The sequence below is a fragment of the Poecilia reticulata genome, chromosome 3 (assembly GCF_904066995.2).
Source record: "Poecilia reticulata chromosome 3, P_reticulata-male-v2, whole genome shotgun sequence".
NCBI classification, from domain to species: Eukaryota; Metazoa; Chordata; class Actinopteri; order Cyprinodontiformes; family Poeciliidae; genus Poecilia; species Poecilia reticulata.
Genome location: NC_088832.1, coordinates 13,154,810 through 13,443,167, shown reverse-complemented (window position 1 = coordinate 13,443,167; position 288,358 = coordinate 13,154,810). Strand labels below are relative to the sequence as shown.

At 37.1% G+C, this 288,358-nt stretch overlaps 1 protein-coding gene and 1 long non-coding RNA gene across 5 annotated transcripts; one reads left to right on the top strand and one right to left on the bottom strand.

Annotated features, from left to right (window-relative positions):
• Window positions 1–76,720: 76,720 nt before the first annotated feature.
• Window positions 76,721–287,157, bottom strand: pcdh9 (protocadherin 9). Of its 4 annotated transcripts, none has more exons than XM_008404416.3 (5): window positions 285,898–287,156; window positions 282,307–285,434; window positions 218,377–218,478; window positions 130,104–130,305; window positions 76,721–78,811 (listed from the first exon to the last, which is right to left on the bottom strand). In XM_008404416.3, exons 2-5 carry the CDS (start codon window positions 285,340–285,342, stop codon window positions 78,441–78,443), a joined length of 3,711 nt encoding a protein of 1,236 aa, XP_008402638.1. In that variant the 5' UTR covers window positions 285,343–285,434; window positions 285,898–287,156; the 3' UTR covers window positions 76,721–78,440. The 4 variants fall into 4 exon arrangements, with proteins under 4 accessions (XP_008402638.1, XP_008402640.1, XP_008402639.1 ...); XM_008404418.3 differs by having other exon boundaries at window positions 130,104–130,179; window positions 285,898–287,155; XM_008404417.3 differs by lacking the exon at window positions 218,377–218,478 and having other exon boundaries at window positions 285,898–287,157.
• LOC145551084 (uncharacterized) lies at window positions 154,970–162,636 on the top strand. The gene is made up of 2 exons (XR_014086879.1): window positions 154,970–162,322; window positions 162,400–162,636. It is a non-coding gene; the product is annotated as an uncharacterized LOC145551084 (long non-coding RNA).
• Window positions 287,158–288,358: the final 1,201 nt, after the last annotated feature.

Sequence of the window (288,358 nt, the reverse complement as noted above, 5' to 3'; positions counted from 1 at the left end):
ATTCAGACTGCTGAGAGGTGTTTTTGGACCACAGGACAAAGAATTCATCTGTGGGAAATCACGCTTACCAAGGTACTGAGTTGCACTTTAATATTTTGCTCTTTGAGTGAAGAGGCTCTGGACTGTTGAGTCGGTGGGACTCCTACATTCGAGCATCTGCACAGGCCTGCAACCTAGGGTGTATTTTCTGCCAGCATTAGGTTTAGGTTTTACAATAGTGGGGTATATAACTGGTGTTTTACACTGTATGTGCAGATTCATTGTAATGCTCTGTTTTTTCTGTCATTTCTTTATTTTATTATTATTATTGCCTAATTAAAGGAGGGTTTCTATGGTCTACTTTGCATGGTGTGTAGTGTAATTTACTTTAGTGGTGTCCAATGCTGATCGATCCAAAAGTATTAGAGAGAGATTCAAATTAAAATAGTAAGAGTATACTGAAATAAAGAACCCAAACTCACTTATTTACTGACATTGCTTAAGTGAGGGCTACATAAACATAATAATTCATTATGTCTTTGATACACTCTGGTGTACAGTCATCTTAATGGAGTTTGCTGGGTTTTTTTTTTCTTCACAGGTTTACGCTTTACTCTTGATCCCTGAAAGAAAACAAATAGCTGTCCACTTCTCTTTCCTCTAAACCTATAGATCAGAATACAGTAGTTCATGCTCACAAAATCTCAAAAATTGCAAAAGGTTTTCTAAATATAAGTCTTACGTTGTTTTTGCAAGGCATTGTAAGACTCTCAATCAAGTGTAATAAATTGTATTTTTCTCTTTTTGTCTCTCATGCCTGAGGGCACACAGCCTGATGGTGTTTGATTTTGTTTTGTTTTCTAATTTTTCATATCTTTTACTCAGGACTTAAAATGTAAATCAGGAGGTCTTGGACAACAAGGGTGTAGTCGATCTGAAGGGTCAAGGAAGAAGAAAAGTCAAACAAATCCTCGCTCCTTCTTCCTGCTTGGAGCAAGCTGAAGAAAGCCTGTTTACTTAGCACAAAACTGAATTGTCACCATGGAGAACATTATTCATTAAGGACTAGGCATAATTGTATCAGGGCATTCAAAATAATTACAGCAAATCAGCAGGGAATAGTGTGTAGACACAACTGCAGGATAATCAGGTTAAAATAACTGTATAGCCTGATGCCAACTGACCCACAACTGCATCCTCTGATCTAACAAAGTATCTAATAAGTAACTAATTCCTATGAATAAGCAAACAGTTCACTACAAAATTCTCAAATCTTTCATGTGGCAATGCTATTGAAAAAGCTTTGTTTGGTATAATTCTGGTTCAAGACTACTCTGCATCCCCAGAATCAGAACCACAGATGGAGAAGCAGCAGTTTGTATTATCTTCTAATCTGGAACAAACGTCCAAATAATTGCAGGAAAGTTGAAAGCCTGGGTTATTTTAGTTAACCCATTTCTTCAGGGTTGCTTTTGACTTTTCACAATATTAACTGAAACATAATTAAATTGAGACTGTAATCCAATTTAATGGACCTCAGTCCGTACACTGCAGTATACTCAGTGGTAATATTGCTGTGGTATATTACCATGCATATTTAGTTAATAAACTGTTAAGAGCCATTGCAAAATCATCAAAGAGCCTCTTGCAGCTCTGGAGACGCAGGTTGCAGACCCCGGTTCGAACGTTTTTAAGGAACCTGCAAAACGTGACTTTCAAAGCATTTCACAAATGGAAAACAGTGTTGCAAAGTCTATTTCATTAGGAACAATGTTAAAGTGAAGTTACTAACTTCTGTCGAAATAAAATAAACCTCTTTGCCTGTTCTCATAAGCATTTACTCTGAAATTTGTTCAGTACAACAATTCTCCACCGTCGTCTCCCTGCTCCTTTACAAACAGAAGATTCTATGAGGGACAAATCATAGCAACATAATCAATGGGGTTTGTTTGCTTACTTTGCCCAAAGCGCTGAGTGCATACTGGCAGAAATGTCAGATAAATATAGCAAAGAGTAGATTGCAGCTAGTGAAGAAAGGCTGGATTAGAAAAAGGTTGAACAAAGTTTCACTAACCAACAGATACATGTATCACGTATTTTTTAATGTGATGGTATTTGATTATTTATTGAGCATACTGTGTTGTACCTACGAAAGTGGCATGTTATAATTACAAAAATCCATTATTTCTAGATAAATCTAAGACATCCATAGCCAACCAGCAAACAGGAGACATTGTAAACAATGACATGCTCTGTTTTCTTTCTGTAGTGCTAGCAATGGCAGAATAGGACGTGAGTGAGGCCATTCAGTTCAGTTGGCCACTCTTCCACATATTAACTTAACATTAACAGCTGCCTCGTTCAGTTTGGCACTTCTCTTGTGTCGCAGTGGAAGATGGTTCTTTACAGTGCAGGCCATTTCCAGTAAGCTTCACAGCCTCAAACTGGTACGTCACGGACTAATGCGTCACAGACAAATGTTAAACATTGGGTAAAATTTAAAACCTCGACATCAGTCCACACTTCCAGGAAGCAATTGTTTCTCAACAGCCAATAGTCAAGACATTTTATACGAAGCAATTAGCGACAACATGCTATTTGCAGTCCCAGCTATTTACTCGTTCTGGGTCTGGTAAAAGCCAGTCCCACAACAAGGGACTAGTTTTTGCCAGGTAGGCAGAAAAAGCTGCACAACAAGATTTGGTGACCGGACCCTGAGTAAGATTGTGGAGAAGGGCCGATTCCAGACCTTGGGGGAAGCAGTGGACTGAGTCTGGAGTAGAAACATCCAGAGCCACCGTGCACAATGGGCTACAGGTGCCACATTCTCCAGGTCAAGCCACTTTTGAACCAGAAACAGCGGCAGAAGCCTCTGACCTGGGCTACAGAGAAGCAGCACTGGACTGTTGCTCAGTGGTCCAAAGTACTTTTTCGGATGAAAGCAAATTTTGCATGTCATTCGGAAATCAAGGTGCCAGAGTCTGGAGGAAGACTGGGGAGAAGGAAATGCCAGAAGTCCAGTGTCAAGTACCCACAGTCAGTGAGGGTCTGGGTTGCCATGTCAGCTGCTGGTGTTGGTCCACTGTGTTTTATCAAGGGCAGGGTCAATGCAGCAGCTATCAGGAGATTTTGGAGCACTTCATGCTTCCATCTGCTGAAAATCTTTATGGAGATGAAGATTTCATTTTTCAGCACGACATGACAAAAAACATGACATGACAAAAATACGTGTTTTTGACATGTTTTGTATTTCCGTTTGAAGATCTGCTTGATGTAGACATCTTGGTGCAAAACATATATTGATTGGGAAGTATATTGCAGGCGCACAATTTTTCTTTCACAGTGAGCATCATTTGACAATACTGAAGAATGTAAGTTTAAGAAATAAATCACAAACCTACATCCTTACAGTTACATGAAGAGCTTAAATCTTTTCTTGAGCACACAAATAGCAAGTCGTATGGACACCTGCATGTTGGCAACAACCTGCTGAAGGTCACTTCATGTTTGAAGTGGCTGCTTTGTGGTTTCTTTAGACAGAGGTCATCACGGCACATTGTTTTCACAAAGGCATCCATCAAAGCCATCTCCTTTGGCATTGATTACAATGACTCATTAGGGAGCCCTCTGAAGAACAACACCCTCCCCCTCGTTGCCCCACACAACTCATACACACACACGCACGCACACACCCCTCCCCCCCACACAAAACCACCAATAGCGCTACCAACACCCCTCAAGTACAGACTCTGCATATATCTCCTGCTAAAGTTTTCCCAAAAAGATGTGACAAATATAACTCATTACATGAATGATTGTTTTTTTTTTGTGCTCCAACTGATCTTGCTTAATGTATAAAACATTGTTACAGAATCTGACAGAATAAAATTACCCATCTAAAAGTACCAAGGCAAAAAAGAAAGAGAAAAAAAAAGGATTAGTGGCTGCTCAAAAAAGATAAAATCACATTAATTTACATTTAATTTCATCACATCTAGCAATTATAATTTAGCAAGGCACCTATATTCATATATTTAGCAAAAGGTATGTGGATCTGTTGAGCAAATAGACAAGAGAAAATATCAAAGTGGATTTAGCAGCAAAGGCTTGATTCGTTTTCTTCCCCCAAACCAAGACTTATTTTAAATCAATAGTGCGAGTGATGCCTGATTGCCCTCTGAAAGAAATGCAATTGAATGGTGACTTCAATGCAACTCAAATCAATGCTATTTGTCGATGCAGGAAATTACATGTGTCGTAAAACCTGAGACCATATCCAGACAGGTATACCTTCCAAATGACATTTGTTTAAAAGGAAATTGTTTCCATTGTCTAGCATCTTGACTTTTGGGGTGCTGTAGTTTAATATTAAGAAATGAATAATTCTCTGAACGTTGGAGTAAGATCCTCACTACTAAGATTTACAAATGAATTGAGACAAATTTTGGCCATGATAAGAAAGAAAAAAAAGGCAATTTTGTTTGAGCCACTGAAGTACGACAGCTAGATTAAAGTTTTACTGAATGTGACTCTAATGTGTGACTTTTGGTTGGGAGGTATGGGTTTTAAGTGCAGTATTAGGGATTTCTCACAGCTAGGTTAGTTTGACATAGCTCAAAAAAGAGAAATAAGAGTGACAAAGGATGAACCAGAGAGTGGGCTCTAATACATCAGGAGGCTGGCAGAAAGGTGTGTTGCAAAACCCTGTCAGGGGGGAGGTATTTTTAGGCCCTGTAGCCACAGTTGCTGCCACTTCCTCAGGAGGAATTGTAGGACTTCAGCAAAAGATAGGGAGAAAGATGGAGGAGGTAGAAAAGGAAGACAAGTGGTGACAGAAAAGAGAGGGCAAGAAATAATGAGTTTTTATTGAGGAAACCTTTAGTGTAAGATAACCAGTGACATAGACATGGCCACAGCATCAATGCATTTAAGACTCAAGTTATTCAATGGTAGGTTCCACAGTATCCCTTTCAAAAGGCTGGGCAATTCAATGCTACAAAAACAGACAGCTGAAAATGATGTAAGGTTGGTTATTATGCAGAAAAACTCTATAACATAACAAAGGTATAGCTAAGTAAGGCCCTAAAGGCCACTGTTTCAAATAACTGGTGACACCACACCCCAGATGTGGTGCTTATGAGAAAAGACAAAGGGAGTGAGTTCAAAGCACCACAAAGAGGGCCCTTTTATTATTAGGTCTTATTATAATTCTTCATAGGCAGCTAAAAAATAGAAATAGTATCAAACACTGGATAAAAGGGACACTCCAAAGAAAAGGACTTCAGAGAAATGTACTAATGAAAAATTTTACCTACACCATTAACTCAGTGCTTTTATGTAAGCTTGTGTTTAGAATACAATGTAGGCTCAGCAAACAAGCAAAATGTGTTATGAATATCAATGTGAGTTCATCATTGCATTTATGGTAATGAAAAACATGTTTAATTTAAATATACTGCTAAAAAAATAAAGGGAACACTTCAGTGTTCACTTAAATGTTAAAGTGTTCCCTTTATTTTTTTGAGCAGTGTATATATATATATATATATATATATATATATATATATATATATATATATATATATATATATATATATATATATATCCCCGAAAGTAAGACAGTGTCTTACTTTCTTTTTATCCCCAAAAGCCCCACAATGTCTTACTTTCGGGGTATGTCTTATATTGGAAAAAAATTTTTGAATTTTTTGTTTTAACCATAAAATTAACATTTATTAACAACCTGAACAGTATTGTATTACCGTATTTTAAGCAGGAGGCGGCAGTGACAAGTGCAGGGGACGGCGCGGTGACGTATGGAGAGGGGGACGGTGCGGACGTGGGCAGGAGGCGGTGCGCAGCTAGATGAGAGGGAGGCAGCAATACCCCCATGTTTTCCCGAAAGTAAGTCTTACTTTCGGGGTATGGCTTATATTAGCCGACCCCCCTGAAACCCCCGATATGTCTTACAATCAGGGGTGTCTTACTATCGGGGAAACACGATAGTAAGTATATATATATATATATATATATATATATATATATATATATATATTAAGCAGGAGGCGGCAGTGACAAGTGCAGTGCTTTCATGTAAGCTTGTGTTTAGAATACAATGTAGGCTCAGCAAACAAGCAAAATGTGTTATGAATATCAATGTGAGTTCATCATTGCATTTATGGTAATGAAAAACATGTTTAATTTAAATATACTGCTAAAAAAATAAAGGGAACACTTCAGTGTTCACTTAAATGTTAAAGTGTTCCCTTTATTTTTTTGAGCATTTTTTTGTATATATATATATATATATATATATATATATATATATATATATATATATATATATATATATATCCAAAGAAATGTTCGATGTTCACTGTTGTCTTTGCATTAATAGCAGTGCAATATGTAGGAAACAATGACATAATTAAATATATGTAATAGAAGCATTATATATCTGAAATATCTTATTAAGAAACTGTAATACATGACTATCAAACTATGAATGATTAGTAAGGATGGATTAATACATTCCCTTTTGCTATTTTCAACTAATACAGGATTCAGGTTGGAACTTTGACTAGGCCTTCATCTTGTTTTTCTTCAGTAATTCAGAGAAGGACTTGCTGGTGTGTTTTTTGGATCACTGTCCTGCTACAGAATCCAAGTTGTTTTCAGCTTGACGTCACAAACTTACGGCCAGACATTCGCCTTCAAAATATTTTGGCAGACAGCAGAATTCATGATTCCATTTATTACAGCAAGTCTTCCAGGTCCTGAAGCAGCAAAAGATCATCAGACCATCATCCTACCACCACCATATTTTACTACTGTTATGATGTTCTTTTTCAGAAGTATGTTTTTACTGTTACGCCAGATATAGTGAGACACACACCTTCCAAAGACTTTTGTCACAGAATGATTTCCCAAAAGTTATGAAGATCATCAAGATGAGTTCTGGAAAAATTGAGACAAGCCTTAATGTTTTTTTTTTTTTTCTCAGCAGTGGTCTTCATTGTGGACCTCTGCCAAGACCTCTGTTTGCCAAGACTTTTTCCTATGGTGGAAACATGACCTCTGACCTTAACTGAGGCATTTGAGACCAGCAGTTACTTGGATGTTATGGAGTCTTTTGTGACCTCTGGACCTCTGTACTTCAAAAGTCTCAATGTTGTTTCTTGTCAGTTTTTGTAATTTATCGGTGCTCAGGGGTGCAATAAAACAATGTTTATTTTACATAAGTTTATCTATGGCCTGTATGAAGTGACTTTATAGATGGACAGAAAAATTTATTACTTATTACTTATTTAAAGTAATAAAAAAACACAAGTTACATTAAGTTTCCAATATACTTCATTTTGAATTGACAGTTTTTGAAGAAGATGAATTAGTTTTACTTTTCTTCTTTTTCTAAAATAGCATTTATTTTGAGGATCTAGAGTGGTCAAGTTTGTTTTCCACTTGGACACTACCTTGTGTTTCATGACTGCATGCACGTGTGCCAGCATTATGCCCCTGAACAGCAGGAACGTGCATAGAAAAAATTAACAGGTTATTTGCTCAATAGCTTTAACAGGTTCAAATAGAATTGAAAATGCATGGCAAAAACACAAATCAAAATGAATAGCCAGGTGTTTGATAACTTCTAAGTTTTTATGTTCCACAAGGCTCCAAAATCAATTAAAGGCTTATATGAAATGAATAGGAATTGCTTTCATATTTCCTATTTTGGTTGTGGGCTATTTCAAATTGTGTCAACGACACTTTCCTCCAGTTGTTGTTCTCTTCTGCAGTGCTTGAATACAGTAATATGTTAGCATGTGCTACATTCATAATTTAACTACAATCATTGGGAAGACCTGGGGAAGTCGAAGATAAGGTGAATAACAGACTATAATACAAAGATGAGAAATTTCACAATTACCTTTATATACATTTTAAGAGCTTTAAAGTATTCAAGTTAAAATGCAATTGTTGGATTGAGAATCTAGACTGGCAAATGTAGTTTAAATGACTTGAGTTTCCCATTTTTATGTTTCTATTTCCTTTGTGACATAACAAAACCCACAAACTTCACCCACAATTACAATACATCCACTCCTACACCTCTTGAGCATATCTGCCTAATTAATGACTTAATTAAAAGCAGTGTAGGGATTGTGAAAGGGGTCATGTATGTCCCTATTCAATCAAAGATACTCCATATAGGTGCCATGGAGAATAGCAGAAGGGATGTAGTACTTAAAAAGGCAAAACTCATCTGAAAAAAATGTAATCACATTTTGAATTCTTTGCAGTTTAATAAACCCTTTACATATTGTGGATAAGCAGTTGCTCAGAATATGCTTTCAGTAAATATGCTGCATGTGTACAATGATGTTTTGTTGGTGTCAGAGGCCATGGCACCATACTGACAAATGTCAGTGGGAGATCAGGGAAAGTACTCAAAGTCAGATTAAGTGTCGTGCTACTGAAGGGAACCCAAAATCTCATGGGAGGGTAGAAGGGAAAATAACTTTTCTCCATCTGAAGCGAGACAAGTCACTTTGTTTTTATCTGTTCAATGTCGTTGCCCGAGTCTCTCATTGGCTAATCAATGAAACCCAAGAGGGCTCATCAGGCACCAAGGAATGTCAGCCAAAAGCCTTTGATCTGCTGACCTTCATCTGCTGTGCTCCAGCAAAAAATACCATAGAGAGTGATCCATGTTTGCATGCTTTTAATGGGCCTCAGAGGGCCTAGTTGATAGTCCTTTGGTTTCAAGAGGGTCAGTTCTGTGAGCATGCAGCATAGCCTTGAAAACCTTTGTAAATGTGCTTCTAATATCTTTCTAAAGGCTGATACGCTATCAGATGTATGACAGTAAACTGGGAGGCTTGTTGCTAATACATGATTAAATGATGCCTTACTTGGTATATTAAAAAGGTGATTTACGCACAAAATTGAGTATAAGCTGAATATGTAAACATCTAATTCCTTCTAGCAAGACACCAAGGTGCTGATGCTCTTTTTTTAAAAGCATTATCTGCACATACTTGCAGAGAAACACACAACCGCTGTAATAATTTCAAAAAGCTTGACAAAATGAAAACATTAATAGCAATATAATTAGGTAACAAGTTTGTTTTCTTTTTTTTGGCCTTGTATTCGAATGTGTGTAATGGCCGTATGGCTGAGACAGAGAAACTGATTTGGTTCTTTGAGACATCCATTTATCTTAATCTGGGTTGACCTAAATCCTTGACATCTCCTGCTGTACAGTCTTTCTCTTTATAACCGAATCTCACACTCTATTCTTCCATGTAGCATCCTTCTGTTAACCACAATTGATGATTGTAACCTTTTAATAGTCTACCATATGCATTCATAGCAAAAGCAACATCCGTGTTGTCCATGGGCAAGCACTCAATGTGGTGACATGGCTGCATAAAAACGAAGAGGGTACAACGAAAGAAGGTTTATCCAAGCATGTTACTCGGGGGGGTTTACATACTTGAGTCTGACATCCTGACATTTTTGGGCAGATCTGTTAGATAAACCAAAATAATGAACTTAGTTGTCACATTTAATATGGTGATTTGCAGATGAAGGTTATGACTAAATATGAGATGTCACTATGTATTGTGCAGCATATTTAATAATATTGGGCTTTTGCAATGCTGATTTGCTAGGTTTGGTCATTTGGAGTTTATCTACCCTTAACACAATTAGTAATGAAAATGCTACAAATGTAATTAGTACCCATTTGTTAATCTCCTGCTTAAAGTGGAAAATGGTGATTGCAGTGCTGCGGTGCTGAAGACTAGTCTGCCTGTATACCACATTTTCAAAGTGGTACAGGGAATAAAATAATTTCACTGTTACTGTAATTCCCAGATGTGTGAGATTATTTTATTTAGATTTTAGCCTCAGTTTTAACAAATCTAAATTTGTGTTGAAATGAATCTAATAAATACCATAAGAGTATAGGCAATTAATTTTGTCATATTTGTTCATTATCTTTTTACTCAAGATAAATGTTGACATCGTTTCAGTTTAATCTGTTTCCTAATTTCAGTTGCCATTATTTACCGCGGAATTGTTTAAATTTCAATCAGATGTTGTAACCTGAATGTAAACCAGACATGAATGATAATTAAATACTACAAAAAAGAAATCAAATGGTAAATAATTGTGGGCAAACATATAATGCTGGAAAAACTCAAACTCAAAGTGAGCAGATTCACACAGATTTTTGCAATAATGAGAAATACTGCAATATAGATCATCCTCACTTCCACCACAAACATAACAAAAAAATCAAAGACTAGATCACATTTCATCTAAAGATTAGCATTGCATTTTGTTGATGGTGTATGCCTTGTTGCAGTCCAAGTTTAGCCTTTTGTATAAACCCTCTGTTGATCTAAAAGATACTTTTAATAATAATGTTAGTTTGAGATCTGCCTAGAATAGAAAAAAAGTAGTAATGCAGCTCCTGAAACACCAAAAAACTGGAGAATGTTTTTAATCACTTTGAAATAAAGCTGATTATTAGGCATTTTGAATATGGCCATACTCAAAAAAATAAGAATCTCTGTCATATGGAAGTACTGTAAACACAAGTAAGGCACACTTTGTATAGACACCTGGCATGATCTCAGCACCGTAGCACAAACATGAAAGATGAGCGTTTCATGCTCCGAACTGTCACATCTACAGCCAGACTCCTCGGCAGCGCTGTGAGAATTTCCCTGCCTTAATCTGTGACAAATTTGCAGAAACACAGGAAGAAAGAGCGATGTAATTTTATTATATGGGACGGCACAGCGGAAAAACAGGAAGAAGGGATGGTTTGAGCAAATGCAAGACTTGAGTACACATGCTGCTTATCAAGTCTTTGTGAAAAATGTCCACAACTTTGGTTGCCTCCAGACATGTTGGGGTACACCCAAAGTCTGTACCTGCCATTTACCTGAGAGGTGTCACAAGCTTGCACAACTGTGATAGCATGTTCCCCTTTAGTCAGATTTTTTAAATTTGCAAACTAAAATTCAATAGAAATTGCTAGACTTCAAGGTTTGCATGCCTTTTCTAAACTAAGTCAAAAAGCTGACAGTCTGTGTGTCATTTTTCACAGACTTTGTGTTCTATATTAAATAAAACCATTAGCTTCACTCAAGTTACGTTTGCAAAGTGCATTGTAATTACTGTTCAATATATACAGTATACAGTCATATTCAATAAATAAACATGCATTTTAATGGGGTTACTTTACATTTTATGCAATATTATAAATGATATAAATATATTTCAATGTTTAACACTGAGGGAATTACACACACACACATATATATATATGTGTATATATATATATATATATATATATATATATATATATATATATATATATATATATATATATATATATATATATATATATCACATGCTGCATGCTTTGTCTCTAGTCAATTTTTTAAAATCTGACTAAAGATCAGATTTGTAGATTGTGTGCTTAAACTTACAAATTTGCTCCAACAATATAGACTTTTTAATGCTGAAGTAATGTCAAAACACCTGAAAAAAACAAGGCTAACATTGTACAGACATCATAAAGTACAGCAATGATACAAAATCTGTAGTGAAAACCAAAGCAGTTGCCACCAAAGCACTTAAGAAAGTGCCAGCTTTGAAAACAACTGTCATTCTCTCTTGATGGAAGATGTCCAAAAGCAGAAGCACTCAACCCTTTCCCAGTAAGGAGGGGAAAGATTGTATCAGATAGGTCAGGATACTACCTTAAGGGGGGAGATGGGATCCAGTTATTTTTGTGGCTTTGAGTACTTTAGCCTGTTTTAGCAAATGTTTTGTTTTGCAACTCCAGCACTGTAGCACACATACGTGTGAAAAGGTAACCCTGACAATGTATAATTTGCATAGTGTATTCACAAATTATATACGTCATCTGATATGTTTTCCAGTGTGTAAAACTCTGCATTGTAAACTTCTAATTTTCACCATGTAGTGAATCGATAGTCTAGAAAAGTTACAAAGTTAGATTCAGTGAATATGACTTACTGTGTCAAGTGAAGAGTGTTTGCTTTTTATGAGAAGCTGATTACAGATGGAACCACAGCTGAACACACCGTTAACACAGTTCTCAGCCTCAAAATGTCAATAGTCTTAGAAAGCTTCATGGTGGATTTTTCTAAAGAATTAGTTTTTTCAAGTTCTTCACTTGTGTAATTTTGCCTATCTTATTACCAACCACGGTTTTCCAATTAGTTTTAATTCTTAAATCTAACCTGAAACCCAACAATCCAACATGATTTCTGTCAAGATCTGTGTTAAACATAGCTCTTGACAGAAACATGTTTTTTTAAAGTCTATTCTTGCCAACTGGTTTCTAATAAAAATGTAATATAGCCAGTTCTGGGAACCAACCACTTGAGTGAAAAACTTCCTGGAAACTGCATAGAAGCAGAACCATCATAAAAAAAACCAAGGCAATTACTGCAGTTATGCAACAGGGACATAACATGACCTTCAAAATGGTGATATTGTGATCACTCACAGTAATCTGAAACACTTGTCAGATCAAAAGCTATGTATTTTTCTTTGCTTTGTGAACTGGATGGATGCTAATGCATCAATGATAAAATATTTTTATTCACATCTTTTGTTTCCAGTTTGATTATATCATAAATAGTGTTTTTCCAACTGAACAGAAAATAGGATTAAGGATATCTCTTTATGGTAAACCCTATGCTTCCCATTTCATGAAACTATGCAGACAGATTTTTCTCCTAAAAAATGGTTCAGTCAATTTGACACAAAGGGCACCTTCCCTGTTGCCTATTTCTGGGGAAAATTGAAACAAATTAACCAACCAAACAACAATAATAAGAAATTGCACAGCATCAACTTGTCGTAATCTAATTGTATTTGTCTACAACTTTTTCTTCCCCATCAGGAGTTCACTGGGGGGTGATATAAAGTGATTATTGACTTTCTCATTGTCACCTCAAACAGCACTATTTATTTGTTCTAAGAAAGGCAGCGTCCTACTAGGTTCACACATGCACATAAGCATGGGCACCAACACATTTCTATGTGACAGGGACTAAACAAAATAATTAAACAAGTCTCTGAGCAGCAGATGGGCCTGTGCAGGACAGGTGTGACAAGTAGACAATGAGATTAATACTTATTAGATGGTTTCAAACTAAGCTCCCACTCAACAGAAGTGGTAACTTATCTTTCTAAGAAAGCAAAGACTACTCATAAACCTCTTTGCTTCATAAATCAAAGTACTCTTTGGATCAAGTAGCTCCAATGCATTTAACAAAGTTGACTGCAACCACCCTTGCAGGTAAGCACCGTAATTGTTCAATTTATGTTCCTAATCATTAGCCAAAAGTATTTTATGGGGAATTATTTATATATATTTATGTACAAATATGATACATTATTTTTATTTGTTATGCTAAATTTAGTTATTTTTAAATACCTTGCAAAAATTACCAGCAATGATTTAATCAGATGAACTTCATGAAATGCTATGTACTGTGGTAGTTTGCATGTTGTCTTTTTCAATAAGCAAGACATTTTTGTTTCTTTCAGTTGTTTTATTAGTCTGTAGACAAACCTCTAGGACGAGATTTAACAGCATTAAAAAACAAAACACTTAGATTTGAGAAGAAGTGGCAGTCAAAGATTAGTCCTATCAATTCAAGGACATCTGTCTTTTCAAGTCTCATTAATGAATGACCCACTCAATACAAACACTAGTTAATACTCAAAGAAGCAATATTGACAATTAGGGCACAAAAGTAAACTGCAGATGTTACAGTGGCCGAAAGTGTTGAAGTTTACTATTTGTCAAACTACTGAAAGTTTTCTCCTACATGAAGAAACTGTACACATATTACAGGAACTATCAAATTGCTCTCACGACATTTCAGTGCCCATTTCAAGCTGAATTTCTCCATGAGGCTGTTTGGAATGAGGCACCAGTCTGTGTCTGAAATGGATACTTTTAAAGATGGATTGTGTGATGTACTTAAATTTAATTGTTGCTCTGAGAGCAAGCAAAGCTTTGTGCATTTTCTGTTAAATGTGTCATGAACAGTTGGTGGAAACAGAATAACTGATATAAATGACATAAAAATATCAAATAATTTTAGAACAGGCTATACCTGAATTTCTCCAATGTGGGACAACAAAGAGTATTTCTATTTTCTGATCAATTGGGTTTTTTAAGCTTCACAACAGAGCAGTGATAATACATGGCCTGTGTGCAGTGTTTGTCTGATGGGAATCTTACAAAATTTGTGGGTGTACGCCGATTGCTCTTTACTCTGAAGCACTTAAACAGTCCAATCTAAAAGCATTACACAAAGAAAGGTAAACGGAAGTCACCTCTTCTTCACTGGGGAACACTCAATGCTGACAAAAAACAGTGTCTGAGGGCCATGACAGGGACAATAAGTAACTACCCCCCTGTTCTCTGCTTCTCACCCAGGGTGACTCCACTGTAGAATAATATCAGCTTCTCCAGGGGAATAAACGTGTACCGTATCGAGCCTGCATTTCTCAACCTCTAATAGTAGACTGGGTTTCTTTTACAAAAAAAAGAATTAATATTTCACATCTATGTTACAATGATTCCGTTAGATTGCAGAGCAATCCACTTTTGAATCGGGCACTTCTGTTAGGTTAGGTAACAAATCTACTGAACACCAAATAAGACACCAGTAATACTGATTTTTTTATTTAGACTGGTGTCTAAATAACACCATAAGACTGGTACAGTCTTATTTGAGTTTAGCTGGATCTCATGACAAAGAGCCAACTCTCTCCTCCACTTCTGGCTATAGGATTATTCCTTTGTCAATGTGGTTGTTATAGGAGAGGACTGTGGCAAAGGTTATTGCTTTGAATGGCTTCCTCTTGTCACATGTCAACGTGCCTCTGGGCAGGGCACTTAACTCCCAAGTTGCGTACTTATCTTCATATTGATGTGTGCATGTTTCTGAGTGAGACTGGGTGAATATGTCTGTACCATAAAGTGCTTTGAGTGGTTAGTCTGACTGGAAAAGTGCCATGTATATTCAGTTAGTTTGCCAGTTTTAAAACACAGGAATGATTATCATGACGTGTTTTTGCATGTGTTTTCACTGGAGCTTTAAGATCCTGTTGTTTTATACATTTTGAGGGAAAAAAAAAACACCTGACTAAAAAGAGACAATGTATAAGAAAATATAAAAATGTTTTTTTTTCTGTTTTGAGAATAGCAACACAGTTATGATGAAAAGAAGCAACCTCTTTAAAATAATCTATTTTGCACATTTCCTATGTACTTGGGATGGATAATAGCTTGATATATAAATCTGTAGACATTAAAGACGTACTTGCATGACTATGAACCTTCCTTATAATTGTTGTATTATTCAAATAAGTACAAAAAATATATAAACTGAAAATTAACTGCAATCCTTTTTTTTCATGATTATAACTGTATATGCACTTCTGAACAGAACTATGACTCAAGCTGAACTTTGAACATAAGTAGGCATGCTATCTACAGAAACGTAACCATAAAATATGTACTTCTTAATGGCAAACTTCACAAAAAATGAACTCAATCAAATTATACAGACATTTCAATTGATCCTGTCAAACAATGCAGTTAAGTTCAATCTATTATTCAACTTGGTTATAACAGTTTTCTATCTAATGAAACCCAGCACACTGCATCTAGTTAATGGCTTGCAGCAGCATGTTGCAGCAGCAGACAATCTAATGATAGATGATGAATAATGATAATCCCTGCAGTTAGAACCAAAGTCCTGGCACAAGATAACCTATTTCATAAATCAAAACTGTCACTTTGAGACATTTTAGCAAAGTTCTGTTGATATTTCATATGAAAAAAGGGTGTTAGACCCACTAACCTCAATTATGTAAAGAAACAAGAATATGTTAATATCTTATTTTCAAAACATAATTAAAGACTCTGCTGATGCTTACACTGCTGCATCCCCCCCAAAAAAAACGCTTAAGGATCATTTTGAGGGCAAACTGAGGACTGTTCCTGATAATAAACCAAGAAAGAACAAATCTACACACTAACTGGGTGACACTGTCAGCTGCTACTGTACAGGACTGACTGGTACTGTCATCCAATAATGACTTCTAGTCATTATTAGTGACTCACCTGCAGACTTAGCACCTCCTGACATTTTAAGTCACATAGATTATTAGATTTTGGGTGCCTTTAGTGGATCGCACAATTTATTAGATGCAAATAAAAATGTAAGCAAAACACTAATGTGGATTACGCAGGGAATATTATCATAACTGCAACAATCTAAATAAAAATGTGATATTTACTTTGCACTTATCAAATCAGCATTAACAACTGGTAACTGGTTTTATAACTTATTTATTTGTTGACCAAATTACCTGTGGTTTGTGTCTTATGTTTGCTAATGACTTGGATTGATTGAAAAATGCTACAGACAGCTGGGATGGATAACTTTAGTTCATTAGTTTTTAAAATATTTTTTATATTAGATTTTACGGTTGGTTGATGTCTAGCTTTAAAGCTCCTTTAATGGAGATAACGAGAACCAGAATATATACGGTAATAAAATTTAATCGAGGAATTATGTCATTTTTTAACATAATGCTATTTTAATTAGTGACTATTACTTGTTCAAAAAAATTGGACATAATAAATTCCAAGATTGTATTGATGGAGCTGCCAGATTGTTTTAAATTGTGTCAAGAGCTGTTTTATTTGACTAAATCCAAGATGAAGATAAAGAAGAGCAACAATGAAAAAATGCCCACATAAAAAAAAATTATTTTCTTTCAATTTAGCTTTTCCTTCTGAATTAATGCTTAAATTCAAAATAAAATCCACCATCTGGTGAGACAGAAAAATGGAAACGGATCCAGGAAATGTAGATAGGATTTTAGGAATAATGTCAAAAAAAGAAAGAAAGCAAAAAAAAAGTGTGGTTTTCTGTTTATTGAATAACAATGAGCATAACACAAACATGTTTTAAAATAGCTAATTTTGACTAAACGACAGAAGGAGTCAAGTGTTCAAGTTTTGGATTTTCAAACTATTAAGTGTTCAGTCATAAAGTGATTAATTTGAGTGTCCAGAGAATACTGGATAAACAACTAACAAAGTACTAATAAATTAGATTTTTTTTGTTGGATTATTTACTACATAATGTCTTGTAAAACTGGGATTATTTGTAATTTATTACATTTTTGCCAAGCATAGACATAACTGTAGGTTTACTTGACCAAGAATCACCACCTTCTCATCCCTTTACATTATTTTGAAGTTTTAAATTTGAACTTAGGAGAGCAGACAGTTACTTTAGGTTTCATCACTTTTTATTCATAATTCATAAGTTTCACAACCATGGAAATTACCATATCAGCATTCAAACATTTTTTTATTTATTTTTTTTCTGTGATTTCAAGTACGCAGGCAAACATAACTGCGCTTTTTCAAGCTTTTGGGGTTTTTCACAAAAACAGGATGGAAGATTTCAAAGAATGAATTGCTAAAGCTCTCCGTAGCTCCTAATATGAGATTGCTCTTGCTCTTACATATTAGGACTGCAAGCCATTTGTTATTTACGCAACGCATTTTTTTCCCTCTTATCTCTGTTTTTCTCTTGCTTATTTGCTGTTGCCCAGTTTTTGTCTGCTTTCTAAATTTTTCTCTATATCCCTTAAAAATGCATGCGTTCTTACAAGTCTTCACATTGTTTTTAATAGACATTATTTAAAACTTCATGTGTATCAGTGAAAGGAAAATCCTATTAGCAAAAGCATTGAGTGATTCATTGTAATTTTATGACATGTTCTGAACTCATTTTTGTTCAAATGTTTTTTGCTTAGCCTGCACTATTTTAGTAACCAAGGACCCTTTCTGGATTCAGTCAATCCAAAGTCCAAAACAAACTGTAAATAATGGATTAGTGGAACTTCCTCCTTCTTAACCCTCATGGTGTAATAACCTGTCAAGATTTTCCTCCAGTTTGCTTATTTACCCTCTTAGTGATATCCTCTCTTGGAGCTTTGCAGCATTTGTTTGGGTCTCAAAGCTGGGACATATAATCTCTCAGTAGAAAATTAAGCAGACAACAACCAGTGATGCTGCTAGCCGAGGGCCAAGGATCTTGGCATATGGTAGATATGACTAATACTTGTATTGCCATGTTCAGACAGCTTCTTTATTCTTATATTTGTTGATGTTTCACACGCCGAATCTTTGAAATGTCTTCAACTAATCGCTTATAGGTTGGCAATAAGTTTTATTATGATAGCCTGATTAAGTAAAATATACACTGTGGGCTCTGGACAACATAAGGAAACATTGGAGAAGTTTAACATAGAAAAATATTTAGTGTAGATAATTTAATAAAAATAAATATGAGAGAAATCGTTCATATGTGCTGTTTGAAATACAAATAAATACATTTTTGAAGTGAAGTGTAGCACAGTGAAATCCACCGAAATAAGATCACTTTTGACTGGGTGCAGAGTTCTAACAAACACATGACCCTATACCAAGTATATTACTTATTTTCTCAGTGGATCTGCAAAGTGAACGCACCCCTGCCGGCAAGCCATGTTTTATGTTTTGTGAATAACTACACGAGGACCGATGTTTTCAAGCCCTTGTTTTTAAATGTTAATTATGGCGATTTTCCATCCATACAGCTAATTAAAGCATGGCAATTACAATTTTAAATAGTACACAAGAAGGTAAATTAAAAGTATGTTTAACTCCTGCCTGCAGAATGTTATTTCCAAAAGGTACTTTTGAAAGATGACAATGCTGAAATAAAATCAAACAACATTATTGAAAAGCTTAAAAGTGTTCATAGTTATTGTCAAAATGTACTTCCTGTTACATGTATGAGATACATTTTACAGGATACAAGTTGCAGATGGACTTTGTTCTGTACATTTACACCATGTGATTAAATCCCTTAACATTTAAGCTTAATAATACCGTATTATTAAACCACTGAAGAAAATATGCAAGCATCTAATATACGTAAGCAATTAGACCCCATTTAGTCCACAACAGTGAACGTGAATATTAATTGATGTTTCCTTTCAATTCTAACTATTGTATTAGTGTATTCCTCAAATGCTTGGTTTCCCAGCAATGATAGCAAGAAAATATAGGCCTATTTGTTGAATAAATAAGTGATAAAATAAATAAATAAAATACAATGCAGACTGTTTTCTACCAGATAAATAGGCTCCCCCATGAGTGTGCACAATGAGGTGAGTTTGGCCTTCATACAACTCTTCTCATGTGTTTCAGGTTTCTGCCTATGATGTGCTTTGGGGAACTCCCCAATGAGTATTGCTAATAAATCTGAGTGGGAGAGATGGAGCACATTTTATCCCAGGTTACTCTCCATCAAAATACTGCCTCAGGAAAATAATGTCCAGTCTACCACTTTGTATATCCATCTACTCTTTCCAGACCAAAAATCTGGGTGTTGTATTTTCCACTCTGTTTTGAGAGACATGTGTCTGGAGTCTTTCACTTCCCATTCATATGGGCTACTCTCAAAGCAGTGGGACTGACTGACTCAAAGCCCTAATATTGTTAAAAATGCTGATGATGAGTGATATTAGGGCAAGGTGATCAAACAATTATTATTGCAATAGTCACTTGATCAACATCAATACACAATACATCCAATAAAATGTTGATAGTTTTACTCTTCATCAATCCTCAACCACGATGCATTCTGGGGGATGTAGTAATACTCTAGCCACAACCTCTGATGGCTCAGTTGAGAAATATCGGTGCCATCGACTAACGATCTCAGACTTTGGTGAGCTAACAACAACCTAAGTAACATGAACAGTAACATCTTCATGTTGCCCCAACCTACTTGGGGACTCTTCAATCCCGGGGCTGACTCAAAGTGGATGTTTGCCGGACACGTCTCCACAAAAGTACATTTTTATAGCCACGTGCGTGTACTCAGTGGTGTACTGACTCGCACGGGAAACTGCTTGGCAGGAAACAGCAATCACATAAACTGTTTTTGTGACACCAAGCTGATAATGTTAAGAGTTAGTGCAACCAGTCACAAGGGCTGATAGTGTAACTGCTGCTCTCTGTGCAACACTGATAGTTTTGCGGTTGCTGCCTTTAAAACTTGCTAGTATCCATTCGGATTGTGGGAAATTAAGGAATTTTTCATGAGAAATGTAGTCAATCTGTATTCTTGACTATGAAATCTTAATAGTCCGTGGACGGTTTGCATAGAGTCAGCGAGCCTCAGAATACACAGTGTGCTTGAGTATGTGAGAGCAGCTTCAAGTTTAGCCGCCGTTCCTCATAGCTGCTTACACATACAAAACATAGGAATGTGAGTTCAACAGCTTCAGGGGAAATTGTGGACAGAAGAGGAAATGCCATGTTGCCAGTTTGTCAGTATTTTGGATATTTAAATAAAAAAATAAAAGTTGATGTTGACTCATATGAAATGCTTCTATCATTATACGCTTTTTAGCAATTTAGCTCAACCCTAAATGAAACAATGTAAAGAAAAGGACAATAGGAGAAAAATGACAACAGAAAAGTTGTCATTAGTTTAGTAGAACTAATGATGCTGCAATGTGGTTTCTTGTTTTGTTTTCTTGACAGCTTCAAGCTGTATGTATGTGTATATGTGTATGGTTTACACTTGGCTTAAAAAAATGCTTTGATTTAGAAAGGAAACATTATTTAGGTCATGGTCTACATCAGCGGTGTCAAACTCATTTTCATTTTGGGCCGTATCGAAAATCTTCTCAAAGGGCCGGTTGTTCCAGAATATATTGATAAAAACCATTAAATTGTTAAAATAATAATAAATAGATGTTTCATCCAATAAGTGTTTCTTAAAGTGAAATTATATTGATAATTCACACTAATTAGTCCAACTGGGACTTTGTGATTGCTTTTGTGTTTTTTTGCAATCAAAATAATAGATTTTGTAGTGATAATATAGGAATATTTGTCAGGAATTTGTACGATATTTGCACTAATATATGATGTTAAATGTGACTTTTTTATTAATTGCTGTATCAGTCACATATATGACTTGACATCAAGTGAGGTTAAATTAATGTTTTTGGCCAGTTTTGAGAAAAAATATCAGTAAAATCAGAAAAAATGTGGGGATCTGTTGATTTTTTGTGAATTTTGCGTATTTGTGAAAAACTGGAGGGACTTATTGATGTAATCTGGAGTCTGGAGGGCCACATAAAAAGCTACGGCAGACCAGATTTGGCCCCCGGGCCTTGAGTTTGACACATGTGGTCTACATGATGGACACGGGATGTGATTAAGTAACGTCAACTTCTCCACAGCCCTTTTCAGATACAGTTACCAAATAAATGGTGTAGTGTATGTGTGGTACGTAATAAGATCTTGTATTTACACTGAGGAACATGTATATATTACTTTGTTTTGTTTTCTGGTAGGAAATGTCAGAAATAAATTCAGTTATCAAGCTGCAAGAAAAGACGGTAACCCATTTTTATACCACTAACATTCTTGCTAGGAATCTAGAACAATGTACTGTATAGCTAGACATATCTATGTTTACAGTGATGGAATATCTCATTTTAATCTGGGTAAGATGTTGACAAGCGTGACTTTGAAAAATAATTTCCACATTATACATCAGCTCTCCAGTTATGTGTAATTTAAATGAATTATGAGGCCTCTCTTAAACCCTGTCTCCATGAGATTTACCTGCATAAATAAAAATGTAATTAAGTATTAATGATAGTAAAAGAAAAAGGTGAAGTTAATAGTCACTTAATGATTTAAAGCTTTAGTTGTGTGTGAAGTACTATGATTTTGATTTCACCTTCACTTTTAACTTGAGCTGTTCAACAGCTACGCAGACCAAATGCGATCGCTGCAAGGAAAATGTGGGGCTGAAGCAAAAATACATGTACTGGAAAAAACTGAAGGGTGAACAATGAAAACAAAAAATTTGTTTTATGTTTTAAATAAGAAACAGCAAAATAAAGTTTTTTTGTCCAAAAAGCCAAAAGTTAAAAACAAACAAGGCAGCAAATAAAGAGGAATTAAAAGTAGGAAGGTCACAGTCGGACAGAGCAGATTTTCTATGAGTTTAACTTCTGTTTAGTTTTTGCTTTTATGCCCTATTCTTCCCTGAGATTAAAATGTTACCCTATGTTTTGAAATGAGTTTAAATTAGTGGTTACATCCCTCTGCATTGTGTCTGGTATTGCTAAGAAAGAATTGCAATGCTTTCTTTCATGAGAACAGCAAACCTAGATGTAAGCCTCCGATATTAAGACAAACATAGAGATCCTTTATTTGAATAAGGGCATGCTATATCTTCGTGCCTCTGGATAGATTTAATTTAAACTGTTTTCTCTCAGAGCGCTATCTTGCTCGATAATCACAATAGCATATTTTTCTCATGTGTCTTCTTTTTTGACTCTGCCTTGTAATCCATTTTCCTCAATTTCAGGACTTGAAGCTTGCCACTAAGGGCCACAGGATCAATATTTGCCAAGTTTAAACCACAGGATTATCCGTCCGTCAGGGCTCCCAACAGAAGCTCTCAACTGTGACATAAATCTTGGACTGTCCTCCACAATTTGAGAAGGTCACACCTTCCAAACAGCCTGTGTTACATTGTAAACCTAAAGGATGGCTTAAGAAGTCAATACCACATTGCTACACTGTACAATGATATGAGCAATATACCATGGAAGTCTTAAAGGGGGGCTTTTTTAGCTCTATATCATGTTATAATGCTATCACTCATTAGGAACATGCCTGTGTGAGTGTTGCTTTTATTTTTTCAATCATGTCTGAGGAACTCTTTAATCTGCCATGGTAGCCATTTGGGTGTATAAACGCTTGGTCTCATCAAGCACTGCCTATTTCCACAAAGTCCTTCCTTGAGCTGCAGTCCCCAGTCGAGTGTCCGCCTCACAGAGCACCCTCCTCCGTGCCTTCCCCAGTCAGAATGGGGCAGGGTGCTGCAACTAGCCCAATCAGACTAGCAGCAGCAATTAGCAAACACCTAATGGGACTGCACATCTGCTGAGATAAGAATACAAACTACTTACTTCCCTGCCCAATGCTACTAAGAGCGTTTGCAAGCGGTAAAATAAAATAAAGGAGCATTTTTTAATCAGTGGTTAATTGAATGTACTGACGAGCAAAATGAAGGTTTCATAACATAAACAGAAAATGTTCAGCACTTGCACAAAGAGGACAGGACATGGAGTGCAGAGAGTGCTCCAAGTTTATTACTGGAGGAACAAGTTCTAGACTGTGAACACCAGCAAGTTCATTTACAAAGGAAAGAGTGGGGAATGAAGGAAACTGAACACAAAGAAAACTACAAACCAGGGACTGAAATACACCAAAACTTATTGATCCCACCTAAGGAAGAATGAATGCTGTGATTAAATCAAAAAGTGCCTCAACAAAGGATTGGTTTAAGGATGTGTGTCTCATTATAAAGACATGTTTTGGACAAGATAAATGTCAGATTTAAGGTAAAAAAAAAGTGATTGATTATGGCCTCATTTTTAATATCACAAAACCCTCAAAACTTTAACAGTATGGGCACATTTTTGATAGCCAATATTCTTATTTCATCGAAGCTGATTTTAAGCTGCTTTTTCACAGCTAAAATGACCAGTCTATCTTTTATGGTATTTACAGTAATGTAAGTATCAAAAGTCCCCTGAAAAAGTCCTATAACACAGAAGTTTAAATTTGACTTGCATATCAAACAGTGAAATAACTACCTGCCAGAACCTCACAAAAAATACAGCACATACAACGCTGAGTCAGTCAGTCAATTATTTATAGATACTCATGACCCTGATATGTCGTGTGAATGAAACACATTGCAGATAATAAAAGTAAGCCTGTACTTGTAAAGGTCTTCATTAAGTCCAGAAGACCCAAAGTGCTTCACACCACATTCAGTCATTCACACTCACTGGTGGCAAACCTCTGGATAGCCACAGCTGCCCTCGGTACACTGACAGAGGTGAGGCTGCCACGCACCTCTGAAATGTTTTACCACCAAAGTCCTGTTTGCAGAATCAAACTCCTCCCCTCATATCCATGGGAAGATGGTCCAGTGGAATTTCCAGGCGCAATCCCAAGTTATTTCTAACAATAAAGGACAGTGTCTCCCTGATGTATAGGATTAAAACAAAGTGCTGCACAGTGGCGCAGTTGGTAGAGCTGTTGCCTTGCAGCAAGAAGGTTCTGGGTTCGATTCCCGGCCCCGGTCTTTCTGCATGGAGTTTGCATGTTCTCCCTGTGCATGCGTGGGTTTTCTCCAGGTACTCCGGTTTCCTCCCACAGTCCAAAAACATGACTGTCAGGTTAATTGGTCTGTCTAAATTGCCCCTAGGTGTGAGTGTGTGTGCATGGTTGTGTGTCCTGTGTGTCTCTGTGTTGCCCTGTGACAGACTGGCGACCTGTTCAGGGTGTACCCCGCCCCTCGCCCGGCACGCTAGCTGGAGATAGGCACCAGCAACCCTCCCGACCCCACTGAGGGACAAGGGTGAAAGAAAATGGATGGATGGACAAAGTACTGGGTCTACCTTATGACATCCTCCAAAAAAAATATTTAGAAACTTTCTAATAAGAGAAACATGCTTATAGTGCAGTTTTAAGCTGTAAGTTAAGGGTCATCAGCTTATTATTTTTCTATATCAAAGCATATTTAGTGCGAGCAAACAAGTATTCTCCGCAAGGGGTTATCAAAAATCAAAAATAACCAGCTCTAAAATAAACACCATCACAAACATGCCTTGACACTAGTAAGATACTTTAAACTTTTGTCTGGAAACAGAATTTGATCCTTTGATTTATTGTGCTACTCACGTATTCCCAAAGGGATAGCACTGACAAAGCTGATTGATAAACAGCCATTTTATTCAACCACTGACTTCCTGTAGTGGATTTTAAGTGAAATTGAATTTCAAGCTCCAGTGAGATGTCAGTGTTAACACACCAGAAGCCGTCTCAGGGAAAATGTTGCTGTCAATGCAAAATTACATTTAGGATTTTTCTTCTTTCTTTTTCCTTTTCAAATATTCATCCATTCGAATATACTTAAGACATTGGTAAATATGAAAGAACAAGGTTTTGTTTTAAGAAAATGTTAGTGGTTATATTTTAATTCCACATTGTAAAATATGCTCAGTTACTTTGCAGACATTTTTTATCCAGACATCTGCATAAAAAGGGGCAAACTTTGCTGAAATATACAGTGTTTGTATTTGACAAGTTACTACAAATACCATGTATAAATGAAACAAGTTGTATTAGACAGGTCATTAAAGACATCGTGTTATCTGCCTCTCTTCCTATTAAGTCATTTCATTATAACTAGCTAGTACTTGGTATGTCACCCACTTACCAACAAGCCTGTCCCCTTGCTTGAAGTGGAGCTGTATTTGTATCTGGAACAAAGTAAGTAGCTGATCTTCTAGAACTTGTAAATTGCAATGTAGAGCCTCTGTGAATCAGAGTTAAATGTCTGGCAAAGCACAAACTAAATTTAGAGCTGTTTTATTTTGAAGATAAGTAGATTTCATAAAAAGCAATTCTAAAGCATATTCTTGAATTTTTCTCTTTTTGACACAGAGGACATTATCTTGCTGCAGAGATTACCCCCAGAGATGACTTTCTCTAAAGAGGTGCTGGTGTGGAAACCTATTTGTACTACTGGAATGTTCTAAGCTAAACCTTATGAATTACAGCTCATAAAAGTGTCCTTGTAAATTATTACCTACTTGCATCATGTACCCCTCTTTGCTTGCCTTTTTCTCTTGATACTATGTATCGTTTGCACAGACATAATGTAACAGAAAAGGTTATTTTTTAATTCTTTTGCAGTCATTCGTTGATGCTCGGATGATCGCAACAGGCGCTTTCAGTAGTAGATAAGCTTCAGTCAGAGTTTGGTTCGGTTGCTGCCCACTTAAAAACTCAACATAATAGGAAACAAAAATATTTATAAACCCAGCATTGACTTTTTACAGCAATTTAGCTGTAGCAGCTTTCCCATTGGTCTCAAAGACACTATATCACTGACAAAATGGTTAGCAGCATACCTTATCCAATCTTATGCATGTTGCTACACTGAAGATCCCTGGTTCACTTTCTGACTATTAACTAATAGGGTCAAAAAAAATACATAGTCCACTTTACTCGTCAACTTTTAAATTGACAGGTAAAAATCCACATTCATTTCAACTAATACTCAGTCTGAACAAGCTAAACTTAGAAGCCACATTGTAACATCATACATCCAGCAGATATATATATTGTTACGTTTTTCTCTGCAGTGACAAAAGCCACTGACTGGCCTCTCTAACGAGACTTAAATAATAAACAATTCACCACCTGCGGCCTGATTGTGCAACAACTTCCTCCCAGTCTGTGTGGACTTAAATTGTGCACCCATATTGTGCAGAATCAATCGTCAAAAGAGGGGTTGCTGCATGAGGCTTTGGACGTTTGCTTTGGACAGATTATCTCACAGGGGTTTTGATATTGATCTGTGGGCTGAATCCATGTTTTACTGCCACACAGGAGACTGGAATTACAAATGCAACTTCAACCAATTGGGGAACATTTCTCCAAATGAAATATTCAAACATTGCCAAGACTCTCTGAACCAGGAGGATCCTGATCTCTCAAGCCCTCGCTTCAGCTGGAGGAGATCCCATGCATATACAGAAGCATCCCATGATCTAGCACTGGTATATGACCTGTAGTGGTCACAGATGCACTCCAACACCTTCTGTCCAAAAACTCTTCAACTCACTGACAGCTCCCAAATAGCGAGATGAGTAGAGTGCCCTGGTTGGAGATGATGTTCTGATGGGAATCTTTTTTTTTATTATTTATTATTGATTTAGTGACCTTAGCAATGACTCTGTGTGTAAAGTTGAAAATATCTGCGAGTCTGAACCAAGTAATCAAGTGTGTGAATTAAAATCTGTCAAAAATGACGGATGGTCTTCCATCGTGTTAAAAAAGTGTCAAAGACAGAAAATATTCAGTTAACATGACCTCTAACCTAAACCATCCACTCCGTAAAAAGCCATTATCCACAAATGAGCACATGGAGTAATTAACCTCCCCAGGAGCGATCAGCCTACCCAAATTACTCCAAGAGCACAGTACTCATCCAAAAGGTCGCCAAAAGAAGCAGGTGTGACAAAAAAATAAAAAATAAGCAAATCTGCAAAGGGACAAATACTATTATAATGCACATTAATAGGACTACAATTATAAAGGTTTGCATGAGCTTATTTTTACATGTTTGGATGCTGCACAGCCATTATTTGGAGTATTTTAATAACCAACACATCAATACAATTTTTATATCCAGGTCTTTCACAATTTATATGTTATTAATCCATAACAACTAAATAAAATGCTAAAAACTGCAAAGAAAAATCACAAAAACGTAGTTCGGTTCATAATTTTTTTCAATATATTGCAAATATAACAATTTCCTAATTTTATTCTTTAGTACTGGTCCTGAAAGAGATTTGGCAACTGCGACATCAACACCAGATGTCTCATTTTTAGTGTGTTAAAAATACCAGTGGGTTTTATATAGACTAGGCTTTAAGTGATAAATGTAATTGCATTGAATGAGTAACTTGCGAGGGGACATAATTTCAAAAATAGGGTAAGGGCAAGTTAAGTATAAGATTGTATTGATGTTAGGGTTTTAGGTTTGCTGGAAACAGATGGGAATCTAACTATGTGTCCAGCACACAACAAACTTTAAAAGAGGTTTTCATCTTTCATCTTCAAGTTTTCAAAATGTAAGTAGTTTGGCCTCATTTAAAACCAAAATATTAAATTCTGCAAGAGGTTGTGCGGTATTAATATCCACTTCTGACAGTAAGCACATCAGAGATTTTACAGAGCACATCACTTTACAAGCTTACACCAAAGCCCATCACCCCTACAGTGTTTATGCCCTCTCTTTTAAGATTTGAATAGTACTATTAAATCTTATCAACATTTCACAGTCCATGCATCTTGTATGTTGTCTGCATAATCAAAAACAAATGCCTTTACCATGTAACAGTAAAGACATTTTTTCATCACAAATAGCTTCTATAAAATTCAAAGAACCAAAGTAAGAGAGCATGTTTAATGCACTAAATGAGTAATAAAGAATCTCATTGATGATTATAATTATTCTTATTCTTAGAGGTTAATGTTAGGATTCTGAAAAGCCGCAGAGTAATTGATAAATGGCTGTATGGCCTAGAGATGTATTCAGGATAACTGGACTGCAATGCGCCTGGAGCAGCTCTTAAACTGAATTATTAAAGAGCGTACATTTCCCCATTTCTTTGGGTAGAGTAGACCGCTTCTAAGTTGAAAACTAGAATAAGTGAAATATTCTGTATGAAGTATATTATCCCAAGAGGATTTTTTTTTCAGCTCTAGCATTTCATTAATTCTTTCACAGTAAATAAAGTAACACTTCATTTAGAATTTGATATTCAATTTCCATTTGTTGAACTGCTTCGAGTTTTTGTTTACAATTAAAAATTTTGAAAATATCTGACCTGCAGCTGTACAGGGCAGTAACTTTGTTTCTGGCACCTTGAATGCAGCGCTTCTGTAGCTTTTACAAAACTAAAAACAAAAGTTCATTCTGCATTATTATTTGATCTCTTACATTCTTGTAAAGCTACGCGCTTCACATTTTTAAATACATAAGTGCTTTGGAATCCTACCAAGTATATGTTTCATAGTGAGAGATTCTGAAGAGGGCTTGAACTGAGCACATCTAACTGTTTTCACCCAAAGGTAAAATCGATCTGATGAGCACCTAGAGGGCAGAGAGTAGTGGGAGGGTATTAGGGTAAGTGTCCCTCTTGGCCCTTGACATCTTCTTGTGATGATGACCTGAGCAGCCATACTGTGACTCTCCACTTGTGTTGCTTTAGGAGAGGGCAAGATTTATGCCAAGAATATGAACCTAAGGTCACGGTATCCCCCTCCAGCAGCTGCTCTCTGTCTTAACGTGCTCTCTTCACTGGTCTCAATTCTCAGGAGGAATAGAGGGAATAAAAATGGGTAGGACAAACCTGAGGTGCACATATTTTAGATTTGCTTTTTCAGACATCACCGTATGTTCTGTGCTTTTTTGCCTGGTTTTGTAAGTTTATACAGTACAAGGAGAAGTCAACAGGTATCTTTAAAAAAATCTGTTAAAAACAGTTTTTTACACTGTTTTGTAGAAAAACAATGCTCTTAAAATATTTTAAATTAGAGTCAAAATGTACATTTAAAACAGATTTATTTATTTATAGAGGGAGCATAGAAAAAAAAAAAAAACGTGAGCCCACTGTTTGACGTCTGCTGAGACCGAGGGGTAGCGGGGGGAGAGGAGGGGCAGGTTTTACAATTAGTATAGATTGTTTGACACATTGTAGTGTGAAAGCACTGTACTATCAATTAATAACATTGAAAAGGGAGTTTTCTTTTTAAGTACAACATCTGTTGGTTATTATTCTCAGCCTATAAGAGGAGTACAATAGAAGCCCACACCAGTCATAGACAATAGTGCCCACAATACTAATGGTCAAAGTGAGTACTGGATGTAAGTTTTTACTCACTAAGGTCAAAAGGTCAGGTGGTAGTGTTTGTTTAAAACTCCCTTCATAGGGATTTCACCTTGAATTGATCTTGCCCTTCACAACAATTTAAAAATAACTGTCTCTCCAATCTCGAAACTCCCAGTCTACTCAAAAATACAAAAGAAAAAAACGTATTTTCACACAAATTCATTTTTTAGAGATTGAATAGCCAAGGTGTTTCAGTCTGGTTTTAAAAAGCTTCATTGCACAGAATCTGCTTTCTTACGGTTTTTTAACGACATATTCTCATTATGGTTAATATGTTCATCCTTTGTTGGATTGCCTAAATGAAATCCAAGCTTGGATGACCTTGAGATCTTTGAAGTATATGGATGAAAAGACTCAGATCATATTACTATACAACTCATATTACCCAGGTAACCATTGTCTTGAGCAGACTCCAGCAACAGAATTGAAAACAGTCTTTATAGGAATAAGAGTGTTTTCAATATATTTTTTAAAGTCAAAATATATATATTTTTTCTGGCATTGAACTCAACTTGAGTTGAAAGAACCATTTCTATAGGTGCATAGCACAAGAAGTTCAAAGTGAAGTCACCAGTCTTTCAGTTGATCCTCAGTTAGCTTTTCACACATACTCAAAGTCAGCTAGCATTACATTGAGTTGGTACTTTTTACAATATACTCAGTGGGTCACCACCCACTGGTTGACTCTAATGAATCTCTTCAACTCTCATAGGTCAGCATCATACATGCATTCAAATATAGATTTACTGACCCGTGGCACAGAAAAGATGACACACACATTGAGCTTCTGTTTGTCCTTTTTCTGTTTTCCCATGAGCCTCTATGCCACCAACACGGCAGGTGCCCCCTAGTGGGTGGATGTGGAATAGCGCTCAAAAACTGAAATAACATCAACAGGCTTATTAAAAATAAGTTAAGAATATAAACAGGACAAAAAATGATGGGGAACCTATTTCCTGTCTTTAATTAGTAGTGCTTTTATTTACTCATAACTCCACTTGTTTTTCACTCCTCTACACTTAAAGTGGTTGGAATTTAAATTAAATCAAGAATAAACAAGTTACATTTATTACAGCATTGTGATTAGAAGCCAAGAAAATCCACATAGTAGCTTATAATATGCTTAACATAGAAATAAAATGAAAATAAAATGTCAAATGCAACAGATAGATGTGTTTTTCATAATGCTGTTAATTTCAGGGTTAATATTATTGTTTAGGAAAACAATCTCTGCAGTGTACAAATGAATAAACATAGCAGGATCAAAGCTAAAGTTTGCAAGGACTATGAAAACAGGTGGGGAGCTCAAAGTCAAAGGTTATTTACATAGTTTTCTGTCTTTTTGTAAACTTTTTTTTAGGCTTTGTGTGGCGATATTGATTACACATTACTATCCAGAGTAAGGAAATTTATGCTATTACATCAGTCTATGTGTAGTACCGAAAGCTAAAAGAACACCACATCTCTGTCCTTCTCATTCCTCACCAGTATCTGGCCATTTTAGGTCTATGTGACAAACACTCACCTTGAGTGCTGAATCACACATCCCAAGGGCTGCCTAACTCTGCCTGATGAATTTTTCTTGGGAAGGAAACGAGGGGTTATCTTGGAGGTCACCCTAATGTGAGCGACATTCATCAAACTTCGCTCTTGAGGAAGCGTTTGAAATTGGAAAACGGAAAAGGTAGCGATACCTGAAGGGTTGCAGGCAAGCAAGGGCACACAAAGAGGGACAGGCGAACAAAACAAACAAACAGCTTTAATGCAAAGTCGGATGATAGCTAATGGGTTAGAGATATGGCAAGTGGCCAGTGCATGGTTACATGTTGTAAACTGAAATCAGCTCATTCATCACAACTGCCTCAAGACTTTACCCTTGCAGGCTCTGCTTTTCTTCTGGTAGCTGTTGCAAACACTTTCCCATCAAATGAAATTAATCTGTTCATTTAAACTTCTTGATAATAATGGTCAAAGTACCAATACAGTGTGTTTTTCTGATGTTAGTTATAATGTTTTTTGTGTTACTTAATGAGATTAATCACATCATGAATATTTATAATTGTATAAAATAATACCGTGCTTTTTGTTAGTTACCAAAAAAGAACCTACGGAGCTGCTGTCTGGTCTCAGACTAATCAAACTATACTCAATCCATTAGCAAGTCTCTCAAAGGTTTTATATCAAAAGCTGATAAGATTCCATCACTGTCACATCTTGGCTAAATTTGACATTTTGGATTTTACAAATTTTCTAAATTATAATGTATTAAAATAGATTTTTAAGTGTTTAAATGGACTTGCACCTACACCATTAAGCGATTGCATACAGAGACTGCAGGGCAATAGCAGATCTACCAGAGCGGCTTTAGATGGAAATTGTAAGGTCCCCTTTCGAAGAACCACTTTTGCTCAAAGTGCTCTGTCCGTGAGAGGATCTGCGGTTTGGAACTCACTTCCTGTTCATTTAAAGTCCGTAACCAGTTTTAGTACGTTCAAAAATCAAACAAAACTCTGGTTATGTCAAAAACAGAACTGTACCCATTTTTGATGTTTTACGTTTTTCTGTTTGTATACATTATGTTGTGCTATTTTAAATGATTATCACTTCAATTTTTAGATTTACTTTTTAAAAGCCCATCTAGGGACAAGTGCTGCGAATTAGCTGTTGCTATTGCACCATGATGCAAACATAGGACTGCTGTTTTATTCAGTTTGTCTATGTTGATGTGTATCTGTCCCTATCAAATAAACTTTATAATAATGTCTTAAACTTACAAAACTAAGAAATTTTTGTTGTGTATTTTATCTGGCTATTTTAACTCTTTTAATATACAGCTCTGCAAAAAATTAAGAGACTCTTTATAGGTATATATTTAAGTAAAATGAACATTATTCTTTTATTCTATGAATTACTGACAACATGTCTCTGAAATTCCAAGCAAAAATTTAGTATTTATTTGCATAAAATGAGAAATGGTCAAAATAACATAAAAGATGCAGTGCGTTCAAATAATGCAACGAGAACACATTCATTTAGAAGCAACAATACTAATGTTTTAACCCAGGAAGAGTTCAGAAATCAATATTTGGTGGAATAACAATGAGGTTTTCAATGGGGTTCAGTTCAGTGGTCTCTGAATTTTTTCCATAGCTGTATGTATAGTGCATTGTTGTTCAGGCTTAGTTTGGTCTGATTTTCTAGCAGCATTTGAGTGTTTTGATTCTTCACATTTTTATCTACTTGTGTGTGGGAGTGGGAGTTAGCATGAAAGAGAGAAGAAAAAGATAGTTATGTTTGGCTTCCACATACACATTGAAAAGGAACTAAAAAAAATGCTTGTATTTAATTTTGAGTAAATGTGAATAACCTGCCTGTGACCTAAAATCAATAACAGTAGTATTTGGAATAGAAAATAGTTTTTAGACTTGGTTATGTTACAAAGGTTTAATTGCAATGACCCTTAAGTACTGTGATACACAGGCAGTCAATAAAAATAGACTTATGATGATCCAGTATGGTGTTGTGGAGGAAAACAAGAAAATCAACAAATAGCTTGGACATGTATTAAGATAAAAATTATACCTAGGATTATTGCACATCAGCTGGTCACACAAGTAGTTTGATAAAATACAATTATATAGCACAATCAATCACATTCCTATATATTTTTCCCTTTGCATTTAACTCTATATAACTGTGTAGACTTCCCTCCTTGCTCTGATTGGCTGTTTTTGTCTGGGAGGGGTTTATTCATCAAATGGAGTAGGACTACCAGCAGGAGCCAGAGGATGCATACATTTTCACAAATTATCGGTCTTACACTGTAACGACAACGTAAGAGTTTTAGTAAATATGTAAAAATGCAGCTTTAAATGTTATATACGCACAAAATCTTTAGAATTGATCATTTTTAAAACGTTTTAATGTCCCTATGTGATTTTAGTTCAAAGTGGCACAAAACATCTGTCAGGATGGAGTGCTAGAATAAAGTGGTGATAGAACCAGGATGAGAATAATGTTCATCTGAGGCCTATAAGAGCAGCCCTGTTGGCTAAACATTCCTCTCTTATGTTTTTCCAGAGACAGTTCCTTTGGGGCTAAATGTGGGAAGTAGGTCATCCCTTTTTGGAGCCACCATTTTCTGTTGGTACAGCATAAATATTTGATGTAAACAGTATCCCTTATGGATAGAGGAAATTTCTGACTAGAGGGATGGGTTTGTAAAGACTGTGTATGCACAGTCATCAAGTGGTACATGGTATTACAAACATTACCCCGAGGCTGTCCGATAGACTGATTGCACAAATACACCGTCACTACTAATGTAAAGGAACACACATTCACATACATATGAAGGCTGAGGATGATTTAAAAAGCTGTTTCAGAGGATAGTCCAAGCATTTACAAAGTGCTTACATTACTATAGCAAGCAACAACTAGAGCAAGAATAAAAGATTTGCTTTCCCCGCTTCACTCTGAATCCACCTGCTAAAAATTCAGCAATGTCTTACTGAATATTCATTAGATGTTCAGTCTGCTGATTTATGACAAACCTTCAGTTTTAGCTCATGTCCAATCTGTTTTTTCAAACCTACAAAATTACATCTCTGACACATGTCCAGAAAACATTATGAACATTATGACATTTGCAGTCATAATATTTGTGCGCAGGAGTCATTCAAAAGACTTCTGTTTGTAATGCACTCTTTTACTTATGTGACCTGTCGTTGTAAAATTATTAAATTATAAAGTATCAGTTGACAAACTTCATCATGTTTTCTTAGGGTAATAAGAATACAACATCAGTTACTTTGTCTATTAAGATCACAGCTATCAGTTGTTGAAATAAACCACAGTTAAAAATGGTTAAAGTACAGACAAGTTGACATAGAAAGCAGCATAAAGTCACAATTGTTTAACACATATTTTCTGCTGCTGTTTTACTTCCAGATGCCTTTTAATTGAGGAACTGAACTCAGAAATTTAACTTACAATTCTTGTCATGCCATTCAATTGAATGAGTCTCCACTGTCAGCATACTTTACCTTTTAGGCTCAGACTGTACAGATCAATCTGTCTAATCAATGTTTAAATTAGAGACGTACTGGTTAATTTCCATTTTCTGCTGCAAAAATGCCGGAGTTTGAGAGCAGATAGATGTATTTTGAACACCCAGGCCCAACTTTTGCATGCTTCCAATGCTTAATTGGTTGAAAACATCTAATTAAAATTAATTTGCCATAAGCAGTTTCATGCAGAACTTGCAGACAGGCTAAAGAGGCTAAATTCCTTCCTGTAGATGAAGTGTGTTAGAGCAGAAACTCTTGTTAGACTTGCAGAAGGAGGATAAGTTTGGCCAAATTGCTGAACAGTACATGGTCTAAAATTTCCTCTTGCACAATGCTGTTAGAGGTGGTACGAATGTATCAGTAAATAGTTTTAATTTTTGTCCTATTTTTTTGTGAGTTAATCACAAATATGTAACCTTGTCTTCTTGACTTCTTTTCACATTCCAAATTACATTTTTGGTATAATTTGTCAAATTAAAGGGAATACAAGAAAAAAACAAACATTGCTTTTAACATAATCTAATAAGTGAAAGTAGTACTTCACACTCTTTCAAAATGTAAATAGTCATTGGTATTAAATTGTCTTTTTTCATATTTAGATTTACTCTATGTCTTACAGGGACAACACTATTTTGATAGGAGGACATTAATGCACAATTATATGTACCAGGCAATAAATGTGACATATAAAAAAAGGGAACTGATACCATAATCACCAAGATGTAGCCATGTTCTCGTTGAGATAAATCATCAAATCATGAATCAACAGAGGCCTACACAAGATTTACACTAACAACAATTTATTTTTTTACTCTCTTTTGGTCTCCTGTTTTAATTAGATGTTGTTATGACTTGGCTCACTTATTTTAAATCCCAGGGACCAACTTGTTACAAAACTGCCACTACTCACAACAGAGACTAAAGCTCCAGTGTTAAAAGTATCTTTATTGTTCAGTTCTGTATTAATAAGCACTATTGAAGTAATTTGACTGGCAAGTAAGTTGATTTTCCTTTTTGTTTTTCCCGGCTAAAGTACATTGTGTTTTTTTAATGTCAAATGAACATTGAAAAAAACAGCACCTGTTATTATTCCAGAGGTGGAAATTGCATTTTTTTTTTACTGCATATTTTGAAAGTCATAAACTTAAAATGAGTGAGACTACTGACCAGTTCAAAATCACAACAGAGCCACATACACACACAAGGAACTATAAGAAGTGCTCAGGTTGGTTTATCTGACAAAGTAATGCTCCAAGGCAGAGATGACAAGGTACCCAGTACCAGGAAAGATGGATGGAGGTTATTCAGTACTCTAACAAGATCCAAGCCCCCCAACAAGAACAAAAGAATATTGAAGATCAAGACCAACAAAAAAAAAAAAGTAAACTGGGCTCTAGCTGTTCGATTTTAGTGCAACCGAAGACACTTGTGGCAACGACTATCTGCAAAAAAAGGTGAGCTCAGCTGTACGTTGATTAAATAAATCTTCATGAAAAGTTAGAAAGTCATCAATTTTATGTTTAGACTATCATGTTATGCGCATTCTGTTTTCAAAGAAACCAAAAATCACCAAATATGTTTATTAAAAAACTACACATACAACTATTAAAAATGTTCACAGTGTGCCCTTCAGGTAATGTCTTGAAAGTGTTGTATTCTATCTTTGCAAGAGTGAGGAGATCCTCAGAAAATCATTGCATGCAATGACTTTTTCGCAATAAAGTAGATTTTCAGACCTCAAATCTCCTTTTGCATTTGTCTGCGTTCATAACAACCTATTAAAGGTCCTGTTTATGTCGATAAGTTTGTGTGCTTGTCTAATTTTCATGATAAGGTTTGCGGATGTCTGTGCCTGAGCACAGTGCTGTCATGTGCAACCATGAAGACACTAGTGTGTTTATGTTTTCCCCATCTGTGTATTGTCCCTTAGACCCCCACCACCAAAAAAATAAAAAATTTTATAAATAGCCTTATTAGGTCTCCAGCTGGCGGATCCAGTGAAAGCTACAATGCAAGCTGCTGAGAGGTCTGTTGAGCAATAAAAAAATGGAGAGCTTTTTGGCAATTACCAGCAAATTATTTTGAAATCAGCCTCTGAACCATATCTGTATGTTCCATTACATCAACAATTTTTATTGTGTCTATAGAAACACACAGGTTGCAAAAAGACACTTTTTTTCTGCACAGAACAAATTCCTGATTTGGTGAGATGTCTGTAGTGTAATTTTAGTTTTTGTTGTTTTTTTTCTCTCTGAACAGTCATAAAAACTCACTTTAATTTAACCTGAGATTTGCAAAACCAAAGAGCCAATAGAGAATAAACAAAACAGGGAGCTAATGAGTCTTCTCATTCAAGAGATTACCATTCCCAAGAGCACTGGTACTTGAAATTTCAAAGAAGTGTATTAGAGGTTTTCATCAGAGAACTGGTGATCCTGAATTGTGACCCAAGCTCTCTTGTAACTTACTGTGCTCAGCCATCTCTCACAAGAATACTGAGACTTTCTCATTACAAGGCATTAGCAAAAGACCAGGCAGGAGGGCAAGAGAGTAATCCATGGTTAGCACTAAACAAAGGAGGGCTGTCTGGAGGACATTGCTGATGATGAGGGGAAGCTTAGATGCTAATGCAATTCAAAACGAAAGTCTTCATAGCATTATTAGATGGTAGAGCTGGGATATAAAACACAAAGAGACACAAATATGTATACACTAAAACAATTCTAGAAATGTTCGACGCAAGGAAAATTTATTAAAGTCCATTTTTGACAAACATTTTCAGTAAGGCAAAGACTGTTGCAGAGACGTTGTTAGACCAAAATCTTGCTTGGGCAAAGTCCTCTTGGAATCTGTGATTCTATTACAGGATGTGTCATTGCTCTGCTCTTATCAATGTCTTGCCCGTGCTGACAAAAGCACTGGTAAGAAGAGTAGGACTGGAAAGATGGGCACTAAACAATAATTTACTTTTGGGTGACTGGGGAGGACTCTGGCTCAAAAAATACCCTTGGACTTTCAACTGGAGAAGCACATTACTCAGAATCATACTTACAATCACCAACAGTGTTTTACTGTGATCTGTCTGTCTCTCAATATGATACATATTGAAGTTCATAGAAAAACAGATTCAGCACACAGCCTCTGTATTTTGCTCTAATATTTTTGAAAGATGTATTTCAAATCTTTCATTTCCCTTATGGACTTAATGTTACAGGACGTTGCACAACAGCCAAAAACATTTAAGACAGTCTTTGGTTAACTTTTCCCTTCATCTCTCTATGTTCTATATTACTCTCCAACTAATGTCTATTTATATTTCTAAAGGGGTAACTATTACATTTGATTATTTTCCCCCTTGCATATTTAGGACACATTATTAAAAGATAACTAACAATAAAGATAACTGTCCACATTGTATTTCCGACCAAAGTAAAACAGAGACGGTTTAGAGCCCAAACCTACAGCAATAAAGAGTTGGAGCTTCACTAAATGCTGTAGATGTGATGAGAAAATGTTTCTCTAAGTTATTTGAGACTTGACTCTGAATTGAGGCAAAAGATTTGGGACTGAAGTTGGGACTTGCCCCTCAAATACTGCAGACTTGACTTGGAGTTGTGAACATCTTTAAATAAGAAGATAAGACTACGATGTGTGAACTCAGTCCAAAATAAAAATGTATAAAATGAGTGCTCAAGCCCAAGGAAAGATTATTTGCTATATTTAACAGATTGATCTTGAATATACTCTCCACTGTCTCACCAGCAGGGACAGTGGAGAGCCGCTGAGGTTTAAAATAATAAGAAAATGTCCTTAGATGGTTAAATTAGTGATTTCAGTCATTTGTATTTTCCCTTTGCAGACAGTGTGTAGGGTTTTTTTGTAGATTGCAGCTCATTTTATGGCAGGCAGTAAAAAAAGAAAAGTGATTTGCAGGAAAACACAACAGGACATTCAATATGTTCTACTTGCATATGTTTTATAGTTTTTTTGCTCATAATTGTTCCTGGTCAGTACTCAGGGGAGCACAATTTTATAGAGGAAAGACATTTTCAGCTCATGCTTGCTGAATGTGACTACAGGTATTCCAATAACTGGACCTTAAGGACTTTTTCCCCATGCAAAATGTTCTCAAATTGCACCTTCTAATCAATTTCAATTAATAGACTGTTTTATGGAATCCAACAGCTTTTAATGGACTCGTAATGAAACACAGTTTATACTTACTCATTTGTGCTGGATCATTAAATCACTTACCAGTGAAGTAAGTTTAAATTTGGCACCTTTACAGTTGCGTTTCATTCACATGCTATTATTGTGATACAGCAGTGGAAATTTTCACCTTTTTTTCCCTGTTTCTTGTTGTTTGCAGACAAAGAGAATTGTGGGTGTTGCATTGTTTCTTTTAGGGTCTGAAAGAGTTGAGTGCCATGATAGCTCTGGGATATAAACTGTTTGTGTGTGATTTGAGGGGCCTGTAATGCCTCCCAGAGGCAGTTCAGACAAGTAATGCCCCTGGTGGGATGGGTCTGCCAGAATGCTGCAGAATCTCCTGAGAAAGCAAAAGCTGTATATTTCCTTTAGGGAGGGCAGGGGGTGGAAGATGATTTTCTGCATAGTGAAAATGACCCCGAAGCCATTCTCTGTGTTGTAGAGCTGTGGGTGAACCACACTGAGATGTAGTAGTTTAGCACAAGCCTAATAGAACAGCAGTAGAAGGTCAACAGTAGTTTCTCAGATAGCTATTTTTTAGGGGATGGCCATTAAGAAATAAAGATGCAGCTGAACCTTGCTATACAGCAAACACTTTTTTTTCCCCTTTCAGAATAATACATTGTACGTATTTTTGAATAATAATAATAGTGTAATTGTTCCCTTTGAATTTGGTGTTGCCGGTGTTGGAGCTTGTGTCAAAAAGCCTGCTCACTTTCTTCACAAATTCGGTCCTGCACAAGAAGCTGAAGTGTAAACTCGATGATCACAGGTGGATTATCAAGTCGTATGTCTTAGAAAAAAGCATGATGTCCAAAGCTGCTCCATCCAGTAACAGGTGGTTGATGAGAAACTGCTTTCTATTGGGCGTACATAACAGATTCTTTTTTTTGATGCAAAACAAAAATCAACAGTCGGTAACAGTGGTGCAGTTTTCAGGGAGGAGGTGAGCATACCTCCGGAGGCTGGGATCAGTATGTGGTGTCAAGTGGTGCCTGTTGCAATGGTTTTCTTGTTATTTGTTCCAGGAGGGGACTGAGAGAGTGGTGAATCGTTGGAGGGTGAACAGCCAGGTGATGGTTGGTTGTGGAGGAATCAATACAGTGCAAACCAGAGAAAAATAAATGATTGCTCAGATATATGCATAAGTACTTATATGTACACATGTATGTATTATCACAATTGCATATCAAAATAATCTACATTCTTCAAAACTGTAAGTGGAAATCAGATTTTTGTAAGTTATGCTTTCTTAGCCGATAAGCATGTTGTATTTTTCCATTGGCATTGAGGTTTTTGAGGTTGGCCGGACTCGTTACCATCGTCTTCATTTTGCTTCACAAATCATCAAATTGATGTTAAAAAGCTGGCTGGGCTACTATGAAACAATGCCAATACTTCTAGTCAGATGAAAAGTATTGGCAAATCTTAAGGCATAGACTCAACTGTAAAACGTATCATTATAGTTCATGAGTTTTGTTTATACCTGTGTTTGGGTTATTCAAATTGCTTCATTATTTCCCACAGCTTTTATCTTTGTCTGAGTGGCAATCCACACTGAGAAGTTATTAGAGTTTTTCTTTATTTCTCTAACCACAGAAAATGTTATTCTTTTGATCCTTACCCAAGAAACACAGTGGAATTATAATAGCTGAGCAGTCAAAAGTCTTTTGATCACATATAGAGGAATGTAAAAAAGCAAGAGGAGCAAAACATAGGGTTGGGCAATTTTTCATAATCCTATTCAGGGTTGGAGAGGCGCTAGAAAACTTCCAGCTGCCACAAGGCAAAAGGCAAGTTATGATCTAAACAGGTTGCCATTACGTTATTTCAACACATAAACAAATAAGACAAGCAATCTCTCACATACACACACAACATTCACACAGAAACAACGCAATACATTTTCTCCCCCACCCACTAAGAACAAACAACTATAATACAAATACTAAATAAACTCTACCAAACCATTGGTAAAATTGGTAAAATTCATTAATTTCATTATTGATTTCTGACACAAACTTGAAAAATGTGCAGAAATCTCTCAAACTCTATGTAAATACTGGAATGGAAGAGATCATATAATGATGTTTTATACAGCCACTAAAGCATATGGTTAATAGAGGTGAGGTGTTCAATACTAAAGTCAGCTGCTCCCGAGGGTTAATTGAACCTCCAAATGTTGTAAACCGATCTGATCTAGACAACGGTAAATAAATCGTTGACATAGGTTCAACATTTTTATCAATCCATGCTTCCGAACTGAACTTTGATAGTCAATGCAACTTTATCACCTTTGCTTTTCTGTTTTTCTTTTGTCAAAAATTACTATGGCCGCAAGAGGACTTTGTCATAATAAAAAACAACCGTGGATTGTAATAAGCCTCTTGCTCAAATGACCTACGGGGTTGTTTTTATGGGAAGATGGTCTTTACTAACACAGCTGTCACTTCGTCTTCACTTTCATTCTTTTAAGGGACAATAAAGCTGTCGTCTTTGATGTGTGATTCTGTCTTTTATTGTCACAATGGCTTAGTTTGGTGAGTCTATTGTTGTATTTGCTACATTGAGTTCTAGTGTTTTTGAAATGTGTAAGACACAATTTTTTTATTGTTATTTCCAACTTGTATGTTTTAGCGTTCCATTTTTTAAAATAAAATTTTGTGTCATTAATTTTGATAGGGATTAGTTTTCCTTTAAAAATCTTAAATCTAAAACATTCTAATTTACACATTTACCTTGGCAATCTACTTACGTTTTTATCCTTCTTCCTTTACCGAAATCAGCAGTGATCAAATAAAATATAATTTTCAGTGTTTATACCACTAACTGACACGTTTGCTGACATGAGTCACTTTACTAAGCCTGGTATATTTGACTTGTATCTGTCGCCTTAGTCTGAAATTAGCAATTTTTTGAACATAAGACTTCATATTATTGATTTTAATTTAGCTTAATATTAAAAACTGGGTATGGGCAACAAAGTAAGATTTTTTTTCAGTTTTCAAGAGTAATAAAGACTCAGTTGATATATAAATTAACAAATAAACTGAGACAACAACAATTATTTTTTATCCTATATTTATCTGTAAATGTGTTGTCTAGTAACACAATTTTCACGCATTATATTTTTCTTCATCAGGTGTATATTTGCTTATAGATTGTCACTATCCTTTCCCTGTACTATTCCCCCTTTGAAATTTCAGCCATTGCATAATCAGCACAGATGCAGAGCTGAGACATCTTGGTAATTAATAGATATGATGTTGATGTAAAGAAATTAAGGTCTAAACTGGACTTTCATGTCAGTCTATTCCCCTCAAAACACGTAATGTGTCCTAATTTGTTTGTGTACCTTTGAGTCAGGTAAGCAATATATTTTTCCTGTTCTCCAGTTCTTGTTGTTCATTGGACTTGTTACACCACATCATGTAAGAGTGAGCGATGCGTTACCATCGGGGGGTACATGGAAAGAAGTGGAGAAAGAAAATGAAAGAAAATACAAAAGAAAGAAACACTTTTTTTCACAGCTTTACTGCATCAATTATTTTACATCTTCTGATTTAAATAATGATGATTAAAAGGTTTCTTCCTGTATTTTGTATTCAATAGTTTCACTGAATGAATACGTCTTTTTATGGAGTCAGTAAGAAGAGCAAAAATATTTGGAGATAGATTGACGTCGGTGTCCACATCATTTGCAGTCACGGTGCAAAAATGGTAGCAGGTGTGCTGGAGGACTGTGAGCATTTTTTTTTTCTTTCAATAAATGCTTCTAAATCAATATGTTCAATTTCACCTTATGGATAGTTTTCACATTTTGCTTCTCAAGATGGCACATCTCATCCTAGAGTTGACAGCAGCTAATCTCAAAGCTTTGTTTTTCAGCATGATCCACTGCTCATGAGGCGGATGTGTATTGGATCTATCAACCTTTAAAAGTTAACAAGTTGTCTGGGGAAATGCCATTTGTACCAGTTCAATATGAAATGTCAGACTCCGATAAGATGGTAAAGTCATACACACATGCCAGCTGTTGGAGAGGATCTACAGGAATGCCTTTCTGGCTTAGAGAGCTGATTTCATCACTTTCACTGCCTTTTACTAACAAGAACGAGAGTAGGGAAACAAATTAAATGATCTGTTCTAAACCCTGAATCAAAAATTACAGGACTTCAGATAAGATTGACTTAAAATGTAATATTTATACCATCAACGTGATAACAAAGGGGTAGCTATGATTGCACAATCATCTTTTTCACAGGTACCTCCAATCAATGATTTGATTGGCTTCAATCATTTGCAGTAAAAGTGAACAACAGCAGATCACATGTGAACACCACTGAAAGAAACTCACTAACATAGACAGCTATATTAGACACTATTGTGAAGCTGTTTGCAAAATACTGATAAGAATGCAAAGATTAGAAACAACAAATGCATCTGTGCTTCACTGACAATACAAATTAAGGCAACATTTTCCACACAGGCAGGGGCTTCATTTTCATGGGCACACCAGTTTTCGGTTGTAATATTATCCAGTTTTCAGAATGTTACTTAGACTGGTCAGCAACTAGGACTGATCTTGTTATCAGCGCCCATTATTTGTGCCTGATTCTCTTCCTTGTTAAAATGTAAGGCATCATGTTTAACATCAGGTCACTTTAAATAAACATCAAGGTATCATCTGTATGGAATCAGAAAATTGATCATTGTTGTTTTTTCTCCAAAATGAACACTCAATCCAAATTGTCAAGGTCATTGAAGGGTTAAATAGATGCATTTTGTGATAAAAAAAATACAATAAGTAAAATGTAATGTAAGATGCATGTAATGGGTTTGTGACTTCATGTGTAAGTTGTAAACAAAATAAAGATTTCTATATGACTACTTTATTTTTGCATACTTTAAAGCAACTGCATGTATTGAAGGAGTTGATGTTAAAAAAGCACAATATCTAGAAACTATGATTATGTCAAACTGTCTGAGACTTAAGTAAACTTTCTACAATACTCGCTTAATGAGCTAAAACCATTGTTGTTAAAACTATTCTCCAATCACTTACTGATATTTAAATGGGCATTTTATAGTGGTGTTTATAAATAAGTACTTTGTTCCGAAAACCCCTGTATGAGATCTTTGTTTAAAGCTCTTGCAAAATAAGTGTATAATCAGTCATAATTAAATTATAACTAGATAAATAAGGTAGGCAAACAGTTTAACTATAATTACAGCTGTTACAAATGTGCAGTGAGAAACAGACAATATAATCTACAAATTTGATGATGACAACACAAAGATACTTTGTCATTTGCCTCAATTGTCATGGATCTGTTATGAATTGTCTTTCTTTCTCAGTGACAGAACTACAAAGTACCACATATCTACTTGTGCACTTTGCATAACATTAAGAAGCAGTCTTCATTTTTAGAATTTAAAGTTAGACATTTAATGCAAACTATGCATGCATACAATATTAGCTTTGGGAGATATGGCTCTACAAAATAAATTACGCAACGAACCTGTAAACACATACTACTTTATCCACATACAAATTTTTAGAAAATTTCTTATTTGGTATATTTCTCATTAATGTCATTAAAAGACAAATGCACTTACAATCTTTTTTTTTTCTCCAACTTTCCCAGAAATAAAAAGAGGAACTGACAACCCTGTGCATATCTTACCCTCATGTAAACACACCCTGACACGCAGAGATAGATTTTAGTTTACCTTCCATAAACTTCCTCAGAGTCTTCATCTCATCTCTTGACCTTGATACATTCATTCTTCAGGCCGGCACATCGGGTCACCAAGACAGAATTCCAGATGAGAAGATTCGTTACCATTCTGTGGTCGGATCACTGTTGTCCAATGGGATTCAGTTTGGAAGTTGATATACAACTGGGAGCAGAGAGGATCTCTGGCTCCATGCCACGTCCCCGACTGTCCCTTTCTCCTTTAATGCAACATTGTCCCGCTTCTGTTTTATTTTCTTCAACTCTTATAGGTTTTCCCAATACTGCCCCCCACCCCCACCACCAAATCAAAGAATCTATATTTGTTTATTCATCTCTTTATTTAATTAAAATGTTTGCCGATGTTGGAAAGACGTAAAACTCTAAATAGAAGCAGATAAGGTCACCAGTGGAATTTACAAGGTAGTGACTGAAATTTCAACACAACACTGCAGCGATATATTAGTTGATTCATTTTGAAATTTGACATATAAAAAAAAGAAATGTTATTTAGGCATTGTCAACTATGTGATTGTAAAAAAAGGAAACCTTTTTGAGAATCAATCTTAAATCTGTGATATTATTTGCATAAAGAAATAGACTCCTGTACTGCGTGTAGCGTACCTTAACTGTGGAAGCATATTTGGTCATATTTGAGATAAATGTTTAAGTGACAAATTTCTTGTCTTTTTAAAAATTTAATGAGAACATTACATCTAGTGTTTAACCGCAAAGTACCATTTGATTGAATTTATCATAAAGAACTATATTTGAATCAGAGGAAGACAGCAGCGTAGCCTTGGAAAATAAATTATACCTAATTGACAAATTACGTTGCCTCAATTAGTCTACTCCAGCATTTGTCTCTGTAATGCGCAGCTTTCTACATATAAATGATCTTGCCTTTGCTATTTTCAGTTCTATTTTAGCTCTGTCTCAGATCATGAGCGTTGTAATATGCAAGCGTTAATAGGAGGCATTACAACTCTAATTAATATTAACAAGTAAGGATCAGTCAGATCAAATTAGAACAGACAAGGCGCTTTCACTGAACATTCGGATTTCATATTGAAAGAATTGGGGTTCTATGTCTTTCTGCATTCTCCAAAATTATACATATTTTAAAAATATATATATTGAAAAGGCTAAGCTATGTATAAACGCATATGACTCGGTCAGAATCTAAAACTGAAAATATCCGTCTATACTTTTTCGTTTGAAAGAGTACAGTCTCTGCTCTGAGCTTTGACCACAGCTCACCTCAGTCCAACAATTACCTTTCATTCTCTTAACATTTTTACTTGCCAAAAAAAAGTGACAGGACATATATTTTTTTGATGATTTTATATCTATGTGATGCAAAAATTAGGTGGAAATACAGCGGAATTGTAAAAAAAATAAAATAAAAAATCCAGGGACTCAATGTCATTTGATCAGTTATTATTTTGTTGTGTTTTGGGTTTTTCTGGTGTTTCCAGAGACCAATTTCTTTGATGTTTTGATGTTTTTTATTAGCATTTTATAAACCGAAGGTCATCTTGATCATCTGTTTTGTTGCAATGTCTCTGGAACAAAAAGGGGAATCCTTGCATAATTTGTATTTTATAAATCTCAAATTTGCATTATTCTGTCAGTGTACTGAGACTTTCATCTTACCTGAAACTGCTCACTGAGACTGAAGTTTGGTCTAACAAAGTCTTGACCTAAAGATCAAACAGATTATGTTTGATCTTTTCACATCAATCATACATCTATGCCAAGATATATTTCAAACTCTGCAGTCTACACATAGTAGCCACACAACCCCTGTCTTAACCTGAGGCTACAGCAAGAATGAATGAAAGTGCTGCCAAATGTACTAGAAAACTAGCTTTAAAGGGCAAAACAGGGATCTGGTCTCTCAAGGAACCAATTTGTTTCCTTATTGGTGCCATTTTGTTTTTACATCTCCATAAATTCACAAAGAATTGGGGCCAAAAAGATAAAGTTTTTATACACAATATCAACTAATATAAATAACAGCATATTGACAGATTGTATTACTATGTTTAATGACAAATAAAGAAGCAGGAACATACAGTATATATTTTTCTTGTAATACACCACTTTACACTTCTGTAGCTTTAATGCCACACTAAATTCTTCAGAGAGAATTGAAAAGTTATCAGAAAGACAGAGTGGCTCAGGTGAACTCGTCGCTCTAATTCCAGTATTGCAAATCTTGTCACACTCGGAATTGGAAAAATTGCAGCTGCTCTTGAAGATTAGCGTATGGAAAACAACCGCAGACCCCAAGAGGCCTCAAAATGTGCAAGAACAAGAAAGAAGAGAATGACATTAATTTTTTTTTTTCTATATTTTCCAAATTTCCACTGTTGTTAATTCTATCTTTCTTGTCATGCCGACTTTATTGTGCAAGACATGTGGATGGGGAAATAATTCCTAGTAAAGTTTGTCTTATGTTTTTATTGTTGCTCACAGACATGAAAATACTTCATATCATTCTACTCTGCGAGATAACTTAGATCTGTTGGGAATTATAATGGAGAACTTTTATTACTTTTATTGTCCCTCGGTGGGAAAATCAGGTATGTCAGCAGCACAGTGCAGGTAAGTCGAAGCATGCAAAGTCAAAAAAAGTAAATTATAACAAAGTAATGCATATATGAACCACATTGGTCTCTAATTAATTCTCAGGAATTGTTAGGCACAAAGCCGTCCCAGGTAAACCTGTTAAAACCATGAGAGAGGATTCTGCTTGCGTTTACACTGTCCCAAACAGTATCAATACGTTGCTGTGTGCACCATCTGCTTTTGAATGCATTAAGAAAGAAAAAAATGTCACCGTAGCTCTTTTAGAAGAACATTTTTCCTGTAAAGACCCTGTGATTGCACTGTCCATAAACACAAAAGTTTTGTTTTTTTGTAACTGCAAAGCACAGTTTGTACGTTTGTGGGCAAAATATTTTATTCCATCTAGTAGTTTTCCGAAATGCTCAAAAAAAAAGAAGAAAAAAACACAAGCTACTGACTGAAGTGACCTGAGCTGACGTTTGTCTTTTGTCCAATCCAAGCAAACAGCAACTAAAGTTTGCCATTGTTAATGGCTCTGGCTGGTTTCTTGCCTCTTCTTTGCTTTCAAGGCTTGTGTCAAACCCTCTTCCATATAGTTAGTGGAGTGTGGTAGTGACAAGACTGGCTTAAAAAAACAACTTCAAGCATAACGCTGCACATTCTTGTGTCCAGTAACATTACACTCAGGTGTCATTTAAGGGGGGGTAGCTGAGGGAAACATTTGAAGAAACACCTTTCAGAGATAATTTTATTTTAATGAGAACCACTGTAGCCTGTTCCCACCGTGGCAGTCACAGCAGCTGTTAAGCAGCGTTGTGCTTTACACCCAGCCAAATGTCTTATATTGAATTCAATCAACTTTGTTTACAAAACACTGTTCTCAGCACAGCAAATGTCAAAGAACTTTTTTCTCTCCCCAGGGATGAGTGCTAACAGCCTTGGGTACTGTTTCTCATCTCTCTACGTTATGCAATCCTGCCCAGAAACAAAGAAGGAGAACTTACAACAGAACACCAGAAAGTGTTGGCCTGGAAGCATAACGTATTAGGCTTTCACATTTTCAATAATGCATTTACATGAAGTTGCCAAACAGGCAGCACGCCTGTCAAACCATGTTCTTTTGATATTTATTCATGTGAGCAAATAACTATTTCATGTTTCATGCACCTTTTCACCCTGAAACCTGTGAACAGAGAGAAAAATAAAAACGTATTGCTTGACCAGTTTGAGTCCAGCTTCACTCCATGCCACTCATGATTTAGCCTGGTGAAAACCAGGCCTTTGTTCTACACTTTGCATCTGGACTCTCTTCTAATCAGAAACGATTGCTTCCTGGAGATATGTACCGTGTTGAAGTTTTAAATCCTACCCAATTGCTATCGTATGCGCGTGGCACATGTAATGCGCCAGTTCGATGCTATAAAACCTACTGGAAATTGCCTGTGCTACACAACAACCATCTCCCACTGCGAAGAGAGAATGCTGAGCAGAACGAGATGGCTGTTAATGTTAACTCACTATTTGGAATCGTGGTGAACACTTTGTTCACTTTGTCCTCTGCTAAAACTTCAGGCACACTACAATCCTAAAGCAATGCAGAAAATACAATTCATAGTTCACAGCTGTTCACTGATTGGCCTGGTTGAAATTCTACTGGAGGAATCCAAGATAATGGGAGAAAGCCCCGACTGAGTAGTGAAGCAAGATGAGAATAGAGCAGAATTTTGTAAGAAGGTAATGTGTAGGCTATTCATACATGACCCTTAAAAGTTTCTCAGAAGGGGGGTGTCTCAATTTTTGTTGCAGGAGGTCATGTAGTCCTTAATGAAATGAAAGCACAGGAGGAGAGCTTCCAAGTCACATGACACAAGCATGTCAGTGTTTTATAGGCAACACAGTGGTGCTGTCTAATTAAAAATAGTCTAACATCACTGCTACTTAGGTTTTATTAAGTGATTCACCTTTAAAACCATCTGCTGTAGGTTTTAAGAGAGTTTCTTCTGTTCATTTCTTGAGCTGTTGTCAGTGTCTTAATAAGATTCAATTCCCCTTTTGTGTTATAATATTTATTTATTTATGTATTTATTTATTTATTTATTTATAAAAATTTTTACAGAAGGTAGCTGCAATTTCATGCGTAGGCTAAACGCACAAGACCAAGGAAATTCACAGGTTTTTTCTCGATAATGTGCTCAATGTTTTAAAATGCCAGGCTTACAGCTGCCATTTGAGAATTTGTTCAAATGAAAGAGAATTGGATAAAAAAAAATCAGTCTTAAAGTTGAAAAAGGAAGGTGTTGCACACACACTAAATTCAGCAAAGATTCAACATGATCTAAAAAGATGTCAGGCGAGGGTTTAGATGACTAACCAGTTACTGCAATATAAATATTACACCAACAAACTCAAACTATTTTTAAATGAAGGACCAAAGAATTCTCTGTGAAAGAGGGTTTCATCTCTCTCTAGCCAAAGAAACATATTTTATCTTCCAAAGCGCATATTTTCAAACTGCTTTCATCTAAAAAGAATTAAATTACGCAACAAGAAAAACATCATTAGACAAGCTTTTCAGCGTGTGTTCATCAAGGGACCACTCTCTTCTCATATAAAAGACCCCTGTGGAATTTTGTTGCCAGGGTTAGAGAAGCTTGAGGTAGAAGAGAAATGAAATGGTGCAGCAGATTTCCACAGGCAAACTAAGTGTGTCTTGTAGATATGCGTGTACCCTTCGTTCTGCGAATGTGAAAGAGGGAGTGCAGAGTGGTTGAGATTGGAAGATGTTACAATTGCCCACAGCAAGTAGCTGCATTAACTCTCCCTTCAAAACTTGAAAGGCCTGCTGGTCCTCTCTCATGTCTCTTGTCATCACAGTGGTCCACACTGGCAGGGGGTCCCCTCTACGTCCATGTCATTAGCTGAGCCCCCAGCAAGATGCCTTTCTACTCTTGACTCCCACTTTCCTGTTCTTTATGACCAGCAGTACATAAAAAGAAAGAGGGTGGTCGAATGTTTTTTTTTTTTTTTCTAACTTTGAAGGTCATAAGCACCATCAATGTTTGGTTAAGATAAAAAAAAAATGGGGGTTTTCATTTAGAAAAAAGTAAAGCTTTCTTTTTCTTCTTCTTTTTTTTCTCGGTCACATTGCATACTGTCATCTGAAATCATTTTCATTTTACAAGAAATTAGACCAGTGGCTGAGAGCCTCTTCATATATAATAAACTCCCTCTGTATAGAGAGCCATTTCAGCCAAAATTACATAAATAAATAGGGAAAATATTTATTTATTTATTTATTTATTTATTTATTTATTTATTTATTTATTTATTTATTTATTTATTTATTTTAATTTAATTATTTTTTTTAATTTTGGCTGAAATGGTTCTCCATAGACCTGAAACAGAAAAGTGTTCTAAATATGAAATTGAGAGAAAATATTTAGTGAAAATCAAAGCATCTTTTGTTTTCAGCACATAACATAAATATTACAGTCAAATATTTGACCACAGAGTAATTCAATCTGACAAGTAACAAGTACAGGGAAAACAGAGTTTTCACAAACATTTGTTGGTAGATGTAATATATGATAAATGATAAATGACTTGTACTTTTATGGCAGTTTATTAAGTCCAGAGGACCCCAGATCACTTCACACTATTTTCAGTCATTCACTCATTCATGCACACACACATTCACACACTGATGGCAAGTTACTACATTATAGCCACAGCTGCCCTGGGGCAGCCTGAGAGAAGTGAGTCTGCAATGCAAACCGATGACCCACTGATTACAGGATGAACTACTGCTGCTGTCACCACTGTTTCCCCTACAAAACAAAGTAATGTAATTATACTTTAATACTACAGCAGTTAAGAATATAAGTATTTTGATGTTTTTTTCCCCCACCCAGTTTCAGTATTTGTTGTACATTTTTAGTTCTGAAACATGAGGTGGTTAAAAAAAGGAAGATAGCATTTATGAAAATGGCTCCTTAGCATTAATGACCTGTACTAAAATTACACTTTTAATTAAACGTACACTCAAAATGGAGATCAGACTAGATTCATCAGAAATATCTAATATGATGAATTGTTGTAAGAGAAAGGCACAGAAGATAAAACTCAGTGTAAATGAGGGTTAATTTGAACTAAATGAAACTGTCTTTGCAGATCATTAACATGTTGTATATGTGCGGTTAAATCTACACAGTTCACAACTCGCAGTTTTCTCTGTGTCAAGTTTACATTTGTTGACAATTAGTGAGCCAATGTTTCCCACAGAAGGTCCAACATATCACCTCTGTCAGAACCTGGACTAAGTAGTTGTAACTGTGACAGACATTTGGACATTTTCTCACACTCAGATGTCAACAGTGTCCTTCGAGGAAATAGATGCAAACACCTTTTATTCCTTCATCTCTTCTTCTCTCCAGATCTCAGGCCTATTATTTTCTCACTTCTGTCAAAGCTCTTACAAGGCAATCACGGAGAAAGTCAAAGAGGTAAAAATAGTTATATAATGTGGCATCGCACAAGGATTTGTCTCAGCTGACTGAGAACAAGATTCCGTTTCTTCATTCAACATTAACATAATCTTCCGTGATCCATCTGACCCAGTGCAGTGCCCTCTCATCTACAGAACAGCTTAGAGAGATGACTGGGTGCTTTGACAGTGCAGATTATTGAGCATGTCAGTTGACATTCTTTTGCTCTAATGTGCATTGAAATTCAAAGACATATACATATATGCATACATGCACCAGACAAAAGACACACGGACATTTTTTCTCACTGGCGTTGAATAAGAGCAAACTTCTTTTGTTTTAGGTCAGTTAGAAATTAACAAAATTATTTTTGATTTGCTAATTGCCAGAAAACTAAATGAAAGCCTTTTTTAAAGATACTTTTGGTCAGTGTCTTTTAAACTGTTTTAAAGCCACAATAGTTTGCTGGAGTTCTGGCCCCTTCATCCTGACAGAACTGGCGTGACTCACTCAATCACTCATACCTTAAAGCCCGCAAATTCTCCACAGGACTGAGGTTAGGGGTTTGTGATGTCCATGTCAAAACATTGACTTTGCTGTCCTTAACCCTCCCGCAGTCTTAAGAGAAGGGGTTATGTAGACCCCACAAGATTTTTACTCTGCGCAGTCCAGCAGAAGCGCACACTGACTTTGTGTTTTATGATATTTTCACCACTGTCTGACTGGGACATTTGCAGCGCTCCTCATGAGCGTCACACAAAGATGGCAGGAGATTTTAGCCACTTTATAACCACGTATTGTGCATTCTATTGTCACAGAGATTTTTTTTACCACCTTTTCTGGCTAGACAGGCAAAGACGGATTTGATTCATGTGATGAGGCATTGTCCTGCATAGAATCCTTTGAAAGATATAGACTTCTTTCTAAAGCATTGTTTGAAGAAAGTATATTCTAAAAACTGGCAGTAGGTTTGGGAGTTGATATTAATCCAAAGAAATGTAGAACCATCTCATCTTTAATGATGCCAGCTCAAACCAGTATCGGTACTCATCCATATCCACCTTGCAGGCATCTCACTCAAAGTAGAACTCTGTGCCCCATCCATCCATCCATCCATCCATCCATCCATCCATCCATCCATCCATCCATCCATCCATCCATCCATCCATCCATCCATCCATCCATCCATCCATCCATCCATCCATCCATCCATCCATCCATCCATCCATCCATCCATCCATCCATCCATCCATCTTACATGCTTGTCCCTAGCGGGGTTGTGAGTTGTGCTGGTGCCCATCTCCAGCGGCCAGTTTCATCCGTTTTTATTTTATTTTTTTGTTTAATAAAAATCCATCAAGCTTTGCAAATGTATTTACATACACAAAAGTATATTTCGCATATGTAAATACATAAGTAAAATCTGACAACAATATGAACATTCAGGTGTGACACAGCGATCTTTGCCAAATGCTTTCCTGCTTTGTTCTTTCTGCGACAGTGAAACAAAAATGCCAACATGTTGATAATATTTGACCTCATCTACATATGGTGTACCTTGATAGTAACAGGCACATACTGCCTTTCTGGCATTTACATTTCTTAAGTGTACTGGGTGGCACCAGACCTTTGCAAGCTGCTTTGTCTTTCCCACCATATGGCATCTTGACAGTGTTTTCCTCGCTAATTAATCCTTAACACATATGCCAGGTCCAAATCACTGTAATGTCAAGCTACATGCTGTATCCTTGCTGCCTCAAAAATAAGCTGCCATACAATATACTAACAAAAGAAAGCATTTCATTTTACTTCAGGTACGACAAATACTGACCAATTTGTTTTTCCAGTAAAAATCTGATTGTAGATTGAAGAATTTGCCTCAAGAAAAATAATGCACAAGCTTGAAGAATTTTTTAGTTTCTATGTTTGTTTCTTTGCCACTTTAATTGTTGTTTTTATTAGTATTTACATGTGTACTAGTTTCCAGAAGGAAAAAAAAATGGCTTTGAATTGGAGGTGTACATACAGTGTTAATTTATGCAGTTATTACAGTGAATTTAGGTCACTATATAGTCTATAAACTAATTTTGAGGAAAACAATTAGCTAAAGATTTCCAAAATTGATGCTAAAATTGTTTTAGATGTTAGCTCTGCACCACATTACACTGCTTTTCCTTTCTTTCTGTTTCTGTCTGAGATACTTTCACTACCTGAAAACTGATTTAAAAAATCACATGCTAAAATGAATTGTTGATATAAATAAATGGAAATATGAAACCTGGCTGTCAAAATTTGTTTGCAATGAATCATTTAAAATAAAATTACTTTACTGAAGATGTTAGGAAGTCAAACAATTATAGCAAACATTTCTTAAGGGATTTCCAATGTAATCGCTAAGCTTTTGATAGGTAGAACGTCTTAACATAAAAATTAAGCAATACTTCTTGGTAACTAATCTTTATTTGTAGAGAAAACGCATTTATAGATTGAGCAGTAGACTCGACTATATGGGTTATGCCCATGGAAAACTTACCAAAACCTTTCTGTCGATATCAAATAGATTATTGTGTTATTGACTGTTGTTTGGCGACATTTATTGGATTAGATTATGCAATTTTGAAGTAGCTTGGCACTTTGGCAATTCAACAGTTTATTAATTTAACATAAAGGATCCTCAGCTGTGGAAGAACTGCACACAGCCACAATGGCCTTCCACTTCCTCCGTATGCTGACCCCTGCTTGATAGCACACTCAAGTGGGATGCCATCTCAATTGATGTAATGTGGTGTTGGTTATTCTAGCATGAACAACACTTGCAAGCTGTGCTCTGGAAGGACGAGATCAGATCTGCAGGCAGGCTACTCTCTTTACTGCCAAATTCCAGAGGTTTTACCCAGTAAAGCCCACTCTGTCTGGATGAGCGCTGACATCTTTGAGGACGATATTTGGTTGCTACGAATGGAGGTATGGTATTACCACTGGCTGCAGAATTTTATCTTGCTATCTCTCTGCATGAAGATTCCATCTACTGATAACAAGTCTTGTTTTTCCAATGATGGCTACGCCAGCTCACAAAGTCTCCTCCACAAAAGGCTGTTTTAGAACATGTAGAAAGCATTTTTCATAGGTTTTTATTAATTAGAATGAGTAAAATTCTAATTAGATCGCTTTTCTCCGACTTAATGAATTATATCAAACAGTGTTAGATGATTAACCACTCAGCATTTGTCAATTACAGTATTCCTTAAAATCTTCTGAGATGGTGTGAATAAGTATGCATGGTTCTTTATGTGACCTCTGTTGCTAGATTACTATGGTTCTTTTTTGGCATGGACAAACTGATGTTGTCTCCGTTCTTCACTTTTAGCACCTTACATTTCATTCTCCCCCTCCTTATCTTGTTTGCGTTGAGACAACTCTGCACATTAATTTGGCAAGGGAAAAGAAGAAGGAGAAATGCTTCTCATGTCTTAACATCATGCATCTACTGATTCAGCAATATGAAGCCATATCCCTCTTTTCCACTGTCTTTCCCTCCACTTGTAGCTCACACATGCAAGTTAACAGAGCCAACCAGGTATGCTGTAGAGAAAATTAATCACTTTTATTTTGGCTCAATGAACTTTAGGTCTTTCTTGTGTGCACAGAAAGATTTGGCAAACAAATTCAAGTAAAAAAAAGCCTTGTAGGAAAATGTGATCTCCCTGGTTTAAAGTTGTGCTCTAGCGCTTTATTATCGTTGGCCACTGAACAGACAAATTAAAAAGGCACAGTGTGTACAACGGAAACATCTCACTCCGGAACAACACATTTATCCTTGGTGATTTGAATAGATTAATCCTGATCCCTGATAAAAGCAAAGTCTCATGTGTGATTTTTGGTCATCAAATTGACAAGATCCCTTTACTGTCTGTAAACCAAACCAAGAAAAGCAATGCTTAGGAAGAAATGACTATGTGTGACCAAGCACACTTCCACACAAAAGTATAGATGTATGAAAATTAACAATTTAACCAAAAGATCAAAATATTGTTGACCTATTTTAGTAAAACCACTCGAAGACATTTTTATCTTTTATAAAACGCAAATGGGACAAAAAAGAAATTAATGGTTCCATTATTTTTTTTATTTTGCATTTGATGCAAATACAAATAATGCATTTCTATCTGCAGTTCTACCTCTTTTTAAGATAAACTATCTGATCATTGCATTTATTGAAAGAGGAAATGACAGCTAACTTTAGATTTGCAAAATTGCATCTGAACAAAACCTCAAGCATTTTGGCTAGCATGTCTTGTACAGAAGAGATTAAAGAAAAGTTTGTAATCCATAAAGTACAGAACAACACTGATCCAACCAGGAGGGAATGTGTATATAAAAAGTAAACATACAATACATTGTGGTTAGTTATACTTTGGCCATATTTCATCAAACAGAAGCATCCAATGATTCACAAAACAAAGCTGAAAAAGACTAGCTTGCTTACTTTCTGCTCAGGTTTTATTTGATGATTTTTAAGTCTCAGTAATGACCAAATAACTTAAGTTTTTATTCGTTTTTTCATTTAAAAAATCCTGAAAATAAAATAGCGTCCACTTTCCTTTTGCCACTTCTGTTTAAGTATTCTGTGTATTACAAAAGCAGAGCATTCTATATACTTTTTCTGTTACTTTCCGATATCGGTATGCTGAATCTGTAATTTGTCCCCTAACACAGCTTGCAAGGTTGCATCCATGTGGTCAGGTGCGCAGGCCTTGACCGGTTGATGTTGAGCTTCCTTGCACACTAAGGAGTCTGGCACTCAGGTCAGTTGTAATGGCCGAAGCCAGATGGTACCTATCCACTGGGGACGAAGGACACAGACACGCTGGTCACAGTTTAACTTTGGAGGTTGCATATTCTAGCATTATTTAATACTTGATTACATGCATCATTTATCACAATTATGTCTTGATAAAAGTTTGATGCAAAACATAGCAGGGACATGCTGAATATTCAAACTTTGCCCTCTCCTGTCTAATCAACCCCAAAGAGCGGAGCAAGGGGAGCTGAAACAAGGGGAGCTGAAACAAAGAAAAGACTTTGATGATACAATTGCATTTTAAGTTGATCATATTTCTTACACATAGAATATTATTTTCGTGTTACATGAAAACGATCTATATTGCGCTTTACTTTTTTATGCTTAACAACAACAAAAAAAAAAGCTTTTGAATATTTGTCTGGTTTCTGGAGTTTATGAGGATACATAGACAATTAAAATATGATTAAGATTTTATGTGATGTATAGATTGTATCAGATTGATAAACATTCACACTTGTGGCTGTAAACCTTTAGTTTTTAGTCAGTGATATTGATAATATTTACATGTTATCTACAAACTAAGTGTGTCTTTTTTTCTATTGTAAAAATTGCTTAGTGAATAAATAGTAGCTTAGTTCAAATGGAGCACTCTTTGTAAAGATGATCATAAGTGCTAAATATTGCCTGGCTGCTCATCTTCCCTTTGAATAATTCAGAAAAAAAAAAAATTCATATTAAAACACATAAAGAATATTAGGGTTTGCGGTTTGGCAAAGTAACAATGGATGGATGTTGTTGCAGATGCATTTACATTTTGATTGGATTATGTAAAACAAAAGTTGAATTCAAAATCCATTTGACTGAAACTCAGCGAAGGCTATCTAGGGACAGAGACATCATTATGAATATTAATTGTTAATAATTATCCGGCCCCTCAGGGTAACAAATTTTTCAGGGCAGAAGATTTAGAGAGATAAAAAAAAATGCATGTCGCAAGATGGAAAGAGCAAAGCATAAGAGAGAGAAAAGAATGGCATCTATATCTTTACTGACACTTGCAGATTTTTCTTAACTTCTGCTGAAAACTCTCTGTTGTATACGTTGCTTAAGGACTTGAGGTATTAACATGAAATCCAGATTAGTGTCAGACCATCTGCTTTAAAATATTTGTATCCACACAGAGGATTTCATTTAATACCAAGACTGTCAGGAGAAGTGCCACATTTTGTAAGCACGGCTGTCCATGTTGAAACCCCAAAGACTGTTCAATTATTTCAAATAATTCTTTATGGCTGATGAAACGTCGGCGTTTCTGTGAAATGATTCCCCAAATGTGAAGCACGGTCTGAGCAAATCGTTTTTTATTTTTATTTTTATTTTTACATTCAAATTTTTCCACTGCAACTGTTGAAAAACACGATAGCTGTGTTAGAAAGTATTCTGTTGCTGGAGATTCAGTGATATGGACCAAAAAAAAAAACTATCATGACGAGGTGTTTTTTTCTGAATTTAATCATTTAAAAATATTATAAGATTATACAACCTTGTGGACTGGTCCTTTGAAAATAATATGACTCTGAAAGCTGCAAAGGTAGAGGAGCTATGAAATGATTGAAGTCTTGTCAATTTTGGGAAGAGAAGTATCAAGTTACTGGTAACCATTTAAGAAAAGATAAGAGAAACACTGCATACTATCAGTGTTTCAGTTAAGCTTTTGCTTCACATGCAAGGCTCTCAGGAGACAGCAGTAAAAGTAATAGTTTTATTGAACAAGGAATGTGCAATTGATAATGGTCTTGATAATGGGGTGATTCTGCTGCTCGCAAACAGCAACTGTAGGGAAAAGGGAGATGGTGAGGCTGAGAAGGTAACAGAGATTGTGGAGGTTGAAGTAATGAGCTTATGGCAGGTGGTGAAGGAAGACGCCAGGGAGGAGTGAGCAGAGCCTGGAGTGCTAGGTTTGTGTGGCAGGTGATCAGGGAAGCTGGAGCTGATCTGACAGATGGCGGCAGGAAGAGCGTTGGAGGGCGGACAGGACAGATTGGTTCGATGGATGTGTAGATGATCGAGGAGCTTGTGGTTTCCGGCCGTGGTTGAAAATACAGAAGGTTGTGGAGCGAGAGATAATTGTGGAAGAATCCAGAAAGTGATGTGGAGGTAAATTTCCAGGAAACAAAGAGGTACCTTCAGGAATGGAGGACAAAATGAGAGTTATAATAATAGCTATGAACAGGAACAACAAGGAAATTTACAGGGGGGTAGAGGTACTGCAGAGGAAAACACTCAGGAGTCAAAGAACCTGCAGCACAAAGCAGGTGTGGGAGCACCCTGCTCATACCTGCAGTCCAGGGAAAATCTGCAGCTCCAGCACAAACAGAGTCAAACTCTGAAATTTGCACATGTCGGAAAGGCAACACAGTTACTGTTTTTTTTACTGAAGTCATTCAGAAAACCCTGCCTGTTGCATGAGATTGCTTGTACACTTCAGAACTGTATCCTACTACCTATCAGGGTCTTGGAGTAAGAAAAATCCAAACAACTCTCCAGGTTGATCAAGGGAAATGCCAAAGCATTCCCAGGTCCAGTGAGGTGCGGTGAGGTTCATGACCGGTGAGGAACTGACTTCCTCAGAGTTGCAATAACAAATCCAAAATCCAATATGGAAGCTTGTATTTCAGTTTTTAGTAACTCATTGAAGCGTTTAATTATGCTTTAATCATTTTTGTATAATTTAACAATATGACAACACGAAAAAATTTTTTTACATATGGTCAAATTATTGTTTTAATTATTTTTATTCTACTGTGTATTTTGGCTGACCTCTCTTTTTTCTGATTAAAATTGAAAATAATGTATGATCTTACGTATATTTTTATATGAAGTCCATGCATATCTCATTCTCCACCAATATCTCTGGCACTGACTTAAAAAATGTCCTTTCTTGTCTCTCATTTTGCTCTCACTTTTAACAATCAGGCAGCTTCAATGGGGATGATCACCAAGGACGAAAGTGTCCTTGACCGGTTCTACTCCAAGTGCATTTTTTTTTGTATTTTTCTGACTGCTTCCGGTCTTTTCAATGTGTAGAAGAAGAGGACCCCTTGTGCCAGTGAGGTCCAGCACTGTCCTCTATTAGAGAGGCACGGTACTTTTTACTTCTTTGTATCGCCCTTGAATGCACATCCCTGCCCACGCCACAGGGGATGTATAATCCTAGTTCTGGGTCTATGGGAGATTCCTCCCCAAGTAGAATGTACATAGAAAATTATACCAATCAAATGGCCGAACAATCTTAACTAACTTCTTTTGATTCACTACAAAAGCACTACAGGTGATGGAGTTGCTAGCTTTCATCCTGAAGCAGAGAAAGGTAATTTCCACAACTTGTTTCTAGGATCCCGTTCTTTTTATCATGATGTATATCTTATAACCATTAGTGATGGTTGGGATGGAGATGGAACAGTAACTGAGAGCTTTGGGTTTTGCCTAAGCTGTTTCCTCAGCATGCAGCACATGCTCTAGGATTTTCTTGTTTATAGAATAATATGGCAAACACAAAATCAACTCCAGTTGGTTTCAGGTCCACTGAGATCATGAGTGTAAATGTTTCTGGCTCTTAAATATAGTAAAACATTTGCTTTGCTCTGGCTGTGGATGACACATTCAGAGGTTTGGCATGGCAAGAACCAGTAGCTGCTCATTTTAATCTTACAACAGCGCCTGACTGGAGGAAGAAAAGATGGATAATTTTTCATGTTTTCTGTCTCTGAGGCTACTGTGAATTTTAAATGTGTTTTCTTGGCAAAAATATGGAGATATGTGAATTATAGAAATAAAACTGACAAGGTGTCAATTTTACAGGTTTAAAATTAATGGGGCTTGACCAAAGTTGTAAGTTGCTGCTGGGGGATGTTCACCTTGAAGCAAATTAAGTATCTGAGCATGACCACTTTAAACTTTAGTGGGTTCTTAATTACTTATAAAATAATACCAACTGTTGGCTTAAAAATATTATTCTCCTGAAAGATCTTAGCTTACCTTGGATGCCAGTAGAGATGACACAGCAAAAATATGTCAAATATGTTTGACTGTCAAATATGTTTGACTGTTAAGCCTTGATGACAAATAAGTGGTTTCACAAATTCTGTCAGCATGTTGCCACCTTACATTGTTCTTGCGTTGTAGATAATAATTACTAAAGCATATGCCTAAATTCTAACAAGATATTAATTTGCAATACATTATTAACCCCTTTGTCCATGAAATTAGCATACCCCGTGGTCAAAAACATACTTGCTGTGATTAGTAATTCTAAACTGACCTTAAAGCAAAATCCAACCTTAGTGTTTTACCTGTACTTTAAGCTCTACCCCTGTGTTATCTGTGTTTAAGGGTGGAAATGGAAGATTGGGCATCGCAAATTGCTTCCGTACTGTATAAAGACGGGGAAGAGGCATGGAGTTATTAGCCCTTCTGAGAATTTTCACAAACACATTTGAAAATGATTCAAGTAAGATTATCACTTGTAAATAAAAATAAATATTAATACTTTCGGAAAAATATCTAGCTTACAGATTTCCTATGACACGAGATCAGTCCAAATCCACAAGGTCTCCACAGAAGCAGACCAGATATGTGTGGGTATCCGCCTGACGTGTACAGATACAAACACTGACGCAGTTAACAATAAAAACCAAGCAAGAAAGTTTGACAAAAAGCTTCTCGAAACATCTCTTTCACCTCCCTAGTCCTTTAGCAATAGAAATGTGTGTCCTTTATCCAACTCTGACTGTGGTTTATTAAAAACATTAAGGCTACTCTTATAAGCAGAGTGCCTTCTTCCCTTTGGAGCTGGTTCTACCAAGAGGTGCTTAATAAAATCTGCCCCCCTCCCCCACCTGTTACTCTTCAAACCACAAGTAAACCAACTGCGTGCACTGCTGGGAAATAATGCAACTATGAATTCTTAAGGATAATTTACTAAATGTTTTAGCCTACAAATATTAGGAATTCTATACTATATTCTGAACTTAACAGGGATTCAGTAAAAAGAAGCTAAAATTGGACAAATATCTTCTTTGAACATTAACTGTGGACAGCATTTTTTGATCAGCTGAAGGCATTGCAGAGATTTTTCCCCCCCTTCATGATTACTCGAGTGTGTGTGAAGGATTCAGTTTTTACATGAACAAGATAGAATCTGCCAAATAAGTCTTGTACTAGCAAGGTTCTGTTTTCTTTATACCCAATGTCATGATTAGGCCTATAATAATAGAGAAAAATCCTGAAAGATTTTTTATTTTAGCAATTATATAGCAACTTCAGGTATGACAGTGGTAGCTGCAGTGGTTTGCTTTGGTACATTGTAAGCCATCTATGTGGAGCAAGTTTTGCTCAGTTTCTTCCTAACAAGTCCTGTCTTTGCTATAATTTGACTACAAGGTACTTAAATAAGCTGACCTAAAAATGACTGAAAGCCGAGGAAAAAATTGTTTATTTGAGAGAATAGTTTGAACAAAACAATTGTGCCTCTCCAGTGAATCTGCTCAGTTAGGAAGAGTCATTGTTGGGACATATATTAATGGGGGCCCAGACAATTCTTCTAAAGGTCTTCAAGAGGAAGTGAATAATGGGCTGCTGAAATAATGCTGCTTCCAGAAACCCTGTGGTGGAGAGTCCAAAGTGAGCCAGTGATTCTAAGATGAATGGTGGAGAGTCGGAAGGCAGGGCTGATAGAAGAAAATGTTGGAGCGTCCAGTCATAGCTTTTGTCCTGCCAAGAGCCAGTGAGACTTGTAGTCTTATGGCTCGCTCGGTCACTTTGCCACAAAGAAATCTCCCAAAATCGTTGACCTGTCAGGAAGATAATGTCTCAACTGGCCTTGAATATCGACTTAATGATAAGAAGATGGCACACAGCTGCAGTGACTGCAACCTGTGACCGGAGCTCTCCTGACTGGCGAGAATGGGTAAACCACCTGAGAAAAGTAGTGAAGCAAGGGAGAGGCAGAAAGGGGAGAAGGACACTTGGTTAGTCCCGGACTAACTAAGTGACGATCGAAGCTCATTGAGGTTTTATGTGGACAATTTGCAGATTTGTGATACTGTGTTTTCTGGTCACATGCCAATTTGAAGGACAAAGTTTAGATGTCCTTTGTCGTGTTTGGGAAACAGAGAAAATAGAAGGACAGTAGGGATATTTATCAGAGCACTGTAAAAACTGACAAAAATATTTTTCAGAAGTTTCATCACAAGCCACATGTACTCTTCAGCTTATAGAATGGTGTTGTGCAACCATTGATAAAAAAAACAGTAAAATATCAGGTCTTCATTCATCTCTTTTATTTATTTTTTTATTTTTTTTATTTTAGACCAATCTCTAAACTTCCCTTTCTTTCAGAAATACTGGAGAAAGTTATTTTACACAATTACATAAATTTTTATAGAGAAATTATATTCCTGATGTGTTTCAGTCTGATTTTAAAAAGCTTCTATCCACAGAATCTGCTGTTATAAGGGATTTTATTTATATGCATGTAATTACTGATGCTAGTAATTATGTTGTCCTTGTGGTTTTAAAGCTTAAAGCTGCTGGTGATACAGTAGATCTTGGCTTTTTAATTTCTTGTCTTGAGCACTAAGCGTAGTAAAATGTGCAACCTGTATCTCACCCTTGGGTTCCATTTTGAGAAAATTTAGTATTTCATTTCATTGCTATGCTGATGACTGTCAGGTCTACATCACTGTGAATAAAAAAAACATGATCCTCACTCATTCTTTGCTACAGTACCTAAATTAAATCTGATATTGGATGATGGTACATTTTTTTGGAGCTTCAATAATAAAAAGTCTAAGGTTACATCAGTCTACATATGTGGTCCCTTGTGCAATCCTTGTTGATTTTGGCTCTTTGACTCAAAATCCACCGTCACCAGTCAAGACCATCTTGTGCAGGTATTTTTAAAAGATCATCCATGCTTTCATTGGCTCATGCCTCAATTATTGCAATGTAATTGTCATTTATCTGATTTACTTCCCCCATAAACTCATATTGTCTTTTGTGGTCATGCCCCTCCAGTTCTGGAGTTGTCTCTACATATTAGTCAGACTCCTACACATTTTTAAATCCTTTTGAAGACTCATCTTTTTTCAACACATCATTAGTTTGTTCTTTTGTTTGACTTGTTGTGTTGTCTAAAACAAATGTATGTCTGTTATTTCTTTCACTGCCCCCCCTTCTTCTCTCATTTTACAGCACTTTATTCAACCATTTCTGTTGTTTTAAAATGTGCTTTAGAACCATATTGTACTGGATAAAAGTACAATATGGTACTTTTATCCAATTTATTTTTGCATCTGTTTCCCCCTGTTTTTATATTCTGGGACCAGGCTGCATTTTAATAAAAACTAGATTAACTTTCACATTAAGTAGTAGGAAATTGCATGTGAAGCACAAAAACTGTCCCAACTAAAGAATTCATACATGCCTTAATGCCATGACAATCCTCATTGTGGAGACTAAGAGGTTCAAGTCTGAAACGAAGCTCTTCAAACATGCATATCCACACAAACCCTGTTTGAAATGGGCCAATTGTAATTTCAGCGAATTCCCCAAAGTCTTTTGACAACCCCCTTTTCAACGCCTTTCAGGGGCTTCGTCTGCTACCAAGAGATTTCAGTCGCCACCACAGGGAATGGGAAGCTTTTCCCAACAGCAAATCATTAGACCGAGTGTCTATCGCGGTGTATGAAGAATTTGAAAGCTGGGGAACTGTACTATTTCTGATCAAAGAGGATCTTACCGAAATCAGTTCTTGATGCTCCCTTGTCTCAGTCCTTCTACCTCTGAGTAATTTGTTTGTTTGTTTTTCTTTGTGTGCTTTTGAGAGCGGATTCTGTGATTAATCCAAAGTGGCACGAGAGCCAGAAGCTCATGGCACTCTGATCATGAATTATTCATGATTTTCTCAGTTTACTAATTTGAAGCTTGTCTTTCATACAGCCCAGGATGAAAATTTGGTCTAGCCTCCCCGAAGGTTTACCAAACAGCTGGATGAGCTTTGAAGAGGTTAAGGTGAAGACAAATGGCAACTTGAGTGAAGATTTACGTAAATCTACCTAAATGACAAAAAAAAGAAAAAAATAGGCATTAATATTTATATCAGTATAAAATAGTAGGAGGTATTACACCAGTAACAGCTGGAGAGAGCGGAGTCACAAGCCCCCTGCATGTCATACCTTTTTACAGTAAAAAATGTAAAATCCCTTCTGCCTTTCACTATCTAATCAAACGTTTAAGCCAGAGATTTAGCTGTTAAAATGTTGTGCTTTTTACTACAGTGAGTAATATATGTCAAAGTACCGGGTTGAGCCAAAATAAGGCAATGAGAAAATTATAGACACACAATAATTAGACCATGTGTTATTTTTTTTTATTTTTGGAGATCATCTTCCACCCCCACGTCTCACCTCCAAAGGATTTTAGCTCTGACCTTGAACTAAGAAAAACAACTTGCAAAGAAAAACTTTTTTTAATTGGATTTTAAATCAATATGTCTAACCTTCTAACTTCATGTAATTATTTCTTTCCTCTTAGTTCTTTCAAACCGAATGTATCATCAAGGTGGGACCTACGTTTGGACTCAGTGGTTGTGTTCAAGGCCTGACGGTGTTGTTTGTGAAGTTTGGAGAATGAGTTCATGTAAAAGATTATTCCGTAAGACGGTTCTATAAATAACTAGTTTCTTAAAATCTGAAAATTCTCAGATTAAAGAATTCTCCATATATCCTAAATCCATTCACCTAAAACTGATTAGGATTACTTGTCGCAGCATGACATGTACAGAGATTATCACTGATTAGTTATTCATTGTACTATGTCACAGCTGACATGCACAAAATAGTGCTGATTCCAAATTATAGTCCCCATGCTACATGCTGTTACTACTGATCAATACAGCTTTGCATAATAACAAGTTCAAACCAGAGATTTACAGCTTTTTTTTTTTTTTTTTAACTAAAGAAGGTGCTCTTCTTTGATCACATCACTTGGCATGATAACCCCTTCCTCAGTGGCTATGCTGCTTATACTTTGCCTGTTTGTTCATGAATTACAGCTGTCAGCCATCATCTTGATATTCTGTGATAATTTCAGATGAAGTTTCATAAAGACCTAAATCGTTCATCTGCGCTGCTGTCCCACTTGCATTAACCTCTGCATAATTAAATCAGAAACTTGTTTGAATTTGTCCTTCCTATTGTCCCTCCACTGAATTCAATGTCCACGGCTAAGATTCTGTTCATTTGGCCTCATTGAAAGTAATTTCAGATTTTGGCTCATGTAATGGAATTTCCATTCTTACCCATGTCACCCTGTCAGATGTCTATTTCCTAGAGATAGCAGGGTAAATGGGGTCTGCCTTTTTTTTTTTAATAAAAACTCTCAACCAGATGAAATATAGCAGGAACTTAGAGTTTAGATTTATAACAAGAGCCTGAGCTGAACCCTACCTGAAATTCGGGTGGCGTCTGGCCAAAATTATTTGTTTGATGGTTGGGTTTGGGTTGGGCCTCTGTGGTGCGTCTAACACAGCACAGAGGAAACCAAATGAGAATGCATGACATAAAGTTGTGTTGATTTACTTATTATATTCTAAATAGTGGAGTTGGCAGCTTACCCTGTTGAGGAAAGAAACAGGGCAGAAGTTTATTAGACTGTAACAAGCGTCCCAATGCGCAGGCAGCCCCGCTCCGCTCCGCTCTGCTCTGCTCTGCTCTGCTCTTTTCAATCACAGATCCCAGATGATTTGCTCTTGACTCACCGCTTGCAAAGAGAAACAAAGTGGAGCTGAGAGATAAAAGCGGAGGAAGTTACATTGCTAACTCAAATTATGGTCTAAAAACAAAAGCCATAAAAGGTCAGTTAAAACAATATGCTGTGTTCACCTCTGGCTCAGGTTTGTAATTACAGATAATTAGTCGGGTCAAACTGGGCTCGGACAAAATGTCTACAGTCTCGGGCCAGGTCGGGTTGGTTCTTTTATTTAAATCTAATAGTTAGAACACTGATGTCAGTTGTTGGCAAAAGTAAAATAAGATCAAAGTAAAATAATAAGTTCTGGCACTTTTTAATAATGGCTATGTGTTTCAATTTAAAAGCAAAATTTGCAAACTACTTCTCTATATTTCTGTTAGTGTTTGTAGAATGACTGCATTACTAATAGTTCCTATGGTAACTGCTTAGAGCCTTGTTATTTTTGTGTTTATTTCCTACTCCGAGTTTTACTGTTAAAACGCTCTCATTGTGTAAACATTTTTAACCTTCTGAAATGATTTTGTTATTCATCCATCCATCCATTTTCTTTACACCCTTGTCCCTTAGTGGGGTTGGGAGGTGCTGGTGCCCATCTCCAGCTGACGTTCCGGGCGAGAGGCGGGGTCACCCTGGACAGGTCGCCAGTCTGTCACAGGGCAACACAGAGACACACAACCATGCACACACACATTCACACCTAGGGACAATTTGGAGAGGCCAATTAACCTGACAGTCATGTTTTTGGACCGTGGGAAGAAACCGGAGTACCCGGAGAAAACCCACACATGCACAGGGAGAACATGCAAACTGTATGCAGAAAGACCCGGGCTGGGAATCAAACCAAGAACCTTCTTGCTGCAAGGCAACAGCTCTACCAACTGTGCCACTGTGCAGCCCCTTTTTTTTGTTATTCAATGATATGTAATAATGTGGAATTGATTAAAGGCCTCACGTTGTGAGTAAGTACTTGGCTTCTTAAAGATCATTTTGGTTTGCTGCAGATCATTTAAACAATTTGACATCAGACAACGAGGCCCTCACTAAGCAGAAAAGCAGTCTTCAGCAATTCACTTGTAGCAATTCAAGAACAGATGAGAAACAAGGAAAATCATGTTATCGTTTATCTGTCGGGGCCAGCCATGGGTGGGAACAAGAACTCAACTACACTCAGAAAATGAAAGAGACTGATTAGATCTCTGAACCCCAAAATGCACAGCATTAACCCGTTTTCATGACGACTCCCAGGAAGCAGAAGTTTCACAGCTGGATTATCCACGACATCGTAAAGCTACAAAAATCTGGCATGCAGTGGGATTCTTTGTCTTTGCCTGCAGCTCTCAACAGACTGCAGCTCTCCATCCCAATCCCTTTTTAATAGGTGATGATTTAAGAAAAATAATTAACCGACTAAGCACAAAGAAAATGCCAGTCCGCCTGAAAACAAAGCGGACGCCTAAAAAGTTGTTTGCAAAGATTCACCACTCAGATACAAAGACTTCTCTCGGACAAATTATTTTTGATTCTACATATGAGCACAAAGCAAGTAAAGTGGTGACCAGAACCCACTACTTGTTAGCAATCTGTGGCGTAGTATATACACAACCTGAGAACAATCAGAAAATCCTATTTGCTTGGATCTGAATGAGCTTAATGTTTTATCAGAGTAAAAAGCACGCAGGGCTAAACAGCTTTAACATATTTCTTCAGAAAGTGGAGTAGAAAGCAAAGAAAGACTGACTGTAATTGTTTAATTTCCAGTGTTCAAGTTGGCATCCCTTATTATAATAAATCAATAACATTTCCATGAATACTAATTGTGGTGTGGAAGCAATAGTTGGTGTGGGCGATAGGTGAGAATCTGATCAGGCCTCTGCCTTTCCTGCTCTACCCTAGAGAGGCCTGGTGGAAACTCTTTAAAGCAGAAGAGTGAAATCAATAGAAGACGTCAGAAAATAATGAACTTATTTGAAGTTGTTGTTGACATGCTGAAGGCCTTCCAATGTACAACTATACACACAGGTACAGGAAACAAAAAATAGAATAACGTGAAAACCAAAATATACTTTGTCACTTATTTCAGAAAGTGAAAATTATTTGTATATTAATTTCACACAGACTTAAATATTTCTAACCTTTTGATGATTATGGCTATCAGATGATTAAAACCCAAAATTCAGCGTGTCAGAGAATTAGAAAGTCACATAATATAAATAAAACTGGATGTTCTAAACATAACTTAAAAGTTTCTGAAAAGAATGTTAATTTCTATGCACTCAATACTTGTTCGGGCCTCTTTTTGCATTAATTACTGCATTCACACGGCGTGGCATAAATTCAATCAGTTTGTAGCACTGCTGAGGCGTAGTAATGGACGCCCAAGTTGCTTTGATATGAATGTGTGGAGCTGCCACCCAGGGCAAAGACAGATATATCATGTTAAAACATACAAATTTTACTGCTTTTGAAGCAAACGTTGATGTTCCTATGATAATAAGGCAAATTGTCCTCTCCATGTTTAGAAACATATGAATTGAGTCGCCACCAGAAGATTCTCTGAGTATTCATGTTAGAAGTTGAAAGGATATGTGTCATAAAATGCCATTTTACTTCTTAAATAATTTGGAAGAAGCTAGATTAATTTTTACTCGTATTTTACAATTTGCCTTCTTCATAGTTCTGTTAATATTATCAGTGATGTATTCTGTATGCTTTTATGAACTCAACATTTGATTTAAACTATTTTAGAACATGTTGAGAACCAGATTTTATTATGTGTACGATACAAAACTCTGAAATTAAAAGTGTGTGCTTTCTTTTCCCTGTGGCGGTATGTTGACAACTTTCTGTTTCTGAAAGTAAACTGCTTTTAACTCTATTTTTCTTTCTTTTTTCATAACACTGGTTCATTAAGCAAACTGCTTCGGAGTTATTCTAAAGTGACTAATTACATTCTATCCAAGCAAATTTTGAAAACTGTATCTTTTCTCAACAACCCAATTATTCTGAGCTTGTTACACATGTAATTGTTTTAGACTTGCCACAGTCTTTGATCAAAGCAAATTGCCAGCTGGAATGTTGCTATTCAGGTGCACACAGTATATTTGGGCTTTTTCCATTTAAGATGAAATTATAAAATCACTACGTTTTATTTGCATAATTTTCTGGGGGGCAAGTACAGTATTGTTTTTTTTTTGTTTTATTTTTGCAGTCTCTTGTGTGTTTTTCTCTACAGGAGTAAAACAAGCAAATAGCTCAGGTAATTAATGAGAATAATATGTTAGGGTTTTTTTCCCAAAAGAATATTTGATTCTCACTTTTGCTATGTTGAAGAAAATCAATGTTCAGTGACAGACTGTAAATATTCTAAATAAATGAATAGCTAAATAAATCTCGAAGTAGTAACTGTTACCATACCCCTGGGTTTCTTGTGATTTATGAGAATATATCCCTCTTTCACTCAAAAGAAAAAAAAAGAGATGGCAGCCTAAGAAAAGCCAAATAAAAAGTAACTTGATTAGGGGAAAAGGGACTCGGTAAGACGGAAGAAAGTCTAAGCTCTTTAACTGGTGCTCCTTTGCATATAAATGAAAGATTAGACAGAAACTATATCTTAGTGCCTATTAGAATACATATGCCTAATTACAATATATTCATAAAGTCAGAGTGTAATTTCCACAAAGGAGATTACAAACGAAGCACAAGGTCAGAAAAAAGCCCCTTCTGTTCTCTCATATCATTAGGATGATGATGCTGATGCTGCAAAGAACATGACTCACGCTCATTGGTTCTCCTCAGAGATTATGGTTTTTAAGACTGAATGCAGAACCGGTAATAAAAAGCCAGATGAGTAAGTACTCGTGAGTTTTATGCTAATAAAGAAAATGAAAATATGAAAGTTAAAAGATAGCTCAAGTTGAACTTTGGAAAAGATTCAATTTCAGGAGTCATAACTGACCATCAAGCTCAGCTGATTTGAAGAATCAGTTCCCTGAGTGTGTAAAGAAAAAAATGATTTAGTATTGATTTTCTTATTCTCTGAAGACGTCATGTAAAACATTGAAAACAGAAACAATTATGCAGCTCTCAGATAATTAGTCAACACATTTTGGTTATGAGATGCGATGTCTATCTGAACAATCACCGAGAAAATATGCAGTTACGTCTGTATGCTCTTAAATGTAAGTTATGTTGTTTCACTCGATTCTTTAATATACGGGTTAAAACAGGTGCTTTGTTAAAGTGTTATTATTCTGTGTTATCGTGTTTGCATAGATTGCAATATCATCATCAAACAATGATGACACATTTCCTTGCTAATTGAGCTTGTTTAATTTTCTTTTCAAAGAATTTTATTTGTAACAAAAAGAGAAAATATGTCTTGTTCATTTAGATGCAAATGCATCCTTCCTAAAAGACATGCAGTATACTTTTAAGTGCTTGTCTTTTCAACGTGCACCTTTTCATCTCAAATTATGTCTTTTCTAAATAAACTGTCGCATGGAAAAAATCACTGAAAATGTATTCCCCAGCAAGTAAATGTCTGAAAGCTCTAATGTCTGGTAATGCTCAGGCACAGTCTTGTCATTTAAATTTGAATGGGCCTCACTTATCTCTGTCCTGTCTTTCAGGTATTCAAAAGTCCTTGGATTAAATAAAATTAAATCATCCCCAAAGCCAGTCCAATTACACCTAATTCTATTTTAATTCGGCCAAAAGGTGACTTGACAGGAGGCATTTCAAATGCCGGCAGGTTGTAAAAAAAAAGAAAAAAAGAAAGAGTTTCAATTATATGAAAAGGGTAATCTTTCACGAAACTAGTAAGTTTAAAGGAAAAGGAGAAATATGCATATTAAAATATGAATCATTACGATCAAGCGCAGTTAATTCTTACATTTTTTTTAAACAGTTCCTATTTTTCTGTAAATACACTGTAATATACATATTTGTATTAAATTAGCTTTATATAATAGTCTTTGAATCTTTGGACTGCATATAGAAGCAAATGTTTATTAAATTACTTCACGGGGGAAATATGTATATCAGTGTAAGAATTCACAAGAATGTATATGCTTATACTTTATTAGAGTTCATAATAACTTATGTCTTTCTAGACTTGGTATAAGAAAAGCATAACAATAGTTCATGGATTATTGCTTTCTTACCTTTTAGATATCAAATCATTCTATTGTTTAGTTGCTTTTATATATCAGAAAAAAGATATAAGCTGCCAAAAAAATGATTTGGGGGTTTAAAGCATTGAACAGTTTTGGCAGAGTTTAGCTTTTTGGAAAGTAATTGTGTTGCTTACTTAAGTATACTGGTCCAGATCTACTAGTTTAGTCCATCTTTTCTGTAGAGGGTAAATATTCTTCTCCTGTTGATGTTTTGTTGAGATCTTGATCACTAAAGCACAGATTTTCTTCTGCCACTATCTGACCTCAACGTCCTCCACCACAAAGTTAAGAAATCTTTTCATCATACCACCGACCTTGTTGGCATTAGAGTTTACAGTTTATTCTCTTTAGGGTATTTCATGAAAAACTAACATCAGCAGCTGAGATTTTCCCAAAAAAAAAATTTGAGCCCCCACAGTTTTACTGAATTTATTTCTTGGTCAAACCAGTTCGACTAGATTAAGTAAAGCCGATGAACATAATTGTCATGCGAGGCATTTGCTGAGAACACAAATGTCAAATAATTTGGCAGCTGCATTATGGGATGTAGAACGAAAGAAATGAATAGTGCGAAAACTTGCAACGGACACACGAGGAGAGCAGACAGGAAATGGAGAAACAGCAACAGTAAAATCCTGTGGCGATGGGGAAAAATCACAGAGCTTAAATATGCTGACATAAAATGATGAATAATATGAAAACCAGGTGAGTAACAATCAACAGAGGGAATCAGCTGAGAGAAGGATGAATAATGGGCACCAGAGAAACAGAATGAAAACACACAGAATACCTGAATAGTCAAAATCGAAGGACTAATACCAACATCCGTGAGATAAAACCAGGACACAGAGCAGGACTCAAGAAAAAACAGCTAAAAAAACTTAATACAAAGGAAGGAAGTATAGTTTCTATTATAGAGGCAGAACAATGAGGCCAAAATTATCTCTACACAAAATACACCTAATACCTAAATACACAGAGCTCATGAATCATGAATAGATGTATAGATGATATTGGTAATTCTTAAGCAAAACCTCCATTTCACCATAATATGATTGAAATAAAATAAATGTAAAATTGCTGAGAGAAAAAAATCTTCCTGATGTGCTTAGAGGAAGTGAAAAAATGCATGACAGTACTTGACTGATTATTTTGGCTCTGTATGTCATATGTAATATTTTTCATAAGCCATCTCCCTAAAACATTTTTTGCAGTCATACTTACCAACTTATTTAATGTATGATTTTGGTGATGGCACTCATTGCTAACTGTACAGTGTTTTCTTTATAACCTTGTAATTTTATTATGTTTTTTAATGTAAAGCACCTTGAACCACCTGGCTGCTGAAATGTGCTATATGAATAAACTTGATGGATTACATGAAATTCAATAAATTACAATATGTATTGCCATTAGGCGTGCTCATCGGATTTTTGAAAATAACACCCTCTAAATAAGTAATACTCTTTCTTCCATCTGTTTGACGTAATATTCTAATCTTAAATGTCATGTTTTAATTAGCTGTAAGCAGAGAATCATCATCATTAACAAAAAAATAAAGGCTTGAAAAATCAATCTGTGTAATTAATAAATGTAAATGCAGCATAGTCGATTGAGTTATTGAAATAGATGAAGGTTTCAATAAGGTTCAAAGTTCTTGAATGAGTCTGTACATTTTCAAGTATAAAGTGGAATAACATATGTTGTTCGCCTAAAAAAATAAAACAAGAGAAATATCAACCCCAGCACAAGGTTTTTTTTTTTACACTGCATTGAAGTAGCACTCTGGGAGTGAGGTCTTAGTCATTACAAGGTCCCACAGAGAAGGCAATAACAGGGGAGCAGCAAACTGCTCTACAACCTATTTCAACACACTGTGTTTAAAGACAGTTGCTCTTGACAAGAATCCCTTTCAGATTGCCGTGGTGGACATGGATGGGTCCAATGCCAACACCTGGGTTTCTCCTGTGTGTACAGATTTACTGCAGACTGCAGAGGTTAATCAACAATCGCACTCTGCTTTCTGTCTTTCATCTCAGCCCTCTGTTGAGAGCTCAGGCCTCATCTGGAGGGAATATTGGCAGAGTGTTTGTTCCTCGATTGGCTTGTGGGAGCAATCCATACAGATGTGTCTGCTGTGTCCGTGTGGATCAAATTTTGAGAAGGACCAAGACGGACTGAAGCCATCAGATCGTTCTCTAAATGGCCTTCTGGCCCAGGGAATTGCTGTTTCGCAAGCAGTGTGCTCATTGATCCTCACTAAGGTGTTAACTCTTGATGAAACTATCAAGGCTTTATATCAGTGGCTTTACCAGGTGTCAAGCTATATATTTTATTTTCACTTGAGGTAGGTATGAATATAATAATCCTACCAGATATAGTTGTTGCAAAAAGGTTTCCTAAAAAATCTGAATTATAAAGATATTAATTTTGTACCTTTTTGGAGTCTAGAAAATGTGATCAAGTAGAAAAAAACCCCATCTTGCTTTGTGCTTTGAAAAAAAGAAAAACCTCCGTTACTGTGCCTGCCTTGAGCAGTGTTTCAGATTTACACCAGTGAGGTGTTGCACTGGAATACAAAATGTTCCTCTCAATTTGCCGTTCAATTTAATAACAGGCCAGAGAGTTCCAGGCATCTCCCTGTGCAATCCTGTTTGCATCATTTCCTGATCTAAAAGTTGAGCGTTTAAGGCTTTTACAGAAAACCTCTGCATTCAGCTTTGACCCATTTTTTCACTGTGACCTCTATGAATGTAATAACTCAAATGACTCAGATTTGTGGTACGAGGTCAGAGTTATAGTAGCTGGCCAAGCTACAATTTCTCTTTAATCTGTCATAGTTATTGCGGTAGCTTCAGCATGACAGTTCATGTTCCCTCATCATCCTCTCCACTGACCTTCATGTTTCATTTAGCGGGCCACCTCCTTCTCTGGGTTTATAAATATAATATATTGTCCTGCTGTTTATTTAAATGGATACTCTAAGGTTAGAGTTTTGAACAAGATCCATAAGCCTCGGCTATTTGCAGATATTTCTAAAGGTTGTCCTAACAGAGCTGTAAATCATTCTAAAAAGTGCACACTGTAATGCATGTAGAGAGTACTATTTCTCTTAAAAAATAATTATTTGTCTTATTTTTATTTTGTACAAGTTGTTTTTTTTTATCTCACTTCATTTGAAAAACTTTGTTTCAGGGTGATATCGTGTAGGTTTCGTTTTTAGAGAAGGGTTAAGTAAAGTTAAACAGCTTTGGTTGAACAGCTTCAGGGCTGTTCAACTCTTGCCATTATGCGAGTACAATCTGTTAAAAAACTCTGTTCTTTCAAATCTGCTCTCTTTCTGGTTTCAGATCTTGGCCTCTCACTGAGGCCTCTTATTCCAGAGCCAAATCTAAATCCCTGCCAGCTCACATCATTAAAGCTCAAAAGCTGTAGGATTGCTCGGTTTGGTTGAGATCCCAGGTAAAGTTACACATTTAACAGATGAACTCATATATGCTATTGGTTAATACTCATTTTTGCTATTATTATCTGAAAACTTTATTTTTAAAATACGCTATTTTTTTGTTCACTGAGTTTTGTTGGGAGCTCTTTACTCCCGTCTGATGCGCATGCAGTCCCTGTGACTGATTTCTGCTGAACGTTCGCTCTGTTCCACTCCAGTTTACCAGTCTGCAAAATATTCACAAAGCCGTAGAAAAAGCAAATGCGATTGGGATTTTTTTTTTTCTTGGTTGTGTGGTGTGACACTAATTTACTTCCCCTCTCACTTCCAAGGCAATTAGCTTTGAAGCTTCTCAGAAACTATTCTTGCACAAGTCGATAGCTAGCATGGCAAGTCAGAATTTAAGCTAGTCCGCTGGGCAACTTCTGATAAAAATATGAAATGAGGTTACAGTGAGAAAGAGAAACCTAAAGGACTAAGAAAAAAAAAAGCAACTATCTTGTGAGAAACCACTTATAATATGGTATTTGATTCCATGTGATGCTCTTTAAGCGAAATACTCTAATTTGTAGGGGAACGGTCTATGGAGGTGTTTGAAGTCTTAAACTGTGTCATTATCCTGTCATCTATCCATCTAGTATGTCTACACAGTCCAGTTCAGGGTCCTGCATGTCCCCAGGTTTGAATTCAGGAATTGAAAAACTCATTATTTTCATTGTAAATAGCAAATAGTGGCTGATTTATTCAATTGTTTGTATTCATTTATTACCTGGGTTTATACGAGTTAACTCCTGAAAGCCATTGCTGAAGAAATCCCAACGAGGAATGGAAAAGAAAATTTTAAATTACAGTGTTACAATATTTTAAAGTATAAAAGCTAACTGATTTTCAGTTCGCTTTAAATGAAAAACATCAAAATTAACTGTGTGTGACCAAGCTGTACAATATGTTTCACCTAGGGAATTGAGTTACTGAAATAAATTAACCTTTCAATAATATTCCGATTTAATAAAAGTGATTATAAACGCCATTTTGGCAAAAACATTCTTATATTGAGGTGAAGAGATTGAACTTTTTATTGCAAGATAGTGCCATGAATATGTTTGATCTTTTTTGCCTCTCATTGTTACTATTATTAGCAATGTTTGATGGAAATATGAGGAATTGGTTAGAATAACACAATAATTTCTTTTAGTTTAAATATACAGCAAAGACTATATGATAAAACACTTTATAGATGGCTAAAGTTTTTATTTTTATGGTAACCTTGTCAGGTAACTTCCCTTGAATCACGTCCCTTGGTATTTGTTATAGCTGTCTGCTTATGCCACAGCGACCCTGAAAGTAATATTTTTAAGAAGCTTTTATTTTCTCTAAGGACAGAAAATGCAAAACAGAACAGTTGCAAGAGAAACTGTTCATCAGGACATGCTCTCTTGGAGGATGCTCTAACAAATCTGGTTCTGCTTTGTTCACAAGTAAATGCGTCATCCAAAAGAAAAAACGTGTTAGGTAGTGTAAAAACAGACAATGGGAATGATTTTCCATTTTTGGAGAGAAAGAAAATCACTCTAATTAGGGGCAAACCCGTGCGATATTTAAGCAGTGCTTTGAATTTAAATTAAACGGTCACGAGGGGGATTTATTCACAAAAAAAGGACAGACTTCTCGATGTAGCCGTCTTGTACGCAAAAAAAGCATACACATAATTAAAACATTTATTGCAGTAGCTGTATACCTGTAGAGTAACAAGGATTAACTGTTTCAGTATTGGTGATGTCAAACACCCTCACAACTAATAAACATACTGCGATAAGCAAATCACTCCATCCCACTTAACATCTTTATACTGTGACATTAATGTGAAAGTGCTTTACAAACGGAACTACTCTTTATGCACAACTCAACTCTACCCACCACCCCATCTCGAAAAGAAAAAAAAAAAAAGCAAAGACAAAAATGACAAATTTAATTAAATAAGGTATATCATTTAGCATGCTTTTTCTTTGTGTATTTGCCGTCCATGCTGTGAAAACCAACTCTTTCAGATGGTGAAATGACAAGTTATCTTGGCTGACACACAGTCTGTCCATGCCTTTTTTTCTTTTTCTTATTCGGTGACTTTATTTTGCCCTTTGTTTCTTTAAATCTGGCAAACACTCAATGCGTAAGGCATTTGATTATCAGACCGGATATTTTCGGTAGCCAACATGTTCTTGTCATTTGAATAAGCACAATTCAGTGTTTCATGAAGGCACGGTGATTTAAGTGTTATCTTTACCTGTGTTTTCTTATGTATGGAAAATAATAGTCTGTGGAAATAGTACATATATATACAGTATATATATATATATGTATATTTACATATATAGGTCAATAAGTTGCAGGTACTACTGAGAAATTGCCCTCAGTTAAATCACAAATTGAAGAAAATCTATACAGTAAGATCAACCTTAGATAAAACATTGAGCCATTTACAAATATATTGCTATTTAATTGTACTAAACACTTTTAAAATCAGAGCGCTTTTAGAGCTTTTCAGTTTTATAATGCACATGTTGAGCACTGACATCCTTCATAAAGCTTTTTTTTTGTTTGTTTGTTTTGTTTTTCTAACAAGAAAAAAAACTGATTTGCCTTTGAGATTTTGCAGCACTTGAATAAAATTTATATGGGATATAGGCAACAGTAAAATTATGTGGTAAGATTTTCTTTCAATAAGAATCCAGAAAAAAACAAAAAAAAAACAAAAAAAAAACGTAAATGTTTTCGTGTTGGATATGCCACTTTATGCTGGAGATCTCTACCCGGCTGAATTTCCCCAATTCTGATGAGAAGCCATTATAATGACGAAAGCCAAGAACTGTCCTACCCACTGTGAATATTACAGATACATGATTGTGGTTAATAAGTATTATTTACAAACACAGAGACAGTGACAGAATAAACAAGTGTCCACAAACAAGTGTTATAGGACCAACACTTTTTTGAAATATAATCAAAAATCTTCTTTGATTGTGTTGATTAATATAGTCCCAAACAGCTCAATAACAATCACACCACAAAGATTTGTATATATTTGTCTGACAGTCATTTTTTCTCCCTCTTTTTCTGTTTTATGCAGGTCCTTCTTCCACATGTCCCCAAAAGAAGTGGAAAGAAAAGGTTTTTCATTGAGAATCGTAGCATTAAAAAAGAAGAAAAAAAAACTGTGTGGAGCTGCAGAAACATTTTACTGTGGAGAACTAAGCATCAGAAATATTTTGAGGCCTACACAGTACATGTGGCCTTTAAACTGCAGAAGGATTAACTTAAGTTGAAGAAAGCAGACAAGAAATAAACCAATGAAACACAGCGTGAGCCCAGGTGAGACGCCTCACCAGTTTACTCTGTCCAGATTTCTTGCAGCAAAGAAGAGTCAGTTTTATAGCTGCTGGTCCTTTGGACTGTCTGGGCAGGATGCTGACTGGCAAGACTTCAGACTCACCAAAGGAATATCAGCCATGCTGCTGCTGGTGAAGTGTCCCTCCCCACTCCCAAACTGCTTCCTGTCGCCAAAATGCTCTGACCGTCCACTTTCGTTTTTCCAGGTTCTGGACAGAGTGTGTCCATTGAGGAGTTTATCCTTCTGACCCCACTCCCGCTGAGAACTAAAGCTAGACACGGGCGACTTAGAATGCTGGTACGATCCTAACGTGGGAGGCATCCAGCAGTTGTCTGAATGTCCAAGGACAAGGCACTCCTGTGTGCACATCTCTGTAGCTTCCACAAGCCCTCGTGGTCCCAGGGGTCCATCTGAAAAACAAAAGGCCAAAGTACAGTTTGAATGACACTATGAAGTGCATTTTATTGTACCTAATAAATCATCTTATACGACAGTATTTTTTATTAAACAAGTTAAAAAGATGGAGAAAATATGAAAGTTGGAAGAAATCACAGCTCACTCTTCGTCTTAAAATGATAAGAACAATAACACACAGTCAAACATGGTGCATTAAAGTCAGAAGTTGCTTTGGTTGGATGAAATTCTATAATTCAGATTCAGACAAATTCAGATCCCAAGCACAGCAACTTGTTTACTGCTGGATGTTTCAAAAACAGCAAAAAAAAAACAAAAAACAAAAAAAAAAAACAAAGCTTGGAGTTGGGCCTAGTCAACGTCTGGGCTTAAATCAAACAGGCACTGTGGTGCAACTGTAAACAGGGAGTTCATCCTGGAAAACGTTCCAGTGAGACTGAATTAAAACAAACTTGCAAAGAAAAAATTTGGAACTAATTACCAGTTATTGTTATAGAACGTGGCTGTTGCGCGCTCAGCTGTTTTTCAGTTGGCTTTTCAGCTGCGATTAATAAAATATTTTCCACTGAAGTGTCCTGCTTTAAATGTCAGAGCTCGGCTTGACAAAAGCAAGAGGATGCCGGTAATTTCTGTGTGTAAATGACGAACACTCCGAATTAACACATGGAATTAAGTGCATGTATTTGCATGTATTTGCAAGGAGTATTGATGCGCTGTTTCCAAGTGGAGACAGGATTCATTCTTAAAACGAGGATAAACATTGTTCAGCAGAGATCTCAGGGGCTGTTGAAGAATGGAGATTTCAAAAAAGAAAAAAAAAAGGAGTGGCTGTGATCATGTTCAAAGTGTGCAGTGAAAAGCACAGAAACTACTTACTGACCTGCCATTTATGTGACATTTAGCTTTTTTGTATTGGTAGATAAATAGCTACACTGAAAGCATCATGGCATCATGATCTCACCGATGGCATTTCCTCAAACTCACAATTCTTGTAAAAGAATGGAACATGAATAGTATCAGAGTACATATATCTGCATGCAGCATCAGTATTTGGTGTATTAATTGTCAAAGCTATGACGTCTGAATTTCACTTTGCTCCTTCAAAGCAGCTCGGGGATTATTATGGACACTTTGTGCTTTCCTGTTTCCCTGGTGTGATAAACATGACCATTTGCATGTAGACAATCAGTGCCCCAGTGGGCAGCTGAGAATAATTTGAATCAGCCTATTTCTCTTGCAATCAAGCACATACCTTCTCATTTAGAAAATTTACAGATAAAAATTGATTAAAAGACCACTTGAGGAAGCTATCTGACGTGTTTCACAATATATACATGAACAGCACAACTTTTGGTACCATCAAGCAGAGCATCGGACGTGCATAGAAGTCTAAACACAACAGACTGCTGAATGATAATTAGATTTTTTTTTTGTCACCCAAGTGTTTTATTAGGACAATAATAAACTTGCAAAATGGACCATGTAATTTAAACCAAGACGTAATGTGTCACACTGCTTTAATAAAGCAATATATTTGAAAGGTTTTAATTTCACCTGATTATCTTCTCCCTTTCAAGAAAATCTGTAGTTTCCTTGAAGGTCAGATATGATAAAAAGTTCAGTGTTCGTGGGTCCTACTTCACATTTATGCAGCTGCTCCACACTCGAAAGGCAACATTTTCCAGAATTGGTCCTATTAGTTAGAACAGCTGATGTTTTTTTTTTTGCTTTTGTTTTGTTTGTTTTTATTAGATTTACATTAACACAAAGAAAATATCAAGGTTTGTTGGTCAATTCAGTTAGTAATGAAACACTTAGATCTGGAATTTTAAAGTAACTGTGTCTCTTTCCATTACAAAAATGGATGCATCAGATAGAAATTCGACTTCCCAGTTTGACACCGTGAAATTGGGCCTCTGTCTCTTTAAGAAGCTCCTGCTCTTTTTGACACCCCGCCTTCAGCACATCACAACAGTGTTCCTGCATTATGCCATTTACTACTGTTCCTAGCAGTGTTGGACTGAGATGTAGTTTATAACTCTGTCATATCTTTACCCTTGAATGATTTAGATTTTATTCCACTGCCTAATAGCACCGTCACACTGCAGTGAATATTCATAAAATGTAAATACTGTTTTTCTCAAATGACAAAGACTAACAGAATTTATGCATCTCTGATTTGCTGAAAAGGACAATAGATAACACATTTCCTAAAGTCCTTGCAGTGTGTTTTAGCATAAATTTATTCTTGGGTAGAAAAAAAAAGCACTGTTTAATTTCTTTGTTTTAATCTCTGTCAGTAATAGAACTCCAAATACCAACACTGAATTAAAATAATGCTATTTGTTATCATGTGCAAAATAAAACGATAAGTAATGTCTTACAGCGGGTCTTCGCTAAAAACATATCACTTCCTTTTGCCAACGTCTAGACAAAATGTTTAACAAATTGTTTAGTGCTGTTTGTCTGTGCATAGCCTGTTGCTAATAGCTCAGAAAGCAAGTTCTTCCCCAAACACTTGCACACACATACACACACACTTCACACGCACAAGCAAATAGCCGGTGGCTGGTGTTTGGTGCAGAGCCCCTGAGTGCTTTAAATAACATTGAGGCACAGGTGTTGAGGAATGCAAGGGATTCAGTTGTGTGTCAGATGGTGCTGACTTTTGCTTACAGCGCTGTGCAAATTATGCAGAGGTCCACAAAGACAGATACCTTGAAGACAGAGAAACCATTAGACTGTCTCGTGATGCAGTGCTATTAGGATATGCTGGAGGCTGTCTAGTCTTAATTCTGCAGGAGCTGTGGAATAAATGTGAGCCATGAGGAATAGCTGCCTAATGATGGACACTTTGACCAAGCGGCATTAACAAACCTTCCTTTTTGTCCTCCTACTCAGCGTCAACAGATCACAGAGGTTACAGAGGAGGAGGAGGAGGAAAGGAAGCTCAATGCTGACCAGAGGATGTTTGCAACTGTAAGGGAGTGCACTTGCTTTACTCTTCTGGCTATTACTAATGAGATAACGTTTGGCTAATTAATTGGATGCACACTATCAACACTGATGTGCCAGCCCCACACCAACAACAGCCTTCAGAAAGTCAAGAGGGAATGGGAGGAGGGGGTGTGTGAGAGTGATTGAGTGTGGGGGGATTTAGCGTCCATAGGGCTTGTTTATTTATCCATGCTGTTAAGCATGCCCAGATGTTGTTATTTGGGGATAAATACGGCTTTGTTTTAGTCCAGCACGGAGGTTTAAAAGTAGCGTACCAATGTCTCCAGCTGGTGCTCAAAACCCCTCCAGATACGTCTGGCAGATTAACATCTCATGCCTTAAATCTGCAGTAGGTATTCCTAGTGACCCTTTGATTCTTCTCAATACAACCTAAACACATATGAGGCCAATCCATTACTATGCACACCATGGCATATAATGATACACCCTATTATAACTGTGCCCTGCAAATAGATCTGGTTCACACCAGCAGCACAGATTTCACAAACAGCTTGGAGAAAATGTGTGAGCAGTGTCCAACAAGGCATAGAATTACAACTCTATACAGCTTTGCAAGAAGAAAAAAAAAAGGAAAAGAAAGAAAGAAAGAAAAAAGCAGCCTGTGATCTACAGTAAAGGCGATCTGGTGTTAGATAGATATAATAGTGAGCGGAGCAGAACAGAGCAACATGCTGGATGCATTCTCCTGAGAATAGCAGTCTGGCTGATGGATCCTTTCTAGTGCTCCCTTTGAGGCCAGGCAGCAGCTTCTCATGAGAGGACATGAAGGGCAGGAGGGAGTCAAAATAGAAAATGAAGACAAAGCTTGAGTTTCAGAGTGAAGGGTGGTTTAGGAAAATATAAGGATCAGGCAAATTTTAAAAGAACAACAGCAGATGAGGTATAGATAAGAAAAACAGAAAATATTAAGCATGTTGAGAAAGGAGTCATTCACATAATTCCCATGATCACTGATAAATGGTACTGGATTAGACCTCACTAAGTACTATTCGTGGATCAATTTGTAATTTAAATGTTCAAACAAATGTACCCTCTTGGAAACACACATTTTCAGCATTAACAGTCTATGGCAAAATACCTAGTATTATTACTTACGTGTTTATTGGCAATGTTTCTGAAAAACTGTGACTTGCATTTCCCAGTCTTTATTATTACAACATGATAAGTAAATGAGATAAATAGGAGTGCATGTCTTCAAAGCACATGATAAATTACAAAGTAGCACAATTTCTTTTTTTTTTCTGTAAACCCTATTTAAATGTTTTATCATTAATATTGTATATTTGACATGAGAGACATTTTAAATTATTGTGCAGAGCCACAGCCTATTGGCTGAATAACTGAGTGCAGTTTGAATGCAGTGTGGCGGTTCATCTAATTTATTAACAATCAAGGTGATCTTTGATTAAAAATATGAGATAATGCATCCATCCCGTGTCTCGTCTCCTTATTCTTTCAAGGTCACATGAGAGGTTGGTGCCTATCTCCAGCAGTCATTGGGGAGAGAGGCAGGGTACACCCTGAACAGGGCACCAGTCCGTCACATTGACACACAGAGGAAAAATAAACATGCACATCCACACACATGCACGCATACCTAAGAGCAATCACGGATACGTTTTTGGATTCTGGGAGAAAGCCGCAGTACCTGGAAAAATCCCACGCATCCACGGGGCGAATATGCAAACTCCTTGCAGAAAAAGCCTAGACCAGGATTCAAACCCTTCTTGCTGCAGGGTAACAGCGCCAACATCTGCACTATTCAGCCTTCCAACAATACAGCAAACGTTATTCTGGTATGACAACTAATAATGATTTCGTCATGCTTTCTGTGCTACCGGTCCAAACCAAACATGTCATGTGCTTCTAAATTTAGCATGTAGAGATACTAAAATCTTCATCAGTGCAGACAAAGCATCTGCATACTTGAGCACAAGATAAAGTAATACTATTTGGGTCACTGCTAATAGATTTGCTTGGCACTTATTACATTTTATGTGTGATTATGCAGCGTCTCAGAGTTGCAGTGTTTATGCTCTTCTTTTTAATGCTGTCAAAAATGCATGACAGGTGGTGATAAAATTGTGTATGCCAAAGTGTCAAATTCAAAGAAAGTCTGTGTTGGAGCACTATTTACTCAAGGCAGAATAACTTCCAGTGACATATGAAACTTCTCCATTCAAGGTCCTACACTTATTATCACCAAAGTCGCTAGTAAACCACGGTAGCAAAACGGGTAGGGTGTGTGTCACCTCTGCTGTATGTTATTCCTCTCACTGTCACCAGATTTATGGTCTGCACAACAACATCACAAGGATTTGTAAAATTAACTTTACCTTTCATGCCCTCTCACAGTAATGGTACTTTGGAGGATGAAGGCATTCTTCAGTCCAGCACTGCAAAAGAACTGCTACCTTAATGGTATAAACAATTACAATTTCTTGTTAAAGTACCTCCAGCATGTCAACCTGCTCCTCTATATTATTTTGCAATAACTCACTTGGAACAAATAGATGTAAATATATATTTTCAAAGACGTTTTGTTTTTGTCTAGGCTCAGCACAGCAGATCAGATCTGAAGGGATATCTAAATGCCCAAAATTACTTTTAATATTCAAATGCAGTTCTGCAGCAACATTGTCAAAATATGGTGCTACTAACAAGGGTCACTGAATGCACCAGTGCACAGCGACATATTACACTTGTACAAAATACAGTGCGCTAAAAAAAAGTGATTAGGTGGTTTAAAGAAGCACAAATTGGTAGAATTTGATAGCTGGAGAACACAAGAGATGAGGTCTAATTTATTCCAGGTCTTTTAACTTAATCTGCCCACTTATTTTCTACATTTCAAGGCAATCTCCAACAGCTGGTGAGTGAGAGGTGGGCACATCACAGGGTACGATAACTGAGTAAAGTAAGCAAAAACAAAAAAACATTGTGAAGTTCCACTTTGCTAATAATAAAGAAAACAAGCACTATGATGAGCAGACTACATGCAGTTCTGCTCCTTTGGTGCACGTGAAGCACTTCTTATCAGTTTTAGGAAAATAAAATACTAAAATGAAAAGGGTAGCTTTGATAAAAAAAAAAAAACTGTGAAATATTTCCTTCTCACCAGGAGATACAAGCAAAGAGGTTTGGGACAAAAAAATAAGCTCACAGAAACATCTCCCACTGCATCTACGGTGACATTCAAACATCTTCCCTTTTTGCCTCAGCACAGAGACTTTTGCCAACAATCGTTATCTGTGCAATGCTTTCCAAACAACCACAGCCTACACCAAATAAGATGGAGGAGTGGAAAAATGTTTGTACTGCACTGCAGCAGAAGCTAAACAAGTCACCATGGACTAGTCGCTACACTTCAAAACATGTTTTTAGTTTTTTTGCTGTATTATTCTCCTGCAGGATGTCTCCGTGTGACATGAGCTGGCAGATATCACAATGTTCACCGCAGCCAAGTTGCAATGTACATTTTTAGATCTAACTGTGGTTTTGGGAACAGTAAATAATCCACATGCATTTATTGTGCTGTTGCTTTCCTCCAGGTGAAAGCTCGGTTGAACAACACATGTAAAGATGACACTATAGAATGCAAAACAACCGACTCGAAAAGGCACATCATAATACATCACTGTTTTCATAACTACTACATTCAGTTTGATACTGTGGACAACGCACGCAACTATTTTCGTCATTGTTGGATTGAAATTAAATTGAATTGTTTTTAATGAACGGCATCGTTACTGTTTACCTTATTTCCACAATGCTGAGTCATCTGTTAAATACAACAAATTTTAGACACCACATACCATCTATCACAGGCAAATAAATATATTAGAGTTGTTTAAAATAATGTTTAATCAATTTAAGATGGTAGCTGACAACTTTTGGCAACTGTTTCTTCCCATAGACCATGTGGATATGCGTTTTCTTTAATGGTTTACTGTATTTCAAGTAATTTATGTCTCTTCTTGTGAAAGAAACAGTGTTGTTCTTCTTTCATCATTTTTCTGTAAATAAAGAATGATCTGTAAAGCAAGATACAATGGAATGGAAGGGGCAAGACCAAATAAGCTTATTCTTCTACCTCCTTTTCAAACAAATGGTTATGTAAATATTAAATCATAGCATATGAATTAATATAATATTTTTGAAGTAAACAAATCAAAAACACCATGACAAATGATTTTACTGTCTTCTCTTTTATAATTTGATTTTAACATATTTTATTGACTTTTCCACTTTTTTATAGTTATTATGGTCATGAAGACAATATGGCAAATATGACAACTGTCTTTACACCAAAAATGGGAAAAATCAAAACCTATAAATTGTCTCTATAAATTCACTTTTGTAAGAAAATGTGTTAATATTGCATGAGACAAACATCTAAATAATAAGTAAAAGCAGTAACACCTTATTTGATTTCAGTATCAGTCGATTTGACTGCTGAACAAACTTCAGTATAGCCCTTTCATTTGGTGTTATTGACGTATCTAAAGTAACATGTACAGACTGTGATTGTGTTGATTTCAAGAAACAGTAATATTGCAGCATGACTATATTTATTTCCTTGAATCTAAAAAAAACAATTTTACCATTTTAATGGAAAAATATAAGAAAAGCATCAGTGTTGTTCAATATTTCAGTTCAATTGCTTGCTAGTGCATCATATTACACTAAGTCCTTGTTATTTTATTTGTTATGTGGCGGTCTGTATTATACAAGTATTGATTTTCCTCTCTGGGAGAGATAAGATGTCAAGAAATTGTCACTTATGACTTGCTATTAAATTGCCATGCATGAGTTGCAATTTCATTATGTCGGGCAGAATCATGTTGCAGACTGCTGAGAGTCATTTAAAAATAACCACAATAATGAATTAAATGCAATTAAATAATTTTCGTGAAGTAGATTTTTTTTTTCTTTTATGTTTTGATATGGGCTTTAAGATACATCAGTTCAGATATATTGGATGTGCTGATTAAAAAAACAAAAACATAGTAATGCCAATCAGATTGTCATCGTTTGCACTGAAACTACAAATAAATAACTGCCTTTGTGTGATTGTATTTATTTAAAAATAATAAAACACTTCAAAAAAGTATTAAAATGACGCACTTATTTATGCAGATTTCTGCAAATCTTTACAGGAAGATAATCGCTGCTCTTTGTCCTCTTTATTCTAACCGTTTCTGCAAATAAATGCATATATAAGTACAAAGTTTTCAAGGAATGTTTAGTTACAATGTGCTACCTTGGTGTTTGCCACATTTCATAAAGTATTTATGCTCTTAAGTATAATTAGGTCTACGTAGACCAATTCTGGACACACATGCATGCAAGCTGAAAATTGAGGGCAGCCTACAAATGCAAGGTACCACTGAGACTTCAACAACGGGTTTGTTCTGTCTTTACATTAAATTGCTCATCTGAGCTTACAAGTACTTGATTAATAATGACGAATGACGCTGTCAGTGACTATATAACAATGCATTAACATGCTATTACTGCTAATCAGTACGGCATCATGAACTGAAGAACGTAGACCAAAAATTGTAAATTTAATTTCTTAAAATATAACAATAAAAAAACCAACATGTTTTAATGCAGAAATGTGGGATTAATATAACGCAAAGGTTGTCATTTTTGAAACATACTTTTAATCTGATAAAGGAGCCTTATCGGAATGCATGTTTTAATTTATTGACTGTGAACATATACACATTGAGATGAAGGAAGCACTGGAGGTACGGTAACGGCTTATTGGCAGAAGAACATGGAAAGAGTAATAAAAAAAGAAATAAAAAAAAGTGAGCGGAGAAAGCAGTAGACAATGGATGATATAGAGGCACAGATACATTGTACCGTGAGGTGGTGACAGAAAGATGTAACTTTCTGTGTTGATGATTACCTTGAGCCCCAAGGAATCAGATCAGATAATAAAACAGACCCTTGTTATTCCCCTGCGAACTCTGTAATTGCAGTGCTGAAGTGTATCTCCTCTCTGTTAATAATTGTAATTTCAGACCGGGCTCTGCCTACATACATTTATTCATAATTACCTTAGGGAAAGGACAGTGTCATGCTGCCTAATAAAAGTGTGCCAAAATAAATTGAGGGAAGGAGTGCTTGAAAAATTACTTTAAAGTCAGACATTTTTCAATTTGGCAAAAAGCACATCAATGGAATATACTTTGGTATTTAGACTTCTTGAAATCATTTTACTAAATGTACATGAATTATAATACATGCATATTAAGGAGTAGCACTGCAGGGCTGCGGCGCTTGTTTCATCAAGTTTACTGGTACTTGTTTTTGGTCTCTCGCAGCTTAGCATGTGTTGTGCAGTTCACAGTGATATTTTCTGTTAAACATGGAAACGTGTCAAAATTAACGCACTGCTCAGGAATCAAATTGGCAATGACATAAAAGTTAGCACCTCCTCTCCAATTGTGAGAGGAATTTGCCTCTATTACATTGGTGTTGCCATGTTAACAAGTGGTAGATATATATTTAAAGGTACTGGATCACTTATAAAAGCATCAGAGTTCATCATGAAGTAGAACAAGTTGAAAATGATTCTCTGTAGATCAAATACAGAAGACAGATATGGGAAAGATGAAATATAACCTAACCTTACTATGTGTTTACATTTAATGTGAGGTAATGTATACTGCCTATACATTACATCTAAATGTATTATGCATTCAGTGCAAATCTTGGTTTTGAATAAGAGGTGAAATGGAAAAAAAAAAAAACCGACAGAAAAACCTGTTAACAGAAACAGAAAATGTGCGTATCTTACATATCCGCACATTTTTGTGAATTATGCATATTCAAAAAGCAGAATATGCATAACTCTGCTTTGTGAGCTAGCTGGTATACTGCGAGGAAGTTGAGGTCAGGGTCTGGCAGAGACCCCTGTTGGGTGCAGGTGGCAAATAACTTCTGTCAGCCAAGTAATTAAGTGTCCATCACATCTTTGCAGGAGGGCTGTGCAACCCAGAAGCATCTTCCAGTCTCCATCTGTGAAGCAAACTGGAGCTTCTATATGCCCCAACATACTGTATGACCACCACATCTATAACATGTGAAGGAAATATTTTTAGTTGATGCTATCAAAATATAAAATTCTTACAAAAATTTTTAAAATACATTTTTGGGGGAGGAGAGGCTTTTATTAAATAAAATAGTGAATTGCCATGCTGTTTAATGCCTTTCATGGAAAGGTGTAATGCAACAATAAAGTCAAATATTTATATGTACAAGGTATTTAAACATCCTTTTTGTAGAAAAACAACCACAATGTAAAAGCAATCTGAAACGCCTTGTTGCTGAAATGTGCTATCCAAATAAACTTGATTGATTTATTGAAGGAACAAAAAAAATACTGTGTTTAAAACCTGCCTTGCAAATCACGTCAAAACTGAAAAAAAACTTAATTGAAAATGGGGTATGACTGTGCTAGTGAAGGACGTTAAGTCAATCAATAAATGAAAACATAAACTGGTCTCAATCCAGTGGGGTAGAAAATACATAAAAGCATGAAAAAAAAAAAAAACTGGACTAATTTCCATCTGTGAGAAGGTAAAAAGAGGAAAAGAGCTGCTCAACAACTAAACCAGCTTTCACAAATACGAAATTCAAATGTTAAGCTATGTATGTAAATAAAAATGTACAGTTTTTACTCATATTTTTTAATTTTCATAGACCAAAAATATTTTGTACATTTTAGACATCTAATCAATCAATCAATCAATCAATCAATCAATCAATCAATCAATCAATCAATCAATCAATCAATCAATCAATCAATCAATCAATCAATCAATCAATCAATCACATTTTATTTGTATAGCACATTTCAGCAGCAAGGCATTTCAAGGTGCTTTACATAATTAAAGAAAAAATAAAAACAGCATGTGACATTGAATAAACAGTAAGAAAGAGAAAGAGATTTTGAAAAAAAGATTTAAAAAAGATAAAAACATACTTTTGTTACAGAATTTAAGCGTCTGTCTCCGCCGTCCGTTTAACACGGGTATTATCCAGGCCCCGTCGCCTAACAGGACAAGGTCTCCAACCTTGCAGCACCAGGCTCCGTCCACCTGTCACGCGAATTGTGTCTAATGTGAAGACTTTTTCAGATTTTCTTTTTCATATTTTACACACCTTTATTATTTTCCCCCCATGTGCCTTTCAGTACAGAAAAACACCACAGATGTCTACTTGCACGGTGTTACAGCATTGCTTTGGCAGGCCGTGTGTTTTTTTTTTTTGTTTTTTTTTTATATGCGGTTATGGCATATTAATTTCGCAACATGTGTGAAAGTAATTTGTTGTTTTTGAAGATGGCGGCAATTAATCTCTCAAATGACCTAGCTAGATTAAATCAGAAGAAAGAGAGGATGCTATGAAAATAAATGCCAGCATTAGGGTAGAAATTACATGATGACCTTACTGAACAATGATTTATGGATTCCCCAGTCAAGCAATTACATCAGGTGATACCTTTGAAATTTCAAACCATGGAAATTAAATTTGCTCCTTTGCAAACTGTGCACTTGTCAAGGACATTTAAAGTGTGGCCTATATTGCAATCATCCTCAGTAGTCACATTTCTCTGGGAACATTTTACGACATCAACAGGAACTGTGGAAAACATTTAGCAAAAACTTAACTAAATAAGACAAACTATTGCAGAAAGATGAAAAAAATAAATTAAATAAAAATCATGCATAGGACTGAATTTACAGACTTATTTACACTGATTTACATACTCCAACATAATACATGCATACTACAGTAAGTAAAAGGAAATAAAAAAAAAATGCTTCACATTATGTAAAACTCACTACGTAATAAGCAGTGGTGTTTCAAAGTACATATTTTGTTTTTCCCTGTTTAGATTTGACGTTTAACTGTGCTAAAAAGTACAGCTCAGTCTAAACTTGGACTTTAGTTTGAAAAATGTAAATCAGTTCCTGTGTGAAAGGTTGAGTCATTTCTGTCAAGACCACCTGTTCTAATCAAGAGGGTCACTCAAGATAAGTAGAATTAAAGGCCTTATCTCACCACCATGAACCTATTTCAGTAACATTTATTAGCTTCACAACCCGCATCGTCTTCCACATATTTTAGATAGGCTCTATGAAAAAATCCACAAATATTAGAATTTTCCATAAATAATTTGGAGTTACGGTCCACAAAAACATCAGCAAATAGGTGAATCTGTGAATGCAGAACTGGGAATAAGTAGAGGTCCAATGTATTTACAGCATGCTCCCTAGGTCTGTCCTTTATAAATCTAACAGGAATGAGCAGTGACTAATTGTTATCCTTTGCTATTTCTTATAATTGGACTGAACTGCACAGGCCTACTTGATAAAATAGTTGCTAGCCAGCTAGTTAAGAGCAGGGCACTGTACCTTCTACTTTACTATTTGTTTCAAGGATAAGACAAAGGATTATTTACCTCTGTTAGGTGAATTGTAGCATGTTTGCCTGCTTAACAGAGTTTTTTTTATGAAAAACATATCTGAGCAAATCTCTTAACGGAATGTTATGCTTTCAAAAAACTTTTTTTTTTCAGTTTAAAAAAAAAATCACATAAATCAATCGCAGATCAATTTTCTTCACTTTCTACATATGAATGAGCTGAAACGTTTAATATACATCAGTTGGGAAAATACAAAATCAATCAATATGTTTGTTTTATGATTTTTGGCTGTCATCGGGGTTCTGTCTTCTGCCACTACATTTTCAGACTCTTATCCGAGTATGCATTACAAAATATGATGCATGGGCATGAAAACAAGGCTGCACACCACTCAGGTCTGTTGGAGTAGAGGTGCCAGGCTCACCATATGCCACAGAAAACTGCAGTTACAGAACAAATAAATACAATAAGCTATCCAGACAAAGAGTGACCAACATATTTTGATGAAATTAGATAGTGGTCTTTAGATTTAAATTTTAAAGGAAGACATTTTTCACCATGGTTATATTTAGAATTAATCTCTCTATATAGCTACAATTTTACCTTCAATTGCAAATAATGGCTGGTATTAAGAATGCAAACTACATGAAGATGGAAATATATTAAGATTCAGCTTGTTTGCTGAGCAGCATTTTCTATTTATATGCAAAAATTAAACCAAAGGCCTTGAATCAAACATGTTTAATTGAAGCTACCGTTTCACAGCGCAGCTGGGGTTATAATTATGACTAATTAGATCCTGTATAAAAGTTGTATAAATTGGACGATTTCATATTTCTGTCTAAGATGTAAGAATGACAAGCTACTGTGATCAGTTTAGTGTAGCTTTCATTTTACATGCCCCATACTGGCCTGCGGTGTTCTTTGAATTCAGCTTCTATAGGCGTCTCTCCCTGATTAACAGAGAAAACAGACTGCTTACAGTATCGCATTAAAACTGTTCAAAACAGGTTTGCTGGCATCGCTTTGCTAACAACAAGGAAGCCTTCAGCTGCTGAAATAGCTAGTAAATTTTAAGTGGCACTCTGTCAAGACCAATCCCTCCAGTGGACCCAGTCACTGGACATTTGATGAGTTGCTTTGTCTGTTCCCCTCTCAATGTCAAAAAATCAGCAGGCACTCTGACTCCCTGATGGGGTCAGAGACCTCCGCCGCTGTGAGAGGGTGACCACGTTGATTCGAGGACACACAGTCATCACCCACAGATAAAGGGGCTTACATTTCCTGAGATACAATTGAAACACCATGAGTCAGTGACAAGCACATTAAAAATAAAATAAACGAAATGTACACAAGATTGTAGCGCTTAGCTAGCAGACAAGTGGTGTCATTGCTATGAACGTCTGCGGTTATTTTTATCCAACATTTGGATCCTGTGACACATTGAATAATGCAAATCTGAATTCACTGACAAAGGAGTGGAAATGAAAGAAAAGACTGTATGGGGCAGAAATGGTGCCAGCGGCCTCATCATTTCATTTCTTTTAGCCCATCTGTAAATGGCATGCATTTTAATCCTTTTAATTATGGTTCCTCACTACAATTACCTCAAATTAAATTACTTTGCAAACCTCAGAAGGATACATGGCGAGCGGAGAAGAAGTGGATCCTTCTGTCAGGGATTTAACCTCAGTTTCTGTGTGACACACTTAGCTGTCTCCCCCACCTTGTAAATCCGATGCTATATTAAACTGAAATATTGAAAATACCCAAAGCCTCACACTGCACCCATTCTGGAACCCAATCAGGCCTCAAACTCATCTAAATCCCCTCTTTCCCAGTCTGACTGCATTCACTGGGCTACAGAGATTACTGCAAGGAACCCTGCCTGGCAGGCACGCCACACTTAAATAATCTCTGGGTGAAATCCCAGTGTTAATGTGGGGTTTCTGGATCATGGCACCGCAGCGTTTTGCGGTGCTCTGTGCCACACTGGTCTGGTCGCAGATGACAGCATGCACCAGCGAGTGAAAGACGTATTGGGAGAGGGGGAAACCATCGTAACGAAAAGAGGGAGAATAAGAATAGTGATGAAAGGAGTAGAAGAGAACAGGAACGGAGTGAAGAATTGCAAAACAACAATGTGGCGTGAGGCGGTGGAGAAGATGAAAAGACAAGGCAGGGGAGGCATTGAGGGTGAGAGAGAAAGGGCTGTGGAGGCGAGATAGTCCCCTGAGTGGGACAGAAGAAGCTTGCCAAGGTCTAAATGACATTACTCTGCATGTTATATACTTCATGGCCTTGGGTGGGTGTCTCATGTGCCAAGAGATGCATAAAATCCTGACTGCTATTCTTACCCTTCTCCAGAGCTGACCCATAAACACACTCATCTCACACTTGAAGTGTGGCATCAAACCAAGGATGCTTAACGCAGAAAATGAAGTAATTACTTGATGTTTCAATTGCAGCGCAATAATTGCTTTAGTCCACAGGATAACCAAGAAAGTGAGAAGATAACATATGCCAGTGAAGGCGACAGCATAATGACAGGATTAGTGTAGGTCTTAAAGACTTCATCTTTCACAGATACACATGGAAAGGAAGGGGGAGGGAAGCTTTGAGACAAGGAAGACAGTGAGAAATGTCTTTGAAGAGATGTTCTCCTTTAAAAGCAAACCACTGGCAAATATCTGTAAATACAAAAACACTTTTTTGTGCTTTTTTATTTCTAGTGCTGGAACCTGTCAATTATTATAATGGTTAAAAAAAAAAAAAAAAAAAAAAAACTTGCCGACAAATCCCTATCAAACTCTTCATTCTGCATCTGACTGATTCTCAAATATCGCTGCTGTTTCCATTGCCTGTCGTTGACTTTCTGGATTCTCTGTTGCAATAAAATTTCTAATCAGTCAGGAGAGAAGACCATCTCCTCAAGTGAAAAATCTCCTTAGAAGTGATTGTGTTTTAAATAAGTTTACAATAACCAAATCCCAAAGTGGAAAAACAGGACATGCGGTAATTCTGTAACACACACGTAGCGCTACATTAATTCAATTAAAATGTGAAAACTATGTCAGTAAAAAATGCACTGATTAATGCTGCCTTAAAGGAGGCCGCTTCAAGAAGCTAATTCCATAAAAAATGGTTTTGGGCTAAAATACTAAAGGCACCAAAAAGGGAAAAATAAAGAAGAAAAAAAGTCTTAAGAGATATAAAAACACAACCTCTTTCTGACAAACTATTATCTGTCCAGCATAAGTTCAGTCTTATTTGCTTCTGTTTACTGTGGATACCGATTCAACTGAAGATTGCTTTCCATACAGATAAAAAGATTCACATGCAGGGTGTTCTGACCAGCTTGAAGAAGGGTAATTAAGGATAGCATAACATCAACAACATAAGGTTGTGTCAAGGCCTTTGACACTTCTAATTGTATTTATCTAAAGCCTTGACTCCTCGGTCCCAGGAAAATTCATTAGACGGCGTAGCAGCATGAATTTCTAACACCTAAACGTCAAGAGTTTTTGAACACAAGGCTTTGTGTTGTTGCAAGAGGTAGATGGGCTGGCATCGGCTGGTGTGTGTTGGGAGGCAGTTGGACGAGAGGAACAATCTGTACCAGTTAATTAGCACACACAAGGGGGCATCAGGACAGCTCTCTCTAAATCCTCTCCTTCATCTCATGCCCATCCACAACAAGGGCTGCTAGATTAACCTGCCGGTATTATCACCTCAGCCACTGGGGCTGTCGATACATAATAGAGCAAGGAAGTCAAAGCCAGAGACGGAAATTACACATCGAAAGTGCAATTTATTGGTCTTAAATGACGGCGGGGAAGTGTCATGTCATGTGTTTTAAGGTGCTTCACTTCATTTGGTTGCTAATTTGTCTGTTCCTATTATGGTCCTGAGTTGCTCGACTCAAAGAAACAGTTCACCTCAAAATTGTTGAATTGCGGCTACGCTTTTAACATGTCAACACATGTCTTTATTTGTGTTTTTGTAACAAAACTGTCCTTGATTTATTCATATGAAAAAAAGGGAATATTTTAATTTTTCTAGGAAAAAAAATATCTTCTTAAGTCTACCTTTTTGACAGTTTTGCAGGACATTGTTCAATGGCAGTGTGTTCAATTTCTTTTTCTTCTTCTTCTTCTTCTTCAAAAAAAGACCAACATTCAAAGAAATTAGCAATGATTACCTTGACATGTTTTATGTGCTTGTAAGAAAGTAGTTCCAGTTGTTCAGTTACATAGTGCATACCTTTAAGGTAATCATGAGGTGCAATTTATCTAGATTGATATAAAGGCCTTGAAATATGACCTACAGCAAGTAGCAGTAACCTGTCAAGATAAATAATGTCTTCACTTACTGAAAGATGTGTTTATTATGAAAAAAAATTGCCACCAATGACTTCCAGGAACTGCTCCAAGTGTTAAGGACTTCCATTGTCCATAATCACATCTATAATAACTAGATTTGTCCACAATATTTGCGTGAATGTAACTTCTTTATAATTTTATCCAGATGGCAAATATATAATTCTGCAGTGATTACCGCACTACTTTCTAATTAGAAGATTTTCTGCGTTAGTCCTGTAGGGAAAACATTATCTCAGCTGTTTGGGTATTTCATAACTATGAAACTAGACTGAAATTGATCACATTACCACAAGTACATGAGAGGAATTGGAATTTTAGATGGCTTGTCATATGTGTAATTCTTGGACCACACATTTCATTATTTGTTTCCCTTGAGTGGCCCCAAAATTTTACCCTGTGCTGTAAACGGCCACAATGTAGGTGTACGTTCCCAGTGATTCCTTTCCAGGATATTTGTAGCACTCCTCTCTAACTCCTCTGCTCAAAGTACTTTTCTTTAAAAGCATATATCACCATGCTGAGAAATGACTCCACTTTTTTCAATAAAAGATAAAGACCATCTTATTACCTTCCCATTAAGGACATAACATTTTGTTAAATGGACTCCTATTTAAAACACTCCTTTGAGCTCTGAGCCAGATTCGATGAATCTCCGCTGCACTTTAATCAACTCCGGCTCTGCTGGTTCCACAGTGCCTTTTCATGATTAAGACGAATAAAAATTCATAGTATATGATTATTCCAGGTCCCGTTCAAAGCAGAGTAGAAGTCCCCAAAGGGTAATCTTACATATATCTACATCTACAGTGTGAAATATCAACAACATTTCCATTTTGGGGGATGAAGAAATGACACAGGTAAAAGATTAATTAGCATACCAGTTAAAGCTCTCACTCTTTCTCTTACGCATCTCTCTATCACACACAAACACATGCACACACATGCATTACTGGCCATAATACAAAAGGACAAAAACGACTCAAATTATAGTGTGCAAAGCGATTTAGACTGATTTCAGGGCATGTCCATACTCTTTGAATATTTTAAAGGTAATCCGGATCTCTTTTGTTTGAATTACTAAACTAATTTGTACAATTTTATATGTGAAAAGAAAACACTTCCTGAATTTAGCATTAGGGGTCAAGTGAAAACGCTGACAGTAGATGATATTTAGACCTGAAATCTCTGCCAAAGGCTATCAGCCCTGATCATGGAGACTGTGAATAACAGGGCTTTTGGCAGAAAAGGTTATGAAAGTTGAAGACGTTGTGCAAACAGCAAAAGTGCTTCTCAAATAGCTTCATCAGCTGTTCTCCACCAGATAGCTCTTGTACCCAAGGGAAAGGTCACAGTGGCCCATTTTTAAGAGCCTTAGCTCCGAGTGAGTCATATCAGGGCCCATCATAACCGATCATGTGACACTCCAGGCAGAAACTGGCAGTTGTCAACATTAGTGAGAGCCAGTCCTTAACTCAATTTCAGTTCATGTGCTGCGCCTGCTCTTAGCCTGAATCAACAAACTGCCTTGATGGGATAGCTTTAGGTGAAATGTTTTAAAAAAAAAATTTAAATAGGAAAAAGAGTCCTGACAATGTGTTCATGCCACTTAAAACTTTTTACCTGATTTGTCTTATTTTGACTAAACATGTCTGCGTTGAATTGGGATTCTACCTGATAGATAATTGCGAAGTGGACGGAATATTATTATTCAATTATTTTATTTTTATTTTTAAAAAATTAATAAAAGTGTGGTGATCATTTTAATTGATTTTTATTCTAATACCTCTCAATGAAATCCAGGGCAAGCAACTATTAGAGAACAATAATTAAGCAATAGTAGTGCATGAATTAGTGAATTATTTAAGGAACTGAAACTCCCCTGTGCAAAAAAAAAAAAAAAGAATAAAATAAAATAAAGTAGGGAAACCCCTTACAGTATGAGGCTTGAAACCCTCGAGTGTTTTAGTGACCTCAGGTTCAAGATTTATCTCCCTCCTTTTTGACTAGTATAATGTCAAAAAAATCGTACAGTGCCATATATGTTCCTTGGATGGGCTCTATATAAAACATACAAAAGGATTTTCCAACATTGCTGTATTTCCTTTCCTGTTAAGGTTGTTGCTCCTGTTTTAGTCTTGCATTTGTAAGGCAAACATCTGTCACATCCACGCTCCAAAGGTTGGGATGCTATCCAATTCACATATGGCTCCCCTGATAGGGTAGGTTTACTCATTGTCTCTTCTGTGAGCCCATCTGCTGCGGCTGGCGTTGTTACTTTACTCTTTCCTGTAGACTTTGAAAATCTGTTTACTTCAATATGTAATCATATACCTAAGTATAACTGATTTAATTGCAATTTAAATTCATTACACATTACATATATTTACATATAAAGAAACAAAAATAATGATTTGCTTTCATGTTTTCATGTACAGGTCTTTGACCCTCAAGTCAAATTAAAACCAGCTGCTTTAAGGGACATGGAAATGACTCCCTGTATCATTGAACAAAAATTGCATTCATGCTTCACAGAGGTAAATGATAGCAGGGATGTGAAAGGGGTAGTGGCTGATGCACTTTTATTCATTATGCGTTATTTGCATTTTACATTGTCGCTACATTACTTCTAAATTAGCTTCAAAATTAAAATGCAAATCAGTACCCGCATCATGTCTGCCACCATCAAAAACAGCAATGGTCATGAGTGCAAGCAGCTCATTCAGCTTTGTGGCACGTTTGAGTGCTGCTTGATATATAGTAGAGCAAAGTGCAACTGGTTTGTTATAGTTGTGTTCTGGATATGTAATACAGCGTTTATGTACTTTGACGCTTGTAACAATAACTTGGTGATGAATTCACTCATGTTAAATAATTTCAAATTGTATGTGAAAAATGTTAACTATTTTCTATGGACCTTAATGGAGTGCTCTTTGGTAAATTTTATTTGGGTATCATTTACAAGCAAAATCCTTCTCACGACACATGAAGATCATGAAATCCACATCATCAGAAAACAATGCCATTTCTCCTGTATTCACGGCCACATTTCACAAACTTTGTGAACTTAGTGTTAAGCTCAACAGTATTACAAAGCTAGAATGAGGGGTGTCAATCAGAAAATGTCTTGTCAAACCTTTTTATATTCCTTCCTCACCATTAATGAAAAACGACAAAATCTGAATTTCAAATATCCACAGCAACTGCTTTAAAAAATGGCTCAAAGTTAATGTTTGTCTCTTACATTATCCATAGTCAATATATATCATTGACTATCAATATCTATCTTGCTCTTGAAATTGTGCACCCTCTGGGTCACTTTCAGTATTACGTATTAAGAAAAGATGTTCTAGTGTTGGAACAGGACTTGGTTATTTTTTTCACAGCTTCATGACTCCAGAACATTTTTTTTCTCATTTTCTCAGATTGTTTGCACTAATAAAATCCACAAAGCAATGAATGGCTATGCAGGTGTAAGAGTTGTGTAACAGATTTTTATTTATTTTTTCCTAATCCTTCATCTTTATGGACTTTGACCTATAAGACCTACATGTGAACCACTTAAGGGATTTATAACTCTGTGGTAGATGCTCAAGGCCTACATTATGATTTTACTATTTTGCCACCTATTAACATTTATCAATATCTAATAAAAATAACAGATGTGGACACCTTTGTATACTCATTCTTGCGATAAAGAAAATAATGACCACAGTGGCCTTGGTGCCCTGAGCCTGACTCTAGCAAGTCTCCCAAAAACTTACATTTCTGTTACTATCAGTTTACACATTTATATTTCCCTTTTCCCATCGTGTTGTTTTACATGTATTTGGAATAGAGGCGCTGCAAAGACCTGTAAGCTCTGCTTGTTTGTACAGCCCTCAGCGGTAATTAAGTACTATCCAAGCAAACCCTTGTTTCGTATGGGTGTGTGGGTGTGTGGCAGCACATGAGTGACTTTGGAAGTTTTTCTGAGTAAACATTGAGCGATTTGCTGTGGTTCAGTAACACATTAGTGTTGTTCACTAATGCGTTTGTGTATTTGACCCATGCATCACTGAAAAATAAGAATTGTGAAATCAGTGCATATTAATACAATGTCTTAGAATTTTTTAAAAGTTTTTAAGAATGATTAAAACTAATGATTTTACCATAGCATGTGCCACTAATGTTTATTTAAAAAGCACAATTATTTACTTGTACACAGAGGAGGCTTAAGGATTTTGTTTTCCAGAATTGCATAATAATCCAGTTTTTGATCACAGATGGTTACTACTGTATTTCTATATTTCTGTTGAGCAAAGGTACAAATATGAGTCGTAGGTATCAACCATATCTCATATAAATATGTTTTTGTAAATTTACAGAATTCGTCAATGAGGTAACAACAAAAGGTGTAGACGAACTTTTCACGTTAATATCGGGACATGTATTTGGTCTTATGCCAAGATAAATTAATGAGGTTGCAGGGAGGTGTGCTGATACAATGCCAACTTTCTTTTCCTACAAGAGATCTTTGATCAGTGATCTCAATATTAATAACAGTGGGATTATTTACAAACAACACTGGTACAATTGTTAAACAGTTAATATGAAATAAATGACATTTTCACAATGATACATTTTATAAGAATGAACTTGCTCTGTGGTTTGAAGAGAAGAGTTGAACTGATTAGAAATCTACTAAAACCACAGAGGGAAGGATGTGATGTGTGAATTTTGTATAACTTTCTAAATATTTTACAATTGATAAAGCCTGTTGGATTGGGAAAAAAACAGGAAAAAAAAAGGTTGCAAAAACCTGCAGAGCTGCTTTACATTCTCATTCTCCTTCTCATTACATTTACATTCTCTGGCCAATTATCAACTTTTTAGTACAATAAAAACACTTTTTTTCCCCTTTCCGGATTTATTCTGTTCCTTGTCAAACTTAAAACCTTTTAAATGATCAAAAAACTCTTTAAATCATAAAAGAGTAACTTGACTAAAAATAAGACGCAGTTTTTACACAATGATGATATTTTTAATTAGAAAAGTAATTGCCCCTCTTCCTAATTGATTGTGCTACCCTTGGTGGCAACAAATGTCAGGAAGTCTATGAAATGACTGTTTTACTTTGCAGTGAAGCTATCTGGCCCACACTGGACATTTCTTGTAATGCTTTATCGCAGCATCTCAATCAGATTTTGAGCTTTTCAGAGGTGAACCAACTGCCGTGTTTTACATAAGTTTTCAACTACAAAAAATCAGACAACAAAAAAAAAACTTGCTGTGTGCTTTCACATTGGGTCACTGGAGATCCAAAGCTTCAGCTTGTGCATCTTTCTAGACTGATAGAAAAAAAAACTCAATGAAATATATTTGTCCTTACATTTATTTTGCATTGGTAAATTAGCCAACTTCATTTTGTAGAAAAATTATGATTGAGGGGTTAGGGGGTGTGGGAGGGGGGGGGTGGGGGGTGTGTAATTCCACATGCTGGTTGGTAACAAGGCCTTGATGTGGCTGGTAAAAAAAAAAAGGTCATTAAAATTGGTTGATGATTTATTGAAGCATTTAATTACATTTTCACACATTTTTATTACATAATTTTTTTGGTTAATAAAATTATCATTTGAAAGTTTCCTTTTGTATTCACTCAGGCTATCTTGGCCTGATCGTATTATTTTATTAAGGGCATTCCTGCCAAAATAAAACATTGAACCTGCAAAGAACAAATACTGTTTCATAACACCACAGACCTTTGTAGTGCTATGAGCATTGAAAATGTGTTCCTTGCTCAATTATTGCTTTCAGTTCATCTTAAATTTAGAGTTTTAAAATACGACTGGTGTAATTAGGTCAGTAAGTAGGTCTTAGGAAACTGTTACAGTGTAAATGTGCTTAACCTAAAAACTTATTTGTCCTGAACCACAACTGAGTGTGTGTGCGTGTGCGTGTGTGTGTGCGTGTGTACCTATATGCTTTGTTTGATTTTGATCTAAAATCTTGAAGTTGTAACTACTGTGATTTTTAAAAAATAAAATCTTGATTACTAAGCAAAATAAATTGAAAAAAAAAAAAAAAAGCTTTTAGTTCACACCTAGACATATTTTATTAAGTCTGCTCACTTACAAGGAAAAAAAAAAAAAACAGCTGGATACAATACATCAGGTCAAGGTCATAAACTAGAGAAATAACCGCCATATATTCATTTGGAGCACAGACCGACTCATGACTGCACTTGGCAGATATGTGCAACTCACTACACTGTGAGCACCAATTATCATTTGTGTGCATGTTAAAAACAAATTCACACATTTGTTCCCAAGCGTATAATGCAGGCTCGGGGGAATAAACACATCACGATGTGTGATTTCTTTAAATCATGCGTTATCCAGGGTAAGTCTGTAATGATCTGACATCTCAAGCGAGAGAAAGGATTCTTTAGTCAGGGTTTGAAGGATCTTGATGATGACTGTTTCTTACTTCATCATAAATTTCTTGCACAATGTCTGTCATCATATCTATTTCTATCACACTCAAAGACATAGTTTTGGTTTTTTTATCCTGTTTTTTTTTTTTTTTTGCCTTTGTTGTTTCTAATGAAAGCGTAAGTATAAGCTTGCCTTTAACTGTAAAAAAGAAATGAGGATGAAAGCAAAAAAATAATAGAAGGGGCTTGATTTGTGCCCTAAGCAGGGAGTAATAAATGCAGAGATAGAGGATTATTCCAGTGTGGACAGCATTTTTAAGAACAAAGGAATTTAAATAATATGGAAGGGATTTGTTAAAGATGCCTTCAATATTTTCTTTAGAAAGCATGTGCATCTTTACTTTTCAGTCACTTGTAAAACACATAAAATATTAATTTAATCGTTTTGAGCTTGCTAGTGTGAGCACAAACACAGGGCAAACAAATAGCCAAATTAATGCGATCAATCCAACTGTTGTCTTCCTGACATACTTCCAAACATCTATATATATTTAAGAAAGGAAGGCATGAAATCAAATGGCCCAATATACCCCAAGAGCTACAGCTTCGATCAGCTATTGTATCAAGTACAGACGCAGTCAAACAGTACTCTTAGATGTGTGCATTTACCCTTTGTTAGGTATTACAATTACCCATGTTAGAACTTCAGAACCACCCAGGTAATAAAACTGCCATTTAAACTTTTATTTCTTTTTTAAACTCGCTAAGTGCCCCCAGACAGCGAAATGAAACTCGGCTTGTGCATCAGGGTCTACAGAGTTGGGACAGACAGACAAGCTTTGTATTGAGGCAGAGCCGATAGGTCTGGCAAGTGTGTCCTGTTTGGCATTTAAAACACCTCTGCTCACTCCTGTGTCGTGGGAGAAGTGACGGACCTGACAGGCTCCGTCTCCTGGGAGCCACTGGGCCTCTTTCCAATCTCCGTGGGTCAGTGCGGGGGTGAGACGCCAGCGAGGAGCTCCTGGCTAGAAAGACTAATTATCATGGCTGCCTCGCATTTAGCTGTACAGTGTTTGGCGTGAGGTGGCGTACACCTCCTGGTCACGCTGTCAGATACCTCACAGGACTAGCTCTAATTGTGGAGATTGTAAAGCTATGGGTGCTTAGGTTTAGGTTGCCAAAGGCTTCGCTGGCGTATCTAAATAAATGGGTGAACAAACAAACGTTAAATGTCCCTTCCCCCAGTTTAATGCTGATATTGTTTGTGTCTGTTTTTGTGTATGTTGCCCTTTTAAGTTTGTATGGAAAACTTTGATTGGCAAATCATGGAGCAGGCATGTTACTAAATGCACACACGCTAACACACACTGTATTGCCTCTGACCATGCTCATATTAATTTAATATATGCCTGAAGGCAGAGTTTGAGGCAGTGGACAAATATAAATATTAATTAACACACCAGGGACTGAAGCATCGCGCAAAAATTTTCTCTGCCTATTGGCTGCTGCTGTATTAAAGGAAACTCTGGTCAGATTTTTAATGTGGTTTAGAATATGCATTAGAACTTCAAACATTAAGTTCTGAAGTTAACATCTTCTCACTGATATTGAAGGTTTAAGCAGCAACACAGTTAAAGTTGGAGTGAGTGCATCATGAAATTCTGCTCAGTGAAGTTCCACTGTCTTTTGATAAAAGTTTTTTGACGTAATAAATACCTTATTAAAGTTAATTTTGACCGTTTCAAAGCTTTTCTTTAATAAATAAAGAAAAACATGTATTTTTACCTTAAGAACTTTTACCAATTTACACTATTCTTCCACACGAGAGTATCATAGGAGTATTCAAGTACTGAGTGCCAATGATGTATCCCGGGTGACAGGTCTAAGTACTCTTTGGAGCCGCTCACTCCCACATTGCCCGACTTCATCATATATCACAGAGAGCCGGCAAGTAGGCAGGGTGTGACAGCGTGGGGTGAAAAAAAATGGGCTACGTCCTCACTTTGACCATTTCAGCCTAAATGAAGAATACTGCTCCAAAATATTACACTACTGAACATTATTTTAAATGTACCTACAGCTGAATTTAGTAGCATTTCTAACTAATAAAAAAATCAATATGTAATTGATAGAGATTTTTTGGTATTATCATTTTGTTGTTACTTTCAGGTTAAAGTGTTCTCTTGTTTAAACTGTATGTGTGAACTGACCTGGAAGTCACAGCTGCCTGTTATCTTCATGTGAAACAGTTTGACCGAGATTTGAACCGGGCTCAGATCAGGGGCCAGATGTTAAATTGGTTTACGACCTTTGCTTTGTTTAGGTAAAATGTTTTACGACCTTTGCTGTTTTTCCTCTGCTGTCTATCTTGCCTATCCTCCCTCTTTGAAGTTTGAGAATAAAAGACAAGCTGTATCCAAAGAGAAGCAGAACGCTCTGTGAACAGCTCTGAGAAGCAGTTGACAGAGTCTTCTCCTTTTGCTTGCAGAAGTTTAGTCATAAATTCATATACGTTGTCTGTGGTTCTTTTATGTAGGTTCTAGGAAAATACCTATCATTTTGGTGCCGAAACCCGGGATCTCTCATACCGACCGCTGTCAGGCAGAGGAAGACGCGCTGAATCCATGCATGGCCAGAAGTCATTTGGACCTGGAAAGAAAGACCCAGGAAGTAGAATTCTTCGCTGGGCCAGCGCCGTAGGTCCGACTTTGTCTGCCAACGGCGGAGTGACGAGATCCGACTGGACAACCCGAAAACTACAGAAACGTAGGTGAATTTTAAAATGGCTATTTTAGTGGTTTGAGTTCCCTTGTATGATGTCGCTCTGCTAAAACTCTGTGGTTTGAGAATCCTTGTATGATGTCGCTCTGCTAAAACTCTGTGGTTTGAGAATCCTTGTATGATGTCGCTCTGCTAAAACTCTGTGGTTTGAGAATCCTTGTATGATGTCGCTCTGCTAAAACTCTGAGGTCTGAGAATCCTTGTATGATGTCGCTCTGCTAAAACTCTGTTCGAGGAGACCCCATAAGGGCACGTCCTCAGGCGGATAGGAAGCTTGTCATTGCTGTGTGGTTTTGATTTTTTGATGGGTAAAACATGACTGGTGCTGAGTTTTCTGACAAGGCAAAAACAGATAATGTTGCGCTAAATCATAGAGTCATTACTGTGCTTATATTGCTGGTTTGCTACTGCTGCTTTGTGTGTGTGAGAGTGATTGGAGGTTTAAATACCGCTCTGTGTTTTACCTCATATAAAACAGTGGATTTAAGCAGCAAACCTCTTGTGGATGCAATAGGCAAGATTCTCCCACTCGAAAGAGTCGAAGCGGGGAATACCACAACAAGGTATTTTAATTGCTGGTCCACTGAAAAGAGCTCCAGTTCATAGGACTCCCTAGGAGTCAACGAACCTGGACCAAATTTAAATAAATTCAAATAAATAATATTTTTAAGCTGAAATTGCAAGTGTTTTAAATATGGGAAATAAACATTCTTGTAATTCATCACTCGGTAAGGGCGCCGATGGAGATGAAAAGTACATGCTGTCCAGGTTTCCTGGTAGCACTGTACACATGAAAAAATGGAGAAAGAAATACAAAATAGATGGAAAGCTAAAAATTGATCAATGGCAAACAATTGTGGGAATTTTGGAGAGTAGTGTAGAAAGAAAAATGGGAATAAAAAAAAAAAATCTAAAAAGGAGAATGAGCTGAGGTGTGCTAAATTATGGTTAAATGAATCTAAAAACTTAATTATAGAGAAGGAAGAAAATAAAGTAATTCCAAGCACACGGAATTCTGCAGCGGTGCAGGGAGAGCAAGCTCCTGCAGCCACCTCTCCCCTGGCTGCTTCAGCAGCTCCGTCTGCCCCAGTATCAGCCGCTGCTGTTCCAGCAACACAACTGTATCCTTCCCTAGAGGAAGGGACACAAAACTTATATATCTTTAGACCCTGTACCTTAGAAGAGGTCAGGAAAGCTGTGAAAGGATCAGATGTTTTTCACCTGGAGAAATTTGGAGGTTTATATACCTCTGCCTTTTCCAACGACCGGACAAAAGGCCGTGGAAGAGACAGAGGCAGAGGAGGTCACGATAGGCGAGGACCCCAAAATAACACCCCACAAAATCTACGGTATTCAAAAGGCTGCTGGATTTGTGGCAATATTGGTCACTGGGCAAGAAACTGCCCTTCAAAGAATGTTGCACGGGGCGACAAGAGGGGTGGTGGAGTGAGGAGACCACAAATAGGAGAAATCCTCAGCATAATCAGACTCTACCACACCCCAAAAACACAAACCCCCAGTCCAAATTGATGAAATGCTAGAGACATGTGCATGCAGTTTAAGACGTTAAGTAAAACCATAAAAGAAATTGAATTCCTGCAAGAAATCAGTGTATGCAAAATAATTTTTCTTTCCTGAAGGAGGAGAAGCAGGAAAAATAAAACTAAATAATAAAATTGTCCTCAGAGAACAATGTTTAATGTATTGTGTAATATTATAACACCAAATTGGTGAAATGATTCTTAGCTGTCTATCTGGAGGGGTCAGCGGTCAGAGTAAGGTACCGACCTGGACATTAACCAGCCTCGTAAACTCTCTTAGGCCTTGAGAGGAGGGCTGCCCGCTGACTTCACAGTCTGCAGCACTGAGATCAACAAATTTAGAGAAATCCATTGTTCTCTGGTGAGACGTGTCTTAGATGAAGTTAACTTAAACGTACATTCTACATTTTACAAGTTAATGGTGAACATGATGAAAGAGACTACAGCTTTTAACATGTTTCATGTTTATATGTGTTTGAATAAGGAAATGGTTTATGACTTCTTAAAAAGTTGGATAATAAGTGGCTAAAAGCTATACGATGAAAAGAAAAGAAAGTTATATTGACTCTTATTTGCTTCTTTCCTTTTCCTCTGTCTGAGCCTCGCTGCGCTGCGTCTGACCTCTGACCTCAGCTCAGATCTGTCTTGCCAATCAGATGACGTCCCTCCTTTATCACCAGCTAGTTGATAAAGAAGCGAAAAAGGACAGGACGATTTCTACCAACTGGACACTGAAGGCAATAAAGTGTCCACTGGTCCTAATTCCTTGACATCTGGGAACTGCCATGCAGCAAAACTACTGTATGGAGTCCTGCTAGACGTTTGGAAAAAGAAAGCAAACTGAACTGTTTGCCGCTTGTTTCATTGGTGGACAAAGGGACGGTCTGGACAACTTATAAATAATCCAACACCAGAGCCAGTTGGACTGACAGGGAGCTGGAGAAGAGACAGAGGGAGGACCAGCTGCAGTGACGCTAGCAGCAGGAGGGGGAAGCGAGAAGCAAGACAGAAAGGAGAAATGCAGATAAGTTATACACACACACTGCTGTGATACACACACTGCTACTGTAATGAGGACTTGTTTGTTTACTTACTAGCAGGAAAGAATTATCTAGCTAGAAAAGGACATATTGAAGGTTTTTAGGTACAATGTTAAACAAAATCATCCATTTTGTACCCATTAACTCAGTCCTTAACAGAAGGACCAGTGATCCTCTTAGGGCCCACGAGCCATAGATTGGGAAACTGTGAAGGAAAAAACTGTAATGGTTACAAGTTAAGAAAGGAAAAAAAAACTGAGTGTGATACGGCTAAATTACACCAACTAAAATTATTAGATTCAAAACTAATAATGATTTGCAAATGTTTTATTTTCTTTGAAATAAATATACAAGTTTGGAACTAAATTAAACATATCTAAGTGTTGAACTTAATTGATATTGCAGTGTTGAAATACTATGGAGTATTTCTTTGCATTTAACTGAAACGCTTAACTTAGAGTTTAATTATATAAAGAATCTATAAATTGATTGGGATTGTGTTTGTGTGTTTTATATTGGGATGAATGACAATTGTTTTGAGAAGAGAGAAATTTTACTGCTAAATTGAGTAACGGATAAAATTAGAGGATTTGAGGTTTTGGTTTAATTTCAGGATGGTCATTTTTATTTAGGAAGAGTTATGCTTTGATGAATTTGATAACATCTACAGGGAAACCAGTCACCCATGCATCCTTGCTTAAGAATCTTTTGCAGGCCATACATTTACCAGCTGAACTAGCAGTTTGTAAGTGTGCAGCGCACACCACGGAACAGGATGAGGTTTCAAATGGCAATAGATTAGCTGATAAAGTAGCAAAGGAAGCTGCAACTGGGAAGCATGGGGAGACAATTTCTCAATACAGATAGAAGATCCTCAAGTAATAGACAAAGCTGTGTTAAAAGACATGCAAGATAATGCTCCAAACGCAGAAAAACAAAGTGGATAACTAAAAGGGCGACACTGAATGATGATAACATTTTTTCAGTAAATAGAAGTCGGTCCTTCCAAACTCTCTATTTAGAGCGGCAGCGATTTTGACACATGGACATTGTCATGTGTCAACAGGGGGGATGATCTCTATGCTACAACAGCATTTTACCACATATGGATTAAATTCTTACTTAAAAAATTTTTGTACTGCATGTCCAGTTTGTGTCAGAAACAATCCTCAAGGAAACATTAGACCAAGAAGAGGAAGTTTCCCAAAACCCTCATCCATTTCAAACAACGCATATGGACTTTATTGAACTCACACAAAGTGGACCACATAAATATTGTTTGGTGATGATTGATGCTTTTTCTAAAAGAGTTGAAGTAGTTCCAGCAAAGCCTGCTTTTGACATAATTTATGGGAGAGCCTACATATTGCCTCTGTTTGCTCCAGACTTACAGAAAGCTGATGAAGAACAAACATTGGTAGATTATATGATCAGGATCCTGAAACAGAAAGAGGTGTTAAATGCAAATTTACTGCCGTCTGACTGTTCTCCTCTACAGGAATTAAATAAAACCACCCCCATCCAGCCAGGAAACTGGGTCTACATAAAGGTCATAAAAGAACCCTTCCAGGTGCTGATGACCACACCAACAGTCGTAAAGACCCAGCTGGATACATCTAAGTCACTCCAAGCTGCAGAGAGTGTTTGAACCCCTAAGTAGGCGGAGGGAGGAAGGCCGGACTTCAAAGGGGGGCTATTTTTTAGGGTAGCTCGTCTCAAACCCGGTGAAGAAACGCTTAAGATTCCCCCGTCTTTAGTATGGGGGTTCTGACATCTCTGTGCGCCGAGCAGCAATGGGGACTCCATATGCCAGATGGATCTTCTACTGCGCTGTGACTGCAGCATCAACCTGTGGTGGAAACTAATGAATAGAACCGCGTACGAGGGACATGCTGTGAACTGCTATGTGTGTGCGCAGCTGCCAATCGCCACACACAACTCAGGTCTGCGTGTAGGACACATCACGGATGACAAACAGATGTGTCTCTATGGCCTGAGCACACAACCACGACTCAGCGTCCCCATGCCAAAGGGATGCAAACGGTGAAAAAATGACTATTCTGTTCTACTTCAGATAGGAGATGCCGTGAAGGAACTTTTTGGATCTATGAACTGTTCCTTTAATGCTGACGTATTTCCATTTCCACTAACCGCATGGAAAATACCAGAGACCATTTCTTTAGCAGAAGCTAAACCCGGGTCTCTGAGGAGCTGCGTGTTCAACAACGGACACGTTTCTCTTGGGATGTTACCTTGAAACTTGTGTAACAAGGTTTACACCCACTGTGAACCGACACAGGATTTCATCGACTGCACAGCCTGCAGGGGTCAAAGGATGACTCCACACTGCAAAGTCTGGAAGGACAACCCAGACTGTGACAACATGCTTCAGGAGAGGAGTTTCAACATCACAGATCGGACATTGGACGACAGGAGACAACGCTGTGCAGTACCATAGTGCCAGGAGACTATGGTTCACGGGTGATTGCAGACTGGTACTTCCTGTACCTGATTGTACTCATCAGGAAAGGACGACACATTCTGGCTGTCTGCTCCAAGCGTGATGCCTGAGGTCAAACGCTGGGGAGGCCTCACAACAGACACTGGAGTTCCATGGGAAATCAGGATTTGGACCGGAGGTGAAAAGTTCATGCAGAGCATGTTCCCAGGAGTTGGATTAGGAGAAGTTCAGGACCACGTTGAAATCAACAGATATGGATTACTGCAACTCATCAACAGCACACACCGGCTGGCAAACGGCTCCATGAGAGGGCTGACTGAACTGAGAAACATGGTTTTGCAAAATCGTATTGTGCTGGACCTGCTCACAGCCTCTCAGGGAGGTGTTTGTAAAATCATTGGCCCAGCGTGTTCCTGACGAAACAGGAACTGGTGGAACTATTTCTGATGCTCTACATGGCCTGGAGGAACTTAAACATTGTGTAGACGGTGCTACGCGAGGATCACATTTTTCCTTTTTGATTTGTTTTCATGGTTCATGTCTGGTCCATGGTGGACTTTACTGTTAAAGCTCGTGACACCTATTCTGATTGTTTCGGTTCTGTTCTGTCCTTTTAAGGTTTGCATTATTCCATACCTACGAAGTATGATGTTTAAGACAAGTAACACAACTGTTGTCAGTTATCAGCTAGCAAAGGCATCCTATGAGACGAATGAAGATGACTTGTTTTGAGATTCTGACGATTTTCTGAACAATGATGGTGTTCTGTAATCAATAAACAGATTAATTCATTTGCTGAATGATTCCTACACCAAAAATGTGAAAACAAGTGGTGTTAGGGATGAGAAAACTGCGTTTGATTTTTTGCTGTTTCTTTCTTTTGTTTTTGTTTATTTCATTTATTCATTATGATCATTGTGTAATTTTTATGTTTAGACTAGGACAAAAGATGTATATATTTTGCATTTCTTGGTTCTATTTTATTTCTTTTCTTTTCTATGCTTGGCTTTTGAATAAGGTTTACACACATGGTGAAATGATAAAAAGGGGGGAATGATAGAGATTTTTTGGTATTATCATTTTGTTGTTACTTTCAGGTTAAAGTGTTCTCTTGTTTAAACTGTATGTGTGAACTGACCTGGAAGTCACAGCTGCCTGTTATCTTCATGTGAAACAGTTTGACCGAGATTTGAACCGGGCTCAGATCAGGGGCCAGATGTTAAATTGGTTTACGACCTTTGCTTTGTTTAGGTAAAATGTTTTACGACCTTTGCTGTTTTTCCTCTGCTGTCTATCTTGCCTATCCTCCCTCTTTGAAGTTTGAGAATAAAAGACAAGCTGTATCCAAAGAGAAGCAGAACGCTCTGTGAACAGCTCTGAGAAGCAGTTGACAGAGTCTTCTCCTTTTGCTTGCAGAAGTTTAGTCATAAATTCATATACGTTGTCTGTGGTTCTTTTATGTAGGTTCTAGGAAAATACCTATCAGTAATCTATAAATAAATTTAAAAAAAATAGTATTGATTTCCTCATTTTTATTTTATTTTTTTACTTCAGTCACAGAAATGACCAAGTTTATTTTCCAAATACCTTGAAAGTTTGGTTATCTGTCTCACTTCTATGCACACACGAATGCAGCAACAACATACACTAAGCTCCGACTTAACCACAGCACTCAGGGGGATCAACTTTCAATCCCATATTACAACACGGCATGTCAGTGGAAAAGCTCAAGCGCAAATTACAGGAGTTTTACTCGTGACTGAACCAGCCCTGGACAGGTGTAAAGGCATACATGTTCGACTCAGCTCCTCACTACAAGAATTACGAAATCAGCCACACACAATACGCTCTCTCGTCTCTGGCAAGGAGAGAACTGAGGTGCTAAAGTAGAGGGAAGACAGATGGGTAGGAGTTGTGCCTGCCAGCTGCTTATACTGGTTTGCTCTCTACTATCACAGTTTGGCACGCAAATGCATGGATTTTTTCCTCCTTGCCATTTCTTTCAAGAATAGCTCGTACAACAAAAGTTATGACTACGGGTTGGCACATGATGTTTGTGGTGTAATTTCTCTGTTTAGCCCCTGAGCGCCATAATATCTGTGAAGAAGAAGCAACTCATTTATCGATCTTTGATTCAAAAATAGTATGGATTTTTAAGAGGGCAAGCAGTAGCTTCATTGACAAGAAATCACAAGAGAAAAGGGAACAATAGTTTGGAGTGTGGTGTAGTTTGAGTGCCAAAATTAAGACTATTGTGCACCTAGTGGTAGCTACTTCCTTGCTGCAGAAGACTATATATATTCTGAAGCCAGATACTGACATGATTAACGATGGTACCTTGCCGCTAGTGCTGGCAAATAAGAAGGAGACTACTCACTTGTGCTAGCTTTAGGGAGGCTAATAACTAGCAGTAGAGCAGGGATGTCAAACTCAAATACACAGAGGGCCAAAAAAACAAATTTGCTACAAGCCGAGGGCCGGACTGGTTTAATGTTTATTAAAACATATTGAAATGATTGCACATAGCCTATTGAACCAAGACCTAACACAGTGTATATTATTTAACAATTAAATGAATAAAGCAATATTTTGTTATGGCTCTGTCAGTAACTTCAAGGGAAAACATTTTTCAAGAGGCAAACAGCAACAAATTTAATTGTTTTTAAAAACAAAATATGTTTCTTAATATCAAGATAAATGCATAAATCAAAGTGCATGCATTATAAACTGAAAATGCATTACTGTGCTGCTCTATGATCCTACCGATCACTGCTTTCAAATAGTAAAGTAAAAAAATAAATCAAATCAGTTGTATTCTTTCTCATGGCTTTTATCTGCAATTTTACCTGAATCCATTCAACTGAAAAATAAATACAATAAAATAAAATAAAATACAAAAATATATGGCACACAGACAAAACAATACTTCATTCAAAGAAAAATCACGTTTTGTAGAAACAAATGTAAAAATTTAACTGAAACTTATAAACTGAAAATACGTTACTGCTCTGTGATGCTCACTTGTCTGAGGCTGAGCCTGATACTTGGAGGTGTCTCATCTTTTGTACAAGTTCATCAATGTTCGGGGTGAGGCTCTGAGCTGATGAATAATGAAGCCGTTTGGGCGCGCTGTCACTTCGCGGGCTACCGTTGCATTATGGGAAATGTAGTGTTTGCAGGCAAAACACGAGCGGGCGGCTCTGGCTTGCGGGCCGGTTCTCATAGTAATTAAATATCATTCAGGGGGCCATAGATAATTGATTTGCGGGCCGGATGTGGCCCGCGGGCCTTGACTTTGACATATGTGCAGTAGAGGATGGTCACCCACAGGATTGTCTACTTCCTGTGCTCTTGATAACCACAGATAGGTTTGCATTAGCATATAATTTGCTGGTGTTAGCCTTGAAAAGTTTAACTAGCCAAAGCTAGTCAACCCCAGTGGTGGAAAAAGTACTCAAAAAATTTACTTAAGTAAAAGTACAAATACACAGATAAAAATGTACTCAAGTAAAAGTAAAACTACCACATTAACATTTGTACTTAAGTAAAATTAAAAAAGTACTGGTTTTTAAAAATACTTAAGTATTAAAAGTAAAAGTAAAAGATTACCTAATCGCTAATATCATTAGGTGAACCGATTGCATTTAATTTTAATACATTAGAAATGTGCCATTTTAATGAACAATGCCACAGATGAAGCATGTTTTTATTGTGTTTACTCTGTAACATAGTTACAGAGTTAGATATGTGATTCTATGCATCATACTTTCAGGGATGGAAACATCTTGTCTCTTGTCCTAACAGCATGAACTTCACCTTTTTTTTTTGCCACTAGTGGCTTTTATTTTGACTGCCAACATTTTACTATTTTATTATTTACATTTTACAACTTTTTATTATTTATTTATTATTTTGAAAGAAATCCAACAGAATGGGTGGACAGGGAAGGACATGGAACCAAGCAGCCGTAGCAGAGTTGTAGTCAAGACCACCTACCCAAGACCAAGTCAAGACCACCTACCCAATATCAGCTACGTGACACAAAAAAATGAACTTTTACCTATCAAAATTGCTTCTCAAATTGATCTGAAAGATCCACATTCCCATAAAACACCTAGATATTAAATACTTAGAGCTGAAATAAATGTAATCAGTAAAGATCCGTCCAGAAGAATCGGATCGTTCTTGAATGTCATATCAATGCAGACTTTGGTCACAGCGTTGTCCCATATATGCAACACCTCAGTCGACACCTCCACACAATAATTCAGTGCGTCAACCCACAACTCCTACTTTCTTCCTGAAAAGAAAACTTTCTCAAGAAAACAATGTTTGTAAGTGACATCCATTGCATCAACATGTTCTTTTGACAGAGTTTGCTCTGTAATTTAGTTAGATACTAAGTAGAAACATACTGGATAATACAGAGGTGAATATGGCTCCTGATTGAAACTTCCTATTCAGCAGATGGCTAAAGGGCACTTCCACTTAATTTGTCTCTACCGTGAGCATCTTTAATTAGTTGAACTTTGGTGACCTTGGTGGTGAATAGGAATATAACTTAGTTTATAATGTTAAAAAAACATAAATTGATGACGCCAGGCTTGCCTTTTTAGAATACAAGTCAGAAAAAATAGATTTTTTCATCACAAGGACAAAGAACACAATTTATAAATGGTATAGCCGTCACTAAAAAGAAGAGGTAGGTTTAAAATCTAATTAAAAAAAGAAATCCTTTTGAAACCCAAGATATGTCTTGTTCACATAGTTTATAATAAAAATTAAACAACTCACTTCTGTTTCTTCTTCAGAATTTCAGATGGACATGCTGACTTGTTTTTTCACGTTAAAAGTTTGAGTTTACCCCCTGGAGTATTGCCCTCTGTCACTTGTAGTGTAAATTCTTTATCGGAGTCACACTGTCTACCATGCAAAATTGCAGCTTGTAATGGCAGATAGATTAAAAGGAATCACTCTCACCTAGTGGCAAATTCCACACCAGTAAGCAACAAATGCCTTGCCAAGCTCTCAGTGACATTTCCAGGGATTAGCTCATAATGTTAAAGCTGAGGCAGGACCCAGTAGGAGGGACAGCAGCTAAGGATAGCAACGCTGTGCAATCCCTCAGACACACACACATACATGCACACAATCTTTATAACAGTCATACTTCATTTAAAAAAAATTTAAATAAATAAAATGTAATTTTTCCAACTAAAAGTAGGCTGTTAGAAACAGCCCCTTGCTTTTTTTTCAGTTGTGCAGTGAACAGAGAAAAAACAGGCTTATCCAGATGTAGAGATGAACAGATGTGAATGTCAAAATATTGATTTTTTTTTTTTTTCCTATGAGGAACAATGTCACAGGCAGGGAAATTCTGTGTGCAAACTTTATTTTTATGCCATAAGTGACAAATCCAAACTTTGTTTTGGAGCTCGTCTGTTGGTTATGCCGTGTTTTGCAAGATCAAGAACTGGGAACTTCCTGCTGCACTTTGAGTTTAATGTTATCTCCTTTAGTCAAAATGGAGCTTGAATTAGTCAGGACTCCTCTTTTCTTTTGATCTGTTTTTTGGTCCCTCAGTCTAGTTTCAAAGGTGAGACAAAGAAGGAATTAAAAGGAATATAAAGCAATGCCACTGGAGTTTTCAGTGCCGGATCAAGGGTGGGACAAAAAAAAAAACAAACAAAAAACAGCAATGCAACAGCTGCTGATGGTCACGTGGTCTGAGGAGTGATGCGTGGAGAACGGTAAGGTGTGGATGACATGCAGAGAGAGGGACCTATATGACGAATTTTCAGGCTCTCTTCCAAAATGCTGCGTCTCAAAGTGTAGGCGTAACAGCCATGGCATCAGCTGAGTCAAAATACTGTCAATCAACTGTCAGTCAGCTCGGATTGAGGGATGATGACTGACAGCTAAATGCTCGGCTTGGGAACTGCACAGTCTTGCTCTGCACCTCTAATGTTTAGGAGCTCAGTGGAATCCTGTAATTAAAGGCTGTCATGGCTTGATCCGATGCAAAGCAAAACTTGGGCTTGACATTTATGGAGCTGCGTGTATAGATGTCTGAGCCCCAGCTTAACTCAGGGGAATTGTATAATATGACTATGTATTATTCAGTTGCAGACCACCGTTTGTATTTGTTTGACTGCGTCCCTCAAGCCTCGTCTTTACTCTTTTCACCACTGGATGGCAAGTGATTAAGCCAATTGTAATCAAAAGCTTTAATAAATTTAAATGAACAGGCCTTCCCTTAAATGACTAACAAATATCACCAAACTGTCCACTTTTGGATAATGTTTTGAGAAAGCCCTCCTGGAGGAGCGGATCGTGAACAATCTTTTCTCCTCTGAAACTTGCTTTATTTTGTCAGTGACCTTTTCCCTTCTATCACTTGCAGGATCAGTATGCATTCTCCTCTCAGAGTGATTACTTCTCACCCTGTCAGCTCACCTTGACTTCACCTGTCATCCCTCCATCTATTTTCAACGTGATATTTTCTTTCTCGCCTCTTATTAGTTGTGCCCATCTGAGGTCTCTGTTGAGTACTCAAATCTATGTCTCCTTTCCTTCACTCACTCAGAATGTCTTTCACATACACACATACATACACACATGCACAAGCAAACTTACTTTCACATGCCATATACAGGTAAAATGTTGGCAGTTAACCCCCCCCCCAAAAAAAAAAAAAAAACAGACTTGAATATCTTTGCTATTTGTGGTCTATACTCCAATCTCCCTAAAATGCTTTTTACATTCAGAAGTTAATTATGGTTGCTTTCAGAGGTCATCAACATGAGGGATTTACAGACAAAAAGGTACTGTGCTTTAATCTTAGTGATAACAGCAGTATAGCAGAAAAAGCCAAATTAAGTTACTTATAGGAACCCAGCAGTTTCACTTGAAAAGTGGAGTGAAGAAAGAATCCTATTGGCATCTCCAAGCCAATCTAACCTGTAGATTTCCTAAGATTTAAAAAAAAAAAAAATAATGCTAAGCTAAAAAGTTACTGGGAAATAAACTGCACACCTCTATCATTCTAGACTAGGAGTGTGTTAAGGTTTTACAAGGTTATCTGTTCAAAAATTATGTTTAATAAAGAAAAGTGATACCTACTTATGCCCTCAGGCTAGTTTCTCTTTTAAACATCAGCGTGTTAAGCTGCAAAAGTATATATAGCATGAAAGTCGATCTCTTAGTCATCTGTGTAACCAATTTAAGCACATGGATACTGCGCACCCATGGTATTATACTGTGTTAAATCACACATCAATCAATACGTACTATTGTACTGCATCAAGATGTAGTGGAGGAAAGTTTGCAGGTAACGCATATGAAACGTTTCACCTATAGTTAAAAATGTGCAGTAAAAACATCTCATTTCTTATCCATGTATACCTCATCAACCCTTTAAAATAAGACAAGATAACTTAAAAGTGTATTTCTTGCAATCAGTGGATTGCTTTTCCTGGGTTAAAATTTTCATTGATTAAAAAAACAAAGCATCCATTGTTATTGATCTAAATGGTAAATGGCTTGTACTTGTGTAGCGTTTTATCAAGTCCAAAGGACACCAAACCGCTTTACATTACATTCAGCCATTCATCCAGTCACACACACACATTCACATGCTGATGGTGGCAAGCGGATAGTAAGCAGTAGGATAGTAATCTGGGGAAGTTTGACAGAAGCAAGGCTGCCATGCATCGACACCACAATCTATACAATACCTGATATTATTGGCTCTGATAATATTATTACTAACTAACGCTATGCAATTAATAGCAGCTGCAGTGTACAACCATCATTCTTAAGCTGGTGTCACAATGCCTTATTTATGGTCATGTTTTGGTGTATTGACAAAAAAGTCTCTATTGAAGGTCAAAACATGAGGAAACTTTTTCACATTTTATAAAAAAAATATTAAAATATGTATATGTATGTATAGCATGTGATGCATTTGGCAATAAGGGTGCATTGTGGTGCTCTGTATCCTTTTATTCTAGTGTCACCATTTCACTTTCCTTTTTTTTTGTTCTTCTTTCCAGCTTTCACTCACCTGACCATCTATGAGTGTAGGTCTGATATTCTCTATTCAATCAATGAGGGCCACCCAAGTGCTCAAATAATAACAGATTGATGGTAAAATTCAGAACATTCCTCTGCCACGTCAGCCACTGTAACAATTCAGCAAGTTGAGGTGACTGAACTTTAACAGCTCTGACAAAGCGTCTTAGCAACTTAGGATCAAGTGATGCTGCCACCGAGTTACTGCAATGATCAAAAGACGTCCAAAAGATCTCAGAGGCTGGAGATAACATTGGATTGATAGAAAGGTGATGCTAGAGCAATATTTACCTAAATATGTCTTACAATCACATGATGTGGTATTAGAATGTCATTTCACCATGGTATTGATTTATTATTATAAAAGATGCTATGATTAATCCCAATTTCAAACTCTGAGTAACACGCATTTTTCTTTCTGATTAACAAATGCAAATTATTTTCTGAGTACAATGTTGTTGTTTTTTTTTTATTGATGATTTAATTATTTATTTGGTGTAAGCATATATTTTCATTTTAAATGATATAAGAAAGGAGTGAAAATTAGGCATCTACAAAGGTGTATAGATGCACGGTTATAGATTTATAAACATGTAAAACATGCCCTCAGCTTTCTCTGTCTTGTTAAAATAATTCTTGCCCTTATTTTTGTCTTTGTTTGTAGATATACAGTTTTACTGAGATCTAAAAAATCTCACTCCCTTGATTGTTTTTTTCTGTGCATCTAAAAAGGCAGCTGCTCAAGGATTGTTTTCTCTGGTATGAAATTGCTCTCTCTCTTACCACATGATTATGGGTTTCCATAACAACCAAGACAGAAATTACAGAAATACCAGAGTAAATAGTATTTGATAAGGGGATGTTAGTCCGACATCTCAACCATTTAAAATAATTCTGAACTAAAGTACAAGCAAATGAAGTTAATTGTGCCACAGTAACAATAATCAACAGTTTAATGTTTGAATGCTGCACGTTTTAAGCTCAGTACAAGTGTCAAGGTTGCACAATCCATTAAGCAACAACAGCAAACATGTTGCCCTCTATGACTTGAAGTCCTTGTCAACCTGTCACAATTGGAAATGTCAGAACTGTTGACCCTTAATTGTTGATCTGCCTTCAGCTACACAGTGTCCTTTTTAATACTTGAAGGCAGCAGTGAGATGTTCCATTCCACCATGTTGTGTCAAAATTACATTGAGGGGTTGTGAGTTATTGTGCAGGACACATGGTAGAGTAAACAAATAAGTTAGTGCCAGTCCTTTGTTGGTATGTGTTAGAATGGCTTTAGCTCAAAGGATAAAACCACAATGACACATCAGTTGAATGATTAAGTATGTTTTTCTCCAACAAAAATATTATTTTTAAGTTGATGTGTTGATAGAAAAGTATTTGTAACACAGTGGTAACAAATCTGTGTAACTTGGATCCTTTTTTGTATGGAAACTGAACATTGTAGGTTTCTGTCGTCATGCGTACATTTTAAACAACACAGAGCAACTCATCCTTTTTTGAAAAAGAAAAATAACAGTTTATTCCACTCACAAAGCTGGCAGACTTAGGAGTCTGCACATTTTACCGACCAGTTTCAACAGGAAGAGAGAGAGAGAAAAAAAAAAAAAAGCTTTGATTTACATGTTAGACCTGTATTCTCATGCACCTGGGAAACATAAAAAATTGTAATTCAATCTTTTATTTACCTGAGGCCTTCCAAACATCTGCTGGTGTTCTCAGTGTCAGACTCTGAATTCCAAATTGGCAAATTTCTGCAATTAACCACAAGGCAACACCTCAGTTCTTGGTCGATTTTTTTTTTCTCTTTTCTTTCTGAACTAAACACCATATGCTTCTCTGAGAAATTCGCCCTTCAAACACACCAACAGACACACACACTGACACATTAACCCGTCTGCCTTTGCACTCTCACACTCATGCGCATATAGGATAAGATCCCGACTGTGAAAGGATTCATCGATGTGACAGTGCCACGTCAACACGTTTTTTAGTTTGTCAGAAGTCTCTTTCTCAGCACTTGCTCCGAACTTCTCCATGGTTTCCTCTGGTGTATTGCTCCGAGTCCCCGCTCAAAGCACACGTTGGGGGATTAGTCCCTATCACAGCACTCACCACCCCAAGATCAGTTCACCAGGGTTAAGGTGTAGCTTTCTCTGAAGATACCGTTTTCATTGTGAGAAGTCTCATGGTGACATGGTAAAGGAGACCAGTCAGAGGGGATCCTTAATGCTCTGATAACCTATTTAAGTTGCTGCCTCAGTATAAATACTCGCTCTCTTTCCCTCTCTTTTACTCCTTGTCTTTCTTTTCAAGTGTTAAGGCCAGCAATTTAATGTGAACGTTTGACTCCGCAAAAAAATCCCAACATTATTTGCCTTTTTAAATGCACTGTGGACTGATTTTACACTAAAAGTGTCAGCTAATCTTAAAAGGATGAGTGACGCATGTATTCCATTTAAATTCAAACTCAATTAAAAATACTTTGCTGATCCCAAAGGGAAATTAAATGTTATTGTAGTGCATGGTTTACACATTTCTTCAGAGTGGCTTTGAATGATGATGGCTGTGGGCAGGGAGGCTCTCCTGTAGAAATCAGTACTACAGCAGATCTTAAAAGCCTCTGACTAAAAATACTTTGTTGTTGTGTGGCAGTCTTGTAATAGGTTTGCTCGGTGTTGTCTGTAATGTTCCTCACTTTCTAAAGAATACATCTTTACACAATCATCTCCACCGGTTCAAAAACAGAGCCGGCCTTCTTTATCAGCTTGTTGAGATTTTTTCTCGGCCCCTGGCTCTGATGCTGCTACCTCAACAGGGGATGGCAGAATAGATTACGCTCCCCACAATAGACTTATAGAATATATCCCACATCTTACTGCAAACACTGAAGGATAGAGGATTGCTCAAGAAGTAAAGTCTGCTCTATCCTTTCTGGTAGACAACTTCATTGTTGCGTCTAAAGTCTAACCTGTTGTCCATGTGAACACTGTATACTCCTCCATTAGCTCCATTTCTTCTCCCGTGATGGAAATAGTATCTGACTTGTTTCTCTTTCTTCTGGTATCTGCAGCCATCTCCTCTGTTTTCTTTATGTTCCAGACTAGACGTTTTCCTTTTGTCCACACCATGACACTAAATGATCTGCCAGCTCTCTGTACTCACGTCAATCCATCTCTGATACACCTGACCACTGCAAAATAATCTGAGTATTTATGTAGACGACAGCAAAGACAAAGAAGGTGGTTGTTCACAAAATGCTGCATCCAACTATATTCTCAGAAAGTTGAGCAGAAGGAAAAAGTGTGGTAGGGAAAGCCTCACCGCAAAATTCAAACAAAAACTACATTAATCCAGGTGTTTAGCGGAGCTTCGAAGAGTGAACTGAATATGGAGTCAGAACATTGCATACTTGTATAGATATAAACAGCCACAGAGCTGATTTATTTTAAAGTACTTTTTTTTCTTCAAAGAATTCCAGGAAACAGAGCGGTTAAGGCATAACACAAAGTTACTGTAATTGGCTCTCTTTTCAAATAGCAGATAAAAAATGTTCATTCCCAGCAATGAGTGTTCTCACATTTTTCTCCTACCAATTGTGACTAATGATTGGCTGAGGAGATGCTCTTCATTAGCCCACCCGTCTGCTCACCCTGGATGTTGGCACCGGCTGCAACAATAATGACTGAGGCTACTCTCAGACAATGTTTACTAGCTGACAGCAGCACCCAGCGTTCTCGGTATGCTCCAGCAAGCATTTCTATTTAGCTCACTTCTGAAGCTCCTGCCTAATTTCTCTTTGGAGACAGAAATCCTTTAAACCCCATTGTATCCTGGGGCAACATATTTACTGAGGGCTGGCTTTCCAATACCTGAGAGAGATTAACACTGCTCCCTGATTTATGAATCCATGCCACCCACCCACAGGCTTGGTCAGGGGCCCCAGCTACTCTACCCTGCGACTTCCTCTTCACACAGCGGGATTTAGGTATCAGAGAGAACACACAACCGCACGTCCGCTTTCTTAAGCACCGCAAAACTGGGCTTAATGAGATTTGGAACTGTGAATATTCATATATCATCGCTCTGAATTTCCCCTTTTAAAGCAAAACACACAACTTGCATTGTTGGAAAGTAAATCTTACTTTTAACTAATCCTTCGCATTAATACATTTTTCAAAACGAAGCCTCTGCATTTTAGAAATACCATTCTGGTATAACCGATACTGTAAATTAATCAAAAGAGGCACTGGTTTTACAGTAGCAGGAGGTAGCTACTGTCAACAGATCTGTGGCTGCCATCTAATGCTTTTTTTGCACACCATCAACTGAAAGTCATCACAGGCTGTCTGCGACTGAGGTGGTTGGATGGCAGCCAGACTGAGTGGTAGTCTGGTGGTAGTCTTGTTTATCCTGGATAGTCGATTGCTGGGCATCTGTACCACAGGAACAACAAAGCTGTTGGCAAGTGCTTCAGAATAGTTGTCTGTTATGTTTATTCAAATGAGAGAGAGATTCTAAATTGCCATAATTTCCACAATAAAGAATTCATTATATGCAGAGTGTACGTATTTATTTGAAAATATGTGCATCATTAAAACCAGACAGTTATAGGGCTTATATTATCTTTGCAATATATGACTTATGGTGGCTAGCAAAACCCATATGTTGAGGCCTTATGGCGTCTAAAGATGCTATTTATAGATTGTCTCAACAGCATCACAGCCTGCAGGGTGAAAGATTTCTTTGTGTGAGTCTTGTATTTGATTCGGGACCTTTGTTTTTTTCTATCTTTTGTTTTAATTCTAGGATACTGAATAAACATGTTTTGCTCAAGTGTCTTCTAAGTAAAATATTTTCTTTATCTGCAAATTGACAGTAGGATACAGCATGTAAAATGTATAATGACCTTCCTTCTCCTAATTAGCTGTAGAGTAATGCCAGATTGCATTTCATTTGCAGTATTCTACCATTATTCTTTGCTTATGGTAAGCTATTAGTGTAAGCAAACAAGATATTTTGACACATTGTAAGATACATGGAATCACAGAGTTTTCTTAATGGCTAACGGATATTACAGAATAATGAGCGAAGCATTCACACACATATTAAAAAGTAAAGCAAGCAACTAAGAAGCAAGGTAGCATCAAGTCTGTCTAACTCATGTTTAAATGTTTAATCTCGAGCAAAAGCCTTACTCTTTTCTCCACCTCACTGATGCTTAGTGGTGGGTGAACATTTAGTTTTAACTTTATTTGCTACAGGGATCAGGATGACTGCTCTGGGCTTTGTTTTATCATCACATCATGGCAATAGTTTCCGTGTGTGGATTACTTCAACTTCAAATGCCTTTGTCTGTGACACTTAAGTGCATTCTTCCACTTCAGCAGCTCATCAAGAGTGCTGCAGTCTTTTTTATTGTTCAACCCAAGTCAAGGTTTATCAACTCTCCGCTTATTTTCCAAGAACTGAACACGTACAGCATGAAAGCAAAAATCCAAATTGTGCCCAAGAGTAATGCACACATCACAAGAACATGTTATAAGCCCACTCACAAGGCTGTGTTGAAGTCTTTTTGTTCTCTGTTCTAAAGAGTGTTGTTTTTTTCTTAATTTCATTTCATCTCACTTGTGCATCAAATGAGTAAAAATAAATTCAGTGTTTATAAGTGTTTGGTTTTCATATAAAAACAGGCCTACCATTTTCTCAAATAACATCTTAGTATTTAGTATAAACTCAAATAGAATATTTAGTTGTGTTTTGATAAAAATCATGTTGTGAAGATGTAAAATAGACAAACGATTAGAAAAGTTCTGTGGGTGAAGAACCATTTCCAGTTTGTAGGGATGCAGCAATGTTTTACAATTATCCCAAACGCACCTCAAAACCGGTTTTGGAAAGCATAAAGCATGCTAATGTTACGCTTTTTAACTGAGCTCACCAAAATCCTAATATCAACCGTATTGAAGATTTAGGGACTAAATGGCATTACACATGCAATATATTGCAAGAAACTGCAAAAGCATTGCTTGTTATGCGATTGTGATAAAAAATTAAAAAGGATTTACTGACTTTGTTAACAGACACACAGACAGACAGCGGGAAAAGTACACAATTTTTTGTGACGTCAACCCTTTGCTAAGTTGGTATTAAGCATGTTTTTTTTTTGTTTCTGACAGTCTCTTTAATTTCATTATTTCCATGTCAGTTGGTTTGCTGTGATATACTAATAACTAACATCTTAATAAATTAAAATAAGCAACAGCAAAAATAAAAAAAACACACATCTAATGCTTAGAAAAATAGAAATCAGTTACTTTATACCGAGTCTCCACAAATACATCAGCATCACATGTTAAGTGTTACTGCTTTTAGATTAGACAACTGTTATAAATAAAATTTATATTATACAACTAAATTAAAATTGTCTGAAACAAAATCTGTTGCTTTACTTTCTGTTTTTGCATAAATTGATTCTGCAAAAGACTTTCTAGTCTTATATTTGTCTTTCGCATTCATCAAATAATTCATCTGAGTCTTTTGTTCAATAACGCCTGTTTAAGATCAGCTCACGTCCCTCTATACTGTATATTTACACTCTCCTTTCATGAATTATTTCAGCTTTCCTTCAACTTCCTCAGAATCCTTTGGAGGTTTTGTGGAGTGGTCATTTATTTGTTTTATTATGACTTCATTATGCCGCAACCGCAGAGAATTACTTCACTCTGTAATTGCAAAGGGACACCCACTGGTCCTTGAAGACATTCAGCATCTGATGACATAGTAACCTCTCCTTTTGTGGTTTATTTCATTTGTTTTATTAGAACAAGCTAATAAAGATAGAGACTTCAATTTCAAGTCAATACTTTGCATTTGTTAGGGTGGAAAATGAAAACTACATTCAAATAAGAACACACAAGTTATCCATGTCCTCTGAAGGCATCTTAGCAAAAAAAAAAAAATCTGATTAATTTCTTTTCACAGAACATGATGAATACAAATTATAGACAATCAGTTTGCATCAAATTCCTTAATATGTGAGGACCAACAACCCCAATACAAAAACAAACAAACTTTGTATTCCAAGTAACTGAACTTTAGCTGCACAGAATGGGAAATGCAGTGTTAGGGCTGGTGAGCTGTTATTTCCCTGGAGAGTGCCGACTTTATTTCCTCAACTTCAACAGATTGGCATCTTAGTGACTCCTCATGCAGCACAGTGGGCCACAGTGGGAGGAATGGTGAAACAGAGGGTGCGGAGATGCCAGTCCTGGAATGCAATAAAGTTTTCAAGAAAATCGCCCAGTGCATCTCGTATAGTTCACCAACAACTTACTTGGAGCACACATCAGCTCGGATATATGCATTCAAGTGGGTATACTTCATAACAGTTTTTTTTATATAATCAACCTGTTTTTTTCAGCTGTTTAAAAGTAATGTTTAAGTAAAATTAATAAAAACAAATTCTATGTAGAAAATAAAAACAAAAGGAGAATACATATCCATGCACACACAGATTGTAAAACATAGGAACACATCACAGCCATTCATATATTAATAATGCCCAAGAGCAGGAGGACACAGAGTCAAAAACTGAAAGATGTGACTGATATAATTAATGTGTTGAAATAAGAATTTTATCATGAAATGAAATTTGTTAAAGATCCACAGTGATGCCACTTCACTTTGTTCGCTTCATTAACAGCAGGTTGTCCTACATTTTGGGACTAAAAACTTCACACTGAAGGGAAAAAGCTGAAATTCTTTGTAAAGGGGATAAAAATCATCTTTTTGATTGGTATAAAAGTAAGATATGCATTACTGGTTGCTATTGAATTAAGTTTTTAAATCGCACTCGAATCATTTAAAGATTTAAATAGATGCATAAATGCTTGATCTCACCACAATACACCCCTTTTTAATGCTAAGATGTTTTACAAATAGAATGTGGTTCTGACACTTGTTAAAAGTACTTTGATTAGGAGAAAATAAAACAAATATATGACACAAAGATGTGAATAATGTAACATGAACCTGAGGTCACACAGGGTGGGCAGTGTAGTGAGGGCAGCAGAAGATCACAGGTAAACGTGGCATTTTGGCTTCCTGCAGTTAAGTTAGCGATGACAATTACAGCAGGGCTTATATCAAGATTTGACAATAAGCGATGAAGGGAACATTAATAATATTGTCAGGACATATGAGCGTTAGCAGTCATACATGTATAAGCCAGAACAATGGGGAGACAAACTGCCTGCTGACTGAGCTGCTGATGCACACGGTAAAAAAACAGAGAATGTGAAATTGTGAGTCAGTGTAATTTTTGCTATTTTATGAGAATGGATGACTATTTCTGAGTGTTAAGCACAGAAATATATTTTCTGTTTTGCCTTTTGTTTTGATGAGCCACATTCCAATATTCATTGGTCGTTTATATTTTGTCATGCATGCTAATGTAAACAAACTGCATGTGATGCCGGTGGCTGTCGCGTCAGTGGTTTCATACAAATCTAATAGATCGAAATACCCGATTACTTGCATCCTGCAACAATATGCTAAACATAAAACATTCTATGTTTTCACTTAGCACAATAAAAAAAAAAAAAGTAATCCTACTTTCAGTAGTCTACCTTTTTTAGCCTTCCAGCTGTTACCGGGCATTTTGTACAGCTTTCACTCACATGAATGTTGTTCAATCTCTATACCTTCTGCAGTGTGGCATCAGCTTTGATCCATGGGAATAGGGTGAGAATAATTGCTGTCCAAGGTTTGCTACCGAATGTAAGCCATCTACTAGGTAGCGGAGCCATAAGTCAGTTGGAGTGTTTATTCACCTAAAAACTACCGCACTAGTTTTTCCTGATAATTTCACTCCAGGGCAACTGAACCCTTCATTCCTCTCTACTCAATGTTTGTTTTGAGGTTGACAGGATGGATTCTTTACACCTGCAAGTGTGCTCAAACATAAATATCTTTGTAACATCGATTTATAGCCCATCTACAAATCCGATTCCTGTTAGGTAAAACAGGAGTCCGTGATGGAAGCAAAGGGGTTCTGCTTTGTCATTACATGTGAAAGATACTGCTGGGTAAAATGTGTTACTAAAAGTGACAATTTTGAATATGCACAATAATGAGGCCAAATCCACTTCTTAAAGCAAATTTGAATTGTAGTTGAAAGATATAGTCTCTTTACTGGTCAATATATTAATTACAAATCAATCTCTGTTTCTGTCATCATTGCTGTGATGGAGTTGATCTAACTTTTGGGGATTGTGTGCATTAGTGTTGAAAGTTTAAAACTGAACCAGCTGTAGGGACTTTAGTATTATACACTCTTCATACATTACTCTCATGGTGTCATTTGTTGATTTTGTTCTGATAAATGTTGGTACTATATGATGCGGTTTAGTTTGAATAATATGTACTAAGTTACTTGAAATTTATTTTCACTTTATAAAAAAAAATAAATAAATAAATAAAATGCATACCAATGTGCGTCTTTGGTTTTTACTTTAAAAAATTTATGCAAATGAACACGTCTCTTTTTCGGTCACTTAGTTTTTTGTAACCTTATTTTCACACTATCTCCGTTATATCACTGTCAATGATCTTTCCGTGTTCACAAAACTAAACGCATGATAACGAAAAATTTAAATCAGCTTCTTGATTGCCGTGTCTCTATTTACAATCTGTCTGTCTGCCATGTCATTCGCTCTTCTGTTCAACAAATGTTTCTATTGCTTTGTTTCTTTGCGTGTTTTTAGTTTGGTTAGGATTTCTAGATTTCCTCAAGGCAAAAAAAAGAGATAACCACTTATAGGAGCTGAGAGAGTCAGTGAACCCTAACTCTCTCAGCTCCTACATTGTAAGCGTGGGTAATTCACATGAAAGCTGCAACCTACGTACGTCTCATTGCTTTCCTGTATAACATGATATAATTAGAAAGTTCTGTGTTTTTTTTCCACTGAAAGAAGGGTAAGCACTGGAGGTTATTCAATTAGTTGTATTCACTTTATCAGAGTATAGTCTGATCTATCAACAATATAGCTTGTAAATTACAGACAATATGCCTATACCAACTCTTGCTTTATGAACAAGAGATACTTTCAATTAATCAAGAAAATTTATATGTCCTAAAGGTTAATGTTGATTTCTATATATAACTAAACTTGTTACAAATACATTTATCTAAAGCTGGCTTTAACATAATCATGTTAAAACTAATCACTTTTTTCTAACGTGCTCAACAGACTCATGTCCCCAAGTTCCATAATAATTTTATAATTCAAGCCATTTTGTCATTTTCATTCCTACTTGAATTATTTTTGTCAAAAAGCAGTACTATTACCTTTAAGAGCCTAAATAAAATAAAATAAAAAAATGAAAGACCACCCACCATTACGGTCGCATCAAAAATCATTTACTATGTTGGAACATTCTCAGTACTGTGGGAACATACTTTTTTTTTTTTACTTATCTCATAAGTAAAAATATGCTTCATATATCACTTCCTTTTGACAACAGATAAAGTAAAACTATACCTTTAGCACAAGAGAGAATCTGTGGCTTAAGTCTGACAGACAGTAACTGAAAACTAGTTAACCTGGGACAACTGAGTTCATATATTTGAGAGTACCACAGCAGGTAACACATCCCTCATTGACAAGACATAAAATCATTATCCTGCCAAGAAGCAGGTCAGTGATCAAAGACCATTGCTGTCACTGCTAAGAGTTTGCCGACAGGCAAACAACAGTAACAAACAAAATCCCTTTCACTAAGTACAGAGATGATGGTAACCTGAAATAAATACACCCATTGTCCATGGTGAAGCCTCTTACTTGCACAACACTTTGAGGATTTATTCTGTTCTTCTTCATGTTTGCCTAAATTAAGTATTCTACAGATGACAGTAGATCAAGCACTTTTTTAATGTGCTACACATTTATGTAAGAAGAACCCGTTACCACTCCTTTCACTCTACTGTGGAAGGAGTAGAGTGAAAGGAGTCTCTATCTCTACTGATCAAAACCAATTGCTATTTTGCACATTTGTTAATTCTTGGTGTGGTCAAAGATCTCCTTCAGATTATGGGCCAGGACAGTTCTTTGTATGCTGAATACACTGCCTATATTGTCTGTTGTGGGCTAGAATCCTTTTAAACTCATCATGAGCTAAATTTTACTTTATTTTTTTTGTCTAAATGGAGGATTTTTCTGCGCAGCCCCTGCACATGGCAGGTCCACATGTAGCTCTGTAAGCAAAGTGAGCCACTGGGTCTGAACTTTACTCACCGAATGCTACTGCCAACTGTGACCGCAGCTGCTAAGTTGGAGTCAATATGATATCACACAAACTCAGTTTATGCACAGCATTTGTTTTTATGTACTGCTGGCTGCCTCAACCTCAGCAGGCATGCTGGCATCGACCTTCGGGTGATGGGTTTGGTCTTTGTGCACGCCTCACCTCTTAATGATAAAATGAGAAAACTGGGTCGGAGATGTACATTCCCACCAGAAATAGTGGGAAGTTAACATCTTCAGCTGAGTATCAAGATTTCCAACTGGGAAATCATCTCTAAATAAATCAAATGAGTTTCACAAATAGGTGAGGAGCCTTTGGGAGGCCCAGGTTTGCTCCTGGGAGGAATGAACAAGTCTGGATGATTAACTGAGAAATGAATGACCTGCTCATGTATCCACTAGAAACCTACTTGTGCAATGAAATGACTCTAAATTAAATGACATTTGGTGTGTTCAGTCCTTTATAGAGACAGATGTTGTTTTTATGACAATTTATTATCCCTTTTCAGGAAGGAAAATGTAATTCGGTTCCATTTTCTCAACCTGAACTTCCGAACAAATATTCAGAATTCACCGTGTTGAATACAACGTGTGAGCGCTTTGGAGAAAAGAAGCAGGCAGTATTACGTCTCGCACAATGTCTACAAAATTGGAATAAAGCAAAGGAATTAAGAAACCGTGTAGAAATGTGTGAAACTGTTCTTGATGTTACAAGAGGACAATTTCCAGAAGAATGGCAGAGAAAGAAAACAATAAATAAATAAAAAAATCTGAAGCAATCAATAACGCACTGAAGAGAAGAGATGTTACAACTTACCAGAGTTAGGATCGGAGTTGCCGTCAGCTTCAGTCCTCTTATCTGGGGAGGCCTGCTCGTAGAAGTCGTCCTGCGCCTGCACCAGAGGGAGAGGTTGTGTGAGGAGAGAGCCACTGCCTACAGGCTCGTGGTCCCCCAGACCGCTGTCACTGCAGCTCTCCTGAGAGCCATCCGGCAGGTGAAACGTGACGCGCCGCTGTGACTAGAACCAAGAGCACAAAACAGAGCCTCTGATGTTAGTGCTCTGCTCTGCCCCCTCATGTTTTCTTTTCTTTTCAAAGTATTTCTTTACATTGAGCCAAACATGCTCATGCTTGCTGCATTACACAACGAGTCCTGATTGGGATAGCAGTGCGTGAATAATTTTGAACAAATAATGCAGACTACTAGGGTTGCGAACCGATTTTTTTGAATTAAAAGGTCTACTTTGACCTGTTCTGGTAATCCACGGGGAAGGGAGTTCAGGCATTGCAAATATAGTCACGTTTCACTGCACATTGACAACCCGTAACAGCATGCGAATTCATACCATGCAATGTTACAAAAATTAATCAGGATGAAAAATAAAAAGTTCCATCTCTTTCATAGGTACGTGGTGTAATGAATGCGTGGCATAAATAATGATGGTTATTAATTCCTCCTCCCTTGCTGGGTGATACAATCATGTTTTAAATCAGCAGCAGGAACATTAACAACCTCACTATTTAGTTTGTCCTGTCACTTTGTTTAGATAATGGTAAAGTCAAAGTAGATCCTGAAGTCAGCAAAACCATTCCCCAGTGGGTTGTTATTTTGAGATTCGGTACTCTGAAAGATCAAAGAAATTTTCGATTATACAAGTGTTATTTTTTACATGTCTTATAATATATTTTCTAACATGGCAATGTTTAGCATCATTCTATTTAAGAGTGAACATTAACAGTCAATATTTGACAATATTTCTGCTTGAGAACATGGCTGTTTCTTTGCATGTGTGTGTGTGTTTGTGTGTGTGTGGGTTAATGAGAGCAGCTTTATTGCAAATTTGGTCGTAATAAAATGCAGTGGTTGCAAGAACTGAAAGTAAAATGTAAACAAACTGATTAATAAACTAGCTGTAGCCACAATGTAAATGTCATGTCATGATGCAAATAATGCATCTATTGTGATGTTACATTTGAACATTCAATCATGTTATTTATTATGCTGAGGCTGTAAAATCTGTTTGGATAGTGACCAATAATTGACTTAGTTTTAATCTGTGGAAGCTCAAACTTATAAATGATTTCACCAACAGGGATAATTAGTGCAATTCATCTTAGAAATGTTACTTCTGATTCAAAAAAAAAAAAAAAAGAAACTCCCTCCCCCAAGAATAACAGAAAAAAATAAATAAATAAAAAAATACGCCGATCATCCTAAAAGCCTTCCTGATTGAATTTCCTATTGTAAATTCCGAGTGTCTTTTTCTTGTGCTCTAATGACATTTTCCTCAGGCTTTTTCATAAGTCCAGACAGAAGCCTTCAGCTAACCTTTTGTGAGCATAGAGAGGTCCCTGCCACATCCTTGGCGATGACAGACAGAGGAGGGTTTTATAGTAATTATTGGCAAAAGCAAAGGTCACCCAATCTGCAGTCTAATGCAAATCATCTCATTATATATTTTAGAACTGCTCCGAGCGCGTGCAACATTCAATTAAACAAAAAGGTAGTATAAAGGAAGAAAAAAGAAAAGGGTGTTGAAAAAGATGGAGAGGTACTTCATTTGTAGAAAAATGGTGGTGAGAACTGAGATAGATAGATAGATAGATAGATAGATAGATAGATAGATAGATAGATAGATAGATAGATAGATAGATAGATAGATAGATAGATAGATAGATAGATAGATAGATAGATAGATAGATAGATAGATAGATAGATAGATAGATAGATAGATAGATAGATAGATAGATAGATAGATAGATAGATAGATAGATAGAGTTTAACAATGACAACTGAAAGTCGAAGATCCAGCACACAATTAAATAAAGGTAAAGGTCTTGTAAAGCAGCGTGAATCTGGATAAATGTCACTGTTAGCAATTATAGAGAGGCAGATGAACAGATGTGGCATTTCAAATGAAGATGACATACCAACAGTCCAGCTGGGTAGGATAACCCACCTTTAAAGAAGGTTTCTCTTTTGTTTGTTTGTGTGCAGCTAATTAGCCAGAGCACAGCTATCAGTTTTACATGAGCTATGCGGTGCACGTGTAAAACCAGTGACTGTGAAGTCGCTGGTTTTCATCTTTAAGAGAAGCCTTAAAGATGGCATGTTTGGCGTATCTGCACCTAATTAAATGGAGCTGTAAATGTTTATCTTCCTGCAAATGTCAACGACACTGGCCTTATGTGTGCATTCACGTCAAAGACAAATGCATATTGCAAAGCAATAAATGAATTAAAAATACTGACGATTATATTTAAACATATATTTTCACATGTAGGAATACATAAAGAAAAAAATGATAAAATGGCTCATGACAAAGTGCAGAGAAGAGAACAGCAATGTTTTGACTCGGTATCTCACTATGACATGACGTATGCAGTATTCGCATATGCGACATGTATCTGTTTCAGACAGGTCGATGTATGTATCTGCTGCACTTTAGTGCTCAACCAGTTAAGAGTATTTCCTCGGGGTCCTATTTGTACAAAAAGCATTAATATTTAGTGCCAGACAATTACTGAACAATTAATTATTTCACTTTGTGTACAATTTCATGCTAAACAAAAACAAAGTAAATAATGTTCCAGCTTTGTATGTCATGCACTATTTATGTCTGCGGGAGATTTCTGTCCGAGTTTGTGCATGTGGTTATTAAATGGGTTTAAGCATGTTTGAAGATATTTGTGTTTTTCTTTAGCTGACAGTCACTCGTGGTAATATTAGCATAAGACCGGCTTAAAGTATCCCTGCTGCCAGTTTACAAGATATTATGGCTTATCATGCCTGCTAACCCTTATTATCCGCTTGTTTTTATAATTTGCCTGACCAAACACACTTACTTTAACAAACACAAAGCAAATAGTGCCACTGATCTGCTGTGTGGTTTAAATTCTAACAAAACCGGAAAATTACTTTAGAAAATGTTCACGCTTTGGTGCTCTCATACCTGTGAGGAAAGTGTGTCTCAAATGTGTCAAAATGGACAGTTTTGTGTAAAACTCTGATAAATATATTCTCCAGGAATAAAAACTGACTTAATAGCTGCTTCTCAGTTTTGTAATCATTATGAATATTTAAGCTTTTGCAAAGCTGGAATGATGTACCATTCAAAGAAAAAAAAAAATCGTTTTTGTGACAAACTAATCGACTACATTTTAAAGGGCAACTTTTTTTCTGAATGAATATTTATAGCCAAATTTGTATTGCTAAAGTGATTCCTTAAGCAAGCTGAAGAACTTGTTTGAAAACAACTACTGTAAGCATCTCTTTGACTCGATGACTCATTTACATTTCATCCAGCATACACAACAGCGTCATGGTGCAAAGTCAACAAAAACTTTGAAGATGTCCGTTACACCTGTGGATGTCGTCAGTCATTCTTATTACAGTAACAAGCTAATGCAGCATCCACAGCAATCATGAGCAAACTAGATTACAAGCTTGAGGTAAAAAGAAAACTGTTAAAGCCTTGTATGTAGAAATGGGGTCCAACCGACCCCACACACGTAAAACTTGTATCATTTGCCATAGTCCTCTACGTTTGCCTCAGTCCTCGCACACGCAAGGGTTAAGAGAGCTGGGTGGATAAGCATGTGCACCATGTGCAGAGGCTGTAGTCCGTGATCCGGTTGTCCTGATTTCATTGGGCGGATTATTGCTCGTCTTTCCTTTCTCTCTCTTCCCAGTTTCCTGTCCATTTACTGTTCTATAAAGACCACTAGAGGGTAAAATATATATATATAAAATATATATATAAAAAAAACAAAACAAAAAACAAGGAAAACAGTTCAAGTAAGAATCCTATAATAATGCATAGCACAGACCGAATCTGGTTTCTCTGAGCATCTTTCTGCACAAATTTCCAACTATCTCCAAGAGAAAATTTTGTTCTGTATTCTGAGAAATTTTGAAGTTGAGAATATGTATGAATATCTAGGCTGCCAATGAATTTAGCACTGAAGAAATAGTTCAGAAAAGAGCATCTGATGATTACTGCACTCAGACACGAGGGGCACCACATTATTAGGTTATTCTTTCATTAATTACTTCAAACTCCAGCAACACCTTGAAAGAACAAACAAAAGTTGAGCTTGGTGCTACAGAGATCCTGACAATTGTAGCAAACATTTCCTGGAAAGATTTTTTTGTATGCAAAAAGAAAACTACTGACTAGACTGTGGTGGGCAGCCTGGATTATGCATGTGCAAGTGAGATGTACAGTAACGATGTAGAAAAGATGTAGAAAAAGAGGGCAAAGAGAAAAAAAACCATCCAATGTCCAGTGATCACTGTGTGAGAAGAGGGCTACAACATGGACATGCTGGCAGTTCATCATGGGGCAACAAAGAGACACACAAAATAACCATGCACACACACACACACTGTCCCATCTAATTGGACAGTGAGGGGAAGTCAGAGTCCTCAGAGAGGACTTGCGCATGCACAGGGAGAACATGCAAAATGCATGCAGAAAGATCAAACTCAGGACCTTCTTGCTGAAAAGCAATAGTGTCCCATTGCAAAAATATCTATTGATAAAATAATAAGGTATAGCTATAATGAACAGCTATAGGTGTAATAGCTGCAGATCTGTGATGTTACAAATGTAAAGGAATCTCTTTTTAATACAGCTCTTCTGGAACCTAAAATATCATTGTTACCAGTAAGGTCGTAAAAGTCCTACTCATTATGTTAATTTGGGTGTGCAGGTGTCTTTCCCTGATTGGTGGAGCTGGAAGAACAGCAAGACACTAAATGGAGACCAAAGAGAAGATTATGCTGCTGTGGACCACCCAGTATTTATCTTCTCTTCATTCTGGATGAAGCCACAATTCATGTGCCACAAATCATACCCTGAACATTAATACATTCTGATGACTGTTTACATGGCTTAGATTTTGTTTTCTACTTTTCTTTCAAATAAAAACATCATGTGAAACTACATCTTAACTCAAAAATTATATCTTTCACATTAAAATCCGCTGCAAAAAACTGCTCTCTCAGACTTTAAACAGCAGCACCTTAATTTAATTTAACAAAAAAAAAGGGGGTAGGGCTTATGAAACTAAAATCCCTCCCTGCCTCTGTGTCTTTCTCCTCCCGAGTTTGACCATATGGAGCTCAGTATGCAAGTTCAAAACAACTTCTGTGTTGTATCGTGTTCCAAATGAACACAATATAGCCTTCCTATCAGGCCAACATTTAATGAGAAGACGCACACATAATGTCAGCACGCACACGCAGACACGTTTGCAAACACACACACACACGCACACACACACACACACACACACACACACACACACACACACACACACACACACACACACACACACACAAAATAATGCAACTAACCTCCTCACCACCACAAATAATCTTATCTAACAGCAGCCTGACACCTGCGGTGAGCGAACACTTCCCACGAGTCCATTCTCACAATCAAACCACGAAGGGAGATCAGTCAACCAGGAAAACAAAACTCACTCACCAAAAGATCTCCTTACTCCCCCTCCATCTCTGCCCTGCTCTCTCTTTAAGACACCAAAGGTGCTCTGCCATCTGCTGGTCGTTTTAGAAAATGCGTGTGTTTTTTTTTCACCCCCCTTCTGCGTTCCACTGCTGGTGTTGATTGATTTTTTTTTTCTCCTTCTACAATCTGTTCTACGGCTTTGCTTAGCAAACGACTTAATTAATAATTCACTGAACTGACCATACAGTTTTATTTGCCCAACATTAAAACATAAAGAGAATAAGCTGAATCATGTTAATATATATATATATATATATATATATATATATATATATATATATATATATATATATATATATATATATATATATATATACTATGCAATTTTTGCAAGAGCATTTAAGTATGAAACTCTGATCCACAGAGTTTCTGCCAGTTGTGACAAGCTGCTACATTCAATAAAGCATCAAATCTAGTGACACATTAACAGCTGATAGACGTTGCCTCTAGTCAACATAGCATGGAGTTTTCCTTTGGGCTCATGTATAAAATGCTGCAGTCTCAGTCAGGCTCTATTTTGATGACATGAAAAACAGTTAAAAACATTTTTTTTTTTTTTGAAACGTTAAAAAAAGATGAAAGACACAAAGATACAAACAGTTTCCAAACGCCTTTCTGTAAGTAACACTGAAATAAAAAGTGACATATAAATCACAATCTCTGCATCTTTTATTCTGACTCCTATATTGATGCAGTTTGCTCCTGCCACCTCTCCAGAGTCTAATTCCTCTTCCTTCTGCTTTTCATCATTAAATCACAGCGAGACAGTTGTGCAAAACATCTGCATTCTGCCATGATCACAATAAAAGTTGATTAGTCACTCTCGCACGCTTTGCCACAGAGACACAAATACAAACTCACAAAGATAAACACAAAGATACATACATCTCAGTCACATCTGACCCATTTTCCAAATTGCAAGCTTGGATGAAAGGGCACGTTGTGTGTGTTTGTTTGTTTGTTTATGTACATAAGTTATGTTTAACACTGGGGTGCATCTTGTTGTTCAGTCACACAACAATGTTTGGGTTTGTGATTATTACTGCTGTTTGTTATTTTGAGATTTTCTTGTGTTAAAAGGGCTTATGCAGATTTATATTCTGAAAATATGTTCAGATATTCTTTTAATGTCTTGTTCACATGTGGGAATTTTTCTTCCTTTTGTTTCATTAAAAACACAAATTATTGTATGATTGTGGAGCTTATTTCTCAAAAGTGATATTTTAAACTCGGCAGCTCAGCTTTGTCTCCTTTTACACATTATTTATGTGTTTTTTTTTAAAGAAACCACACGTCAGCTTCCTTTTAATAAATGAAAAAACAAACCTTACACCTTACTTTATTTTGCAATCTGGGATTTTTGAAAATAGACAAATTTGTAAATGTAATGTCCTGTTGAATACAATAAAAAATAAATCCATTTTTGAACATTTGCATTTTTAATGGCATGTTTCTTTAAAAGCATTAAATGCCATCTGCTAAATTCATGTATCCATGGAGGAGATGTCCAATGGAAACTGACCATTAGCTAACTTTTAGCACAAGAACACAACTATTGAAAAAATATGCAAAAAATACCACTGCACACACTATAGTTTACAGATTTAGCTCATATATTATTATATAATTATAAATTATATAACAGTCAACACATATTGAATTCCAAATATGTTTAGCAATATTGCAGTTACACATATTGATTTGCATTGACAGTATATTTAGGATATACTGTGCAGCCCTAATATTAAATTGTATTAAAACGCATTAACCAGTTGTGTTGTTTTTTTGTTGTTTTTTTTTAACCAAGACAATGGAAATTCAAGGAGATAATTAAAGCACACACCTTTAACTGGGCATTAGAATTTACTTCATCCATAAAACCTACATTTTTGCTAAAGAGTAAAAACAATCCACTATAAGGAGAATTGCTAGAAGAAAAAAAATGGTGAAACATGCCACCATTAAAATACATATTAGTATTTTAACTATCTGTAGCTTGTGGTTTGGTCATTCCTTGACAAGCTAGACTTTAAAAAAACAACCATTTAAGGATAATTTCCTCCTTAGAATCTCTCTTCTTCTAGTGCCTGAAGTCAGGTTAAAATTGCAATCAACAGGCACACAGCTAGTTGAGCTAAGTAAGTCTGACACTACAACTGCCTAAAGCTGGGAACTTGAAATGCAAACACTGCCTGAGCATGTATACCACATTTCTACATGGCACCACCATCTAGCTGTCTCAAAAAGCTTTCCAACTCCTTAAGATTGGTATGCGCTGCACTAACTGTGGCATATGGGATTTTACATTGTACATTCCAGTCTCTCAAAACTGAGGGGGAAAAAAAATCATTAACTAAACAGACTTCACCTGAACTGACTTTTTTGAGAAGGATGAAATTTCATCTATAATAAATGCTATCTAACACCACCTGGGGCTAAATACGGACATCTTGGCCTCTTCTTCTCTTTTATCCTCTGTACCCTGCAGTGACCTCTTGCCTTTTCTGAGGAAGCAGTCTCCCACTGCCTCCTTATTCCAACTTCAATATGTTGCTAAATCACCTGGCTTGCCTGAGTGAGAACTGTGACACGGTCGTGGTTCGACCAGCTCTCCTCTGCGCCTTAAGCAGAGCTGAAGAAACCTGTGCAACTGCCACAGAGCATTAGCTACAAAGTTAACTACTACTGACTCACTCTTCAGTTCCACCCTCTGCCGACATCTACAACCATAAAATGAGAGACACAGCAATTCTTCTCTATGTATGTCTCCTGCATCAGGATGAAGGATTTGACACTCAGAGACAGTTAACTATAGAGCGGAGCAGACGAGGCCCTGAGCACTGAATGGGAAAGCTTGATGTGTTTATGAGTTACAGTCCATGTGATCTAGGTGCCGCTCTCGCCACGCTGTCCTCCGAAGTCCCCGTTCTGTGGCACTTTCTGCTACGGAGTGTGTTTAGTTTTCATTGAATTCGCATCAAATTCTACCTGTGCATGAAATAATTTGTTAGAAAGTGACGTGTACATGTGCAAAATAAATAATAATCAAAGCGTGTTCGGTGATTCATAATAACCTACAACCCTATTAGCCGTCATGAAATCCTATTTGTGATTTCATTACATCAAATAGGTACAGAAGCACACATTTGTTTAGTTGGCTCTCTGTTTATCTTGTGGAAATAATGGCTATTTACACAGCCATGATTATCCGGCTTTGAGGGATCAAGAGTAAATCGATGCAGCAGGGAGGTCTGTTTGACGTTGGCAGTTGATGTGAATTTCTCAAATTTGAAAGATATTTATGCAATTGTGAAATGGTTGTGACTTCCCCCCCCCTTATAATAGACGAGAAATGAATTCTCTTCCCTCTGTTCATCAAATTAATAGCCTGGGGAGTTTGTTGGCTTTTTGAACAATGGGGGTCGCATACCTGCCCAGACAGTTTGATTTTTCACGTACAGGTTAAGATTTTTGCAGATTTAAATCAGGTGAGTTGTGTCAGACTGGTGAACAGTATTTATTGGTTTGTGCAACAAAAATGTATTTTACATTGATACATTTTTGCTCATTTTTCTTTTATTTCTTTCGTAGCCCATAGCAGAAGAATTAAGATAAAGTTGCTGAGTTGGAAAAAGAAACAAGCATAAATATGCTGCCAACAATTGGGTATTTTTTAAATTATTTCTGCCTCTGCTGCTCCTATGTGAAAAGAGCTTTTGTGTTTAAACTCTGAAAAATTGGGGAAACTGTGCTATCTTCCCAATAGCCAATTTTCTATTTATGTTCCTGTATAGCTTTATCTGTCAAATGCGATTTTTTTCGTCATGTTTCTGCTTACATTTCAGTACATTTCTTGTTGTAATTCTATTTAGCCGTAGTAAAAGAAGAAACAAAACATATATTATGTATATCCCTCATTAAACTGGTATTTAGATGGGAAGTTTCAGCTCTGCTAAATGTAGCTTTGCATTTTATTATTATTATTATTAATTACTAAAACACTGCAAATTGACCAGGACCATTAGCCCTTATTCTGAGGCAGAAAATAACCAGTATTAGTTTTCTCTGTGTAGGGTCATAAACTAGACCTAAATGAAACTAGCAACTGAAGAGATACATTTTTATAGCAATTACAAAATGTCTTTTCTTGTCATGAGACATCAAATATCTTTTTCTTTTTTTAGAATAAAGACTTGAAGTAAACAGGTGCTTGTCTTGACCTAATGGACTGAAATATTTTGCTTTTGTAGTTTTATTTTTGTGCAAGATACCCTCCAAAATGACACAAAGACACAGCAGATCGGGCGGCCACTACCATAATGAGATCATCATCATTAGCCAGGTTCTTGTCCCTTGTGCCATTTTCAAAATATCCAGGTCTTATCTCTGTCGCTAATGTTTCCGCTTCTCAAACTACATCTCTTAATGTAACAACCAAACATGCTTTTACACAAAGCAGCTTGTTCATGTTTTGTTTTTGTTTTTTTTCTCTCCAGAAACCTAAACGTTAAAAGACTCTAGGATAGATAAAAGACAACATTACCAGAGACTCTTCCTCCTTGGCAGTTTCTGCCATCCTGACCATTGTTCTCTGCGGGCCTTTGTTCAAATGACATCCTCATGAAACTATTTTATCGGGCTTTCACTCTTTTTATACAAAGGCTTTATCAAACAACCTTTATTTTCACTTGGGACAATCTACTTTCTGGGTCTTTTGATGCAATGACAAAGACGTCTGTTTTTCTTCTGCAAGTTCAACTTACTTGGTTGCCTGATAAAAGGAGCGCAGACACACATATCATGGAAAGACAGATGCATTCATGCAGTCATCCATTAGGTCATTTTTCTATAACAGCTTACTCCTGTGCAGTGTCATGGAGGCTGGTTCCTTTTTTCTAGTGGTCAACGGGTGAGAGGCAGTTTACACACTGGACATGTTGCCAGTCCATCGCAGCGCACCGGCGCCACCACAGAGACATGCGACACTGAAACGCATACTTATACCTCAGGGCAATTTGTCCTATTATCCCATCATGCATGGTTTTTAACCACTGGGAGAAACAAGATTACTCGAGATAAGCCCATGCCTGCTCCATAGCAGCATGCAAACTTGACGCAGACACATTCTATGTCTGAAACTTCTTGCTATTACAACCACTACATCAAACACCACAGCCACCATGCAGCTCTAAAAGTAAATGAATCTGGTTATGATCCAGCACAGCAGATGTTTAATGATTTTGAATCTGAGTGGGAAACTCATAGTTGCAAGAGAATGTTCCAAAACCTAATATTGTAACTTATCAAGCTCTACATGAATATATCTCCTATTCATTTCAATGCTTTTTTACACTTGACATGGTCAAGAAGATATGTTACCATGCAGATTATTCATTGCAAGTTATAAGCTCCAAAAGCATTTGAGGATAAGACAGGAAAGGTCTTGTCACCACGTTAGGAGTATTTCAGTTATATATATATATATATATATATATATATATATATATATATATATATATATATATATATATATATATATATATATATATATATATATATATATATACTAATTCTGACTTATGTGAAACTCTTACATCAGCAATCCAGTTTGAAATTGTTTTTATTAATCCGACACAAGTCGGTCATTTAAAAACTTTTTTCACCTAAGTTGCTGCTTTGAATGCTAAAAAATGTTTTCTTTATATCGCACTGTTCCTTTTGACATTAACAACAAATTAGTTTAAATTTAATTGTCTGCTAATTAGAAAAGATCATTATGAATGTGTGTTAATCTCATAAAATTTGATGAAAATATAGAGCTCATCCAATACATAAGCTTCTTTATTATCCAAAATAATTATGATTTAAAGCTTAAGCCGACTTATCAAAGTGCCTAATACTGTGGATAAAAACTGATTACTCTGATATTGCAGGATACAAAGAAAATGTAGTTAGCATGTGGGTAGAGTAGTCTGATCAAAGGGGAACAAAATAAATTAAATAAAAACGTAACCCTTATGTTCAAACAAGTGCTTTGCAGTTATAACATAATATTAAAAACTGTTTTTTGAATACTGAATGGATGAAGCTGTAATTCAGTACAGAAACAAAAATTGTGTGCTGGAACAATACAGCTCATGTCTCCCAGTAGAAAATAATGTTTGATAACTGCATGAGAAAGTCTAAAGGTGCCTAAACATTAGAAAACACAACTACATTCTTCTTCTATGCACTTCAGAATGTAAAATGTCATCTTTTAATACATTTCTTGTGAATAATTTAAGTTGAAAACAAAAAATACTAGTTTGGTTTTAAACAGCCCCTTGTTTGACATTTTATTCGAGCAACTGGACCCTTGGCTAGTGAGAGATGATTGCTTGCTGGAGGCATGGAGTCAGTTTAAGTTTTAAATTTTACTCAATTGCTAACATTTGGCTGTACGCAATACACTAGTTCATTCCATGAAGTTTACCATAAATTGCCTGTAAACAACCATCCATCACTGCGAAGAGAGAACCAACCGAGAAGGCTGCTGACGTTGATTCAGCATTTGGAAGCGTGGCGAACACGGACTGAATGCCTTCTTTCACTTCCTCCGCTGCCATCGCTACAACTACAGTCAGACTACAATTCTAAAACAGCGCAGAAAATCAACGTCAGTTTCCACAACTCCTCCTTCTGCTTGCTGATCAGCCCGGTTTGAATTGTTCTGGAGAAATCCAGCTGAATGAGAGAAAGTCCAGACGGAGCATTGAGTAGGAAGGTAACGGCCAGGGTAGGCTTCTACACATTCTGCTGCATGCAGGAGGTTTAGAGACAAGGCTGACCAAGCAGTCCCACTCACACCTTAGGCAAGACTCCCTGATGCTTGTGACATGTTGTGGGTGCTGCTCTCCTCCCAAGTAGTGTTTGATCACCTAATATCAAAGATGCTGTTTCATTTAAATCCTATTTAAATCCTATGGGCAGCAGCAGCACAATTTTTATTTTATTTTTTTATTTTTTCAATGCTTCTAATTGTAATGTGTACACATTGTATGCTGCTGTACAATTACAAATACACTATCACTTTGAGACAAGAAAAAAAAGCGTAAATACTAATATCAATCACTGATGCTTTTTACAGCTAATAACTGATGTCGCCACGATATAGAAGCACGTTCCAAGAAATCCAACACGTTTATTTTTCCTCACAGGACAGTCACAGAAAAGGCAATAGGCTGAAGTTCAAGTCCTAATAATTAATTTCATGGTAAATGATCTTACCAATAGCAGTTCTGTAGCAGCTAATCATCTGTAACATATGCGGCAGCCGGACCATTTTTATTTGTTTTTTATCCTAAGCAGACAGCAATTTCCTACCTACTGTTCCCAGTCAAAGCAAGTTGCCGGCATAATGCAGGGTGGTGGATAGTGTTTCCCAGTGCATAATTTGTTTTTGTTTGTATGTGATAGCTCGCTTGTTTGTATTCAGTGAGTCTGTGAAAGAAACAGAATACTTCTGTGTCTCTCTCTTCTCTTCGCTGTTTGTTTACTTTAATGGAAAACCATTCAGGCAAAATGTAGACCAAAGCAGCATTACATGCTTGTGTACTTTGTTGAATATCTAAAAAGTTATGCATTATTTCAACTTGTGCTTGGAAGCAGGTGTCTAAACACAAGGTTTCAACAGTGGCGGGAGGTAAACAAAAGCATGTGAATTGCTGAGATTAAATAGAAATTAATCTTAAGAAAAAAAATGTTCTTCCAATGTATGAGCGTCTATATTTAAAGGTATTGTGAGTCGCATAAAGTGGAGCTGCAGCAAGAAAATACAATTATTTCTGTTGCAGCTAAAAATGCATTGCTTAACAATATTTTCAAACAACACTGAGTTTTTCTACATATAGTTAGTTTCACTTATACTAATAAAGCAACGCACTGACATTCTACTTTTTGTATGTATTGCCTCCTAAAACTGTTTGGCGTATGCTACCAAAGATTTTCAATGAACAAAAAGTAAAAAAAAAAAAAAAATGGATAAGTTAATCGGGCTGCACAGTGGCGCAGTTGGTAGAGCTGTTGCCTTGCAGCAAGAAGGTTCTGGGTTCGATTCCCGGCCTGGGGTCTTTCTGCATGGAGTCTCCATGTTCTCCCTATGCATGCGTGGGTTTTCTCCAGGTACTCTGGTTTCCTCCCACAGTCCAAAAACATGACTGTCAGGTTAATTGGCCTCTCCAAATTGCCCCTAGGTGTGAGTGTGTGTGCATGGTTGTGTGTCCCGTCTGTCCCTGTGTTGCCCTGCGACAGACTGGCGACCTGTCCAGGGTGACCCCGCCTCTCGCCCGAAACGTTGGCTGGAGATGGGCACCAGCAACCCTCCCGACCCCACTGAGGGAAAAAGGGTGCAAGAAAATGGATGGATGGATGGATAAGTTAATCAACTATATTTATCCTGAAAAAGTTAAGCATATTACTGAAAAGCTGCAGCTTTCTATTATTTCGTCTATGTAAAAATTAACTTTTAGAGATTTATTTTTTGTTAATGGCTAACATGAGCATACAAAATGAGCTGTCCTCTCACACCTATGTTGTTTTTTCCCTTTCCTTTCTATTGTGTTCATCATCATGCAAATCTAGTACCAGATAAGGACATTTTCTTTCCCTTTTTTTTGAAAGAGAAAGACAAGTTAACATTATTTAACACAAAGAAAAGTTGTGAAACAATATATATATATATATATATATATATATATATATATATATATATATATATATATATATATATATATATATATATATATATATATATATATATATTTTGTTCCCACTTAGATTAAAACAAGTCATTTAACTTATTTGGTGAAAAAGTAATTGCCCCCTTGGTGGCAATGACTCTTATTTCGAGTGATTACTGCCAATAAGCCTTTTATATCACTGTGGAGCAATGATTGCCAACTCTCTTTTGCAGAACTGGTTAAATGAAAAGAAGGGTTTTTATTCACAAATTGTTGGCTTAAGGTCATTTTAGAGCATCTTAATTTGTTATAAATCTGAACATTGACACATGCTCCAAAAGTTTAATTTTGGTGATTTTAAGGGAATTTGTTTGTTCTTTTCTTTCTGTCTTTTTTTAAATATTGAGTCATGATGTGTTTTTCAGATGTGCAGGCTCTGCTATGTTGACAGACAGGTTATATGTAAGTGTTTTCCTGACTGCAGATCTGGCAGTAAATTAACCTTGGTGTGACTTCTGAAACGTTATCATTCAAAGAAAAAAAAAATGTAACCACAATTTACTTAGGATTTAACAAGATTATAGATCAAAGCCTGGGGGCTGCTTCCTATCTGCAGGTTGAGAAAACTCTTGTTTAGCTGAGCAATAGTACCGTTTCTTCTAAGTACAGTTGATGGCTTAAACTTGAAAATTAGTTTTAAGTTGCTTTGATCTAAGTGAGAAAGGTGGCGCTTTCAAAAGAACTTAATTTCATTGTCACTTGAATTATATTTATTTTATTTGTTTTTATAAGCATAAGACAAACAACGATTTTTAGAACAAACTTTAATATTTTGGTACCTTGCATTGGCCATTGGATTTCATTGTTTTAATGCTTTCTTATCATGTTCTATCACTTGCTTTTTTTCTATCGTTTTTGCTCTGGTCACTTTTCTTTTAATCAAAGTGTGTTTTGTTACCCACAAGGTTAGAGCTTTTGCAGGCTAAGTCCTTACACTAACTGCCTGAGGGATGTTGCCCTGGTTTCTATAATAAGAAAAAGGCGAGGCTGTGCATGCAGAGTATGGCTGAGGATTATCTTTTCTTGTGCTCACCTGCTGGTCTTCTACAGCTTAACTTTGACTGACTAATCTCAACAGACTCTTCTTGTAATGATAGACTGACGTTTACGCTTCACCTGTGAATATGTTTAAAGAAAATATCCTTTGACAAATCTGTCACACTAATATCTGTCACACTAAGATCATTTTAAGAAAATCTACAGTATAGATGGGTGACTAACGTGGCTTTATGGTTAAACCATGATCCAGTACAAATGACTATATAATATGGGTGACAAAAGCCAGATGGGACCAATGCACTATTTCAGGAGCATTGAGTTTCAGTTGAGCTTTAAGAATGAGCATGGCAGACCGCTGGTAAGAAAACCTTGTTTCTTCTCTGTGGCCATCAACAGCTTACAAGCAATTCTTGCCTAGTTGTCAACATGTCAGTAAGACAGGAAGAGGATTCTTGTCAGTCTCCCTTGTGGTGAATTGCCGATTCACAGAGAGAATACATTATGAGGAGAGCTTAGTTACATATATATTTAACAGTTACATATATATTTAACTAGATATCACAATTTAAATAAAAAGACAGAGCAATGCTGAGTTGTATCTTTTAATAAGACATATCAAGCAAATTTGAATAAGATTGTCAGAATCAGAAAAGTTAATACGGGTTAAAAAAAACCCCAAAAAACAACAAAAAAAAAAAAACAACTGAGTCATCACAGTTCAGGAAGTTTAGGAATGCAGAAAGGTCTAATAAAAGTTTGTGTCTCAAATTTGTCCAACAATCCGAAAAACTGCTATGAGAGAAAAAAGAACACGTATGCACACGCACACACGCATACAGACAAACAAACAAGCAAGCAATCAAAGAATTTTTAGAGTAACCACATGTCAAATGTTCATTCATTTCACTTTATTAGGAGGAAACAGGGACCAATATAAACCCTGTCACTTAACACTAACAAATCCTACAATCAGAGTAAAACAGATGCATTTCTGTTAAGGGCTTCAGGCTTGCCACACATTCCCATAATATAAAGCTGTCATTCCTTCCTCACAAATATTTAAAACTGGCACAAAAACATATTTTCCAAGCCAGGGGTTGACACTCAAAATAATGTTTGCTGTTCAAGAATATCCTGGAGCCATAACTTATTACACATCTAGTAAAATAAATCCCTAGAGAGAGAAAAAAACAAGGATGTCTGGAAGTTACATGAGCAGCACAACAAGCAGTTCTATTTTTTTTCTTTTCTGATGGGTACATGTATTCCCTCTGTACCCTAAAGAAGACTAAATGGTATGTGTTCACTCGGGATGTTCTTAAAACCATCGTAATTCTACGGCTTCAGTTTATATTGGTTATTTCTTTTATCATCCCCTCTTACCAACATTACTGAAGAAAAACAGTGTCAGAAAAAAAAAAACGGGATGACAAGCAGGACCAGGAGAAAAAAAACAAGTGTCAAAATTATAATAACAGTTTAAAGTGACAACTTTCAAAAAAGTCATTCATAAAACCTGCCTGCGATGGTTAGCTGGTGTAAACAGAATTAATGGCTTCCACAGCCTGTATCATCAGGAAACTCATAAACCATTATGGCTTTGAAGTCTTTGCTAAACCTCCCACGAGTTCAGTGGCTTATCACATAAATGATTATTGACTGCTCCGTGAGTTATCAATACTATCTGTGCAGTTTTCCATATGCTATGCCTTTCAACTTCATCACAGTAAGCCGGTAGTGGCAGCAAGCAGAGGCGGTGTATAGCCGCAAGAGGTTTTTACAGTGACAATAAAAGGGTCAGCTGCAGCACATTCTGCAGAACTATATACACCTTTGAATCGAGTGGAAGATTACCGAACATAAAAGTGTTCAGGGTAAAAGGGTAAGGATTTAATTCATTATTCATAACTGGAGTTGCAGTATTTTAAGATATGACAAAAGGTCCAAAAGGAGTATGGCATTCTGGCGTTAACAGAGAGCTGCGACGACACAAAAGCTCATCGGATGACTGTCTGATTGTGCAATATATTGGTATAGAAAATGGCGCCCCAAGTCTTGCAGCTGAGCCAAAACAACTTAATGGATTAATTGGGAACCAACAGAGATAATTAGGCCTTTGGGGTTGTATGATTCCACCCCTCGTCGACTGTTGCCTCAGAACTGTGATGTAGTGCGTTCCTGCTGTGTAATCGAGATAATTAGCAAGAATGTTGTGTCACTGTCCAAAGATTAGCAAAAGGGAAAGGCCAAACAGGCCTCATTAAAATGTGATTCCTACCTTGAGAGATTTTATTAGACTTATTTACCTATGTAGGTAATGCATCACTTTCATTTCCCTGGTTTGGTTTGTGTCCTTGTGTAAGGTATGAAAACAGAATGTTTTATCTTTTCACTTGAAGACGGACCTTGCTCACTTGGTAAGTAAGTGAGAGGAGGTGGCTTTTATCGTGCCGACCATTAACAGGTACCCAAACAAAGCACAGCGATGTACCCGTTTCTGCACTGTGTGAGGACTATGTGCACCACTGTTAGATATTTGCCTGGCTGGAGGAGAAATAAGTATGAATGGCTAGATTATACTGTAGCTGAGACTAACTGAGCCAGGGCTTCAGTTGTTTACTGTCGTCCTATTATAGGATGCCAAGGTGTCCTTCTGTGAGCCTGTCAGGCACTGAGTAGTAGGCCAAATTGATTGGTCTGCTCTTGCCCACCAAAAGGACCTGAACTCAATTTGCTTGTGATGGCTTCAATTTCCTGGCTGGACAAAATCCCCCCCAATCCACCCCCCACACCCCACTCCTTTTCTGCTGTGCTCTCTTTCTCAGCATCCCTTCCTCGCTCAAGAGCTGTCATTTAATTTCATTACTCAACAGGGGGAGGTTCATGCCCTGTCTCAGTTTCTGTCGTTCACCCCTCATTTTGTTCATGTGAACCTTATCAAGTTTCAGGAAGGAAAGGTTTTTAGACTGCGGTTGTTTTAATGCGTCTGATTGGTTTTACTTACTCTTTTTCTGCCTGGCAGCAGCTGAGTCAAAATTTACAAAGCTATTACTGTCAGCTGGAGGGCTAAAAGACTATTTTTACTCGAGTGTTTTAGATCAGTACAAGACAATTCAATCCTACACATCAGAAGATGAAAGAAAGAAAGGAAAAAAAAAAGACCAATGCATGACATTTTGTGATTCATTAGGTTATGTATAAGAAAGAGAAAGTGGTCTGCTGGACACATATTTTAAGGATGTTTTTACCATCATTATTTAAGACGGCATGAAGCTGGTTATTCCAAAAAAAAAAAAAGTCATCAAAGGTTGGACTAATTTAGGCCTTACTTTACAAAGCTTTTTTTTCTGCAACATTCTCAAGAGCAAAGACCTAATTTGCTTTTCCAAACATAATTTCAGATGCATGTAATGCCCACACGGTCAGCAGCTGATTAGAAAGAAAACAGGATCTAACGCTGGAGTCAAGCTTAGAGGTCTTTGAAGTGATTACCTTACATGTTTTGGCCCTGTTTTTTTTTTTTTTTTTTTTGTTGTTGTACTAAGATAAACATGTGGAGCCACTCAGCATATGCCAGCTTATGTCAAGATGAAAGATCTTACAAGCCATTATCAGAGACCTGCAGATTGTTCTGAGGGTATTAGCTGGCTGCTGAAATCCGCTACATCTGCAAAGATCTTGCTGTGATTTCCAACGCTGTGAATGGGAGGCTAAATTCTCACCACTTTTAGATGGCTTCAACGTCTATAATTTAAAGCACGGCAAAATGTGAGGTCCTGGAATTCGCTAGTTATATGTTCTACTATATAACAGAAGAAGAGAAAAATGTGGTCTCGAACATGTGCACTTAAACTTTTTCTACCAGAGATAAAGAGGAGCTGAGAGAAATGGGCTACATATTCGTTTCCCAAGTATGCCTGATTTTGCTCATCTTTATCTCAGAGGATATGATCTCTTCTGGGTGTATTTACCAGCGGTCTACAAGCTTTTACCTCCAGGAAACAAGCAGCGGATCTGGCTCATATTTTACAATGATTCATCTTGCTCAGTATCAACCACGAGGCATAAATGCAATACAACCAAATTAAGGCCACTCAGCCAGACAAGCAAGCCGAAGAATTTTAAACCTATGCCTTTTTTTTTGTTTGTTTGTTTGTTTCATTTTGTTTTGTGCGCCACTGCAATTTATTGCTATGTGAGGGCTGATTTCTTAAAGCTGTTTTTCATGTTGTAGCTCTTCTTTAATCTTTTTTTTTTGTATCCACAGGCAAAGCAGAAGGATGGCATTGCAGTGTGTAGACACACTGCACTGCTGTCTGCACACTTACAGTCGATGGCAATGTTTTTTTTTGTTTTTTTTTTTAGAGTTTACGGCAATTCTTGAACCCAGGTGAAACTCTCTTGTTTTTGTGTGACAACGTTCAAATGGCAGAACACAATGAAAGACATCAAAAACTACTGCCTTAATAAAACATCTACAGTTGTTACTGTGCTTTTTATTTGAACATGGTGATTACTCTGTATATACAACACTGTGTTCAATCATTGTTACACTTTCTGAGCAGTTTGATCACCTTAAGCAAGAATGACTTCTGCAGAGTCTGCTTAGTTTGCACAGACATGCTGTGCCCCTCCAATGCTGGACGTGTCTGTTCTGGCTGTCTTCAAGTAAATCAAAATTCCCCAGAGGGAGGAAAAAGCCAGAATCTTATCTTTGGTAGAAGGAACAAAGAAACAAAGAAAAACCCCATAAAGAGCAATAAAAGGGGAGAATATGCTGGACGCTTTTCAAAGCCTTCAGTGTCTCTAACAAACAAAATGTACAGACTTATGTTAAAAAATTCCTCTGAAATGTGTGAAATTATGTTTTTTAATCTTCAGATCCTCTGAGTGCATGTACAGTTTAAGATGATTTTCATGTTTTTGAACTCGGCATTGAAGGACAAAATCAGTGGGTGATGAGCTTGTTGAGTAATGTGTTAATTTAAACAGCACAATCATCATATTAATAATTGGAGAGCTGTTTCAAAATACCAATCAACATTTGTTTTTTGCTTCTTAAACACGCTGTATTACAAGAAATGCATGAAAATATTTTAAAGTAGGTTATCAACTGAGCCACAGATATATTTTTGACTGAAATTTGATTTTGCCGGTGTAAAATTACTAACAGGTGGAGTACCAGTAGAAGCAGTCAAAGCAGTAGAGTGAGTCTGCATTTGACAGGTTTTCACATATTAAAAGGGAGATTTTCTTCTTGCTGTCACAAAGTGCTTGTTCACTGGGGAATGTTGGGTCTATGTCTTTAAAACTGTAAAAACATTGCAAATAAAATATAAACGAATACATCTTAAAACTGAATGAAAATTAAACCTATGTTTTTCGCACATCATTTTAGGGAATCTCTTCTTAAATGAAATGTTTTAGTTAGCGAGCTTGTTGACGGTGGATCCCACCGTCAACAAGCTCGTGTCCTCTCCTGTTTTCTTTTTTTTATTTCCTTTTCTTTTTGTTGTTTAAGGATAGGCTTCAAAACCTGAAAAAAAGCATGGTGACAGACAGAAATGACAGAAGTAAAATCGAAACGGAAAGTAAGAGTGGTAAAAGCATTGTGGTATTAGAGTGGGAGTAGTTTAAAAAGACGGTTTGACCTTCACACCTTGAGAAATCAAGGTAAAATTGCAAAGCGTTTCCAGGTCAGAGTACAACAGCAAAGTTTGAGGCCAAATGCCGGATACATTACCTAAAATATATACACTTGTAAATAATTTTCAATAGTTAAAATGTAAACATTACTTTAAAATCAAGTTTGAAATTAAACTGTGTGTGCGTGCACACATCTGCGTGTGTGCGTGTGTATAAAAGGTTTACTTTTGTATTGAATTTCTGTCATAGACTTGTTGTGGTGCAACTGGTTAAATTGCATTCTAAAACAAGATAGATTGTTCTGCCGCACAGCTGTGCCAAGCAGATAAATCAATTAAAGTGACCCGATCTGACAAGTTGCCTCGTCCCCAGACAGGCTTAATATGAGAACACATGTCCATGAGGCTTATGCCTATCTCTGTCTCACCATGGAACCTTTCTCTTCAGGAACTCTGAGCAAAAAGACAAGTTTGCAGTGCCAACGTTTAGACACGGGTAGTTCAAAAGACAATGAAATACATTTGTCTCACTGGGTTGGATATTATTTTCATTTCCATGAGCAGTTGCATTTTTTTTTTAACCTGCAAATGTATTTAATCTAGTCATGACAAAATCGCTAGACGATTTGTTGAGTATGACATTTCCGTCCAAACTTTACAGTCTAGTGACAATCAAGCATTATTAGTTTGATTTTATACATTCAGCTGCCAAAGGATATTTGATTTGGCAAGCAAATTCATTTTTGTTTTATGAAGACTCTTGTGATGAAGACACCCACTCAACAACACACTTATGTTCTGATATCATATTATATGAGCAGACAATGCTTGCTTGATAGAACTGAACTCCTTCTGAAGCAACTCACAAAATCCAGCGGAAAATGGAAATTAGTTTTTGCTTTCTCTGTGAAGTAAAGGGGGTTGCATTTTAAAAACTAAAAAAAAACAAAAAACATCTGCAACACAGTTTGACAACTCCCCTACATTGTTTATTCAGCTGTCATCATCTTCATCACTAGTGTCATCAGATGAATCTATAGAAAATGTACATAGTCTCATTAAATAAGCAGTACAGGAGAAACACACTAAAATGTCAGAAAGTGAAACGTTGCTTAGTCAAAGCATCAAAATCTACCATAACTTGGAGCCCTTCAAGCAATTTCTAGATCCTTCTATCTCATGAAAAACAAGAGAAATGTTGACTGATCTTATTCTTCTCTTTGAGGAAGGATTTTTAACTTAAGAGCTAAGCTTGCTCTGCGAAGAAAACATGGTGGCTGTCTCACTGCAGGGTGCGCAGGACTTAAAGAAACTATCATGAACGCCTGGCTGGACCAGCTGCCAGTAAAGGAGAACTGATAATCACACAAAAACTCATTTATCTACTTATGATGCATCTTTACAGTTTGGGTCACTGTATTGCTTTCAGGTCATTATTATTTCAACATAACACATTAGAAGCAAACTCAAAAAAAAACTACTAAAAACTGATTAGTTAACTAATGCACATTCAGTGGCTTCTTATGCCTGTTCACACAGTAACATTTTTTATGCAGATTTTTGTTCCCATTTATTCCGTCTGAGAATTTTAGGGATGCCACAATTACCAAGATGGCTCTAATCTTGAGAAATTTTCCTATCGTATGTGGTATGCAAAGAGTGATCTGGTCCACTCAGAAGGACATCATGACTGCTCCGACCTAAAATCGGGGACATTCAACATGTTGGACTGTCTTGGCCCAATGCAGGGTGCTCCCAGAGGTCAAACGAGAACACAGCCTGTTGAATGTGACGTGTAGGCAGTCAGAAAGCGAGATGACTAACGTAAGGGAATCCAAAATAAAGACAAAACAACTGATATGGCGCCCCAGAAAGTCAGGTGGATGTTGGAGACGTCTTTGTATTGTATTTTTCTCTGTTAAATATAGTCCACAAACTATCACCCTTTCTTCTTCCCAGTAGGCCATGTTTGTTTATTCTAAAGTCATGTTTGGTCTCGAGAGGTTTCGCAAAATTTCCCATCTGACATCTGAATGTGAAAACAATTGTGTGTGGTGTGTTGATCCTGCCATGTGGCACAATAGCACACTCTGCGCGACCATGCCGGTTACATCTGTGATTATTTTTTATTTTTTTGCAATTGATATGTGTGTGGTCTCAAGTTTTGAAAGTCGGTCAGAAACTTTAGAAACTTGCCATGTGAAGCAGGCATTAGTCTTTAATCATCTCAAGTATAGACTATCTTTAATCAAAGCACAGAGAGAACATGGATATGATTCTCCTAAAATGCTATTTGCCTCATGTGGATCAAAAAACTGGTTAATTTTTAATCATTCATCTAGGGAAATACTGCTATGCTTATTTCAAACAGTACATCTGTGAACTGTGATCTTTCAAACAATAGTTTGATGGCCTGCTTTCAAAGATCCAGTGGCATAATTATTTAGAGAATTGATCAAGCAGTGAAGCAGGGGCTAAAATTCAAGAGGAGAAAAGATCACAAGAAAAATGGAAAATGAGTAAGAAAGACAGAAGCTGAAAAAAAAATTGAGAAACGGTGTAATTCCGTATGCCTTTTCATCCTGTTTAAACACTGTTAAGTGCTTTGTTTTTAAAGTGCTGAGTGGTTGGCTATCATGGTAACCCTTCTGTGAGACTGACAGCTGGTGAAGCTAAATATGCAGAGAGTGGAAGATGCAACACAGTTGCTCGAACAATCTATCAATATCTCCATGTCTCTGTCCCTTTCCATCTCTGTCTCTCTCAATTCAGTTCAGACAGAATTTACTTCAGTGGCATCTCAGGAAAAGAACTGTCTGGAGACCATGATGAGCTTACAGCCAACTCAAACAAATGATAGGATGAGACATTTATACGTCATCAATACTAAGTAGAAATAAAATATTCATAAGTAGAAATCAATAATAAATTCCATGTTGTAAACACCATTTGACGAGGCAACAACTGATGATTTTAGTGGGAATGGTAAGCCTGTATATTATTTTTAAAATACAAGTCTTCTATACAGTCATATGAAAAGGTTTGGGCACCCCTATTAATCTTAATTATTTTTTATCTCTAAATATTTGGATGTTGGCAACAGCTATTTCAGTTTAATATATCAAATAACTGATATACACAGTAATATTTCAGTATTGAAATGAGGTTTATTGGACTAACGGAAAATGTGCAGTACGCATTAACACAAAATTTGACAGGTGCAAAAATATGGGCACCTCAAAAAGAAGAGACATTAATATTTAGTAGATCCTCCTTTTGCAAAAATAACAGCCTCTAGTCACTTCCTGTAGCTTTTAATGAGTTTAATGAGTTGGATCCCGGATGAAGGTATTTTTGACCATTCCTCTTTGCAAAACAATTCCAGTTCAGTTAAATTTGATGGTCGCCGAGCATGGACAGCCCGCTTCAAATCATCCCACAGATGTTCAATGATATTCAGGTCTGGGGACTGGGATGGCCATTCCAGAACATTGTAATTGTTCCTCTGGATGAATGCCTGAGTAGATTTGGAGCGGTGTTTCGGATCATTGTCTTGCTGAAATATCCATCCGCGGCGTAACTTCAACTTTGTAACTGATTCTTGAACATTCTACTCAAGAATCTGTTGATATTGAGTGGAATCCATGCGACCCTCAACTTTAACAAGACTCCCAGTGCAGGCACTGGCCACACAGCTCCAAAGCATGATGGAACCTCCACCAAATTTTACAGTGGGTAGCAAGTGTTTTTCTTGGAATGCTGTGTTTTTTTTTTGCTGCCAGGCATAACACCTTTTTTATGACCAAACGACTCAATCTTTGTTTCATCAGTCCACAGGACCTTATTCCAAAATGAAGCTGGCTTGTCCAAATGTGCTTTTGCATACCTCAAACGGCTCTGTTTGTGACGTGCTTGCAGAAACGGCTTCTTTCGCATCACTCTCCCGTACAGCTTCTCCTTGTGCAAAATGCGCTGAATCGTTGAACGATGCACAGTGACACCATCTGCTGCAAGATGATGCTGCAGGTCTTTGGAGGTGGTTTGTGGGTTGTCCTTAACAGTTCTCACCATTCTTCTTCTCTGTTTCTCTGATATTTTTCTTGGCCTGCCACTTCTGGGCTTAACAAGAACTGTCCCTGTGGTCTTCCATTTCCTTACTATGCTCCTCACAGTGGAAACTGACAGCTTACATCTCAAATAACTTTTTGTACCTTTCCCCTAAACAACTATGCTGGACAATCTTTATTTTCAGATGATTTGAGAGTTGTTTTGAGGTGCCCATGACGCCACTCTTCAGAGGAGATTCAAGTAGGAGAGCATCTTGCAATAGGCCACCTTAAATACCTTTTCTCATGATTGGCTACACCTGGCTATGAAGTTCAAAGCTTACTGAGGTTACCAAACCAATTTTGAGTTTTAGTAAGTCAGTGAAAAGTAGTTAAGGGTATTCAAATCAATAAAATGATGAGAGGACCCAAATTTTTGCACCTGTCAAATTTTGTTTTAATGTATGTTGCACATTTTCTGTTAGTCCAATAAACCTAATTTCAATACTGAAATATTACCGTGTCCATCAGTTATTAGATATATCAAACTGAAGTAGCTGTTGCAAACACCCAAATATTTAGAAATAAAAATAATTAAAATTAATAGGGGTGCCCAAACTTTTTCATATGACTGTATGTTGGTATTTTTCTTATCAGCTACTGCAAGGCATTCATCTTTCACACAACTCAGCTAATATATATCTATTTTAAAATACTCGGGCACTAACACAAACACAAATACTCTCAGACATTACTTGCTTTAATTTAGTTTTTAGCAAAGTGGCTGCTCAATTAAGATAAATAATTTGTGTTTTGGGTGTGTGGGAATGTTTGTTGGTGTGTTTTGTATGTGCCTGTTTACAAACTACGACCAGTGCTGCATCGTCTCAGGCCCCCCGCCAAATGTGGGGACAAATGTGGGGCCAAATGTCACATTCCCTGCCCATGGGTGGTGTACCCTCTGATGATTTGGAGCTGCTTTTGTCGGCTCACACCCGATGGCTACTCGTTGGAGTCCCCTGTCTCTTTTTGGGCCTCTGCTGCTGGCCAGGTGGTGTGCCCTTGGGCCCAAGGCCGGTGAGCAGAGGCAGAGAGGGAGTCCCTGAGGTTGTTCTCCTTGGAGCTCCCATGCTCTGGAGGGGCCTCTAGATATCTGGGGTTCTGATCTCCTTCATGTCTGTTTCAGGCCTGATGGGAGGGGTCTGCGGTTCCGCACACCCACAATTAGGTTCATCTTACTTACTTAATTGGAACCGTGTGTTGTTGTGACATTGTTGTTGTAAAATATGCATATTTTGTTTTTTGTTGTGGTTTCTCGGTTCCCTGTTTTTTGGTTTTTCTTTTTCTGTATTTGTAAAAGAAGAGTCCCACTGCAGTTTTCTTTCCCGTTTTAAATTTTTTCTTGTTCTGTCTGCCTCCATACACCTAAACCCAAAGTATTATCTAGTTATCTATTTATATAAATATATACTGGAGCTGCAAAGCTCCACTTTTGAAAATAATTTAAAAAATCAGTTAATTTTCTCTTTGGTACTTGTAAAACAATACTGATTGCTACACTACTGGACAGCACAGGTACAGAAACATAAAATATGTTTAATGTATCATTGTGAAAATACATGTAAGTATTTCCCTATTTTTGATGTAGACTACTCTTTGGTAGCAACAGAGACTCTGGTATAAAGCGATATTAAGACAATTACTTACATGTTGCATGTCCTCTCTCTAGCAATTGATGTGTTCAGAAAAACAATATGTGGACAGATACCACAACTCTGACCACAGTAATTGTCACAACAAAAACATTTTCATTCACCTATGATGGGATAAATGGCCTCGACGACACTCTCACTCAAGGCAGTTAGCTGGCTCTTAACCCCAGACAAATCACGAGAGGCTTCATCACTCTCTCCACTGTTGTGAAACATTGGTTTTAGGTCATGTTACTCTGACCTCCCAAGGTATCCCACCAACCTTCAGGGCGATCTATCGCTGTGTTCCTGGCTCCAACATAAAGTGTCTCTCTTTTGATCTGTCTCTGTTCTCGTCTTCTTTCCCTTTCCTCTCTCCCTTTCTCCTTCTTTCTCTTTCTCTCTCTCTCTGTCTCTCTCTCTCACGTGCACACAGACCAATACAGAACCACACATAAACTCCAAAGCACTTACCCTCATGCTCCGGTAATGCGAGTCTAGCACTTGTACTCCAATTATTCTCCTGTACTTGTTCTTGAAAGGGTTCTTGCCTCTCTCTTAGCTAAAGCATGTCATGACCCCCTGTGATTTCTGCTGGACCATCAGAGGCCTTCTAGTGTTCATCTCTTCAGGCTTATCCCTATTCAAATGAACATTTCACTGCTATTTGCCCTGAAATTTACTCAACAGAAAGAGTTTGGGATGGAGAAAAAGTTTGAGTTGGAGTCACCGAGTATTGTTTGTCCAATATTAACTACCAGTGTAAAATTCAAAACCCAATCAGAAATTTGGATTCCATCTGTCTAATTTAAGATTCACAGTGATTCTAGTCGTTCTAGTCCACAGCAAAAGCAAAAGGGAGGCTGACTTGCAAAAGTAAAAGAAAATAAAAACTGTTACAGCAGGCTTTACGCATTATCTATACACCGCTTTTCGGGGGTATAAAAAAGTGATATATGTGCAAAATGCATAAAAGCTTAATTGAATTAATTAGTAATTTAAAGGCTAGTTCATTCATTAAATGCTGCTTTCATTCATTAAAGCAACATTTGACACAATAGAGGGTTTTTTTATTGACTAAATCAATAAATACACATCATTTGGATAATGATGATGTTAAAGCAATTTCTTAGAGCAGGAAGAGACAATATCTTATGCCAGAAAGTCAGCTGTGTTATTCTTTCGCCTCCTCTAAATCATGCAAATGTGTTGGAGAAATAAAGCATACAAGAAATTACTATAGGTTTCTGTCAATTACTTATATAATCAGAAGTGTTCAACATCTCCCTGTGTCACCCTAGTCATTGCATTATAATGGATATGGGATTTTTAAATATTCTACATATAGATTATATTTTAACACCTGCAGTGTGAACTAAATACAAAGTAAAAATAAATAAATAACAAAAATGTGTCGATTGAAAGAATGCTGGGATACCAACACTAACACATCTCCAACTGTTTTTTTTTTCTTTTTGTTTCTCTTTCTCTCACCGTGTCTTTGTGTCTGTGTGTCTTTCTGCCACACATTTTCTCTGGCTTTAGATGTTAAATGTTGACCCTACCTCTACTAACAGCCATTTGTGAAGTTTGCTCACAAAAGCAGTGCTCGCTGTAGGTGTACTACTGTTATCCAGCACTCTGTTTCACGTCATAACCTGGTCATTGAGGCTTGCACAAAAAAAAAAACGTGGCATCAGCTTTGTTGCACTCTAAAATTTATTAACTCGTATGCTCTGCGCAACAATAGCTCTGCACTGCGCTGAGCTGCGCGCAAAAGTGAAGCCCAACTCCCCCCTCGGCATAGAGGTGCACGCAGCTCCATGGGGCTTACATGGCAATCAGTTTAAAATTTAAGTGCCTTTTTGGGATGCAAGCCCCTAGGCTGCTGCCCTCGGCTCTCTTCACTTTCTCACCACCACCAGCAAAAAAACGCACGAGAGAGAGGGAGTGCTACAGGGCGAGCAGATCATTATGTGCTGCATTCACTTGCACTGGGATGTCTTATAATCAGTCATTTTAAGGCTGGTTCAGATGCTGTATGGGTTTGCATTACATGGTACCTTTAAATACTGTAATTTTTTCAAAAGCACTGTTTATGTGTCTCCATTCTGAAAGATGAGCTTGGGAGAAAAAAAAAAGAAAATACTGAACATTACCAAAACCACACAGCACTCATAGTAAAACATAGTGATGGGATCAAGGATTTTTATTGATTTGGATGAAATTGTAATCAAGTCAGCTTTTGACCTAAAACCTTTAAGTGTGTGCAACAAAGCTGAAGATGAAGGGAGATTCTTTTTTCAGCAACTCAGTGAGACCAAGCGCACTTTCTTATGAAAGGAAAAATAAATGGTCAAGAGCACAGAATTAAATTGGACAGAAGACCTACTGGGTTAACTAAAGAGGATTGTAGACAAGAGATGTCCTAACCTACTAACCTTTGCATGGTAAAGTGTGCAAATATTATCCAGCCAAGATATAGAGCTCCAACTCCTACCCAAGAAGACTCAATACACATTACAGGTGGGGAGGGGGGGGGTTGAAATGCTTTATTGTGGTGCATTTTTTTACACCACAAAAAAATTGCTTTTTATATCAGGGATGTGTAAGCTTTTGAATTCCAATGTATTTTATCAGAAATAAAAGGACAGAAATTGCTAGATTTCTTTTTTTTTCATGAAGGACAACCAGTTTTTTTTGTCATAGACATTTTTTTTTCTAATCTAAAACTGAATACATTATTGCCTAAGGTCAAATGAGAGCCTGCAGTCATAAAAATTAAATGTGTTTCTTCTGTCGTTTTATGAAATCATAGGCAGTTTGGATTGATGCTTCCAGGATTAGAGGTGTAGTGTCATGTAAAAACTCCTGTCAGAGCACTTGGAGGAAGTTGATACTATGAATAAACATAAGCTTTTGACTACACGAAGCTGCACATCAGGCTGTGAGCAGAAACTGAGCGATGGGACAAAGTTAAAGCTGTGCATAAATATCTGTAGAGATAATCTCCCCCCATCTCTCTTGTACATTTAAGGAATTATCTCTGTCGTTCATGGTAAAGTGTTATCATGACCTTAAAACCAGTGTCGTAATGGTGGAGACGGGCGGTACCATCACAGGATCGTCAGCCAGTGCTATCCACATGCAGTTTAAGCTTCTGGGACAGGGTAGCATTAATGACATATCTGCAGCTACGGGGTAGCCATATGCTTGGACATTTGGGGAAGAAGCACAAATACAAACGCACCCCCACACATGCACACACTTTGTACCAGCAAATGTTTGCGGCCAAGTGACACTGGGTTCAGCTTAGACATGTCTCCTTTCCATCTGTTGGTCCTTTTAGTTGGATATCCTCTGTACTTCATTATGGCAGATAGTTAAGCTCCACCAAAAGTATTATTTAAGTTATTTAGTTAAGAAGGGTGTTTTTTTTTTTTTGTTTTTTTTGTTTTCTGACCATCTTACAACTCAGCCTTTTAGTGGCCAAAGGGAAAATATGCCGCAGTTTAGTTCTTCTGGCATCTTCTGCAGTAGTCCGAGTCTGTCTGTCTATATATATTTTTTCCTTCTACTTTAATGCAGACAGACAGATGAATGGACAGACAGATTTAGAGTGACAGACCTCAGGTTTTTAGCAGGCACAAATGAAAGAGAAGACCACTTTCACTTCTAAAAAGCATTGGTCAGCATTAGTGCACTGACCTCCAGTGCTCTGCAAAAGGAAGAGGATCCTGGGAATGTAAAAAGGAAATGTGTCCGGATATGACAGTGATGTGGGCTTTTCAGTGGTCACTTAAGCTAAAGGATAATCTCATTCCTCGGTGGAAACATCATGCCGTGCCACTGGAAAGTGTGGCGTAGCGGTGATAGTTACTGCAGTAAAATTCTCTCACAGTATCTACTTCTGTTCACTGAGAAGATTTCTCTGTTAATGTCATTGAGAGAATAGGAAAAAAAAACAAACTCATAAACACTGTTATTTTTGGTTATGATAGTAGATGAAAAGGCTTTAGTATTTAGCATTATTTTAGAGATGAGGTATTGTGGAAAACAAAAAGGTTATACGTCATTTACATTCTAACTTTGTTAAAAAAATATATATAAAACAGTTGTCTAATTGTCTTGGACTAGAAAAAAAAACACATTAGTTTAAATTATAATATTTAACTTAAAATATATATTTTTAAATGCAGCCAAAAATTTACATCTGGCATCAAGGCTAAGAAACCAGTATATTATGTTACAATTACTATGTAATTATTCCTTGATATATTAGATTCATAGATTTTTATAGTGCATAGATTTTTAATTGTTGGTTATGCACCTTTTAGTGGCCAAAGTGTAGGGCTTCAAAAAAGGAGAAATTGCACATTGCATAAGAAAAAATGTATGCAGAGATTTGCATTTCACTACAATCTACTGACTGAAAAAAAGGGGTCTGAAAACATACCGTTTGGGTGTTCAGTTCAACTTCGAATCTTACTAAGCTAAATGCTTCTTTTCTTTTAAAGTAATTGTGTTCAGAATTAGACATAATTATGGACAGAGTGAATTCAAATAGAAAGTGGACTTGGAAGAAAAACAGAGAAATCAAAATTGAACAATGAACTTTATTTCCATGTCCTTTCTGCTCCCCACAGGGGGCCGAGTCGCTGCACTCAGCAAATGCAAACAACCATTTCTTCATCTATATTGTTTGGGTTTCAAAAATGAACACAAAAGATATCCTACCTGCTTGCCAGCACCACAAGGGGGAAACATTGTCCATCAGCTCTACAGACTGTGGAAGCCTCTACATTTTCCTCCTCGTCTGCTTGTAATTTGTGTGATTTTGTGTTTTGTCTTTCACCCAACTGCCCGTTTCTTTGTCACTAACAAAATCTATCAGTCCCATCCATGTCAATCTAAAAATTAAAACTCACTTTGCTCAAAGACCTGCATCCATCAAACATCTCAAGGTCACAGCTGGACTGGGGATGAGAGGGTAAGATAAATGTGCACATGGTTTCCTGTATGCGTGTGTGCGTGTGTGTGTGTGTGTGTGTGTGTTCGGAGAGAGATAGAGAGAAAGCGAAAAGGGATAGCGACTGAAGATTAAATGTGTGTGTTGCAGAGAGACACAGTCAGACACAGAAACAGCGACAGTGACAAAGGCGGAGACAGTGGTGGGGGGCGACTAATGGAGGAGCTGCACAGAGCTCTGCACCACCCTAAGAGCCTCTGTAAGCCAGACTGAGTAGTGGTCTGAAATTAGCTGATTTTTCACTGTGAGCAGAGCACATTATCTGTGTGGGGAATGGGGAGCAGAGACGAGCGGAGAAGCACGAAGAGAGGAGGTGGGGGTCGGCGTTTAACTTAACAAGATTAATATGTTTGCCTCATCTCTCTGGGTTTTATTTCTTTCTCCTTGCAGGGCCCTTGTCAAATCTCTTTGGACAGGCTCTCACACATGATGCTGGAAGGAGACCTGAAGGACACCCTGCAGAGTGGCAAGAAAAAGGAAGATGCTCCAAATTGCAACTTTGAGATTAACATGGTTTTAACTGTACGTCAGTGCATGACGGACCTTCTCCGATGGTTTTCCGTTGACTTTCAACACTTGCCTTAGAAAACACTGTTTTTGAAACAAATTAAACTTCAGTCAAATTCATACTGGTTTCATTTTGAGTATGTGTTTTTTTTTTATGCTTATATTAGTGTGTGATTCAGTCACCTGGGTAAATTCTTGCAGATTTGCCAAAAGAGGCAGATGGCGATGAGGAATCCTGGTGACATATTAATTTAACGAATAAGTTCATATTTGTATCCTAACAGCCACAAGCACTGTTAAGTAAATTACTGAGTCAATACAGAAAGCAAAAAAAAAAAAGAAGAAGAAGGAAATTTTAGACTGTGAAAAACAACGGTCTTGGTCTGAATCCCTCAGACAAAGGACAATATAGGTGATAGAGGCGGTCTCTCCTCTTATTTGTGTCCACTGCAGGAGCTGCAGCTGATCATAGTTCAAAGAACTCATTTTACATGGTCAATGTAGCTTCCATTTCAGTGTCGGTCCTTTCACAGCACGGAGGGAACTATCAAGCTGTGATGGTTTCCTGAAGACTGACTGGTCCAAATAATGGAGGAAATGGTGACTGATTCAGATCTCCTAATGTGTTAAGCTTGTTTAAACATGTCAACACTTAAATAAACCCTCCATGACAAAAGACCTAGATTTTTGTCAGACATGATAAGGAGCAATTGAGCACTCTGGGTTTTTACTGAGATAATTTACAACGGACAATATCTTTAACGGCTTGGATTAAAAGTTAAGAGATGCAGTAATATTATTTTAAAAAATTCTTGATCTATAAAAAAATAAATAAATAAAAAACTGTTTTTTCCATTAGGTGTCTTTTTCCAGTCACATTTTTTTATAGAACTACGTTGCTCAAGGTGGCAGTTTGAAGTTACTTTATTAAGTTGCTATATGTAACTATAGAAACTATATAAGTTTTTTTATTAATATTATTTTGTTCTCATTTTACAGGGACATCGGATTAACATTGCATACAGAAAAATGAAGGGAACTCATAAGACTAAATAAAATTATTCTTGAACCATGACCCCGAATCCCATATGAGTTGAAAAGTACGCACTCTGGATGCAGAAGAAACCATAATGTGAGCTCTTTAGAAACAAATTGGATGAACTTCAAGTGCCAACAAAGACCCAGCCAGATTATGGGGAATTCATTATCACGTTTCACTTATACATGGTTGCAGAAATGTCTGACAATGACCCCAATGTCTCTCTGCTCAGCTTTCTAACCAAATAAGCAGTCTGAGATTTCAAGAGGAAAAGCAAAAGCAAATCATGGCGTCATCTAGGACATGGAAATAATATATATTAATCTATTAGCAGTACATCATTGTCCATACTATTTACCTCCATTCTTATCTCAGCAACCATATGCATTCCACCATCAGATATTGCCAACACTGCATGTGATGCCATCAGCTCGTTTCTAAGCTACAGACACAACATAACAACCCACTTGTAGCATTATCTGGGGATTTTTACCATGCCTCACTCTCAGTTACATTTCCATCATTTCAACAGTTTGTCAGCTGTGTCACCAGAGAAACCATCCCTGTTGGATTTATTTTATTTTATGTAAATGTCAGGGATGCATACATCTCCAAAGATAAAACTCTTCTTGGCAAAAGAGATCATAAGCTTGTTTTTCTCAGCTTGAGGTATAAACCCGTTGTTCAGAGCTAACTCGGAATTGAAAGAATATCGAAAAGATGGTCACAGGTTTTGAGGCTGAAGACTGGGATGCACTCTTGTAGCCACATTGAGAGGACACTAACACCATGACTGAGTTTGTGAGCTATTATGTGAACTTTTGTGTGTGTATAAACGCAGCCCCACCAGAACTGTGAGATGCTTCCCTAGTCAAAGGAAAAAATAAAAAATAACCTGGATATAAAAGAATGGAAAAACAAGAAAGTCCCTTCAGGGATTGATACATAGAATTATTGAGCATAGCAAAAAAATAAAATAAAGCCAAGATTAGAGGCACGCATGAAGAACCAAGAGAGCGAGCCACTGCAGAACAAAATGAGACGTATGGTCAGGGATAAAACAAACTAGTCGCTTGAAGCAGAAAGAGGATCAAATGGAAGGAAATCTGGACAGAGCAGATGAACAGAACACGTTGTTCAATAGGTTCACTTTAGGAACAAACTCAGCATTCTTCAATCTTAGCCAAAAAGACCTCTCATCAGACCTTGACCTGCAGCATTATTGTCACAAGAATGAATAAGAATTAATTATTACGTTTGTCACGACATGGTGACAAGTTTAATAAGTGTGGAAAAAAACATTTTTTCTTTTTTTTTGTAAAGGTTACGTAGTGCAGCTTTAAGCTACTGGAGAGACCCCCGTTTTCCCACGTACAACCAAATCTCAGGACCTCCTGCAGTTAGCTTGCCAGAATGCGGTCATAATGTTATGGCTCATTGATAGAGTTACAAAATGGACTGACTAACCTGTATAATTTTGCCTTTTTTTCTCACTGAAACCACCAAAAGAAAATCTTGGTAATGTCTAGAGATAGAAAGACTTTTAGATAAAGAATGTGCCTTTACTCTTACAGTAATGCGATAATATATATTTTATTAATCTTCGTTTGACATATTGCTAGCGTTAATTAGCAACTTAAAACATTATAATGCACTTCCGCACTTTTGTCTTGAGAGTTTATTTACTTGTGATTATGCAAAGATACGCATGTGTTCGCACTTCCTATACACAGTAGTTCTGATTGACTGATTGATTGGTTTCTGTTAAAATGTTTCAATTTGTCTTAGCCATCCTTCTTTTCACCGGTATTAATTTAGAGCAAAGGCCTTTGTCAAGTTTGATCCATTTACATCTACTCTTTATGGTCCTATACTGTTTTAAGCATTGAACAAGTGTCTACATATAAATATTTAAATCCTATTCAGAGTTAAATCTCAATAAGAAATGGAAATGATGAGTCCCTCTCCTCTGGAATCCCTCTCTCTGTCCCCAAACCTCAAAAAAGTTGAACTTTTTAAACAAAGACCATCAATTTGTTGACAAAACATGTATTTGTTCACCAGACAGCATGGATATTTGCAGAATCTTATGAGAACACACACTACTAGCATCTGGCAGCTGATATCTGTCTAGGGGCACAGATGTTAAGTTAGCCAGATTAGTAAGGTATAATGAAATCAAATCACAGCTCCAATAGAAAAAAAAAAATTAAATGTGCTCATTTAAATCATATATCCATAACGATTATATTAAGAATAACTGTGTATGCAGACAGACTATTTCTCTGAGGAGATTAAAGAATAGGTATGATGAGATTTGAAGAGGGATGAAGCGATTAAGACTGACTACTTTAAAACAATTATGAAAGGCTTAGAAGGCTAGGTCAGAGAAAGCACATTAGAGAAACACAAAAAGAGGCAGGACACAGAGCAGTGCCTCGTTTCTGATCCGTGGAAAAACAAAGGTGAGCTCGCTGCACTTGCAACAGCCTTGTGTCAACGGGCATCTTTAACTGTGATGTAGAATATTGCTGGAGAAGAAGGGAGAACAGATTAAGTGAAACAAAAAGAATAAAAACAAGACTACTGCACTCCCATATGACCTAAGAGAAACAATGACAATCAAATGGCCTGCAGCAGACTTTCCCCTCCCTCGTTCTCCCTAGTTGTCTATTTTTCCCCTCTCCTTTTCTGTGTACTTTGATGTACAAAATAGCCTCGAACCATTAACAGTACCATTACTTTAACCGGCAACCCCACAATGTTTTTTTTTTCTTTCTTTCTTTTACGTTACTTCTTTCTATCTTTCTATCTTTCCTCTTTTCTTTCACCCCCTCCCTCACACATACACACACGCTATTATCCCAAAACTACTTTCAAGATGTATTTTGCTTGAGGCTTTTTTGTGGTCATGGGTAATATGAAAGGAAGTACAAAACAGTTGGCCATACACTGTATCAATGCTATTAATGCTCACTATCTGACATTACAGGTAGAAAAATTACATCTGACTGACAGGGACATCTAGCAATTTCCCATCCTTCTTCCAGTGTTGCGGTCTACTTCTATCATTCTGTCAAACCTTCCACAGTTTAGTGGAAAAAAACACAGATACAAGATTTCAACAGCAATGGCAAAACTTTGCTACATTCAGAATTTAATGTTCTCTGACTGGCTGCATACATGGGAAACTATGTGGCTATTTTGTGAGAGACCTTTCACGTAAACGCACAATGACCCTTTGCTTCACCGTGCATCAACTTGTGCCAGAAATTGTGATGCTCTACTATATTTTCAAACCTTTTGAGAACATCTAGCACTTCTGGTGCTCAGTGAAAATTAGGTGTCAGACTGGATCTGTTAATTCAACAACTCTTGTTAAACCTTCACCGACTATCAACCACCTCACAATACCTAGTCATATTTTTCTGCAACTTAAAAGGGCATACGACAGTAGATAAACTTTTAAACTATTTGCAGTGCTTTGCAAAAGTATGCATAGCCCTCGTAATATTTTATATTACGAGGGCTAATATAAAATAAATGCGCTTTATATCAAAAAATAGAACTGAAAAATGGTAGTAGATTAGTATTTAGCACCATTTTACCATGATACTCCTAAATAAAATCTAGATGTGCATGCATTAAACCAAATATTTTATTTCCACTTTGTAATTGTGAAATATTTTGTGTTGGCCTTATCTAAAAAATAAATAAATAAATAAATAAATAAATAAATAAATAAATAAATAAATAAAAAATAAAAAGTCTATATGGGCAATAGTATGAATTGTTTTTAAATTTTAAGAAGTATTTTCCGAAAGGCAAATATAATATCTATTAATCTTTTGGTTCAATTTAAAAATTACGGAAATCAAAAGAAAACTTGTTTGATAAGGTCAATCTACAAAGCTTCTACACCGTTACTGATGTACATCCAGTTACAAAGCAATCATACAATTTTTATTTATTCTTGACAAATATTCCAACCATACCTGAGAGTAAATAAAAAAAAAAAAACAGGAGGCGTCTTTAAACAAAATTAATCTAACTTCATTGGGAACAATGTATAAAGTCTATCTTATTTTTTGAAAGTGTACAAAAGAAAATAAATACACCTTGTTACTGGACCACATACATTACTTATTAGCTTTGTGACTAAAAATAACCTTTCATTTGTTCTCCTAAATCTGGTTGAGTTATTAATGAGTTAAATAATGCAGTTATTTGAGTTGTCAAATAACTGCATTCAAACATGAGCCATAGTTAACAATTAGTCTTATTTGCAATTTTCATTTTGCTGTAATTACTAACTAAATGCATTTTGTATTAAAATAATTTTAGGAGTGCTGAGTGAATTTCTCTATTAAAAACCCCCAAAATAAAACAAAAAAAAAACATCACTAATTTCCATTTTTTGCATTTAGAAGACAACATGCTTTTTACCCCTCCTATTTTTAGGCTCTGCAATCCGTCATGCTGTGCATACAGAATGCATACACACAAACAGCCTTAGACCTGAGCACTAACCATGGCAACATGCTGACAGAGTTGTCAGCATATTGTGCATGTGAGGTGTTCGATCCTTTTATCATACAATGGCTAACAGCAATTCACAAAGAGTGGTAAATCCTCAAAGAAGCAGTGACCATGAAGGTTTGGCATGAAATGGATTATTAACACTGCATGATTTTGGATAATAAAACAACATTACAAAACAACAAGGAAACAGTCACCTGTAGCTTAGACATAACTAAACGGCCTCCATGTCACGTTTCTAAGGACACTGGTGCTGGCTTGGCAAAATGATATGGATGAGTAATGGGATGCCACCCACATCCGGACACTTTGGGAAGGTGAGGGTCTGCTGCCAAGCCCCAGTCCCTGTTGACCTCTCTTACTTGCGATCTCAGCAAATTTGCCAATGACACCTCGTGAGTCACTCTCACCAACAGTGACATACGTCAGCCAGACTATGTTATTTAATAATCTCCTATGTAACTACATGCTAGGAATTTGACAAACTCAAAAAATAGTCAATCTGTGCTGGGAAAAACTCCCTTCAATAAGTTGGTAACCAATGAGTTACACCACCTAACTGATGCACAAATGTTTTAAAATTCATAATGACTCTACAATCTAAGCAAAGTAAACACATCAACTGCACTTCTTGAAGTTTGTCAATTTTTTTCCCTTAATTTTTTTTTTTTTCCATTCTGGAGCAGGAAGACATGAAAAGAGCCTCCTAGCACACTGCTGATTCAAGGTTTTAGCCGAGCAAATCTTAGGCAGGGAGCTCGGTGCACAGAGCTAGCCATTTTGCAGTTTGCTCTCATCTGCCAATTTCTTCCTGGGGCTTTCAGAGTCAATCAAAGAGCTACGAGAATGCTCACACCAGTCTTTTAATTATTCATGGTAATTCTATGCCACTACACACTCTCTCTCTTGCAGCCTGTGTCGCCTCCCCCAAGCGAGGTGTGCTCTGATGTGTTTATGTGTTCTGAATATGGAAAGCTAAAAAAGAAATTCCTCCCATTACAAACCTGAATTTTTGCTTACCGTGTGTTACATTGGCAGCTTTTTTTCAGGGGTGCCTGGCTCTGGCTTTTGGAAGAAGCTGAGCTGTTTAATGCTAGGTCCCTTTCTGTCCTTATAATCTCTTTTACTACACATGTTGGCTGCAGGACAGCGTTTTCAGGCATACACATTTGCTATATTCACTTCTTCACAATGTGTAGCATACCGTTACAGTTATCATCTATCAAATTTGATCTCATACAATCACATATATCTTTCAGGGCCTAAACTTTTGATTCCATATGTATGTATTGTGTCTTGTTAAAATGGCTCCAAATCGTGATAACAGTCCTGCCTAGAAGGTCACGGTGGTGCAAAGAAAGCCTGTCTGTCATCGTATCTGCAAGGGATTTGAATTTGTTTGATAAGCACTGTTGCATTCATTTCCTTCTATGAGTTAATTAACTAGAAATGGGGCAACTCTGCCATTCCGGGCTGTCCATCAACCTGCCACCAACTACTGACATCACAAGGTAGATGTCAAGTATAGCCTTTTGTGTCTCAGACAAGCCTATTACCAGGAAGTGTGAGCAAAAGGCTTTAAGTGAGCAGACGGCAGCTGAGTGATGTTATCAAAATCTTTTTTACAGAGAAAAGCTAAATTGCCCCCAAAATCACTCAGATTCACATAACAAGATATAATAACAATCAAAGAGAAGAGGGAACGGGGGAAATTTGTATCTTTGAAAGAGAGGATGCTGACTGCACGCTAGCAGCTCAAGCATGTAGTACAATATACAGTCTTCTATTGATGCCCCTTCACAACCTTCATTTCAGTCGTATCAAAGAAGCTGCTGGTGCTGCTGGGGCCTTTGAGGGGAAGGTGATAGCTCCAGTGCGAAGAAGCCGTTCTATTTTGTTGGTTAGTGGTTAGAGAAAAATGGCACACCTCCTCTTTCTGACTTGTCTTCACAAGTCTTGTCAAGATAAAGAAAAAATAAATAAAATAAAAATAAAAAGAGGGGGAAATGTTTCATGTCTCCTGTCTTTTCCTGCCGAAAGCAAAAAAAAAAAAAAAAAAAGAGGGCAAAAAAAGCCAAGATAGATACAGTGACATGCCAAGGGAGGATGTGGCTGGGATGAAAGCATGTCACTTTGTAAGAGATGTTCATGAAATGCCCCCTTTTCTCTTTTTTGAAAACAGATGTTGTCAGAATTTGAAGGATATATTGTTCCTGTTCTGCAGTACCACTCGAGACAGGAAAAGGACTTTGAAATGGGGTGTTTACAAGCCAGTCAAATGTGTCCTTTTGATACAAGTGACAAGAAGTTGAAAAAGGAGACATAAAGATCGGCAGAGTACTCTGACTAAACACATTTACTGTAGTTCTACCTTGAAAGAAACTCTTATTAATTCTTTGAGAAGTTTAGATCATTCATCTTATGTGTTCTGAAATGTAAATCAATTAAGCATGTGCATTATTACATTGGATGACATATGTTCCCATTTACCATTAGATCTTTTGTTAGGTTTTGTCTGCACATTTTTGAAGTAATTCATGTATGTTTGTCAACAAAAACTGAAAATGCTAAACTACTTCAAATTTGACAAGTAGAGCAACAGAAAGTGGAACAAAAATAACAAAAGGTTTCATTGCAAAACCTTTTTTGAAAATAAAAAAGATGTGCTGCAAAAGCTCCATTGAAAAAAGTAACTTGGCATTTTTTTGTCACATTTCCACAACAGACACTTCTATTTCAAAGATCTGAAAAAAAAAAGAGGTGGGGAAAAAAAAGTCAAGCACATCGCGCATTAATATTAATTTCATATGAAATAAAGCATAAAAATCCTTACTTTGAAAAACATTTTCTGCTAGACAAAAAGTGACAGCAGTAATGAACGTTTCACGTATGTTTTATAGAAAAGGTATTTGCCAAGTTCGGTCGAACTGGAGAAGCCAAAAAAGCAGCAGCATAAATATTGAATGCGGTGTTCATAAATGCCTTCATCCAGCCCCTTAAAACATGAACGTTTGTTTGTAAACATGGCGTTTACTAAGTAATCCCGGTCAGCCTACAGGAAAGGAATTCCAATTCAAAGTCCTCTAAATAATGACGGAAGGCGCACTTGGCCCCCAGCATTATGTTTATCTCCAGAAACATCAAGAGACCAGCATTGTATAATAGTGCTCTGCATTCACAGCAGGTTTCCTCCTTCCCCACTGTGGTGGTGATAAATGGCAAACACTGAAGCGGTTCTCACCTCTGCAGACCCTGACCTTACCTATGCAGGTGTCCGGTAAAGCATTCTGTCTGATTACAAACAGCAGTGCTGGTTCACACAGGTGCCACAAGACGAAAAAAAAGAAGGGAAAAACGACAGATTTTTTTTTTCCTGTTTTTTGTTTACACGACCATGATGATTTTACTCATCTATTACAATCACAAGTAATGCATAAATTCTATATGCAGATGAGTGTGCGGTGATAAGGGGTCGTCTGTATCTCCAGACGAAAAGAGAGAGAAAAAGGGGACATTACCATTGAGTGAGCCACTGGATAAAACATTGGTAGAGTCTGACTGGAGCTCTGAAATAAGAGATCAATGACGCATATCACACTAAAGGAGCATGAAGCTGCATCTCAAAGACTAACTGGGCAGCAAACATCATCGCTCTTCCATTTCAAGCATGCCCTTCCTGCCGTCCTCATGTCCCTCTAACACTTATTGTAGCCATCATTTCCCCTTTAAATACTTCTTCTTCAATGTGAGTTACTGCTCTTCATAAAATAAGCCACAAACTTATCACAACGTTCATGCAGAAACACGGCGTGTTAACTTTCAAATGCTTTCGCATGGGGCGTGATGCTGACAAACGCTTCCACTGAAGTGCCAGCTCTAAAAATGCTCAATTTGTCTTGCATTTAGTGAAAACTGCGTAGGCGAGAAGGAGAATAAACACTGAGAAGCATCAAGTAATCCCTGAATGGATATTTTATATTGAAAATAACAACAAAGTGTGTCTGGTGTGTTTGGGGGTCATACTGAGCCTTCAGAGGATAACAACAGAGGGAGCACAGGCAGCAAGGGAAATAAAGCGAATTCTGTGATGTCTGTAGGATCCCTGATTTCCGCTGTTGAGTGAAAAAAAATAAATAATAAAATATTGCTGTGCTGCCAAGTATTGGCTTCAAAATTTTGACTTGCTGTGATGTAGCTGTCATCCTTTCAAAGGAAGTGGATAGCAAGGGGGAATGGGTGCATGTACCATGTCTTTCACTGAGCTTTTCTGAAGTCCAGAGTTAGATGCAGCACTTCTTTTTCAATCTGCATGGAAAGAATGCTGAGCTGGGTGTTAATTCAATGTGTCATCACAGAGGCTTTTCTTTTGAGTAGTTTGATAGGTGATGGTGGAGGTAATATTCCACTTCCAACATCTTACAACAACAAAAAAATGGAATATGCTAAAGTGTAGTGACACATATCAAAACATAGCTGGATGGTTTTCTTGTGGTGAGTGAGTACATTTGATTGGACAGAGGGTTGATCCAAAAGTGTCCTACTTATAGATCAAAATATGTCTACTTTATTATTTTTGGCTGTTGGGTCATTTCTAATCTGTGTGAGGTAAACCCTCCAAAAGTCTACAAATAGTTACAATGTGAACAAAATAAGTAGGAGATACTCAGAATGCCTCGAATATACTGAATTTCAAGATGAAAAAGGTAAATATTAAATAACACAATTCTTAAAGCTACTGTTGTGTTTATATACTTTTAGAATGTAAAGGCTCCTATATTTAAAATGTTTCCCCTTTTTGAGATGATTTAGATGCTTCTATCACACAGCCATCTAAACTCTCAAAAATTCAGAGCCGGCAGCAATTGCACCATCACTGACTGAACGTGTACTGACAACCTGTCCGCCTGAAAGGCTTTTTATTGCCACAGTTTGCCTCCAGGCAGAACATCATCCATGTTACGCACACTCTGCATGGACTGAGAAAAACTTTCAGACCTCTAGACTTTTACATTATGTATTTAGTATTGGAAACACACATCGTGGAGAAAAGCTAGCACAAAGATTTACAATGCATTTACTCTGGGATAGTCGCTTCAGTCAGACCGTCTTTTTGTTTCTGCAGGCAGGCAAAAACTGTTCTGGTGTATAGGAGCTAATCAGTAGAACTTAAGGTGTTGCTGTAAATGTTAAAGAATATTATGTTGCACTATCTTAATTTTTCAGCTTTTTTGTGAGATTTATTCATATACCAGAAGTGTCCTTGTGGAATTCACTGTTGTAAATTCAATCAAATTAAAAAAACCCTTTGAGAATTAGCATTTTTCATTCTTCATTATTAGTCTTAGTAAATTGGAAAATAGAGCATTGAGCCATTTTAATGACTTTGGATCCAGGTTCCCCTTTTGACTGGCGTAAATGGAGCTATAGCCCACTTCCCACCATTTACAGAATATCTGCTGTGAACTATTTACAACAACCATAGGTGTCATAGTCATTATGTGTGAAGGGGAGGTCTCCTCCTCACATTTGAAAAACAATATTTGTTTGGACTAGCACTGACGCAATACCACATGCGATTAAGCTGAAAATTTTAATGCGTTAATATTAATGAAACCACCTATTTTGACCTAAAAGTCTCTGTCCCGCAGAGAATTATTCACAGCAGAGCGTCATGGACTCGACACACAGGAAGTGATGAAAGATGAAAGGTTTCCGCGACAGCAGACCGCAATTTGAACATTTTCAACTTTCTTTTGTTTCGCTGATAGCCTGCATGTGCACATCTATGTGAAAAAGCTCAAAATTTCACAATTGCAAATTACACCTGTTGCTAGGTTGTATGTGGACAAGAGAATGTCGCTTCGTTGCACAATTTAGAACAGGTACCAGTAATGTGAGATGGGTATATGATGCATATACATGCAATACGCTAATGATGACTTTTATGCAATAAAAATACTGTACAAAAGATACTATAAGCCATACAAGTCATTAAAATTATCGTTTTTTTTTTGTTGATATTCACAAAACTTTGTCATATATATATATATATATATATATATATATATATATATATATATATATATATCTATATATATATATATATATATATATATATATATATATATATATATATATATATATATATATATAATTATGTGATGTTCTGTAAACTTCTTTTGATGTTCTTTGTACAATCAGTTTTATTTCCTTTTTGACTTTCTAATCCAAAAAACTGTCTCCATAGCCTTCACCCGTATCTCTAGATGGGGAGTGGTGTTTTTTTTTTTTTTTTTTTTTGACTGAAAGCCTTTGAACTGCTCTCTGTACATCAGAAATGTTCACTTCGTTCCTTTCTCAAGTCCTTGGTTATTTGTTTATTTCTGCGGCAGTGAGCGGGATTAGTCAGTAGCGGCAGCCCTACTATCAGTCCAAGATGTGCTCTTCCATCCTGCTGCTGTGCGCTGATAAAGGAACTGCACGACGAGTGACTCAGGTGCACAGAGTCTTGTAGAAAACAACATTTCTCTCACTGAGACACAGTCCTGCATGTTAATGATGACCAGCGAGCAAAGGGAGGGAGAATTTATGCCACATGCAGTGAATTCAAAGAAACGGCCAAGACAAAACAAAATAAATAAAAAATCCTTTATACAAAACGTGAACCGGATGAAAAAGCTTTTGAGCAGGTAGGTTCGCGTTTTTTACGAGCTCCACATAAATCATGGATTAAGCGCAAATCAACTAACTATCCAGAACACAATCTAAAGAATTTATTAATAGCAACATGGTTTCAAGAGTCTATTAACTACAACTAAGTCTGACAAAAAACTAACCACGTTCTTACATCTGCTTCACAAAAAACACTGTTTATAAATCACCAATGGATTCCCTTTTCTGGATCTTATTTAAGGGCTCACTACTGTCTAAACTTGTAACCGCTTCACTGTAAGACATTAGGGTTAAGTCAGCAGATCTGTAGGAGCATGCTGAGAGACTCGGCCAAATGGTGCAGAAATAATATGTGTAAAGTACTCTTGCATTCAGAGAGGCAGAATTCCCTCTTTTCCTGTCTTTCTGAGTCTAATTTCTGATATGTTAGGGCACCTGCTACACAGTCCTGGGCCTCTGTAGTGCTCTGAATTACAAATTACCTTCACAGTGATCTCCCCGGACTTCGGAAGGAGTGCTTGGGGAAAAAAAAAAACTTACAAGAACAGCAAAAAATATGCATCTTTGATAGAAAACAGGCGAAAGATGAGTCAGAGAAGGTTTTATCATATCCACAGTATACATTGCTTTTTCTGCATGCTACCCTTGGACATTAACTCTGTGCATGTTTGAAATCTGCACAACATATGACCTACATACACAAACTTTCTCATCTTAAACCGTGTTCCTACTTGAAAATTCTAGGTTCTTGCAATCGTTATCTTAAACCATAAATTTAACAACAATTTTCCAAATCTTTAAACATTATAATAGCATTGTGCACATTAGCCTGTATCATTGCTCATATTTCACGCTGTCCTCTGTTGATTATTCTAAAATTGCTTGCATTTAGATGACCCAAAAAGCAACAGAAGTTGCTTGTGTTCTTTTCCTCTATCCTATTTGCCCCTTTAACAGTTGCAAAGATATATTTGATCATCAGACCTAAAAATATTGCAAGCTGCCAGCATGCAATGTTAAATGGATCATCTTAATAAAAGCTTTTAAGGAACTGTCAACATTTCCTGTGAAGATATGATGTGTCTCTCGGTCCAACGTGCCCAAATCTGCCACATGCCATACATCTGAGGTGAAGCATTTTTGAATAATGAAAAAGGAAAAAAGGGGAAAAACATGTCGGGCTGAGTTGATTTTAAACTAAACATATGAAATGAGCAATATATGAAATGACACGAGAATGGTAAACAGTCCATCTGTGTTTTCCCAGAGGACACCTGCCATAGTTAGAAATGCATTTAAAGACGAAGTATGGTAGTACAATATCAGTCAAACAACATTCTACTAGCACTGCAGGTTTTTTTTTTTTTTGTTTTTGTTTTTGCAGATTTTGACCTGAAAAAAGATAAAAGTGTGGGTATGTGGAGCAGAGAATTGATGAAAGATCGAAACAAAAACCATATACCCAGAATCCTACTTGGCTGTGAAATTTAGTTTCTTTCATGTTATTTTAGCAAGACTTTCTTTCATATTGTTTTAGCAAGACATTTCACTGCAAGACAAAATTAGGAATAGCATTGTGCTTGACATCTTGAATAGCATCGCAATGTCAAACTATACCAGCAATTTTTGCTGCTACTCAATATCAGTTAATCCTCCGTGTTTGTAGACAGGAATAATCTAAAAATGAGCCGTTCTTTCTGAACACATCACATTGTATGCCATAATCCATTTATCATCTGACAGCTCAGTGTGGTCTAAACTGGGATTTCACACAAATCATAAACAATTACCAGGTGGGAATCACCATCCTGGATCAGACATTGGAGAACAAACAGCCAAATCTTTTAGTGCCTCTAATCTGTGTCTCTCTCTCTGTTTTTAGTTTGCATTCACACTGATCAACATGTTGTTACACATTTTACATGTTAATTGTTTCAGTACTCTAGGCAGGGTTTTGTAATTAAAAGGCACCGTTGAATACGTTTATGAACAGTGAGACTGTATAGTCGACATTGCTCTTCAAAGAAAAAAACTTTATATCTTAACCTTGAAGCAGGTGCAGGGTGTAGATCACATTTTAAAAGTAATCTATTTAAAAAGCAACCCTTTTATGTGCTGTGTTTGTGTGTGTGGGGTTGTGTGCGGGGGTGCGTGTGTGTGTGTGTTGCGAAAGTATTCTCATATGTGAAGGATTTATGGTTAAAAGCAAAAAGTGAAGCTTTGTAAAACAAATAATGATGAGAAAATGAACAAATATACAGATGGTATAGTGCCTTTTTTAATTTTATTTACAAATTCTACATAAATAGAATTTGGCTAGACAAATTCCTCATTAGTTCTTCACCTAATATATAAGAAGTGAATAACTTTACAAATTAATAGATACAATGACTAATAATATTATGAAGGACTGAACATTTGGGAAATCATTCAGATACAGCCAATAAATGCTATTAAAATCATAGAAGTAAATAACTTTTTTAAACTATAATATGCAATCAACAGTCTTGTATCTCACAGATAAAACAAAACAAAGAAGTAGAAAGTGGAATATATATATATATATATATATATATATATATATATATATATATATATATATATATATATATATATATATATATATATATAAAATACTTTTAATATAATACTTTTAATTGTTTTCCTAGACTTGTTTTTCAAGCAAAATATTAAGATTTGTTCACAAAACCACGAATTCTTTACAAAAAAAGCTAAAAGACTTGAAATATAAAAAAACAAATGAAAACAGGCATACCCTCACCTATAAATACAGCTTGCATCTATACCACATTCATATTTTAATGGGTTTACAAAATAATTTTTTTTTTTTTTTTTTTTAGTTATTTGCTGTTCTTTGGTGCATAACATGTTGCATTTTGCTATACAGCTTCTTTCTATTTTTAATTCAGTCAACTCAAGCCTGATAAGGAGGCTCGGCACAAGCCACACATTCCTGAAAAAAGATTTGTCATTCAATAATAACAGCAGACTGCATCCAATGCTTTAGTGATTGTGAAAAAGGCAGTGTGCTAATATAAAAGCTTTGGACCCAATGCTAACAAATTTATGGCACTAACAACGTGAGAGCAAATCTGCCAGAACTGGTGGATTTCCAGACACTGTCACAGTACACATGGTTTTTAGATCATTATTTATTTTTCTTTCAGTGGTAGGTGATGGTTTGTGTTGCCATTGCAGAGTAATAAAACAGACACACATAAAAGTTTGCCTTTTCCAGTGCTGAATACAAAGAAATTATGCAATGATTCTATATGATACATTTTTAAAAAATTAATAAGTACAATTGGAAATGCAGAGTTAAATTGAAATTGCACAACAAAAAGATGACCAGCAGAACAACTCTGAAGTCAAATCTCACACATTGTGACATCTATTTCTTGGCTTTTTGCCCATTTAAATCATCTACAGGGCCAATATAATAGAAAATACTTCCAAACTTTTTTCACAACAATGTCTGTGTGTGACAAGGAATCAGCAGCAGGGGGTATCTTGGAGACGGAACCAATCATTACTTATCGAGAGACACTCAAAGTAATTAATGACTTGCGCAAACTGTTGCAAATGGAAAACATTAATGAATAATTTTTCGATACATAATCAAGTAATTATGAAATGAACTCAAGAGTAAATCCAGGAACGATGATAATGAATACTGGTGATTATCAATTTGAAGCTATCTCCCTTGTGGCCTCAAGGGACCTGTGCTAGTTTGAGAAGAGGAGAAACGGGGAAGGAAGGATTTCTCTTTCGACACAGCGATAATGTGCCAGTGCCACTCAAAGATCCAGAGTGACACACAGCTGTGAAGACACTGAATGTCCTCACTATTCCACATTTTTCCCCCTAAAAGCACTGTCATGTCTGCTTCAGTTCATTCCATTATATCAAGAGGAATCATTTCTATGTCTACTAATGTGCAGCCTCGTATGCCAGACTTACCCCCATATTTAATGACAAACATGTTGAAAACTGCCCTAATTATTTATACCAGGTCCTCATTCTGTCAGCTATTCAAGGACACTTTCAAGTGTCTCATGAAGATTTTTGATTTTTATGACGTGCTAGGTATGGGTTGAGCAATGGCTGCAGAAATAACCCTGAATAGTCTCTCCTTGTTTATTGGATCATTTCTAATGTCAACTGCAGTTCACAATTAACTGAGTCCTTACACTAGAAGACTAAGTATCTTTAGATTAGCTTAAGTACATAACTCCTACTGCTTAGTCTCCATGGGAGAAGACTCCAGGTGCCTTGTAAAGAGTCTGATATCTCTTGAATTTATCTCTTTTGTTTTGAAAACTACAGACTACAGTGTATTTCACTGGATTCACGTGATGGATTAGAAAAAATATAGGAAATATGCAATTTTCTGCATTCTTATCGATAAAAATCTGAAAATGATGTAAGCTAATGAAAGCATTTAATGCATTTGAATGGACAAAAGCCTTTCACCCCTCACAGTAATAAACAACATCAAGTTGGTCTATCCTTTAACATTCTAATGAAGTACAATAAAAATTGTGAATACAATGTGACAAAATGTTAAAAAGGTCCAACGTGCCCAAAGAGCGTAAGTAGTTTTCTAGGTCCCTGGCTCTTAAATGTAACAATATGTTATGTTTAGAGTAAATAAGCATGTCAGCTTTTTGCATTTTCATGAGTAAAATATCTGTACTGCTGTTTGATTATGTGGGTTTAACCAGAAAAATAAAGGCAGATTACTGCAATTTTTTCTACCTCAGCATATTGTAGTTAAAAGCCAGTACTGCCAACGTCAAAAAAGACTGAAGACGCCTCATGTTGATACCACAAATTTGCATTAACATCCCTTTTGTTAAACTCATCCTATAGGTCATTGTAACAAATGACCCACATTGCTGCTTAGGTATGAGGACTTGTTGGGATAAATGGTGCCCTGAGGCAAAATCATTATTTACGGCAGCCGTGGCTATTAAAAAAGCATGATAAGTGGTGAAATAAAAATAGACCCAAGTAGGCTTGTAATTTAGCAGATAAACAGACTGTGTAAGCAAATCCCCCCACGTAAATGTCTGTTGGTTTAGTTTACCTTAAAGCCTGAAATGAACCGTCTTAGGTCAAATTCTCATCAGTTGCTATTAGAATTTTTTTACTTTAACAGCAATAAAACCCAGCTATAAAAATATTTGAAAAATAAATTAAAATGACTATAGCCATAGCCATTTTCCTGAATATTACGGTCATCAAAGTTTTTCCAACATGTAAATTTTGAAACCCTCATTTCAAACTCAAAGGAGGAAGCAGATAAAAAAAATGCTGAAATGTCTGGTCTGATTCAAGAGACACTGTTCTTGAATTTGATGGACAAAGATGCCCACAATATAAGCACAGAAACTTGTAAAAGATTTCCTAAATTTTCTGTTCTGATTGATTGAAGCACGCTTGATTTTTTTGTGCTGTCTTTCTTTGTCATTTTACTGCTGTTCATACCAGATATTAAAATCAGAAATAATAGTAACTTCTGTCTATAATAATTGAACTCACCTCAGAGGGACTGAAGTTGTTTATACAGCAATGGCCATATTGATGTTTGTGCCATCATATGTCCAGCCTTATGTATTCTTAAATCAATTCCTTCATTTCATTGTTTTTGTTGTCCTCTGTTTTACATCTCTATGGATTTTCCATTTAATTTGGGTCAGCATTGTGAGGGAAGACAGTATTGATTTCTGTCTAAGGGGGTTTATGGGAACCATGTTAAGCTTGTCTCCTTGAGGTTTCGGAATAGGTTGTGACAACACACGGAATATATTCTTAAGCTGCAGTGAAAACCTGACCCCACACCAGGCTGAAGCCAAAATTACTTGATGCCTCGCACCTTAGCTCAGGTGGGTAGTCGTGTACACACTTCTCTCGTGTAAAAGGATGTCAGTGGAAAATATCTTACTGTTGGGAAAAAAATAGGACATTCAGGTCAAGCGAGCACAGAAGCCGTAGGAGGATGTTGTCTAGCATCTCTAGGAAGCAGCATCCCAGACACACATACAGAAGGTCAGGATGCTGCCAAGCTGAAGTTGTTTGTTGATTCAAAAGTGGCAATAATTGTCCACAACCCCACATCTTGAAAATGGCCTCAACAGTCAACCTAGCTCTTCAGGCCGTAATTCAGGAAAACACATTCACAGACACAAAGAAAAAAGCCAGAGGGACACAAAAAAGGGCGAGAAAAATTCATGAGAAGGATGAAAAACTTTATCACATTATGCAAAACTACTGAACTTTTAACAGGTGCTTCAAGTAGAGATGCAAGAGTGTTGTGACTGTCGACAACCAGTGGCAAGTGGAGTGTTTTCAGTGTGAAAAAGGGAAACACTTCTAGCTGACTCTATTCTTTGTCATCTAATGTGACATCATTATTTTATGTAATTAGCTTTAAAGATACAGTATGATTTAATGAATCATAATTGCTAAAAAGGTCAGCATTTTATGAAGGGTAGTTCATCCAAGCCTATTTTAGCAAAATGCACAACAAAAAAGCAAAATGTCACTGTGACGCAGCAGCTCACACGCAGCAAGAACTGCATTTGACACCATTAGCTGCTAAATGTTTTCATCCATTTGATGCAGTAACATAGGAGCAGTGTTAATATTTGCACTTTAAAGTGGTACACAATAAAGTACCATTCTAATTATGGGGTAGATTACATTGCAAATAAAAGAAAGCCATTTGGCTATAAAAGCGTTTATTTAGAATTAAGACACAAGTACGAGCCTTATTTCAATTTTAATGCACCATAACATTGGAGGATGTGCCACCTCATTATTTTAAACAGAAAATTAGGGACTGCACATAAGAAAGGACAGAAAAAAGTACTTTGCAGGTGCTAAAAGTACCATGAGGATATTCTGCGATAATCTAGACTGGTTTATTGGGTTAACCGTCCACAGCAGAGAAAAATGAAAATGGCAAGATTTTATGAAAGAAAGGCAGAAGGGGCTGGAGGTCATCTGGATTGCTGAAGGGTGGATAAAATGAAAGCAGGATGTGAAACAGGGATGCGTGGGGTTTGTATGGGAAATGTGCTGAAACAACAAAAAATTCTGGGAGGGGGAAAAAAAATGGGAATTTCTTTTTTTCCCCCCTATTTTGTGGGTGACCAAGGAATCATTGAAAATGTGAGCTGAGTTGGAGATCCTCTGCTGCTGATGAAACCACTATGTTTCATACACACATACAAATATCCACACATCAGATGCAAACAAAAAGGGATCCACTAGGATAATAGAAAAGCACACAATCTCTAAATAAAAATGCCTGTATGGTCTCCATTTTCTTGTACTTTGGTCCATTTGTGACATACACAGCACTGTGCCAATATATCACAGCTTATGTGCAAGCCAACATAAAAGCTGTTATATTTATTTCAGCATAATCAATAATCCATGGAGTTCTCTGTGGAGATATTTTTTTTTCAGGAAGACTAACTGCCATGATTTATTTCCGAAGATATTGTGAAGCAAAACTCTCTCAGTCCAGTGATAAACACAGAGACACCACTCCATATGTTTAAGATTTGTATTCCTTGAAAAGAACTATACTCTAGAAAGTGGTCAGGTGACATAAATTTACCAAAAAAAAGCAATAAAGTTTGCAGCCTTTATTGCTGCGATCTTTATTGTTAAGCTATCTTCTCTTTCTATGCTACTACTTAAAACTGTCAAAGTTTTTTAAACAGCAATTTACAAAAACGAAGCACAACTTCGTAACCCACTTTTATATCGAGGCCTTTTGTCATTATGTTATACTGAATTATAGTAACATTTTCAGTGACACATCCCATTAAATATTTAGACAAGGTCAAACTCTATCTTTAGTGTCCATTTGTGACAAACCCCCTCTTAACCTCATTTAGGTTTTACAAGATTATTCATCATGTCTTTCTCCTCCATTTGCACTTACACTATAACAAGAAAGCCAGAGCTAAATTCTATTTTGGACTTGATGAACCTGTGGATTTGGTTGCAATAAATCTGTTTCTCCGCCTGATGCTCTTTAAACTTCCAGCAAGTATCACTTTGCATTGCTTTCCTGAATTTTACTACAAGCTTATCATGCAAGATTACATTTGGTACCCTCACCCATACTCCATTTCAAAGCCCAAGTGAGAAACCAACGGAGACACTCTGAGACCAGTTTGAGGGTTTCTTCCGTGACCAAACAACTGCTGTGTGTTGTATTCCCCGTTGGCAGAGTTTGAGATAGTTGTGACGGCTGACGTCCAAATTTGGTTGCCAAAGTGAACTGACTCAACAGTCTGATCCTTCAGAGGTGGCCAGAGCTTTTGGACCAAAGGTGGCTCACTTCTCTTTACTCCTCATTTTCCCCCAGAATCTTTCATTTAAAATTAGATCAGATGCTTAGAACTTCAAAAAAGTACACAACACTTTTTATATAAATTTCACTGATGGACCTTTGATGAAGTTAGAACATTTATCAGGAAACAACTCTGAATGTTCATTCTTGGTTCCCTTAGGAATTAATTAGTGCTTAGATTTCATGTTTATTTCTATATGATTTTTTTTTCTTTTCTATGAGTGTTGAGATATTCTGTGTTGGGTGTGATCATAAAAACATAAAAATAAAATGTGTGATTATTTAAATTGTGTAACATTGTCATTCTGAAAATAAATCAATTTTATATATAATCTCATCCCTTTGTGTAAAACCTGCAAATTTTACTTCCTAATTAAGAGAGAAATTCTCTGGTTGTTTTATGATTGATACAAGACTGCTTAAATTTATTTCACGAGACTGATAATGCATTTTAATTCATAGCTCTAATCTGATGTAGCCTTCTCAACTGCTACATTGTATTGTAGAATGAGTTGCCTTTATTTCCTCTCTTTTTCTTTTCTGACATAATTTGAAACATCATAAATGGTCAATTATTTAATCCTTTTATTTCATTGCTGGATACCGTTTATGTCTTTTACCCTTTACCTCGCTTTGTGCTTTGGATCCTCACAACGGAATCCCTCTCTTGGCATCAACACTGTGCACAGAATCGTCCACGTATAAGGTTTCCCTTCTGTGTTTACAAACACTCCATGTACACACACAGGTACACCCCCCCTGTGTGTGTGTGGGGGGGGGGGGGCACACACACACACACACACTAAAGTCCATGTCTGGTTTTGTCCTGCTAGAGGTTTAACTTTTATTGGCTTCTTTGCCTTTTTTTTTTGCAGTGGGGAACAAGGTCAAGTCTCATGAAATTTAACCTCAACACCAGCCTCAGATTAAAGGTCGTAGCTTCATCCTTCACATTTTCTTGACCCATGATATCATGTCATAATACACCAGGATTAATGTCTTACCTTACCTCTGGACTTTATCTTCGTCCACACATACCATATTTCTTATATAGGACCCTATTCCCTGTTCCAGCCTTTACTGTGTGCGGAATGTCCTGTATTCCTCGATTCACGCCGCACTTGGCGGCAGCTCAATCTCAATATCATGTTATCGGACTCAGGGGCCAGGGATATAAATACCACGTACCATAACTCTCTCCTGTTCAATAACCATTATATGCTCTACTTTATACATTAGAAGCACCTGATGGGGCAGTAAATTCACAGCTGCAGCTCGACCATCTCAGAGTGCTCTTAGAAAAAAAAAGGACCCGGAATCCAAGGAAACAGTAAAATAGGAATGTGGAAAAACGTGAATTGGCAAAAAAAATAATTCACATAAGGGTAAAAGGAATTTGATGCAGACAGTGATTGCATACATAAAATTAAAAGAACATAGAGGAGACAGACTATTACAATTTTCTATTGGATTTGCTTTCTCACTATGGCAATTGCTATTGTATTTGTGTAATAAGCTTTGTACATCCAGTGAATCATACATTCCATTTCCCAGAGTCGTTCTTAGTTCTGCCTAGTCTTTCAGATCTATCTGCCCTCACAAAAGACTTGCATTCCTTTTGCGGAGATTATTTCAACACCACTGCCAACGTCTGTTCACTTTCCAAGGATAGCAATCAATAGAAACATATTTTTCATCCAACTCAACGATAAAGTAAAGCCTGTACTGAGCAGAGCATGGAAATGGCAACAAATGTCCATTCCCTACACCCAAAGCACAGTGCAAACAAGAACACACAGATGCGCGGGCACACACACAGACACTACTGTTTACCACGTAAGCATGACTGGATGCAGCACTGAGTTCACGCTTCAGTGCACTTTTCATTTGGAAAGCTAGGGTGGTTACCCACCGAGCGAGAGCTGATTAAGAAAACAGTCCCATTTAATTTCTTTCTCCTCAACGGCCAGCAAGAGAAATGTAATTAAAGCCACTAAATCTCCCATGGGCTCTGCTACCTGCTACACGACCAACATGACACGTCGTGTAATTCTGCTGACCTACAAAGGCAATGGCAAGTTCGTTTTTTTTTTCCTCGCCGCCGATGCCGCAGCGAGTGTAGGACTTTGGAACAGACAACCAGCTGCAAAAAAGAAAGATGAAATGAGCTCGTCTGCTAGGTAACCTCAGTGTCACCCAAGGACATGGCATGAACTTGAATCATAAGCTTTTGTTGAGATTTTCAACTTTCACTCCTTGTGCAGTATTCTTTATGTAAAAAAGTGGTGGACGGTTGTGTTAAAACAGATTTAATGCTATCGCTTTTCATAGGCAAAGGTTTACCCAATTTGCCAATTAAGGTAGTCCATCAAAATTTAATTGGGGGTATCACTTGAATTGAAACTTTGTTCCATGCTTGTTAGTTTGCGTTCCTCAAATGGTTTGTTAAGGACTCTTGTTTCCAGTGTTGTGCATGAATATATTCATATGAGTGCATTCATGCATGGCATTCACTTCATGGAGAACCTTTAAACTAATGATGCTGCTTTTTCACATGATGAACTTTCACTGAGAGCAGCTTGCCCAGGAGTAATTAAAGAGTAGCATTTTGGAGAAAAACCACCTGTAAACTGAGAAAGATTTAGGGCATTTTATCTTTGTAATTTTATGCAGAGAAGATACACACCATTTTCCCTCAAAGGAAAGTGCTTGGTGACAGGAGTGCAGATCAGGCTGTTGCGCACAGGCTGTTGCGCACACGTGTCTATCTCTCTGGGGAATACCGCACACGTGTCTATCTCTCTGGGGAATAGCTATCGATCGATGGGTTTAAACTTAACTATGTAAACTTAAGGCGCATGGCAAAACAATCAAATGTAGATTGTCCGAAGTTGTGTCTGCTTCCTGGTTCTTTCATGGCATTGTTGTTTTGCAGGTAAAGGACAAATAAGCCAAGGACTGAAGCTGCAGTCATTTCTAAATTTTTTTCTCTGATGATTATACAGGTATAATCAAAGCCTAAAAACAACAGAATAACCTGTCTTCAATTTGTGTGACTGGCAATTTTCTCAACTGTCAACCAGAATTAGAATTTTATGAAGGGGGAGACCAAAATCTTAAAGGTATTCTTAATGGGCTGCTTTCATTGATTTTTTTTATTCTAACAAGTGAAAAAAATTACATAAAACAAAACTCAATTTACTGAGAATTTTGCTAAACACAATTAATTTGAGCAAGAAGAATAAGAGACCTAAACAGCCATGACTTAGACGACAAAGGCTAAGTTAGAAATACCACCCAATAATTTTATTAGTATGCTAAGTGGCAGACGGTACCATAACTTTTAGTAAACTATCATTAAAAAAAACATTTAATAAACAATGAGGAGATGAATTATTAAAATTAGTTAAATAGCTCAAGCTGGGACTGTGCATTTATATCAGAAAGTTTGCAGTCCGAATTTTCAGTCATAGCCTTTTGGAGCTGAACTCAGAACTAGCGTCGTAAACTTGAAAAATGGTGTTTGCTTTGAAAAAGTCATCAAAACTTTAATAGGAAACCCTGACTTTCTTTGGAATGAGAAACCTTACAAGAGGTACTCTGTGCTCCAGTCTTCTAATCAGCCCTTTGTGGAAGACTGACCAGATAGATGCCGCAACTTGCTGAAAGACACATAACAGCCTGCTGGGAAACTGCAGGTCGCTTTTAAATGGCAGGTGAAAAGAAAACCCACACAATAAATATCAGTTATAAATTGGCATCCATTTCCTGTAGCGGCAGCAGTGACGGGAAGGCTGGACAGGAAGGAGGGAAAATGTAGGGTAAAATTAAAGTGAAAAACTTTTCCATTGTGGCCAGGACCTCTACTAGGGGCAATGGTTTTGATTTTGATGAGCGAAAGAAGCACATCAAGCAAGTAGTTCAGTGGCTTCAAGAAACTGCTGTGATCTCCAGCCATGGTCCAGACAGACATCCTCAGGAGGTTTTTGCGGTGTATTGTAGGTGGCACAGAAAGGCATAGAGTACCATTTGTATAGTGCATTTATGACCAGACAAATTTATACCAACCACTGAAACATCAATGCATTAACCAAGACCACAGTCTTCTTCAACTTTAACAAAGCAGACCATGCTTAGTAGTTATAAAGAAAAACTTTAGAACTACTAATCAACATAGATTCTAGATAAATGCCACTGATCTGGAAACACTCTCATCTAAATTAATGAGCACTTTTCTTTATGTATTAAAATGTTGAAAAAAATAGTAATTACTATTTCAGGGGCTTAAGTTGTTTTGAATGTTATTTTGTTTTCTTTTTTTCAATTCTTAATGAATGATGGGAATATTTAAATAATTGATCTCCTTCAGGCATATAAACATACAAATGCTTTTAATGGTGATGTTGTTTGGGAAGCCAAACAACAGGGCACATTATCTAAAATGCAATAAATAAAGAAATAAAGAAAAAGCCACACAGAATAAAACCTCCAGTAATGCCAAGCCCATGTCAACCAAAAAAAGAAGAGGCTTTCTGTCAACCAGCTGTACGAACACAGTTCCAAAATCCAATTTCCCCCTCAAAGTTTTGCCACAGTGTGTTGTGTAGGTAGCTGCTGTGCTCCATGGGAGTCTATGCTCACAGAAAACAAGAGGTCTGACAAAGCCAAAGACAGCACGCTTTATTTCTTTAAGGAACAAGCCATGTTTTCTTTATGAACACGAAATGAACACAAGCTTTAAAAACTCTCCTGCAGCTCAAATCTGAGGTGTATGTCTAAGGGATACCAGCTAAAATTTGCTTTGCCAAGACTCTTCACACTATGAAACTCTCCAGACTTCTCTTGGTTCAACACAACTTGTTTCTAGCAAATGAGAAAGCGTGTTCGTGTTTTAGCCGTACAAGGGAGTTGAAAACATTAACATGAAAAACCATAGATGTTAAGGTTGGCTTCCATACAACTGTGCTGCTGCAACGCAAACTGTAACCTCTGCCCTGTGGCTTGAACTGATAACGCTTGCTCATAAAAAAGAATTGCAAACTAATCTACTTAGCACAATCAGATACCAAAACACTTACAAATACAGTGTATTTATGCTCCCTCAGCTATTTAGAAGAGGCCTGCTATATGACAATCTCTTGCTGCACAGTGGCAAATTTGTGAAGGCAGCATGAAATATCTGCAGCGAGCACGGCTTTGTTTGCTGGTTTCATTAATTCTTCAGGAGGGTATATCTCAAAAGTGCCAACAAATACAGTGAAGAAACATGTGCTCTGGCACCGATCCATGCTTCTAATTGGGAACCTTGGGCTTCAGGAGAGCAGGATGCACCTATGCTCTGAAAGACTTCTCCATTATTCATAGAAATGTAAGAATTATAGAACAAAAACTTGCAGCTCTTCTGACTAAGCTGGTAGAAAAAGGGTGAGGGTTGCACATAGATAAAGTGCCTAATAACCCCTTTAATTTTAATAATATAAAGCATCAAAAGTTTTACAAGCTCCATCTATATGTATATTCTAAACTAACCATTCTTCACTAAACTAAAATTATAGTGTTAATATTGGCTATTCTCAAAAAAAGACAAAAGTATAATATAGTTTCATTCTCTGTAACACTACAAAATAACAGATCTCAATAGAAAGGCTGGTATCTACCCATAATTTTTTTTTTATTAAACTGCCTTGAATAAGTATTTGTTGACATGGAGCTGACATTTTATGTGAGGTAATAAGAGGGAGTTGATTAGAAATGCAACTCACAGGATTCAAGTATTTACAAAAAACACTTAATATCCCTTTAATTGTCATGTCTACTGACAGTAGACATGACAACTATTAGGTGTTATAGTCTTAACATTAAAGAAGAAAACATAATTGCTGAAATAAGCTATAAAAAACCCTACAAGTAGGTGTTCTTGTCAAATGAGACCAAAATTGTACTTTATGATCTACATGTCAAATGTCAGGAAAACTAGTTGTGCACAATTAACTGAGCTTGAGATAGTTTGACTAAGAAGAATAAACAAAGATTTCAGACTTAATATGTGCAAATCTGGCAACAATATATTTGAAATTTTTGCCATATTTTTACATTGATTAGGTGGTGCTAATACCAGATTTTTGCTATTCTTTTCAGACTTTGATTTCTAAAATATATATATATATATATATTAATATATATATATATATATATATATATATATATATATTAATATATGTTTTTATCTTCCGTTTACAATTATAGGCTACTTTGTGTGTGCTTACCATATACAAACTCTCCAAAAACAATAGAATTTGTGGTTGTGGTTGTGACATTGCGAAATATAAAAAAGTTCAAAGAGTATAGATACGTCTGCAAGGCAATGCAATGACTTCACTGATATAAAAAAAACACTTTAATATATTTAGCACTGACAGTTTGCAGTTGCTGGGTTTCTGCATTGCACAGCTCTTTCATAAGTTTAACCAACAGATTATATCCAGAAGTTTTTCATGTTCATACTGCGAAAAAAAAAAAAGATTTAAGAGGAATAGCACCACAGATGAATTGCATCTACAGTAAATGTGTAGTTTTATGTAGTCACAAATCTGCAGGAGGGGAAATCTTTATATTAGGGTTGAGCTGACGGGGTATGGCATCATCCATAGCTGTCAAGCTACTCACTCTGTTAGATGCACACACAGAAACACAGAGATACACTCACATGCACGTTTTTTTTTCTTTCTATAAAGTAGCAGGAACAGGGAGGAAACAGTTCGAGAAAAATAAGCTTTACGCTATCTGCTTGGAAACATGTGAGTTATCACTGTAGATATCATGCGGAGTCAGTGGTCCATTGGGTTTTGTAAGAGCGAAATTGTGAGACTCTAGTGAAGTGTAACAGCACAGGGCTTCAGCGTTAACACAAATACAAAAAGAGGATTACAGACGAGAGCTGCTGGGAAAAAAGGTGACCACTGCATCGATGCAACTAACTGTGGGGACACTAATGGTGGACTGTCTGAGCTTTGTGGAGTTTATAGGAGCTACAATTACATAGGTTTTGCTCCAAAGCATGGCCTATGTACACAAGTAAGCATTTGTGCAAAAGTGTTTTTGCAGAATAACATTAAGAAATTGTTTCAATTCTCATCATCAAGAAAGATGTTCTCTAACAATCATGCTTTTGTACAATTTTCTGAGGTATTAAATGCTGCATTTGCACTAAGCCTCAATAGCCAGATTTAACAGCAATGCTGTACACAGCGTCTGCATTTATTATTATCAAATACATATATTTTATTTCAAAGTTTATTTGATAGGGACAGACACACATTTACATAGACAAACTGAATGAAACAGCAGTCCCATGTTAGCATCATGGTGCAATAGCAACAGCTAATTCGCAGCACTTGTCCCTAGATGGGCTTTTTTTATTTTTTGTTGTATATTTTGTTGTCTTTTTCATTACATGTTACAGACCAGTTTGGTAGCTAATGTACTTGATGTCTGCTGTAAATTGGCACCACGCCGATTTTGCTGTAAATTGGTGTGGTGCCATTTTACAGCAGAAACATACAGAACATAGAAATCATGAAATCTTTTGAAACAGCACTAAAGCAATTGTATCCCCTGCATACCTGCTCCTTGCCTCTGAGACTATTGAGAAATGAATAATCTGAAAATACTTAACTGCATTTGATGTACCGTCATCTCTCATGTGGAGGGCCTAACCAGTTCCCAGAGGTAGAAATGAGTCCACAAGAAGAGAGACAACTGCAACCATCCTTCAATAGCTATTAGAAATGCAGCCATCAATGCGAAGGAGAGAAGTGTAGTACACAGCACAAGGCAATGACATCAAAGAGAAGAAAGTAAAAAAAGAAGGAAATAAAAAAAGGAGGTTAGACAAAGAAAAAAGAGAACTAGAGCATCATCATAGGAGGAGGAGGCTCCAAGGGTAGGTGTTCCGAGACAAGGCAAATGGTTTTGGGATGGAGAAGAACATCCATAAAAATGAGTTAATCATAGGAAGTAAAGTTTGTTTGGATTCATACCATGTTTTATCATCTGATAAATGTTTGCTTAGAAGTAACCTGACTACCTGTGGGTCTTGACAACATTTGTGGGTCTGGAGAATACAATTTTATGCATAAATAAGAGACTGATTCAACAAATAGATTAAGTTATGAAGGACAGCTATGTTCATAGTAATTGACTATATATAAAAAAAGACAAGTTGATAAAGCTTCTGAAAGCACATAGTCTCCACAGAGGATGCATCAATAAACCTCACAGATCGATTCCTAACACTCAAAGGAAACAGTAAATCTCCAACAGTTGAAAAAATGTCTTGTACATCACAACCATAATCAAAAGAGAGATAGTGTGAAAATACAATCCATATCAAATAATCCCTCGAGCCAACAACATAAAACGTATTTACAATTTCTGTTGACATTATTGCAATCACAACATAGGAAGAAATGTAAAAAAATGTATACATAGATTAAATACACATCACTTAGATTTGATTGTACTTCCCACTTATATATTGTGATCCATAGACAAATTATTCCCCAAGTCGCTAGATGATAACTTATGTTCAATAATATAAAAAAAAAAGTTTGTTTTCAAAAGGCCAATGTGGCATAATGGATCATTATAGCAGCTTTAATTTATTTAATCCCTTTTTCAAAATGAGTTTATGTAGAATTTCCAACAAAATATCAACATGTTATTGTAGGTATTAAATAAATTGTCCAAACACAAACAAAAGCAAAAAAAAAAAAAACAAGGGTGAGGTTTTTAGGGTTTTTTTCACCATCCTTCTTCAATGCCTTTTTAAAACAAATATCAAATCTCAGCACAATACTCTACAGAAGTTTCCACACGCCACTCCCAAGCCCGGGATTAGCAGTCAACCCCAGTCATTCTCTGTGGAACCCCCCTCTCTTGAAAGTAGCTAACTATCACAGAGTCTGAAAAACTGCAAAGAGAGCAGACTTCAGAGGAAGGTTTGAAATTCCAGCACTGTTTGAGCTTGTTTATTTGTATGGGTATCTCATTGGCACAGAGGGTAAGAGGGTGCATCTGCTACTGCATCTGCTACCGACTGCATTTGGTGGAATATTCTGTAATACTTTTGACAAGCCAAACTGTTTTTGTAATTGTGTATTTACATCTGTGACCAAGGGATGGTTCATGTTCTCTTTAAGCATCTTCTGTCACTAGGAAGTAGTTGATACAAAGGGCATGATGAACACTAAAACCATGTCAATTTCAGAGCTGATGCTGCCCCTATGGATGAACCAAAATATGTTACAGATACAGTTTTGCACCTGTGCAACAATGTTTGTGTTGGACACTAATTAGAGTCTAACTTCCAAAGTAGCAGCAGGGTTTCTCTGCAGTGGCTTCTGACAATGGTGCCTGAAAATAAAAGTTACTGGATTTAACTCTAGGTTTCTGACAACATGCTGTGAAGATGCTATAAATCTAGAACAACTGTCATATTTTCTATTGCTTCTGCAAAACATAAACAATTAAAAAAAACTGTAAAAAATCCCTTTAAGCACAAAATTGCCTGTTGTGTTTGGATTGTGCACAATACTGAAACCTTTCATGTTTCCTATGCCCACGGCAGCAATGAACTTGAACAAAGCATTTTGTCTCTTAAATATGACATAGCAAATCAGGCAAAGTTGTTGTCGACACTGACAATGTATACTCACATGAGCATGGTTATAAAGTAAGCTGCAGTGTAGGGTACATAGATATCTCATAAGCCGTTTGAGCATTAAGCAGCTTTCATGAGTAAGAAAACAGAGTGAGAGGAAAGAGTTTAAAGCTATAATTAAATAAAGGTGGTTAAAAAAACAAAACAACAAATTGATTTACTGTCTATTTGACACATGGCATGATTTCAGTTATTTTTCATTTCTCTTACTCAATTCAATAGTTATTGCAAGAAATGCATTTAGAGTTAAGTTTTACAAATGGATTTTTTACCCCCTGGGTGGAGTGTAATGAGAGTTACCAGGCATGAAAGAAAACCAATCTTTCAGCCCTTAAAAAGTTACATGAGGTAAGCAGTCCAGCTCTTTTTTCTTATTTATTTACTTTTTTTTTTTCAAGGTTCACATCATGACTGAGTCAATATAGGTCAGGATGATGTCGATTGCAGCGTTGCACTGAGATCAAGGCCTCATTGACTGAATTCTCAAAAATCTCTCTGATGAAAATTTGATGAAAGGTACCCATCTTAATCATTTAACTCTTATTTTACAGTTATCAAAGTTAAAATTGAATATTGCAATTGCAAAATATTGTTAGAATGTGATGTTGTAGTGTTAAAGATTTGTCAAGCATGACTGCATTGTTTGCCACCTCACCCATCATCCAAATTTCCTTCCGGTTTATCATAATTCCTTCCAAACTGCTCATCATAACACATCTCAGCAGACTCTTCTCCTCATATTGCTCATTGCTTGAGGCAATAGGCATGATGAATTCCAAGCCTCTAATGATTTCAGAAGTTGCCAAGAGTTGGCAAATGACACTTTATGCTTATTAGATTGGTTCACGGTTGGTTTATTTTATATCATTATCAAAACTATCTTGTTTGTGGTGGAAGGACTTAGTGATTTAACACGTCCTCAGTTGTAAGAGGGGACTCCATTTTTTTTCTTAGTTACAAAAGACTACATTAATTTTGCAAATTCAACACAGCAAAAATCAATCTGACTATAAATGATCACTTTGAAACAGTCTGAAAGATAAGCCATCACACCAGCGGTTATCAGTCTGAAAAATCTAAAAAAAAAAAAAAAGATTCACACCACAGTAAATATTTTTATAATCATAACTAAGACTTGTTCAATACACTTTGTCATCAGTATAAGCTTTTCATATCCGGGAATGTGTACAACCTCAGATTTAGAGTCAGTTTAGGGAAATATGTTTGAAAAACATCAAATGAAGAAATGATTAAAGCATATTCTTATTCCAAAAAACTGCTAGTTTAGCCACTGTTCATGGTGGTAAGATAAACCTTATCCAGTGTTCATTGTCATCATGTCATGAGTTTTACTGTAAATATAAGAAAATTCAGGTTTGTAGCAATAGTCTTGACAGCCATTTTCCTTTGACTTTTCTATGTTGAATAATAGCAGAGAAATAGTCCTCCTCTCATACACCATATTTGCACTCCACGTACAATCATGTCTCAAAAAAAAAAAGTTCCAGAAACCTCTGATTCACTTAAAAAAAAAAGTAGTTATTGATCTTTCCAATGATTACACATTCAAGTATTGGAATTGCACATTCCAATATTTCAGTTTTTTTTTTTTAGTATCATGTATTGTTAAGTCTATTTATTATCTATTTATATCCTTTGGTTTTTACAGTCCCACTATAAGTGTACATAGAAAAAGAAATGTCAGTGTGCCATTTAAAGTTCTCAATTATTACATAAAAATGACATAAAACCATTTTATGTGTTTCTTTATTTACTTTGGCAGCACAGGAATATTTCCCATATCACACGAGAGTCAAAGTAAAGCTGCTTATTTCCTTATCGGTCTTCTCAAATCTTTTAACTACTTTACCCTCCAAACAGTGAATGAATAAAATACTATTCGTATAATCCGCTGTAATTGCATTCAATATATAAAATTGATTACAGAGATTAAGGAGACATTTACATTTGTTCTTACTAAAAAAGAGAGAGATGGTGCTAGATGAACGCCTGATATCCATTTAATTTTAGATGCCTTCAAGCAGTCTTTTATGCTTCACTTTTACAGTTCATTAAGAGTCACAAAAGACTGCTATGAATGTATGAAGAACAAGCTGCAAGACTAAATTCACTTGACCTGATGTGAGTTTAACCTTAGGCACACAAAGATTTAGGATTCTCTTGAAGAATTGGTGCTTTATTTAGAGACTTTCTTGGGTCAACCGAGAAAATGTACATTAATCCCAACAGTAAAGTCTAATTCTCTGTTGTCATCCTTATGATATAAATGAACCAACTCTGGATATAAATTATTAGATCTTATATTTTAGGACAGGCACCACCCCCCACCCTGCAAGGATTAAGTGGGCATAGAATATGAATGAACGGGTGGATAAATGTTTTATGATCAAGTTCCAGCTGTCTTTGAACAGGAAAACAGTATATTTTATGCTTTCTATGGTCTTGCAGTGCAAATGTGAATCTCAAAATGTTCTTTAAAAATCATAGAGTTGGTTTGTCTTCCTTTAGTTTTTGTCGACAAAGATATCACACTGATGGAGGATAGATGTCTAAAATCAATACATCTCAAGAGATTATTTGTATGAGATATGCCTTTAATATACAGTTGTAATGTAAAGTTAGCATGACCATTTGCTGCAATACTGCCAATGGAAACCATACATCTGGATTGTGTGAAGATCACTGCAATAATATATATAATATATTATAACTGTGATCGTTTTGACCATCCCTTCAAAATATGCCTGCTCAAAACCTATGTTATTTAGAGCCATCAGGTAATTTTAAATGTTTAACAAAATTATATGAATCACATTTGAAGAGTTTTGAAACCTGTCAGCAGCCTCCAGTTCTTATTGTAGAAATAAACTGTCTTTAAGCATGGAGATAAATTAAAATGAGAGGTTGATACTTGTGTCGACCTTTAGGGGTGCTCAGACTCAAGTGAGCAGCTGACAAGCTGCTTGATGGAGTTTTATGAACTATGTTACAAATTGTTTTATCTTTTCCTGTTTATTTCCAATCTAAATAAACTGCTTTATATAAAGGTCTCTAAATAGCAATTAATTTATCGTAAATGTTTTTTTTTAACTGCTGACAAAAGCAGACAGCAAATTAAATTAAATGCTTAGCCAACCACACAACTAGGTTTGAGCTGAATAGGACGAATAAATATATACTGAAAAGAAATGATAAAAATCATCATGATCAGGTTAACTACAAAATAGTTAAAGATATCTTCAAGGGGAAATATAATGTATTTTCCAGGCACATAGTTTCATTTTACAGTTCAGTCAAGTACCTATGTTTCCTGCAGTTGTAATAAAGATGCTATATATATATATATATATATATATATATATATATATATATATATATATATATATATATATATATATATATATATATATATATATATACACTGCTCAAAAAAATAAAGGGAACACTTAAACAACACAATATAACTCCAAGTAAATCAAACTTCTGTGAAATCAAACTGTCCACTTAGGAAGCAACACTGATTGACAATGGGGACCCGCGTCGGGTCAATCAGTATTGCTTCCTAAGTTGTCAGTTTGATTTCACAGAAGTTTGATTTACTTGGAGTTATATTGTGTTGTTTAAGTGTTCCCTTTATTTTTTTGAGCAGTATATATATATATATATATATATATATATATATATATATATATATATATATATATATATATATATATATATATATGAAGAAATTTACTTTGTAATTTATTGCCTTAAAATTGGGACTGTCTCTTTAAAAACCCATGTCAGAGCATCCAGGTGTTTTGCACAGGTCCACTAAATACAAAATAGTATATTTGAGATGTGGTGCAGGGTTTCCCCCAGTGTATTATAGGCCTGGCGGCCCGCCATGATTTACTAGCGCCACCGCCAGGCTAAGTTTTCTTAATTTTTTGGTTTTTTTTAGGAAAATAAAGTAAAATAAAAAAATCGCCTTTTTTTTAAGCCGGATTGCACGTGTTTCTGTTGCTCCGAGCGTTTCAATATCAGAGCAGATTTATTCCTAAAATATATGTTTATAGAAGATATATTTATAGTTTATGCATTTAAAGCCGGACCAATCACACCGCTGGGCCTCTGCGCGTTGCCTCGCGCGCTGCAGCAGCTGGATGTCTAAAGTTAACCTCAGCGCGGATCCCAGGCTCTTCCTTTCACTCGAATGGGACACAGGCTGACCGCTATGGATATTTACATCAACCCCCTGTGAGGAATTATTAGTTATGAGGAGTTATTGATTAAGGTAAGAGATTAAACCCACCGCGTTAGCTCTGGTTGCGCAGCTCTACGTGAACCGCAGGAATAACTTGTAGTCGCGCTTTCCGAGGTGTTTTGACCGAGCGGTGAGAATGATGTATATTTGTGAACAAAACATTATGCGGCGTTTACATCTCAGCACGCTGCCCAACGTTTGGCCCCGTTTTCCCTGTAAAGTTTAGGTCTGTGTTCCCGGTTAGCCGGCGCGTTAGTGGTTAACGACCCAGTGCTAATCACTCATGGTGCAGGTTTAACCCGGTGAGGAGCTTTCGCTCTCCTCGCAGTCACGCATCACGCTGACTTTATATTATTTTATTATTATTAGTATTATTTTTCCGGTTACACTAAGCACCAAACCGTATCAAATGTTTTGCCCACTTAGTCAGACAGAGTTAATGCGCGCGGCCACCGGACATCTGAAAAACTCGTCCAGAAACTCGACCAACCAAAATAGTTTCTTTGTCCCCTTGTTAAAAACTCAACAGACACGAAATGAAAGAGCTGCTAAAGCCACATTAGCAGCATTGAATTAAATCTCCCATTTGTTGCGCATCTCTGCGCAGTGCAGCGGATTACCACATCATGCAGGGCTGGTCCAAGGGTGTATGAGGCCTGGAGCAGAATCTGACTGAGGGGCCCCTTTTGTTGCTAAAAACATCAGCACCTCTAACAGCTTCTGTGTTAGATTTAGTGACATCTAGGACAGGGGGAGTAGTTTAACTGGCAAACCTAAAAAGCAATCAATTATAACTGCAGCTTACTAATTTGTATTTGTGAACAAACGGAGCTGAAACTCAAAGATTAAACTCACAGCATCAGATTGTAGCTGTGGTAACAAACCAATCTGATTATGAATATTGTTCTTTGAACTTCTACAAAGTAAACTTGCCAGCTCCTTAAAATCTTACATATAAATGTTAATTAATTTAAAATCTTTTAATTTATATATGCTGAAACCATTATGTCAAATTTAGCAGCAATGATAATCTCAATAAACAAATGCAACATTTACATATCTGTGGTCTATGTTAAAATATTAGCATTAATGGGGCCCCTGAAGCTTTGGGAAGCCTGATGGAGCCGCTGACTTAATTTGGATTTAACAGAAGTGGACATAATTGATATTTATTTTAATTGTATTTTTTGATTAGTTATTTTTAAGACTAGTTGTGGGTTTATATAGCAGTTCACTGACGTTGTTTTCCCATAACATTATAATTACCCAGTGATATTTTTACTTTTATTGTCTACTTTTAATACAAAAACACGGTGGACCGCCAGTGGACCGCCTCGGCGCCCTGGCCACCAGGCGTAGCAAGTTTTCTGGGGGAAACCCTGTGGTGCAATCAGAGATTTGCACCACATCTGAGGTGCGTCACTGAAGTGCAGCTGACAAATCTGCAGCAACTGTATGACAGTACTTTGTCAACGTTGACTAAAATCTCAGAGAAATGATTCTGGAACCTTGTTTGATCTTTCTCACAAAGAATTAAAGCAGCTCTGAAGGCCAAAAAGAACTACCATGTTTTACCGAATAAAGTGGCTGGTGAGGATAAATTGGTCTAGATAGACAGATAATCTTTTGTTCACTTCTGAGAATTGTTTTTGTCTTAAACATAAGTTACTTCGACCTGAGCTTCTAAAGTTTTTCTGTTGTACCAAGTGAACCGTCTTATTTCCTTCAAAACACTTTCCACGGCCTAATCAACACTCAGCTGACCTCTGCATTGACTTCAAGGTGTAGTTTATAAAATATTGCTAAATTGCTTCTTAGTTCTAATTATTATTGATGTTTTTTACAAAGTTCCTAAAACATATCCAGGTTTGGTTTCTTTTTCCCTTGACAGTCTGTTCAATTACTGAATAAATGGGTACAATACAATGTAAGCTTAATAACTGTACAAAGCGCATTTGAATAAAATAGTCATCAAATAGCTGCTATTTGATGGCCTCACTGCAAGGCAGGAGACATTATCTGAACCACCAAAGAACGTCCTGACCTTAATGCTAAAAACAGCATGAGCACAAAACTTGCTCCCTTTGCTGATGTATTTTTCTTGATACAGGCTTTTGTGGAGGATCAACTATGAAACTGCACTGACGTCAGTCAATAGCTTTAGCTGAAGTCATTAGAGTGGGCATCTCAGCAATACATTCAGTGGAAAGTTCCATTCAGTTCAGAGGTACTCGAATAATCAACAGGGGTTGTTGTGCTCAACTTCACCTTTTGGGTTGAAGAATAAGCACTGAGGTCACAGTTCAGATGTTGAGACAGTCAAGACTACATCTATATGAATAAAAGGGCACAATAGGTTGCTGTTCAGTAGTAATAATGGCAGCTCCAAAGTAGGTGTGGATGTTGCTATAGCATCAGGTTCACCATGTATGTTAGAAACCTGCATACATGCTTTTATTGTAAGCCACAAATAGCAATAGACAACCATGTATTGCATATAAAAATAAATTTGCTGCCCTCTCACTTCCAGAAAGATGAGATTTTTACCTACTACTAGTGTAAATAAAGGCAAAAGGATGCTTATTTTCTAAAAATCAGATGCTTGTTGATTTATCTGTTTTAAATGTGTTAGCCCTTTTCAAAAAGGTTGCCAAGGAACAGTTTTTTTAGATTAAAAACCTGCATGACTAATATAATTACATGTATAAACCCTATTGTTTTCTGTATTGCTTCTCAGATTGATGTTCCATCCGCGCTGTTTCTCCTCTTTTAAGAAAGATTGATAGAATGCAAATATAAATATGAGATTATAATTTCTAATTAGGGCTTTGAATGACACTATTGGAACATATTTTGATTACTTACATAATAAATGATTAACCTCTAGTTAAAAACCTTGTGTAATTATAAAATGGCTTGTTTTTGTAGACTACAGTGATCCTTTATTCACAATTTGCATGTATTTATACATATTTTAATGCCATGTATATTGATATGTTTTAATGTTGCATTAAGAAGCTGGGTTAGATTTATCTTGTTGCATTCAAACTGCAGAATGGAAACTTATAAGCGATAAGTGAAGGAAATTAGATTTGCCAAAAATAACATTTAAATCTATCAAAAATGGTAGATAAATTACAGCCAGAGATAAGGATTTCCAGCTTTAATTGTCATATATAACATCAAAAGTCTTACTTTAGTGAACTTCTCATAATTTAATGTACAAAAATATCAGGAGGTGTCAAATTACATGCTACGACATTCTATTTGAAAGTAGAAAGTATGGATTACAAACAACACACCAAAAATGACTTATTCTCTTGTTCAAAATCACCTGTTTTTTTTTTTTTTTTGTTTTATTTATGACAACTTGTAGAGGAATACTACATGCAAAATGTGCACACAGTAGATTTTGAAAGAGAGATAAAAAAAATATTTGGGACATTTGCAAAAACAGAAAAGATGACGAGTCAGTGAACCCACAAAAATAGACCATGTGGACTATTCAATGTTATTAAAGATGAAAACAAAAAAAAACAGATACAAATATAAAGCAATAATTAAATTAGAGTTGTCTCAATAACCATCACTTCAAATGATAAATGACAACCCAACGCTATTGTTTGCATTTGCATTTTCTTGACTGATAATTAATGTTCCCTAAAGTAAAGTGAACATGTAGACTTTGATCGGTCACATCCACTGGAGCAAATTTTACCCTAATGGTAATGGGTCAACACGTGGGCTACAACCTTTCAATTTATGACCCCACTTTTAAGTACAAAGTTCCTAAGTACCTAAAACAGCTTCAGCATTTCTACAATGGTTGCCATGGTGACAATGGCTTTTAGAGGACCCATGCAGGGAAGATAGCTTTGGTGTAATAAATTGGGTTATTGTTTGCTGTTAGATCCAAGCTCCATTAATATTGTTTGCCCCAAGTATTAACGCCGTCTCCCAGCAAGCCTTAGCATCCTGCTATTATTGCATTTACTCTGCCTTGCAAGCAGCAATTCCTGTTGTTCCATGCTCATGTTTAGATAAAGCAGATAATCTAATCAGAATACATTCTGCAAGGATTTATCTATTCTGACGGCTCAAGGTTAGAACTGGCACAGTCTGACTATTCAAGGGTGGTAAAAGGAAAATTGCATTTTTTTAAAGTTCAACCACCTCCCTGGAGAATGACACTTGAAACAAACACTCAAAAAACATGACTTCAAAGACAGTATTAAAAAAAGCTATTTATGTATTGGAAACAATAACCCATCCGTACAGCTGGAGTACACAGAGACAAAATGCAAATATGTAAAGACCATATTGCCACAAAAACTATTAAGAAAAAATGAGGTATTGTGACTGCAGCAATGAGTCTGGCCACTATTCTCAAAATAATTGTTCCAGTAAACACTTTTCAGTTGAGAGAAAACTTTCTTTTTATTAAACTATTTGTTTCAAGATAAAAATAAATAAATACAATTGCTAAAGATCCCCTTTTACTTCAGAGCTCTGATGGCATGGCTTAGAGGACTATTTCAAAACAAAACAATTTCCCCCCCCCCTAAAATAGGTCACTAAAGCAGAGAGGGTGCCTATATTATATTCAGGGATTACCAAGTAAGAGGTATTCACCAAATTTCAATACCAAACTAGGTCATGACAACATACACCAGGATTAGAGAAATTCATATGAAACAGAAATTACTTTGTGAGATTTTCATCTGTGTTGAGATTATCATCTTTATTGTTTGGTATGTATACTTCCAATTTACTGCACAATCAAGAAAAGATAAAAGAGACAATTGTGTTGTATGCTCCCTTTGGGGATCATAATATCTGCACACCTCATCCCTACAATCTCCCTTGCCAGCATACGAGCTCAAATATTTGATTTATTTTTTAAGGACTATGTCAATACTATGAATACAAGTCTGGAGAGGATTCATCTCTGGAAATCAATTTCCAATGCAACAGTTAAAGTATCTTCTTTTTTTATTATTTTCAATTTTTTTTTAAAAATCCATGTCATTTGAACTAATTCAAATAAGCCATCTGCCATATTGTTCTACTCACTAACTAAATGTTAACTGAGTTGTACAATAAATAAATACATTAATAATATTGTGAACACTAACTCTTTCCACCCACACAAGCACATAGCCTCAAGGACCAAAAGTGGGCATGAATCAAAATCCCAAATGTATAATCCTACGAATAGAAAATTCACTTCAAAGTCCTATTTCATCCATCCAAGATTCATACACTCATGTCTGCACTACTACAGTCAGGCCCCTCAGGTACTAGTTTTAGGGTCAATGTGCTGATAAAACCAGCTAATGATGCCTTCAAAGACCACTAGGCATGCAGAGGCTGACCACAGGAGATTCGGCTTTTATTTCAATATTTATAAATATATATGAGAGCACTTATTTATTAATTTAACCCCTGCACCTAAGCTTAATTCTTTACTCTTTTCATTTAATATTCATAAGTGAACTCTGTTCAGCCTGTGTGCGGATTTTGTTTGGCAGTTCTCAGGAGCCCCTGATCAACCAAGGATCACTAACCGTGTTGAGCTTGTTTGTGTGCGTGTGTGAAAGCAAATATTAATGTGAGTCTTTAAATGGGAAACGACCCTGAATAAATATTGAAGTGAGGGAGGGATTTTTTTAAAGCACCAAAGAGTTATTTACCAAAGAGCTTTACCAAAAGAATTAGAAAATCAGCTATGATCACCAAGACCTCCACCATAGATAAAGGGTTATAGTTGATTAATTACTCAAATGAAGTCAGTTATGAGTAGCATTCAAACACAAGTGCCTCTCAAAGGTGTTCAAAGAACACTCAACCTAAAATAAAAACAAAAAAACACATAAGACCAGCTGCTGAACACTTTTGTAACATAAGAACATTCAAATTGGGTATAAAAGTAAAAAAAAAACAACGAGCATCATGAAGTTGTAAAGGAAGGCTTTTTTAAAGTGTTACGTTTTGCACTTAATACAAACAGAGTTTTTGAATTCCATTGCCAGACTTTGCAGGTTGTTGGTAAACCGGCTGTCTGGAAGCAAGTTGTAGTAGAAGCAATTAACTCTCCATGTTGGACCAGGTCATTTGGGCATGTGTCTAATCTACCCTAACTGTCAGTGTTAATAGATTGAGTCAGCTGTGGCTCAATAGGACAAGTTTCTTCTTGTCGGTCACCGAGTCACCCCACATGTCAAAGCGGTGATGATCAAGAAAATTAACCTGACCTCGCTCATAATTTGCACAAGTTATTGAATGTTTGTAGTTAAAATGTAATTTTAATGTGATTTGTCAGGAGAAATAAACTTGATGTGAGTTTTTACATAATTTGTATTTGTTCCAGGGCACTGACAGAATGTGCAGTCTTTGAAACACTGCATCCGGACATATTCTTTCGATTTTAACTTTTGCAATATTTTGTAGCTGAAGGGTTAGTATGGACACTTGCTAAAAAAAAGGTATATCTAAATTTTAAAATATGATGCCAATATACCTAACATCAGTACAACCAGCAAAAAACAAACATATAAATAAAAAATGCCATGGAAAAATTTGTACTATAAAAACCTTTATCTTTAAATCTTCTTCTGTAATTAGTAATTTGGCGACTCTTTTCTTTCTTTTTATTGCTCGACTATGTGGTGGGTTATTAGTTTTGGTTTCACCTAGACATCTGTTTATTATCAACCCCTTAGTTTACTTGACTTCCATAGATGTATGTATTTTACAGGTTTTTGAAAAATAAAGTGTCTGAAATGTGAACATAACATGACTATTTATTTTTGATCCATTGTTTGTTTAAAACATGTATCCATAAAGCATTTTAGGCTTCATGGTTAAAAGTTTTGGTCTGCGAGCGGCAACAGGAATGATTGAACTATCTAAGACAGTGTTTCTCAACCTTTTTTGGCCCAGCGCCCCCCTAACCCATATCCAGGTCCCTCACCGCCCCCCACCAAAGAATTTGCAGGCTACTTTGCACTGTCCATTATTTTACTATTGATATCACTGTCAGTATTGTAGATGTTTTGATTTTTATGCTTGTTTCTGTATTTATCATCAAAACTAATTTCCCAGAGAACAAAAAAGTTATGGGAGTAGAAATTATTTTCACAGGCGTCTATGAAAAATGCAATGGACATTCAACTTAAAATTGGTAGGCCTAACAGCAGCCAATAAGAGTGGAAAAAATATTCTTATTTTGTGCCATTTTCTACCTGTTAAATATTCCACAAAATGACCAGATAAAAGATGTTCAACATGCCAGTTTAAACTTTGATCTATTTGCAAACGACTGAGCTCTGCAACATTAAAACATGGATAGAACTGTAACTACATTAATCATAACTCTTCTTCTCTTCAGTGTTTGTCAGTTTCTGGTGGTGCAGGTCTGTGCTGCCTTCAGGAGTATGGGACATCAGAGTATTATCCATAAAACTTCACCCACATGGCATTTATTGTTCAAACCAGAGCTTTCAGTGGAAAAACAAAAGTTCCAGATCCTTTTAATGCCATACAAATATGAGACAGAAACATGGATTATATCTTTATATAGACCTGTCTATTGATTTATAGATTAATAGTTTTACTGGAGAGAAATTACAAATAACAAATCTGGTTCTTAATCAAATCCTAATGAGTCAAATTGAAAGTGTCATTGAGTCATCAGCCTCATGACATTAACACTGACATGAAAAATAATATTGAAGAAATAAATATATCAAATCTAATTAAAAACATAAATAAGTGATAAGTTATTTACTGTTATGGTCTGTAAGATATATTTATTCTCAGTACTAGATGTGGTTTCAACAAATCCATGACATTTCAATAATATTATTTTACCTTTTATCTCAAAATAGTGTCTGTTTATTCTTGCCATTCCGTCCTCTGTATTAATTATTGCTCGAAAGGTCTTGCCATACCAGTTTATTCCTCTGTATTTACTTTAGTTTCTTAGTTTATTCTTGCATTTTGTTCTTCATTCATTTCCATTTAGTGTCCTTTGATTAGTTTTATCCTCTCTTGGTTTATTGCTCTGTCCACTTTTCTTTCCTGTTAATAGATTTATTTAATCATTTATTGACGCTCATCATCACCTGCTGCGCCGCCTAATCGTCATGCGTTTCACATCATGTGTTTATTTTTTCACTGTTCAGCGTCGGATTCTCTGTTTTTATGCCATAATTCACATCTAGTTCGTCGCTCCGTTTTATGTCCCGTTTCTCCTGTTTCAGAGTTTAGCGCAATTTTTTTTTTAAGCCCCTAAGGTGCAGGGCGGTCGGGAAGCGAATCGATGGGGAAAAGGCAGACTGACATAAACCTTTAAAACCAACGGAAACTATTTCTGCATTCTGATTATTGAAATTTAAAAAACTATAACTATGCATTGTAGTGCATTTAAGGTGAAAAGTTTACCTTTGACCAAACGCCCCCCAAAGGCATCCCAGTGCCCCCCTTTTGTAAAAATGTCCACCAGCGCCCCCTGCCGTCCTCTGAACGCCCCCTGGGGGGCGGTACCGCCCACGTTGAGAACCGCTAATCTAAGAGATTTGGTAAAAAAGAAAACGTAATTACATTTTTCAAAGCTTTTCAGTGTCGGTTTTAATCTTTAACGGTTTTAGTACACAGCAAAAGAAAATGATGAGTGAAGTGTTTGGGTCAGTTCATGACCCAAACCTACATGACTAGTAGCCCAGCATTTGTAAACAAAGCGTCACCAGCTTATTTCTAACCTGTTAAACAAGACTTTGGCATTTATGGTTCACTGTTGGTCTTGTTGTAATCTAATTTCAGTTTTCAACTATGGCCATTTTATGTTTTGTAATGGACATTACAAACTTATACCAAGCAGAGTTTTAGTCTGCTTGGTATAAGTAGACTAAAACTACTTAGTCTGACTTTGACTCTGTATCCAAAGTCAGTATATCCTGAAGCTGCTTCAGGATAGAAGAGGCTTCCTAACAAATATGATTTTTAAGCAAACAGACAAATGTATTGATAAATTCCAGGACATCACCTGCCGGCTTCAAGCTTATAAAGAATGAGCAACTGTATTTATTTTATTGTGGGAGTGTCCTTAGTGTTCTGGCCATATAAACTAAACAAGGTTCACAAAATTATATCTTTGTAATATAATTCAGAGATAATCAAGAAATGTGCACTATGTCAAGCACTTCATAATTTTGTGTGTGAATGTTGCAATATAAAATTTACTTACTTAACCACCTATCATGCATAACCAGGAGAGTACACAAGTTTCTCTCCAATAAACAGTGAAGTTGACTTTTGTAATACTGAGTATGCAAATGAAGAATAAAGTTTATTTATATATGTACTTTAAGATTATTTCATAAAGGAGTGATGGGAAAAATGCATAATAAAAAGTGAGTGAAAGAACAACCAAAACCAAACCAGTTTTTATCAAAAGCTAAAAAAACCAAAAAATCTTAATCCAGATCAAATGCCAAAATCTTAAATCCAAATTTACAGTGCTTGTGTGTATGTGTGGGTAGTAACAGTACAAAAAAATTAAAATAAATCTGTGCAGCTGAATTGTCAGTTTTTGAGCAACTTAAACACTGAAGAATAATAAGAGTTGCTGAAGCAGTAAGAACAGGGATGTTTCACCGATTTGGTTTTCAGTTATTTTTCGTAGCTGATGCATTTTTTTTTCTCTTTCTCTCATTGCTTTTATCTTCTTTTTTTTTTTTTGCTTGCTCTATTTGTTTTTGATGAGGATTTCCCATGATAATTTTTACACACTGTATTTCCCAGGGTGCACAGTGTGTGGCTGTTGTAAAGTGACAAGGAGTGTAAAGCTGGTAAAGTGGTTAGCAATAGAAAACCATTTCAGCATTTTAAAGGGTGACTGGGCACTGAGAGGAGACAACATGACTGAAAGAAATAATGTGATCACAGCCACTGGAAGCATTTAAAACATTTGAGAGGACGTTCCAGCAGTGTGGCAATGTATGTAAGATATTTTTGCAAAAAAAAAAAAATTATCATTGAAGAATATTCAGAATGAAATATCCAATGAGATATATAACATAGTGCAAGCCACATTGATTTCCTCATAGCAAATAGAGCTATGAGCTTTACTTGCACCACTATCACATCCACTGCAGCAGCTTAACATTGACAAGCTATTAATCACTGTAAACTAAAAAGTCACCAAAATCACTTAGTTTGGATTAGTTTACTACCGACTCTGACTTCACTAAGTAGTAGTGGAGTCACAAATCCATATTAATATACAGTTCCTTGTTGCACCCAATTGATATCCAGGTTTAGCCCTTGTCCTTCGCCCGTTGTATCTACAAAAAGAAGCGCCTAAAAACAGCAGAAGTACATTTTAAATTCAAAATGGCCATGGTTTAGAAGCACCCCACTGCCTTCAAAGTGCAACTGCATTCTAAACAAGAGAAAGCTCTCACGAATTTAGAACAACCCCCTAGGAAGGTTTCATATTATCACATTTTAATGTGACTGCAATTGAGGCAAACTTTCTCTTTAAAAAAAACAAAACAACAAAACACATTTATCACTTCTGCATTCGTTTTGCGTTTTTGGTAAACAGAAGAAGAGAGACAAAAGGAAAATTGTCCTCACTATCAATTGTGTAAGAAGCATACAACACCATATTGTGTGTAACATGTTACGCACATATCCTGTGAAATGGGCACTTTGGTGTGATGACAAACTGGTTTCGTTTTGCAGCAAGTACTTAAAGGGGAAAAAACTGTGCAAAGGTGGAAAATAAGGTCAACGTGTACATTTCCCAAGAGAGTATCTACCAATTTACCATTTCTTATTTTCACAGCTCCAGTTAACAGCTTTGGTACCAATTAGTAGAATCAAACCTATCCTGACAAAAGCCCATGTGGTTATATGTGTCAGGAACAGCCACTTATTGCTAAAACAATAATTAGAATAAGTTTAGAAAATAATAGGAGATTTCAAAAGTGAAAGCAGAGGCTTTGAGGTCTATTGTCTTGTTGTTCTTAATTTTAAATGTCCAATTGTTAAGAATGGGGCAAAACATAAATTTTAGCTACCTGTAATATTTTTCACGATACATGCTTTGAGATACTATTACACCATCTCCTATGACCTCCCCCATGTTACTTTTGGTATGATGTCATATTTAAGGATCAACTTACCATTTGAGAATAAAATGTCAGTGGTCAGTTAGTCCCACAACTGGTCATGAAATTATGAACTGAATTTGTTTGTACACGTGTGGTATACAGAGGCAAGTAAAATATAATGGGACCCTATGGCAACATATAAATTAATCCTGTGGTGCTATTGCACATGTGTATACATGAAATTTGAGTGATTCTGCATCCACATGTGGCAGAATATTTTATTATGTTAAAAAGTGTGTGACAGGTTGACTTATTTGGGGTTCAGATTCTGCATATTACTGTTAAATACATTGGAACCTAACACTAGATCATGTTTTGCCCTCTGGCATTATGTCTTACTCCACTGGAAAGGCAGATGTGCAATAGTGTGACAAAGGTTTAACATTAAGTCCAAAACTTGTGCACTTATTCACAGTTTTCTCTGTTTGGGCTATGACTTTTAAACATCCTCTGATGAGCATGCAGCTGTAATTTGGGTGTTTACTTCCAGGATTATTAATCTAAAGGCACAGGTCATGCCCAAAGCTAAAATGTTGTATTTATAAGAGTGACTGGAATAGCAAATGGCTTAACATTTTAATAATTTAATACACAACAAAACAGTAACAGAGGAACTGCACCAAGCAGCTATTAATTTAATCAAAAAACCATAGAAAATGAGCATGCAGAGTAAAAATAAGTACTTGAGGCAGAGATCAACTTCACAACTCTATATAGAAATAACAGATGGACTTTTTCTATAAAATAAATAAATAATACAAACTCTTGTCGTGAAAAGACAGATTCAGGAACACTAAAGTTGTACTCAGGCATGTTAGCATATGGCAGTGGTTTCCAAACTTTTTCTCCTGCGCCCCCCCAGTGGTTTCCAAAAATTTTCTGCCCCCCCATTGACTACAAATGGCTGTCTGGTTGAACGACATGTGGAACAGGGTGGGAGGGGGGAGAGAGGATTTTTATAGACTCCTTGTCCCTGCCCCTGGGTGGGAGGGATCAACTTTTTGGGGGGCAAAATGAATGTACGTAGCTGAACATAGACAACAATATAGTTAGCCTACAGGCTACTTGTTAAGCTTAAGGTGATGTATTGATATTAGCTAGTCATCTTTTAGCTAACATTACCTGCATCCAGCAACTTTACTCAACTCAGTGGGTTAGTTTGGGGGGAAAACTGTGAAAAGTGCTTTGCGTTTTGCTGGTTTGCTGCCATGATTCTAACACACCTGTGTAGCTCTGCACATCAGCAGCAGGTCTCCTTCACTGCCGCACAGGTGTAAACCTAGCGCGAGCGTCGTAGCGCTCATGTTGCGTTTAAAGGCGGCTCGGAAAAACAGGTTACCACATGTTAACAACGGATGAAACAGTTTTAACTGCTGACAAAAGTGACAGAGGACACAGATATGGTAAGTGTGGAAACCCCTACTGTATCAAATTGACATAGGAATAACAGAGAGTTGGCCATTCTAAGGTAAAAACCCAGCGCATACAGCGTTCATGTTTGTTTTTTTTTCATCCAGACGGCTTCCCGCGCTCCCCCTGCAATGGCACGGCGCCCCACCTAGGGGGCGCGCCCCACAGTTTGGGAGCCTCTGGCATATGGAATCCATTTTAAAATGTTGAGGAAGATTATTTAGTGGTTACTTTCCACCTCTCCCTAGTATATAGCTGAACAAATATTTTCTAAGAAAGCCATCGCCACCAATCAAAAGATTCTGGTCTTACATGAAATCCTTACACTAACCTGATGAGATGGCTTAAATAATTCAGAGTTCATCTCAATAATTGCAAATTATTGATATGAATTGTGAAATTGTTCAGATACAGTAATAGATAAAGGGTAAAACTGGAAAACATTGACTGTTATTCTCAAAAGAGAAAATTCAAATTCTACATTTTCACATTAACTGACAAGTTTGGCACATTTATACAGACATGGACAAGAGGAGTAAATAAAAGTTCACTTTATGTATTCAAGTTACTTTTCAGAGCGTGATGATTCCTAGGAACAAATCAACTGCTGTCTGCTATAAAGAGAACCCACACACTGCAGAGCGAATGAGAACAACCTTCTGGCTATCAGCTGTGCGTTCAGGATAACAGGGAACATTATTTTCCAATATTACTACTGGGTAATTAAATAAAAGAACAATTAATAGAGTTTTGGCTTTCAATACCTCCACCACCTACTAAGCAAATCATTCTGCAAACAGTGTTAAGCAAGCTGTTCTGGTTTGTTTCCCCAATGTCTGCAATAAACAAAGAAGGAAAGACAGGATTTCAGTCATGCAATTTAGGATTCATGACTGGAACTAGTTGTACAGAGGCTTCATATTTGTGAAATAAATTAAAATCTGGAAGTGTGCTGAGCTATAGGTCACTGATAATTAGGGGAGTAATTGACATGTCACCCTGCAATCTGGCTGAAAGACTGTACACCATATTAATAAGGCATCATGTTAACTTTCTTCATACAACAAAAGGTATTCTGTTTTTCTCAGAAAAAGTACAATGTCAGAAGGGATGTGGGATCTCTGCAATAGCTGCTGATAGAAATTCAGGTTTTTCAAGCATTTTTTTTAATGCAGACAGCAAAAAAGAATTATGCAGTTTCAGGACTCCTGAAGCTTTCAAAGGCTATGCACTTTTCTTGACCACGGTTTCCTCTCACCCCCCTATTCATAGAGGTAAATTTGTATCCAAGTACCTGGCCTTCTTACTAATGTTCCTCCTTGTCAGAGACAAAGGAGTTATAAGACTGGAGGATTTGGCAGGCTCTACCACTTGCAGCCATTATTTCAACCCATCCATCTAAGAAGGATAATAGAGTGTCCTTGCCTTTCAACGCCTAGAGGAGTGACCAGTTATCACAAACCACCAGCTCTGTTGTTAATAAAACACGGGATGGGAGGATCATGCTCGGGATAAAAAGGAATGGGGATAGAGGGAAGGGTAGAGGAGAAATGGGTCCGTGCTATTCTGACAGACGCCTTGCAAAGGTGAAGTTGATCACAATCAGCAGCCAGTTGCCAAGCTGGCAGGGGTTCTCTTTTAACATCTTAGCTTTAGTTGCTGTGAAGATAAATTTAGCCCCATCGCATCTCTCTCTCTAGACCGCGGAGAGGGGTGGAGAAGTGAGAAGAGGAGGAGATGAGAAGAATTGGAGTGGAGAGGTGGGGCAAGCAGTGTTAGGCTGATCTAGCTAATGGCCAATCTGACCTTCATAGAAAGTCAAACGGTACGAACAGGGAGTAGTGTGTCATACAAAGCCACTACAGTTTAATCAAGGCTTTTTCCATTATGCTTGACCTCTCTATGAGTTTCATCAAGTAGTTGAAATTTCATTGATTGCTTAGAATGTGTGTGGAAAGCAAGTATCATGCAGGATAAAACAAGTGAAGAACAAATAAAAAGGAGAAAAGGTGTTTTGTTTTTGTGCCTGATTTACGTAGTAAGAAAAAAACATTGAAAACTAGTGTAGCATATTATAACCCAAGTGTCTGTAATTATAAATTGGTTATTGATGTTTAGGTTGCAAACAGACTTAGTAAAGCATAATAACATATAGTAGAAATAGCCCTGAATTTTAGAACAGATTCAGTTTCATATGAAGTAATATTGCCCCCATTCTCTTGTCTGCCATCTGATTTTTTTATCATTTCTTTCCACTCTGCAGTCCACAGCACATTTCCTTGCTGTTCATGATTGAGATATAGTCTCAGAAGCTTACAATGACACTGCACCTCTCCTAGGATTACAGTTTAATCTTACCCTAACGTTTCTTTGTCAACGGCGACTGTAGCTACGCAGTATTTTCAAAATCTGATGGAAAAAAATGCCCTTTGTTGTTGCAAATAACAGTTCTGTACCAATACTATTTCAGTCAAGAATGCAAATTTTATTCTACACAAATCACAGAAAAAAATAAATAAAAAAAACAGTTTGCTGCTTTTTCTGCAACAATCCACTATTTGAAGATCAAGGAGAGTTTTTAGACATTGAGGTTTGAAATCAACAAAACACAATAATACAAGGTAATCTTATAGAAATCTGGAGATTTCTGAGATTCCTTGGGCTCTATTGTGTCCACAGAGTTGTTTCAAAGATTTTAATTTTGTATTTTTATGTGGACCTTGTCTTTCTGAAGGAGGTTGTGGCTGCCACAGAGTGCTGTTGCCATGGCAGGCTAGTTTTTGATCTGCAATAATCTTAAGGTGGACTGTCCCGTTAAAGTAACATCAGATCAACATGAAGATTCAGGGCTTTTAAGCAAAGAAACTGCATGAAAGACTATCAATACTGCTTATTTAAACTGTTGATTTTAATAATGTGGCTGAAAAAAGTTAGTAAAGCACATGTATCCAAAACCCAAATATGCTGGGAAAACACCAAGAAAGCAAATTAAAAAAAACTGTTAAGAATCCATCTGGTCTGTTTTCTGTATAAAGACCATAAATAGAAACTTGCAAGAAAAATCTGACAATTTCCTTTCATCTAAATATGCAAAAGCCTTCCTATCCGGTGACATTGTTTTGTTTTTCTCAAACATTTTCTAGCTATATATAAAGATCTACTCAACTGATATTATTGAATCGTAACTCAATTCTGTAAGTAACAAAACTCATATAATTTAAAAAAAGTCATATTTTTAAAGCCTCTATTTCTGTCAAGTGTGATGATTTTTTGCTTATAGTCAATGAAGACACAATATTTAATTTCTTAGAAGATTAGAATTTCATCAGGCCATTAAAAAATAATAATACACAAGTGTGGTCTTAATTAGAAGTATGTTTCATATCTGATAAAAACAGTTAATCCTTCGTTTAATTATAATGAAATATAAAGTTACATTTTCAAGTGCTTCAAAAAAAGCGGATCAGTGGAAAGAGTATCAACTTTGTATGAAATCTTTCTGGATACGTATGCTACACAGAGATACAGCCCATTCACTGCTGTGATTTTATAAATTGCATCTTCCAAAGTGGTGTTACTGCAGCATTATTGGATATTCCATTTCCAAAGCTCCCAAACTCTCCTCTCTAATATCAGTTCATGGCCAAACAGGATTTAGCACTTGAGTGTATTTCAAAAGTCTAAAGATTCTGAGCATTAAAAGCACCAAGCATGTATAGCAGTTTGCTAATGTGATTTTCCAGTATGGTCAATAAGTACATTTCAAACGGATACATTTAGACATTGTATAAACCTTGTAAACTGTGTCCAGAGTTAGTTCATTTTCAACCTAATTTTTTTTAGTCTGGGCTAAGTATAAAATAAAGATTTGTTGTACTTCAAATAACCATTCTGTCTGTTAAAAAAAAGTTCAGGTTTTCCAAGTACATTTTATACAAACAGCAAAAAAGAATTATGCATTTTCAGGACTCCGGAAGCTTTCAGAGAATATGCACATTTCTGCATAAATTAACAGTTAACAACTTTGTACCAGGAAGTGCTAACTGTTAGCTACCACTGCTAAAGCGAGTGCTACGCTGATAAATAGCTCACCATGTAAGCAAGTTAATCTAAAACTATATTTTATGTCGGTCTAAAAAGGAAAAAATGAAGCATATTTTCTGAAACTGAGTTATGTTGCATTAAGTACCTGTTTTGTTCTGTATTGGGATCGCAGGAATAAAATATGCCAATCTGGCATATTTTATGCATCAAGGAGGGCTGAGTTTACTATCTTTTTGTTTCTTTTGAAGTAGCATTCACTTGAATTTTGTAAGATTGTTATATAACAGGGGCGACTGTGACTAAGTGATAGAGAATATTCTTGCAATCGGACAGTTGTAGGCTTGAGCCAAGCTTCTTCCCATCATTAGTATTAAACATGTCTGTGTGAATGCGACTGCGTGAATATGTCTGTAGTGTAAAGTGCTTTAAGTGGTCAGTATGACTGGAAAGGTGCAATATAAATTCAGATCCTATACCATAACTTATGTAGCTACACTGAACATCACAATATGAAGGCTACGGTATCAGAAATACAGAGAGTTGATAGTGGAAACTTATTTACCCAAAGGTGCCTTTTGTCGTACACTACTAAAATCCCAAAAACAGTTGTACACAGTGGTATGACAGATATTTAAAGATTACCCCTGGCATAAACAAGGTTAAACTAGATAGCATCTTCCAAACAATATAAAGTGAAAATAGATAAATCAATGCCATAAACCTTGAAGGGATGAGACTTTTCTTCTCGATTCTTGTTCATTTGTTTATAGCTTCTTCTTTTTTTATCCTCACCTGCAAGTCAGTTCTTTTGTATGAATTTTACAATAAAAATTAAATTCCCAGTTATCTACTCATCATGCATATAGAGTAAATGGCAATAAGCGCATTGATCCCTAGGAGTACGGGGACCACAAACTGAAAAACATCCAATAAATCAATGGGACATATGCAGTCCATGAGGTGACTTTTCCAGTTTATTGTATTTTACCTGCTGCAGAACTGAAGAACTACAGTTCGGATGCAGTTAGTTTCTTGTGTGTGATGACTGGTATTCACAATAAGAACAACCAAACTATTCTTCTCCACGCAATTTGGAATAAACTATTAATGAAGGAAGGTGTCTCTCTGTGCCCAAGGACTGCTCAACAATCAGCCCAAGGACTCACTGCATATAGGATGGGATAATTTCCGCCAGCTGTGCCTTTTCACGTTCGCTCCTGCCCCTCTCCCAACCACTCCTCCCTATGCAACAACTCCCTGATGCACTCGGAATGACAGAGGAAAGAAAATTATCGAACACCAATACAATAAAGCTGTCTGGTAACTTAATAGGCTGCTGAGTAGGGGCAGCGTGGCCATCTTGCTTTGAGGCGATAATGAGAGTCATCATTCCCTCATGGGCTAAAAGAAAACGGCCTGTGTGAGAGGACATGCATTTATCTGAGCACGCATGCGTATGTTTGGCTGTGAGGCTTTTTGGTCCGGTGAGGCTCAATAAACACACACTACCGTGCTGCAACAAAGCCAGCAGGATATTTTGCTGAATTCAGCTGAAAGGAATTCTGTGAGAAATTCTGTTCACTAAATCAGGCTAACGTCCGTATAATGTTGCTGTAAGCTTCAGGGAGACACAAAGCATGCACTGTCCTATTTATCTTATTACTGGTCCCTGAACCAGTTCCACATGTGAGAAAAACATCCCAGATTAATAAAACAAACAAAAAAAACTGCGTTGTAATGGAGGTGAAAGAAAGACTTACCAGGATTACTGAAATAATAATAGAAGGTGCTGTAATTTGTTTCTAGTGACAAGGATTTTTGTTAACACTGGACTTTTACTCGTGAAAGCATTCCTTTTTCAAACTCTACGATAAAACATTCTTGTTCCTGTTTACTTAAGTCACCAGTTGTAGTTCTATTTAAATAAGTATTATGCGATATTAATATCACAAATATTCCAATATGTTGCACCTCTGTCACTTGACTTGAGACATTTGTGCATAATACATACACTACAATAAGCTGCACTTTATGTTTTCCTCATATGAACATTATGGGTTCCTTCAGTCATTTTTTATATCAAGAAAAAGTTATTCTAATTTAGACTAAATGAATGTAAGATTACATGGCTGACAGAAGATGCCGGCTAATGTGCAAAGACTTTGGGCGTTTGCTGTCATTTGCGAATCATATAAGGATAAGTAGCAAACAATTCATGTTGTTTGCTACTTCCATGTGAAAAAAAAAATGCTACTCCTTATTTTACTCTATATTTTCTGCCCTCAGTGACTGACAAATCTATCAAAGTCTTAGAAATGTTTACAGCAGCTAAGGAAATTCTGACCTGTTGACTGTGCTGATGCCAGCTAGCACAGCAAAATCACTGCATGACACAGTGGTGTGCCCGGTGGCATCAAGGGAATGTGGGTGAGATGGAACTGCTTTGTGTTTACACCATTGCCTCGTTAGCTTTTCCCTGTTTGCTGATAGTGGACCCAGGGGGACACAACAAGCATTAAATATTTAATGGAAAGAAAACTGAGGGGTCCAATGTTTGTGAACATTACTGCTACATGAAAAATAAATATATGCAAATGTTTTCTCAGCTGTATATTTAGGAAATGCAGATATAAAAGTTTTCAGTGTTTTCATAAAGTACAAAAAGTTTAAACTGTGTTAATTCTTTGACATTTTTCCTGAGTGATGGGAAAGTTAATTGTCAGACGCTACCTGTTATTCTGTAACAAACTAACTCCCAATGAGTATTTTGGAAACTAATCTTGAATGTCTTTAAAGTGTGAAGTAAAGAAAGTTAGCTTTCATTTGAAAAAAGGTAAAAAAGGTACAGTACAATCATTAAGCACTGCTGATTTACTATAGATTTGGAACAGTCCAGTACTTTACAACTTTAATATTCTTGTATTATCTTTGTAGATTTAACATGGATGTTTCCATTTACTAGTAACTTGATGCTGGAACACCTGAAGTTCTTCAAGGTAGAACAATAAAGGACATTTTTATCCTATCCACCTTCTAACTGACCTAACAATCCTCTAAATGTGCTCATATGTAAACTAAGAAATAGCTAGCTCATCAGAAAAGATCCCATAAATGTAATTTATGGTTTGCTGTGTTTGTTTTGTTTGTTTTTTTTCTCCCACTCATTTCATTTAATTCTAAATGAGAAAATTAAACAAGCAGTTCTTTGTTGTTTCCGAAAGTTTTGGCTTTGTAGAAACAAAAGTGGCATGAAAAATTACAATGATCACAGTATTTTATTCAAACTTGTTTTGCAAATGTGACCAGATTTTTAGCACTTCTTCTTGTGAGATGCTTGCAGACCTTAAAATTATATGGAGTCTACAGTTACAGTTCAGCTGAAAATATACAGTATTGATACCCTCTGCAAATTTAGGCTATAAGCAATCTTTTTATGTGCCAACACGTTGCTTTTGTTTGTGAGTAATGTTAATGTTGTGGAGTGGCAGAGACACACAAAATCTTTAGAAAAATATAAAGATTAGGGTGATGACCAGGAGGCCTCTCAACCTCAAAGTTCTGTAGCTCACCAGCAAAGCTAAATTGTGAAAATACCAGTGGACATACGCAAAATGCTGATCAGCAATTATAAGAAGCGTTTGAATGCTATGATTCAGATAAAGATTTAGAGTAAGATAAAAAAGAGTAAGGTAAAAACAAATTTGAACATAAAAACCGAAAACCCTTTTTTTTATGTTGCTTTATAAATTTAACGGATGTTTTTTTTTTTTTTTTAAAAAAAAAGACCTTCCCATTTGAAAATAGCTATAAACTGAACTATTTTGTCAATATATGCATGGCGTCGTTGAATTGTGTAATAAAATAAAAATACCTACACAGTTAAATGAATTACATTAGGTTAACAGTTTAGGCAAGGCTGGTGAAATTCTTCACACTTACGCTGTAACAGAAAGAATTGCATGCACCTAACCCTATCTGTGAAACACAATGACAGGAAAGGAATTCACACAAATTATCCCTGCAACACGCAAAAAAAAAAAAAAAAACTTGGCATTGCGGTGAGCAACGGATGCAGATTATGGTAAGAGTCCAACCCCCCTCTCAGCTCTTGTTGATAAACTGTAGCAGAGAAAAACCGACATCATTAAGATTCACCAGTGCAAAGCGACACAAGCAAACCTTCTCTAACCCCCCGATGACTATCAAGCTCTGTGTTTTCCAAGCACGGAGGTAATGAGACAAATACTTATTACTCAAGTAAAAATGGCATGAATATTAGCATCACATTAGCCCTGAATTTAATGATGTTTCGAGTACAATATGTCACTGTTACTCGGATGCAAAACATTTTTAGGCTTTGTAGAAGGAGAAAAAAGTAGAAATATTTTTTTGCAATGTTCCAAAGCACGGATGGAGGCAAAAATGAAAAAAATAGACATATTTTGTCCAATAACTCTCTTTGTCTTTCTCCATGGAATGCCGATGTAATAATGATCTTCAAAATAGTTTGGATTTTATGATATGAAATGATTTGCATTAGGTGAAACTCTAATGATTGTTTGCCAAAGAAATGGGACCATCAGTACTCACTAAAGGGGTGCAAGGGGTCCAATATTCAGGATTCAGCTCTGCTCGAGGACGGAGGTCCAGATATTCGGGGTTCAGTTCAGTTCGGGCACGAGTTAATGTTCCCTTCATGGAAATTGAAAAAAAGGTTCCGTTAGAATTGGTTATTTAATTATGGTTTTGTTTGCATTAACAAAATGTGTACAGAACAGAAAAAACACAAAGCTCAAATTTCCTAAACGACTCAAAAACAAGATTGTTTACAAAGATATAAGAATGTCTTCAAATAAACTTGGCCATGCATTCAAACACATATGTAGGTATGTATAATGTTAATTTGAATAATTAACATGAAGTTTCACCAAAAATTTCAATTAAAGAACAGGAAATGAGGTTAGAAATGCAGTTTCCCATTCCTGAGGCCTGTCCTAAGTGACATGCCATTGGAATGGACTGATTTTGCTGGGCCCCATGTGGTCTATGATATATACTGTAATTATCTGCTGATTCTCAAAATGGTTGTGTGTAATGAGGCTATGCTGCATGAAGCCCCAGGCATAAATCACTGTCTTTAACTGACTTCCAGATGACCAGAAACAACACAGAGCAGAGAAAGAAATGGGTTATCGGAGAAGCACTACTGTAAAATTGTGTCTCTTATCAGCACACACCATATTGTCAGCCTAAATAATTTCACACATTATTTTTTCAAAAAGGTATAAGTCGACTTGCAATTTATAATTTCTTTTTTTTTTTTTTTGGTTATAGCCCAGCAACCGGTTCATTAACTGCTAACAGTCTTATTCGGCATTGCAAAAAAGGTGGAGACCTCGTAATGTATGCGTTAGCCTCAACCTTGTTGAATGACATGAGAATATCAGGTGGTCGGCTGTCCCTGGAATGAAACTCCTTCTAAAAGCAAACACACCGCTGCGAGGTACACAAGCAACAATCCTGTATAAAAACAAATACTTATAATAATGAAATGGATTACATGGTGTGCGGTATTTGGTAATTGGAAAATCTACGGTAATTAAAACAAAAATGTCCCGTTTGAGAGTTGTCTCCCCAGATATTTTAATGTAATACATAATAAAATAATTTATTTTTAAAGCCAAGTTGGAATATCATTTTAACACCCAATCTGTACATTACATTCATTGTGCTGTCATTTATTTTCAATTATAGAAAAACACAAAAAAATAAAACATTTGGTGAATAAAATATATGCAAAATGTATTGTTAATCAGTCAGTCCTGAAGGGTAAAACTCAACTGTCAACAGTGATTAAGTTTAATGAACCTTAAACCTCAGCTAGACTATTTAACTAAGAAGCTATAGAAAACTGCACTGAATGCATGATTAAAGTCACAATCAATGATAGTAACAGAGTAATAATAGTAAATCACAGTGGATTACATTATTGTCATGAGCAGGTTTGCGTTAAATGTGGTTTACAAATGGATGTTTTAAATTCCTTATAACTTGCAAGTTCACACAATATAGTAAGACGGGTATCATCCAAACCATAGGTAAAACAGAAGAGAATGCTGTCCAAAGACCTATGCTAGTTTTCCGTTTTTAGTTGGGTTAGAAATCAACCTTTCCAAAATGTACTCAGGCAATTTTAACGAGACATGTTTCTCACAACAGTTTCCCTTAACAGTTCTTCCAATTATTGAAATACCGGGGAAACGGGTAGAATGCAGCTGAGCAGCGCTCAGAACCTCTATCTCATTTTGTGTTGGCTTAATATATGATTTCACTTGTCTGTCATTCTAATTAATGGAAGTGCTGTACTATAAACTTCCCAAAATGTGGGATTATTTATGACTATCTAGCCATTTATCATTGGTATGATATGTGACAGAGAGAAGGAAGTGAGAGTTGGCAACATTATAATTGATCATTTTTCACTTCACATTGTCAGTGACGGTGGTAAAGTCCCTGGTTGACGCTGACAGCGTCACATGTTACACCTGTCAACTCTGACAACAAGTATAAGCAGCATGAATAAAACAGTTTATTAAGATTTACTGAGTGTCCTGCAACTGCATGAGGTGAACACCACTTTCCACTACCTGAGCAAAAACTGGAGTATTCTAGACAATGTTGCAGCTAAGGATTGAGAGATCATTTAAGTATGCAACGTGTTTAAAATTTTAACTATACCCAATCAGTGGTGTTAATGATAGTCTGAAAATGACTGTTTTAGTTTACATTTACTGAACAGAGTCTAAAACTGGGGAGAGGTTTCTTGTCACTAAATGGCCACCACTGGAAGTTCTCAAGTAATTAGTGTTTTTTAAAATTAGGCAATGAAATTAAACTAGCACAGCATCATTCTGTTGTAACAGCTTGTGGTAAATGATTCTGTGTAATTTTGTCAGTAGTACTCTGTCATACAACTAAATGATTATGGAAACTTAGATGAACAACAGATTTCCACCTGGTGTGAATGAAACTGGTATCTACTTTGCTGCTTTACTACAAAAAATTGAACCTTTATGAGTTAAATGCAGCAATCATCATTGAGTAAATGTTGCAGCATATTCCTGAGGCGTGTGACCTCTTTTTTTAGATTTAAAATCTTGGTAAAATGCCTTTATGGGACTGTGCTCTGGTGCTTTGTAACATGCTGTTAGCAACAGGATGTGGCATGGGGTCTGTTTGTTTTCAGTACATGCCATCAGATTCTCTTAGATTGCCATCAGAGGAGTTGGAAGGTCAGGTGAACACCTCACAATTGTTCTTTTCGCTGCTCTTCTGCAGGTTTTATTAGACCCACAGTTCTGCTGAGAAGAGTCAGGTGCTAAGGAGCAGCACAGTTCCCATGCAACGTAGGGAGAATAATAAAAGTAACAAGCTTGAAAACATTCAAGATACAAGTTTTCATGTCTATTCAAAGGTAGAACGCAATGCATTATTTGTGTATCACTGATTATATGGTTTAGCAGTTTAGTGTATTCAGTAGAGATGTGCCGATCAGGTTTTTTCCTGCCGATTCCGATCATTCATGAGGGCCGATCACCGATACCGATCACCGATACCGATCACATAATTATTACTTTTTTAATCATAAGCACTACCGGTTACATTATATGGAAAAAGGAACCATGAATTCACCTTAATTTAGACAAAAACTTGTTTTTAACAGTGGTGGAGAAAGTACTCAAAAAATGTACTTAAGTAAAAGTACAAATACACAGTCAAAAATGTACTCAAGTAAAAGTCAAAGTACCACATTAACATTTTACTTAAGTAAAAGTAAAAAAGTGCTGGCTTTTAAAAATACTTAAGTATTAAAAGTAGAAGTACTTGCTGAACGCATTTCCTAATCGCTAATATCATTACGTGTGCCGATTGTATTTAATTTTAATAGAAATTAATACATCAGAAATGGCACATTTCTGATGTATTAAAATGGAACACGTTTAACCGCAGATTAAACGTGTTCTTATTGTGTTTATTCTCTGTATCAGTTTAGACTTGGATATGTGATTCTATGGATCATAATTTCAGGGATGGAAACATCTTGTCTCCTGTCCTAACATAGCATGAACTTCATTAGTGACATTTATTTAAAAAGAAATCCAACTGAAAGGGGATGGAAAGAAGGTGAGGGGAGGCAACCAAGGAGCCATGTAGCAGAGTTGTAGTCAAGACCACCGAACCCGAGACCAAGACCAAGACCAGCGCCCCGCGCTAAATGACACAATAAAATTAAGTTTACCTATCAAAATTGGTTCTCAGATTGATCTGAAAGATCCCATTCCCATAAAAACACCTAGATATTAAATACTTAGAGCTGAAATATATTTAACCAGTATCAATTAAAACTCACTTCATTCTGTTTTGCTTTCATCGCTGTGCTACAATCCGCAGAGGTCTCCTGCCATCCCTAGAAAAATAACGCCCTGGGCGGTCAGAAACCACAACTGAAATATTGCAATTAACGGTAAATAAAGTTCAACTATGAACACTGTCCAACGGCGCAACAAGTAACTAAGCAGAATGAGCACCGTGACTGTTTTCATCCACCCTCCCACTGCGATGTTTGCCACCAAGACAAGAGACGAAATCAATCAATGAGCAATGAGCATGCTCTGTGTTCATACGTTCAACTTTTACTTATTCAGCGATTAAATAAATGTATATATATATATATATATATATATATATATATATATATATATATATATATATATATATATATATATATATATATATATATATATATTGTTACGGCCCTGGGCGTTAAGGGCTGGGCTGCAGGTGTTGCTTTTGTCTGTCCTTGTGCTCCTCCCCTTTACAGGTGCTGCTGATCAGGTTGATTGGGAGTGCAGAGTACTTAAACCTGGCTGTCTCCATCTTCTGGGTCGCCTTCAGCGTCCACTCTGCCGCTTGACGCTTGTGGTGTTTTGTTGCCAGGCCTCAGCTCCCCTCCTTTTTTGCACATTTGTGTTTGTCTTTGTTTTGGCACTTCAACACTTCCATATACACTTATACAACACATCCAAGCATTTGCATTACACCACTGATACGGATATCCACAATCCATTGTTTTTGTTAATAAACATTCATGTTTCTACACTTTAACCCCTGCATGGTCTCCCGTTTTTGTTATGACATTGAGCCAGTCGTAACAATATATATATATATATATATATATATATATATATATATATCTACTGCAGTGTACACAAGAACAAAGAACGGCTCTAAGTGAGGCTTCAGTCCTTAGGACTTAGTAAAGATCCGTCCAGAAGAATCGGATCGTTCCTGAATGTCATATCACTATATTGCAGACTTTGGTCACAGCGTTGTCCCATATATGCGACACCTCAGTCAACACACAATAATTCAGCGCATGAGTGACAACTTTTTTTCATCGCAGATGCAACATATGACTCTGTGGCCGTGATGCTTGGTTAGCATCACGTCCACAGAGCTTACCTTTCTTTAAGCTTTCCTTCTGTAACCCGTAATTAGTCAATTAGTCAGACTTTTATTTTTACGGGCCCACTTCCTGTCTTGCCCCCAAACTCTTCAACTTATTTAAAGCCCCGCCTCAGCGCAGTTTAAAACACCACCTGTTCCACTGTGATTGTGACTGGCTGGCTGTTGGCGTCTTGCTGATCATCTCTCCTTGGAAAATTCACCCAAATCTCTGAAAGTGATTTGAACTATTGGTGAGTTTGCTTGGTTGATAATAGTATTGTTCAGCATGAAAGTTTTGCTCGATTGCTCATTGGAGCATTTTTTTATTAGAACTGTGGCAGTTGTTACCTGGGCTGTCACCGGGATTCACAGCTGATCGCAGTCTAGCACTCTCTGCTGAAAGGTAATTGATAGTTTTGTGAAAGATTTCATTACTTTTGTAATGAAATTGATTGAAAATAGGATGTAGCTACATTTAAATTGATATTGCGCAGTATATTTTCTTTTCCCTCACACTGCTTGAGTATTTTGAGTTAATTTATTTTCTCTTGATTGATATTTTGAAAGTGAACTTTGATTTCAACTTTAACCTTAAATGGATTAGTTTGAAATATGATTATTCTTTTTGTTTATCTAAATTATGGTTAAAGTTAACCTGACTGAAATGTTTAGTTTAATTATTGAATTTGATATTTATTGCATTTGTGTGTTTGCACATACTTATTGTTGATAAACCGCCTAATGGGTTTTTTTTGGCCTTTTAGGTCGGGTTTTTTTTGATGGATCAGATTCTCAGATCCACTTCTGAGCAAAGGATGGCGAGCTAAGGACAAGAACTTTGATCTTTTGAATTTATTTATTTTGAATTAATTTGACCCTCATTGTGTATTTGTAATTGTTTGTTGTTGTTTTTTTCCCCCCTATCATCAATACAAAAAAACACCAAAACTAAAACAGTGATTGTCTTCATTCACACCTCAGGCTCCTTCAAGAACCATCTTCTGATGCTGCTTTTGTAGCCGCAGTTAGCTGCGTAGCCCATAACTGTTACATTCTGTGGCGAGCTAGCCAGGAGCCTGATGCTGTGAATGTTTTGGTGAATGTATTTTTCTGGTTGTATTGAAATATGGATTTCTTTGAAGGAATTGGCATCAATGTTGCTCATTCTGTCATCGTTAGTGGTGTAACGAACACTCAAGCAGATGATGAGATCATCAATTATTTACGCAGCTATGGTGAAGTTAAGGTTTTTACTATTACTGCACGTGAGAGTCCATTTTATAAAAACCTGGCCATTGAATTTATTAATCCTGCAGATTTGGAAAAGCTAAAATCGCTTTTACCATATATTTACCAATCTGAGACTGCAGATGTTATATTCGTTGTCAAATTACTTTCAAGAGAGTGCCTTGCCACAACCACAGTGGACACTACCTCAGCCCCTGATTACCTCCATGAACTGAAACGCATTTCCCAGCAGAGTGGACAATCATTTGATGATGTTTTGAGAGGAGTTTTTGAACAAATAAGTGCTCATTTAGGTATAGCGGCTACTGGAGGGGAGCCTGACGAGGCTGATGATGATGAGGAGAACACAGTTGAAATACTTACGACTGACAGAGAATCCAGTCAGACTCAGCCATTTACTCTTCCCTCAAACCAATCAGATCAGTCCACCACCAACCCACAAAGACCACAAACTCAAACAAATCCAGCTACAAGTGTGGGGCCGAGAATTTCTCTCTCGGGGAATGATCTAAACCCTCCTGGGGTCCAAAGGGTTGTAGTTGAACACATTGTGCGCAGAGATGATGTCAATCTTCAACCTCTGTCTTCCTTTAGACTACGTACCTTCTCAGGGAGGCTTCCAAAACCTCAGCATGAGGCAGATTATGAATCTTGGAAGTCTCAAATAGAAATGTTAAATGCAGATCCAGGTCTAGCACCTCTACATGTTACAAGGCGCATTTTGGAAGGTTTACTACCTCCAGCTGCTGACCTAGTGAAGGGTTTGGGGCCTAATGCCCTCCCTGCAGAATTTTTGCAAGTACTTGATTCTGCATATTCTACTGTTGAGGACGGAGAAGAGCTGTTTGCAAAATTTTTAAACACGCTTCAAGACCATGGGGAACGACCATCTTCTTATCTGCAGAGACTCCAGTTAGCTCTCAGTACAGTGGTGAAGCGTGGTGGGATTCCAGCAACTGAAATGGACAAATATTTGTTAAAACAATTTTGTAGAGGTTGCTGGGATAACAGTATGATAAACAAACTGCAACTAGACAAGAGAAAAGACCAACCACCTTCCTTTTCAGAGTTTTTATTAACACTTAGAACAGAAGAAGACAGACAGTTGGCAAAAGAGATGTTGATGAAAAAGCATATTCCATCAGTCAAGCACCGTGTTAATGTACAAGCTCATACCACAAGTGCCTGCTCATGTGGCCATCTGTCAGACTCGGGTGCTATTGAAGATTTGAGGAAGCAAATGCTGAAGCTGCAGAGTCAAATGTCAGCCCTGCTGTCCAAAGACCCCAATGCTGCTAAACCAGAAAATCAGCAGAAGAAACAGAAACCAAAATCTGGCCAAACCAGTAGTAGGCCAAAGCCCTGGTTCTGCTTTAAGTGTGGACAGGACGGTCACATTGCTCCCAACTGTTCCAGTCAGCCAAATTCCAGCCTGGTTGAAGAAAAGCGCCGCCAGCTGAAACAAAAACAGCAGTCCTGGGAGAAAAGTAAACCATCAAACTAGAAGCAGTTCTTACTGAGGGACAAGTAGGAGCTGCAACTAGTGAATGTCCCCACAACAAAGATTCATCTTCATATTTCCCATTACCTAAAGGATTAGTGGGCACAAGAAGTACTGGTGAGGTGAAGATTAAAGGGATCAATTTTCATTGCCTCTTTGACACAGGTTCCCAAGTCACCACAATTTCGCATTCCTTCTATAACACCCATCTATCAGATCATAAGATAAAACCATTGAATGATCTTTTGGAGATAGAAGGTGCAAATGGTCAGAGGGTGCCTTATATTGGATATGTGGAACTCTGTCTGACATTTCCCTCTGAGTTTACAGGAGAAGAGATGGACATCAACACCTTGGCCTTGGTTGTTCCAGACCTGCGGTCATCACAACCTCCTGTTCTGATTGGCACCAACACTTTGGATGTTGTTTATGACCAGTGCTGTCAGTTACAGTCCGAGTTCCATCCTGTGCCTTTTGGATATAGAGCAGTGCATAAAATTTTGGAGATGAGGCATAAACTAACAACTGATGACTATCATGGCATTTTAAAAATGCGGTCATCCAGCCCACAGGTAGTTCCTGCTCAAAAGACTGTTGTGATGGATGCTCTCCTGATATGCCCATTACTGCAAGGAGAAAATGAAGTAATTATTCAGCATCCTACCTCTTTCTCTCTACCTGGTGGTTTGATAGTAAAATCTAGCCTTATGGATCTACCTCCTGTACAGCCTGCTTCTCTGCCTGTGGTGATCACTAATGAATCTGACCATGACATTGTGATTCCAGCTAGAGCAGCCATTGCTGAAGTCAGTACCATCCAGACCATTCTTCACAAAGAGCAGACTGTGCATCAATCTTCCCAGAGTGCAGAGTCAAATCCAACCAAGATGAATTACAACTTTGGAGACTCTCCGCTTTCAGCTGAATGGAAGCAACGCATAACAACCATGCTCAACAGTATGTCAGATGTTTTTTCAAAGCATGATCTTGATTTTGGTTGCACAGATAAGGTTAAGCATGAGATCAAGCTGTCAGATCCCACTGCTTTTAAACAGCGACCAAGACCCATCCACCCCCAAGATGTGGATGCTGTGCGTAAACACATACAAGAACTGCTGCAGTCTGGTGTTATACGTGAATCTAACTCACCCTTTGCTTCTCCCATAGTTGTAGTGCGGAAGAAAAATGGTGCAGTACGGCTCTGTATTGATTACAGAAAGTTGAATGCCCAGACCATCAGAGATTCATATGCTTTGCCAAAGCTGGAGGACACATTTTCGGCACTGTCCGGCTCCAGATGGTTCTCCACATTGGATTTGAAATCGGGTTACTACCAAATTGAGATGAATGAATCAGACAAGAATAAAACTGCATTTGTCTGTCCGCTTGGATTTTATGAATTTAACCGCATGCCTCAAGGAGTAACCAATGCTCCTAGCACTTTCCAACGTCTCATGGAGCGGTGCATGGGAGACATGAATTTAAAAGAGGTGCTTGTTTTCATTGATGACTTAATAGTGTTTGCACCAACTCTAGAGGAGCATGAACTCCGGCTGAAGAAAGTTCTTCAATGCCTAAAAGAATTTGGATTGAAGTTGTCAGTTGAAAAGTGTGTTTTCTTTCAGACATCTGTTCGCTACCTTGGACATGTAGTCTCAAGTGATGGAGTGGAGACGGATCCAGACAAGATTTCCACATTAACATCTTGGCCGGTTCCTCAGAATCTAAAAGAGCTCAGATCATTCCTTGGTTTTGCAGGGTACTACCGCCGCTTTGTGGAAGGGTTCTCATCAGTGGTTAAACCTCTCAATGAGTTAACAGCTGGGTATCCACCCTGTCAGAAAAAATCAAAACGAATGAAGTTGCAACATTACCTTGACCCCAAAGAACCTTTTGCTGCACGCTGGACAACTGCTTGCCAGCAAGCTTTTGAAGAGGTTATCCAGAAGCTGAGTACGGCACCAGTTCTCGCATTTGCAGACCCAGGTAAACCTTACATTTTACACACTGATGCTAGCTCTACTGGCCTTGGTGCAGTTTTGTACCAAGAACACGATGGGCGAAACAAGGTGATTGCATATGCCAGCAGAGGTCTGTCCCGCAGTGAAAGTCGCTACCCTGCCCATAAACTTGAGTTTCTGGCTCTCAAATGGGCAGTTACAGAAAAATTCTATGACTACCTGTATGGATCTGATTTCACTGTGGTTACAGATAGCAACCCACTGACATATCTGCTAACTTCTGCTAAATTGGATGCTACAAGCTACAGGTGGCTTTCTGCTCTTTCAACTTTTACATTTAAGATCATTTATCGGGCTGGCCGGTTAAATGCAGATGCTGATGGTCTTTCTCGGCGACCTCATGCTGAACAGGTGACTGATCCTTTATCTCTGAAGGAGAAAGAGAGAATATTGAAGTTCACTGAACAACATCTGGAGCATCCATCCTGTATTTCCATTGACCAGCATTCAGTCCAAGCAATATGTGATAGACAACTGGTGTACAGCTCACCCAACCTGGACCAGGTTGCTGCTCTTGTGCAAACTCTCTCCATTAACACTGACAGTTTACCAGACAGTTTTATTAATGATCTGCAGTTCTCTTCACCTGTTGTGCCATCTTTTTCTGAAGGTGAAATTGCTGACATACAAAGAACCGATCCAGTCATTCAGCATATCATCGCTCAGTTGGAACGAGGGGAAAACCCACCGCCATCTCTGAGGGAGCAGCTCCCCGATCTGCCATTACTCCTGCGAGAGCTTACACGTCTGGAGCTCCATAATAATGTTCTCGTCAGGAGAAGGAACATTGGAGGTGAGCTTACTTACCAACTTGTACTTCCAGAGGAATGGCGGGCTGAGGTCCTCAACCAGCTTCATGACCAGATGGGCCATTTAGGTACAGAGAGGACTCTGGACCTTGTCAGATCACGGTTCTTCTGGCCACGAATGGCAGTTGATGTCTGTAACAAACTTAAGAACTGTGAGAGATGCATTCGAAGAAAAGCACAACCTGAGAAAGCTGCACCCCTTGTTAACATTAAAACTTCAAGGCCACTCGAACTTGTTTGTATGGACTTTCTCTCAATAGAACCAGACCGAAGTAACACCAAAAATGTTCTAGTGATAACTGATCATTTCACAAAATATGCTGTTGCAGTACCAACACCAAACCAAAGAGCTAAAACTGTAGCAAAAGTGCTATGGGAGAACTTTCTTGTTCATTATGGACTGCCAGAGCGTCTCCATAGCGACCAAGGGACTGATTTTGAATCTCACACTATCAAAGAGCTCTGTCAAATCACAGGAATCCAAAAGATTAGGACCACACCTTATCATCCCCGTGGCAATCCTGTTGAACGATTCAACCGAACGCTCTTAAACATGTTGGGTACGCTGCAAGAAGAAGACAAAACTCACTGGAAAGACTTTGTAAAACCGTTAGTACACGCTTACAACTGTACTCGAAATGATGTTACTGGATACTCCCCGTATGAACTGATGTTTGGTCGACAACCCCGACTTCCTGTTGACTTGGCTTTTGGACTGCCTGTGTCTGAGAAACAATCTACATCTCATTCACAGTATGTTGAAAAACTCAAGTCACACCTCAAAGAAAGTTACAAGATTGCAACTGAAAACTCTGAGAAAGTTATGTGGAAGAACAAACTCAGATTCGACAAGCAAGTCACAGCTGCAGAACTCTCAGTTGGAGATAGAGTTCTGGTTAGAAATGTCAAACTACGAGGTAAGCACAAGCTCGCAGACCGGTGGGAGTCGGATGTGTATATTATTCAGAAGAAAGCCGGCACTCTTCCAGTATACACAGTTAAACCAGAAGGCAAAGATCGTCCCGTCAGAACTCTCCACCGTGACCTGCTGTTGCCTTGTGGCTACCTGTCTCCAGCCTCCAAACCAGAACAAATAAAGCCAACGACTGTGATTGTACCCGTGACTCCAGAAAATGTAGATCTTCCAGATCCTGAAAATGAAGAAGTATTCTTACCTGATTTATCTGATTACTCCAGCTCTTATCTCACCAGAATTACAACTGAGGTTGACTTACCTGCTCCCGCATCTACTGTCGCTCCTATGCCTGTGGATCCGCCTGGCCAGCGCTCACAGGGTTCCATGGAAGGAACTGTTGGTGAGGAACAGGAAGTGGAGTCTGGACCTGTACCTACTGCTGAACTGGACATGGAGCAAACAGCTGAAGATGAAGCAGATTCTGCTGACTCGGAGCCTCTCGAGGAAAACTCCTTCTCTCAATCAGGACCTGTCTCTCCTCACTCAGAATCTGCATCCTCTCCAGAACAAACCAGCCTGTTAAGTGATTCTACTGCTTCAAAACTCTCCAGTCCAGATCCGGAACCACCTGTCCGATGCTCGACTCGAACACGTCAACCACCATCTCGTCTGCAGTATTCGAAACTTGGGCATCCACTTCTGCAAAGCATCCAGTACCTGTTTCAAGGACTCAGCACAGCCTTTACATCTGCTCTGGAACTGGATGAGACCTCTGCATCATGTGACAGTGTGGTGTGTCACCAGCCGCTTGCATGTGCGAGGACGCACATGAGTTTAGGGGGGGAACCTGTAACCCGTAATTAGTCAATTAGTCAGACTTTTATTTTTACGGGCCCACTTCCTGTCTTGCCCCCAAACTCTTCAACTTATTTAAAGCCCCGCCTCAGCGCAGTTTAAAACACCACCTGTTCCACTGTGATTGTGACTGACTGGCTGTTGGCGTCTTGCTGATCATCTCTCCTTGGAAAATTCACCCAAATCTCTGAAAGTGATTTGAACTATTGGTGAGTTTGCTTGGTTGATAGCAGTATTGTTCAGCATGAAAGTTTTGCTCGATTGCTCATTGGAGCATTTTTTTTATTAGAACTGTGGCAGTTGTTACCTGGGCTGTCACCGGGATTCACAGCTGATCGCAGTCTAGCACTCTCAGCTGAAAGGTAATTGATAGTTTTGTGAAAGATTTCATTACTTTTGTAATGAAATTGATTGAAAATAGGATGTAGCTACATTTAAATTGATATTGCGCAGTATATTTTCTTTTTCCTCACACTGCTTGAGTATTTTGAGTTAATTTATTTTCTCTTGATTGATATTTTGAAAGTGAACTTTGATTTCAACTTTAACCTTAAATGGATTAGTTTGAAATATGATTATTCTTTTTGTTTATCTAAATTATGGTTAAAGTTAACCTGACTGAAATGTTTAGTTTAATTATTGAATTTGATATTTATTGCATTTGTGTGTTTGCACATACTTATTGTTGATAAACCGCCTAATGGGTTTTTTTTGGCCTTTTAGGTCGGGTTTTTTTTGATGGATCAGATTCTCAGATCCACTTCTGAGCAAAGGATGGCGAGCTAAGGACAAGAACTTTGATCTTTTGAATTTATTTATTTTGAATTAATTTGACCCTCATTGTGTATTTGTAATTGTTTGTTGTTGTTTTTTTCCCCCCTATCATCAATACAAAAAACACCAAAACTAAAACAGTGATTGTCTTCATTCACACCTCAGGCTCCTTCAAGAACCATCTTCTGATGCTGCTTTTGTAGCCGCAGTTAGCTGCGTAGCCCATAACTGTTACACTTCCAAGTGACGCTAAAAGTTGGACGAAGTCCCGCCGTCTGTGAAAGCGAAGTGCTGCTGATTTTACATGTCGCCATATCTTATGATTTATGCAGCTATTATCGATTAGACAGATCTTCTCCCGCTCAGAGGAAACCACTGCGCATGTCTGGAGCTCCGCGTGCGAGTAAAGGTGGAGGCGATGGGTGACAACAGACACTAAGTCACGTTATTGCTCGGATTTTACGGCGCCACCTTAAATCCCTCAACTTCACATTTTAACGGAAGAAAGATCAATGCGACTTGGATGTAACGAGTAACGCGACAGTTTTGTAGAAATGTAGTGAAGTAGAAAGTACAGATACTTACTGTAAAATGTAGTGGAGTAAAAGTAGAAAGTCCCCATTATTAAATCTACTTAAGTAAAGTACAGATACACGAAAACTGTACTTAAGTACAGTAACGACGTACTTGTACTTCGTTACTTCCCACCACTGGTTTTTGCTGCAGCTTTAAACAGAGGTTCAGTGTGAGAGTCACTACCAGGTGGAGCAGAAGCGGCGCTACGTCTGTGAAATATTACTACCTGTAGCGTGTAGCAGCGGTTCAACAGCGAGAGCAGAACCAGCGTCTTACATCGCAGCTCGAAGACTTAAATAATTTTGCGGGTTATTTGTTTAGCTTTCTGACCGTCATGCTAATCCAGGTGAGTGTTCGTAGCTGTGCGCTGCTTTACCTGCTATCTGATCCTCCATATGTCTTTTTTACTGCAGTGAGCCTCGATGTAGCCAAACTCCGTCAAGTATGCCATTGTTTTTATGCCATATTAGATTCGTCATGTTGATGCATTTTGACATGCTTCACCCCACGTGCTTCAATTTTCCGTTGCAACACGCAAACTTCCCCAGTCACTCCGTGCTATAGTTCCACATCGCTTAGGATTTGTTGCTGCGCTTGCGCAATGTGAAGGAAAGAGGAGACCAGCTTCACAGGCAGGCTGCGAAATGAGATGCAGGTGATCGGTTTGTGTGATTGGCAACAAGAGACCGTGATCGGCAATCACCAATCATACACTTTTTCACGAAAATAGGCCGATTATGATCGGTGGCCGATTGATAGGCACACCTCTAGTATTCAGTAACTCTTGTGTTCTGCTGTATTGTCAAAAATTACTAAATTAAATCATTGATATTAGAAACTAGAGGGAATTTTGATAATCTTGTTTAAACTATAACCTGTGTGTGAAAATCTCAGTAAATCAGCAACTTCAGACCAGTCAGTTGGCATCGACAAGTGCTATTTTCAAAATCACCAAAATCCATTTTCTTCTCCAATCTGATGCTCAAAATGAACTTTGTCAAGTCATCATGTATAGATGTAAAATGTTTTGAGATGCAGTATTAGGATTTGCTGATTTGCTATGTATGTTAACAGGTAGTTGTGAAAAGCATAGCTCTATCATTGCTTCTTTATTAGCTAATATGTATGGTTTTAAATGTAAATATTGAAAAGTAGTAAATGACGAGGCCAATATTTTATAAAGCGCTAACGTCAATTTACTCAGTGAAATAAATACAGACTTGAAAGAACAGACTTGAATATACATTTTTTGGAGCCACTATTGTACTTGTTTGCATCTCGCTCTCGATTCAAGCATCTGGCAGATAAAGGCCTTTGTTTACATTGTTGCTGAAGTTGTTTTATTTAAAAGGAATTCAGTGCTTCCTGCAAAAAAGCAAAACCAAAGGATCTGAATACCATGCATGGTTCATAAATAAAAAGATTGTGTTTCTACATTGGGGGAAACCTGAGGAAAATTAACTTTAATGACATGTCAAGGTAAGAATAACAATACACGTCTGAAAGTCTTCCTGGACCCATAAAGCTACTCAGCTGAACTTGTCTGGAAGCTGTGGGCAGAGGAGATGACTATCATTCAGGGGATAAAACACACTTTAATTAGCTTTACCATTAGTCTATCCCTGCCAAGCCTTCTCAGTCACAACAGACCTTTAATTCTGTTTAATTACCTTAGAGATACCACTGTATGCACTCTTCCTTGACATCACAAGACAACATTCATTTCTCAACAAGTGCTACATGCGTGCGTGTACTGCTAAGAGGAGAACACAATGTTTATCTTGTGACTGGTGGCAAGACTCGTGGGGGTGGGTGCTTTTCAGATGAGTGTTTGGAGATGACTTATTCAAGCAGTTATTCAATTATTTCTTTCTTACTTATTTGCCTGATCATTTTTTTCCCCCAAAGGTAAATAACATTGTATGACATAAGCTTAAAACAGAGAAAACATGCCAAATGAACAGAAATTGTTTTCTAAAAAACTGGAAATTGAAAAGATTTTTTTTTTTTTAGATTGATCTGACACACTCTACTCATAGAAGTGCTACAATTGCTAAACATTAGCAGTGCAGTAAAATCAATCACTGCATCATCAGAATTGTCTTTGGAAATTGCTCTCCATTGGTTAATATATTACAGTCATAATCAGTCAGCGCTGGCGTGGCTTTCTTTTTCTTCACAATCTGTTTACTTTCAGTCATTCAGAGCTCTGGCAATGCAAATGAACCCATAAAGTGGCCTTATGTGTGTATTTTCCCTCTGGACATCGAAATGAGATCAGCTGAGCAGTGTTGTCTCCTATTTCACAACGCAATCGTTACTTCATACAAAACAATCAGACTTAGCTGCAAGGCTTTGTCCTTTGTTTTTTTCACATTTTGTTTATCTCTTGTGTAAACTTAATCACTGAGCAACAGAATAAAAAAAGAAAGAGGTTTAAGGGAAAATGTGAAGTATGAGTTAGAGAGGGCAAAGTGGGTGTGCAAGGAAAAACAGAAATGATGGCTGGAAATTTGTGACGATTATAAAATAAAAGTGCACAGGAGGGGGCCACGAAGTTGTTTATATTAAGCTGTTGAGATGGCTAGGCAAGAAAATCTGTGATTATCATTCTTTGATTTGCCAAGCTTTGCAGCGATTGGGCCTTCCTTTGGTGGCAGCATTAAACTTTATGTTTATGGGTCCCCATATTAAGCCCATTTCCACGCTCCCCATTCCATGCGCTAAGTATTGACATTCCATTTAAAGTTGCCAACAACTAGGAGGGTATTTTATGACAGAAATGTAATGGAAACGAATGCAGCAAGCACTGCGGAAAAAAAATAAAATAACGCAATTACAAAGACATCTTCACATAGTTGCAGAGTAAAAGGAGATAAGCATGATGCGCCCCTGCTTTCTTTACAAGGAACAAAGGAAATGAAATTCATCACATTCCTCTGCCTTTCTAGACTTTCTGCTGCTTTGTAACATACAAAGAGAATGGTTCCTTCTAAGTAGCTCACCAGCCATAGATGTGTGTGCTTCAAAAAATTAATACAGACATTAGACTTGATATGTTAATTAATTGCACAAGTTTAAACACGCCCTTGCTATATTTAAAATCCCAAGACTACTCTGTTCAAAATTGAGAAAAAAAAAAAAAAGTCAATGCAATACTACAGATTGTTAACGTGGCCATTCAATGAAGGTACTTTGTGCACAAATGGAAAACAAATTAGGTTAAAGTCTTGTGACAGGATAAATAAAACCTTGATCAATTAAGTGGTTGAAGAGGATGACAGTCCAGCACTAAACTGAAAGAGTCCTGCTGTTACTGTTTAATTCTTGAGCCACAGAGAAGCATTGATTCTCTATGGCACCACGTCCTTATCATTACAGTCAATGCTGAGGCCAGCCCAAACCATTCTCAACAGTCGCTAATGGCTTAAAGGAATTCAGCTGTACTCGTGGCAGAATTGTAATAAGCGGATTTTATGAATTTGTGCCACGGGGACCAGAGAAAGCAGAATTTTGCAGGTCATCCGCAGAACACAGTGAATGCATTAACAAAACAATTCTCTCTCATTACTTAGAATTATCTCTTTTCGCAGTACTGAATGGAGATTGAGGTGCTAGGAAGGTCAGCTTATCTGATGAAATAAGTTGCAATGCTAATGTTTGTAACCTGCCTGAACCAATATCTCGACTGCCTAGCAAACCTTTTTCACTAACAAAATAAATACGTAGCATTTGAGTTCTGCAAGGAAAAAAATAAATAATAAATTAATAATTTTTTATTTTTTATTTTTTTTAGCTTTTTTTGGTTCTTCTCAGCCCTTTATCTGTTCCGTAAGCACACCTTTTATCTCTCAGGCATAGGACTTCAACTCACTGGGGTTCTGTCTTTGGTTTTGGCCTCAAAACAGTGTTATTCAGAGAGTACTCCCATAGGAGCTGTGTACAGAAAGAGAAGGAAGTTGCTGCAGAACAGCAGTTTGCTTTGAGATCAGATGGGTTTCTTGTGGTCACTGTGTTGTGTACTTCTCTGACCTTGATTTTTTTTTTCTGCCGACAACAGCTTTTGCAACTTCTTCCTAAGAGATTAGAACACACTTGTTTAAACTGTGTGCTATCTACAGTCATGTTTTTATCATACCCATTATCCTTTCATTATAAACTGAACAAATAAACCAAGCTCTTCTGGATCTCATTCAGACATAAATTTGTGAATGATTTATGATTTTTTTGTAATTGCTTTGCAGTTAAAAAATTAACTTGAAATATAAAAGACTTTTGTGTCATATATGGTGAGAGATAACTTACATTCCTCACAACAAAAACCTGATTTTTTACATTGGATTCAGAGACAATATATTTCTAAATAAAATGCAATTCTCAAAATTGTTGCCTGAAAACTTCACATTTGGTGTTAAAGGAAAATAAGTCAGCAAATAGAATCCATATACTGAAGAGCACCATGATTTCTTGTCGTCAGAGTAAATAGAGGCAGTCATTTCATACAGCTCTATATCCATTGTTACACAATCAACATTTTCCCTTTTTCCCTCTCTAAAGTGTATCTTTGTCCATCTGCCTTGTTGTACAATCTATTCAAATGTTGGTTGCTCGAGTTGGAGCAATGAATCTTCTTCACAAAAGCTAAGTGAAACAAAAAAAACTATTGCAGTGAAACTTTTTTCATATAAATCTACTAAGGTTTCTCCCTCCAGGCTAACCTACACAGGCCCTACCTTGAGACCTCCACTACTCCAGCTAATTAAATTTAAGAAGGTCAGAATACTTGTTGGAATTTAAGGTTGCCTAAATCTAATTTCTTTGTATGGGTTAAAATAAGTAGACGGCTGCATGCCATTCAGTAACAGCTATATACAAAGGCTGATTTTATTCTGTAACCTCTGAGCTCTGAGTGCATTACATTACTGCCTTCATGATGGGGATTTTTATGATCTTGGAAAATACAGGCTCACCAGACTAAATCCTGTACAGCCTTCAGGTAGGACACAGTGAGCGGATAAGCCGAACGGCAACTTCTCTTTTTCTGTGCCAACTCCTGGACATTTTTAGCAACGCAAGCAAGAGAGCAAGACTCCAAGTATGGCACAACCAGGTGAAAGTAAATAGGAGCAGCATCTTTTTGAGCAGCCAACAGACTCTTATTTTTGTACAATTTTTTTTTCTTTTCAACATATTCATTTTTTTAGGCTATATGTTTACTGTTAAAAACTACTGATGCTAAATAAAATAGTAGTTTGTTTTTTTATTTGATAACTGACAGTAATACTGTATTTATTAAAATCATAGTAACAGATCAAAAGGTTTAATAATGTGTAAAACACTGGTTACAAAGTTATATGTCAACTGTCTGCAGTTTAGTTATTAACTGAACTAAATTGAAATAGAAAAATTAAAGACTGATTAGATAATTGGTGAAGAATTTTAAAGAATCCTGTAACTGCTGGCCTAGGTTTGATTAGGGTCATAATATGTCACATTTCATAAGATTGAGCTGGCCAAAAAAGGATCAGAATCACATTAGGTTGTTGTAATATAAAATGTATTGTATTATTCAACTTGCCACAATTAAAAATTATGCACTTAATTGTAATTATTTGAAATTTGAGCTTTTTTATTACCTAATGGGAAGTCACTTAAAATATTTTAAAAAAAACAACAACTGTTGAACTAGTTAGAAATTACTACAATAAAAAAACTAAATTAATTACTTAAGTAATGAAACATAGCTAACAACTAAAACATTAGTTATTACTGGACCAAACAGATGTGCATTTACATAACATTAAAAATATATTTTTCCCCACTCGATCTTAATCTCTGTAAGACAGCCTCTGTGGGTTGAGGGTTAATAACTGGAAGCAGTTTCACTGTATGTTTCCACAGTAGTTAAGAGAGTAAAAGTGAAGGACCAGATGGCCTTTGGGGGCTTCAGGGTTCACAAATTGCAAACATTTATCATCAACAGACTGGTGCAAACATGGCCAAATATTGCCTTATAAAATATTAAAGGAAACTTAAAATCAGCTGTTGGAAACCTAACATAGACGTATAAATAAATACAGACACTGTAAAACTGCTCAGTGCGTATGCGTTTTTCTGGTTTGTTTACATGTACATTATCTTTCAAAATAAATGGCTTAGTGGTCTAGAGAAAGATATATGATCTGTGTTACACTATTTCAGAAACACAGGAATGGATTCTTTGTAAGCACACAATAGGATACAATGTCAGTATCTCATTTTTCATCTATTCAAACTCTCCTACCCAATCACATCAAAGTAAGATATTTCACAAATGCTTGAAATGACCCTTATTAGCATTCCACCAGTCTACGGTTTGACTTAACTTACAAATTCAAAACGTGATTTTTTTTCTTTTTTTTTTTTTTTTCTGCAACCATACTCAAAGATATCGGGTGAATATCTGACACTGCACTTATGTTATTACCAAACTCTTTCCCTCCTTTTGTAAACTTCAGAAATATGTTTCTTTAGGCCTAAACATTTCCAGCTAAAGTGACCAAGAAGTGTCAATGGTATGTATGTCTTTCAGCGGTGGGTCAGGGGTCTGGTATGCGTTTTGATCCAATATCCTGGTTTCACAGACTGAGAAATGGTCTCTGGGAATGTCTTCCAAATGAAACAATGCTTTCTTTTGAAACCCCATCCACAAGCCTTGAAATAACATCAAAGTCCAACGTTGTTTCAAGGTTTACTTTGGCTTGGCTTCCAGTACGTTTTGACATAATTACTTCGGAGGTCAATTTGCGTTTCTATGAAGGCAAAAAACATTTTTGTTTTATTCTAGTAAAGCACTTTACGAAGGCTATTTTGGTTCTCGTGTTAATTTTGAGTTCCATCCTAATATAGAAAACAGAAACACATATATCACTTCTCAATTTTTAGCTTCATGCTGTGAAAATGGTTGTCATGCATCTTAATCTAAAAAAATGTGAAACCATAGATAACATTTTATTTAACCTGCTTATTATGTCTGTGCACTCATATCTGACTTTCCTGTTAAACTATTTCTTCTTCTGTTAACATTCCTGTCTGCTCTCTGTGCAGAGCAATTCTATTAAATTTTGTGACAGTAATAATGAGGCAGAAAAAATGTGCTATTGAAAGCACTTGTTGTATTCTGTGGCTTCTCTCATCAGACACTAGTAGTCACAGCTGGGTGCCGAGTGAGAGGCGTAAACCCTCATGATTCAGACAACAGTCTAACCATCAAACACTGATAGTCAATAAAAATTTCATTAGCTGGTTAAGAATAAAAAGTCATGGATTTGTTTTTGTCAGCATGCCAAATTCTCTCTGAGAATGCTTATGTTTATATAAAAAGTACTGCAGCTGACAGAGAGAAACTGCACACTTGTTTGTCAGCACTTTATAACAACTTGTACTTTATGTTGGACAGTTGAGACGTAGACTTGCATTTACTCGTATTTTCAGCTCCTGCGACGGAATTAAGAGCTACGGATGGGCCGCTGCAGTCAACACTAATTTCTTGGCTGAACTTTGAAATTTAAAATATTTTTAGGGTCATTAACGTTGGCATTTTACGGGAAACTGCTTTCTTTGATATACATCCCCATATTTTCAAAGGTGAGTGCATGAGTTAGAGGGTATCTGATTGATGGCGGGGCAAAGCCGTTTCAGTTCACACTCACCAATCAAAGCAGCGAGTCAATATTTATGAGCCACGACAGCACGTCTCGTATTGTTTTCCACTTATGAGTGTGTGAAAGTGTGTGTGTATGTATGTGCTGTTGTGTCAATTTGCAAAACATGGCTACAGCTCTGGAAACACAGTTTTAATGAAAGCATCCCTATATGTTTAGATGGATGGCATGCTTGCTGTTGTGCATTCAGATGTTACTCTACAGTTTATCATCCTTTCTTTCTGTCTCCATGATGTGTCTGTATCAAAGCATAAGGTTTTATATTTATAGTTTGACCTTTGATAAGAAAAATAAAGTGCCTTGTGTTTTTTACTTGTCTCATGATTCTTTTTTTTCTCCTGTTGGTGGGTCACAACCTTATCACACTACTGCATATCTGTCTTGTGTTTCAATCCCGCAGGAATGCTTTTAATGTGCAGCTCTGAGTAAATAACAATCCAGCGTCGCCTGTTTCTACATTTGACAATGTTGCATATGCAATTTGATCACCGCCTAAGTCAGGCTGACACTAAATTTTTAGAGCATTAGTAGAACAACCCATCATAATGTATGCTGCATGTATGTAGGTAGCTAGCTAGTGCTATGCTTTGCAGATATAATGTGTGCAATGATGAAGATTCAACTAAATTAATATTAAATGGTTGGAATGACCCTAACTGATATGCTTTGACCTACTTTCTGATTATTTAGATGATATTTACTCAACCACATGGGGGCAGTCACAGAATGCATGCAATGGCTCTCAAACATATACATACCACTATAAAAATGCTAGGCTTCAAATTAAGCTTAAAAAAAACATTTAGAAGATATATTTTTGATGTGCTTTGCCTTCATTAAAAAAAAAAACATACAAAATAAAAAAAAAGCTGTCATGCCTTTGCCACAATAACTGCTTAACTTGGCACCGTCCGTCAATTAAAGTGAATCTGGTCATGCTGAGATAAAATTCTGCTGTCCTTTCTTGACATCTGCTCATTAGCATCTTTTAACTAAAGTTATAGTTTGCATCAAGGATCAAAATCACACCCTCTTAAACGTATAATTTACCAGAAGGGAACAAAAACAACATATAACATCTTATACAGACTAAAGGCACAGTGAAAGACGTCTAAAGTAATTGGATAAAATATGGAACAAACGCGACCTTACAGAAAATAGGCATTTGTGCAAACCTGATGAAAAATCAAGACTGGAACTGATGAGAAATGCTACAAAACAAAATAACCCCGAAAGGAGTTGTAGAAATGTGCTGGTTGTATTCCATTTATGACAATAGTATTTCGCATTCTCCATACATCCAGCATAAACAGAGTTGCAACAAACACTTTTTGAGATGTAAAGTCACCTTTTAGTTTCCTAGCCAGAGTCCAGAACTAAATCTCACCTCGTCTAAAGAAGGTTGCGGGCAAAACTTGTCCTCCAAATTTGAATGACCTGCAGAACTTTTGCGAGGCAGAAAAGGCAAAGGCTGAGTGTTCAAATTTAATCGAAAGGTTTCTCAATAATATATTAGTTAATGGGTCTTGCACACTTATGCAACTCGGTATGCAGGTTTTTTATTTAGTTTTTTTCTTTTTTTGTGTTGTTTTACTCGTCAACTTTTTCTTTGGTTGAATTGTACAAAATAAATGACATAATATGAGAATAAAAAGAACTACTTGAATTTGATAGGGGGCATTCCTTTTGTTGGCTTGAAGCTTCTTTAAACTATTAAAGGTTTAAAATGAAGGGATGTTTTTATACATTACAGATACATATCTTGTTACTCATTCTCCCAGGTTTAAATGTCAAAATCACCTAATTTACCATAATTAAGACATTTTCTTTTATCAAAGGAGCATCTGCTAGCTATATTGCAGGAAACCTTCTCCTTATGAATATGTAAATCAGTGTCGAACCTGAAAGAATCTGCAGAAAGCTGCAGGCCAAAGCAGCCAATGATAAAACACTAAGATATGAGAAATAACATTACAGAGGATTCAAATGAGTCAACAGTACGACCACCTAAGATAATCCACAATTAATAACACAAAGACATCAGATGTTATCTGCTCTGGTCAATCCCTAATGGCAGGGAATTAGATGAAGTCAAGTGTGTCAACAACATTAATGGTCCAGATTATCTCCCGAGGCTGATGTAGCTCGGAGAAAAGCTCAAGTCAGCCAGCTCAGTGGTTTCTGTCACTGTCACCTTGTTTTACAGCTTGGGAATGGCAGTTGGATTTTGACGATGTGGAACTGCTCAGAGAGAAATGAAACTGATTTAATGGGTCAGCAGTGCTGTACATTGTCAGGGATAGGGTGACAGGTTCAGGAATCTTGATATTTATTCCAGGAGTGAAGTTGAAGCTGTAGTTGAAGAGCATAATGTGTTACGGTTTTATTTCTCTAATACATTTTTGTACTGCAGTTTAGATTTAAATGATGCCTAAAGCTTATTTTAAATCCTTGATCTCTCTTTATAACCCCAGAGTGAATGCTCAGAATCACTGGACAGGGAAAACATCTAGATGTTTAACAGAGGTTCACTTGATATTGCTATATCGATTCTGCTTCAGACTTGAGACAAATTTCTCATGCCCTAAAGGTAACAAGAGAAAATAAAAGTGAAAGAACTCACACATCCAAGTTTTCAAGGCCTTTGGGAAGAAATTAAGTTCGGTTGGACTTTAAAGAGGCTGTTAGACGGAACGTTAGACGTGATTTTGCCATCAACCTTTCACTTGTTCCACCACCTGCTATTACAGTAAAACCTAAAAGCTGCTGCTTGCCTGTGCAGTCTGTGCTCTGTGCCATAGAGTAGTTCACTTTATGAGGTCCAGCATATTATCACTGGAATTGAAGCCCGGAGAGGAAAAAAAACAAAGCATAAAATGTAGAGCAGCTGGACAGAATGCCAGTTTTTTTTTCTCTATAAACGTTTATTTTGGCCTGTGGTTTTAATTTTGTGCGTGTGTTTTAAAAGGTAATATCGCATAACAGTACAAAGCAAAAAAATTTATAAATAAATGAATTACGTATTTTTATATATATTTATATATATTAGAGATGTGCCGATCAGGTTTTTTCCTGTTGATACCGATACCGATCACCCATGAGGGCCGATCACCGATACCGATCACATAATTATTATTTTTTTTGTCATAAACACTACCGGTTACATTATGTGGAAAAAGGAACCATGAATTCACTTTAATTTAGACAAAAACTTGTTTTTAATAACTTTTTCCAAGAAGAAAATTAAACAAAACAGGCATTGTGCAAATTGTACTCCTATCAGTATTATATGGAGTAAAAGTAGAAAGTACCCTTTATTAAATCTACTTAAGTAAAGTACAGATACACGAAAATTGTACTTAAGTACTGGTGTCGGTGGGGTCTGATTCACAGGTGAATCTATCTAGCTGTTATTACAACAGTGGGATATTATTTGGAAATTTAATTTGCCAGCTATAATTAATAGATATCTCACAGCTCCCTCTGATAAGTCATTTATTATCTTTCCACTTATGTGTCAATTCTGCGTCAACTTTGCTTTTTATCTTTTCTTAATTGGTGTAAAACTTCAGGGTTCTACTGCAAATTTTTCTTTGCTTTTTATAAAATCAATCACAATGAATTCTCACCACTTATGCAGACACTCTATGTCCTCTAGGGCCAAACAGTGTCAACCACAGACATTTTCTGTATGCTGCATGTACAGTCCTCATTGATGCTTCTCTAAACCCTGGAATAATTGTAGATGTGCTGCAGTGATCACTGTCTTCCTCCTCAGAGATACTTAATGCCTAAATCTCTTTCTAACTGGCATGGAATCACGTAATTGCCTGTGGTCCATTTGCTCACCCGCGTGTGTGTCCCCTCACTAACAGCAGATTTTAATGAATCACTTTTACAGTGATTAGAGCTCCTGGCTATGGGGAGGTCAAAAAAGGAGGGAATGACTCCGACCACTGAGATACAGCCAAGCATGGATGTCTGTATTCCATGTGGTATGAGCCCAGTGTGACAAGCTAAATGAAAATGTTGTTTTTTTTCTAACAATATAGCACTGTCTTTGCTCTGTTCCTGCAACTCACTATCTCTTTCTAATAACAGACATTACTGTCTTCATGTGTCTCTGAACCCCCTCTCTCTGATTTATGACCCTGTTTTTCATGTTTTCCTGCAGTTAATTGAAGTTTCCACTTTTCTATAATAATGCTTACAATCTCAAGCCAGTACCCATGGAAATATGTTCCAAGAAGGTAGAAATGCATAGAAATAAACAGAATTTAAGTTATTCCTGCTCGTTCAGTGAGGTGTCTTTTTAAAATTAAGTTTGCTCTGGGGCCTTTTAATTAGAAATTATTAAAAGGGTTCAAAAGGTCTAAATTTGTTTTATTTCTTGTAGCCTTTCTTTAATTATATGAGCTTTTACCCATTTCAGGCTATATTCAACAATCCGTATATCCATGTGACAATAAGAAGATTTAGGCCTTAGCTCACTTTCAACATACTAAAACTCTCTGAGGTGTCCAAAAACCACATGTTGCTGTTTAAAATGTGTTGTCCAAGTTAAAAGATATGGAATTCATACCAGTTTACAAAATGGAGCTCAGTCTAAAAACATACAGTTGAATCCAGATGTTCACATCCACAGTATAAAAAATATAACTGTTTTCCCAATGCTTGACATTAATTCAGATTAATTTAAATCCTTGCTAAAAAAGCCTAAGTTTTAAATACATTTCCTTATATTTGGTAGAGTCACCACTTTGTTTTGGATGCATTTCTAGAAGCTTCTCATAATAGTTTGCTGAAATTTTGTCTCATTCAGCCTCACAGAACTAATGTAAACATGCTTTTAAGCCTGCTTGCACACATATTCAGATCTGCCCACACATTTTCTATGGTAATGGCATCAAGGTTTGTGATGGCCACTTGAAAATATTGCCTCCGTTGTCCTCGAGTCACTAGTTTGGAGGTATAATTAGGGTTATTATCCACTGGGAATACCCATTTGTGTCCAAGATTTAACTTCTTGACTACTGTCTTGAGACGTTGTTGTAATAATTCCTTATGAAGTTCTCTCCTCATTGTACCATTTATTTTATGGAATGCGCCAGATCCTCTTGCAATGCAACACACAAAGCGACTCCACTACTATGTACTTCACAGTTGGGAGAAAGACTTAAGAATTCCCCTTTTTGCCTTTAAAAGTAATACTGGTCATTATGGCCAAACACTTTGGTTTTTCTTTCCTCAGACTACAGGACTAGATCTAGAAATAAAGGTTGTTGTCCCTGTGTGCATTTGCATTCTGAAATGTTGCTTGTTAAGTTACTTCTGGCTTCCTCCTCTCTAAAGCCCTATTCGCTCGGGATTAGTTTTTCCTAGGGCCACATTCTATTTGTAATAATTGCAGAGATTGTCTGTGTTGTTAATCCCGTGCAAATCGGCCATGTCAGTAATTTGTAAAGTCAAACTTTGCCCACAAATGACCTACGATATTTTCCTGAACTCCGAAGTCCTGTGACAATACTAATCCAATGTGAATAGGAATCTCTGTGATTTGGACGGCAACAAGCGACATCTGAAACGTAATTAAACGGTTTTCCTGGGACTGTTTTTATTTGCTTTTGGCTAAGACCGGACCAGCAAAACCGCATCACATAAAGCATCAAAAAGAGAAGGCTGAAGAGAAGGGGCAAAATCAAATGCTAATGGTGGCTCACACCATGCATTGCCCTGTGCGGGTAAGAATGATTTTCTTCTGTTTGTAGCACTGGCAGTAACACAGAACCGAGCTGTGGCCGTAGCCTGAAAGAAAAATTTAAAAACTCAGAAAAATGTGGGTTTGGGGGAAAAAGAAGATGGAAGGTTGACCTTTAGTTGCTGTTTGCAAAATTAAATTCATTGCCAGCTAATTGCTTCCAATATAAATGCACAACTATACAGATTACCCGGTAATAAGGTACAAATTATAAGGATCTTTATTAAAAGATAGATTGTTATTTGGTCATAAAAAAGTCATAACTGAGTCATAACTCAGTAGGCATATTTTTTTAAAAATCCACAAAATTCAGTATAATTGCTAAAAGCTTGAGTCATAGTATTTTACCATTTGCTTGTATCTAGTCTTTGAAGGCAGTAAAGAAAAAACACTTAATATTCTAAAAGCACAAAAATGCATACATAAAGCGCAAATACCTTCACTGGCATCTGCTAGTTGATAAAAACTCATTGCCTGAAGCCCAGTCTCTGCAGTGACAAAAAGCATGGCTCACAGGAGTGCAGTGCGGAGCCAACTTCACTGATTTACCATGTCTACTTCTCTAATTCACCATGTTCTCCATGTTGGCCAGACAATCCATGTAGACAGCCTCAAACCAACCATATTGACAGGAAAGGCAAAGGCATTTGGGGGTCTGCCCATTGCGTCTCTGGCTATGACACACCTGTCAATCAAATAGAAATATGCAAGCCAGAAAGCTTTTGGGTGTGGGCCACTTGCCAAAAAGATCCATGAATGTGTTTTCTTTGTTGCCATTATAGCCCAAGTCTTAAATTTCTGATACTACTTCGTAGCACTTCCCCTTGTGTAATAAATATGCTGGGTTTTTTTTACTTACTAAGAAAGAGAGAGTATACTTTTACATTTGTCATGTTTTTTTTTTGTTTGTTTGTTTTTTTAAACATATTTAGAGGACAATTGTTATAATTATTATTTTTCATTGGGCTGGTTTGGATAATGTTTAATGCTAAAAAATAAAATCTTCATTTGAAAAAATAAAAATAAAAAATTCCTGTTTTTACTTAGGCTATCATTGTCTGAAATTAAACAAACATGTAAAACATTTAAGTGTGATAAAAAAAAAAATAAATAAAAACAGAAACATTTTCAGTCACCTTTTAACAGGATTGTACATTAATTTATTCTCTCCCATCCCAAGCTCATTTACTCCTGTAATTATTTTTTTATTTATGCGCTACTTTTTTTTTTACTCCATCCAAGCACAAAAGCTGCTGAACTTGTCTGTGTTTGTGTGGATGTTTGCTATTGTTTTCTTTTTAGACCTATTAAGCCTTCTAGTCAAGGATGAAAGGTTTTATTAAATGGACTACACTGACGTTTGAAGAGATTAGCTTGTTGGTCAAGCTACCGTTACATGATGACAAAACAAAAATTGTCCATGTGTCCTTCACAGACTGTTTACTCCGGTGCTAATGCTTCACCCAGCCAACAATGGCACTGAGTGAGTGCATAGCTGACAGAGAGCCTGAATGGACTGTGACTACTTAAACCTACTATAAAAGTGGAATGCACATCTTGTAATGCTATACAGACAAAGAACAAATTGATTGTGTCCTTGCATTTATACGTAGCACTTGATGCTCACATCTGCTGGCTTAGTAATTGGCACTTGTGTTTTTCTATCAGCGCTTTGCAAAATAAGCACAGTGAAGGAGAGGTGAAACAGTGCCAAGTTTGTATATTGTCACTCTCTATATATACACATAGGCAGGGGTAGAGTCAAAAGGGTTACGAATGCTGCAAAGAGGATTTATTTTTGTTTTTGCTGCAGAAGTTGTCAGTTGAGACTACAAACAAAGGAAAATGTGGTAAAAAAGTCATAGTGATGTTTTGTATTGGGGTTTTGGGTGGAGGTGGGTGGGCTGGTGCTGATCTCTGGTGAGAAGTGGAGTACAGGACAAATAATCATGTACATGCACATAACCTGAAGACAATTTAGAGTAAGCAATTAATATAACTGTCTTAGGAAGCAAGATCGCCCAAAGAGAATCCACACATGCACTGGAGGAACATGCTAACTCCATGCGGAAAGTCCCCAGACAAGCAACTTGCATGGCAATCAGAAATGTTCACAAGTCATTTTTCCTTTTCCAAGTGAAGTATTTCACCCCGCTTCAGAGTCGAGTATCATGTCTAACATTTTCTCATCAAATTCGCAACATCAAGTGTACCTCCATCCCTAAACTGTTGGTTAGGACAAACAGAACCCGGTCTGTTTGTCCTCAGGGCTAAATTATGTGACTAACTATCTAATTATGTTATCTTCAAAGTTCATCAAAATATAGAAAGAAAATAAAACCTAGTAATGTTGAATTTCTGAATTAACTAATCATTGGCAATTTGCTGTCTAAATTGACATGTATGGCCTCAATTCTGAATGGTTAAAAATTGCCGGATTTAAGGCATAAATTGTGAGCAAATTGTTGTAAATAAATGAATGAGTACTAATGAACAGAGCAGGGAGCGGTTTTGTTTTGATATTTTCGGCAGCAAGTGTCCTTGTAATGTTGCAGCTAGCTTAGCAGTGATGTTGGCGGTATAAGGTGCATTATTTGGATTCTTAAATAATAAAAACTGTAATTTATTACAATGTTCACTTGGAGAGACATTCACATGGCCATTGTTGTGGAGCTACCCCTAACACGAACAGATTGTTAAGAGCAAATGAAACCCATAATCCATGAACATCACTGGATGAAATTTTAGTGCAGCCTTTTACAGTAAACTATGCACAGCAAATGCAGCTTGTAGCTCACATTCTGGCTTCCTTTCACTCCTCGTTACGTGAGATAAAAAACTGAAACTAAGACTCAGTTTTCAAAGCAGGAGTCCAAGTGGAGCCTCAAGTCTAAGCTGAGTTTAAATCCCTTACTTTTGCAACTTAAGCGCGAAGCTGAGACAAAGTGTCAAACTCAAGTCACAATCTTTAGTAGCGATAACAAAGGAAATTCTGTAAAACCAATGAATTTGTTGACATGATGAAGTCATAATGGTTCAAGTAAAACATGCTTCAAAGAAGAAAAGAAAACGTTGTTTTTGCAAATGTGTTCCCCACCCCAACTATTTTTCATGTCACTGTTGGTATGTGTGCAGAAAAAAAAATGGATGCATATTTCTTACATATACCCCCACACCCTACAAACACAAGCACACTTGGATTCCCAATGTGGCTGTGCTTCTTAATATACACAGTTTGAGAAAAAATATGTCAAAGAAAAATCTTTGGAGCATGTTATTACACATATTGCTTAAATGGCATGGAGAGGCTTGGAGTCGTGATGAATATTAACATTGAAACAACATAGGGTTAGTTTGTTGATTGTGTAAAAAAAATACAAGTGAAATTACTGAGTGGTTAAAATGTGTGCTTGCACATCCAACACCATGGTGCCATTCATCACGTGCAAATCCCTGGATGATTTTATTTTCTGAACATAGCTAAGTATGCCTGGACCCTTGTAAAGAGCAATGGATGCATGGCATACCTAAATGATTTTGGCTAAGAACAAAGGAAAACAGCATATCAAAACTAACTAAGTTAGGATAGTGTCATTGCATGATGATCATGTCTCTCCACTACAAAGTACAGTAAGTGGCTCTACTGACTAGCTCATATCAATCTTAAGTGCTAACAATTAAGGGAAATAAAGGCGCTCATTAAATCTTACTGCCTAACATCCTAATGTGCTACATTTACAAGAGTCAAAGATTGTTCTCTGCGAAAACACACACAGTTAAAACTCCCTTTTCTCCTGATAGACCTTCTCTAGCAAAAAAAAAAAAAAACAAAACACATATGTTGTGCTTCATATTGGAGATAAATTATAAAAGCATTCCAAAAAGTAATTGGCATATTAAGTCAAATGACATAAATCGCATCTTTGGCACATTCGTCAGTGCTTTCTCAGAACATGGGTTTGACATTAAACCAATGACATTAAAGATAATGCCAGAGTGTTACTCTGACAGTGTGTGAGAAAATAACCACCATGACAGTTTAGCAGGAAAAGGTCAGAATGGGAAAGACTGTTCACTCATTATAGGGCTCCTGAGGCAATTTTTTACTGTCACTTCGTAATGATTGTCAAGCCAGTTACTTCCAGTGATTGCTACTTTTAACTGGCGTGGGAGTTTAGTACCTTATACAGTTTCTTAAGTGAGGTGGAAATCCTCATCAGTGTGTATCCCGAAAACTTACTCTCAACTATGCAGCTATCTTTGAGCCACTGTGGGTGGTTAAGATTTGTATTTAGAACGCAATAAAATCGGAGGGGGGGGTTGATTGGTCCCTAATTCCTTCAGTAGCATGACAACAACCCGAGGCATGCAACCAGTCATAAAAAGCTAAGGACAAACACAACAAGGAGCTCAGCAACAGACGGCATACCCGACTCCTTCCTCATCACTATGCAGTAAGTCTAATTATGGTGCTTAAAAGGCACTGGGTGGTAACGGTAAATACTGGTTTGATAGATGTTGGCTCTCTCCACTTGTGACATGTCTTGGCACAAGTATATAGTACAAGTATTTCCACTTTAGTTTGAGCTCTTAAAATCTATTCACTGTGCACTGTATCATATTTAGAGATTAGAGATATTTAGAGAAATTCTGTTTCTTTTTTTTTCTGCAGGTGTGACTGCAAAAAATTTTCCTTTCTGCCATTACGAGTAGAAATATACAGTCCCGTTCAATAAATAAGAATATTACTGAAAAGTCACTTTATTTCAGCAACCTTATCACTAAGTGAACGTGTGTAGTTGATCTACATCTGTGTGTATAATAGCTACACACAGAGGAATAATCGCAAGCCTCAGTTTATGTTAAATTTGATGATTTTTCTATTTTAAATTTAATAAAAAAAGATGACATTTAAACATCATCATTCCTTCAGAACAATAAAATAAACATTTTTAATGCATAAATAGAGCTTTATCGGAAAGTATTTTTCATACCTGAGTATAGGTGGCCAATTTTCAAACGCTACTTTTAATCTGACAAATGAGCCTCATTGGATTGCATATTCTTATTTATTAAATATGTCTGTAAATGACACTATAAGCACAAGACCTGAAAGTGAGCATCTGCTCATCTTAACTTAAGGTGAACCTTGGTTTACCACTCTCATAAACAGAATATCAAATGTTGTTTTGTGAAAGCAATTTGAACAGTTAGGTGCTTATTCATTAGCTGCAGCACTATTTCATATCAGAAGCTCATCTCTTCATCAAATTGTTTCTTAATGACCTTCAGTACAACTTTTTTGATTCCATGGTATCAAAACAGTAATGCAGAACATAATTGCTGTTATTTAAAATACTAAAATACTAAAAATTAATTAGGCTAATTAATTAACTACCTTCTTGGGTAAAAGTAAGCTACTTCCAGCCAGCTGACAGGCAGTGCACTGTGATGTATGGGAAAGGGAGTGACCCGATACTCACAGCATCTCTAGACACCGGTGGAGTGAGAGCTAACTTTGAAAGTGTAACCTTGAAGACGTTAGTGTGATAGGAAAATACATAGGTAGGTGGATAGATAGATGTGGTTGTTTTTACCCCCTTACTACCTCCCACCCCCCCTTCCTCTCTTTTTCTTTGTGCACACACTCAATTCTCTATGCTGAGTGGCCAAGATAAAACATCAGCTGCAAGTCATCAGGCACAAAAATGGCCTGCGGCTTGCCGCTTTGCCTCATCTTGACTTGCATCGCAGCAAGGGACACATCTCTCCATCCCTGCAGCAATCGATGGCACCCTGGTCACCTCTTGTCCCAGCTTTTCCTCCTTCTTGCAGATCTGCTCCTCCAACCCTTAGTATGAGTGTTCCAACTCGTGACTCACTCGTGTCTGAACTTGGCCGTTAGACAAAACGAATGAACAAAAGTGCAAACAGGGAGTCACAGAGATAGACAGACACAAACTTACACACACAGACAGCCCAAAAACAAAGGTTGCTTGTGAATGTCAGTTAAATTTGTTTCATTTTATAACCTAATTGGTTTTTATGTCTGCAATTGTGATGGTGCCGCGTCATAAAAAACAAAAAAAACAAACATAATTGAGCTGTTTTAGTAAGGAAGTAAAGGACATATTGGTTGGCATTAATTACATTATATCATTGCAGTAATTGACATTGCAATATGTTAACATTATGAAAATGTTAAATACAGAAAGTACTTACTCAAACAAATTAGTTATTTGCTATCCTGCTCTGATGGTTTCCAGTTGCAAACATTCAGAGGAATAATAATTTGTTTTTTTTTCTTCTTTTATCATTTTTTTGCAATTAACTAGACAAACTGCTCGAGGGCATGCTTAGGTGGAAGAAAGAAGAGAGAAAACAATCCATTGTGTTTTAACTTTCTCCAAAAACGCTCAACTAACATCAAAAACTTCTAACTTCCAGACAAAAAAACAGATGTCCTGAGTGGACAAAAGAATCATCTTGAAGAAAAGCAGAAGAAATAATAAAGCATTTATTTCTCTAATCATCATGAGGGAAAGTATGATTCCTTCCAGATAAAGTGGATTAGATTCAAGAGGTGACAGAGACAAAGTAATGTGTATTACTATATATATATATATATATATATATATATATATATATATATATATATATATATATATATATATATCGGCCGATCATAATCAGCCGATTTTCGTGAAAAAGGGCATGATCAGTGATCAGCGATCATTGGTTCTTGTTGCCGATACCGATCACCTGCATCTCATTTCGAAAAAGGGAGTAATATTTCACAGACGTAGCGCCGCTTCTGCTCCACCTGGTAGTGACTCTCACACTGAACCTCTGTTTAAAGTTGTAGCATCTAACCTAAAAAATTTAATTTTACATACGTATTAAAACTTTCGCTGTCCTAACATGAGACAGATAATCTCTGAAAAAATAATTGATCTCCTCCCATTTCTGCATCATTACTCCGCTCAGTCAGAAGCAGCCAATCAGAGCTAGCAATAATCAGCTAGTCATGCTAACAAAGTTTTCATTCAGTAACTCAGGATTGTTTATTGTAATGGATTCTGTATTTGCCTTTGTATGTTAAGTTTTATACTTGAATCTTTTGGCAATGTTGAGAGGTTTTATTTGGACTTTTTACATTATTTAACCTCTTCAGAGTCTTCATATGTTTTCAGCCTGTTAAAGATAATATTACCGATAGCAGTACAATTTGCACAATGCCTGTTTTGTTTTTTTCTTGGAAAAAGTTATTAAAAACAAGTTTTTGTCTAAATTAAGGTGAATTCATGGTTCCTTTTTCCATATAATGTAACGTGTAGTGCTTATGATTAAAAAAGTAATAATTATGTGATCGGTATCGGTGATCGGTATCGGTGATCGGCCCTCATGAATGATCGGAATCGGCAGGAAAAAACCTGATCGGCACATCTCTACTGAATACACTAAACTGCTAAACCATATAATCAGTGATACACAAATAATGCATTGCGTTCTACCTTTGAATAGACATGAAAACTTGTATCTTGAATGTTTTCAAGCTTGTTACTTTTATTATTCTCCCTACGTTGCATGGGAACTGTGCTGCTCCTTAGCACCTGACTCTTCTCAGCAGGACTGTGGGTCTAATAAAACCTGCAGAAGAGCAGCGAAAAGAACAATTGTGAGGTGTTCACCTGACCTTCCAACTCCTCTGATGGCAATCTAAGAGAATCTGATGGCATGTACTGAAAACAAACAGACCCCATGCCACATCCTGTTGCTAACAGCATGTTACAAAGCACCAGAACACAGTCCCATAAAGGCATTTTACCAAGATTTTAAATCTAAAAAAAGAGATTACACGCCTCAAGAATATGCTGCAACATTTATTGGTATCGTAATCGGCCCTCATGGGTGATCGGTATCGGTATCGGCAGGAAAAAACCTGATCGGCACATCTCTAATATATATATATATATATATATATATATATATATATATATATATATATATATATATATATATATATATATATATATATATATATATATATATATAGAAGGGTGACACATCTTTCATTTGCATGAGATCATCCTTCAAATACGCAGCAGCTTGCTTGTTTGTAAAAATCCCAACAACCACCTATCTCAATATGCTGGTAATAAATAGCGAGTGATGAGTTGCAAGAAAGGTTGCTTTGAAAAGTACAGGCTCAGAATATGAGCGGCTGTTTGAATAATAGGACTTGTCAAACTCTTACAATGCACCAGAAGGATCACAGGCACCATGAGCTAAAATAAGAAGCAGAAGTAATAAAATTAAAAAGGCCTCTGCCTCTACCCTTTCATTAAAACCGAATAGACTGTTACAAATAGCATTTAAATTTGCATTTAAAACTTCCCATGTGAGAGACCATTTAAGTTCAAGTGGCGTCTGCTGTAGGTATAATTGTGGCTGTTTGTGTATGCGTATTTGGAGCTGACAATATCAAAAGGAACTGTTGCCTGAATTTTGAATCCTAAGAGCAGATAGATTTACATAAAGCAACAGAAGTAATTCGGTTAAATGCAGCAGAACAGAAAGATTGATTCATTCCTTTCTACGGTACCATATGTGATTAAATCAGTTTGGTCTTCATATGGATATCTGAGGAGTTAATATTTCAGGGAAAAAGGAATAATTAATTAGATATGTAGCAAAGATCTGCTAAAAAGTAATGTTAAATATTTTTCCAACTAAACAGCCCACAATGTTACACTTTTTATTCCTACTACAATGCAGTTTCACTTTTCTGACAAAGAAAACGAAATCCCTCCAAATATTATCGAAATCTGATTTACAACATAACAGCACTTAAAATATAAATTACTTACATATCTTAAAATATTTAAAGTAAAATAAATATTCACCCCCATTAAGGTGACTGACCTAATTCATCAGATGTCCGGTCAACTAGTGCTAGCAGACTTTAATGGAGATCAACTGCTTGCAGTGACTGTCAAGTCTTTGCATAAACACACCCATGTCTGGAAGGTCCTTTCACTGGTGTTTCTGGTTACCATTACAGCATGAAGACAAAAGTCCAACCCAGAGAGAAAAGGTTATTGAGACGAATAAGTCAGGGGATGGATACAAAAAAAAAAAGTTAATTTACAACTATCAGCATGTAATGGAAGTAATATGGCACATGTGTAAATCTGCATAGATTGAGCCATTCTCACAAAATGAGTTACTGTACCTGTGACTACATTGAAAGGAGTGATTAGCTTCAGCATTTGCCATGGGACAGACTCTGCAAACAACGATGACTGATCAGTGAAAGCTTTTTGGGTAAGTGGAAAGAAGAAAGTTATTGTTGAAAATAAAAAAATCATATCAAGGCTGTAGAGGAATAAGTTAAAATATTCAGGAAGGAAGAGTTAAACCGTATTGTTTTAATTGCTGATTTCTCAGGGCAAAGTTTTGACCCACTCTCTTCGTTATGCCCGTGGTTACAGTACTCTGGCTCTACAGACTCTACGGTCAAGTGGAAGAAAGTTCCTTGTTCTGAGCTTTTTGACCATCAGACAAGATGTTATGTTTGGCAGACATCAAACACAGCACTTTACCACAAACACACTGTCCCCACTGTGATGCATGGCACATTATGCTTTTATGATGGCGCATCTACTAAATACTGACTTGAGGGGGTTGAATTAATCATTAATTTTATGTTACATATTTTTGATTTGACATCATTTTGCAGAAATCAGTTTTCACTTTGACAATAAAGGGGATTCTTTGTATTATTTTATACTTAAAAAAGCAAATGTTTGTTGATCACAACTGATTTGTCAAAGCATTAAAAAGGGTAAAACATCCAAAGGGAGATTTTTTTTTTTTTTTTTTTTAGGCATTGTACTTTTCTGAAAATTTCCCTTTTCTCTTTTCATTTCCATTTTATTTTTTTATATCATTCATTCAATAATTAATATATAATATAATTAAAACATCCATCCATCCATTTTCTTTACACCCTTGTCCCTTATTGGGGTCGGGAGGGTTGCTGGTGCCCATCTCCAGCTAACGTTCCGGGCGAGAGGCGGGGTTCACCCTGGACAGGTCGCCAGTCTGTCACAGGGCAACCGTAAAACAATTTACAGCTAATTAAATTTCATATCCAAAAGGGTTGCCTTCATACCATTGTATTATTATTATTATTTTTTGAGTGTGCGTGTCTACTAATAATCAGAAAAACATACTTTTTTTTTTCAAATTTGTAAGCAGGATACCATATGCCAGAGGTGGTCATGGTGACAATTTAGTTTGTATTAATGAAGATATTAATTATTTATAGCTGAGCCTTGCACTTCGTAGACAGTCCCCAAGCACTTGGCCTACAGATGGTGTTGTGTCAAGGTCTGCTTCTCTCCCCATAGAGATATGTCAAACCCTCCCTGGTGACCCAGTCTGCCCTAAAAACCAAGCTAAAACCAGGCTAAACAGTAATAGAATAAAATAAAACAAAACAAAATAAAATAAAATAAAACACTTCACATTAGACATTAAAATATCTATTCAATGTATAACTCCATACTGCTGCTCTACTGTTAATCTGTTGCCTAAATGTTGATGGTTACATGTGTTTTACAATCCTTTTCTGATCCTTTCACTCTGTATTCCTAAATAAACTGAGGATTATTTTCATATTTCACAATTGTATTCAAACATTGAGGCACATTTGTGTCTCAACGAATGACTCTTGAACATAATTTCCATTAGATTTTAATTGTGCTGTACACAAATGACAAGAGCTTGTGTTTTAGTAGAAATCTTAATTATCCTTTTGTGAGCCAGAGTACTGTAACCACGGGCATAACGAAGAGAGTGGGTCAAAACTTTGCCCTGAGAAATCAGCAATTAAAACAATACTGTTTGACTCTTCATTCCTAACTTTTTTTTTTCTTTTCTTTTTGACAAAGCTAGACATTGGAGACACAGACGCTGTTATGTCCATACACTGGATGCTTGCGACAGCATTCAAACCCATCAGTCTAATCCAGCAGAGGAGGCTCATGGACAGGTTATGAGTGAATTTCCCGGCTTGGGGGGGAAAAAAAAAAAACGGAAAATAACAAATTCCGAATGTCAGCCTGAGTGTCAGTGCTGTGATTGGACTAATACTCAGTGGTTCACCACAGCGGCCTCTGTCTGTGCTCATCGCCTGCAACACGTCAAACCTTATCAGAAACACCACTCTATACAGTGTGGCACAGCTCAGCACAACAACAGCACCGCAGCACAAACAACAAAGATCAAGAGCCGCACTATCTCAGAGTGACACTCCTAAGGACTGTTGGAACTCACATTCCCTCTCTCAAGCACAGACTATACAAGAATGCATCCAACTAACACATGAACAGATGCGTAAACACCCACTCGCATACATATACACATACGTGGCTGTACCGAGGCTTTGTTCGCAACTCTCAAGTCGCAGACAAACAAGGAATTTTCTTCCATCCACTTAAAGTAAAGGTGCCAGATATTTTGACGAGGGTACTCAGAAATCATCAGTGGTGCAAGGTATTAACGAGGCTGTATGCAACTGTCTTTGTTTGGAGCAACTGGGTAGTTATAGCATACCCTTTATTTTCATCATCTTACAGCAAGATTGTGTGCCACTCTGCAGAACTCCCCAGAGTCTAAGTAATAGTAGGGAGATGCCACCCTCTTTCCAAAGCAAGTCTTGTTTACTCTCATGCAGAATGACAAGCACATGCAAGGAAACTGACAATGTGCAAGTGTAAATTAGGTCCCCAGTCTGCTCTGCATTAATTATAAATTAAGTATAATTGCGGAGGGATTCTCTGAAGTCGATTCATTTGGACTGACTGTAATATGAATATATTCCTGGCAAACAAGCATTACGTTTTAAAGGGCTTAAAAGACGAGCTCAGACAAAGCCGCGTTGTTGCAGCTGGTCAAAAACATAAGGTGAACAACATTTCAAAGATAACTGCATCTTACATTAAACCTTTTTGTGATATACTGTAATTTGGAAACTGTGCGTAGGCATTGAAGGAAATAACATTTCGTATCTTGAGCAGCATGTTTTTGATTACTGAGGTCTTTTTTTTTTGTTGTTGGTTTTTTTTCACGCTCTAGTTATCCTTTTTTCATGTGTCTATTATGATAACAAAGCCAAATCTAAATTTCATGCACAGTGTCCTGCCAATTTGGAAACGCTACATTCCCGACTTCATGTGGAGCAGCAAGCAAATGAACCAAAATGATTCACCTCATTTTACAGAGTACGGACCCTTAATTTTCTGCGTCTCAGCTGTTGTCTTTTACAAACAGAAAAAGAGGAACGCTAACTGCATCTATATGTCAGCAACTATTTAATAGGCAACCCTAGGCATGCACTCATGTGCTTGTAATAAAAGTAAGTAGCAAAATAAAGGAATACATTCAGGGTGTGCAAAGTATGAATAGAAAGAAAAATATCCTGCAAAGCAGCTCATAAAACTAGTCATAAAACTAGTCTTAAATTAGCTTATAAAAAAGAATTAAACAAGAACTGTTCGGGGACTTCAGCCTTTTTGATACAAGTTGTTTTAGTTTTTGATGTTTTGTAAGCAAAGCTGACACTGGAAGAAGAGCTGACTGAAAGGAATATTATCATCCTTTAATAGCCCAGACAGAGTCTTGACTTGACTCTGATATGGTACATTTCAAATGCAGGAACATTTTCAGGAAGTAAAGTAGTTTTATGGGGTAGTTTTTCTCCTTCATGCATTTCCACTGCAGGAGTCGCAGCCAAGACAGGAAAAACTGGATAGGAATCTTCTCCGAAAAACAGCCCTGGTAGAAAGATAGGATGTTCTGGGCATAGAAACTAGGTGTGTGCCTGGAAACTAGGACATTTAAATGAACTCAACTAATTCTACTGAGAAGAGAGGTCAAATATGACAACAAAATTATGGCAACATTTTCATATCACCAAACCTAAGTAGCATCTCTGCAACTTGTGTAGTACGTCTGAGCCTGCAATTTCTATCATGTGTGGATTAAAAAAACCTGTGCACCAAATTATTATTTTTGAGACAAATAAAAGATGTGCTCTCAAAAATTGGAATCAATAAAACACCTACATTGAAAGAATGTTCATGCATGATGATGAGTATATGCAAACCTTTGATAAGAAGTTTACAGGCCACTCACTGCTAGCCTTCCTAATACATGAGTACAACACCTCTCTTCCAGATTATGTCTCTCGATCCTTAATCACAAGCTAATTTTTGTTGTTCTGTGGTAAATATTTGCCTCTACATCCAGAAAACTGTTCATATAGAAACGCAACCGTATGAAGAAGTACAAGCCTAATAAGATGAGTCGAAAGTTTGAACATTTGCAGCCTTTTGACTAAAACATTTTCACAAGAAACTCCCGACCAAAACGTTGAGCTTGCTGTTTTGCTCAAAAGGTTTATGCTTCAGAACCCAGCACTGTTATGTTTGCTGCAACATAGTGGCCAAAATGCCATCTGACCAGCACACAGAGACACCCTGCAGTGGTCTAAATAAGACCTTTCAACATAAACTTCTCCACAATATAATGCAATGCTTGGTCAATCAAGCATTGCAGTATTTTCACAAAAAAGTTGCTTATTCCGGTTTTCTTAAAAAGTTTATGATTCATTTCTTTTTTTCAAACATCTATTGAATGTCTTCTGTATTCATAGACTACTGATTTGCAAATGTTCTTGTCTGCGATGGTGCACAATTGGCCTTTTTCCAGAGAGGAATAAGTTATAAATTATTCCTGGGCTGGCCCTTTCTATCAAATAAATTTTTCAAACACCATCAATTATAGTTGGTGTACATACAGATCTTCACGATGAAATTTGTAATGCACACAGTTTTCAGGAGCTCACAATTCATCCTCGCCGCTGTTGAATAAAGCTTTAGTAGTGCAAACTGAATAAGAAATAAAGGCGCTATTGTTGTGTTATAAAATTAACAAATGAAGATTAAAGCTTTAAACAAGAAAATAACAGCGGTACAAAAATAACTTGGGCCAAAAGTGGTAAACAGCCACTGTATTGTGCTAATTAAGCATATTTTACTTTAAATAGAACATGCGAGCAAACAAGAATGTGTTGTCAACAAAATAGCTTCATAATATCAGCTCTTGACCGCATCCACTGTTTTGTGGAAGAAAACATTTTTCCTCCAGTCAGGGTGAAAGTAAACTTTTTGCAGTGCTGAGACAGTCACAACCAGCCCTAAAGTCCTTCTAGACCTGCCTGTTTTCGAAGGATTTGCTTTGTATTACTTCATAGAATTGCAGTGCATTATTCTGATAATAATAAAATACTAAGCAATACTCGGGTTCGGAGCACGATTTTGTTTGACAGAAAACTGTTCTTGTTGACATAATAATTAAGCAAGGTGATAAAAGTGAGTTAGTGTGAACGTGGCCATATTGTCTTATTATTTAAGATGTGAGCCTGTTGCTCTCTAGTACTGAAGATTCACTGCCTGAAATCTGAAAATGACCTATACAGCTAAAAGCAGCCTCCTCCACTCACACTGAATAGTTCTATTATCATGACAACAGATATGCAGGACTGTCCATTGAAGAAAAGCCGAGTGCAGCATTTAGAGAAAGGGGCTAATTTTCACTCAGTGCAGTTATAATGAGCCTGTCATCCTCTTATCCTGCCCGGTAACCATTAGAAACCATAGCAGCTCTGACACGAGCAGCAAAGCAGAGCAAAACTGCCTCAGCACTTTTTTTTTTAAAGGCAAAATAAAAACATCTAATTTTAAAGATCCAGATATCCGCTCCCCAAAAGGGTAATGATGTGTTTCATCTTCGTCTGAGAATCACCAAAACAAACCTCCTCTGGCTCATCGTGTATTTTCTCTTTTCAGAAAAATTATATGCACAAATTAGTCATCTCGCATCAAGTATGAATGAAAAATGTGTTTACATGGGTAATAAATCTTCATTCCATACAGCATGCTGCTGAAGAGTGTTCAATTTACATAAAGCTTCGTTTTGGTATTGCAGGTAACATCAGCAAAATATTTATGCGATGTGCCACATTACCTTTTTATCGAATATGTTCTAAAAAATGTAAAGGTTTCATTGAGTTCAGTGACCTGCACAGATGCAGTCAAGGCCCAATGTATTAGGCACACCTGTTCTATTGCTTGGGAAGAAAAACAGAGAATCAGCCAATCACGCGAAAGCGACTTAATGCATTTAGGCAACTTGACATGACGAACACGACTTGCTGCATTTCAAAGACAGCATCAATGTGGAGAAAAAAAAACCCCAGAAGATTCATATGACTTTGAATGTGACATGATTGTTGGTGCCAGACGGGCTGGTCTGGGCATTTGAGGAATTGCTGATTTATTGGTATTTTCATGCACAAGAAGAGGGTAGTTCAAAAAAGAGAAAATATCCCATGAGCTGCAGTTCTGTAAATAAAAATGTCCTGCTGATGTCAAAACTCGGGGTAGAATGGGTAGGCTGGCTTAAATCTGGTCCCAATATTCACCTTAGCTGCAGCAGTCATATGGTAGAGTCAGAGTGTGATTTAAAAGCATTGCATTAATAGTTCAGGCTGGTGGCAGTAACGTTATGGTGGGGGATATTTTCTTGGCACAATTTAGCCCTTTTAGCACAAACTGAGACTTAATTCAGGACCACGGTGCACCCATCTTCCGACTAATTCCCACAGAATAGTGCACCTTGAGACAGAGCTCTAATTATCTCAAACTTGTGTCTGAACATCCCAGTGAGTTTACTGTACTCCGTTGGCCCCTAAAGTCACCACATCCCAATTTAACAAAGCACCTTTGGGATGTGGTAGAAAGGGAGAGTCACATCATTGTTGTGCAACAAAAAAAAATAACCTGCAGCAACTGCATGACACCGTCATGTCAAAACATTACCAACCAACCCAGGTGTGCTCACAACGTGTCTGGCAATTGTGTTAAGAAAGCTTATTAGAGTCACTAATGCGAGGTGGGGAGAAAACAGTTGAAATGTATGCTGTAAGTGCTCGGATTTCAATTAATAGCCCTCTTGGCCAGTCGCATTAAATCCAAGTAACAGGTATAAATCTCATGCAAGTCCACAATTAAAAAGCTACTTTAAGGATCCCTGCAGTAAATCTTTCCATAAAGCAAGCGGACAGGTTATCAGAGTAAACACTTTTTTTTTTTTTTATTGAAGGCATCCTACTGAGGTGAAGCAAAGAAAGCAATTGTGAAAACAGCTTGGACGGTTTCATTGTTCCAATCTTAATTGTTTACGCAGTCTTACACCTCAAGGAGCCGTGAAAGCCTTGAGCTTGTAAAGAACTTCTGCGGCTTTTCTCACAAAAGGAGCGAATCACCACGGCAATGCGGATAATACAAAAGGTAGCATGAAATACACTCGGTGACACGTGGACACGAAGCAGCTCAGCTGAGATGGCCTGAATATGAGGAGGTTAGCCAAACAAACAAATTGCACATGAATGACAATGAGGCAGAAAATTGGTGAGAGCGGCAACAGACATCGACAGAAGACTGAGAAGCAATATTGCATGAGGGCTTTAAAATATGCAGGTAGGTTGTGAAGTAGATTCTCAGCAAACGGTCTGCCACAGCTTCCACTCAGAAAGGACACCCACACAATGTCCGTGCACTCTCTCAGTCTGTCTGTCTCTTTGCCCCGTTTACTCACAGAAACCACAGAAATAAAAAGAGAGAGCAGACAAAATGATGGAGTGAGCCTTAGAGGTTAAGGGATGAATTTCCCAGCATCTTTTGCCTCCGCCTCTGACCATCTGCCTCTCTGGCAATAGCCTTCGCCTCCTGAGGTTAAACTCTAAATTGGCAGTAAGCTAAGCAGCCACTTAGACAGGAAGGTTCAGGTGGGTAAAATCAAATAGTTATATACAGAGCTGTGTTATACACTTTAGGTAAGTGCATACTGAAAACTAGAGAAGATGTTGAATGTGGCTAAATTGGAGCACTAAAATGTTGCTTTCCAACAAACAAGCAACAAAGAGAAAGGTGAAGTGAAAGGAAATTGACAGGCAGATGGTGAATGATGGAAAGAAAGAGATACATATTAGAGAACAAAATGAGAAATGCATAGGACATAATAAAATGCAGGCATGAAGCACAGAAGGTTCAAGAAAACGGGGGGAAAAGGAACTGAAAGGATCAGTGGGGAAGAAATGGAGAGGAAAATAGGAGACTAAAAATTAGACGTAAAAAGATAAGGAGAGGGACAGAAACTGGGGTCAAAAATCGAAGAAAAAGAAACAGTGAACGGCTTATTCTTTCAAGGGGGAAAAAAAACATATAAAGAAAAAGCTTGTTCAGATGTAGCCTGTGGTCTCATCCCCACACTCAAGCAGAGGCAGAAAATGAATACTGACAGAAAAAAGAAGAACAAAAGAAGAGACAAAAAAGAAAGAAAGTAAAGAAAAAGAAAAAAAAACAAATGTCAGGCTAGTATTAAGTCAGAATCTTAAGCCATCCTTCTAATCTCCTACTATGCTGGCCGGTGCTCTCCGAAAGCTAAATGACTTGAATAAGAGTTGCACAACAGGGCCTCCTGTCCTCATCAATTATGCTTCTCAGTGCTGATTTTTCATATACTAACCACCCAGGTAACATTAAGAAGTGAATCACTTCCAGGGTGATGATGCGTTTCCTTAGTTTCAATGCGTAGGAACAACAGGCAGAAACACAGCAGGGCCACCATTAAAGAAAGGTGCACTGGTCCCATAATCCCACAGTTGACCCAAATTCAAACTGTTTTTTTTTTAAATATTATTATTATTAAAAACCCATAAACCCTCACTAAAAAACACAGTGATAATTAGGGTTGAGTCTGTATTACACTCAAACATTAAAAAAAAAGTACAAAAAAGACCATTGACAAATAACATATCTTACAGATGTTGAATTATTGAAGAAAAAAAAATCATTTAATAAAGACCGTTTCCCATGTTGTCTTTCTGTTTCTAGATTGCAGCACACATTTGCATTTCTGCATGTGCTCACTGGCCTGGCATCAGCTCCTCAGAAAGTAGGACTGAGAGCTTGTTACAGCAGCCCCACTGTGTGGCCTCCCTTGGCACACAAACACAAATTAGCTGAGGGACGACTGCTGTGGCAGAAAGCTTCTCTGCAGACAAAACCTCTTAATATTCCTTCCAAGTCCATTAGGGCCTCAAGAGATTGGCCAGGATTGATTGTTTATACTTGATACTACCAGGGGCTTCAAGGCCAGATTCTTGGTCAAAATTAGAGATGGCGTTTGGTAAATCCCAACGAATTGAAAACTAAACACAAACCTGAGTGTTGTTGTTGTCATGCCCAAAGAAAGAGACAGCAGAGAGGAAGCCTTCATCTAATTAGACAATGATTGTTGCCTTTTGGTTTTAGCCTTAGACTTCACTGACAATTGAGCTAGTTTCCAAATCAGAGGCTTTCAGTTTAGTTCAGTTTATTTTTAAAAGTCACCATGCTTTTTTTTTTTTTTTTTTTGCTGGCAGGATAGAGCTTGCCCAGTGAATTATTCAATTAAACTAGTGACCTCTACACACCCTCACCCCACACACTCCACACATGCAAAGTCAAGAGGAAGAAAGAATGCCTTCTTGTTCAGCCCTGACGCAGACGCACAGGTGCAGAGTGGGAATGTTTGACTTAGAATTATGCTTCAAAGCATGGTGTGTAATGTTCCCTAACAAACAGACACAAAATCTGAATAGTAAAAAACTTTTGCTTTTTTTTCCCTGTAAAAATCACAGGGTATTTATGAGAATTACACTCCCTGCTGTATATGTTATTCAATATACACTGCTCAAAAAAATAAAGGGAACACTTAAACAACACAATATAACTCCAAGTAAATCAAACTTCTGTGAAATCAAACTGTCCACTTAGGAAGCAACACTGATTGACAACGGGGACCCTCGTCGGGTCAATCAGTGTTGCTTCCTAAGTGGACAGTTTGATAATATTATCTCACAACAGAGCATTCAATAGCCTGGGCAAAGATGGTAGACAGACCAATATGTATGTTTCCTTTTTCATTTTTTTTTTTTTTGGATGTGTTTCTGTACTTTTGACTACACATATAATAATGGTGGTGGCCAGGTTAGGAAACTAAAACATGTTAATAATGCAATGTCTTTGAAAGTGTGAACGTGTCTCCGTGTGCACAAGTGTGTGAGCTCATGCAAAAAATGACAAGTGACAAACTGGCCCTCAGCTGCACCTGACAACTTGTTTTGTCTCACTCTGAAACATCTACTGTACGTACCTGAAGGGATTTACTTCAATATTTTTTTCAAATTTGGTCAGTTCAATTCTCATATGCAAATTTATTTCAAGCACAATGCCAAAACTATGAATTTTTTTGGCACTCTAGGTAAAAATGTGCAGAAGTAGAACAAAAAAGCAAAAAAAAAAAACAAAAACAATATCCAGTTGCACAGTAGCATAATAATACAATGAAAAATAGCAACTTTCAATATTTCAGAGTAGATTTGTTCTTTGGGAGAAATGTCTGAGCTATTACATAAATGTTTTTCACAAATTCCCTGGTGCCAGTCTTATTGGCACCCCTGTGGTTGACAGTTTGTTCAGCAAATTTTTGACAATAAGACAGGACTTAGTTTTTTCTTCTAACCTTTCAAACAGTTGAAGCAGACAGAGAGAAGGATCTATGGCTTATTCTCTGTGTATAATCTTTTCCAAAGTCTGGCTTCTGTCTTCTCCTCAGATATCACTACAGGTTTTCCCAAATATATATTTTTTCTTTTTATCTGGGAGCTTTATATAGAGATGAGAAAGGGTTACTTTTTTGTATCTTCACTTTTGTGTTGATTTAGCTGCATATTTTGAATCATTATCCAGTTAAGCGAATTTAGCCCAGCATCACAGATCCTCCACTGTACCTAGCAGTGGGCATCGGGGTGCATTTCCACAAAGCCTCCATTGTTTATCAGTCAACTCAATATGTGTTGCACTGGCTAGAGTGTTTTATTTTCCTTCTGTATAAATGCACTCAAATTAGATTGAATTTTCCAAGTATAAGAATGTACCACTTCAATAAAGATTATTTTAATACGTTTCTTTCATTTTCACCAGGCATGTCAATAAGTGTGGAGGAGGCTAAACACAGGCAGTCAGAGGAGTGGTATGCAAGTAGGAGATTATTTACTTTTGAGAAGCCAGGCGGATTTGTAGATTAAAAAAATGAATAAGCTTCTTTTTTTTTTCTACAGAAAATTACTTTTGATCATACTTGGAAAATCAGCAAACTTGTTAGAGTCATAGGGAAATCAATGACTCTTTGACCGGTAGTAATTGATTGATAATGGAAGCACATGATCTTAAGATACTAATCAGTGCAATCTGCCTCATGCGTTACATTGAGCACACTCTCTTCTGGTCTGGTTATGAATATCAGCCAAATGGCTGGGCTATTAATAAACAGACACACTTCCCACTGTGAAGATATGGACCAGAACAAGGCAGCCATTGATCTCTTTGGGTGAACTGCTGAAAGCAGGATTGAATAAGTGTTAAGGGAACAAAGTCCCATAACAATCACAGCAAAACACACACACTCAAACACACATGTTCCCCTTTCATGGGGGATTCCATGTGATGTAGAGCCTGGGGTGACCACAATCCAAAGTCTGGCAAAGAAGGACTTTAATTGTTCTTGGAATGAGGGTGGGCTGGTTTCTGGGACACTACAAAACCCTTCCAAGTATGCAGTCGGGCTACATGGCAAAAGAGGCCACAGTGTTTGAAGCGGAAACAAGAGCAACAGGGTCAAACATGTGGCCGTGTGCCTTCAGCTTATCCTTACACTGGACTTCAGTTTGTAGGTATAAAAAATCTTGCTGCATCATCTGAGAAACTACAACAAAATAGAAGTCTGTAATAGTTATCTGCAATGATGATGGCTGGGATACAATTCTGCTGGGTGACAACTGCAGAGGATAAATCAACAAAATTTATAAAGTTTCTTATTTTTATATGTGTACTTCCTTGAATGCTACATAAAAAAATTTGTTTGCAAAAGAACATCCCTCTCTATTTTTTTATTTTTTTTTGCCTGGCAGATGTTACCCTCAATTCTCTGTTACTGGAACTGTGCCTTCTGAATGTCACAGCTGAAAGCAGCCATAAAGCTCTTACACTGAAAAAAAAAACTTTCTTGGAAATGCAGTTGTGGCAGGAAATAGAAAATAAATCTGGGTGCATATATCCATTATCAGGGCACGTTATCGTCAGAGGGGAGTCTGCAGAGAGAGAGGAAACCAGGCTGGATCTCTATGTGAACCGCAAGATAGGGGAAACCAATTTTCCTCCTCCCTGTGCATCCCCACCATACTACCTTCTTCAGACCTTGCTAACGCTGCACAACCAGGGTTAAATCACTTCATCTAAATAAGCCAGCCAAATGTTTTACACCTCTGCATATTACTGAGTGGCGATAAGGCGCCGGTTCACCGTTCTGTGCAGAGCAGCTCTTATTTTCCTCTCCTCCTTTCTGTCAGCTCCGTGGCCCGAACAAAGATGAGCACGTCGGTAGGCTTCGGTGAATGCGAAGCCCGGCGAGACAAAAAAAAAAGAGTGAAAATAAGAGTGAGAGAGTATTTTAAAAACCCGTCCTTTTCTTACGCCCTTGACGATAAAACAACAGACAAGTCATATTTTATGTTTGTGTTAAATATTCCCGTGTGCAGCCTCTCTATGACAGCTTATTCTAAAGCAGATTTATCACAAGTCTTATCTGCTCTCCTGAACAGACAAAGGCAAGGCACATGGCTTCCACTGTCGCACGCTGATGCCTGGGGCACAAGACCAAACATACGATCAATACAAGTCTCCATTCTATACATTGGAGAGGAGTAGGTTGACATGAGTCCTTCCAGCTGACACATATCACAACTTTTTTCTCTAATTAGCTCTCTGAAGAGCATTATACATTTAAAAATGCCCATTTTAGACTCCCCCAAGAAAGACTAAACAAATATTGTCCTGGCTAAATCCTCTTCATCTTTGTTGCCCTGATGAGGGAAATCCCTGCACAGATTTAAGGAAATATATAATTAGTTTTAACGCTAATTAATGAATGTTCTCAATTCATCTCACCACGGGAACAGATGTGGACTTAATCAGCTACCATTCAATCACAAGATCAAACATTTTCTATGCTAATAGCAACACAGCTAAAACTAGGTGTGAGCCAAGAGATACCTTCAAAAATATATTTTCTAAAAACAACGATCTAAAAAAAAAATCCTTATTTAGTGTTTTTACTTGTTAAGACGCTGTCCGTGTTGTGTACCTCTCAAATTTCCATCTTGTTAACGACTGCAGTATGTCTTGATCTTTGAAAATCCCTATAAATTATGTTGGCATGTATGCTTTTCTCACTTTGATGTACTGCTATAAGAATTCACGGAAATTCACTGGTATCTAAGTCTTGCGAGAACCGAATCTAAATACCGGTTGATGAGTTGATTATAGAAAACAGAAATATAAAGCGTGAGGAAGTTAAATAAAAAATAAGATCAAGGTAATCAGACAAAAGACAAGCAAAGGCTGATAATGTATAGATCATGAGTTTGAGATGAGCAATTGACCAAGTTGACTTCAATGAAAACATACGGAAAAAAAAATCTCTTTTCACATCAGGTTTATTGAAACTGTCAAAGTGTGCTATGTGGATATTGCATGATTAAACCAATTGACAAAAAAAAATGCATACTTTGATATTGCATCTACCTTGGGTACAATTAAATGGTCATAGACCACGGTCAGTAAAAGTCTAAACATGAAATAACATTTAGTAATTCATAATCCAGGGATAGAAATATAATAATATCCCCACCTGGATGTCAGTCCATTTTGGTCTGTTTACTATATTCATGAATGCAGATTTCTTTAAAATTCAGAGAAGCTTTAAGAAACGCAAATTGTTTCTCACTTGAGTTACATCTATTATACAGCCTGTCTAGTTGATATATGGCTTATCCAAGTATTTTACTTCTGATCAGACAGGAGTCAGGCATTTTAAAAGGAAGAGATGCAAAATTTACTAGGATCAGTGTTGTTGAAACAAAATATCCATTGTTTGTTTGCATTATAAAATGGCATGTTGAAATTGTTGCGATAGCCTTCTTAGTTACCAGTGGAAAAAAACACAACAACTTTATGGGCATTGCAGCAGTCATTAAAGCAGTCACATTTCTGACCAGCTTCCACTGGTGTTTTTATGAAGAGAAACAAACCTTTGAGGCTGGGAGACGTCTTTGGTGTCACCCTGGTCTTTAGCTACCTCCACATATTGTCTTTCAGCTTTTAATCAGGACTCTTTTTGGGGAACTCCAAGTCATTAATATTTCTTCTAATCAAGTGAAACATACTGGTTAACTAAAAGACATAATTTCTCTTAAAATCTAGTTATAGATTTCCTCTTGGCGCTATCCAATTAGATGGAAATAAGATGCTTGATGATGTGTGGACGGACTAGTATGGCTTGTAGTGGGGAAAGGGCTATACAGCCAACTGATTCAGGACAGCCTGGACACACAAAGAAGCCAAGAAAAAAAAATGCATCGAGTGCAGTCTGCTTGGACATGGAGGTTGGGCAGCAGTGTTGATAGATGGACGAAGCTTAGAGTGGAGCTGGCAAGACACAACTTCACCCTCGCAGATGTTCATCTGCTGGATAGCAGGGTGGATTATTCACAGCTTTAGATACACAAACATCACTAAGACTCACAAATAAGTGACAATCATGTTTTTTTGTGAAAGATCATCTCCATAACAACGCGTTCGAATCTAGCTTGACCTATTGGCAGATTAGAAGCTATCATTCCATGCAGACAACAGAGCAGCCGGCTCGCTGTGAGACATGCTTATGCTGTGGTATGTTTAGTTAGAACGGAGCAGTAAAGGAAGTACCATTCGGCCATTATAACAACTGGCTACCATTGGAATTAAATGGAGACTGGATGGTCTTCCATATTGCTGATGAGACAGTTACCTTAATTTCATAGGCAAGTCCTCCTGCTGCTTGGGCGTCAAGAGATTTGGCTGGAGCCGTTGGTTCCTAGCTGTTCCTTCTTCCAATAATTGTAAAAAAAACTAGTTTACCGATATTGTTCATGCAAGAGAAATGTGCTGCTTTCTTTGAACGTGTTATAAAAAGACAATAGATTACTTGTCAATAGATAGATTTCCTTAGTGTGAATGCATTTTTTAAGATAAGGTCTGGCCTGAATATTTAAAACGACTCCCTATGAAACAGCAGTCTCATCCGTAGAGAGATCCCACTGGAATAAAAGGGGCCTTATGCCTTGCTAAAGGGCACCTCTGTGGGGGTTTCTTCTCCCTCATCTAATTTATCCTCCCTGTTCAGAACTGACCGAGCAAGCATCTAATCCGAAGTTCGTTTCCACGACCTTTAGTACGCTTGTTTAATGTGTGCAGTTGTATGTGAATGTAAACTTGACTATGGAAACTAAAGAGAAACAAAAAAAGCAACATTTGCCTCAGGCTCCCAGTGGCATGACCAGTGCACTTGCTCTTAAAACGGATCCGACACATAACTTAGACAGGGGCTTTTCCCTCCTTGCAACATCAGTACATAACTCAGACAACTCACCCTGAAAATGAAAGTGCTTTGTTTTGCCTTAAAGAAAGAAAAAAAAAAAAAAACTAAACGCAGACTATATGACAGGTTTTAAAAATGAACCTTTGGATTCAGACCACACTGTTGCAATGAATATATATATTAAATATATATATATATATATATATATATATATATATATATATATATATATATATATATATATATTCCCAGAGATAAGTTTGCCTTCTTTTCAAGTGCCAGACGGATCTTGATCTTAATTCAGCACAATGACATCAGGGCGATGACAAATTTCAGTGAAGATTCACTGCACGCTCTGTGAGAATCCTCTTGTCTGACGCTGTTCTCTCATTTTTCTATGATTTGGTCAGTTTGTCTCCCCTCATTTTATGGAACCCCGATTAGTTTTTCTTCTTATTTCAGTGTCAAAGTCGTGATTATTTCATTTATATTTTTTATCCTTGTTTCGTTTTATAACAGCACCTTCTTGTCAAAAGCCTATGAAAAAAACAAAACAAAAAAAAGAAAATTTCACTTTCAGTGGAAAGCTTCTATCAGGGAATCAGTACATATTATTATTAAGACTCTGCTAGTCTTATCTCTTTCAGACAAAAACACATTTCATATTTACAAAGGACGCTATCTTTCCTGTACAAAGAATTGCTTTGATTGAGAGGAATGTGATGCCACAAAGCCGCAAAAAGAGGGGAAAGCCTCACGTAGAGGTTTCTGTATTATTTGGAGCCCCTTAATCTTCCTAGCACATTATGAGTCTCTTTAATGTCTCTGTGGAGTTCAATATTGTTTTAAAATGTGGGCAGTTACAGAATTTATTCTTGTGTGAATAAAAGGCTGCAGCCTACACAATATTTTCCAACAGAAGTGTGGAATGCATCAAAGCATATTCTCTCAGCTACTTTAGTGATCAAATACAAAAAGGGAAGGAAAGAAAACACCATGGGAACCTTTATTTTGTACAATGAATACTATCACAACTGATACTTATGTAAACCTCTACAATATTGAACATTTTCATTAGAGGATTATCCATGTTCACCTATTTCTCTTGCTTTCATATTACCAGAATAGTTCTACAGCACTACAAGGTGAGTCGTATAATATTCTGCTTTATGTATGGATCATATAACTGTCAGTTTTATAAACACACGTTGTGAAATGCACAGTTCCTAAGGAAAGCACATGAAACTACTGGTAGAGGACCAGAAGTCAAATTAGTCAGATTTTTTTTTTCCTTTTTTTTGTCAAACAGAGTTAAAAAGGCATGTGACATCATCCTCATGTGGATAATTGTTCAAGTGGATGTATGCTCTGTCAGGCGCACTCAATTACTTCATGGCAAAATTGTATAAAAGAACAAATGTGAGCATGAGGGTTATAAATCTACTTCAATGGGCCGTGTGTACGTCTGCAGTAGACACGAAGGGTGTCTGTGAGATGCCTTCACAGAATTTAACAATTCTAGTTGCTTGAATGGTTCAGTTTCAGCCCATTGTGAGACAAGACTTTTGTCTCATGTGCAGTCATTTAATTGCTCCGGCTTAAAAAAAAAAACAAAAGAAAAACTTGCATGTTGCTTTGTGCCTTTTGCATAATAATTGGGAGGATGCTGCACTAAATGGGTTGATTATTCGGAGTGTTTCAAGATTCGTTCTGTGCATATGTCGTATCTTAAACCATCTCTAACGGCGCCAGAATAGACCTGTTCTACTGAACTCAATTAAGGCACTGGCTTTGCAGATATTTCTGTAGCCTCATCGTTGCATAGGAATTTTGCTTGATTTGAGGAAAAAAAAAAAGGAGAAATGATGACACATTTTGAAAAGGCAGGCAACATGGTTATACTTACAGGATTCGGGTTTCAATTTCAGACAGCTGGTGCACATAGCCTTTATAAAGTGACCATGTAGATGGGGTCAAGCTTTAATACCTATATTTATATATATATATTTTTTTTTATTTATCTGCTTCTTTTCCTTCCGCCACTCTCAAATGCAGACTAAGCTCTGCTTCTGGCTTTGAAACCGAGTAGACAGATTAAGCTGAGTTAGGCCTACTTTTCATAAATGTGTTGGTGTGGCACTTTGAAATCCTCCACTCCCTCTCAGCCCTATACACCTTTTCCCCCTGCAATAGAAAGAAAACAGTTAAGAGGTGACACATCTGCGCTTCTTTATATGAAAGGTAGCTGGAGATTAACGAATGAAAGAGTCAGTACTGAAAGCCGTTATTACAACAAAGGGAACGGAAAACACAAGTCCTCCTCTATAGGAGTCTGCTAGACACCCATCCACACACGTTTTGAGAGCTTTTCTGATTAAGATGATCCAGATGGTGATGATGAAAATGGGAGGGGTGATAGACTGATTTATTTACTTTTTTATTAGTTGCTGCTCAGCATAAGACAAAACTACAATTACTTTCTATATACTCCAAAACCAAATAATCATTGAAATAGAGCACATTAAGGTCCCATTCTGAAATTCCACTATAAATAGAGATTGGGATGATAATATCTGTGTGCCGTTTCTTTTTTATGTAGGAGATTAACTACATATAGATGACTTTAGGAAGCCATGTTAAACTACAGTCTTTATTTACCTTTTGAAGATGTAATTTGAATGAAAGCACACACAGAAGGCATATAAAAATGCTAAATTAATGCTGTGGAAACACAGTGTGAATAACTTTAACCCCATTTTATGATTCTTCCGGTTTTCATGGTTGTACAGCCCTCACTTCTTACTACTGCTGCTGTGTAGGAGCAGAGGAAGGAGGCTGGGCTATCACATTTAAAGAGGCTACTTATGCACTTTATGGGTACACTTTTGATTTAACGGTCATTCCTAAACATTTACATTTCGAAGTATTATAAAATTTAATTGTACGTTGAAATACTATCTTTGTACTTTTTGTTTAACATTCCATTTTAGCTACCATCTTTTTTCTAGTCTTAAGCCTTCACACTACCAATCTGCTCTAATTGGTCATAAACAATTGAGTCAAAAACAGTTGGAGAGTTGTTTCCTGTGTCACCTGGGTCGAATCATGAGAAATATTAATTTGTTCAAGGTCTCTCTGTGTGCCTTAAGTACACAATCTTGTCTCATATGTCAAAACAAATACCTCTTAGCTGCATTAAACACAGGAAATAGTAAAAACATAACCCTAATATGTAACGTGTATGAGTCTGCATGTGAAGACACACACAAACTGTCCAATTAACTAACTGCCAAGAATCATTCAGTGAGCAACCAATTTACCTTTTATCCTTCAGCAAAATTATGACAGCTTGTGTTCATAAGTCATCTGTACTAATAGTTTTATCTTTTTTTTTTAATTACACCTTGTTGTAAGGATGTAAATTGTGCCAAATTTAAGCACAAGACTGAAATCAAGCAAATGCACTTTATTGGGATTCCATGAAGTAATAAAAAATGGAGAGGATTAACATCTTTGATTTGGGGTTTGAAAAAAAATGTTTAAAAGACCAATAAACTGTTTAGCACAAAGAATGATATTAGAAAAAAAAAATCTCTTTATCACCCGTCATGGGTATGGATGAAAGTACAAGTTCATAAATGCTACAACATCTCAGCAAGTCTTTTGTTTCAGAGATAACTCACCCCCGCCCCCCGAACTTTGAATAAAACCCTCAGCATCAGAAGTTTTTAACAACTGCCAACTTGATCCCACTGACATTCATGAATTTAGGTCAGCAAAGCTCAACACTTATTGTGCCAGCAAACACTATTGAATTTTATTGTTAGTTAGTCATTATGTTGCTTGCGCATCAGTTTCTCTTTGAGTCATTTTCAAAAATACAGATAAGTCAAAACCAAAAACTCCCCCTCTCCAGATATACCACTTGGCAGTCTAATCAGCTGCTGTTCTTCTTTTGCAGGCAAATGCCAAGGGATGCACAAATGGCAGCCTAGATACTACAGAAACTTCTTAACATCACAGAAATAGAGAACAAACAGACAAAGTCAAAACAAGTGAGAAATGGTCTCTTTGAAACATTTATTATGAAATTATAAAGGTAAAATAGCACTGTTCAGGTAAAGCTTTTGTTAACAGAAAAAGAAGGAGTTGCAGTGTACTTAAAAACTGTAAGAGTCGATTCCAGATGTAATTGATGCGGACCCATAAAGGGTAAACGTCAAAAGTAAAAGGAAAGGCAAGGCAAATGACTAATACCAAAATAAAATCATCAATATTAATTACAAGCCCATTATCGTTTAACACAGCACATTAGGCAAGATTACCAGGAGTTCAGTTTAAATGAAACATTATATATACAAGAAAGATTTACATTGATGAGAGTTACAGACCCGATTCGTTGTGAGCTATGAGGCCCGATGGCAAAGCAGTCAATGGCAGTCACATTTAATGTCCAGTGTACAAAAACAAAAAAAACAAAGTGGGGGTGTGGAAGGATGGGGTAGGGAAAGAAGTTGGCTGGCAATGCCATTATCACGACTATTAGTCTGGACACTGGCACACCTCAGTGACAGCTTGTGACTGTGAGTTACTTGACACGACAACCCAGCTGACAAGGTATCCCTTTGGGGTTTGTCATGTCAGAACGTACAGCACCGCAATGCCCAGGCACTGCTGCTCCTCTAATGATAAACAGAGAACAGAAAAAAAAAACAAAAAAAAAAACCAACCAGGAACGAAGTCAGCCCATGTCCTGAAAACAAACCACCCTCATCTATTACTAATGATCACAACGCAAAGGTGAAAACACCCCCATTGTTGGCGATTTAACATTGCATGTAATGGCATTGACCCAGATAGGAGCGTGGGTGAAAGGTTAGGGCTGGAGATGGGGAAGAAAAAGGGTGGGTGGAGGGACCAACTGAGGAGTGGAAGGAAGAAATGGGTCGTCAGGGTGGGAGCAGGGGGGTGAAGGGCATTCAAACAATGAAGTAGCATCAAAAGTTCATTTTCTTTCTTTTTTTTTCTTCTTTTTTTTTTTTACAAAACTTTTTTTTTTTTGCAGACAAGCAAGCAGTCAAGAAACATTTTCTTCCACCCTCTACTCTTATTTTTTTGTTATTGGTATTTAAAGAGAATTCAAATAAGATGTTAATACCACACTGTACATGTGTTAAGCAGCAGTTTTTCGTTTTCTTGTCATGCAGTGTTAGAAAATTTACGAGGTTAGTATGTCAGCTTGATTGATTGCTTCAGAAAAAAAAATGGGAAATGCAGTTTGCAGATTCTTGAAAACATGAAGTTGAATTAAGTAATGACAGCCCCACAAAAGCCACACAGACTTTTTGTGCAGCAATATCACAAAGCACAAGTGAATGATGAATTTGAGATAAATGGGTTGCCAGCCAAGAATGATGGACAATCAACAAAACCAGAAAGAGAAAAAAACAAAAAAACAATGTGCACAAACACATGTAAGACTATTCAGTATGGTGCAACATTTGTCAATATGAAAACTTAGTAGTACATGTGTCTTGGAGGAGAAAAAGGCTGTAATGAGAAAAGATTTGTCATTATGTGTTAAGAAAAAAAAAACTATTAGAAACACAAATGCCACATAAATACAAAAGGAAAAAAAAAGAAATCAAATGTAATTCCTGGTAATTTGCCATTGTCTGTGTTTTTGTCTAAATATTGCCCAAGGTTGCAAAAAAAAACAAAAAAACAAAAAAACAACAGAAAGATTATAAATACATAAATACGATACATAAATATATAAATATATAATTTTAACAGAATAAAAAATATAAACATACTAACATACTATATAAATGAACTCTAAAGTTCAAACAGTGCACCAACAGGGGGTTTTGATTTATTTTTGGTGTTTTGTGCAGACAAAACATGATCACCCTTGGGCAAAAGTCTTCTCAGATAGTTCTGCTCACATCTTCTACCTTAGTAAAACTTGCCATCCATTTCATTTCCTTTTACCCACCTAGACATGGAGTACATGACGAGGTTCTTAAAGAAATACAATTTCTCTGCGGCGAAGGGAAATCCTACTCTGGTGATTTGAGGCTTTGATGGAAAACTTTTTTCACAGACTTATTGGCTTACCGTTTAAGGATAGCTACAGTTGTCTTAGAGATATGCTACATTTTATGCAATAAGAGAACACAGTACTAAATCAGTTTTTTTTGTTTGTTTGCTTTTTGCAGCTACCTGTAGTTTGCTAAATAATTAAACTCCTGTTGGCAACAAGCTCTAGACAAGATCACAAATTTGCTTGATTAAAGTCTTGATATTTATTCATCCAGCGTCATTACTAATTCATATCCACCAAAACGCATGGTATTTTACACGTGGGTTGTTGTTTTCAAGGTTTGAAACCCATTGGAACGTCATTAATCAGAAGTATCAGGGGCAAGTAAAGCATTAGAGATCACAAACAGAGTATCCTGATTAAGTGACAGGATAGCTGGGGAGAAGGATGTATGATCACAGTCGACAACAATCACTGGCCTCTCTCCATCTTCCACCGCCAAACTCTGCGTCAGCACAACCCAGAAGATATAGCAACAGACTTTTCCCCTCAGGTGCAACATTGTCATAGTTCATTAATCTTCTCAAACTTCTCCTGCTGCCATCAGCCCCCGTACATACTACTAATCCCCTTATTAATGTGGCAAATGAACCTGCACAAGAAGGACGACTCCCCCAAGGCTCCATAATTACAATGGTCTGTATAAACTCCTGTTTGCATTGAATGTCCATTCATTAAATGTACCGACAAGACAACAGCAGAATTACTGAGCTAAGCAGTCATGTTTCTCTCTCGCAGGATTTTATAACACTCCATGCTTTAATCTGTGTACTCCATCAAGTATAAAAGTTAATAGCCTGCTCATTATTTGTTACTTTGAGTGCAACATACGTCTGCTTTTGGTATAATGGTCGCGATAGAACGAAAGATGACACACAAGCCCTGGCAAGTCAGAAGAAATGTACTTTTTTGGAATTAAAAAGAGCTCTCTCCTTTTTAATTCCTAAAAAGAGAGACGCTGTGGTCTCTGTCCCCAAAGCTAAGGCATGAGTTGTGGTGTAAAGAAATACGTCGTAGAAGTGCAAGTAAAATAAAAGGCAAGCACTACCTCTACTCTGCCGTGTAGCAGAAATTAAACACACCCTTAAAAAAAAATGTAAGAACTTAACACATGGATTTTAAGGACAAAGATATACCTGCTAATTATTTTTTGCCTCCTCACACGGATCTCATGCAGCAAAACGCAGAGGAGATAAAAAACATGTTTGCTGTTTGTGAAAATCTACACATGCATCTATTTGATTCCTCGTTTTTTACAATGTTGCTTCCGAACCCCGCGAACCCCCCACTCAACCATGATAACATGAGCCCTGGGATCTGATGCAGAGCACATAGTTAATGCATAGCCACTGGGCTCATGCTACGATAGTGAACCATAGCTATGCCTAAGACTACTGACAGGATGAGAGGAAGACTGATGGTGATGATTATATTTGGTTTCTTAGATGCTTGTGATGCCTTGTGAAACTAGGACAGTTTTTTAAAGCTTTTTTTTTTTTTTTTTTTACTCCAGTGCTGTTTACACTAATGCGGGTCCCTAGAGGGTAAATAATAAGCGAGAAAAAAAAAAAAGAATGGGTAGGCCAAGATTGCTTCCACTGCTATCAACAGTTTAGGCATGGTATAAACCTTATACCACAAGGCATATGTCTGTGATAGCACAGTTGTAAATGTCTGCTATTATGATTCCCTACATGGTCTATGCTCCAAGAAACAAAGGTCAGGATTTGCTGTTGCTTTCTATGTCTTTTATCCCTGCTCCTTTTTTTGTCCATCAGTTTTCATTGTTATTGATTGGCACTGATGCTGCACAGAAGTGACTGTTGGAAACTGAAAGAAAATTGCTTTTTTAATTCTTAGGGAAAAAAAGGTTATTTCCTGTTAACTTCAGGTGACAATGGATGTTTGTTGTTAGCTTGTTAAAGAAAAGTAAATGCTAAATTTCATCATTCTATCTTTCACCGCTGTGATGGATAGAATGAAACAAATTGCACCCTACTTGACTTCAATTTCAGTATATTACGTCAACTCCAATTTTTCAACCAAAAATGTAATTAGTAATAACTTTAAGTCATATTGACACAGTTTATTATCTATTTGTATATAAGAAATCTTTAATATTGCCATTCTTATCTTCTTTTTCCCCCCACCTAAAGCCCAGTTACTCTGCATGGAATGTGATATGATAATCCGATGATATTGCTTTCTGGATTTACTGTCTGCTTAAGGTTTCACTCAAATGTAATTGGTGTTATTTTCATTCTTGCTTTTAAAGAGACACTGTGCTAATCTTCTTTTTGTTTTTTATTCAATATGCTGATAGAAATGTCAGGAATGAATGCACTGCTCTCTGCGTGCTAATTGTGTGTGGTAATGACATACAAATATCAGTACAGATGGTTGGCAGTGTACAAAACATTCAAGTTAAGGATAAAAAAAAAACAAAAAAACAAACGAGATTAATATATTTTTAACCATATTGCAACACTTTGATTTTAGATTGCCAGGTCTGTTATTTTAACTTGATTGTAAACTTCAGTAACGAGAAATTTTTAAAGTAACTACGACAAACCACATATCAGAATCCGAATAATCTCAGTTGATCGTGGATGACAATGTAAAGGTGGATTATTTTAATTTGATTCATTTACTTTTATGTAAGAGGAATCCATCTGATTAATCCTGTAGTGAAGGTGTGTGTTCAGTTAGCACTGAGGTAATCAACATTTCACTAATGCAGAGAGCAGCTCCTCATTCATTAAACATCTATGTCTGAGACATGTCATTCCAATGTGTAAATTAGAAGAAAAAATATTGACCTGAATCCAACAAATCAAAAAGAAATAGACGACAAGAAAAATGTTTGTTGGGAACCTGTTAAATAGATAAGTCAACTAGTACCATTTGTTTTTCAGGAGTTAAACAAGGCCAGAAAAAAAAGTTGGATGGTCATGATTACAAATCTCACATCCCTCAGAAAAGACCCTACAGTGGCTCTGGGTCTGCACTGCATTTTTGAAATAATGTAACGCAACTTTAGATGGAAAAAAAGGAATAAGACATGACAGTATTAGATTGTGAAGGATTTCAACATGGTCATTGTCATGACAATCTGCCAAAGTGAAGAAATTATGAAATTATCTGTGACCTCTTACGATTTTGACGATGTTGAAAATATTGGTAATATTTTAACTGAACAAAAAAATAAGTGAAACTGCTCTTTTTTTGTGAAAATTGGGATTTCGCAAACAATTTAAGTGTTTTCCACATTTACTCTGATGCTTCAATGAAAGAAAATGAAAAGAGAGGCTGTTTTGGTTTCTGCAGCTCACTGACTGTGATCTGAGCAGGTCAGTTGTTTATTAAGAACATCTTGCTGGGCAAAGTTGCAAACCTTTACAAAACAAAATGATACAGCCATAGTGGTTTTTAGATGAAGTGTTGTTAGAACTTTACTAGGAATACTTATTTTATTTAAAAAAATCCTTTTTTACTTTGTCTTGTTTTTCAAAAGCACTAAATTATTAATCTAACCTCATAAAATTTGAGACTAGTTTAAACCCAAATTAGAGATCTAATTTTTGTCTACGTGACAGTTTAAATTATACACAATAAACAGATAAATTTAGGTTAAAATGTGATTTACATTGTGAAACGCCTGCCCTTTGCTGTTGTTGCACAGATATGATATTTATTATTTTTCCCTTAAGCTTTATAAAATACATATTTTTGAGGTTGCTAAATCTTTACATGGCAACCGCGCACTACACTCAAGTGTTTTGTATTTAAAATTGAAATACAACATTTGAATTTGTTTAAACAGTATGGCACTGTGTACTTCAAGTCTTAAGTTTTACATTTCTGCTATGATCATCACAAGTTGCCCTAACAGCACATACAATCTTTTTTTTTTTGAGGCAATTTTCCTATTTTTTATCTTAAATGGCTACATTTACCATCTTGATAAAATTGCACTCATGAGCTTAAAAAAAAATTACTTCTTTTTATTATAGCAACAATTCCATGTTAAAAAAAAGTGTGTGTTTATATTGACTGAGCTCATTAAAATAAGACCACAATGAATGTTTGATGTAGCTGAAGCTGAAAGAATTCAGAGAAAACACGGACAATTGTACATTTTGTTGTTATTCATTAATGATATGTTCATATTTTAAAGTTATTTCACAACATTAGTTCATGTATGAATTAATGTGTATTGCAGAATTATGCATAACCTCTTTTACATTATTGACCATTACTTTTGTTTTCATGGGCAATAAAACAATTGGATTGTATCAGCAAGTTCAAACTCCTACAATTGGTGTTGGCATAGAAGTAAGATTGATTGGCAACTGAGCTGCGTAAAGGTCTGTACTGGTTCCATTCATGTTGTTTGTAAAGGTTCCATTTATGTCGTACACAAGTACTTCAAAAGACATGAATCAAACTTCATGAAGCTCAGTGAGCAAAAAGGTACATTGTAAGTGGCACGATAGAGAGAACACATTGGCTCTGTTTGTGTGCTTCTTTGAATCATTGGTTAGAATTATTGATTGCAGTAAATCTTGTATGGAATTGTGGGATGACTGAGCAGATCAATGAAGTTGTGCTTACAGTATAGTGTCATATCTCATATGTTTCCATCTAGAGCTGGAATAGAGCACCCCAACCACGTCCCCCTTCCCCTCCAGGCGCAACCACCATCACCTATTTTATCGTCTCTTCTCACATCTCTCTCACATCGCCAACTGCACATCAACTGGTGAGTGACGCCACAATGAATGCCTCTTTTGACTGCTGCCTCTCACACAGAAGCACATTAAATGCATCCCAGATGCAGTGACCCGGAGGTATGCATCCACGGGAGTTGCACGGTGTCATCGCTGTAATTCCACTCTCTCCTCCGGATAGATCTTATCACTCAGATCTACAACTGCCATTATCAATCTTCCCCTGTGCAGCCTCTGCATCATTAGGTGAGAGTATTTCACTAAGAACTCTAACGTGGGTTTCATTCCTGTCTTGTCCTCTCTTGCATTCCACTGCAAGTTGGCATGGTGCCAGGCTGTGTGCCATGTAGCGCAACAGTGCCACCTAAAGGTTCAGTACCACCACATGTCAAGCCTGACCTACAGACTCTGATCTCACAGCCCTCCACTTCTCTCCCTGCGGTTTCTCTCTTTTCCCGTCTTTGTCCACGTGTGTTCGGTTAGATTAGAACTGTGTGTTGTGTAGTGCTGCTTTATTAGCAGAAAAATTAATAAGGCTTTGATAAAAAAGCAGCATGGATTACGTTGAAATTTGAGGCTCATTATTGGCTAATCCTTTTTGAATTGGATGTGTATCAAGTTCCAGACGAGCTTTACTCAGTTCGCTAGTGTGATTTGAGAGCAGGCATTTAATTCAAGCATAGATGATGAGGCAAAGCTTACAGTGACATTCACAATACCACTGTAGCGGTCTAATTATTGACTATTGTTGCAGCAGCAGGTGTTGAAAAGGTTACAAAATCTTTAGTGATATTACAATAATACACATTAAAATAAAGAAACAAACAAAAAACATGAAAACACTGTTATGAGAAGAGAGGTGAAAAGTCTGCTTTTTTTCACGTTGGCAGCATTTTTGCTGTGATGATGAACGTTATCTGAGTAGATAGGCAAGAAAAAAATGTTTCTTTCACAAAGAACATTGAATCACAATTATTGTTGTGTAGATACAGTTTGCCAGTTTTTCTAAACTGGGTGCTGAAGAAAAACTGTAAGGCAAGAAAATTGCTTGCATTTTCTTAAATATTAATTCAGTAGTTTTAATAATAAAACATGTTGATAATTATCATCCCCAAATTACAATTCTGAGTCCATGATCAACTCCATTAATTAGCAGGTGGTCTTTCTTTCTCTCTTTCTTTGTTTCTATCCTTCTTTTTTTAATTTAGGTTGAGACACAGAGGAATTTGTTGTAACTCTCCAGTACTGTTTTTCTCTTTCTTCAGACTACCCTACAGTGGGTCCCTAATCTAGACTGGCACTTCAGCACTGTGGAACAGGGCAGTTATAGGCAGTACTTATAGACCAGTAAAAGTGCTCCTTTACCTGCTGTCTGGTGTGCATGGGCCCCTTCGTTTTGAACCCTCCTTGGGAGCTGCTCTCTGAGGCACTGAAGTGGTCGGAGCTTGTGGAGGATCTCTTGGAAAGGGTGTCACAGCCCCCAACAAATGTGTTATCCAATGGGAGTTCCTGGATCACATGATGTTTCTTGACTGAGACAGGTGTGTCAGCCTTCAGGTGGAAGGCCGACTGTGGTGAGGCTGACTTGTAGTGCCGAGCCAGGTCGGGACTGCTTGGTTTGAAGGTGGTAGTAGGTGTGGCATTCCAATCAAAGCGTCCAATCCCTTGTTCTTCCAGCTCAGTGGGCAGGCTGATGGTTCCGTTAATTGGTTCGTGGGCAGGATCATCCGGTTTGTTCCCCTCGATGGTGACAAAGTTGAGCAAAGAGCTTTTGGGGGACTTTCTTTTCTTGCGCTTTTTCTTTTTGTTCTGCTTGTTTTCTGTGTTGGGTGACATCCACTCAGCCCCTTGTTTTTTTCTCTGTGCGGCTTTAAATCTGGATGCATGGCGACAGCGCAGCAGCACGGTCACAAAGATGACAATGATCACCACCAATGCGCCAGTAACAAAGGCTATCATTATGGTTAAATAGTCACCATTTTGATAAGTTTCACTACTTTCACCAATGTTTCTGTCTATTGGGGTCTCCATGGTGCGCCGGATGAGATCATAAATGAGTGTCGCGTTGCCCACGGTGTCATTGACATACAAAAATACAAGCACCAGGGTATGGAGTGATTTGGGATAGCCTAGGTCACTGATATTGACCACTAATCTGTGTAAGCCTATGTCAGTTATTGCAGGCTTTTCTTCCAGTGTAATGTTTCCAGTAACGGGGTCAATTCTGAATAAACCCTTGTTATTCCCACTCACAATAGTGTATTTCAGTTCAGCATTCATCCCGGTGTCACCATCAACAGCAAACACCTCAGCTACCACAGATCCCGGAATAGAGGACAGAGGGACAAGCTTGAAAGATGTGTTAGAGGGTGGATAGATGACAATTGGCGTGTTGTCGTTAACATCAATGACATTGATGGTCACCTTTGCGACTGAGGAGCAAGGAGGCCTGCCACTGTCCACAGCCTTAACATCAAAAGTATAGGAGCTCTGTTGCTCCCTGTCAAAAGACACATTAGATTTTATCACCCCAGAGTATGGATCCAGGATAAAGTTCTCATTGTCATTCAGAATAGAAAGAGATACAGCAGCATTTTCTCCTGCATCTGAGTCTGTCACAGTTATCACCCCCACAGTGCTGTATTTAGGCAGATTCTCTGACACAAAGAACTGAAAGTGGTTATGTGTGAACTTAGGATTGTTATCATTTTCATCCAGCACAGTCACAATAACAGTTGCCTGTGTTTGCAAAGGGGGAGTTCCGTTATCTCTTGCCGTTACGGTGAAGAGGAATCTGTCTTGATCCTCCCTATCAAAAACCCTGGATGCAGTCAGGACCCCGGTTTTACGGTCCAGATCAAAAAATGATGCATTCGGTCCAAGCTGATACACTATCTCTGCATTCTTTCCACTGTCCTCATCTGTAGCGGTAAGAGTGGTGAGGAACAGGTCGCGCTTGTTGTTTTCCATGACGGGCAGCTCGATGACTGGCTGAGTAAAAATAGGTGGGTTGTCATTCTCATCCTCCAGCCTCACTCTCACCAAGGCCGTCTGATTCAAACTCGGTTTCCCAGAATCTGAAGCAACAATTTTAAAGTTGTATTCCTTCGTCCCCTCGTAGTCAAGCAGAGCAGATGTTTCCAGCAGATACTGGTTGTCGTACACAGCTTTCAGATGGAAAGGTACATCCTTCTCTATAAAACAAATGACCTTGCCATTTATGTCAGTGTCCCTGTCTGAAACTGTGATGAGAGCAATCTTAGTATTGATGGGATCCTTCTCCGAGAGGAAAACAGTCCCGTTAATGGGACTGATTATGTATCTCAGGTCTATATTAGGTGGATTGTCATTAACATCAGTCACATTTATAGTAACAGTAGCTCTGGCTGGACTTGAGCTGCCGTCGCTGGCTAAAACAGAGAGCTTGTGAATAGCAGTTTCCTCCCGGTCCAGAGGTCTCTGTACTGTAATTAGGCCAGATGTTGTATTTAATGCAAAAAGTCTTTTAGTCGCAGGAGACACTTGAGTTCCAAATACGTAATGTATGTCTGCATTTGCCCCAATGTCTGCATCTGTAGCCTGGAGTTGCACCACAGATGTGCCTATGGGGGAGCTCTCGGGTATATGCACCTCTATCTGACTCTCTTTGAACACTGGCTTGTTATCATTGACATCTGTTACAGTCACCTGAAGAATGGCAGTGCTGGATTTCTGTGGACTGCCACCATCCTCCACTTTAATCTTCATCACATAAGTATCCTTCTGCTCCCGGTCAAGATTCTGCTGCACAATAAGCTGGGGCCACTTCTCCCCCTCAGGCGTCTCCACAATGTCTAAACCGAAGGCACTTTGCCCATTGATCAGCTCGTATTTGTGGACACTGTTGGGGCCAGTGTCTGGGTCAGTGGCAGAAGGAATAGCAAAGCGGCTGTTAATGAGAGTGTTCTCTGGGATAGAGATGTTGATCACAGGGGACGGGAACATGGGGGCATTATCATTTGTGTCTTTGACGATTATTTTGATCTTAATCAGCCTGAAATAATCATTAGGCAGGATAACCACTTCAATTTCAAAGGAGCACTCACTGTCCTCAAATGAGGGACCGGGGCACAACTTCTCTCTGTCAATTCGGTTTGATGTTGTGAATATCTCTCCGGTACTGCTCAGAACACGGACCAGTGGGTTGTCTCCAGCTTTGGAGACCAGCCGGTACACAAGATTTGCACTTGTCCCAGTGGCAGCATTTGTATGGGAAATGTTTAAGTCCTTTGGTATATTTCCAATAAGGACATTTTCTTGCAATTCCTCCCTGATGGGATAAATTAATTCTTGAGCTATTGACGGATCAAGCCATACGCAGGCAAGCAGAGCAGCCAACAGGTAATAGTCTTTCAGATCCATGGCAATTGTTAATTTCTCTTCAGGCTTTGCAGTTTAATTATTCACTTCTGTGCAGTGTTGACCACGATGACAGTAATCTTCCAAGAAAATACCTATGAATACATGAGAGAGTTTCTCTTCAGTGAACTTTCTTTAGCATGCACAGTAATGATGCTTATTCTACAACCACTTTTCTAAAATAAAATTGTTTTCCTCGCTGTTGTCTTTCATGAGTGCGTAATATTAAATTCAACTGCAAAAGTTCTGCCAAATATCATTTAAACATTCACAAAAAACAGCAAATTCTAAACTGCAGCAGCATCTGTTCCCCCCATCCCTTTGCAATTTCTCCTAATTCCATGCTCACCAAGAATCTTTCACCCTTAAGGCTGGAAAACTTCACAACACATTACACAGTCTTAATAATTTCTCACTTAAATTGGCAAAGTTAAAGAGCTTAAGCTGTGTGTGGGCTCCTAAACGAATGAATGCGCATGAATGAAGCCTACAAAGTAAGCTTAGTCAGATGTTTATTTCAGCGGGCATCGGAGACCTATTCTTATCCTACATACATACCCCAAATCCGTTGCAGCAAAGAAGAAAAACTGGAGTGTGTCAGCTCATAGTCGTCTCATCCCTTGATGCCGTATGCGAGTTTATTCAGGTAAAGAGATCCCTCTCTGCCTCTGTGGCGTTTTGTTCCAGAAAAGAGGGAGAAAGAGAGAGGGGGGAAAAAAAAGCCCCCGTGATCAGACAGATGAATAGGTTTGAAGTAAAAGCTGCAAAGCGCAAAAACTGAGGTTAATGTGAGGCTGCATAGCTAGTGTCGCAGTTCCTTTCTCCCAATTTAACTTCAGGAATGGACAGGGAATGACGGCGCGACCTGCGAGGATTGCGGTGATCAGCGTCGGTCCCCCGGCATACCCAGCAAGGTGATCAGTGTTTTGTGATGCCTCTCACAAGTAGAGATCCAAAAAGAAAAAAAAAAAAAAAAGAAAATCAATGGTGATCTCCCGTAAACGTCTCGAGAAACCCGGCTTCCCCCGCCCCCCTTTGCTTATACCCGGCTACCTGTGAAGGTGAAGGTGCCGATGAGGTGAAAGCAGGAGGAGACACTCGTGTCCCGTCATGATTCAACTTCACGCAGCTCCATCAATAATTGCACAAATGTTTGCACGAAACAGCAAAAAAAAAAAGAAAACAAAAAAAAAGATATGTATATTTTTTTTTTATAAAAAAAAGAAGAGGTGCAAAATCTGAGATTCAGTCCCACTCGGAGATGTCAAGCAACATAAAAAGCCTCTACTGTGTTATACACCGATACTCCGAGAGCACACTGCCGCTTATCCTCGCAGTCTCACTCCCAGAGCAGAATATCTTGCACTAACTCTTTGTAAACCCATAGGAGGGGTGGTGAAGTATACCACTCCAATGCTCCCCCCTCACCAACCCCGTCGACCCTCGTCATTGGACACCGCCCATCTCTTTCAGCTGCGTTGTCAAACCAGAGCCGCGGCACTATTGGTCCGCAGTCACGTCACTTAAAGCGGTCCGGAGGGTCGTCGGCGGCGAGCCGCTCGGAGAGGATGCTGCAGGCTGCAGGGAGACGCTTAACCAAAACCCGGAGGCTGGAGGGGGTTGATGATGAGGATGACGACGAGGATGATGAAGCTGGCAGTCCTACTGATGATAACGTCTAAATAATAATAAAAAAAGAAGAGGATATTCTTTCGCTTTTATATTATGTGTAGATGAAGACAAACCTTACTGAGTGCCTTTTAAAGTGACTCATGAAAGCGCAAATGCCAACCTGTTTGTCTGTTGTCAGGTAGGCTGCAATAATTGGTGAGCTGCTTTGAAAATAAATAAATAAATAAATAATAAAAAAAAGACACTCGGTGAATTTTGGCACAGCAAAAATAATTAAAAATATATATCAAAGCTTAGAATAAAAGCTTTGTGTGAGAATCTCCCATAACTGTGCTCCAGACAAAGAATCCGTTGTCTAAGCATCTTTGCGGTGAGGTGCATATTTGCGCTGCGCAGCGCTCTTCGCACCCCGCAGCCAGCCGTCAGCAATTGTCCGTCAGAAATAACCTTGACAGTTATCCTCTGTCATCAAAGCTGTGTGCAACATAGGGTGAGAACGCTTTGCGTTTTGGACGAATTACACTTCTTCTTCTCTCTCTCTCTTTTTTTTGTTGTTGTAAGTTTTACTGCCTCATGAACAATTTGTGCTGATCTCAGAGTGTTGTGATTTGGCTTTTGAAAGAATCCTAATAACTGATTTTCAAGTTTCATAGGAGGTATATAGTGGATAACCAATAAAATGGCAAGTTAGAAATAACAGCTGTTAACCAAAATTGAACAAAAATGTAAATTAGAATAAGCAAATGAGATACAGCCGTCATTTATTGCCGTCAACCTTTGGATTGTTGCTTAATTTCAGTTCAGTGCATATAACTCTCAACTGAAGCCGCAGCTCTCTGCATGTGTTGCTTCTTCTGCTGCTGAGAAAGGCAGGATGTGTAGCCGAAGAGGAGTGCAGACTGCCACGGTGAACACTGCCATCTTGAGGTGGACCTTCACATGCGCCCCTTAATCCCGAGTTGAGCTTCAAATCTCCCGTAACCTCACAGTTCTGAATCGAGATTTCACTTAAAGCTCTTTTGCACCCAGGAGAACAGCCTGCGTAACAGATTACACAGCGAGCGACTGGGTAAGGAGCGACGTGCAAAAGGCCAGAAAACAAAAGTGAGAATAAGCACCAATGTTGGTAAATGGTGATGGAAGCGATGCAAAGGACAAGGGAGCCACACCGCTGAGGTGAGAACTGGGCTGCGAATCTCTCCGGAGAGTGTGGCTTAGTGCCCGGTCAGCAGTCCATTAGCACAACCAGCCTAGTGGCCTGACCTTTCTGCCTCCAGATTCAGCCATCAGTGTCCTTAGCTGGGAGAGAACAGCTAAAGGAGGGATCTGTCACTTTAGTTTAAAGTCTGACACCCTGATGCAGAGAGAAAAAGTGACAACATAACTG

Bases quoted from the DNA above. Each gene is read 5' to 3' on its own strand.
- pcdh9 (XM_008404416.3), bottom strand. From the start codon at position 285,342: ATGGATCTGAAAGACTATTACCTGTTGGCTGCTCTGCTTGCCTGCGTA. The intron at 130,306-218,376 runs GTGAGTACTGAT...TCTTGGTTCTAG, and splicing joins GGACCCCTTGCACCCCTTTA to TCACAGCGGCGCGTCACGTT. The intron at 78,812-130,103 runs GTAAGTTGTAAC...TTTGTTTTTCAG, and splicing joins CAACTCCGATCCTAACTCTG to ATGGACCCCTGGGACCACGA.